Raw genomic sequence first — 273,731 nt, forward strand, 5'->3', positions numbered from 1 at the left:
AGCACTTATTTCAATAGAATGCATATGTTTTTAAAAAATATTATCTTGTAAATTACAATTCTTATTATAGTTGTTAAACTAGAATGTATAAAACTTCAAATTTTAATAATTATCTTTATACTTGCAATTATTAAAAGGTATTGTAATTTCTTAAACAAAATAATGCCGTGAGTTCTCATCTTTATATTTATTACATTAGAATATATAATTTTTTAAACAATAAAAAAGTAATAATAAATGGCAATTGGTACATTTTATACTAAAATGTATTAAATTAGAACATTAGTAAACACGTTTTAAGAACATTGGGGATTTGTGGGAAGGAAATCAGTTCTCCATGCATTCATGGAGCGATGGCCTAATGGTATACAATCGAATACTAACAACTCTGAATCTCTAAAACTTATACATCAACCAACTCAATGATATGGGGTTTAGCATCCGTAATGAATGCCATCGCCCATTGCGCTTTATGTGCGTATTCATATACTCCATTATTATAATTGATGCTCTATTTCACCAGTGAAATAGATGTGATCAGTCAACACAAACTCATCCAGGAAATGACCTGTCAATATTAGCGTATTTTTGTAAAATAATAAAAATTCACAAATGCATTAACCCAATATCATTTGAAAACCTAAAAATTAACATTCATAACGACTTACAAAAGAAATTTCAAATTTCAAATTTCAAATTGGCCTGACCAGGCCAATCCACAGATCTGGACAGCCGACCCACTGATCTGGATCAATTTTCCAGATAACTGATCTGCCCGGCTGATTTGAGTTTTCAAACATTGATCTCGACATCAATGGCTACTGATCTCTCTCCGGGGAATGCATGCATGTGCACACACATACACACGGAGTATGAAGCATGATTAACAATACATCTTACTTTGAGAAAGGGTAATGACAACAGCCCAATTTCCAGAAGTGGGTAAACAAGAACCACCAATTCCAGCTTTACTACAACTTATTTACCACAGATACTCAAATATATAAGTACAAAAGCCCAACAATTCATGAATGATAGCACCCATGAAGAGAGAAAAGTTTCCTTTCAATAGAAAAAGAAAGGTCAGCTTCTATTCCCTATATAGTGACTAGAAAATAGAGGCCACTGAGACATTATCCCTCCTTGTCTCCCTCAACAAGAGATGGGAAAAAAATGCCACCCACTTTAGCATTTGGCATCTTCACCCACTCCCATTATTCAGAATAATAACTATAATGTAGCCATGTAAAACCTATGTAAATCTTACTTGTTTCCCGTACAAAGCAGTTCCCTTAATAATTATTCAGCCCACAAATACATAGTGTTAAGTAGATCAATTCAACATAAAGAATGAGAGAGAAGCGCAGAACATATCTGATGCCATTAAGGAAGCTCCATACCTCTACAAAATTCCTGTATAAATGAAAAACACAAGACATTGCTCTCGTTAGATTCAGAAAGAAAACTTAAGACATAGAAACCAAGATTCAGAGTCAATGTATACTTTTGCCAGTGGATAATTCTAACCCAAGTAGAACTTAAAACAATTCATTTTTAATCTGTGACTTCATTTCAGAAGTCAGGCCTGAAATTCAACCAAGAATCTGATTGGTACCCATTTACTGAATGAAAACATTTACTTGAGGAAAAGGAAAAAAAAAAAATCACAAGGAACAAGTTTGAGGCAAATTTCTGGTATGAATTCTGAAATTTTCAGACCTTGCCAACATCTAAAGGAAACACATGCTTAACACCACCATGGAAAACCCTAGCCCACTGGATTTATGAACATCCAACAAAATGTTGGAATTGGATGGCGAGAGGGAATAGAGCCCATCAAAACAGAACATTACCATGATGCTTGGCTCCACACTCCCAATCACCGTCCATCATTTCAATGAAGCACCATGATCCCAAATGAATTACGGTTTTCCATAGTGCATAAGCCTCCTGCTTTTATCAGTTAAATGAAGAAAAAGACTCACCGCTTTTTATATATGAACTCTATCCAAATCCTTGCTCCGCATAAACCAAAGCCGAACTCCACAAAATGATCCTAATATCTCACCAATCAACCCAAAATAATCCTCTACTGTACATTCCCTCTCAAGCTGTGGACTTCGATTTCACCTTTGCCTTCTTGGAATCAAGAGAAGATAAACCAGCACCCAAACCCACAGGTGCACCCCCATCTTCACAAACAGAGGAAGAGGAGCCACTATTATCCTTCTCCCCAACATTCGAGGCCTGACCATTTTTATCCACTTGGGTTTCATCAGATTCATCATTAGGAGAACTTGCCTCTGGATTTGCCCCCAAATTTATAATGTTAAGGAATTGAGTTAAAGGTGGAGTGGCCTGAACAGGTACACCATGGGGCCTGACCAGGAGGCCTCGTGCTGCTGCCTTCTTCCTTACTTCGGCAGCTGCACGAGCAGCTCGTTCATCAATACCTCTCCCTCGGGGGAGGGTGGTCTCGCCCATTAGGGCAGTTGCATTGATGGACTTGTTGATGCCATCACGTGTGTTATTAGATCCGACTGATGCAGCAGCTTGGAAGGCCTGGATCAAATCTGGGTGTGCCTATATGAACAGAAAAAGACCAGTATATTGGTGACATTTTGGGGATAAAAAGTGTAGTAGTCATATGCATTACAAGAAAGCACGCTATGGACCATCTAATTCAATGGTGATGAACTGGAGAAAAAGGAGCCACAACCCCACATTGTCTTCTTCTGGTGTGTTCCACTCTTTATCCATCATATATTCTCTCAGATGGTCAAGACACATCAATGAGGCTGTGAGAATTCAATGGATTCACAGTCCATTGGACTATCTTAGTTAAAAAATAAATTGGGCCATTTACCAGGCTAATTTGGGTCATGTGCCCTACAAATTACACTACATGTATACCAAGCACAATGAAGACTTAATATGGAACACTGACCTTTAATATATCGAATGCTTTTTGAGCTGATGCCGCATTTACTGCTCGTCCTTTCTGCTTCTGTGCATTCACCTTACAGAAAAGAATCCATAACTTGGTCAGATATGGAACATTTCTATGCATGTCTGTATGATATCCAGAATGCGTTCAATGCATATACCTGCAGATCTCGCATTTTAAAAGTTTTTATCCAATTTTCTGAGTCGCGTGTTCTTGAATCCTCTTCACCGAGTTGCTTTACAAGAATATCATAGGTTTTCCTTTCGTGCTGTCATACACAAAGAATAGAGAAATAATCACATAGGTTCACAAATACAGCTTAAATTACTGATATAATAGTTAATATCTGGATGTTTGCCATTAACCAAATTAGGCCTCTGAATAGAGATCATATGTGATCGAAATTCAATGTACTGTAGCTTTAAACAATGTTTCAAGTATAAATGCTTGCCTGGAGAGAGAGCTTGTAAGCCCCCATGCAGTTAAATGCAATGGCAAGAGCATGATAACAGACAGCAGTTTGGATATGGTCCTGACCAAGGAGCCGTTCATTCTTCTTCAAGGCCTCCTGCAAATACCTTAAGGCGATATTCATCTTCCCCATATCCTGATACATCATTGCTACATTAATGAAAGTTGCAGCAACATCTGGATGGTCTGGCCCCGAAGATAGACTAAGTAAGAGCAATGTTCGGGCCATGTGCCTCAGAGCTAGTTCGGTTTGGTTAAGACCATGGTAGAACAAAGCCATATTGCCATAGCTGCAATAAATAATTCAAAACAAATTAAGCCCAAAGTTAAAAAAACATAGAGACAAAAGAATTCTAGAAGAAGTTCATGCCTGTGAGCAGTATCAGGGTGATCAAGACCAAGGCAACGTTCATTTATGATAAGCTCTTTATGCTGCTGCATTATAGCTCCTGCCATGTCACCAGCATGATAGAGGACCATTGCAAGATAGCTGCATGTTGGGGAAAACAGCCACCATGCAAATATCTAATCACTAGTCAAACTTTGAGTCTGGTTCAGGAAATAATTAATGTGAGGACATGAAGCAACAGCAATTACATCAAAAATCAAAACAAAGCAATTAGCCGATATCAATGTTCAAGAAGGCGGATTCGGCTGCCTAGCTGGGTACCTAGCTACCTGGATGGCCTGTAAAAAGGGGGGGGGGGTTGGGGGGCGCCGACAGGGGGGGCAGGGGCAAGGAAAGTGGGGGCCCCTGGGCCCTTAAGGATGATATTTGGGGGGTTCTATTGGTTATTGGACCCCCATGATTGTGTGCATAGAACATCTACTTTGTTTTTTAAAGAATATTGTTTCATAGTTTTTTGTGTGTGCTATTTTATCTCGCTGCTCAGACTTAAACATATGTGGCTTTGAACTGTAAAGTTGAACGACTAAAACATTAAATGAGTGAAAAATTGCCCAAGATTCATCCATTATATCAATTTTCCATTACAAGTCACATTAATGAAAGAAGAAAAATGATCCACATAAACAATAACAAAATTGAAAAGAACAAATCAATAGCCAGCATTCATAAATATCACAAAACCTAAACCAAGAAATGAAATACACTGCCCTCTTAAAACCAATCAAACTCAGCTCGAATCAGTGACCTTTGGTTGCCAAAAGACCCCTCTTGCAACCACTTCAAGTCTGAGAAAGCATCTGACTGAATACTTCTCGATTTTACAAGAAATCAAAAGTTCGAATTTTCTTTTTTGTATCTTCAAAAACTTTTGTTTTTTGAGATGCTTTTTAAGCTCCACATCAACACAAATAAGTTTTGGGGGGCTAAAATGCCCCCTCAAAACCCTTCCACCCCCCTTTTGTGGTGGGTGGGGGGGGGGTGACATTTTTTGCCCATCAGTGGAGGACCTCTTTCCACCCTTGGCCAAGGTGTATCCTCAGGCCACCTAGGCAAGCACCAAGAGACATAACCGAATCGGGGCCTACCAAGGCACTATTCATTGCAGTTGGTTGGTCTGCCGGACCCCCTAGGCAGCCAAGTAGATGAAGTTTTCATCACTGGCCTATATTAGATCTTTTCAAGAATCTATTTTTTAGAGTTATTCTTTCTCATTGTCATAAAATGCAGCTGCATAATGCATCAAAAGTTCTTGGTGTTGTTTGGTAACTTTTTCATTTTCTAATACTTCTTTTTTTTGGGGGGGGTTGGGGGGGGAGAATGTCTTCATCACCTTCAAGGAAAAAGAGTCCGGCACGAAAACACAAAAACCCTAAGGCTTGAAATTGAGTGATTTGTACACTGTGGAAATACTTATCTCAGGGGTATTTTATGGCAAAAGGAACACCTAGCCCGTATTACCAGGAATGCTAAAGCATGCCCACAAGCAAAGGATGAAATTGAATAAGAGATTGGGGCATACATGGATACAAGAGAAAAAGAAAAAGAAAAGAAGAAAATGAGACAAAAAGAATTGATAGAAGAAATTTAAATATTTGATAACCCGTCTGATTTAAAGTTGAGAGTTGATTATCTTTTTCTTTTATATTCCATAAATTTTCGCCTTTGTCTCTTTGGATTTTAATGTTCTCAATTTGGGATATCTTATATGAGATGGAATGGATTGCGTTGTTTTACAGGTTAATTGTGTCAGATATTTAAACTATTAAGATTAGAAATTAGAACAACAAAGTCTATAACTCTTTAGTAGGCTATCAAAGGACTCAAAGTCTCAGACAACTAATATGGATATTAAAAAAATTAAAATGCCTAATATAACATAAATAACATTTATTTTTTTTATACATTATTATTTTTTTGTATTTTTAATCTTTTTTATAACTTATTGACCGCATTAGAGGTTATGCGCCCACATCGGACTGCATTGAGTCAAATCGGTTCCTCAACTGTATCTGGTCTGCATGCCACATTTTAAAATACTGTTCTTTTGTGCTTCATTGTAATTAGCCATTGCAAAAGATAAAATGGCAATTTGATGTTATTGTTGTCACAAAATAATATATCATCCAAGATATCATGCATACTGGCTCCAACAGACATATCAACAGATGACTACAAGCATCGATCTATATAAGCATCGATCTATATAAAAGTGATCCTCTTGGAGATCATTTGAACACAACAAAGAAAACTTGAACTCCAAGTCTTCAGCTGAAGTTATCTGGTTATACCCCAAGAGATCTCAATACGCAAAGGGCTTCCAGAATGATAAGAGCATTCATGAATAAATCGAGCACTTCATCCACTAAAAAGTGTGGGATTTATGTGAAGATCACAAGGTCCAACTTCCAACAATGCTTGTCTAGGCCCATTCGAAAGTTAAAACTACAATGTATTTCCTTTGGTTTAAGAAACTTAGAAATGCAGATTATGACACCACATAGCATGCATGCCTGAGCATAAAATGGATCGGCTAGAAAGAAGTGATCACTAAGTAAAATTACATATTTACATCCCAAGCATGATTGATTACCGGCAGCAGTTGGCAACTTCTCGATGCATGGGACCAGTTACCTGCATTGCAAATGTCCATGTCAAAAATTCTCAAATACATTTGAAAAAATTCCAAGATAAGGACAGAATAGAGGGAAATGAACCCACTTGTTGAAGTATAGAAAATGCTTCAGTGAACGATGAATAGGCTTCATTCAACATCCCCTGTGCCATTAGACCACCAATTATCATACAATGTCCACGGACACCCCTGAGACCTTCACAAATAAGAAGTAAGATGCACCAAGTTTGTATACCTCAGCCAAGCGAACCTTCCCTGTCTCCACAAGATCCCTAGCTTCAGAGCAAACTGGGACTGAATGTTTCACAACTGGTTGAAGATTTAGGATATCTGAATTATGGAAGGGAACAGCCGCATCAAGATCATACTTGCGAGCTGCAATCGCTACACCAACCTGTCAATAAACAACTGAATGCTCAAAACAGATCGTGTAGTTCCCCTGCAACTAAAACTTTTTATCTTTTTTTGATGATCAATATTTTGTTCATGCAACCAATACTTCGAACAAGAGACGGTCCTAAGAACTGAAACTCGTTGACACGATAGTGTATGGGAGTTTGTCCTAAAAAGTTCAAAAATGATCCCAGCAGAAAGAAAAATTACATTCCAGAGATATGCTCATCTAAAACTCTAACCCAGCTAGGGGACTAAGAACCGATCATTAGTGATCTAATAACTCATACCAGTACCAACAGCACTGACTGGTTCCTCTCCGATAACAAGAGATCCAGCAAAATAGGTTTTTTAACTAGAAGTACTTGGAAGTTTCTTGATGGGGTCAGTTTGGTTTGCAAGAAAGGTTTCAACCCCTTATTGGTCTCACTGAAAACGAGCAGTGAAGCAGGTTAGCCAAACACCTCGTTAGTATCTTATTTAAAAGTTACAATTTAGATGCAACGAATTGTTTAACTCAACTACATATGCAGTAAAAAACCTATAAATAAAGGAACCTGTAGACACAGCTAATTAGCATATACTTACAAAATATGAACATAGATGCATCAGTACAAAGGCGTGGCAGCACAGAAAGGGAAATAATTGCTTCATGAGTAACAAAAAATTAACGAGACTTACAAAAATCTAATAAATAAATAAAGAATTGCATATCAAATAAACTGGAATCCATGACAGCCTAGTAATGAGTAACAACAATAAAATGAAGCCACAGTTTTCTGAGAACAATGAAGATCCAATCCTATAATAAGAAATGTTCATTTTAATATTGAACAAAACTGAGCATGGAAAAATAAGGTGGAATTCACTCCATAATTTTGACAGGACGGTGATGGAATTTATTCCATAATTATGAATAAAAAATAAACTTATCGCTAAAATGTGAAGAGAGAAATTACCTTTTGGCACAAATTACGAATAACCGAAACCTTCTTTATACGTAACTTAGTATCCTCGGGCAATGAGAACTACAAGGAAATTCTCCTCTTAGAACATAAGTATAACAGGTAACAATTCAGATAATTTATAATTGATAAGATGTATTGAAATTATATGATTGGCACTACCTGATACTTCATCTTTGCAAATTCCTGGATATTTGACCATAGAAGTTCAGATGTGATTGACATGTATACTGACTGAGTTTTCCTTGATGATGCTCCATGATTGGACTTTTTGTGGCCCTTGGAAGGAGTTCCCACAGGTTGTTGGAATCCTTGATCCTGTGAAATTACAATGTTAAAATCAACTCTCAGACCTAAAGTAAAAGACCAGGAAAGCCAAGAAGATTAGAGTAGAATCTTAGTTAATTGACTATTAATTGGCCAGGCTCATTTGAGTCATATTCCATTTGAAATGGATGTATGTTTGATATTTATCATACAACCCAAACTACTTCAAGGCTAAAAGCCAAGTCCAATGACCAGATATAGATCTTTATTCCAGACACCTTTTCAATGGTGGCGCAATCTAACATATACATAAAGACAAGTCTGAGAAAATGTGCACCCTGAAATGCTAAATGCAATGAACGGCATTTGTAAAATGGGGTAGATTCCCAGATGCAAAGTGCAGTTTGCACTTCCTTTTTGTTATCTTATGAGGTTCTTAGATATACACTATGTATGGTATGGGAAGAGAAGGGGGGGGGTATACAATTCAGCAGCATCTATCGACGATTAACAAAGGAAGGGGTAGCAAGAAGCACAGCAAACATCAAAAAAATCCATCCACGACTGAGACATTACATTGAAAAAGCAACAAGGCAAGGGCCCATGCAGCACCATATCAAGGACACATTTTACCATCTATTGATTATAATACAAATTTATACAGGAAACCATACAAGAGCAAAAAGGATGCACATAATTAGATAAGGAAAAGTCCTTTGTATGTCAGGGGATGCAATTCTACCTTTGTGTCCTCTGACGCATCACACAAGGAAAAGTGGTAGTCCCACATTGAAACAAAATCGATGGCTAAAACGATTTCTTAAGAAAGTGTGTATTTAAAATTTTAAAATTTATTTATTTTACGTAATAATGCTCCCCATGTTAGAGATTAGATATTCCTAAAAATTTAAGTTCAAAATCCATCTCAAACATGTATTATAAAGAGAGAGCGCCTATCTACATATAAGTCTGCCGACTCGTAAAAGCCATGTCCATTAGACAAACGTAGCATTAGCATGAGGAGATGCAGCCCCCACCTCATGCACACCATGAGACCTCCTATCAAAATCCATCTTTTTGATGGATTGAGGACCCAAAACACATTCTAAAATTTAAACCCCTGCAAAAGCATTTCCACCAACAAGAATGGATCTGGAGCTCCTAAAAATGGCTTAAATCTGACTGATCTAGAGGTCCAATGAAATGGACATTCCCGATCACATGTTGGGATCGCATTCAAGATGGAGCATTTATAGATCTCCAATATTTTGTTCAGGATCTTGATCTTGGTGGTCAAGAGCATGGATTTGCAGATTTTTATTCCTCAAATCATCCAAAATATGGAGACATGAGGGAGCGACAAGTTCCCACTCTTTCAGTTGAGGCAGAGGCCTAACCAATTAGTTTTATTTCGATCAAACCATAGAGTATCAAACGAATTTAACAGGCATTCTCAAAGCCCATCCTTTTTTTTTTGTATGAATATGGCTCCTTCTAGAATAGTGATGCACCACCTAGGACTGAAACTATTAAGTAATGTACCACCTAAGATTGTAAAATGATACAACATAATAAGATGAGGTAAAAAATAATTTTTCTGGTCTCTTGCTTATGCATTTTCAATATTGCATGCAGTGAATATAATGGAGCACCACCAATGCTAGTAAAATGATGCAATAAGACAACTAAGTACAAAGCATTGGCCTTTTTAATCTCTTGGAGTAGACACATCACATGCAATATATCAAGGCATTGAGTTACAAATAAGCATTGATCCAAGAATACAGTGAAATCTAGGTATGTCAATAGCATCCGTCCTAGAGACCAAAAAGAATGAGGAAGAATGCAGGTCTACAATGTATGGAAATCTCTCAGATCAGGTATAATGTTACCACCCCAATAAAATCCATCGATATAAATATTTCAAGGAGTAAAGGTGCTAATGCACGAAACAAGATGAATCCAGCAAACGATTAGTATATAATCTTAAAGAATTAAAAAACCATGACAGTTTTCTTCCATGATATACAATAATTCCTTTAAATTTTAATACACATCATATTCAAAAAAGGGTGGGTATCAGTATTACCTTCTTCTGTGTCTTGGACCGAACATTGCCAGCACTATTCTTCGAACCAACAGGCACATCATGCCTTAGGAAACAATTGAAGAAGTGTGCAACTGCTGATCCAAGATCATGATCTATTGTGTCTCTCAAAACATCCTGCACGGGATAATACAGATTGAATGTAATATGATTATCATCCAGTTTATCATGGGAAATGAAGTATCAAGAAACATCGCATTAGATGTAGTTCTACAAACATTATATTAGAACATGCAGATAATTTCCTGCAGAGAGTGCTAGAATAATTTCCAAAAGAAATGGATCTCTCACTGAGAATTCTCAGTAGCTCCAATGTAGGCAGTTATTAAGTATCCACTACACTTGCAAACATAATTCTTGGGATCTCCCAACATAGTTGGTGATCCCGCTCAAGAATCTCACTCTGGTGGTGCAAAAAGGGTATCTTCAAGGGATCTCAATTTTAAAATTTTGGGATCTGATCCCCACCTTAAAGACCTAGATATCTTCTTTACTTATAACCAACTTGCAATGCAACCATACTTTTAATATAGTTTCATTGCTTGTTGGTTATAAATAAAGTGATCCCTATTTTAAATAGCTTATATAGTCCTAGACTATATATACTCTTTTAAGGATGGGAGAAAGAACTCTTAAGGTTGGGAGAATGGGATCGAGATCCCTAAGATAGCCAAAAGGTAGGGATCAAGATCTTTAATATTTGGTGATCTCGATCTCTAACATATGGGATCCTACGGACAGCTCTCCAAACAATAAGGATCTTTTAGCCTTTAACCCGATCCTGATCCTGATCCCGAACCCAATCCCAATGACTGCGCTTGCAAATAACAAAAGCAAAATGCTTTATGCGGTACACAATGAGATAAGTTTCTAACTGCATGACATTTAGACACGGTTGTAGACATTCCCCCAAGGACAATATGTAGCAGTCTATTAAAATTTTGAAATGGCCCAAGGCCAATATGTAGCAGCATAATTAAATTCCAAATGAGAAACTGCCTAGGAGCCTTAACAACAATCAGACAAGTCAATCCAAGCAAGGAGGAAAAAGGGGGAACATATGGAATACATTTTCATAGAATAATTGCCTTTTTAAAAGTAATTATTAACTAGAAAAAACAATATATTAGAAGACCAGTTAAGAAAGACGACTTAAATGCTAGAGCAATCAATCCCCTCCCAATTCAATCACCTAAGTGTCCTTAATAGCGAGCCTTTAGACATTCTTTGGTCAAACAATGCAAATGCTTGGACTTCTAGTCAACTTATATTATTTAATAAACAGAAATAACCCAAACTGAAAGAACATGAAATGGACTGGTCCAAGAAATACCAAATGGAGAGAGGACTGTTTTAGGAGGGGACTTAAATAGTCATGTGAGGAAAGATAGTAGACGATATGAAAAGGTACATGGAGGATATGGATTTGGAAAAGAAATAATACAGGTTATACTATTCTTGATTTTGCGATGGCTTATGACCTAGAAATAGCAAACACCTTACTTTAAAAAGCGATACAAATATTCAATAATTCAAAAGTGATCATATAAAAGACAGGCTGCTTTCTAGTTAACAAAGCAGATCAAACATGAAGTAAAGACTGTAAGCTTATCCCAGGAGAGAGGTTGACCACGCAATAGAGCCACATGGTTATGGATGGAAGAGAAAGAGTGGAATTAATAGGTCTCCAAGAACTAGGTGGTGGAATTTAAAAAGGGAGAAAATAAACATACCTAAAAATAAATTGATAGAAGAAGGAAAATGAAATTCTAAGGGTGAAGTTAGTGTTATCTAGAATGAGATGACCGATGGGATTAAAAAAGTGGTAAAAGAAGTTTTAGGAGAATCTAAAAGGAAAGGACATTCAGATAAGGAAACCTGGTGGTAGAATGATGAGGTTCAAAAGGCTATTAGCGAAATCCGATCATATTACAAAGCTTGACAATAGAATAGAGATGATCAAAACTCATAAGAATATAAAATACCAAGAAGAACACTAACAAAAAAGTAGTAAGGCTACACTTAAGGCATATGATAATATATACAATAAATTGGGAACAAGAGAAAGGTGAAAAAGATGTTTTCAAATAAGAAAAAATGAGATAGAGTAAAGGTAAGGATCTAGATCGTGTTCAAATGCATTAAAAGTGAGGAACATAGGATCTTGGTGAACGACAATAAGGTCTATAAAAGGTGGAGAAATTAGTTTCGAAAATTGTTAATGATGACCGTTGTGGTAGCACCACGCTAAGAAGAACGTTTGACATAAATGAGGTTAGAGGTCATAGGTACATTCACAGGATTAGGATATTTGAAGCGAAAGAAACTCTGAAAAGGATGAAGATATAAAAGGATTTAGGACTAGATGGATTTGGAAGCACATGGGAGACATTGGCATATTCTGCTTGACCAAAGTGTTTTAACAAGATTTTGAGAATACAGAAAATGCTAGACAAATGGAGAAAAAATATTGTGATACCTATTTACAAGAACAAATGAGCTATACAAAATTGTATAAACGATCGAGGGATCAAACTTATGAGCCATACTATGAAGCGGTAGGAGAGAGTGAATGAGCACCGATAATGACATGAAATGAGTGTATTAGAAAATCATTTCGGATTTACGCCAAGGTGGTCAACAATTAGGCTATTTTCCTACTTAGGCAATTGATTGAGAAGTTTGGGGGAGAAGATAGAAAACCTCCACATGGTCATTATTAATGTAGAGAAAACTTACGATAGGGTACCTAGACAGCCAATTGGTGTGTTGGAAAATAAAGGACTCACTAGAGGATATATTGACACAATGAGAGATATGTGCAAGGCAGCATCAACTAGTGTGAGGACAACTAATGGATAAACAAGTGAGTTTTTGGAGACAGTAGGCCGAAATCAAGGGGTCAATGTTCGGCCCCATCTCTTTAATTTGGTTATGGACGGGTTAATTGTGCACCTACAAGATGAGGTGTTGTGGTGCATGTTGTTTACAAATGACATAATTTTGATTGATGAGACTAGAGACGTCGTCAATGCAAAGTCAAAACTTTCAAAGGATGCTCTAGAATCTAAAATTTTTAAAATTAGCTAGACTAAGACAAAATATATGGAATACAAATTTAATAATACCAAGAGTAAAAATGAGTAATTAGTTAAGATTGATAGCCAAGAAGTACCTAAAGGATCTTATTTGTGATATCTTAGGTCGATAATTCATGAGAGTAGAGAGATTGAGGAAGATGTCACGTATATAATTAGAGGTGGGTGGACGAAGTGGAGTTGTGCTTTCGGAGCCTCATGTGAACATCGCATATCAACAAAAGTGAAGAGGAAATTCTATAGGCCAGTTGTGAGAGTAGCCATACTTGATGGGACGGAATGTTGGGCAATCAAGAGACGACATATCCATAGCAAGTGTAGCTGAAATACGGATGTTGAGATAGATGAGTAGCAAGGCAAGAGAATAGAATTTGGAATGAATATATCTGATGGAACTTAGGGGTGGCTCCAATAAGCAATGAGGAAAAGTAAACTTAGATGGTTTGCCCATGTGCAGCGTTGACCTAGAACAACACCACTTAGTAAGGGAGATTTGCTTCAAGCGAAAGGCTTTAAAAGGGTAAGGAAATGCCCAAAAGATCATGGATGGAAGTAGTAAGAAGAGATATGGTGACTTATAGTCAAACTGAGGGTCATAGAGCAGAATGGCAGAAAAGGGATCGTGTAACCGACCCAAAATAGTTGGGATAAGGCTTGTATGATGATGACGATGATGATGAATACAACCCTAACTAAGAGATTCCTTTTTGTGCCAGTTGACCCAAGACTCCAAGGTAACAAGTTCTGGTCTGGATAGACAAGAAATACACCCGGTGCTAGTTTAGTAATTCTTCCGCGTCTGTTTCTCACACAAGGTTGTAGTTGCATAGTGACCCACTTGGGCTTCCATCAAATATATAGAGAAAGTATCTAATGATTATTTGCAATAAGGGAGGGGTCTCCCATGCATGTATGTACCAAGAGAAGAGCCACTCGCCCATTAAAGTTTTCCAGAATGTCATACCTTATCCTGAAACTAACCAGTACCATACTAACTTTACTGCAGGAAAAAAGTACGTGCTTTCCCAACCAAACACTCAACCAACGTAACATGCGCCAGGCATTCTTTCTTTCAACATCAGGCCACAAGTCAACCAGCCATGCATCCGAATTCTCGACAACCAACAAATTCCATGAAATGAATCATTAGTTCATTAAGAGCAAAAGATTCACAGCCCACCCAATGTTCTACCATTTAATGCATGAACTAGAAGTATTTTTGTATAGGAGGTTGTTGAAAATTTGAGTAAACAGGCATTTATTTGAATTATAACTGATTCAATAATTTTGTAGTACAACGGTAAATTTGACGATTTGCAAGAATTAAAAATACTATAGATATGGAAATAGAATTGAGGCCCTAATTGTGGGACAGTTTGTGCACTTGGCTTCCAAAATATTGTGAGTTCAATTCACATTGGATTCAAAGTCCCAATCAAATGCCCTTTTTGTGAAATTGGACAGCCAGCACCTCCCAGACTCATTTTCGGTTCTGTCTGGTTCGGTCGTGGTCATCATAGGATGCCCTTGCTACCTTAGTGAAGAAAAGAAATTACCTTAGTGAAGAAAAGAAATTCTCAAGTATTGAATTCTCGTTGTTATCAATCAAAAGATTAGGTATCATTCTGTTTAAAAGGTACATTAGACGATTCAAAATCATGGCTGGAGAACCAATGGGAAGCCAGATAACAAAAGGTGTGCCTAATCAATACCACCTTGACTGCCGATTACACTGGATGTATTATGTGCCACATGTATCGATACATGGATGGCTGTCAACAGGTCATAACATGCAACAAACCAATTCAAAACGGCAAGTCATAGCTACACAACTAATTATTTTGTCTACCTCGAAATTTAGCTACACAACTAATTATTTTGTCTACCTCGAAATTTACAACAGATAACAAAACATGACAATAAAAGTTTTCAAGTGCTGATTCATGATATGCATCATAAAAATAGATGATGCCCCTTCATTTTGGCCTTGGCACAACAAGCCCCATTACAAACTTATGAAGTACAATTTTTCCATGATTTACATCCAAACACCCCAGATATTGTAGCAGTAGCTTCCCATAGTGAGTACAATTAACTGAGAAACCATAAAGTTTATCTATTTGTGATGCATCATATATCTCTCATACATAGAAATCTCAGTACGCAAGTGCCTGCTAGAACATGCAAGTGCACACAAACACATGACAAGACATATGCAGCTGTGCCAAATACTGTTGTCTGTAACTTTGCCAAGTAAATCTACACTCCGCACATTAACTTTCTAATGTATGATTTGTAGAAATTTTCAATCTTTGTACATGATCTCAGCTGCTGAAAGATCTAAAACCAAAGAGCAGTAACAAAGAAAGAGATACATACAACTAAAGATGAATACTATACACAAGGTAAGGATTAACGATATCTTACCTCCAAAATATGCTTCGCTGACCTAACAACAATCTCTGCAATACATAAATCTGATATGTGGGGTAGATGTTTAGTCATTTCAGCAACCTGAATAATAGGATCAATTAAGCCAGATGTTTGGGCCTTTAACTCAAACTGTACCCAAAAAAGTACAGATGCATACCTTTCCAATATACCGCACATTGATGCCATGTGCATGAAGTGCTTCAGTCAGTGTTTGGCCATCCATTGGTGAAACCTCAAGAGAACAAAGATCTTGGATAAATTTGGGGAGTACAGTTTCAATGAGATATAAAGCAGCCTTCCTCACAATTGCTTCATCTTCCGCTATCTCCTGATACACATAAGTCTATAAGTCAAAAGGGTCCAGCTCGTACAAATTAGATAGTAAGCATCATCAATATCAGAAAAACATTCTTTGATAAATCCAATAAAAAGAAAAAGATAACCATGAGGAACTCACATCTTCATTTCCAGCCAACTTAAACTCAGTTAAGACATTGGGATTTAGATAGATCTCCTCAGTTAAAAAAGGTGCAGGATCGTGACTTTCTATAGCTTCGCTTTTATCATCACCAGCCATACCCTTGATACGAAGGCACAAAACAAAGTCAAGCATGTCCTCTTTTGAATAAACCCTTTCAAGCATGTCCTCTTTTGAATAAACCCTTTCAAGCATGTCCTCTTTGGATTGTTCCAGAACCTACCTCAGAATTCAAAGGTGCCACTTCTGCACCCTTAACAGCACCATTGACATCTACCAAACCTGACTCCACAGTGTCCTTTCCATCTTTACCATTAGCAGATTTCAACTTCTCTGCGGCTTCAGCCTTGTCTCAGATTAACAAATGCTACAATTAGATGGGAGACACTTCACCATGCTGCAAAGTTCCACTCAAAAAAAAAACAGAACGGAAGCCTTCTTTCAATTCACAATCACAAAGATAAACGCAAAAAAATGAAAAGACTACCTGGCAAAAGGCAACAACAAGTTCAGGCCTCAAAACACAAAATCGGAACCCAGGGCCACTGTAATTTGCATCCCTTGGAGTAACCCTCATCAAATCTAGAAGATAATGTCTGAAATAATACAAAACACAAGCAGCACAGTTATACTAAAATGTGCTACTGCTTCTTAAACACGTAGTTTATGGATATCCTAAGTGGGTACATATGCAGTTGTGGCTTTCAGTGCAAGGATGCAAGCACATGCATGACTCTGATTCATGCAAATAACCTAGAAGGTGCTTGAATACGCACGCACATGCGCACGCACATACGCGCGCGCGCACACACAGACACATACAGAGGGGGGGCAGCAACCATGCAAATCAGGAATAGTTTAGTTTAAGGAATGAATGGTTATTTTTTTTGGTCATAGGGGTAAACCATGAATAAACAGAAATCAGTATTGCACAAAACTACATATTCAAATGGAAAATTAACATGCATGTGGGGATACATTGAAAAAAATTTGTATACTAAAAATGGCCATAAGGCAATGAATTTGGCTCCCAGACGATTAACGGGTAAAATCGCAATTTAAAACACACAATATAAGAAATTTGTTTGGAAAATGAAGGCAGAAAAACCCAATTGGCAGAGAGGAAACTAAGTTTTCCAGCTCCACAATATTATTTGTGCCAATTGTAGACTCTCATCCTTTTATTTACCGTTTATTAAGAAAATCATAATAGCAAGTTTGTTTATGAAATCACATCCTGCGACGTCAAAAAGAAGAAAGGCTGCCTGTTATTTATGAAGATGTGCAGTTACGTGTCATTATTTTTCTGAAAAGTGATTTCTAGGACATTTATGCAGATTTAGATAAAATTTAGCTCTGACCTACCGGTCATCACTGCCAATGATACCCTTGCATTCCACTGGAGCGGCAAGTTTCACAGCATTACCAGATCCATCTAGCACTGTATGCTCCTTCAAATGGAGATGTTTTGCAGCCTCTACCACCTGAAAAGTGACATTGGTCTTCAGTTCAAGCAAACCAGAAGCAACATCATCCACTTTCAATAAATTGAGGCAATGTACAGGCCAATGGAACAAAATCATACAGCTTCAATATTTCATTTTAAATAGAGATATGGAAAACATATTAAATATGTTTTTTATGTTTGAGTATGCAGCCGCATGCGGCACTTAAGCCATAAAAAAGAAATCTTTATGATGCTAGATAAAGTGAACAGAGAAAAGAATTACAAGAGACTTCATATTATAACAACATGATCTTGAATACAACAAAAATTATTCATGATGAATACTTCTTTAAGAATATGTTTACATCTTTTCTCTGGTAAATCTTTCAAAAAAGCACAAAATTATCTGACAAGCTGCATACCTTTGCATGAAATGCTTCATCCCAACAAATTTTTCTTCCATTGTCAACAGAACCATATAGAAGAGAATCAGATTTGTCTCCTTGAAGGATTCCAGGAATGATACTCTGGAAAAATATAGAAATCATCAGCACACTAAGTGACACCAAGTTTCTCAAATGTGCTTATCAAAATTATATTAGAAACTGAACCAAAGGTCCACAAGAAGAAATACATATTGGCAGAACAATGCCCCCACGAAAAGAGATGTAAGAAATGGTCAATGGCATCTGAAAGTAGGACACTATTAAGCTAAACCATAGGTTCAATGCAGACAAAACACTGGAAAAGGACCACACAAAATATTGTTTTCGAGTATCAATGTCTAAAAGAAGAAACCACAGCAAGGCATCCAATTTTAATCCTTGGCTATCAAAAAAGACACCACCAGTAATACCCTTGACGCTAAATCTCACCATTAGATTCACAAAATCTCACCATTAAACTCTCACTGACATACAGGTGGCCATCAACTGCTCCATTTTCCACCACAAACAAGCATCTAATCTATGGTATAACCTGCACAAGTTTACTGTAACCATTAACCTTCAACCTGATTTCTCCAGTAGGACCCTAATCGCCGCTGAGGCGCGACCATGGGGTTCTCAAAGACTAATCCACTCTACAGTACCTTCCAACCCAAGATCCCCCTAGCTTAGCAATCCATACAAAGACTACCTCTCCTCACAAACTCTACAAAAGAAATCTTCTCCTAGGGAAAATAAAACACCCAATTGTACAAATTCACTCAGCACCATATGAAGCCAGGAGTGGCGACATTGATGGAAATAGCAATCACGGGAACATCCGGCTGACCCAGAAAATCCAGATTCAACAATTACAAGCCCCTTCTAAGGAACTTGTGAGTAGGATATTCCCCCCCAGCTTTGGCAACAGCATCAGCATCCACACAGGGTTCCTTCTGCAACTTAGATCCTCAGATGAGTACTAAGGGCACAAAAATGGTTCATCTAGGATATATAGTGTAAATTGGTCATCATCCAGGTTCCTACAGTGAGATCTTGAAAGTGAAAACTTCAGTGAACCTTCACTTAACATCCTTACCAATAAAGAGGCCCAAAAAGGCCCATAGAATAAACAGCATAGCTAGCTTCTATTCCACTGGCTCATTAGAATAATATAAAATATTGAGAATGTTCAATACTTTCCAATGCCAACCAGTAACAGAGATTGCCATCCCTAACATCATTGGATCATCATAATGATTTTGACGGCATGAACATGGAGATTTCAACTTCGATAGAAATCAAATCTCCATTTTAACTTCTGCTCATTGCTGAGCTTCACTGCGAATGAAATTTCAGCAGGATAAAGATAAAAATAATAATAACAAACAGAAAGAAAACCTAATAAACAGAATAGAGCTTGAGCATGGTGAGCCTGTAATTTATTTGTGGTAATGGCAATTTACTAGCGGTTTGCACCAAATCAAGGAAGAGATGGATGTAGTCATTTCATACTTTAGTACTTAATGAAGATCATGAATAAGTAACATAGCCACAGCAAAAATAAGTTAAGAAATCTTAATTCAATAAAGACTATGACGAGAAAGCACCAGAAAGAAAATCTTAATATTATTGAGTCTGACCTGTGCAACAACTCTATGACCTCTATAGTCGATTATGGCCATAGCAAGATTGTGTAACCCACGGACGTCAGCTTCCTGGTAGGCCTTTGTTCCTTTCAAGTCATTATTTGCAGAGGCATAAGTAGCTTGTTCACTGTCAATCATTTGCTCCATAGCTCTTCCAGGAGAAACCCCTGAATCACCATGTTCTGCCTCAGATTTAGGTGCACTAGAGGCACCACTCAATCCATTCGACAAATCAGAAGAAGCCTTTCCAGACAATTCATTAGGAGAGACAAGTACTTCACAATGCTCAGCATCCTGAGAAGATTTCAAAATTAAACCTGAAATATAGTATTTCTCCATCTGTCCAACATCGGAGTCCACAGCAAAGCTGAAGAATATATTATTGTGAACATACCTGAAAATATAAAACAATAAGAAACAGAGGGAGGCACACACACTAACCATAGAATCCACACAAGACTGTAAGGGAAAAAGAAATAGCAACTCTCCAAAATACTTGGGGAAAGATCCATCAAAGATTATTCAAAGAGATAAGAAATGGGAATGAAATACAATAAAGACGTCCTAAGGGACACAACTGGCAAAATGTTATCTCTGAAGAGTTTTTTCACAAATTCAACGAGTACACAGACAGATTCACAAACACAAACACAGATTCACAAACACAAGCACTAGAGCCTTCATCTTAATGTCATACATTTTCTTTTTAAAATATTAATGTGGGACCTGCCGGGAATGGAAACCTAGATGTCATGTTGTGGCACCCGCCTCCCTAACCAACTCCTCATAGATCCTGTTCCCCCATCCATTATAAAAACTAAGCAGAAACAAACTCAGCTACAAACAGGCAAACACAAGCACGTTTTGCAACAGCTGAAACCAACAATGTACACACAGGTGCACAGTGAGCAAAGATAGATACCATACAGGCTGATGTTTAGCATGAGAATGAAGCGTCTTAGATTCAATTTCCACCTCTAACCAGCACATCTTCATGACGGAAGATGCTGGTGAGGTTATTTAATTAGGGTAATCAGATGATCTGGAGACTGAGATTTAAAAGAAACCTGAGTGACGCAGAAATGGAGCATTTAGGGCGTCTGTTGGATCACCTAGAAGAGGTGTTGATTCTTTATGGTGGTCCAGGCAAAAGAATGTGGATCAGTTCTTTGCCCAACGGTACCTAAGAGATCTACAGGAGCATAGCATGTGAAACTCCCCAGACCACCATATATGTTTAATTCCATTATAAAAGCTTGTCAAGGACGCATGTGTTTGTGTGTTTTCATGTGATTGTGTGTATATCTGTGTTCACACAATCCCTATACATACTTACATATGAAAGCGTTCAGGATCAGTCGGATTTATAGGCGGAATACATCTATTAATGACACCAACTGCGCCGTTTGTTGCCGCATCCACAAAGTCACATGTCACTTTATATAGAGCCCTATCCCGCAAAATCCTGCAACAAAAGAATACATTGTCAACATTTTCTTCGAAACCAAATATGAATCTGCATTGCAAAGCCCTTGTAGACCACAAATATAAACAAAGCAGTTAAAAATAATAATTACTGGATGAGGTTACGATAACAACTACATTCGTAGGAAGAGATAGTTACACCTTTCCTGCTGGGTGTTATGGGGAAACTCCCGGCAAGATTGTAGCTCCTCATTCCAATCTCTTTGCATACCAATCAGCTCACTCCCATAGGAAAGGACCAAAGCATCCTCAGCTCTAGCAGCATCCCTTTTGTGCTCTGAGGTCATCAAAATCTCATTAGCAAAACAACTCAAAGACCTCATCTCCTGCCTGCTATGGCAGAAGCAATAGCGAGATTAGAATCCATGCAAGAGCGATACAGAGAATAACAATAGAATGACCATTATGAACAGAAATGATATAAGAAATAGCAAATAAACAGAAAGATTTTGAAAGAAAAGCTAACAAAACCTTAAATTCTTCAATCAAGCAAGTCAATTTCAGGTGATAACAATGGAATGCCGTCACCTCAAGAAAAACAAATTTTCTGCTAGTTTTCTTACTATGTAGCTATAAATCTACAAACTAAACCTCTCCTAATAAGCCAGCCTCACACCACCAACTCCCCACAACTTACACATGCCTGTTTGCATGCAGGCATGCATATGCAGATGCATTTGCACATGCACACCCACACACACACAGGCCACACACACACATACACAGGAGCAGGTTCCCATGAGTCCTAGTAAATGCTAACAATATGCGACAGTGCACAGTTCATTTTGTTATTGAACACAATGCTTAGTTCAATGTTCCAGTAACAACTCCTTCAAAATGATTTCTGATAAATAGTGAAAGGGCCCTAAGTACAAATAAGTAGCCAGCTCCTCTTTCCTCACTGTTTTTACTAGATTATTCCATGTTCCCACCTCATTACTTTATTTTGATGTTTATTTTCTGTAGCTCATCCAATCACAATAGCAAGTTTGTTTGTTTTTATTCCAAGCTGGATAGAAAAATATGTTAAATCTTGTCAAACAATTCACATGGCAATGCAAGTACCCAGGGATAAAGTTAAATCGAGGAGATATTCACTTAATATAAATAGAAAGCATCAAGATGGTATATTCAACATAAACCATGTAAAGGAACTCAATGCATCGCATGTAGTTGCATCCATTAGTCCAGCCTTTCAACAAAAGTACTTGTAATTGTACTAGAGAAATATAATTGGAAAACTTGATATAGACACATCATACAAAAACCCAGAGAGCCAGCAGGTAATTCAAGCCAAGCCAACTCAGTTTTAGATGCCAACGAGTTAACTCTCCGGTGGACTAATATAGACTCACAAAACCTCCCCAAATATATGCAGGACTCATGCTACACATTGGACTTGCCCAAGTCTCCTGGAGATCAGAAAGTCCATCATTTTCCACAAAATTTACCACCCTCTACGTAAACTGTAACTGATCTAGTTTATGACTAGAAGCTACAAGAATAGTGATTCTTTCATTTTCTAAAACTAGCTCATATAATGTATGTAGAATTTACTCATAACAGGATTCAAATGGTCCTCTGAAGATCAGCTCAACTTTTGGGATGATTTTATTGCATCTCACGTGGGCAACTTTTTGGAATTTATGTATGTACATATGTCTGTAACTCTGTGTGTATGTTTATGGACACACACATCAACTTTCCCCCTGCTCGCGGGGAGGGGGGCGGAGGGGCGGGGAATTCAATTGTTCCCGGTGAGAAACTCAATGAGATGGATTTTGTATGGCAGAATATGGACAAGAAATTACATAAATGAAGACTGGAAATCAGATAAGAACTATTTCCTGCTTATGCCAGCCAAAGTCCAAAACATTAGAGAACCTTCAACTACAGACAGGAAAAGAAGGTTACATCCATGAAGGTACAGTAAACTTCTCAAGACATATATCAAGAATCAGGAGACAACAAATCAATTAATATATTTTATTGGAGAAGGATATACCAGGTATAGGGTACACTCCTAACCATGGGTTCGGTGGCAATAGAGACTGCACATTTTCAAATGGATGTGCCGAAGCTTTCCGATTCAAAATTTCACGAAAACCTTCATGAGAAATCAAGCAGATCATTATATACATTTTTAGCAGAGTAATGAACACTATTTCACATTGAAAAGCATCAGCAATACTTGTGTCAGTTCATATCTACCTTTTTTGAATTTGGAGCTAATTTTTTGCAGAAGGCCAATTACGGTTGTTGCCTCATAAGCAGGTTTTCCTGGTGTAGGATCTAGCATATTTCCTATGCTGGAGTTAACATAAAACACCTTTGTACTTCCTGTAATGCAGTATTGATGTTCTTCTAAAGTTACAACATCCAGATATATGAGATCCCCAGCCAACCTGCAGAGAACAGAATCACCATTCTCATATCTTTGCAACAAATATGTGCGAAATAAATCTATGGAAAACGTTATTACAAATATTGTAAGACAGCGAGTAACTAGCCAACTGATATCTAGGAGAACCCCCTTTTAGAGGAACGTAGAAGCGCCTGCTACATTTTAGCCCAGTTAAGAATTAGCAATATCAATTCAGTTGCCTTCAAAACAATCTTCTTTACAAGGATAAAACAATTGTAACGTTAATAAATGGACCCGGTACTATAAACAATTAGAAATTAAAAATGACAAACCGACAGACATCAAACATGCAATGAAAAGTTCCCATCCACTGGTGAGGTGTTTAAACTTAATTCAACAGGCTGGAGATAAAAAAATAGACACCCAAAGAGATTCTCATCATGCTTAACCAAAACCTATACATTGAATAAAGCATGTATTAACAATTTCTTGCAAGAATGGAAGTACTTGACACTTGCGTGATTCAGCTTGCCCATGGTACAGTAATTTGACAAGCTTATAAACAAGGTTGCGGGCCCATTTCAGAATCATCTTTCTGGTCCACAAGGAAGCCAACTAGATGCAGATAGAGTTGTTCTTCGCCAAGCATCAGAAAGATTTACAATATGAGACACATGGCTAGACACTGGGCTAGAAAGTTGAAGTTACAAAAGACAGGCATACAGTGTGCATGACCCCTCAAAGTTTATTTCCAACTTTTGTTTAATCCAAAATATAATCAAGAAACTTTATCTGGTTTTAATGAGTCATGCAGGCCAACAGCTTCTACAATTTAATAAGAGACAATGCCATTATAAGATAGGAACACTCTTTCCAACTGATCTATCAGTTAAGAACCATAAGTTAAGAGAGACACATCTCCCTTTTGGAACTTATGAACCATAAGTTAAGAGAGACACATCCCCCTTTTGGAACTTACTTCAACTACTTCTATTGTAGAAGCAATGGGACAGGCAGCCCACCCATGCCCCCAGTCCCAAAAGAATCTAATGAACTTTTGCTTAGACTTCCAGCTTTGATCTCAGTAACAAGACCACAACTACACCATAGTTCCTGATAAATTTGCAGGCTGACACTCATCAATTAAGGAAACGCCCCTCTTACATTCAAGGCAGTATGTTACCATCAAGCTAAAGTCATCCACCTTTTACACACTTCTACACGTTCCTCTTCTTCCACCATTCATCGAGTATCAAAACCGAGCTTTTGAAGTCTCCCTGTCCCGCTATTTCCATTTCTAGTCAGTTGTTGGATGTTGAGAACCTTTGGGTGAGTCCCTTGTCTAAACTCCCTCTCAAACACCTTTCTAATTGTTTATCAAACCTCACAAACCTTCGGATAACTCCCCCCCCCACAAAAAAAAAAATAGTAATACTAATAATCAGTGTTTTAAAATGCGGGATACGGTCCTAATGCAGTCAAGGTGCCAATGTGGGGATGCAACTCGATGCGGTCCAAATGCAAGCACATCAAAAGATCCAAAAAATCTCAAAAAATAGGTTAATGGATAAAAAAAACATGGAGGTGATTTATGTGATAGTAGGTTTAGTTTATTCATTCACTCCAATAATGTTAGTTGCGCGGAGACTCTAAATTCCTTGTTAGAAGGCATTAGAAAGTAGGAACTAGAAACTTGAAAGTAAATTTATAGAAGACACTAGAAGACGTCATATTATCATAAATCATAAACATCCGAAAACCATAATCGCAATTGCAAACTCAGCCCCTGACACCCTTGATATTTTGACGAATATATGCTCAAACTTCTTCAAAACAACGCCCAAGATAATCCCTATTGACAACCCAACCAACAACGTAAGCAAATCGACAATTTTTTGCAAAAATAATTTCTGCCTAATTTTTTTTCTCTTCGTTTGATCCAAAAACAACCACGAATGTGGCTGTTTTTTGTGTTTGGGGGAGGGGGAGGGCAATGACCAAAGTACCCATGCTCATGGGCACTATTTTCACCCATGAGCTATGTGGTGCATATGCACTATGCGCTATGCTGCGGCATATGCGGCGGTCGGATGCAGTGCATATGCAGGTGCATTCCACCAAAGCACATATGTGCCCCTATGCGATGCGCTTCGTGGCACATAGCGCATTATCCGGCCGCATATGCAACAATGTGGCCACATTTTAAAACAATGCTAATAATAAAAAAATGAATTTTGACCCATGTCCATTTCCAAAAGAAAGCCTCCCCCAGCAGTCTCAAAAAGGTGCCATTTTTCTAGCTTTACCTTCGAACAAATCAAACTTCACTTATAAGTATCCAAAGTTCTACAAGATCCTCATGCAAGAAAAATAAAATTTCAGAGGACCGAATCAACACAATAAGCAGACGTCCAAGAACTTTAGCTACTTAACATATCTAACCAAACAATGAAAACCTCCTCTCCATTCATCGTGTAAAAATTGCCATGTTAGGGACAGAAGCTATCCTCTATGGATATTTCGAGCAGATAATGTGGAGTTACCCCATTTTTCAGGACAATTTTACTTAAATCATATCAATGGTTTATCTTCTAATTCCATAATTACTCTCAAAATTTCTGTTTGGTAGAACTATGAAACCATCATATGTCGTGAAAGTAAGAAATTGAAATACAATAAGAGAGGAACACTGGAGCTACTCAAGATGAGCCTATGTGCATAGAGATGACTGCTAACCGAAAAAAATTTTGAGGAATGCTAACCAAACTTTAGAATGACAGAATGATAAACATCAACAGTCAGAATGAAAATGAAATTGGAGTACATGAATGGTAAGACTCTGACAAAGTTTCTACCTCCTATGGCCTGGAGCAGGATTGAATGAAGAAAAAACAATGCTCTCGACACATTCGATCTCCTGGGAAGATGCTGGGATCAAATTACCAAGTGAACCAGTAATATCTTCCATAAAACCTAAACCTTCAAGCTCTGGCACTTCAACTTTCTCTGCATCATCATTATAAAATTAACCGACAGAATTGCCCATCTAAGCGCTCACAAACCAAGCTCACAACCCAGATGAAAATATGACAGATAAGAAGAGAAAAAAATGATGCAAGTGAGAATAAACTCGCTGACAACTAAGCACAGAAAGCAGCTGCCATGACCATGCTCTCCAAATCTCAGTAAAAGCACCCCCAAAATTCTGATTATATAAACACACGAAACCTACAACATAAAAAAATAAATAATATATATGTGTGTGCGTGTGTGTGTGAATATATATATATATATATATATATATAAATATATACATGTGTGTGTGTGTATGTATATAGGGTGCGGTTTGTATAGGGCTGAGGCTCTAAACAATCAAAGCAAAGCACACCTTCAAATAGTGCCGACAAATGTGGTTTCAATACTAGAAATCATTGTGATAGCCTTAAAACTTATTTTCATCTCTAATTATAAAATGTAAAGCTTCAAAAATAGTGTAGATCAAGCAAATCTATGAAAACTTGAAAATCTTGAAAATTGACGGCCCAAAAATGCATTACAAGATACACTATTTCCAAAACTTGAAATCCATTTTTGTCTCATGTACCTGCATCTTGAGGTCGAGATGATCAATTTGAGGATTTTCGAGCGTCAAAACAACCTCTTCTAGCGAAATTTTTGAGGTGTGCTCTAATTTCATTGTTTAGAGCCTCGCACTTATATAAACTTATATATATATATATATATATATATATATATAGCAATGCATGGTTAACAATAAAGTAAAGACCATTTTGCTCTTCTCAGAGATCACCATTTGAAACATCTGCTATGCAGCCAAATTACAACAGGCAAATTATTGATGTCATCTAAAAGAAAATCACAACCATGACAGCATGTTGATCAATCAAGACAGCATGTTATCCTTGAGAAAACCCATGGTTCCCAGAGTAATATCCATTTCCCGAGCCAAAAACAGTGCCCACTTAGATGACTAGTAAACCAAAACAGTTTGCATGATATAATAAATAAATAAAAAACAGAGCAGAACAAGGAATTTAAAGAGGTATTTCTGTTGATATTTATGTTTCCAAGCATGATAAATCAATAAGTAACTTTCTTTTCAATTTCGAATCAGCCTAGAACAAAAGGAAGAAAGTGGTGGTAGATACAATACCTGAAGCAGTCTGCTGCTTTGCTTCATGCTGCAAAGCAAGGGCTGTTGATAATGACGAATGAAGTGAGGACAGACAAAGCAACTCTCTGGCACGACGGACATGAGACCTTATGGATCTGTCATCATATAAAGCTGCGTAGAGACATTTCCATTAAGTTAAAGTTACTGGAACAAGGCTTGAGTTTTTAAGAGTAACAGAATTCACCCAAAAAGGAAAAAACATGCTGATTTCCAAAACCAAAATATATCTGATGCTCTTACATTTGTAAAAAACCCCAAGCCATAAATAGGACGGGTTATATTATTTCATAAGGAGGAACTTGAACATAACATTATTTCTGTTTTATGGTCTCATATTCTCGTTACTTCCAAAAAACAGAAAAGGAAGAACAACTCACCAGCAACCATCTCTAAGGAGCAACCACCTGTAGTAATATCAACAACCTCAGAAATTTCATTATAGTCCTCTAAATGATGAATTGATCCATCCTTCGCATGCATTATCAAATCATAGCATGTAAAGAAACAGGTTTCCGGTGCATCAAGTAGAAATTGTCTCAAATCCATCACAGAATCTCCAGGATTCAACTATATCCACAAAACAAAACCAAAATGCTTTAGTAAGTCTATCCACTTTTTCCAGTGTCAAACAAATGACTGATGCCAGGTTAATAATTTCAGAAATAAAGGGAATATGGAAGACAAATCAAGCTAGCATGGCAGTAAAAGTCCTAGTTCCCATATAAAGTGACAGCATACAAACACGCAACAACATCAATAAATAAATAAATCTTTTTTAAGTTAACTAACTAATAACAACATAAAAGTTCAATCTTGAGTGACATGTACAGAAGGAAGACAATACAAGAAAAGAAAAGGCAACAAGCCAAATAACAGCAAATGCCATAAAGCAAATTAAAGCCAATTGAAAAACAATAGAGAGAGATATGAAGGACAGCAAAAAGTATGAGAGATTATAATGAAGGAGAGCTTTACATATTACAAATCTCTGCTTATTGATGTTTACACATCCATGTACGTAAAGATACATAAAAATGTACCATAAACACGGGCATGCTCATAAATACACACATTAACATATGCACAAGTATAACATGCATATATTCAAATATGCATCAGTATATAAAATAAATACATATAAAGTGTAATTTTTTTAAAACTATTTTGGCAAGACATTCTGATATTTTCCCAATATTATGTTTTCTAATTTATACAATTTTTAGTTCTTTTTTAATTAAAAAGTACAACTATTTTCTCAATAGAGGTCAAACTTTAAGACCCCCACAAGGAAATAAACCCAGGGAATTCTTGAGATCCAGTCTTTTCACCAGACAAATAAACATCGAAATCAAATGCAAGTTTTTTTTTAATGACTAAATTCAAATGCAATTTATAACCTTTCATGCAATGTAATTTGTATAACTGAGTTGATAACAAAAAAAAATTATTCTCCCCATACCAACCAATTCCACATTTGTAACCCATTCCACACTTGTTCAAAGAAGATTGTTAAACAGAAGGTGCATCGTCAAACAATTAAAACCATCAACTCACCTGAAGTTCTAGCTTTTCCCCAGACTGTGTTTTCACAGAGACAGGATATAGATGAATGTCGCCTATAATGGGAGATAATTAGAGAACAACTATATCAGCAGTGAACACGGGAATAAATATAAAAAAGATCGTTTTATACTAGGAACAGGATAAATAACAGCCTACTGGAGTGACAAGAGTATTGAATTTTGATTCCTTAAAAGAACAAATATTCCATCTTTGCTGCATAGAACGAATTCTGAAACACCTACCTACCTGAAAACGTGTGTGTGTGCACACATACATAATGCACCTACATAACCACAGCATAGAGAGAGATAGAGAGAGATAGGGAGAGAAAGAGAGAGAGAGTATTCCTTAACAACAAATGACAGTAGCTAATGCTTGAGCTACTGGAAAGGTTATGCTCAGAAGTCAAACTATTTGACAGCATTGTCTCTCATGTTTATTACGTCAAGTTGTCACATTAGTTGGGTAAAGAATAACCTTTTCCCAGAGTAACTCATATTTTGGAGGAAAATTGGATTAAGTGAAATTAATTCAGTAAGGGGCAATGAATTGGAGTATCAGTATTTGACATTCTTCACTTGCACAATACCAATATTTGAACTACTTACCCCTAGTCATTGGGCAAACCTGAAATTTAAGAGCCTGCAAATCTACATAATTCATGAATAATAAGTAACCTACACTCAGATGGCAGATGGAAAAAATGAACTTCCAACACACTCTATGCATGATTAAATTTGGTGTAGTTCAGGAACATTTGTGCTCAGGTTGATGATAACTCCACATTCTGTGAAGAAATATCAAAAGGCCTCTAAATAAATATCAAAATTAATTGATTGAATTTGTTGATTATTTTGTGAATATTCAATAGTTCAAGAAACAAATAAGAGCTATATTAATCACACTATTTTTTATTGTTTAATTGACTATTGTCATGTTCTAAGTCTTTCTGGAGAAATCAAAAAGTCGTAACAAGGGATCTGGCTGGCTACTAGTTGCACCTGTCTTTTCAACTGGTATTTTTCAAGACTGAGGCATGATCAATTCAACAACTATCTAGATTTCCCATTGGTTCAACAATGGATGGAAAAATTCAGTATGTGTGTGTATGTGTGTGTGCATGGTATTTCATTTGTTAATTATCAGACAGCCAACTTATTCAATATCTTGAGTAAAGATCCGAATTCATTTTGAAGAATGTTGATTGTTTAACAATCAGGCAGAAAATCGGTAGCAACCATATGAGTGACCAAGTAGCAACTGTAGTTAACACTTTACAGTGAGCCTATAGCTGCTTCATGTTTCAATATGGAATTATTAATGGGGCATTCAAATTTATGTTACAAATAAATCATTGTTAAGGGAAGGGCGAACAAACATTCAGTACAGAAGCAACAGGGGAAACAACAGGAAAGTCGTGCCAATCTACTTGGAAAATAAATCCAATAGAAGCACAATATAGAAGTACAATTAAAAAAAAGGCAAAACTAGAAACACCCATATGTATCCATATCACAAATTGTCACAGCAAAGCATACAGACACACAAACAAGAAAGAGAAGGAGGTAGAAGGTGAGTACTATCAGCTTGCTTGGGTCCATTGCTTAATGCTGCTGCATTAACATTTGTTTCTTGCGCCTTTGAATCGACTGCCTCATCAGCAGAAGAAGCATTCTCCACCACAGGGCAGCTTTCTTCATTGCCAGCCTTAACATCAGATGCCTCATTCGAATTCACATGAGAATCAGTAGCATTTGCATCTCTTGTAGAATTAATTTGTGTTGAATTAGGCCCTTTTCCTTTGTTTTTCCCTCTGCCAGATTTCCCCGCCATCGCAACCTTCAAAAACAGAAACCATCAAAAGCATGCCTTAGGAAAACACACTTCAAAAACACCCATCCACATTCGACAAATAGAATAATGAACAATAGCTTCCTTTCATGAACCCTCTAGACTTCTTTCCTTGCAAAATACAATTTCCTTGACCACTGACTATAGGGAAAGTCAATGTTGAGAAGCAGGCACAAAAAGTTACGGAAAAAAAGTATGCATTGTGGTCATCTTTGATACTTCTGCAGAGATGTATTCATCTAAATACGTGTCTGGCATCATTTATTACGTCATTTTTTACAAAGTTCTCTATACGTTCATTAATATTTAGAGAACAAAAACCCTCTAATGATGCATCCAAAATTTACAATATATTACAATACCAATCTTCTTAAAAGACTCAAAACCTCCAACAACCAAATCCAGTTTTATGATATCAATTTTCCATCCAGTCCAACTTTGCAATATCATATTTTAAAGACCCAATACCAATATTTCCATTATCCAAGATCATAAACCAACCCTTCACAACTTCCCAATGATACCAGGGCCATTAAAAGCCACGTCCAAAGCCTTCCAACAAGCAAAAAGCACACAGAACAGAAAACAAAAGAAAGCAAAACCAAAAAAGGTAAAGGAAACAGATATGAGAAGCAAAGCACCAACTCTCCTTTAATCCAAGCTCAGTCTCACTCTAAACTCCGTAGCTCTCACAAACCAACAAAAAAACGCAGAGCCCATGAAAATTGGTAGGAGCACTCAGTTTTACGATCAAACAATGCATTCCTATTGAAAACATGATACCAATGAACTGTAAGTGCAAAGTAATCAGACTATTAGGGTTGTTGTATCATGAAATAATGGATTAGGGTTCGCGGGTTTAGGGTTAGGGTTAGGGTTAGGGTTTATTGCGGTGTACCTGGAAGCTTGGCGGGCTACGTAGGTACACTGTAAAACAACGGTCCAAACAATAGGCAAACGAACTCGCGCAAATTGAGAAAAATTAAATTATTTTACCGTCTTCAATCATCAGCCATATTTCCACTACCCTAACCCTATCTGACAATGGACAAATACTCCAACATCCTGCTAATTACTTAAAATGCCCTTCGACAACCATGATACCGTGGGAGTTGAGTCCTTGACCTAAGTGAGGGATGTAGTTTGATTCGTGTAGTTTTCAAACAGTATATTACATGCCGGATCAGCCGTTGTTTTGTCGGCAATGGCCTGTTTGGTGTGACATGTGTTGTGTGTAGCAGTATATGTTCCCTTTTTCATTATCATTTGTCGATACAATGTTAGCACATGTATAAATTGAGCATGCATGATGCACGAAGAACAAGTGGAAAATTTATTACTTGTGTTGGCAATCAAAAGATAGATCAATCAATATTCTTGTCTCTAAAGAATTTGCAAGATTGTTGAATTCTCTCGTCTATCTTGACAATATGTTGATGCTAGAGAGCAACTTGAAGATCTCATCAACATTGTCATTTAAGTAGAGCAAGTGGCATTTTTGCTCTAGTCCAAGAAATAATGTTGGTAGATATACCCTTGATCCCCTAAAGTCTATGTTGGATCAATTCATTTTAGCATAGAAATGGTTATGTTTTTTTTTTTTTGGTAAGTAATGGTTATGGGTTTAGTATAAGTGAAATGGTTGATTTAGTGAAGGTGAATAAAATTCCCAATAACTAGGTCTTTGTTGACACTTCTCTTTGGACTTTGAGATGCACTTAACGCTGTCTTTTTGTGTTGGATGAGGACATTGTGAAGTTTAGGAAAAATATACTGTGATCATTTAAAGCACAACCGCATCACCATTTGATCAATAGGTTGTACAGTGATGGGGAGACCGTTGGGATGCATAACTGAATTGAATCCATCACCATCCAGCTAAATGTTGGACGAGGTTAATACATATGAGGATTATTCCATGTGGTCCTATGGATCACTGTGTTTTCCTTGGGTTTACTGCTTGGTTTGGTCCTTTAAGCCCAAACCAAAGTACCACATAGTTCAAATCAAATGCCATAACCATGATGCCATCTTTTTGGTGTTTGCCTGGTGTTCGATTTGCTACTCGACTATTCTAAGAAACAAAAGTGAGAAAGAAAATTGTTGGGTTTATGTGGCCTTTAAAGGCTTTATGAGTGTGTAATGAAAATCATTTATTATAGTAGAATATAAATTTAGTAGGAGTGTGGTCCCTCAAGGACCATATTAAGCAAATGATGTTTGCTGATACCATACTGTGCTTGACGATTTAGGCTAGTCGGTTGGAAAACCCAAGGTACTTGAGCATAAAGAATAAACGGATAAGGGTTTTGGGTTAACCCTTGATGAGGTCGGAGCTTATGCCTAGATGAGTAAGCCGAGGGACTGTGTGACCCTTGTGTGTGATGGTAAGCCTACAGAGACGGAGGCCAAAACCTCATCCATGATCCATTACACGGCATGTATATCGATAGATCATTCGAGAAAGCAAGTTATCTACCATTTGGATGAAGCGTATGCATGTGCGAGAGATACCCCTATGCACCATAGAGTTATGGTCGCATCAGGTCGTGGTGACCTTGACTCGTCTCTAGTGGAGGACCTGTAATCTACAAATTGAGATTGCAACCCCTTGACTCATTGGTCAGACTTTGATGACCCGCTAGTGAGCCCCTACTTGGACTGTGAAACACTGGGTCGGTTCTATAAAATAAGTGTGGTCTGTAGTCCATAGTTGAAGGTGGAGTACCCCATAATTATATATTAAATTCCTAAAACCATATGGGTCATTTTCCTATCATATTACTTTAATTGTGTTCATTTTATTATTTAAATGATTTTAGTTTTATTATTTAAATTTTTATGAATCTCTCAATATTTTATTTATGATTTTTTGACTTATAAAAATACATTTATTGATTTGACAAAGTTATAAAAAATTCAAATATATATTAAATTATTTTTTTATAGAATTCTATGGGATAATGCACATAGGCCCAACGTATGGCATGTGGGTGGGGCCCACATGTGCCACGTAGGGGTGGCACGTCCCCACCCCTTTGGATTCGTTTTGATAGCCTTATGTTCAAGTTATTTAAATATGGAAAGTGTATCTTATGACATATGGTTAATTTGTAATATAGTAAATATTGACCGTATCTTATCTATTTAATATAGTAAATATTATCTTGATATTTCTTTATATATTCTTATGGAATATATGAGATAGATAATACAATTTTATGGGATGTATGATATCTTTAATGGATTTATTTTATTTAAATATATTGATAGCAAATAGTTTAAGAAAATGGGGATAATGGTTCATGCACCTTCCATAATGCTGATGACACACCTATGGAATGAATGACTCAAATCTCTCACCCCACAAGTCACCTTGATCAATGGTCTATATTCAATCTCAAGAAAGATGTAAACTATGGGAAACTCTAGACCTAAATTTCACTATAAATAGGGGTGTTCTCCCTCCATCTCCACACATTTCTCTCTCTCCCATAACCTCCCCCTCCCATAAACTTTCTCTCTCCTCCCTAGGGGCCTGCCCCTTTCTCTCCTCACAGGCTTTCTCTCTCTCCCTCTCTCTCTCTCCTAAGACCCATAGGGGGTACGCCCCAACCCTACATCTCATTTTCTCTCTCTCTTGACCTAAAGATTTAAAGATTAGGAAAATTAAAGTTTGAGCCTAATTATTTCGGAGTTAAGGTTTTGTAAAGATTTAAGGGTGGTTATTTAGTTTGGCCGAAATTAGCTTTACTGGTTTGAGATTGAAGCTAGACCGCTGATCCAATACCACTGGATGTGGTGACTCGGTGTGGGGTGTAATAAGCCCGGTCGAGGTAATCTCCAGCATCTTCTTTTTTACTTTTTTGCTCTTTTATTTTATATTTTCAAGCATAGTATTAGGTTGAATTAATGGCATCAAGTGGTTGAGTTTTTATTTTATTATTGTGCTGCTTTTTTTTGAAATATTTATGGAATGTAATAAGATCATCTGTAGGTGATCTTTTTGCCAAAATAAAAAGGGGTGATTATTATCATTATATAAAAAAAAAAACTTTGTATTCCCTGGCAAAATATCACATAGGTCTTTTTTTAAAAAATGACCATTAGTAAATGGAGAGTGTTGAAGTGAGGAAAGACACAAAGCATAATGGTAAGGATGTTGGATGCCACAACATAACGTCTTTAATTCTATTTTTACCATGGAGACTCTTTTTCGACTAATCTATAAAAGACAAAAAAAAAAATAAAATATTGAAAGGATCATCCATCGGTATCGTTCTTGCATGACTATGCCAAACAAGGTTTGGTTTGTAATAATTTAAATGGCATTATAACCTCTCTATCAACAATAAAATTGTGATAACATTTGTCAAAAAAAAAAATTTTAATTTCAATGGCATTGGTTGGAGTTATCCTACATGCCATAAAGAGAAAAGAAATCAAATATGCCTAGCAACAATCTTAGCTCTCATACAAGTTTTGAAAATCAGAACCAGCCTTCAATTGGGTAGAGTATGGTTCTGATTCCACCAACTTCAATGCTCTTCGAGACCAAGTCAGAACTATCAAAAAACAAAGAAGAAACAAAAAATCGGGAGACTTGAACGATTGTTGTGTATTTCAACCCAAAATCACCATCCTTCCTGTTCCCCTCCCACTCAGGCAATTTTTGAAACACTGCTCGTACGCCAGTGATATTTCAGAAAAAAAAGTAAGAGAAAGCTCCATGGGAGGGCACCATCAAAAAGAAAGAAAAAAAAAGAAAAAAATACACCATAAAAAAAAAGAGAGAAAAAAAAAAAAAAAAAAGGCTATTTAGGATGGTTTTTTTGGCATTAATCAAATACATGGGGCTTTTATCTTGTTAGACTTAGACCACTTGCATGCCATCACTAATTTTATTTGGCACACAACATTGTATAAAGTAGGTTTAAGCAATAAAGAATTCAGTCCATCGACAAAACATAAGGGATAGGGTTTAATGGCTCAAAGGCAAGAGCGTGTGTGAGTAACGTGAAATTAGGGTCTAGGGGTTAGGGTGCAGAGTTTCAGTGAGGTGTGTGCATTAAGGCATGGTGTAAAAATGGCCGTTATAACGGTGGGAATGTGTCTATCGAGGGCATGGATTACAAAAACACTCGTTTTATTGGACGAAATATGGACAAATAAGGCATAGTTTTAAAACAGCTGTTATAACGGAAACAACTGCATATACTTGTTATGTAAGATGCCTAGACAACGGGGTTTCTCAATTTAAAAATTATCTAATGGCCCAAAACACAAATAGGAGGTGTTGCTTTCAAAGTAAAAAAATGAATGGCAATTATTTTGTCAACTGTCCTTATTTTAAAGGGCTAGCAACGGGCCGGGCCAGCCCTGGTTCTATCCCTGCCCCATTCCCTTGAGTGCTAGCCCTAGCCCTATAAGGGCCGGGCCGGTCCTATCTTGGCCTGGCCCAAACCCTAACCCTAGTTTTTTAGGGGCAGGCCAATTAGACCGGGCCAGGTTGGGCCACCCAACCCATTTCCACCCAATTATTTTACAACTTTCTCTTATTTTATATTACTTTACATTATTTATGTATTTTCCCTATTTTCATTTTTTTCAATAATTAACTTTCAATGATAATTGTTATTGTGGAGATAACATAACTTTTGCCTTGAAGGTTTTTCTCCTTTCCGAATAACTTACGTGACGCCAGATATCTCTGCTTTTTCCTGTTTTCGCTCAAAATTGATTTCCCCCCATAATAATGGTCATGGCCACTAATTTGTCAAAAAAAAAAAAAGGTCATGGCCACTAACACTATGAAACAAAAGAACACGATATCCCTTTCGATATCCCTTTTGTTCTGATATGATCATTTTCTAACTGATGAAGGAAGTGCAAGTATCAATAATGGCATCGAATTCTGTTTCCTTCCGTAATACAAAATTTGAATCTTAATGAATGCTATAACGGGTGGATACATGAATATGAATACGTGAGTTGAGATAATATGTTGCAAGATGCATTATTTTTAAGACTTGAAATCTATATCTTTCGTATCTATGACAGCTAATGCAATCCTTTTTTATTCATCATCCTCAAAACCATTTCTCAAATAATTGCGGTTGACTACACGAATCGTGGTCTTCCATTTTGCTTTATTAAGGGTCATACATTTTTTTTGACAAATATTCAAAAGTATTCTTGATGACTAAGTGAAAGAAATTATATAAGAACAAATCGACAGCGAAGGTAACGATGCACCTCCTCTAGCCAAAGAATCGGCAATGGAGTTTGCTTCCGGATAGACATGATTGAACGAAATAGAAGGTCCAACTAGATCCATTATTTGCAACCACAAAAATCGCAATTCTCACGGAACCTTCTGTTTCAATTTGCACAATTTTATCACATTCAATGAGTCTCCTTCAATCCAGACATTGCTAGTAGTGTTCCTCTCAAACAAAAATTTCAACCCACACAACAAAGCACTCAATTCAGCAAAATTTGCTGTTTTTTCCCCTATCGGGTCAGCAAAGGAGAGACTAACACAACCCGTGGAGTCACGTACAACACCACCAATGCCAGCCCTACCTGGATTTCCAAAAGAACTTCCATCGAAATTTAGCTTAACCCTCCCAAAGTCAGGTGCCGACCAAATGCTCTTCGGTCTAGGATGAGAAATAGCAAGGGAAAATAAATTGTGAAGATTATACAAAACATCCACAATTGGAATACCCCAACCCTCCTTAGTCACTGATAGCTTAATTTTGGCTATGAGCTTTTCAAAGGACAATGAACTCCCATCGAAGGTTCTTCTATTCCTCTCTTTCCATATTTCCCAAAGGATAACCCCTTTAGAAATCTTCCATAAGACCTTACCACCTACCGACAAATGGCTTAAAGACATATGAGAGATAATACCATCCACTGAATGGGGCATGACAAAAAGTATCCCAAGTGTGGAAAAAAGCTAGGACCCCACACGAGATATAAAAGAACAATGGATCAAGAGATGTGCCACTGTTTCTCCATCTTCTTTGCACAAAAGACAAATATTTGCCAAAATTTTTTCCCTTTTAATCACGTTATCAACCGTTTAAATCCTATTCAGAGAGGCAAGCCAAATGAAAAACTGTACCTTATGTGGTATAGGCCAGTTCCAAACAGCAACAACATTGGAGCTAATCCTATCTTGGAATAATAGATTATAATAATATGTCATCGAAAAAACACCATCACTTTCAATCTCCCATATAATCTCATCCTCAGCATTGGCAGCAACATAGATGTTATCTAGCATTTCCATAAGAGAGCACCATTGAGATAATAGGTGGTTACTTAGTCTGCCATAAGATAGAGAAATATTCCAAGGACTTTGCAGATCTCTTCTTTCTAAAGCTTCATGAATGGTCACTGTCGGCTGACTTACCAATAAAAAAAGATTAGGAAATGCCACTTTCAACGGATAATCCCCTATCTATTTATGATGCCACAGAGACACTTGCGTACCACAACCAACACTCCATCTAGAATAACATGAAACAATAGGCCGGGATCTAAAGATGAACTTCCACACCTGTGAAACCTCTCTTCTGTACCCATTACCCAACCATACCTGTAATCTATCAACTCCATATTTAACCATAAGAACTTTATACTACAAATGGTTATTGAGTTTAAGGCTTCTCCACCACTACTTACATAACAGTGCTTGGTTAAACACCATAATTCTCCTTAATCCCAACCCACCATCTTTTTTAGGTATATATACTCTATCCCATCTAAGCAAATGAAACTTCCTCCTATTGGAATAGGAGCCCCAGAGAAAGTCTCGCATCATTTTTTCCAATTTTCTTGCAATCGAGGCAGGCATATTTATCAAAAATATCTAGTAAACAGGGAGATTTGATAAACATGATTTCAAAAGAGTAACCCTACCACCCAAAGAGAGATATTTGTACTTCCATAAATCCAACTTTTTTTAAACTCTTTCAAGCACTATATCCCAGACAGCAATCGTAAGTCTTGAATCAAAGATAAGAAGACCCAAATAGGTCACTGGGAAGGAGCTAACCTTGTAACCCACAACAGCAACCATCTCCTCTATGACCCCATCCTCACAACAAATCCCAACCATTGAAGATTTATGAAAATTAACTCTCAAACCCAAGGTTGCTTCATAGATATCCAAAAATTTACAAACTTGTAGAATCTTTGCCTCACAAAAATAAAGGTATCGTCTGCATATTGAAGATGAGAGATTTGGATATCAGAGTTAGTAATCCGAAACCTAGTGAAATAGCCTTCATTCTCCACTCTATCTAACATTAAACTAAATCATTCAGCATAAATTGTATAAAATAAAGGAGACAAGGGATCCCCTTGTCGCAACCCCCTAGAGGCATTGAATAAGCCTACGGGACTACCTTTGTACAGAACAGAAAAATGAGCTGATGATAAGCACCAAAAAATCCAAGATCTCCATCTCTCGCCAAATCCCTTAACTCTCATAATTTCCAAAAGAATCCCCACTCTACCCTATCGTAGGCTTTTTCCATATCCAGCTTAAAAAGAATACATGACTTCTTATTAATAACTCTTGAATGGATGCATTCTTGAGCTAGCAGAACACTGTCTGTGATTTGATGATACTTAATAAAGGCAGATTGGGTATTAGAGATAAAAGTAGGCAGCACCAACTTCAGCCTCTCTGCCAAAACCTTAGCAATGATCTTATACAGGCTTGTCAGCAAATTTATGGGTCTAATATCAGCAAGACTAGAAATCAACCTTTCTTATGAATCAATGCTACAAAGGTAGAATTAACACTTCATTTTTAACCAACGGCCAAAATTTATGGAAAAATGCCAGAGGGAAACCATCAGGTCCCGGTGCTTTGTCCCCAAGTATGGCAAAAACAACCTTATGTAATTCCTCACTGGTGACTTCCTTCTCCGGTGCAAAACGTAAATTTAAAGGGCGCCTATTAAAAGAGATTTTATCCAGTGATGGAGTGAAATAAACCTCTTTAGTAAAAGCCTTTTTAAAATAGTTTACCACAATGTTCTCAGTAGCAGTATCATTCTCTAGATCCACACCCTTAGTGAGGCTATAAGTCCTCATATATTTTCTCACTATTTCCAACTATGTCATTTTGAGTCTATCCATTATATTTTTTGAGCTTTCCACCTGAACTAACCCGTACCTCCTAACAGGTATTGTACTGTGTCTACACCACACATGATCAGCCCACTTAATTATACTCTATCATCTTAGTAATCATTTTTTAACGTTTGGTTATTAATGTTCAGTTCTAAGAGCATATAGAAGGTCAACTCTTTGCTCACATTATTTTGAAAAAGGGGTTCATAGTTCATACAAGATAACAACGGTCCTTCCATGTAACAGATGTCATTTCCATCATTTTCCATTTTCAAAGTTAAGAAAGGGAAATTTCCAAACAAACTATGTTTTAATTTTTATATTAAAGAGCAATAATCAAGTCTTACTTTTTATAGGGAATATATATCCATACCCTCATTTTTAAGTTTTATATTTCAATAGACTCAAGGTTTCAAAACATATATTGAGTCATAAAAATTCTAAGTTTTATATCTTTTAACCCCCTAAGCTAACTTTATCCCCTTTAAACCTATTATTTTGCCCCAAACAAAAGGGTAACATTTCTATGCTTCCCCTACAACATAGAAGTTTTATTCTCCCCTTATCCAACTGTCCATTCTGAATGGAAGGCTAAGATTGTCCCAATCACAATGTCACATCTCTACACTATTTTATTTTTAATTTTTTTTTCTATAAACTATTTTGACACTAAATTTTCGACGTCTATTCCTCTATTAAACTCGCAATGGCAAAAAATATATAAAAAAACATTTTCAATAAAAATAAAATGACCAAAATACCCTTGAAAGTTTCAAGGGGTATTTTGGTCATTATATTTTATCGAAAAAATATTTTTAATATTTTTTATAGGTGAGCCCCAAGGAGAAGATGTCACATACCAAATTTCATATTCATACAATTTGTATAAAAAAAAACTAAAAATAAAATACATTGCGACGTCATATCTAAGATCAAACGGTAAGTGGCTCTTTAGATCAAAATTGGACGGTTGGATGGTAGGAGGAGGATAGAACTTCTATGCTGTAGGGGAAGCATAGAAATCTTTTCCTTTCAAAATATAAGAAAGACGCATCATTTCTAAATACCATCCTTTCTCTCTCTTCACGAAATTTTCCCTTAAATCTCTCTACCTATTTTCCAACCCTCTCTCTCCCTATATCTCTCACTATCTCTCTCCCCTGTTGAGGGTGAATGTTAGAGAGAGAAATTTCGGGAATATATCACGAAAAGAGAAGAAAGGTTTAAAATGAGCATGTAATTTTTATATTTGTCAGGGCTAAAAAATTAATTAAAAGTAGGTAATTAGTCCAAAGGTTAGGAGATATATTTTGAATATTTGAGTCTTTTGAGATATAAAAACCAAAAATATGGGGTACGAAGATATTTCCCCTTTTTTATAACACAACGTATTTCAATTTTATCACTTTTTATGTACATCTGATTATACTCAAATTTAATGTTTGCACTTCTCACTATTATACAACTATAAAAATATTAAAAATAATTTTAAATAAATAAAAATGGCAAACTACACCTATATTATTTAGGGGTAATTTGACAGTTTCATTTATTTTAATTATTTTTTAAAAAATGTGATTTCTATAAGGCCTAAGTACTATAGAAAAAACTAAAAAAAAAAGAGCCTCAACCTTCAAACCGCAACTAAAAAATATATTGGGAATTGTAAACTATAAATACATAGAACTATTTTTAAATTTTAAAATAAAAAAGGATTCTCTCTTAATTTCCCTTTATAAACAGCATTAGTTGAACCCTTCTTTAAGCTCTCTCTCTCCTCTCTCATTTCGATTTTTTAAACCCTTAGGCCTACTCCACTGTGCAACCAAAGTAACACCCCAGTCCAAAAAATATCCGCAACATCTCGCTTCTCTCGCTGAGGTTGAAGTTTGGATAAACCAGTAATGCACCTGTTCTGTGCAATGTGTGTATAGACGAAACTGTATGCACCTATCTCTCTCTCACACAAGCGCGCACACACACATACAAACACACATTTGGATTGCTTCCAATTTCAAAAATGGAATCAGACATCGTACCGAAGAGGCGTCCATGGATATTGATCTGGGCAAATCTGATTTCATCTTTTTTGAAGGATAACAACGTCTCATTTTGGGCTGTATCCTGGAACTAACATTTCCACAAAATTTTGAAAACCATGACTTATTTGTGGATCAATTATGACTAGACCCTGCTCAAATTTTTCACTCAACGAAACTTTTTCATTCATAGTCCAGGTTGCAATCGCTCCACCAAAAACTCACAGAGAAACTTGTGGTAAGAGATCTTACATAGTGCCACCATTTGGGTGGGATGTAAAGCATCTCTCCTTCCTCCAATATACAATCCATGAAATCAAGGTCTTGTGCTAAAGGAAACTCGTCCGGATCCGGGTTGTCGAGGTCCACCTACACCCAGTTCAACACATTAATCTCTCCAAACCAACTCACAAACAAACATCAACAAGAACTAGAATAGAACCAAAGCATAACAAAAAATAATGCAAAAATTATAAAAACATCAGCAGAATAAGAGTGAGGGCATGTTCTTACACCCGCTCTCTTGGCAACTGCTCCCATCCACATACTTCACACTGTCAATGAGTTTGTGCATGATGTGTCTGAGTTGTACGAAGTGGTGCAGTTGCCAAGAATGCGGGTGTAAAAACTACCCCCTAAGAGAAAGCGAAAACAATCTATTTCAGAAAGGGTTCTCTCAAAACAAAAAATAAAAATAAAAGGAAAACTAAAAATCAGAGGAAGATGGAAGACTCTATTATCTGCCAATGTGAAGGGAATGACATCAGTCAATGGAGTTCTCAAAACATTGGTACGATATTGAACACCAATGGCCATCAATAACACACCTAGAAATGGTCAAGAGAAATCATGTTTGTCCTAAGTAAAATAATTTATATGCCACAAGAGTCTCCATTCAGGCTTAGGAAACCCTTTTTTTCACCTCTTGGGAGGAACAAACAGAACACTTACCCTGCTAGAATTGTGTAGCATAGACTCCTCATAAGGGTACAGATCATTAGATATTGAGGAAGGATATAACCTCACGTACTTTCTACCAACAACCTGAAGACAAGAAAGCAGGTAAGGTAAATGGTCTGAAAGATCCATCACAAGAACATAAACAACAGTAATCATATTAAAGATAAAACTGAAATAGTTATGGAACACAATGAAACAATATCACATAAAGGATTCTTAGGCAGGCTGGAATTGTGAGACAGAGTAGGTCCACTGCCCACTGCTTTCTCAACTTTCCTACACTTACAATGTACATGCCAATCCCTAAATCTAGCAAATGGTTTTGGACTGCCTCCACTCTTACAAAGACCTTGTCAGATTTCAACATAAGGATGATACTCCGGAACTCAGCAATCCTTAGAACTGGCTTCTCCTGCTTAGTAAAATCCTTGACTCGCTTGGCACCTAAAATCTTCTAAGAATCCTAAATCTGATTTTGTTCACACAGTAGGGGATCTGATCCAGACAAATTTATGAGTTTATCCCATCGAATGGGGCCCAGATATCAGAACCAGCTGGTTAATACCCCATAGTGCCAGGTTCAGTTCAGCCTGAACCAGCTAGTTTCTCTTCAACAAACAATTGCTTTAAGGTCAGGATTCAAGAGCGGGAAACTAGCAAGTGCACCATAATAGTCATGTTAAGGAACTTATTCCCTTACAAAAAACATCATTTTTAGTATGACAAATACAATGAATCTAGAATACTGAGTGTAGTAACTAATTAATGTACAATATAATGCTAATGGTATGTTCTTACCAGTGTTTCAAAACCTGGATCGACGAATCCGGATTGCGGCTAAATCGGGCAGAACTTGGTGATCGAGAAAAATATTAAAAAATAAATGTAATAAAATAAATATTAAAAATAGGGGTTTAGGGTGGGGATTTACAGAGAACCTAATAAAAAGTTAAATAAGATTAAAAAAAAAATGTAGATGGGGTTTTAGGGGGCCAGGGGAGCTAGGACCCATACCATCCCGGAATAGGTTCGGTCCCGACAGAATCCCATCTAGAAATCACCAGATTTTAAAATGTTGGTTCTTACTATACATTAAGTTTCTCTTAACTAAATAGTGAAACCTCCGCCACTCAAAAGAGAAAAAAAAAGCCACTAACCATGTTTAATACTTTCTTTCATCTGAAGCGATGAAACGGATAGACTCTACTGACGGATAGTTCGTGGAAGGAAAACAAATGTCAAACAATTTGTGGTCAACTTCAAAGAATGTATGCTAGAGAAGATTCTTCATGGCCAACAACATAATCAATAATTAAGAATATGATGATTAAAATTATTTGCAAAATAGTATTTTAAAAGACAAAAATATGCCCATGCACTAGTTTTAAAAAGCTTATATCAAATAACAATCATGAGCCACTGGCTGAATGTGGTGTGCAATGAGCATCTACACCTATGGGTTATTCAAACTGAATTTGACTATTTAAATTGTTTCTTTTCATTTTCTTCAATTCTTCTTCTGACACCAACTAATTCTGCAAGTTCCGCATATATAGCACCCTCCCGACTGTTAGGCTATTTTATATATCTTAAACGAGTTCCTCTCAAAAATTTGTTCCATCATAGAAAGAATTGATCAGTCCGAAATACAGTTGGGCTTGCCAATGCCATCTACATCAAGACTAAATCACCAAATATTTGATTCCCAGGACACATATTGACATTTCAACCATAAATTGCACAATACCTGACAAAGAGATACCAACATTCATCTAGGCCCATGCTGAAATGCAATTTAATTTCATAGCAATGGATGGTTTGAAATTTAATTGAAACTATAATTGAATATGTTGTTTGTTTAATTTTGTTATGGTTGTACAATTCACAATGTTATCAAACCATAATGCTCAATTTAGCATTTGGGAGACACCTGTCAACAGCCCGAAGGGAAAAAAAATTGCCTCAGGTAACAAAAAGAAGAGGATTACTGGAACGCATTACATTCAAATCAATGGGAGAAAGACGACAAGAAGTGCTGCTCAGAAGCATCACAAGCATATTGTAGCAATCCAAAAAGCAAACAAGAACAAGGAGAATGCTATTCTAAAGGCCTATCTCTAGACCCAGCTATCCGGAAAATAAATTACTGTCAAAATCATAATCATTTCCAATATATACCTGAGCAAACAGATTGTGGTGTGGATCATGGTGCAATGGTGTGACTGTTCCAGATGGACCAAACCAAGCATTAAGTGACTTCAGTTCTCCAACACTAGCGGCACAATAATCTGGAACATCAATATCTTGACGCAACGGCAGTATCTGCCATATATGTAACACAGTAGGCAAAACTCATTAAAAACAGAGAAACTATTTGTGTCAACAAAAAGCATTTCTAGATCAAACACTTGAGAAAAATATGAAGTTGACCTGATCAAATACTGGATGTTGAGCTAGATATGTCAGACCATTAGGACCATTGTCACTGGAGTAAATTCTGTCAAGAAATTCTGAGAAGCTTATCAACTCCTGCTTCCATCCTGGGGCCAGGTAATTCTTTCCAACCTGCCAAACAATATATCTTAGCCAAATTTCAGATCATTGTATCACTTCATTGCAAATGACGGCAGCAAAGCATAAAGATTAAAAACTCATATCAAACTATTTCACTTTAGAATCACTATGCCTATCAATGTTAAAAAAGGCAGAGGTGGCTGCCTAGGCAGCAAGGGTTCATGACCACTTAGGCAGTTGCCCAGATACTTAGGAGGTCATTTTCTTCTTTTTCTTCTTCTTACATGTAGAGAGAGAGAGCATATGGGTCCATGTGTGCATTTGTGTATGTATGTGTGTGTGTGAGGGGGAGAGAGAGAGAGATAGGCCTCAAATCAAACACTTGGAGGCCATCTTCTTCTTCTTCATGTAGAGAGGGAGCACAAGGCCCCATGAGAGAGACAGAGAGCGAAGGCCTTGAATATGCTTTAAACTTACTTTATTTTCTTCTTGAGGTTGCTTTTTCTTTTTGAGGGGGTGGCACTAGGCATGCCCAGACCATCCTAGGTGCCCACCTTGAACCCGCTTAGGTGGGTGCCTTGGACACCTAGGAATATGTCCGCCTTGGGCACTGGCCTAGGCCTATAATAAGTCTTTTTTTGTCCCGGCCACGGCCTGATTTTTGAAAATTGATGCCTATTATTGCTACAAATTTGACGAAAGCTTGCAGGAAGCTACATATGACAGAATACTTCATCTTAGTATCACTATGAAGCTGGGCATAATTATTTCATCTGATTTTTATATAGAAATGACACTAAAACAACCATATGGCATAAACAATCCAGAACTTGGAACTCCATGAGCAAGCGCTGGTATTTCCAAAATAATAAGGATGAACTAGACTGAACAATCAATCCCTGTATCGGCCTTTCTATTTGATGGGAAGGGTGTCCTTGCTGCTCCAGGACATGTAGCCAAAACTCCAGACAAAGACGAATCCTACCAAAGGATCAGTAACCTCCCAAGAACCCAAGGCTCATCATCTAGTATCCACCATCACAAATCCCGATTCATTAACTTCAAATCCATAATTCCAAATCTCATCATGCTTCAGATGTGTGTATATCATACAATACTATGATGACCTAACTGAATCCTCACAAATTTTCCCAAAGCAGTCATATCAAGAGCTGACTGATCATTGGAGAAGTGGCTGGTTCAGTACAAACCAATCATAACACGTACAGACTGGTATGGCTGGTAAAACCATAATGATAAATTTTCATGCCAAATAAACAATATTTATGAATAAATAAACATATTTTTCATTGTTGATAAACATATAATTTTCGGAAAAAAAAAGAAGTCATATATAGGAAAGAAGAAATTATTGGACAATAAATAAATGTAAATTATGTAACATATAAGGCTAAATTTCTATGGACCTATGTATCAATACCATACACGTTGACCATGCACATACACATGCTGGGAAAATTTTTAGGACCTGAAGTTTAAATCTTTTTTGACTCACTTTGTAATCAATTCCCCCGGAAAAGAAAAATGATATGAACTTTTAGAATGCTAGGGGCATGTTTGGATGTACTCATTATCACTGATCAATTCACTGTTTCAATAAAGTTAATCATGATATCTGTTGTTTGGCAGCATGCATTATAAAGTTATAGGACAAAACTTATAAGCAGTTTATCATTTGTAAAGCTGTTCTCACTTTATGCAAAGTAATTTTGCTGAGAATCAAATGTTTTTAGCCAGAAACAGCCAAAAATACCCAAAAAATTTAAATAATTAAGTAATATTATATAAATACAATATATGCACCAAACATATAATAAAATAATATTATCCAGATTATATTAATTTCAGATAAGGAGGCCCATTCCATACAAAATTAATTTCATCCAAACGGGCCCTAGATCTATCATCCAACAACTGGAAGGTGAATTGATTTAGAGTGTTCTCTGAGCTTCTTATAGATTGGTCTCATTGATAAATAAATAGGAATTGAGAATTATGGTATCAAACAAATCCCCCTAACAAATTGTTTGGCCCATGAGTCAATCATAACACATAAAGGCTAAATTTCTATGGACCCATGGGTCAGTACTATAAATGTTGACCCATGCATGAAACACACCTTAAGAATTTTTAGGACCTGAACTTCAATTTTTTTTTGACTCACTTTGTGATCAATTTCCAAAAAAAATAAAATGACTTGAACTTTTAGAATGCTAGATCTATCATCCAACAAACAGAGGGTGAATTGAATTAGAGTGTTCTCTGAACTCCAAATGAGATTCTTTTAAATTGGTCTCATAGTTAAGTAAATAGGAATTGAGAGTTTTGGCATCAGACAAATCCCCCTAACAAAGTGTTTTGCCCATTTGTCAACATATATAATATCGACCCATGGATTAATACAAAGTTTCCCAAACATAAAATAATTATTTAAAGAAATAAACGATTTGTATTAAATATAGACCATATGGGATGTATAGATTACAGTATCCAAAGTAAAATGGGACACAAAAAGGCTGTTTATACAAAAAAATACCAAGTTCTCTAGTCAGGGCTGCAATATATTGATCACATAATTTTGGCCCAAAGTGCCCTCTTTTGCAAGAGCATCCAATGCAGCATCAGCCCCATGCCAAGAGTGCTTGAAGGATACTTGCAAAGCCCTGCTAATCTCAAATACATGGTCAAATGTAGATTCCCATCGTCACGGGCATGGAAGTGCACTTTTGCCAAAAGTAATAATGTTCAGGAATCTCCTTCTATGAGAAATTATACCTAGTTAATGATGAAAAGTTTTACGCCTTCGAGTGGGACCTTTACCTCAACGCAAGAGGAATAAGCTATACTAATAGGACCTATAAATAACAAATGAGCATAGCAGTTTCTAGATAAGCCCACAATACCGATAGCCCTAGATTTCCATGAGAGCAGTTATCAACATCCAATTTGATAGCCCTGGGCATGGGTGGATACCAGTGGTTTGATTTTGGGGCAGTCATTGGTATGGAGCATAGTTATTAAGACCAGACCAAACTGGTGGTCAACCAATTGGACCATCGCCTAGTGCCTTGGCCGATTTGGTTCAAAGTACAAACCAGGTTTGGATGAAAACCGGTCAAAACCAATGTTTGACTGATTTGACCAACCAATTTTTAACCAATTCAACTAGCTAAATGAAGTTGGGCAAATTTTTTAATACATTTATAGTTTTAAACTATTATATCTAATTTCTTTTTGTCCTTCTAAAATCTCGTCCAACCGGTTCGATTAGTTCTTGCCTCAATAGTTCAATAGATGGTCTGATCTTGATAATACTATGAGTCTAGACGAAACCGGTGGTCTGATTGGTTGGACCACTGTCTAGTGCCATGACCAATCTGGTTCAAAGTAAAAATCATGTACAGGAAAAACTAATGTTTGATTAGTTTTGGTAGGTCAGACCAGCCAGTTTTAACCAATTTGACCAGCCAAATGAAGCTAGGCAACTTTTTTCATACAATTTATGCTTTTTAACTATTATATATTTTATGTTCTAGTTTTCTTTTTTCTAAAACCCAGTCCAACCGATTTGATCAATGGTCGGATCAATTTGACTTGACCAAAACCCTCAACAGTTCAATGGCTAGTCTGATTTAAATAATACTAGTCTAGATTCTCTAGAATGACTTTCCAATTTTGCACAAAGTCCTAAGCTGCAAAAGGCACAAAGCTCCTCTCAATTTTGGGCTCAAAAAATACAATGGAGATGATTTGATCATTGACCACATCTATTTGAAGTTCTCGATTCTCTAATACTGATGTAGGACAAGATGCCTCCAATTTTTAAAAATTTTCTTATTTAATTTAGAGATGTATTTTTGGAAATTTTAGGTTTTTTAAAGTTCTTTTAGGGATTCTAGGATTTTTTTAAATTTTTTACGATTTTACAAGTTGTTTAGAAAACTAGTTAAGAGGATTTATGGAATTATTTGTTTTATTAGGGGTGGAAACGGCCTTAACAAATATTGTTTTAATTAGAACTTCTATTCCAATTAGAAATAAGATTTCTTGGGTTCTAAGTAAGGTCTTTTATTATAAATAAGGTCTATGTAGAGAATTTAGAAGAGAGCCGAGATCTTATTTGGTTTAACATGTGTATAGTCATTGAAGCCTAGCCTGTAGGCTTTCTCTTTAATTTTCCAATCAATAGATTATTTAATTAAGGATTTACTAGCAAATTATGAGTTCAAGATATGCCGTAATGATTTACAAGCAAATTAAAAAAGACCTGAACAACACCCGAAATTATTGAAGGCAAATATTCATAGACTAAGTTCGCAAATGGCAAGTGAGAACACTTCTAAAGTTCTTATCAAAAGCAGCATCACCTAAAAACCAACACTGTTAAGTGCAGAAAGGGGTTAACTTTTATGCTAAAATTCCAAGCTCTTAGTAAACAAGTAAAATGCTCTAACATGAAAGTTCAAGTCTCTAGATGTAGAATGATACTTTTAAACCCTCCTAACCCCAAAAGGAAATTCCAAGGGAGTTACGTGAGGGTGTTAAAAAGCTATTTCGCTTAAAGAAAGGAGAAAAAGCCATGAATAGAAATGGTGTGAAAAAAGAAAAAGCTCATATTTTGATTACGAGTAAACTAGGAAGAAGGTCCCAAAAGGCCAATTAAAATCAAACCTGCAGGTGTCCTTCAAGATGGCTAGAATGTGGTTTTGACCTTCGCTCTTTAGTCTTTTTCATCAAAAAGACCCTTTCTCTTTAGTCTAATTAGGGTATTCACGGGGTCCAAACAAGTCATGAAAAAAAATTGGTCTAGAATAGCAAAAACTAGTATCATAATCCAAACAGGTAGGACCAGCATATTTTGGCACATTATTATAACATTGGTCCAAATGAAATTCAGTTTGGGCCTTCACTGAATACTAGCTGTAGGATTTTATTTTCTAGCTTTCCAGAGAATTAGTATAATGCCTATTTTGATTGCTCGCCATCAATGGAATGAAGTTTTGGAGTGAAATTAAATAGGAACAAGAGATTCAACTGTCTCCACAATTATTGTGCAAAACTATTCCCAATATAATTTAGCATCATTCTAGAATGTGCACATCTTTCAAAAGAAGCAAGCTCTCTTCACATATCAGATCTACTCAAGCTTTAGGTATAGGAATAGCAAGAGCTCTACTTACAAATATAGGTATATAAGCAGGCAGATCATCTCCCACAGACATAGAAGCAAGCCAAGCTAATTTGGACCCAATACGATATTGTGGAAGTATTAATCTTCTTTTGTGATGTAACTGTGTCCCACATTGCTGAAGCGTGTATCCTTTCTACTATATGTAGCTGTGTTTGTAGTTTATTTTTTCCTGTGAATTGTAACCAGTGTTCGCAAACTGGGCCGGTCAAACAGGAACCGGGCGCTGACTGATCCAGTTTTGGCTAGTTTTAGTGGTCCGACCAGGTATTTAAAAAAAACTTAAAAAAAGGGATTTATTTGTAATGTATTTTTTAATGTTTTTATCATTTGGACAAAAATTGGAAATTGTTTTGGCCATGAATACTTATTTTTACATTTCCCAACTTTTTTAGAAACATTCAAAAATACCTCTGGACACAAATCGATTTTTTAAAATCCATTTGTTTCACTACTTTTCAACTTCATTTGGACGTGCTTTGTTTAATAATGCAGTAAATATACTTTTTCATATTTTTTTGGATTTTTTTGGTTTTTTTTTTTTAATACTTTTGGACTGGCCTCGACCTGCTAGTTAGGCCCGTTTACCGGTTACTCGGACCTGGCCATTGGCCGGTTTCCGAGGCCGGTTTGATTTTTTAAACACTGATTGTAACTCAATTAAGTAAAAAACTGAAAAGGACCTATAAACTATACAGACATGCATGCAAACCAATAATACCAATACACAATACACTAAGTAACAACTGCTGAACTTCATCAGGTTTCTTTTTCATTCTTTCTCATATATTGTCACTCATTTGAGTCATCGATCCCAAATGGAATCAACCTATTCATGTCAAAATACAACATAACTGTTGAACTTCAAAGTTTGCCAATATATGGCAGACATCTTGGGAAGTTCCACATCTGCATATTTTATTGCACAATTAGCAACTCTCACCCACAAGCACAAATCTAATTTTGCTAAGTAAGATAATGTTAATTGAATTTTCTCAGTAAAAAGGAATTCAATGTCTATTCCAATCAGCTTAACAAATAATTAAGGCATCAAAATCACACTCATTGTTTTCAAGTTTTCAACCCACAGCAAAGGCTCCCACACAAAAAGCATGAAGAAATAATTCACAATGATATACTTTTAAAAGATAAAATTGATTCACGAAGAAAGAGACAAAAGCAGATCATAAGAACATAATAACTGATCATACCTCAACTGGTACTGTTCTATCACCTGCAATCCTTTTCAAATACTCCATGCTCTTCCACCTTTTCATTGCCGGCCAGTGAGAAATGGCACCACTTATTATGACTGGAGAACCTGGCAAGAAGTAATTGCACAGGAAACCCTCCAAGGACAAGTCTGATCTTTTATCTATTTTCTTGCATGAAAGTGATTTACTGGGCAAGAGTTGAAGCACCTATACAAGGAACAACCCACGGGAGTTACAAAAGTGCTTCCATTAAATACTTGCTAGCACAAATCAAGTTTGTGAATGTCCCCTGAACTTTGTGAATGGCCAAACAAACTTCTGCACATAAACCAATAAAAGCAAGAACCTTAAGAAACACAAGCACATGAAAAGATATCATTCTGCTAATTATTGTGGCAATTACATGATCTAGAATAAAATATAATTAAACTCTCAAAGTTGTTTCCCACAACACATTCCAGAGTTATCACAAGAAATGTGAAGGGCAAGAGGATTGGTATTTGGGTTCGTCTTTCATCCCCTGAAGTATCCTAGCAACAAACAGCTATCGAGTTCTTTGCGTCATCAACTGATCCAGTTCTTGTGACTGCATGAACAGTTCCACAATCAACTTAACATTCTTAAAGGCAATAGTGAACAAATGGGAAAAAGGAATCACAAACCAAACAAAAAGTAGATCACAAGGAAAGAAACACCATGGCAACCAAAAAGAAGCTTTTACATTAAAAAGGAAAATAGCCATGATATTCATTGATTACTAAAGGAAAAAGATTTTGTTAGCACATTAGCTGATGGAACAGTATCAGCCCAATGGCCCAAGTTGATTCCGAGCCCATCAGACACAGCCTATAAGGATGTTGTTTGATTTTTGTTTGTTTCTTTTTATAGATCTGAGGGATCTGATATTTTCGGGCATTGGAGCTAGACCTAGGTGCATCAAAAACTAAAATAAAGTAAAATATAAAAAATACTAAAATACTCATCCAAGTTCACCAACAAGGGAGGGGTATTTTGGTCTTTTTCTGCATATTATTTTTTATTTATTAGTTTTTCATTTTTTTTTATTTCTTAGTTTTCGGTGTGCCTAGGTCAGACGCACATGCCCCCAAAATAGGTCCATTGGATCTTTAAAACATAAAATTTCAAAAAGTAAACAAGAAGCTGGTTGTCAAATCAGCCCATATCAATTTGGACCATTTGGCTGATACTGTTCCATTAGCTCACAGGCTAACAGAAGTTACTCCCATTAATGATATCAAAAAGTAATAATATCTTACAGGGAAAAGCAATCATATTGATAATTGATTTTTTAAGAATGGGAATATCTCAGTCAATTTACAAAATTTTGATAAGAAACCCATGTCTGAAACATAGTCAGGAATAATTTGATTATTTCTCAAATAGATGTGATGACTTGACTGCACAGACTTCAAATTCTAAACACACAGTACAAGTAACATGAAACATTTCTTAGGGCTATTTAACAATAATTTTTTAGGAAAAAAAAGGAAATTTTCAATTGTTCACCATGCGTTCATAATGGCAGATTTATTTATGGAGACGGAGAATTGTGTTCTACCCCTTGCAGAGTGGATAAATAGAAAAATCATAGAATTTTTAAACATGTAAGGTCGAAGAGAGTAGCAAACATCCAATATAGTGCACCACGGTGAGTATAACCCAAGAGTAATTCATTAAGTTTTATATTGTTTCGGACTAAAGGACCTTATGACTAAGCACACCCATACAAGGTGATAGAAATATTGCTTACCCTTTCTGTTTTCTGACAGTTGGTTATATGTTATTTACCGTTCTTATAAAGCCTACTTTAGTTTTATCTTTCTAGAAACAGCAAGGACATGCTGATAGAAACAAGAGTCTAAAATACAATAAAATAAGCCGGAAAAAAAAGAAATGAATGCTATAAAAGACTGCAATGTATGCATTACGTTGGTCACAACTAATCATTCTATTGTTAGGAACTTCCATAACAAAGAGATACTTCACACCCAAGCAAATGCACAGACACAAATAATTCCACTATCATGGATAGTCAATGTATAAGTCCATAATTTTCCTAAAGATATTTGGATTTTCAAACAAAATTGCTATATTACTCATTAAAAACTTATGTAGCACATTCATCACTGAGAACAGACTAAATACATTCAGATCAATAAACACTTCAAATAGCATGAAAAATGAACAGAGGAAAAACTAATCTTATGATCAGGTGTTCTAATGTTGTAGTGGTAGCTATGGTTGCTCTCTACATTCATGCTAGTTATTAACGGAGTGCGTGGGGAAATGTTCACCAAGTGCTAAAATAATTTAAGAAATAAACCAGTAAATAAGTAAACAATCAACACATGACAACAAAGAAAACAGCAAATCCTAAAATGCAAAACAAAAATAAAATCATGAGCCAAAGCACCGCATAAGAACAGATGTTTGTGTGTGCGTATGTGTTTGTGTGTGTGTGAGAGAGAGAGAGAGAGAGAGTGTGTGTGTGTGAGAGAGAGAGAGACCTCTTCTGCCCTGGAGCGGGAGCCTGCACAGGCCACCGCCCCACCTCCCAAACCACCCTCCAAACCTTCCTGCTCTCCTGAACTTCCCTCGAAACCAAACCTGTCCCCCACCAAAGCCTTAACCGCCGCATCCAAATCCTTCCTAAGCAAAGCACCGCCCATAATGATGCCCATGTCAAGCGCCCTCAGTGCCTCCCTCACCTCTCCCATTGACCAATGTATCTCCGCCACATGCAAGCAAGACATGGCATATGCGTCCCTCCAAACATGTCGCACGCTGTGCCACGGCCCAGAATGCAACTGCTCCCATGCTATCTCTCTCGCCGCCTCTGCCGCCTGCGCTTCTCCTGAGGCAGCACGGACTGCCAGGTTAACATAGGCAAAGCCGCCCTCTTGGAAGACCCTTTCCAAAAGCTTTTCTCTCTCCAGCTCTACGGTTGGCATGGGGAGACGGTGGTGCTGTGTCTCCATTTATGTGTGTGAATAATTAAGGTTTCAAAGGAATCTCTCTCTCTCTCTCTCTCTCTCTCTCTCTCTCTCTCTCTCTCTCTCCTTCGTTTTTTAGAAGTCGGGGTTTATAGAAAGGTGCATGGCAAGTGAAGTAGAGTTAGTTTTCGAGTGAGAAAGCTAAAGCTCTTTCCTTTCTTTACTTTTTATTATCTATTTTTCTGAGAATTTTAGGGTTTTCAATAGTATTGCCATTGCAAAAGGGAATCTGGAGAAAGCTTTGAATTTCAGAGAAAGCTTGAAGAAAGGTGAGTATCCGGTGAGAAGACTCCAGTTTTACAGAGAGAAAGAGTGTGCTTTGAATTTGTGTTTGTGAGAAAGCTGCATATGTAGTGAAAATATACAAAAGTCAGTGTTTCCAGGAAGGATGATACAATTTACAGCGGGTTAGGGTTAGAAAGAGTGACAGAGTTGCATCTCTAGTTAGGAAGAAACGCTTAAGAGAGAGAAGGATTTCCAGTCACAATTTACAGAGGGCTAGGTTGAGAGAGAGCGAGAGAGAGTGTGTGTTAGGGTTTCAGAGAAATCAGAGGGGCCATTTCCATGAAATTCTGGTCCGAATTTACAGATACAATAGTCAGGGCTTCAGATGAATCATGGACTGAATTCCATGAAATTGCCTCTTAATTCACAAAAACAAGGAAACCGAGATTTAGAAAAGGCTACGGTTTCTGGTGAAGGATTGGGGTTTTACAAATTTAACAGTCGAGAAAAGAATTAGGGTCTAAGATCGTTCAATCGACAGAAATGGATTGAAATCTAGCTGAGGTGTACAATATGAAACTCGCGAGCCTTCCAGAGTAGATATTTATTTGCACTTTTCCAGTGAAGTTGTCCAAAACTGGCAAAAAAGTGCATGTTATTGAGATATTTCGTTGCAGTGTACATCATGACGTATATCTTGATTATCACCGTCAAAAAGTAAGGGTAGATGGTTATGGCCTTGGAGTATAGTCTATGCACTTTGAACCATATAACGTCTTTGGTGGGATCCAATCTCCAAGGCTCACCGTTCAAAAGCCAATGATTCATATATTATTGGTGGGATCCAATCTCCAAGGCTTACCGTTCAAAAACCAATAATTCATAATAAGTAAAATATTCTTGAGCCCACTTAAAATCACCGAATATAGATTTTGGTTTTCATCCTAAATTCATAGAAGACACCAACATATTCATAAAAAGCAAATTTTTTATAATTTATATATTTATTCATTTTTTAAATGTGTTATGTGAGAATAGAAACCTAACCTTTAAGCATGGCACAAGTGGTGCTTCCACCATAACCCCAACCCCATTCTCATAAAAATTATTTTTCTTTAACAAGAAAGATGCTCTTGATGAGGGGTTGTTTTATGATAAAAAATATTAAGAAAGTCGCCAGTCCTTTTTTTTTAAAAAAAAAAAAGAAAAAAAAAGAAAAAAACGAACACCAGACTCCTACAAGAAAAAAAGAAGAAGAGGAAAATTGGCAAAAAATAAAAGGAAATTTATGTAATAATCCCATTTCAATTTTGAAATTTAATCTAGTCATTGATATTTCATAATTGATGCATACAAATCCCATTTTTGAGAGTGTATAATATATTTCAATTTTTAAATTTTTCTGTGCATTGAATGAAGCTAAAATTTGAGGGTCCTTACTTATCACCTGCACACACTTGAAAACATGTATAAAAAATTAATTTAAAAAATATTATTACCTTGATAATGTGGTCATTTTTATTATAAAGTTTATTTTTTAATATTTTACCCATGCATAATGGTGAGAAGTACGATGCTCCAAATTTCAGCTGAATCTGAATCTGATAAAAAGAGAAAATGTATCATCATCAAAACCTTTTTTCAACTATTTGGAGTCGACAACACGAGTCTTGGTCTGCCATTCTGTTTTATCAAAAAACATACCCTCACTGAGGTCATACTCATCCTCATCCTATAAAACAAGTATAAAAATAAATATATTGTACTCATCCTCATCCTATAAAATAAGTATAAAAATAAATATGTTGTAGTCTCTCCAAATGTGGGACTTGATTATAAAATCTGGAATACAAGGGGCTATTTTTAGATTTTGAAAATAAAAAGGGAATTTTTATGTAAATTTTCCAAAACTAAAAAAAATAAAAGGAAAATATTTCACAAAACAATTGGGGATCAGCATCTCTAATGCAACTGCTGCTAATAGAGATATAGGCCTCATTGCTTACTTTTCTTTTTCTTTTAGTGATAAATTTGTCCATTGTCAAATGATTCAAATGCAAGATTACAGAGAATTAACCAAATGTCATCAGAGGCTTGAAAATGGGCAACAACAGCACATCAAACCTTTCACTACATTAAGAAATAAGTGTACAATGTCATATCAACGTATCATTATTCTTTTTCTTAGTAAATGCCATGTTAATGAAATACATCAATTGAATTTCCTTCAATTGTAATTTGCTCTTGTCCCATGTTACAGTTAAATCAGGTGGTAGAATGAAGAAAGAATCACACTTAAATTTGTCATTGTGTTACAAGTGCAATAGGTTCCTGTCCCTGCAATCTGTTAAGGGCATCTTGAATTGCTCTCCGAAACTCATTATTGTGGAGTAAGAAAGAGGAGACATGACCACCTGTGACCCATCTCACTTCAGAACCTGGCCAAGCTTTTTGAAGTTCCAAAACTGAATGCTTTGGAATGTAACCATCATCCTAACATGTTAAATTCAACATGAGAGACTGGTAAGGCATACATAGAAATCCGCAGCTTATACATGCATCTTGTTCATTATATATCTATCTATATATATATATATATATATATATATATATATATATATATATATAGCTATATATGGGCGACAGCTATAATGTCAGCCAACGGCTCAGATTGAATCTGAGCCGTTCCAATGGCCACAACCTCATTTCGTGGTTGCGTTTTAATTCTTGTTATACAAATCCAAATCATTTGAAAGTTTGAACATCTATTCTTCAAAAATAGTAAAATTTAATAAAAATATAAAAAAAAATTCATAAAATAAAAATTGACCAAAATACCCCCGAAATGTTTTGGGAGTATTTTGGTAAATTTTTATTTTGTGAATTATTTTTTAAATATTTTCATTAGGTATGCCTTGATAAGAAGAATGAACATCTTAAATTTCAAGTTATTCGGATTTGTAGAAAAAAATAAAAATTCAAATACGAAATGAGTTCGTGATCGTCAGATCGGCCCAGATTGAATCAAAGCTGTTGGCTGACACTGTAGATGTCAGCCTGTGGGCTGAGAGAATCCATTCCCATATATATATATATATATATATATATATATATATATATATATATATATATATATATATGAAAAATGCTGGGATTAGCCCACTAGCTCATATGAACATATGAACCCAACGGCCCAGATTGAATCTAAGCTGATCTGACGATCACGACCTCATTTCGTGTTTGACTTTTAATTTTTTTTTCTATATATCCAAATCACTTGAAATTTTAAGCATCCATTCTTCTCATCAAGACGCATCTAATAAAAATATTTAAAAAAATAATTCGTAAAAACTAAATTGATCAAAATACCCTTGAAATGTTTCAGGGGTATTTTGGTCAAATTATTTCTTGCAAATTATTTTTTTGATATTTTTATTAGGTTATGCTATTTTGAAGAATACACGCCTAAAATTTCAAACAACTTGGATTTGTAGAAAAAACATTAAAATTCAAATACGAAATAAAATCGGGACCGTCAAATCGGCTCATATTCAATCTGGGTCATTGGGCTCATATAAACTCATATGTTCATATGAGCTAGTGAGCTAATCTCAGCATTTTCCATATATATATATAGAAGATACTACAAAACGCCTATAGGCGAAAATAAACAGTGATTTCGCCTATCCTCATCACCATCCAAACTTCATCGCACAGTCACAATTGTCCGATAGTATTTCAATTTTCATTTTTTTTTTTTTACTAATCGGAATGGTCTGAAATTTGGAGTGTGTGTACATCTTAATGAGGCGCATTTAATAAAAATATGAAAAAAATAATTCTCAAAATATAAATTGACCAAAATACCCCCATAAATTTTCAAGGGTATTTTGGTCAATTTATATTTAGAGAATTATTATTTTTCATATTTTTATTAGGTGCGCCTCACTAAGATGTACACACGTTCTAAATTTCAAGTAATTTAGATTTGTAGAAAACAAATTAAAATTGAAATACTACCAGGCAACTGTGACCGTGCGATGAAGCTTGGATGGTGATGAGGGTAAACAAAATCATTGTTCAAGCGTTGGGAAGAGTTTTCCTATATATATATATATATATATATATATATATATATATATATATATATATATATATATGGGTGCGGTTTGTATAGAGCCGAGGCTCTAACAAAGCGCACCTTCAAATAGTGTCGAGAAGTGTGGTTTCAATTCTGGGAATATTTGTGATAGCCTTAAAATATATTTTCATCTTTAATTATAAAATTTAAAGCTTCAAAAATAGTTTAGATCAAGCACATCTGTGGAAACTTGAAAATCTTGAAAATTGACGGTCCAAACCTGCGTTACATGATGCACTATGTTTAGAACTTGAAATCCATTTTTTTCTCATGTCCATGCATCTTGATGTCGAGATGATCAATTTGCGGATATTTGGACATCAAAACCACCTCTTCTAGTGAAATTTTAAAGTGTGCTCTAATTTGATTGTTTAGAACCTCGGCTTTGTATACATTTTTTCTTATATATATATATATATATATATATATATATATATATAGAAGCCACTACGCAAGGCCAACAGGCAAAAATGAATAGTATTTTCACCCATAGGCTCCAAGCTGTCCGATTTTTTGAACGGCATGGATTAAAAGAGCGCAACGGACATAGTAGGTCTATTGCGGTCAAAAAACACGTGGAAACCGCTACAGATCACGCGTCGTATGTTATGGCTCCATTCAATAAACCACCACGGACATAGCATGTCTGTGGTGGGCGAAACATCGTTCAAAATCACCTATAGCGTTTTAAAGAGTTTTCTTATATATATATATATATATATATATATCATACACTAAGATGTGAGACATAGTTTGCAACTCAATGAGAGAGAGAACTTACAGTGGCAGCAACAAAGACCACAGCCTTAGGGTTCTTCGGAATAGGGAAGCGTGTCACATCAGTTAGGGACAGCACAGAGCGCATCCGTTCTCTCACTTGCTCAAGCGTCATCTCAACTTTTTGGGCAGCATCAGTTCTCAGCACCTCCCACGCAGTCCCATGCTGGAGAATGCCTTCACAAAATGCCACAACTGCTGAATGGGGAGATAAGAAAGGTAGTGTGGCAACAGGAGTTGGATGAAGTGATCCGACCATTGCAGCATGAACTCCCCCTGAAAATATTCAGAAATACGGATTTAATCAACGTAAGAACCGATGGAGATGCTAATTTCTAAGAGTATGACTGGAACAACTGAGTATTCATAAAAATTGCTGGAAACCCCCCCTTATTTTACTATTGATGAATAGTAAATTCCTTCATAATTTTTTTTTTTTATATAATTACAAAACCCTTCTTATTTGGATTCACCAATCCATCCCCCACCACCGCCCCCGCCCCCGCCCCCCGCCCCACCCCCACCCCCACCCCCAGCCCCAACCCCCAAAAATAAATAAATAGATAAAAATCCAAGCAATTGTTCTCATCTTTCTTCTCAGTACCCAACTCTTACTGTAAAAAAAGTCCATTTCAAAATGGATGCAAAAATCTGTCCTAAATGTACAGCATTCACAAACGAACAGTAAAAATCCGTTGTATTATAGAAGCAGTTTCCCTTACCACATGTTCAATAAAATCTTAAAAGCCAATACTAGAAACCAGGGGAAGTTGTGCTATTACTTCATGAAAAAGAACACATATCCAAGAAGTCGCTTCTTGGACTAGTTCAGAAAGAACGTCAGAGGAAGTCGTAAGTGCTTTAGTAAGTAAAAATTACCCAACTCAAAGAAAACCTTATAGTTTAAATTCTTACTGACTGTGAAAAAGGAGAAGAAAGACCTGATAATTCACCACAAAAAATGCCCGTACTACAATGAGTTAAATAATGATAAGTATAAAAAGCCTTTAACACTGGGAAAGCTTTACATGTTACTCCACCCACATATAAAGTATATGTGATCCCTGCTCTCAGCTATCAGATCTGAGTGGATGGCTGGGATGGCTTGAGTCACGAATGCCACAAGTTGGCTTCGAGTGTCAGATCTTAATATGACAATTCAAAGTGTTTTATTTTTTATCTTTATTCTATAATCATTTTGTACCAAAATTTGAAGCATGCATGCATCTGACAGAAGTGCACATAATAAAAATAATAAAAAATTACCAGAATACCCTTGAAATTTATGGGGGCATTTTGGTAATTTCTTTTTGCATATTTTTTATTATTTTTTTCTAGGTGCGCCCCCAATAAGAAGATGGGACAGCCCAAATTTCACTTAAAAATGTTTTCTAAAAAAAAATAAATCAAACAGTGTTTTGGCATGACATTATGTGACTTGAACAACCTAGCCGTCCATTTAGATCGAACGGCTAAGTGGGGTAACATATAATTTATATGTGGGTGGGATCAAATATAAAGTTTTACCTTTAATACATAAGAAAGCATTCATTTCCAAACTCTTATGAAATTGGGTGATTGTCCGTGTGTGCAAGTGCACATGCTCAAGTGAGGAATGAGGGGAGAGGCAATGCTCCTTACCCTTGTCTAGAGGGTCAAGTTGAAAAGATAATACATATAAAAAGATATTTTTTCGAATATTCAACTGTAAATAATGTTTCAAGAGTTGTCAGAAAATATATAGAATCATATTGCCACTTATACTATGGGCTCATAAAATGACAGTTTTAAGTATGCTTTGTGACTTACAACAAATTCCTTACCCATGCTGAGTCCGCAAACACCCATCTTGCCATACCCAGCCACCGCTTCTAACCAATATAACAAACTCCGGGCTTCCTCGATGGTGACCCTCCCTAACAACAGCAAGTCACTCACACACAGGAGCTTTGCACCTTGCTGCAGCCTAGGACGTCGATGTCCATAGAAAGGGCTGCGGCACATTTGATCTCAAATCAACCCTCATGGTTTGTCAACCCTACAGAATAGGCCTTGTTTGTGTCTTCTTGTTATTTTTAGTGAAGTGATTCATCGTATGATGTGAATTCGGAAAGGAAAAAGGAAATTGACCTGAAAACTTTGGTGTCTCTATAGTTACCTTTCAAGTACCATGGTTGCAATGTTTTCTTTCAACAATGGACCCCCAAGACGTAGTCTTCTCTCGAATGAATGATCCCCAGTTCCTGAAATGCATATTTACCAAAACCTAATCAGCTAAACTTTCCTTTCTATGCGTAGACTGTGAATGCTGAAAACATATGCTGATTGACCAGTATTGCAGTGTGGCACACTATTTCATATGTAGTTTATTTTATTTTATTATTTATTTATTTTGTTTAAATAAATGGTTCCCTGACAAAAACCACGACTATATAAAGTAGTTTGAGCCTTGAGCATTATATTTTCTATGCTTGATGGGCACCACTACGAATGTGGGAGGCCCCAACAATCAGTCATTTTAGAATTGATTATTCAGCATCCAAGAGTTAGTGCAAAAGGTTAAATCTATTCTGGATTTGCTGATGAATCATTGCGTAAGATTGTCTATAGAGTCTATACTTTCATTATCACATCGTTAGATACAAATTATAACGATGACTTTAAGAAACATGACCAAGTCAGCTAGACTTCATATGGGGCAAGATATGAGTGCATTTTAAGATCCAAAAGGCCCTTATACCTGTTTGATGAGAAGTTGTTCCTTAGCTTGTTGTGAGAAAAAGCTTATTCGAATGCTCACAATTTTCTAAAATAAATATAACCTCAACTATTCCTAGGTTATCATTCTGAATACACTCATCACTGGACCAAGATTTGCATTTTCAAAACACTGATCATAACAACATTATAGAGTAAATAGTCTAGAAAGACTGAACCCTCATGAAAAATAGAAAATTAAGAACCAATGAAAAGCCAAGTTAATCAGACACAATTCCCCATCTCTTATCGCCTTTGCCTCCCTCATAACTCATTTTCTCTTATGTGGTATCTCATCCTTGCTCGGTGCCTCTCGTTTGTTCTAGGAAGCCATCAGGTGCTGTCCCCCATTCCACTCCAATACCATATTCAGAGGCAAAAGTTTCCAACTTGGCATCTGGATCAGGTTGTCAGTGACTTCTCTTTTGTCATTTTCATCTCTACATTTCCTGCCACCAAAAGTAAAAGAATTTCGAGCTCTTTCGTTCTTCATGTATAACCCTAATCTATTGCATGCAGTAGATCTGTCACTTTGCTGCTCCTAGAATTTCAGAAACACAGTTTGGGCTTTTTGTGACTCAGCAGTTACCAAAATATGTAAACAGCACATTGCATCTAAGATACAACTGAGAGGGACAATTAAAGGAACCATATTTAGCATGAGCATCTGAGATGCAGCTCTGACATTTCCTTTCTTCGTTTATCAACTAAGTTACGAAACTCATTAATTAAGAAGAAGGGAAAGATTTAAAACTAAAACCTAATACACACACATATGATTGTGTGCATGCACACGCATGTGTGTGTGTGTGTGTGTTTTGGAAAGGCTATAGCATGGTCACTTAATACACACATATGTGTGATTCATGCTGTGAAAAAATGAAATTCGGAATATCATCCAATTTCTTGGTATAAAAAAAGTTTCCACCTGAATATTATCAAGATGGTGGTGATCTATCTATAACCAATCACATTTTGAACTCAGTCTCACATGGACTGCAAATTGTGATGGCATCAATCAGTGAACTAATTAAGTTGGCCCATGGCTATATTTTCATGTTGGCTACGAGCCAAAGAATAAACTCTTTCTGAAAAGTAAAAAACATGGTTCAAACAACTCAAACATATAACAGTTTGCCTCTCTCTGGTGCCCTATAAGATGTACAAGGGGCTCCATGCCGTCGGAGAATTTTCCAACATCTAAGAAAAAGATGAAAATGACGAGTTAATTGAAATACTTGCATGTATAGAGAACACAAATATTCCTGCATACTGGTTTAGACTACTTCTAGTACACAATGGAACAGATGACAAATGATAAAACTTGATAAAGTATCCTATCTCAAAGCAGGAATCTTTTATGACTGCCTAAAAGTTTTCAGTTTAGATTGATAAACGTCACTAAGATTCAAAAGAAATAATAATAATAAACACTCATTAATCCTACATTAGGGAATCTTCACTGGAAAGATTCAATATGGTTAAGATGTGTTGGTGGTCAATAGACCACCGTTTGCTAGCTACTTTTACCATCGGGCATGTAATGAAAACTCCACTTCTAACCCCTGTTTTATAAAGACTTTATGGGGTCTTTTCCCTATGGTACTATTTGCATAAGGCAGAGGAAATTGACCCCACCGGCAAACGATGCCTAAGGTATTGTTGATGCCTAAGGTAATGTTATGATGGATTATAGCTTATAGATTCAAAACCTATTTCGTTCTTCATGATGCTTGATTCTATACTCAAAATTTGATCTACTACCAAAATCAGTGTGGTGATCACAAGTTACGACCCTTGATATCATCAGATCACAAACTGTATGGACTGCATAGGACATTTAACCTCCTTGATTCTTCTAAGAGTATAGTCCTATCAAGTTCTCACTTTGCATGATTCAGTATACTTCATTTTATTAGTAAACAGAAAAGAATTATGTTCAAATTCTAAGAAGGATAACACAATCTGGCTCCATTTATCAGCATTTATTCATGAACCTACACAAACACATTTACTAAAGCATAGGCATAGAGCATGATATCATAAGAGAGAGCACTTATCCATAACAGCATTATCAGCTGCAACAACAATAGATCATAACAGCATTATCAGTTGCAACAAAAATGGACATAAAATAATAGGCACAAAGCATAATACCATGAACCCATCATCAATTCGAGCATTACCTGCAAGATGGACCACACAAGACATTTTATGCGGAGGTACAGACTTGGAGGAGAGGAAAGCAACCCTAGCATCATAGCATTCCGGTGGCAATGCATTGATCAGCTGCTCATCACAAGGAGTCCTGAAAATCCCCTCTCTGAGGCAAGCAGTCTTGGTCTCCCAAACTGTTCTCCACAGAGGCTCAACCATATTGGGGGGCCATGTTTTGCCCGCATTTTCAGGGAAAAATTGCTTGATCATAGTCTCCAACATATCAAGCTTGCTACCACCCCATCCCTTTGAGAAAAAGGGTGTGGATAATTTGGTTCGGTGCATAAACGCCCCATAAAGATGGTCCAATACATAGTGAAGAACCCCAAGATTCACAGTAACCATCTCCTCAAGAATACCTCAAAATTCAGAACACCAAAGAACGCAAAAAGCTACCAAGAACTCAATTTGATTACAGATTTCTTCTTCTTATATGCCCAACCAATAATGAAGTTCTAGCTAAAAAATCAGGGATTTCTTCTTCTTATATCCCTAACAATCACTTAAAATTATAGCTGAAACTACTGACCAGATCTTAGAAGTCACATCAAAATGCAAACACTCAATGTGCCAGAAATCATGACCAAAAAATAAAAGAACCCAATTGGATTAATGGCTTGGTGTTCTCAATTCTCCCTATGCATAAATTTCTATCACAAATAGAATTAAAAAAATCCCCAAACAGCACCAGATCTCATAATATACAACTCCTCAAAAACAAAAATATCAAGAATCCATAAGAGAAAACCCACATTCACCAATCATCATATCCAATGTATAAGCCCCAAACATATCAATTACTTCTTCTTGAATGTTTAACAACACCAGATCTCATAATATACAGCTCCACAAAAACAATAAATATCAACAATCCATCAGAGAAAACCCACACACCAATCACCATATCCAATGTATAAGCCCCAAATATATCAATTACTTCTTCTTGAATGTCTAAACTCTCCACAATATGCCGTTAAAGAAAAGGAAAAAAAAAACCAACATCTAATACCATGTCTTTGAATAAACCACACAAAGTTTAGCACCCAAATTCCCAAAAAATAAGACCCAAAAATAACGGTAAGAATTTCCTTGGATCTTGAACATGGGTCAATCTGGGCGGCAACAAAACCAGACTTAAGTGGTTTCAGTGATGGTAAGCGGTATCAGTGCCCACGAAGTTTTTCTGACGGAACCACAAATTGAGCATCTGGGCGTAAGCTTTTTCCAACTCGGATGGGCCCGCTTTTTGCTATTTTCTATGTTTTAAGGGCCACACAATGAGGATAAGGGACGTTTGGTCGTCTAATCAACTCTTGGAGCCGAAATTTGCTTATAATCCACAGTCAATGTCCAAATATAAAAGCTGTTTTTCTTTTTTTTGGGTAATACAATGGCGAATATAAATCCGGTGAATAGTTTTTGAAGGTGTTGGGAATGAAAGTCACATGCAACTGAAGCATATGGTGCTGCTCAGTCCATTTTTTAAATATTATAGTTGTTTTTAGTTAGTTTTCATTGCAAGTTTGTTTTAAGCCAAGTTAGATAAAGCCGCTATATAAGAGAAGATATAATATCTAAGGAGACTGTATTTTATTTTGTACAAGGAGGTGCCAATGTGAAATTCAACATATTGAATTATGTTATATTATTGGAAAAATATCTTAGTAATTGAATCTAGTCAATGACAAATTTAACTGTCCAATTCTATATATAATGCTATACATAATTATGGTATCTTTATATCAAAAGTAAGCGGTGTTATTGTATACTATTCATACTCTTTAAGTATCAAGCTATGTCACTCATAATTTGGATAGAAATTATTTGTAATAAGACTTTATCCTTGGTAGTTCATTGTTCGAATAAAAGAAAAGTATTATCAATCCATATAATTAGAATTTTAGAACAATTATCAGTTGTTTTAATCCTAAAGGACAAATGGAGAAAACAATCTCTTTGGTAATCCCTATCCATCGGAATGATGGATGGTGATGATGCAAAGAGAATGGGCTAACCATTTAGAATCATGTAAATTATTAAGGAGGGTGCTTGTTGAACCCTTGGAAGCAATTGAAAGGTGCTTTCACTTGATATTTTTAACATGAAGTATACAATAAGGTTAATTTTTTTTTTTGTACATAAGTGTTACAATCATCACGTTTATTATTGACCATGCTTGAAACCCAAAAAAAATTTCTTTGGGCTTTACAAGGATTAAAGGCACCCCCTAATTGTCTAATTGTGCATGGCTTGAGGTGTTTGTGATATTTCTCTATAAAATGTAATGGACTCATTGTACACAAACCCTATTCTTAAAAAGAAAAGTATGCAATAAGACTATGGTACAAGAAGGTTACTGTTATTCTTAGCCATTAGATGTTAGATCAATGCGTTGGGTCTGCTATTTATCTAACTGAATGCTCAAAATATATTTCAAACATCTATGGAACACCTCCAGCTGCTTGACTTCCCATAGATAGCTAGGTGTAACAATGACCTCACAGTATTAAAGATAAATCATGTTATAATTTTCAATACCTTTTCAAAATATGTAGTGATGTTGCCATTTTTCCACATCCTTGATGAATTCCCTATATTTTTCAAGTCTTATAATTCTGCTGGATGATCTCACTGCCTAAATGGTCTTATAATATATAATCCCTTACTAAAATGTGGGACCTGTTGCCTTTTCCTCTCCAATGAGTTTGCAGCTTGTGTGGTTTTCTCTAAGACTAACCAAAATATTTTCTCATTATATCTCTTTTTAAATAGATTGCCATTTCATCAAGGCTTTTTATGCTCATTATTAAGATATTTATTTTTTAAGATAAATAGTTTGGAAAAGGCTATAATGATAATAAATTCTTAAGATAAAGATAGAGGCACGTACCATAAAGGTGGACATTGAATTGTGAAGTACATAGTTTGTAAAAGAGGATGGCGACTCCAAGGAAATAAGATGTTAGAAGATATTAGTGATTGGGTCCCTTCATTAAGCCGGAGAGCAAGAGGGAACACTGAATATGAAGTCAGCATCTTGAGGTTTTAGACCCAGGGTTACCAAGTTATTTGTTTGAGACTTCAAAGGGCAAGCTCTTAAAATGATTCGAAAGCTCTAAGGGGCCATTTGGATACTTGGAAATGCATTTTTAGAAATATTTTTATGTGGAGATGACATATTTTTGGTATTTGGATCGAAACTTTGGAATTGAAAAGTATTTTTGCTCGTAAATTATTTTTCTCATTTCAAGCCAAAAAAAGAAATCCAAAATTGATTTCCAACGAGATCCAACTTTATAAAATACAGATAATTCTACCGGAACACCTCCACGAAATAGAGAGAGAAACTATCTCATAATTTAAGTTTTCGAGAAAAAAATATCTTAAAATATTAGAGAGAGAAACTATATTTAATTTTAGAGAGAGAAACTATTTAAATTTTTTTAAAGAAAGAAACTATGTCAATATTTTTTACAAAAAGAAACTATTTCAAATTAAGTTTTAGAGAGAGAAAATATCTTGAAATTCTAGAGAGAGAAACTGAGTCAAATTTTAGAGAGAGAAGTACCTAAACACGTTTTAAAGAAAAACTATCTCAAAAATTTTAGATAGAGAAACTATATAAAATTTTAAGATTTACAAAGAGAAAGTACTTGAAATTTTTTAAAAAGAAAAACTATCTCAATTTTTTTAGAGAAAGAAACTATATTAAATTTTAAGTTTTAGTGAGAGAAACTATCTTAAAATTCATAGAGAGAAACTATCTCAAATTTTAAATTTATAGAAAGAAAATACCTGAAAATTCATAGAGATAGAAACTATCTCAGATTTTAAGTTTTATAGAGAGAAAGTATCTGAAATTTTTTAGAGAGATAAACTATCTTAAATTTTAAATTTTGGTGAGAGAAACTATCTCAAAATTTTTAGAGAGAGATACTATATCAAATTTTAAATTTTACATAGATAAATTTTGTCAAATTTTAAGTTTTAGAGAGAACAAATACCTGAAATTTTTTGGAAAGAGAAATTATGTCAAATTTTTCAGAAAGAAAAACTATCTCAAAATTTTTAGAGAGCGAGAAACTATCTCAAAATTTAAATTTTATAGAGAGAAACTATTTTAAAAATTTTAGAAAAAAACTAGAACAAATTATGACACTATTTGGGGCTCTTTGTTACCATTTGGTAATATTGTTTCTAAATATTATGAACACCACATCTTCCCCAGCAGTTTTATTTTTATTTATTTATTATTATTATTATTATTATTAAGTTGCCCTCTTGATAATGAAAACACAAGATATAATTTTAATATCAAACGCAACGCGACAACTAGCTTGATTGTGTTTGGATTACCAACTATCTATCTGAAGCCACTACTGTAGACTTTTGGCCCTCTAAATCAGATACTTAATTTTCTCTTGTTGAAATTAGGGGAAAATTAGATTAATGGCGGATTAGGGTTTTGGGGATAAAAAAACCCCAAAATGTGTTGAATTTTTTTTTACTTGTGCCTTTTTTTTATTTTCTTTCTTTGCATAATAATTTTGTGGTTTAATGATGGTTATTACCACATTCATCATGACACAGACAGTTGGTTTTTCTGTGGGTTCTCTGCTTTGATTTAATGATAGTTTCATAAAAGGGTTTTTTGAGGGTTTTGGATTTTTTTTTCTACTTTGTGCCTGAATGAGGATTTTTGGTTTAGGCAAAATTGTTGAATCAGTGGATTAGGATCAGGATATTTGGGGGTCCTCAAGTTTTTTCTTCACAGTTTGAATCCCCTGATTATATTGCAACTTGTAAGATGAAAAGTGGGAGCAAGTTCGAGAAGGAGAATGGGTAATTATAATCCTTAATCTTCTTTAAGAGAAAGAAATCCCCAAATGCTAAAGAGATTCCCTGGATATCTCAACTATAGGACTCTCCTATTTTACCTAGGACTTCTTCCCGTTGCAGGACTCACTCTCTCTCTCAATTCTTGTCTCCACTTATCATCTTGAAATATATATATATTTTTTTAGCTTTTTGAAACATTAATTATTTGGCACTATTTATTGATAACAAGATTTTAATCAAGGTGCCTAGAATTAATAAATAATACACAGCAATCATCATAAACAATAATCAATCCTTTTTTTTTTTTCAAAAATTACCGCTCCCATCAGCAAAAAGAAAAAGGGTGATATCTTATGTTCTTCGTGACCATGCATGAGATCATCACCGCCCAAGTAATGGTTGGAGGTGACGACACTAATGACAATGATACTCCTCAGCCTTAAATTTCTAAAAGAGTATCACCTCAAGACTTTATCTTAGGCTTAAATTTATTAGACTAAAGGGAAGAAAAAAAACCCATGAACAATTTTGTCCTACCATGAATGGAAAATAAAAAACTCACCCCCAAAACCAGAGAATGCTACTTTATCAAGCTCCTCGAGCATAAAGTTCTCAAGTTTCTATGAATGCAAGGACTGAAGAGGGAGCTTATTTTCTTGAATGAATATGAATGGAAAGAATTGAGTGTTTTTTAGGTTTATAGGGCATGCTGCTTAGTTTAAATAATACCAGCTTGTATTAGTTCCCCCTTTAATGTTAGGAACTGTATAAAATGAGACTGTACTTTTGATATAAAAGCTTGTATTAGTTCCTCTGCTTGGGAAAATTGGTATGGTGGTTATTATGGAGGTTGTTCTTTCACAAAAGAATACATTTCTTGGATTGTTTGAGCTATATAACAGATGGAGAATAGGCTATTTACAACTGGTTTTTTGTGTAACATCAGCGGTTTATGTTTTTAAGCTCTAGTTCCAATGAAATGATTATGCTTTTTAGTCCTATGCTTGCTCCTTTACTTGTTTTCAAATTGAATTTGTAAGGTTGCTTAAGATTTTAGAATGGATATTTGATTTTTTTTGAAACTTAGAATGGATATTTGACTATTATTTTTTAAACTTAGAATGGATATTGGATTTCTTTTTAAACTTAGAATGGATATTTGATTGACTCATAGAGAGAATAGTTTATGTTTTTAAAAGCTTGCGATTTTTACAGTTTCGCAACACGATAGTTTGTTCAGTTTCTTCCAATTCCATCAATCAGAAGTGGTGATGAAACCTTTTGGTTCCATAAAAATAAGATGTATTGAACTGTTCCCGTTTTAACAAGTTTGTCATTTAACTCCTGCAACACTTGGGTTTAATCTTGATTTCTATGAGGATATCTTTGTTTTATTTATCAGATTTTTAATAGTTAGCCAGCCCATTTGTTATTTGATGCTTTTTAAATGAGACTACACTTCTGAAATGGTCTTCCTATTTTAACTTAAACCATTTCATGTCATTATAATATTTTCTTATGCAATATGTGTAGACTGTTAAATATCCATCATATATATGTAGGGTAGACTATTAAATATCTTATCATATCATGTCACTTACACAGTGATTTTGATTGAAGAGATTATAAATAGGTGTTTATGCATATTTAAAAAACTCATAGGATTGTAAGTTTTTTCTTCTATGCATATTTACCTTGCTTTAGTATGCATGTTACCAACACATCATGACACGCATTTCAAAACCTATGGCACACAAAGGTGAAATTGGCGCAGCAAGCGATGGAGAAAGTGTTGTTGTTCATGAGAGCCGAGCATGCATCAGCATTTCTCTTGGCCCCCTTGTATTTTGTGATAAGTAGTTATCTAGTTCAATTTGTTAAGTAGTTCTACAATAATTATGCATTGAATTGCTTTTTTTCATTATAGAAGAGACTTAAGATTAACATTGGTGAGGGTTTTAGCAACATTAAACAATGGCCCCTTAGCGGTGAGCAGCAGGATCTGGTTTGAAGAATGGGGCTATGGCCTCTTGTTGAGTACACTACCATGGAGGGGGTGCCGCGACAGATTGACCACACTCTTATAGAGACAGTAACAGAGAGATGACGCTTAGAGATGAAACCGGGTACATTTCAAAGAAAATATATCCAATTGGACTAGATTTTTAAAACTAAAGAAGAAATAAAACTAGTTAAAATATAACAAATATTATTAAAAAAATGTTCAACTTTGTTTAATCTATCGGATATGTCAAAACTAGTCTACCCAATGCGTAAAAACTAGTCAAACAATGGGTTTTTTGCTATCAAATTTGGTTTTTGCTTTGAAATGGACCGGTGAACGTACATGTGGTACCAGTGTTCGCAAACTCGGCCGGTTCAACTTGGAACCGACTGGTTAAACTGGAAATGGGCACTAGCCAGTTTCGGTTTTGGCCAATTTTGGCGATCCCGTTGGTATTTCAAAAAAAAAAAAAAAACAATTATATAATATACGAAAAAACAAGGGATTTGTTTGTAATCTATTTTTGAATGCTTTCATCATTTTGGTAAAGATTGTTGAGTGATTTGGTCATGAATATTTATTTTTACATTTTCATATATTTTTTTAAAAAATTCAAAAATAGCCTTGGGCACAAATTGATTTTAAAAATATTGTCTACAAAGAGACCGTTCATCTTTTGCATATAAAGGTCTTAAATTTCAAATGGGTGTTTGTAAGAATGTTGTTGCATGGATACAAAGTTATAAAAAAACAATTCTCAGGCTTTGTGACCCACCTCAAGCCATTCAATTTCATATCTAATGAGTGGGAATGATTGTGATCTCTATATACAATTTGTAGGCAATCCCTTTTTTAAAATCTATTTTTTCACTAATTTTCAATTTCAGTTGGATATGTTTTGTTTAATCAAGCTTTAAATATACTTTTCGCATTATTATTTTTTATCTTTTTTAACATTTTTTTGACCAGCGACGACTTGCCCAATTAAGCCGATTGAACATGCCGGTTTATCGGCAACCGGATGATCACCGATCGGTCAGGTCCAATCTTGATAATACTAAACAGTTACACACAACACATGGTGCTCTAAACGACCGTTCCCAACTAATAGTTCCTATAAATGGATCCTATGTCGAGCTCGTGATTTGTCGAGGATGTTGGTTTTTATGTCGTAGATAATCTAGTTTTTCTTTACTCTAAACTATGCTACCTAGTCTAAAAATTTGAGAATCTAATCACAATGAAAACGGTTAACTTCAATGAGAATGGACTTTAAGGGGTTACCCACAATGAAAATCGTTAATCAAATCTTAATCTACGTTAAGATTGACTACTTGCAGCTCGAATTGCAAACCAAACTTTAAACAATGAGAATAAGAAAACAAAACAAGGACTATTAAATTGACCGCATTAAGATTGCATAAAGCAATAGAGATATATTAATAGCAAAGAAAACTATAACCAAAGACTATGTAAAGCAGTAAAACTATGGAAAATTGTTTCATGTGGGCTGGACTTCATTTCTACATGTGCGGTCTAGAAAGTGTAAAGCATCCATCTTAAAGATGGATGCAAGTAGGTGTTTCATCTAAAACAATGGAAATTAATGGTCCAAATTTTTCTTACTAGAATTGTTATTTTTAATTTTTAAAATTTATTTATTTTTTCATATTCATGATCTCCATGTTAGAGATTACATGTCTTTAAAACTTAAGTTTTAGAATCCATCTCAAAAATAGATTTATTAATAGGCCCGCATTTCTACATATGCGCGTTTGGCCGCATAGAAACCGGGTCCTAAAACTATTAATGTCAGCTTTGTCACGTAAGGTAGTAATTTAACTAAGAATTAAGCTGAATGGGAGAATATTGAATATTGGATACAATGTTCGAAAAGTCACCTGAGTTGTTTTAACTCGGCCGAGTAACTCGGGCCCAGGCCCTTGCTTAGCCCTAGTTGGAGGTCCAATTGGGAATCTTTAAATTATAAATATTGAATCTTGGATACAATGTTCAAAAAGTCACTTGAGTTGTTTTGACTCGGCCGAGTTACTTGGACTCGGGCCCTTGCTTAGCCCGAGTTGGAGTTCCAATCGGGGATATATATATATATATATATATATATATATATATATATATATATAAGAAATATATTTGTAATATGTTTATTTATATTTTGGCAAAGATTGAAAAGTATTTTGGTTATAAATATTTATTTTCACATTTTCTCATCTTTTTTTAAAATATCCCCGATCACATACTATTTTTTTTAAATCTATTTTTTGCTACTTTTTTTAACCACAATTAGTTGTGCTTTGTCAAATTTTACTTTGAATATTTTTTCTTAATTTTTTTTGAAATTTTTTAATTTTTTTAGTGGTTTTCAGCTGCTAGATTACACAGCCTACTCGGGCCGAGTTACTCAGACTTGGGCGAGTACTCGATTGGCACATGGGCCGAGTATTGGCCCGAGTTGACTTTTTGAACATTGCTCAGACATTTACAAGCACGAAGGCTGAATTGTGTTTGAACTGGACTTCAAGGCTCACTGCCTTGAAGGTCTTTAACGATTCCTTACTTGAATTTCCAAGATAATAAGGAACTAAGTAGGAGACCTCTAGAATATATACTAAAAAAAAGTAGTAAAATATTATTTAATCATTTTTTAGTCTGCGTATTTAATAAAACCTTTAAAAATATAATATTGATAAGTTTTGATAAAGTTTTACGTTAATTGTCAATCTAACCGGCCCTCCTCCCTGGGCATGGAAGGGATTAAAAGAAACTTTAACCGGCCGTCCTACCTAAGCATGGAAGGGATTAAACGAAACTTTAATGTCCCATAAAACATGGTACAAAAACTCTGCACATTTATAGAAAAGAGAAAATGAAGTGGGAATGTCTAAAACATTAATGAAGCAGATGAAATTAAAGAAGCTTGTCTTTATCAAGGATCGAGCGTTTACAAAGACGCTCCAAGATGTGTGATATCCTAAAATAACATTTATTGACCAACAAATATGCGTGGAATCGATGGCTAACAAAGAGGGAGCAATGATTGACCAATGAGGTGTTAGAATACAAATTATCCAAACAAATCACGTAATGAAAGTTGCTAAGCGTGTCAGCCATCAAAAGTAATCTCATGTTCTATGGAATTGAGGTTCATATCGATATATTTATTAAAGGGAATAAAAATCCAAAAAAATTAAGACTCTAGAATATATTTTTTGGTTCTTGAAACATATGTAACACTTATAAAAAGTTTATTATTTGGTGTGGCTCTTAATAAATTTGGCACAAATTTATATGAAAGTTATCACATGGGTGTGGGATTGGACTTTTTTATATATTTGTACCAAATTTAATAGTGACCCCTTGAGATCTTATATGCATGGGTGTGGGAATGTCTCATCGGATCATTACTATATATATATATATATATATATATATATATATATATATATATATATATATATATATATATATATATATATATATATATATATATATATATATATATATATATATATATATGAGATGAGAGAGAGGGGAATTGGTGTGTGTTATGGGTCACCATATGGCAAAGTGTGACTTCCTCTAAAGAGAGAGGTAGGGCCTCCTCCTCTGCATCAGAGGCTAGGCCACTCCTTAGAGAGAAGTGCTCCTTTGCATCAGAGGTAAGGCCTCCCCTTCAAGAGGAGCTCGTCTGTATGAGAGGCAAGGCTTCTTGTCACACCCCAAGAATTTACAATACTGTTATTCCTGAGATGTGACAGACAAAACATATATACATCTATTGGTAGGACAAATTTACAGTGGCGAGGTCTTACAAAGTAAATAAAGAAAGCTAGCACAACAACAGTATCTTTCAAGGTTGATCTTGACTAGCACTCAAAATGAATCTGCAGTTATCCTGAAAAAATGTTTACCATAGTTTGATGAGTTTGGCTACTCAGTAAGTGATCATCATAATTCTAAAAATAATTATGATTGAAAGATATCAATATTTTTCAAAATGAGATCTATTAACAGAAATGCATCAACATTTTCACTTTCAATAAATGCATAATTAAGTATAATCCGAGTAATTGAAATGCTTATAACACTTTTAACGGCAGTACATAATTCAAAGGATTTCACAAAATACCCTACTGGCGTCCCAAGTAGGTCACCTATATACCCCATCAGCGTCCTGATGGGTCCACTTAATCCCTATCGGCGTCCCAGATAGGTCCACTTAATCCCTGCAGGTCCACTTATACCTCACCAGCGTACCGGATGAGTCCACTTAATCCCTACCGACGTCCCAGATAGGTCCACTTATACCTCACCGGCGAACCGGATGAGTCCACTTGCATACTTAAATTATTTCTAAATCTCTTTAAACATTCGAAAGCAGCAATATCATGTACTCAATATATCACTGAAATAATTAATATGAATTTCACTGAAACCATTAATAACAGTCACTTTCAATAACATTTCTAAAATAACCAATTAAATATTTTGGGCTCAAATTTAGAAGGGTAGCAGTTCGTAAAGACGTTCTAGCATAATTGCCAATTTAATATGTATAGAAAAACTCTTATAGAAATTCAAGAATACGGAATTATCACAATTTATGGGATATCAATTCACAAATAAACATTTCACAACAATACTATAATCAATTGCAAAAATGTCAATTTTTTTAAATAAATAATAAGGTAGACATTTGCACATGAATTTTACAATGTCTAAATATTCAAAACAGTAGAAAGAAATATCACAATTTTACTAAAAGCAGAAATATCACATTTATTTCTAACAATAAACAAGAAAAATAAATAAATTTATTTTTCTAATTTACAGCATTCAAAATTTCTAACATAGATAAAATATCACAATTTTTATTAAAAAGATTATTTTTCAAGATAATGAGGTCACGTGCGCATAAAATTTATCGCGCCTAAAATTCATGATAATAAGCAGAAATAATTATTTCATTTCATTTTTAAAAAGAATGGATTATTTTTCGAGACAATGGGGTCACTTACATACAAAACTTATAAAATAAAGATCCTGGACGGAAATATCACGATTTATTAAAAATAGATTATTTTTCAGAAAGACGATGTCACTTACCAACAAATGTTTGAGAGGGAGCTTCCGATAAAAAATTCGGTTCGAGAGAGGAGTTCACTGTGTTTCGATCAGAGAGAGAGAGATCTCAAAATTTTCTAGGGTGGGAGTGCTCACCTCCTCTATTTAAATTCTTATAACGTATTATTATAATATTTTATTACGCTCTACCTCATACTTGAGGTGTCGCGTTAAGCGTCTGCTTTTAACATACGAAAACCACGTCCGCTAAAGGACGTTGCCAGCTGCAAGCAGCAATTGCAAAGGCTGCAAACAATAGCAGCAGCAAAAGTTTAAACCAAGTAAAAAGTTTTGAAAATAGTGATGGTCCCCAAGGACCATCATACTCAATCAGACCATCACCTATTTAAAAGCATCTTTTCTCCTTTTTTTTTTTTTTTTTTTTTGAAATTTTTAGAATTGTTACACTTCCCCTTAGAGAGAAGGGCTCATCTTCATGAGAAGCAAGGCCTCCTTTTAGATAAAAGAGAGCTTCCTACGGAGACGGAGAGTAACACCATGGATGTACACCATAGATGTGCATCTTTTAGATTGGGATGTGCACCAGATTGAGAGGCTGGTTTCTTGTAGGGAAGCAATTCTCATAAAGATTTTGGGTGGTTTTCTCTTTTAGTAAGAGAAAATCTTGATTGCTCTCAAGGGTTCCTATGGAGAGAAACACCATGGATGTGCACCATAGATGTGCCTCCTGTACATTGGGATGTGCACCATGGATGTGCCTCCATGAACAACGGTTGAACTGTGGAGAAGATATCTTTCTGAACAACTGTTTAACTGTGGAATAGATATATTTCTGAACAGTGGTTAGAGATGAGTCTCTTTCTGGATAGTGGTTTAGCTGTGGAATAAAGATGAGAGATCAATGATGGTCTTGATCGGGAGAGCGGGTCTAAAAGAGTTTGCTCGATTAGTTTTGTTGTTATGTCCCAAAATATGTGATATAGCTTTCATTGGTATAGTAGATTTCAGTTGTTGTTGTGGGTTAGAGATATAACTTTATGTCTTAAAATCTGGATTTCAATTTGTTATGCCTATAGATGTAGCTCACTTGGAGTGAACTACGTAAATCTTTGTGTTCTTGTGGTGTTTGTATTTCATGTTTCATTTCTCATATTATGGTTTGGGCTCTCTCTTATTTTGTTTCTAGCTGGACAGTACACGATCTTGGTAGAATCCAACTTTTGGAATTCCTATTTCTGCATCTAAAAGGGTTTTTAAATCCTAACACTAATAATACCTGTTTGGTTCAAGCGGTTGGACTGTCAATTGGTATCTCGACGGGTCCTGTCTAAAGCAAAAATTGAATTTGATCAAAACTAATGTTAATTGATTTTGACTGATCAGACCGGTTAAACAAAGTTAAATATTTTAATATATATTTTGTATTTTTTACTATTACTCTTATTTTTTTCTTTAGTTTTGTCCAACCAATTCGACAATTTTTATTAGACCAAATTCCTCACGGGTTTGGTGGCTAGTTTAATCTTGAGAATATTATATAGTATAGAAGTGCTTTGAACGAACTACTAAATCACAAAATAAAAGCCCTTTCTTAGCTCAAAACACAATAGAGGCTTAGTTCGCCTAAAGTCAAGACCTTCACCTGTTGAGAGAGGACCTCAAAAGGCTACATATAGTTTGAATGTTTGGGCAATCGATATTATCAAAATGATTGGCCACACCCATTTATCACATCGTGGTATCCATTCTTATATTAACCACCTCAATTTAACACCTTCAAAATGTAACTCCCCAATCTATTGAAAAAAACGGGTAGGGGCTTGTCTTCTCCATTGAATAACCAAAAAAAAAAAAAAAACCAACAAGATGATTGGTCATGAAACTAGTGAGAAATTTGGTCCAATCAAAATTAATTGGATCGTTAATCGAACTGACTGGGCAACATTTTTGAAAAATAAAAAATAAGAATAAATTTTAAAAATATGGAATATATTATAAAAAATATTTAACTATGTCTAATCAATTTGATCAAACAAAACTATGGTCCAACCGGCCAAAACTAGTTAAGTATTGGTTTTGAACATTTTAGGATCGAATTAAATTTTTTCTTTTAATCCGACTAGCTAAGTGCTACATGTGTGAAAATAAATTATACATGTCAAAATTTTATTTGACTTTATCTCTTTTATTTTGGGCCATTGGATTGCATCTAATCTAATGGTTGTGGTGTTGTTGGAACTTTACTCTTTGGATTATTATTGTTTTGTTTTGAGTGAGAAAGTGTGAGAAAAAGATAAAAAGATTGGACTGCAATTGAGTTTTCTCTTGAAGGCTTAGTATGCTATGTTTTAGAGAGAGAAAGTGAGCAAAAAGCTTGAACTCCATTGTTGGTTTGTTGTGTGCCCTGTTTTAGAGAGAGAAATTGTTAAAGAGAACCCATTTTTTGGTGTTTTTTATGCCTTATTTTTGGGCTCTGTTTAGAGTGAAAAAATGCCGTTGGAAATTAATATTTTGAGTTCAATTTCACCTTGTAATTTTATCAAATCAACAAGTAAAGTCTCACACCATTCTCTCATGAATATAGGTCACGATTTGCGACCGAACCACATTAAATCTTTGTGCTATATGGATTGAATGTTGCTAGATTTTTTATTTCATATTCTTGCTTTGATATTGTATACTTTTTATTGTTTGTTTATATTAATATGAGTGCATAGTAACTATAAATATTACAAATTCTTGTTGATTTTTCACTGATCGATCTTAGCATCAAGGTGCCTATTGGTTGTCAGACAAGTCGAGTCTTGATAACTACGTTGAAAAAAACAACATCACCCCGGAGTTATGGTGATCACCGATTATTACAAGTAAAACAATTGTAAAAAAAAAAACGTATGATTTCTTTCGAGATAGTGAGATGGATTTGTTGAGACTTGAGAGTAATGTGACTTGACTCTTACTGATGCTAACTTTTTACTATTGCCTTTATCATTAGTAGACATTTAAGTCAAGGCATCTTTTTCCATTGCTTCACTTTTAAGAGAAGTTTCCACTGATTATGTGCTGCGATGCAACATCTAATCCTGTCGTTTACAATTATTGCCTTGCCCCATCTTTGCCTCCGCATGGCTCAATCACCTCACCCATGTGGTAACCCAGTAACACCCCCTCATTAATACATTGTAGGGAGCAATTTATATTGGAAAATGTTTTAAGATGGCTCTAGACAGAAAATGCAGCTCTTGGACTTGATCGTTATGGTTGTAAAAAAAAAAAAAAAAAAATTTAAACCTTAAAAATAATGTATATAGTAACACATTATCTAGATAGGCCATTTCGCCCTAAAAATAAGTTTTTGAAGATCCGCATGATCTGTACCATCTTTGAGCTTCAAATTTCATAATCGGTGTTGGAAATTGATTTTAAAGCCATTATGGAGATTTTCGATATCTAAAGTGCTTTCAGGACAAGGACTTGTGGTGAGGATTTACTTTGTTTTATTTTTGGATGAGGTTTTACTTTGTTTACATAAGCCCTAGGACTTATAGAAACTGCATCTTTTATATAACGTGAAACTACATTGTCCTATGTTGTCCAGTTTAGTTGAATAGTATAGACTCGACATATAAAAAAGAAAACTATTTTTTAAGATCGTATCAAATTTATACAGTCCAATCAAAATAGAAGTCACAAATTACTGTAATCTTGTTTCTACAAGTAAAATTACAACCTTATATAAACTTTTTCCTTTAATATAACTTAAATCCAAACCACCTTATTGCGATATTAGCTCCTCTAGAGAGAACCTTCAAACAATAATGATCATAACATCTCACATCTAAGCCCTTGCTAAGCACAATTGTGGTCCCATTAGATGGATGGAGTTTCAAGCAACAATCACCTAAGCACCTTATTATAAGCATGGCATGTTACCACTCAAAAGCAATTCCTTCCTCCTTGAAAACTGAATTATAGTATTACTTTTATGTAATCATGTGGATTATAGTGTACATTTCTTTTTTGCTATATTAATAGGGAAAGACCCAAAACTCATCTAAATCCACTGTGAATCCATTTTTACCTCAAATCCATGGTTTTGGAACTCCAAACATGTGCATATTGGATGATAATTAAATAATTAAGTTGAATGGTCCAGAAAACGACTACAAGATAAACTCTTTTTAGGGCTATTTTTTTTAATTTTAAAATCAGTAATTGTAATGGTCTAGATGTTAGATCTATAAAGTTTCGGATCCCAATCCATCTCCGAGATGGATTTTGCAAGGGTGGACGGACTACGATAGGTGTTGTGAGAAAACCCTAACTCGGCAGGTCGATGACAATGCCAAAATCATGAGAAAACAACAACTAGGATTAACACCTAGCAAAAACAGATAAAAAAAAGAGATAGAACATGTAAAAACACCAAGATTTATATGGTTCACAAAATTGATCAATAATTTCACCAAGTAGCTCCAACAATTAATATTATTTTTTAATAAATTCCTAGCCTAGTTTATTGTTCTTGACTTGATTTCTCTCCAAATCTTAAGCATCAATATCTGTAGAATGTTGTTAGAAGATGTGATTGGTATGGGTTATGCTCTCCATATTAAAAAACTGTGTGTGTGTGTGAGAGAGAGAGAGAGAGAGAGAGAGAGAGAGAGGTGTGAAAGTAGTAAAGTGCTTTTCTTTCGGTTGTGGGCAATGATATGAATGAAATATGACATAGACTTAGTATCCATAAAGAGATTCGTTAGGGAACACATTAAATATATATATCACTTAGATATATAAATACTTAAGAGACATATTTCTTATTGAAATTAAGCATCATTGAAAACCATATTCCAGGCAAGATTGTAGTCTAAACCTAAGAATATGACCAAGTGCACTACAAAAGGTGGACTCTTTGGTTCTTGCTATCATAAGAGGGGTCTACTTTTTTAGAGAGAGAGAGAGAGAGAGAGAGATGGGCTCTCAATATGTGCAACCAAGAAATATCTTGAAATCTAAAAAGATGGCCAAACAACTGTGGCACCCAGAAATCAATAGATTGACTTTGATTTTAACCTTGATTGTAAAGCTAAACGTGCTTTTAAGTTTAAAAGGAAATTTGGTCTCTCTCTGTCATGTCAATAATCTGGGTTAGGCAGGTCTAATACATTGCAAAAAAGCCATCTTAAAATAACTTCAATTTCACAAAAAATTTAAATTACAACGATTGAAACCTAAGGAATACAGAGAGAGAGAGAAAGAGAGAGAGAGAGAGAGAGAGAGAGAGAGAGAGAGAGAGAGAGAGAGGTCATGCAACACTTCTATACCTACACAACACCTTGCATCTAAGCACCTTATCCTGAACATAGAAACCAGGCATCACCATGATCCTAACCTTTGAAGGGCTCTGCATTCTTCTTCTCTCTACCAAGATATCCTCCATGAAAGCTGGGTCGAAGCTCCTATTCTCCTCCACCCTCAATATCATCAATGGTGGTCCAAAGGAGAAAGCCAAAAGGTGAAGAAGCCAAACACATTTAGCTGCAATGAAAAATGACTGAAGCAAAGGCTCAGGCCATGGCCTAGACCAATTGAGCACAGATATTAAGCAGCTCATCTTCTGATCACAAAACCTACTGAATTCTTCACTGTAAACTTTGGTCCCCTTTCTAAGAACTTCATTCCAACTCAAGTTTCTCAAAGAAACAAATGACGCAAATTTTGCTTGCCTATCTCTCTCTGGGTCTAATATAGTAGGTGAGCCATTCTTTTGGAATGAGCAGTTCTCGAAATCTTGATACATGGCCTGGTTTATCAGAGCTTCTAAATGATACAACACCCCTCTTGAGAATCTAGAATTGATGTTCAAATTGTATGGTTTCAGCAATAAACTGATTCTCTCTCTAAAATTTTCATCAGTGCTCTCGAGGTGGGTCACAAGAGTTCTGGAGAATTGTTTAGCCGAGAGTCTGGCCTCTGAAACAACCTGCAAGAACCCTTCCACCATAACTTCATGGCTCACAGGCATGGGGTTTTCCTTAAGAGTTTCCATTCCCTTGCCTTTCTTTGTGAGATTAGGTCTTTCGGGTACTTGGGTTTCTTTTCCTTGAACTGCTTGTTTCAGAGCAAGCTTTAGCTCTTCACAATATGATTCGAGGCTTGCAAGCTTCTGTTTCAGCTCAGTCATGGAGGATTTCATTTCCGATACCTCTGTTAAAGCTGTATCTCTCTTCTGGGTTGCTTCAATGAGCTCTTTCTTCAGGGATTCTAGAGGGAGAAACCCCCAGTCCTTGAAAGCTTGAGAGTTATCAGCTGGTTCCACCCTGTTAAGAGATGATTCCTGTTTAGTCTTCTTCTTTAATCGAGGGAATAGCCATGAAAGTATTGGTTTCCCATTCTTTTGAGGAGAATCGGATACTTGGGTTGTGTTCAATTGTTCTGGAATTTGATTATCTCTCATGATAGTCGCAGGCTTGCACTTGTTACAAGTTGCAGAGGGTTTCTCAGATGAACAAATGTGTTGTTCTCTGATGAATACACCAGATGATAAAGCATCTCTGCTTAATGGGCTTTGTTTCTTTTTAAAGGTTAAATCCGTCTCATCAGCTGTTTCTTCTTCCATTTCTCTTGCATCGTTGTCTTCGACACCTGTGGTGTCCCAATTTTGAGATAACCTTCGGTCCTCAGATAGTATTTGACTGTAATTAGGGAGGGGTTCTTCATCATAGCTCTGTGGAAAATCACAGCGTATATACTCAATTAGTAATAGAAACTTTGCCAATAAATAAAGCAGGAGGCGAAGCCAAAATATGATAGTATACTTAGTGTTGCTTCTAAAACAGATTTCATCACCAGATTGTTGCTTTTCCATGTTAGAATCTTGATTTCCAGACATGCTGGCATTTACTTGCAGTCTCTTCCCCCCGCCTCTCTCTCTCTCTCTCTCCCTCACACACACACACGCTCACACTCTTTAGTTTCAATAACTCAACCATAACTGTTCATCTTAACACTAAATTTCACTGCAATGGCCAAATAATAACAGAACATAATGCATGAAATAGAGAAAAAAGTGAGGGCTTCAACATGAGCCAGCAATGCGTATGCTAAAGAAACCACCAAAATAAAAGAAAAATGATAATAAAACCAGAAGGTAACAGGAAATGAAACTGAGCTGCTAATCCATTAAAGGGGCTCATTTCCTTCAGTATATGAAGAAGAAGAACTACAATAAGTAATACTCAAATGCCTAAAATTCAGAACAAAACCAAATGGAAACTGCTAAAGAAGAAAAGAAAAGGTTTATTGATGGGATTTTATCAAACTCACAGGCGTGAAAACTGGGTAGTCTTGAGCAGAGAACGGGTTCGACGACCTCGAACCAGAAGGAGAAGCACAGGCCTGTAACTTGAGGTTGGCCGGGCTATTTCCTTGAAGCAATGCAGCATGAAGAGCCCTTAACTCAGCGGCTTTGGCAATGGCCGTTTGAATTTCCTGCCTGCTTATTTCCTGGCTGTTGTTCAGCAGAACTGAAGCAGCCATGTATGAGACAGAAAGCAAACAACCCAAGAAAACAAACCAAATTCAGGACTGAATTCACAGCCAAATTAGACCAAAGTTTATAGTTTTAAAAGAAAGCCACTAAGAATTGGAATGCCTGCATAAACTGATACAACCGAGGATAAATAACATGGCGAGTTCAACATCATAATAAACCCAAACTCAGGGCTAAATATTGAGCCAAACCAGACCAGGATTTGGAGGTCAGAGACAGCCACTAAGAAGTGAGTGAATAACTTCAAAAACTTAATACAGAAGTATATAAAGATAAGTTGAACTCACCAAGGGGAAAAACCCAACTTCTAGATAAACCCCAAACCACATTAGACCGAAATTTTAGAGATTACAAAAAGCGAGAACAATAGAAAGAGAACCTTCATAAACTCTCACACATGGCTAAAAGATATCTAAATTCAACAGAAAAAAAAAAAAAAAAACAAGTGGTGAAATTCTCCAATAAGGAAAACCCAAGTTCAGGGCTAAACTAGGAGCAAAATTTAGACCCAAATCTAAAGGTTGGGTAACTTTGAGGAAGCCATTAATGCAAAGTGGAAGGTCTGGTACAAAGTGATTGGGTTTGCAGATAATTCAGGAGGGAATATAGGAACCATGAAAACAAATGTTTTTTCCCTTTTTCTACACAGAAAGAAGATTAAATTGCAGGGCTAGGATGAAAGCTGGTTATATCCAGAGCGCTTTTGTCCTGGTTCTCAGGGGAACCAAATTGATCACAGAAGCATGTGGAAGTAAGGGACTTTTTTCAGTACATTGGCTTTGTGGAAGACATAGTGAGAGAATAAATATCATAACCTTTCAACTCAAGAAATATCAGAAATATCCTCCGGTTAATCCAATATTTACGAAATTTCCAGGAAAAGGGGTTATTTTGATATTTCGGGATCAATTAGGGGTGGGAATTTCGGTTTGTTTCCTAGAAAGGTATTTTTTTTTGTTGTGAAAGAATCCAACAGCTCCCAAACAGTCCCGAATACCGAGACAATACCAACCTCAAAACTTTAAAGGCAAGGAAATAACTGCTCCAAATAAACCCCAGGTACAAATGTATAATTACGAGATTAGCCACCTCATCAACACAAGAGCCTCCTCTCTCTCTCTCTCTCTCTCTCTTATTTTCCTTTCTAGAATTGTAAAATTAGTGAATGGGGATGTATATAATCTCGGGAGGGAGCATAGGTTATTTCTACTCTCTTAATTAGAAGAAGATTTTTTTCGGTATGAAATTTTGGGAACTATTTAAAAGTTTACTAGATGACCATTTGGAAAAAAATTGAAATTTGACTTTTTTAACATTTCGATCTCATCATTTGAATATTTTTTTAATCTATATATTAGTCTTTTCAAGTGCATAGAAGACATACATTAATCTTTTCGAGCCATTAGTCTTTAGTTAATTCGAGATGAGATTTTATCCTCGGGAGTAAAATGCTCCAGTGGGAGTAGAATATCTTTTGGCTTACTAAATCACTCGTATTCCATCTCTCTTTAGAATCTAAATCACTGTCGTTGGGGGCTGATTTATGAATTAATTGCATAGTAGAGAGAGAGAAAGGAATCTTGATGTTTCCTATGCCAATGATCAGCACACATTGTATGTAATTTAATGGGATAAAAAGCCTTAAATACTCATGGTACTAGAAATTTTTCTTATACGGCTGTTGTTTGCTTCCTATTGAACAATCTCCAATTTGATTAAAGGATAAAGTTTTTGTAAAGCCTATGCTTTATGAAAATAAAATAAAACCTCACCTCAAATCCTTGTCTAGAAAGCACTTTCGGCAACAGAAATCCTTCTGATAGATCTAAATCAATTTCAAACAACGACAATAAATTTTAGATCTAAATCAATTTCAAACAACGACAATAAATTTTGAAACTAAAAACATGGTATGGATTTTGAAATAGATGGTATAGATAATTTGTTACAATATACACAATTTTTAGAGCTTAAAATCTTAATTTTTTTTCACAACTAATATCTTCAAGCTGAGATGATCGATGTAAAGCTTTTTCAATACTTGAATTGTAATTTTCGATGAATTATGAGATGGGATTTTACTATGGCTGCAGCCCTATCAAACTATTTTCCTCGATTAAATGCAGTTTGTATACCTAGAAGTCATGGGATTGCAGGGTATCAAGTACTTTTATTATGAGATTTTAAGAGAAATGTTTTAAATTTAAAAAATAACAAATATGTGTGTCATATCCTTGGTGTCACGATAGCAGTATGTACCACATGTGCCTATATTAACATGGTTTGCTTAGTAACTACTGAGAAACATGATTCTTGAGTGGACTTGGTCCATTAAAACCCAAGTTTGATTTCAGGTTCCAAATGGGATCGCTCAATTTGCGGCGTACAAAAAAAAAAAAAAAGGTTTCCAACTAAAATAAGGGGAGTCATAGGGCATAATCTAATCGCAAAATCCTGATCCAACTCAAGGCAATTTTGAATCGGATTGCTGATTTTTTGCACTTGGACAATCGGTTTGGGCAGCAAGCAGATTTATCTAGGAGGGTGGGGATAAATTAGGAAATTATAAAAAATTAACATCAAAAGTTAATTATCCATGATTGATTAATTGGAAAGAATAGGAATATTGTATGGTTCTATGGGGTTTCCAATAACTACTTTACTCTTTAATTTATTAGATTTCAAATGATTCATGTAACCACCACTCCACTCCACTCCGAAAGTGGGAAAAGTTGTGAAAACCTACTTCCACATGCGAGCACTTTGGTTAAATGACAAAAGTGTCCCCTACTCTTTTTGGACCGATAACAATTCTTTTGTGAAATGAAATGACCCTACATTGTTCTTCCCCATGAGAGATGAAAGGGATGGAGCGAAGGACCAGGGCCTACATTAAACTAGTAGCTGACAAATCCATTTTCCCCATTAAAAAATAAAGGGGAGAGAGAGAGAGATTGATCCATTCTTTTTTTGTGATTCATAAAAACATATTGGTTGGTTTGTAGGATCATATGAGGGAATGTTAGAGAGTGAGATACACAATGTGATAAGAGAGAATGATGGTGTAAGAGCTATTGAAATGCTTGTGTTTTGCAAGCAAGCCTATATTTGAGAGTGATTCCTCTTTGTTACTTCATGTAATCCATGATCGGTGAAAAGTTCATTGGGCGGGCACTCAATACTGTTGTAATTAGCATCTTGATCGTATTTGATAGATAGCCTATATTTATCGTGACGCTAATATGATGGCTGATATGCTTGTTACAAAAGCCAGAACTTTTTTAGATGCCACTGTTTGGTGATCTAGACCACGGAATTTTCTTTTTCTTGTGTTACTACATGATATGGCACAAATGCCCCTAGTTTAGGGTTGTAACTTTATGAGTTGTATTTTTCTTTTTATATTTAATGAAAAATAGAATAGGGGCCTTCTCCCACACCGACTGACTAAAAAAGAAAACGTTGTTAGTTCAGCACATACATGAATGTAGTTCACACAAACTAATGGTTTGTAGAAGCAAGAGAGAGCCCTAACTAAACATAGGATTATGTACAAAGGATATTTCGTGCATTTATCCAAGGAAATGCACACCATCAATCCAAAAGGAACCATGGGGCCCTTAAAGGCACATTATGGAATTGTATTTGTAAAAAAGACGAAATATCAGGACCACCATTTGGACCTCTGAGTCTCTTATTGAAGCATGGTCCATCCCCTCAAAAGAACAACTAACACATGCAAAGCAAACAAGGAAGTGGCCACGATGGATCGACTATGTACATGTGCAAAGGGGTCCCTTTAGGGCCTTATGTGAGGTCTTTCTCCACCATTTCTGGTTTTTAGTCATCCCTGTATAAACTAGTATTTGAAAAATCGAACCCGTCTCGAAAACCGGCCAATGGCTTAACCCGGTAACCAGTTTGCCAGTTCAACCGGCCTAACCGGGCAAGTCCAGGCCGGTCAAAAGCATGTTAAAAAAATAATTTTTTTTAAAAATATGAAAAGTATATTTAAAGCATGATTAAACAAAATATATCTAAATGAATTTGAAAATTAAATGAAAAAAATAGTTTAAAAAAATTGATTTGTGCCTAGGAATATTTTTTTGCAATTTTTCATAAAAGGTGGGGAAATGTAAAAATAAGTATTCATGGCCAAAACACTTTCCAATATTTGCCAAATGATAAAAATAAAATAAAAAATGCATTACAAACAAGTCTCTTATTTTTTTGAATTATTTTTTTAATACCTGACCGGATTGCTAGAACCGAACAAAACCGAAACCAGCCAGGGCTAGGTTTCGATCAAATCGGTCAGTTCCGAGTTGAATTGACCGATATTTTGCGAACACTGGTCATCCCTATATCAACATTGTAGCCTAGTTAAAAGAGGTTGCTAATTGTTATATGCCTTTGTTTTTTTGGGCGAATTTATATGTGCCTTTGTTGTTAATGAAGAATGTATTTCATCGTATATTCTTTTGGAGGAAACCTCATATATTTATAAAACATTTTGAGGATAATGTCTATCCTTTTACCATACACTATTGGAAAAGTATTTGATGTGATGACCGACTTGCAATTGACCCCTTTTTTTTTTTTCTTTTTTTTTTTTTTTTTTTTTTTTTTTTGTGGAGGGGATTTAGGACCTGAAACACATCCCAAATCACAGTAAAATTCAATTCCACTACTGACTGATTCATGAATTTTGAGCTCTAATAATGGTGCAAATTCAAAATGCATGAATCAATAAACATTATTCAAGGTTCAAAATTCATTTTTCTTTAGATTCATTATTGTTGTAGTCTGTAAAAATATGTATCCAAATTTACATTAATTATGGATTTTTGGGAGGGGTGGACTCAATGTGATAAGTGTGGCTTACGGTGTGCGTAAACCCAACCGAACTCTAATAGTTTTAGTTAGATTCACTACTTTCTCTTGACAACTATACATTTTTTTTTTTTTCCTGTTAATGATAATTCAATATCTCCTTATGTTTTTGTACTGGTTCTTAATTCTGTGATTCAAACCTGCAACTAAGGGACTAAAGCGAAAATACTTCTTGCCTTTAGGTGGAAGGACCTGTGGCAACAACACCAATGTCTGATATTCCAATCCACCTTACTCACAAGAAAGGAAAATGAAAAAAGAAAGTCACATATTTACCCAAAAGAAAAAGAAAAAGCAAAAGAAAGCCTGCTAAAATGCAATGGCCCAAGCACATGATCTTGCAATCTACGACAGTTATGGTGGATTCCACCCTCCATGAGAATCACACCGAGACGTTGACATCCTACTCTGTGAATTTTGTTCATGCACTCTACATTATTGAATAACTTTAGTGGTTTTATAGCGAGAAAGAGTTTATATTAGGGCGAGGCTCTAAACAATCACACCTCAATAATTTTACTGGAAGAAGTTGTTTGGATACCCAAAAATCCTCAAATTGATGGTAACGACCTCAAGATGCCTGGACAAGAGAACAAATGGATTTCAAAATAATTTTACTAGAAGAAGTTGTTTGGATACCCAAAAATCCTCAAATTGATGGTAACGACCTCAAGATGCCTGGACAAGAGAACAAATGGATTTCAAATCTTGAAAATAGTGCATATTGTAATGCATTTTCGGACCATAAGTTTTCAAGTGTTCATAGATCGGCTCGATCTACACTATTTTCTAAGCTTTAAATTTTATACTTAGAGATGTAAATAAATTTTCAAGCCATCACAAATATTTACAATATTGAAACAACATCTTTCGACCCCATTTGAAGGTGCACCTTACTTTGATTGTTTAGAGCCTAGGACTTATACAACCCACACCCTTATACCAAAGGAAAAAGTTTATATAGAGCCGAGGCTCTAAACAATCAAATTGGAGCCTACCTCAAAAAATTCACTAGAAGTGCTTATTTTGTTGCCCAAATATCCTCAAATTGATCATCTCGACATCAAGTTGCAAAAAAATGGATTTCAAGCTTTGGAAATAATGTATTTTGAAATGTTTTTTTGGACCGCCATTTTCAAGATTTTCAAGTTTTCATATCTACAATATTTTTGAAGCTTTAAAGTTTATAAATAAAGATGAAAATATATGTTAAGGCTATCACAAAGATTTTTCAATATTGAAATAGCATTTCTCGACACTAGGGAGGCCTTAATGCGAAGAACAAGAGACCGGTCTATTTCAACTAGAATGTTCTTACGACTACAATAGGTGGGAGCATGGTCTCAAAACTAGTTCGATATATGATCCAATAAGTGCAGGTCAATCTTGTACCCCTATTACCCGAAAATTTGATTTGGGCAAGATTATTGCCATCAAAATAATTATGGGTAATCACTCTTGGGTCTTTAATATGGATGAAGAATGCTCGTTTCAATCTAGCAATAATTTAAAATTAGGTTGGCATTGAATGAATGGGAACAAATGGGTCTCCTCTAAAGTGAAAATTTGCTTCCCTTGTAATTAAAGCACTCTCAGTGAAAATTTGCTTCCCTTGTAATCAAAGCATTCTCTCTCGCTTTTCGCCTCTCTCGTAATCAAAGCACACTCACTCTCTCTCTCGCTCTCTCTCTTAATAAGTAATTGTAATCAAAGCATTTCAAAACAGACTTTCACCCATTAAGTATGCCACAAGGCTTTAGATTTCCGGGGAATTCTTGTAAAAAATCAATAGGGGATATAACTATAGTTAGCAAGCAAGTCTCCATTTAAAACACGTTTTTTCACCAAAAAAATTTGATTTTTTAAAATCCATTAAGAGCTCCGAGTTTTTCAAAAAATGTTAATAAAACGTGTTTTTCAAATAGAACTGATATAAATCCATATTTTTTTGGCAAAACAAAATTCAAATTTTTTTTTTCGAAAAGTCTCATTCTCTACACCTTTATTTCTTCATTAACTTAATATTAATGAATTTTGGTTTAAAGATAAGCACATTAACAACGGCAATAAATTAAGAATTTTAATTTAACAAAAAAAATTCCATCAAAGATTTCACCAATAAGTTCCCTTTAAAATAATGTACAAAAAAAAAAAATCCGATAATAATAAGATATCAAATCAATCCTACATCTCAAAATAATAGGTAGAGTTAAAAGAGGAGTAACCCAACAAAAAAATATTTTACTTTTTTAAAACTAAAGCGTCCTTATAAAGAGCAAGAGAGAGATTCAATGATACCAAAGATTTAGGCAACTAAGAATTCATTGTGAGGTTTGAATTTTTTTAAGTACTTTGTTGTTTTCTTTATGCATAGAGAACTTTGATTATTTTTTATTTTTTATTTTATTGGTGTATGTACCATAGTATTTTGGATGAACCACTATTTTATATATTTGGTCTGTGTTTTGTATTAAGTGACTGCAGTCTTATACTGAGGGATTTTTTTTATTTTTTCTTTAAAAATAATCCTATACCTTGGTTTACTGTCTTTGTTACTTATTAATGTAGTTCTTGTGTTTAGTATTCTTCTTGTTGTTTCATTATATACTCCCAAAAAATCTATGTTATGTTTTGTGTTGTGATAACAAAATACACATTGTTGTTGGATTATTGAAAGTTTAAACAAAAATTGTCAAGTATTACTCTAACGACACTAGGTTAGGCCATAAAATTGTTCTTCACCAGCTGTAATGTATGCATTTGACAATTACTAATCATAATCCTATATTGCATCATATTTACATAATCAATTTTTTCACTTTGTATTTTTATGCCAAATCTGAAATATTCATGATCTATAATTTACCTTATTTTTTGGTGATCCATATTTTTATCTTATTTTTTCTACTAACTTTTTGAAATAAGACCTATTCATTGCCAATGTTTTGGTTTGTTGATATATTATTATTCCCCAACTTGCTAAGGGTACAACCATTGACAGGTATCGTACTCGAGAATTTCTTTGTAAGCAATCTTGTAGAAGTCTTTAATGGAAACAAAATTATTCTCAACAAAGTGGGATTCTTTGTAAGGAATGGGCTCGAGGTCAGGAGGTGAGGGTAGAGGGATATTGCAATGCGACATCCCGAGTTGCGTTTATACGGTGGACCTAACTAACCCAAAAAAAAAAAGGGAAAAGTCTTAGGCTCTATACAACTAAATTAGATCCTACCTCAAAAATTTCATTAGAAGCGATTGTTTTAATGCCCAAATATCCTCAAATTGATCATCTCGACATCAAGATGTATGGATTTGATAAAAAAATGGATTTCAAGTTTTAAAAATAATGCATCTTGTAAGGCATTTTAGACCGTCAATTTTTAAGTTATTCAAGTTTACATAGATATGCTCGACGTACACCATTTTTTAAGCTTTAAATTTTATAATTAAAACTAAACATATATTTTAAGGCTAATCAAAGATTTACAATATTGAAACCACATTTCTCGGCCCTATTTGAAGATGGGTTTTAATTTGATTGTTTAGAGGCTCGACTCTAAACAAACCGCACCCTAAATAAAAAGCGTAAGAGTCTATAAATAAAAATAAGAACATGAAATAAATTTTATAAAAGGAAAATTTTATATTATTTAGCGTCCCCCCTAAACTCTTTAGTTGCATCTACTTTGCTCATGTTCTTGGTTTGTACTGTACAAAGTTGGATCTCATATTTGTAAAATATATTTTTCCTGTTTATCCTTCTTCTCAAAAAGGGTACAAATGTTTTGATCCATGTCGAGAAAGAAATTTGCCTCTATAGACTTCGACCCTTTCTTTTTTTTTTTTTTTTTTTTTTTTTTTTTTTTGGAGAAGACTAATTTTTCTCCCACCTCTCTTCAACGAGAGTGTAGTGGTCTTCTGTCTAGATCTCAGGTCGTCAGTGGGTTCAATCTATTCCCGAGATAAAGAGAAAATTAAAAGTCGATACTCGGCGAAAACAGAAGAACATGGTGACTAAAGCAATCTCAATGAGCTCGATGTGAGAGGTTTAGTGGTGCCCCTCAAAGAATTGTGTATACATAAAGTCATGCAAACACACCTTATTTGTCAAACATAGCAAGGTCAGTACCACCCCTAATTGTATATGTAGATGATATTATGACACTATTTAATTGTTCTAAGGAAATTTAATAACTCAATAACTTTTTGACAAGGGAGTTTGAAATACAAGATCTAGGTCCATAGAAGTATTTTCTTGATAGAAATGGCCAAATCCAAAGGGAAAATCTTGAAGGGCCCGTTTGCATCTTAGGGTAAACAAAACCATGTTTTGGATCATATCACGGTCATGCAATCTCTGGTTATACCAAGACCTTATTGAGAAATACTGTTTGGATAGCTTGTAGATAATACCCAGGTTAGACAAAATCATTCGTTTGGATCCTCTATTTACATAACATGGCTTTACACTGTTGTCATGCAATCTCTGGTTATACCAAGACCTTATTGAGAAATACTGTTTGGATAGCTTGTAGATAATACCCAGGTTAGACAAATCATTCGTTTGGATCCTCTATTTACATAACATGGCTTTACACTGTTTACACACATTTGGTAGATATGAAACATTTTCCTGCAAAATATTTTCATGTGAAATTATGTTACACATCTTTGGTATGCAACAATACATTATTTTTTTCTCCATTATAGAAATTTAGATAGAGAAACTACACCAAATTTTAGAGAGGGAAACTACCTAAAGAATTTTAGCGAGAGAAACTATCTCAACATTTTTAGAGATAAAACTATATTAAACTTTAAATTTGATATAGTTTCTCTCCAAATATTTTGAGATAGTTTCTCTCTCCAAAACTTTGAAATTTCAAATAGTTGACAATTACTCTTTCTAAAATTTTTGAGATACTTTCAATCTCAAAACGTTTTTAGGTAGTTTCTCTTTCTAAAATTTGATATAGTTTCTCTCACAAAACTTTAAATACTTTCCCTCTCTAAAACTTAAAATTCGAAAAAATATATCTGAATTTTTTGAAAGTCTCCCTAAATATTTTTAAATAGTTTCTCTCTCTAAAACTTGATATAGCTTCCCTCTCTAAAGTTTTAAGATACTTTCTCCCTAGAACTTAAAATTTGATATAATTTCTTTCTCTAAAAGTTTTGAGATAGTCATATATCTAAAAAGTTTCAGGTTATTTCTCTCTGTAAATTTTGATGTAATTTCTCTCTCTAAAATTTAAAATTTGATATAGCTTCTCTCTACAAATTTTAAGATAGTTACTCTCTAAAAACAAATTAGGTACTTTCTCTCTAAAAGTTTAAGATTCTCTCTCTCTCTCTAAAGCTTAATATAAATTCCCTTCAAAAATTTTGAAATAGTTTCTTTTTCTAAAAATTTCGGTGTTTTCTCTCTCTAAAATTTTAATATACTTTCTCTCTCTAAAACTTGAAATTTAAGATAGTTTCTCTCTAAAAATTTTGAGATAGTTTTTCTCCCTAAAATTTTTTAGATAATCTCTATCTATAAAATTTCATATCGTTTATATCTCTAAAATTTTAAAATACTCTTCTTTTTAAAACTTGAAATTTTCAGATAGTTTTTTTTACTAAAAATTTTCAGATATTTCTCTCTAAATTTTTTTAGTAAGCTTCTTTCTCTAAAAGTTGGTATGGTTTCACTCTCTAAAATTTTATAATACTTTCTCTCAAAAACTAGAAATTTGAGATAGTTTCTCTCTCTAAAACTTGAAATTTGAGATAGTTTCTTTCTCTAAAAAATTTCATGTAATTTCTCTGTTTAAAATATGACATAGTTTCTCTCTCTAAAATTTTAAGATTTATTTACTCTCTAAAACTTGAAATTTAAGATAGTTTCTTTCTAAAATTTTAAGATATTTTTTATCTCTAAAATTTTTGAGTAATTTTTCTCTCTAAAATTTGATATAGCTTCTCTCTCTCTCTCTTAAATTTTGAGATACCTTCTCTATTTAAAACTTAAAATTTGAGATACTCTTTCTAAAAATTTTGAGATAGTTTCTCTCTAAACAATTTCAAGTAATTTCTCTCTCTAAACTTTGATTAGTTGCTCTCTAAAGTTTTAAGATACTTTCTCTCTCTAAAAAACTTTAGTAGTTCCTCTCTCTAAAATTTGATATTGTTTATCTTTTTAAAATTTTAAGATACGTTCTCTCTCTAAAATTCAAAATTAATGGTGTTTTCTCTCTCTAATTTGTGTGGATGTTTTGGCATAATTAATTGTATTTAATAAAGTGGTAAGCTCTGGTGTGAAAATAGTATTGTCACAAGTTGTATTCCTTTTTTCATGCTTACACAAGACAGTGTTTTGGGTAACTCAATTTTTTCTTCATTTTGTATAACCATGTTTTGACCCTCTTTCTAGGTTACAGAAAACATGGTTTGGTTGATATATCTTTCACTTACACATCCAGACATTGCATATGTTGTGAATTTGAATAGGAAATTCAAGCATGCTCACAAACGACTCTTCGATCAAATTATAGAGTTCTAAGATTATTGACTTCATCAGGTGAAGGACTGTTGTCTGCTAATTATGGACACCTAGAAATTGAGGCTTATACAGATGCAGATTGGGCTGGTTCTATTGTGGATGGCAGATCTACATAAGGCGCTTGTACTCTGGTAGGGGATAACCTTGTGACATGAAGTACAAAACATACAGTTGTAGCTCGTTTAAGTGCAGATGCATAGGATCCACCCATGGCTCGTGGTGCATGAGAACCGCATGGCCTAAAAATCCTATTTACAATGAATGGGTCTATGTCGTTGTATTATGATAACAAGGCAGCCATTAGTATAGCTCACAACCAGTTTAGTATGACAGAACCAAGCACATATTAGTAGACCAACATTTAAAGAGTTGCTACTAAAGAAATTTGCCTTCCATTATGCGAAAACCAACGATCAGCTAGCAGACATTCTTACTGTGGCCATCGGGAAAACTCAACCACAAGTGATCTTAAGCAAGCTAGCATGAGGAATACTTATACACTAGCTAGTTGGGGCATGTTGTGAATGTTCAAGTTTATACTTGTTTTTATTGTATTCAAGTTCGAAAGGGCTTATTTGTTGTTTAGGACATCACTGTATAATAGTAAAATACAATAATAATATATAGGAAGAGAAGCTCATGCAAGACAATTAAACAGGCTGTCATGTCAGATATCAGTATTTCCCATATGATCACAGGATTTTTCAAAATCTGTTGGCTTTTTGCAAGAGGACAAATTATATACTGCAAATACAACCTACACAAGTTAGTGTATGATACCAGATTGAAATCATAGAATTTGTTAAAGATCTTCTCAAAGTAATAGACATGGTCATGGCACCCATTTCAGAGATTCAAATAGTCACGATCACAAAGACAATTTCCACAATGCACAGTCCAGATTCTGTATCCCAATAGATCTGGACTGTCCATGACTACCACACATGTTGTGTATGATATGTGCAGGCTACAGGATTACCTCTCACTAGACATGCTTGAGCAGCTCGAGGACTCAAACTTTTGGGAGACAGTGAGCAATAAGGAATCCTGGAATGACATTCAATCTGGTTAACTGATAGAATGATACTAAGCAAATACTTCATTAAGAGAAACTTTTGGAAATGTCAACTCTTCTGCAAGAGCGGCATGATTCTTGTAAATTAATTGTTGGATCCAATTGCAGCATTGTAGATGCATTCATCTTGAACGAAATAGTCCGGTTTAACAGATTGCTTTAATTGTAAATCAAGCAAATACTGTGTGAAGTGAAACTTTAGGAAATGTCATCTGCTCTAAAAGAGCAGCATGATTCATGTCAAGAAATTATGGGATCTAGTTGCATGCATTGGAGATGCATTGATTTTCAAGCAAATGTCTGGTGCATTTTTGTTGGTGAAACAGGTTGCTTTAACTGTGGGTTTTCTAAGTTTGTCGTGATCATTTTGGAAATGTTTTAATTCATTTGATCTTTAATTTTTTTTCATTTTTTGCCATTTCTTTTTATTCTCACAATAGAATCGTACCTTGGTTCCCACAATGATGGTAGTCTCGAGGGGATGTGCTGCACACACTGTGGCCTCCTTCGATAATGAAACGAACACATTAGTTGCCCGCCATCCCCGTTGTCCGATACCAGTCTCTGTTTCCTCACTATCAAAACAGAAATACTTAAAAATATTTTCATTAAAAACAGAAAAACAATCTAGAGAACATATTGCATGCTCTCATGGGAGCATACTGTAAAACAACTCAGTTAAAATAGTTATTTGGGAATTTTTTAAATTCATCTAAAATAGTTATTTGGGTATTGAATATCGAGATCTTTCCTTCTTATTTTTTAGGCACATAGAGGGTGAGATTTTTTTTTGAGGTTAGTCACCGGATTCTAGAGATTACATCCCCAAAATTTGGGATCTAAAAAAATTCTTACCATGAATTTTGCCCAAGGGAGTATATAGACAGTATACACAGGAGTATGTAATCTTTTGGCAACAATCTATTGTCATTAAAAAGATTGAAATTGATAAAATCAGTGTTACTCACTTGTAGTCTACATGACATGCTGAGCTAGGATTTGGATGGAAATCTAAAAGATGAATCCCTTTCCCTGAGGATGATGCACTGGCGAATATCTGCACTTCGAACAAAAGGGAACATTTAACTGGGAAATTCACAACACTGATATTAATCCAATATAGAGCAGAAATGCTTAATTGTAAACATTTGATAGCAAGAAAAGTAAATTAAAAACAAAAAACAAAAAAAAATTCGACATAGTCTCTCAATGGTACAAAACAAAACTGAAGGGGGTATCTATGCAGCAGACGTGCATGGTGCCAAATGGCTAAAAAGGAATGTCGGAAATGAAAGAAACCCCAAAACGGCAGTAAAGACACAAACTATAGATATATAGTACTAATTATACCTTTACAGGTTTACTTTAGTTTTCTTCAAGCCTAAATTTAAAAATCCAGATGGCTCACATAGTACTTATGCATTTATTTTTTTCCTCTTATAGGTGCATATAAAAAAAAAGGAATAAACTTTGAGCAAAGGTAACTCAATGATTTGGCATTCGCTAGATATAATCAGACGCTAAGGAGAAGTTCAATCGGTATGCGAAGAGGAATCCTACTGCTTAGAAGGACAAGAAGAATACGATTGAGTGGTTCGTTGGAGACCCTAGACTGAAGAGGTCTTCCCCTGGGGAGGTTTAACATGGGATATGGTTGAGGAGGCCTCCAATCCAGCTTCTGACTCCAGAAGGGCCACTCAAGCAGCAACTGCTGTGGGTACTTCACAAAGGAGTAGGGAGTGAGAGGAGGAAAAAGATGAGGAGGCATATACAGGAAGAAATTGAGGTAGATGACCAATATGTTGAAGAGGATGATGATTCCGATGATGATGGCCTCAACCTAGATGTAGGTCCTAGGGATGATGAATGAAAATGATGATCATTTTGCTGATTTGAAGAATCGAAGATTTACTCTCTCTTTTCTTGTGCTGCGTCTTATTTTTTATATTGCATCATTTTGTAATGGTCATATTGGAGACTTGGAGTCTATGCATATGATGATTGTACAAACTATGGACTATGCCACTATGGAATATGGACACAAATACACTATGGACTAGTTTATTTTTTTTATTATTTCAGATATTCAAAGAATCAAAACTTCTAACGATTTAAAGTTTTGATCTACTTCCAACATTCATGCGCATATACTTGCATAAAAATGTTAGAGCGCATATAAATGCAAAAAATACAAAATTGACATGAGCATCTGCATATATGTGAATTTGGACCAATGTTCAAAAATGCGGATTCAGGCGCCTAGGCATTTTGGGCGGCTAGCTGCCTAGGCGCCCGCCTAGAGATGGGGTGCCCTCACCAAAATTGAACCCCCCGCCCCAAACAAAAAAAATAGGGGAGTTCTTAGGGCATGGTTTTAAGTCTTTGGGAGTTTTTAGGGAAATTTTAGAGCCCCAAACGCCTCGTGAAATAAATGTAAATGTAATAGTACAATCACATAACAGATTTACAGATAAAAGTTTCAAAGAGATTGTAAAATCCCAAATATCATTGTAGGAAACTAGAAGTCTAGACTAGAAATGATACACAAAGTTAACAAGATAAAATTAAAAAACAAATATATCAAGTCATCAACCAAACATGTAAATATATCGTAAAAGAAAAAAAAAAAAAGTCAAAGAAAAAACACATGATTCGCGACATAATATTTTGTAGCAAAACAAAATCAAAACTCTCTTTCAAATATGATACTACTTTAAAAATATCAAAATCAAATCGATGTCGGTGCAAACTGTGTCTATTGGGTCGCTAAAAGTCCTCAAAATCAACTACTAGAAGCTCTAAATCCATCTACGAAATATTATTGCCTTTGTTTTGGGAATAAATCGCAAAAATCAAAACTTTATCGATTTTTCGAAAAATCACAAAAGAGTAGTTTTTTGGAGAGTTTTTCTCACACTAAAAGCCACGGTTTTTGTTTTGGGGGTTTAGAATACCCCCCAAAACCTTTTTCCCCCTTTTTTAGGAGGGAAAAATGACATTTTTTTACCCTCGTCAAGGTTTTTTTCGCCCTTCGGCAAATTGTCACTGGGCGGTGCCTAGGCGGGCGGCTGGAGACAGGCTGCATAATTCCACCACCCAGACAGCACCCAGACGTTTTTTGAAATTTTTCGCCTAGGCGGTCAGGCGGCCAAATTTTCGAACACTGATTTGGACAGCGCATATATGCATATTTTTTAAAGTCTATCGTCTCAGGATGCTTGAGGTTTTAGGCAGCCACCTAGGTGCTGGGTGCCTAGGCCAGGCAGGCTACCTAGGGGCCACCTAGAGTTTTTTGGAACCTTGATATATATAACATAAATGATATAGCATACAGTAGCTAATGTATGAAACTCGTATAAGTAAACATATATTAACACATTCTAAGAATGCAGTGCAAAAATCTCCTACAAACAAGAGGCCCTAGATTTAGTTAGTTTGCTTTCTTAACCACTATAACAATTTCTTTTTGATAGATATCAAATCCATTTCCCCTGAATTGTAAGGATAAGCATCTATACTTCCGACCTCATGTCAAAGTTTAGTTGTTAGAGTTAAAAGATTAATATTGAAACTTTTAACATGATAGTCAATGATTTAGATATGGAAATGCACTCTTTCAAAGAGGGTCTTAGGGCTTTCTAATACCCGCACTCACAATATCTCTGAGGCAATAGGGAAGCAGCTTTGAAGCAGTTAATAGAAAGAAGGCTAGAACATCCCAACCAGAACAACCCAGAAAAGGAAAGCAAATAAAGATTTCTCCTAGATGGAAACGACCCAATAGCTTGGTCCACAGCCAAATCCTTAAAAACTGATCCAACGGGATGACAACCAATTTCATAGGACTTTCGGAAACTGGGTTGACGGAAAAAATGGAACAGTTCACCACCAGCTTCCAATCAAAACCAGTAGGACCACTAGGTTGGATGCTTTAACAAGTCAGGCACTGATATTGACAGGTTTCTAGGAAGTCCAGATCCAAAGTAGAATAGTAGATTATAAGTCCAACTTCAAGTTGAACACTTAAGAGGGCCAGTCTAGCCCATTCCTCAAATCACTGGATTTGCAGGTATGAACCTGAAGGTAACACCGATTGATAAAACAGGATTTCTGGACCCTTTTCGAATTTTGCCCTGATTTGCCTTTCCCTAAAAAAATCTGGATGACAGGAGATCTAGCACATGTAATCAAGTCCCCAATTCAACAGAGTCTGGATATTCTTGGGGAAAGAAAACCAAAATTTTCATTGCATCCATTCAATATCAAGCAACCTCAAACTACCAATGGCTTTTGGGTTTATAAACCTGCAGCATTGAACTGATCGTGATATTCTCATCTTCCCTCTTTTGCATAACTTCTGGCATTAGCCAATGGAAAACAAATGTGACTAAAATCTTGAAACTGAGCAAGTATTAACCTGCATAATGGCATAGGCAGACAAGTTCTTTATAGATTCAAAATTGTAGTCATTGCAAATTATAACTTATACTTGCTAGTAATAATACACAATGTAGTGCCACGGGTTTCATGTTATTACATATGTTTCAAACAACTATTAAAGGAAGTTTATTTTCAGCATTTATTGCAGAATTACTACAACAGGTCAAAATGATTTGGCAATGTAAAAACATGCAGTCAATCTCAATTCTCAACCAATGACAGGTACAGCAAACTTTGCAACAATGGATCTAGTTCACAGTTTTCGTCTCTTTGGTGATCCTTGAATCAAACTCAAGTACGAAGAACTACAATAACAAGAAATTTCTACATGCCAAGCACCATATGTACGTAGCAACAATACAATGCTACAACTAAGCAATCAGTGAGAGCAAATCACATGTGGTTGCCTACGCATTTCAAGTTGTTCTCCATAAATAGATTGCATTCTTTTCCTCAGGAAACTGTAAAACATTAATTCTATCAATGAAAGGACGATGAATTCATGTACAAAGACCAGCAGAGAACAATAATCATACCGAACTTGATGGCAGCCATGATGGTTTTCTTTTAAGCAGAATAAAATTGTCTTCAGCCTTTGGCAAATTTCTAAGCTCCACGCATGCATGTACCGAACAAATAATAAATGTTGGGCTGGAAATATTAATCTGAACTTTGACAGGAGCCATTTATAGAAGGACAAATATACACTTACAACCAAGGAGGGGGACAATGCATGTGTGTTACTCTTAAACTAAACAAGTTCAGAACCCCAGACCTGCATAGGGAAAATATCGATTGAACCAGAAAATATAATAACAATACCAGCTGAAAATCAGATAAGACAACAAAATTTCAATGTTGAGTGCTTTTCAGTGTCAAATTTCACAGGAAGACATACATGGGCCTAAATACAGATATGACACAGCAGAAATGCTTAAAATAACAAACTAATCTCAATGAGACAAAGTATGCCCATGGCTGTGAGTTTTGGGCAACAGAAGAATATGGTATTGATCGATATGTCCAGATCAACAGCCAAGACATATGGTTTATCCCCATCTGGAAATGGACCGGGGTCATTGGACTTTGGCCATGGATGTAGAAAAGTAGGGACATAATTTTATGAAATTGAATTGTAATGTGGAGTGTGGACCCTTCAAGTGGAAGGTTCAAATAGGGCAAAGGAGTGGCCCAAAAGGACATGGTTGGAAGTAATGAGAAAAGATATGGGAATTTATAGCCTCACTGAAGGTATGGCCCTTAATAAAGTAGAATCGCGGACTAAGATTTATATTGCTGACCCTAATTAGTTGGGAAAAAACTTTGATGATGATGATGAATTGTAATGTGGGACTCTCCTACATCATTATTTGATAACTCATGGTCATCAGGTGATGATCACCATATGGATCAGACTATGAGCTCTTAGCCAAGTGCATACTCTTACAAGTAGTAATGGTGTGTTCTAAGGCCAAAAAATAGCTCGTACAATAAAATGAAGTAAAAACATGGTCACAATGAGTGAAATCGATACACAAATGCACAAAACATACTACATAGTGCTGGAAATAAAAGAATTAAGCTTTATTGTATTTGATGGGCAGAAATGTCTTTTATCTTTATTTAGGACTTATTTGTCTTCTTTGTCCAAGTAAGGACAGTATTGTCCATGGTTAGGACAGTATTGTCCATGGTTTGTAATTAGGTTCCAATTTAATATAAACAATAGGTGTGGAGGTCACAATAGACTACCACACCATTCTCACTCTCTTCTTCTTCTTCTCCTCTATTTTATTTCCTCTCTCTTTCTCTAGAACCTATCTAACAGTTCTTTTCTCTTCTTTAATTTCAACATACCTTATAATCATATGCTATGATAAATCAACATACCTTATAATCATATGCAACTAAACATCACTCAATTATATTGCATCACATTACTTCTAATCATTTTCTTTTCTGTTCAAGGGATGTAGTAACTTACCACAAATACTTGCCTTTAAATTTGAGTACTTGAATCTAGCACTAAAATTTGAACCACCACCAAACCCAACAGTTTCTTCTCTTTTTATTGTTTGAAAGCCCAGGAGCAGAGAATTATTCAATGCGCATTGTGATGCATGAGCATGATGACTTGGAACATAAATATATGAAATGGCTCCTGTGGCTATAATAATTCCAAAAGAACCAAGTGGATGTTTATCTTATATTTCTTTCACATACCAACCATTATCTAGAGAAAATGCCAGTTGATATGGGCAAGATGGATCGAGGTTAATTGAGTGAATGGCCCTTGGTACAATCCTTGATTGTTCCTGCTTGTACATAAAATTAGATAGATCCTAAGTCAAAGATTAACCACAGTAAAATTTTAACAGCATGAGTGATAGTAGAATAGCGAAATGACATTGATTCCTTGTCACAACAGTAATATATCGGAAGAAGTACTAGTGATAATCTCAATGAGACCAGACAACGACTGATTCTGAAGCACACGATCCCAACTTTCCTCAAGTATGCGATTTCAAAAGGAACAAAACAAGCTATGGTTAAAACCAACTGTGCAACATTAATAACAACCAAATAATTATAAAGAGTTCAATTACATTTCTGACTATGCAAGAAAGAAGTCCAGACCAAGAGTTAGAGAATGTGGATCAAAATGAAAGCACATTCATGATGACAAAACTGAAAACACATGAAAGGAAAACATAACAGGAACAAGTAGAATAATTGTAGGAATCTTGTTATCTCAACTAAATGATTTTGGTCTATATTTTAGGCTGCATTTGGGAAAGTGTGTTTAATGCATTATGACTCAATTGTGAAGAATATGTTGGCAGGTGAACATGATTATTAGCAGCATTTTAAAATGCATTTTGAAAAGGACCCCCGCCCATTTTCCACCTAATTACAGCTTACAATGGGGCACCACATTTAGTGCACTAGAAATATTGCATGTACACATTTAGTGCACTAGCAATTTTAACATGCAAAACTCCCAAACCCAGTCTTAATTAACAGAAGCTCTATCATATATATCACCCTATATTGCAAACCTTTTGGTCAAGGGTAGTTAAGCACTTTAGCCAGGGAAAAGTGGAAACACCCCTTTCCATAGGAGGCTTCTGTTGGACTGACACACTTATCGTTTACTTTACTATTAGTATTACTACCACATATTTACGATATTATTAGCATTATAGGAATTATTGTCTAAAATATCATCATAGTTACCTGCTCAGATTTTTTTAGGAATTAAGTATTTACTTGTTATCAGCATTATGAAGTTTATTATTTATTTTTCAATATTGTGCAATGACTACCAAAATACAAATAGATACACAGATGTTTTTATTGTAATGATGTGTAGATATAGATATATGCAATATATAATGCATTGATAACAAACATAAAACTCAGACATATTATAAGTTATAATACTGGGTTTCCAATCGACAATTCAACCTTTTTTTATTACCGACTCACCTCTGTGGGTGGCAAGATCATTGGTATAGTATTTAGGGCTGACAAACGGGCCGGACTTGAGGGCTGACTTCGAGCCGTGTTTGTGGCACACTTTAGGCCCCCACAACCTGAGCCCAAACCAGACATAATAGGCGAGATGAATTTTCAGACCAGGACAAGCCATCTGTGACCCCCTTGAAAATTCATCTACTCTACATACTGTTATCTATAATAGTCAATATAATATACATTATAGACTATAGCCTTTATGAAATCTAAGAACTATAACCATTATATAACCTATGAAGGCTATAGTCTATAAACTATAATTTTTCTATATTCCATCTAGGGTTAAAAGAAAAAAGCCCAAATTCCCAAGCTAAGGACCCAAATCGACCTCTCTCAGCCCTACCTTTCCTCCCTCTCTCTATCTCTATATATCTATTCACCAGTGTTCGAAAATCAGGCCGCTTAAACGCCTAGGATAAAAATTTCAAAACACACCTAAGAGCTATCAGGCGGTGGAATTAGGCGGCATGTCTCCGGGCATCTGCCTAGGCGAGCAAGGCGCCGCCTAGACGCTACAGTCTGGGCGCTTGCCTAGGTGCCGCTCAATGATAGTTTGCGGAAGGGAGAAAAGAACCCTCGACGAGGGTAAAAAAAATGTTATTTCCCCCCCCCCAAAAATCTCGGAAAAAGGTTTTGGGGGGGATTCTAAACCCCAAAAAAAAAAAATCGTGGCTTTTAGGGTGAGAAAAACTCCCCAAAAAACTACTCTTTTGTGATTTATCAAAAGATCGATAAAGTTTTGATTTTTGCAATTTCTTCTCAAAACAAATGCAATAGTTCGTGGGTGGTTTTAGAGCTTCTAGTAGTTGATTTTGAAGACTTTTGATGACCCAATAGACGAAGTTTGAACCGACATCGATTTGATTTTGATATTTTTGAAGTATCATCATATTTGAATGAGGGTTTTGATTTTATTTTGCTACAACATATTATGTTGTGAATCATGTGTTTTTCTTTTACCTTTTTTTTTTTTTTTAGGATACATTTACATGTTTGGTTGATGACTTGATGTATTTGTTTTTTGATTTTGCCTTGTTGACTTTGTGTATTATTTCTAGTCTAGACTTCTAGTTTCCAACAATGATATTTGGGATTTCAAGCATTTCAATGTCTTAAAATTTACAATCTCTTTGAGACTTGTATCCGTAAATCTGTTATGTGATTCTACTATTCCATTTTCGTCTATTTCATGAGGAATTTGGAGCTAAAAATTGCCCTAAAAACTCCCAAAGACTTAAGAACTCCTCCGTGTTTTTTGTTTGAGGCGTGGTTAGGGGGTTCAATTTTGGTGAGGGCACCTTGTCTCTGAGCGAGTGCCTAGGCGGCTAGGCACCCAAAACGCCTAGGTGCCAGAATCCGCATTATTTAACGTTGCTATTTGCCCCATCTGGCACATTCTCTCTATCTCTAGTCGCCCTATCCTGTCCATTATCTCTCTATGTCTATTTACCGAATATGGCCCTTTTTCATTCCGCTCACCCAACCGGCTCCTTTATCTCTCTCTGTCTATTCACCCCCAATCTGGCCCTCTCTCTCTCTCTCTCTCTCTCTCTCTCTTTCTCTCTCTCTCTCCAACAAATTTCAGCCTCAGGCAAAGGCATGGCCTAGCTCCAAGACACCCCACTCCCCAATACATGTTGGCAGCCCTAGTTGAATTGCCAATCATGCTTTGGGTAACAAAATAAAAAACCTTGGACAATTGAGGAGCCTTTCTCCCTATAATTATGTGTATGATTACGTGCAAAAACTATGGAAAACTTGTAATAATAATGTGTAGTAGCATGTCAGTATATATACACCTACACATAAATTTATGGAGTGAGAGGGCCACATACAAGAGGGGTACCTTCTCTCGTATAGTGCTCCATGATGCACATTCCCTTATAAATGGGGCAATGTGCCCCTCAGAGATGGAGGGAAGCAGGCACATATCCTGCACATCCTACCTTGCGGAGCCTGAAGGCCCTCAAAATGCTCTCAAATTCCCTCAAGATCTAATCAAGAGGTGCAAAGAACGACAATGCTCTCAAATCCAGGCAACGACAGTCAAAAAACTTTGAAGCTAGGCAGTACTAAAGAGTTTCCTCTATACATAATGAAGATCTTCAGGGTCAGACACAGATCTGGATAAGTAAAATCTCAGCCAGGGGACTGGTCACATATTGACGTTTACATGTTTCCTAAGATTTTATAAAAGAAGAGTTGTCAACCAAGCCTGAAGAAACCATGCAGGTAGGAACAAATATCCCAAGACCAGTTCATTGCGTTAAGAAATATTACGACTTTATGACTTTTGACAACTAGCTCAAATTCGATAAGCACCATAAAAGATTCCCCACATTCTTCCCTTTCCAAAGACTGACCATTCATGAAGCTACCATATCCAGCCACAGATAAGTTGATGCTAAAACCACCCATTAAGTCCAGAAATGTTGCCTTAACATGTAAGGAACCAAAGAAATTTTCCCTGGCTTACCTTCAACGGCGTTATTTGGTCTATCAGGGATGAAAGCTTAATAGATGTCAAAGGAGGATGATACACCTGATCCACACAACCAAGGAAGAATATAAGTTAGTTGAAATGTTTCCAATCCCTTTTCTTTTTTGATAGGTAAATTGGGTTTAACCGTAAGTTAGCTACGACAAAAAAAGTATGAGATATGACTCGTGCTGCTTTGATAACTCAAAAAATATGGCCGAGAATCCTACAGTGTTTAGAGCTTCAGTCACGATTGCAAAAGAGTAGGTCTAGCTGGAAGAGGACCTCAGAAACAATGCTCAGGCATCAGCAGGCACCAAATGCAGCCACACCAAAGCGTGCCTGCCTTAGCAACAAGGAATGCATCCTTGATGATCTTGACTGAGGAGTGGAAAAAGGCCCTCATGGGCATTTTGTTATTTTTCCTCTTAAAAGGGTTTTGGGGGCAATTCTATCCGCACCACCCCAACCCACCCCGGGGTAAAAAGGAAATAAAAAAAATACGCACACACACACTCACACAAAACAAAACAAACAAATTCTTACCTTGATTTTTTGGTAGAGAAATGCAAGCAAAAAAACAACTTTGATATTACTGAAGATGTGAAAAAAAATTGAATTTTAATTTCTCGTGAAATTAAAAAGTAATCAATCCAATAGTTTGCCAGAGCTGAAGAAGTGGCAAAAAGAAGTGTTTTGGCAACCAAAGTTCAAGAATTCACACCAACATGGATTAAGTTTCAAAAGGTTAGTGTCATTCCATATGTGGTTTAGGATTGCGCATATTTCTGGAAATTGGGTTTTGAAACGATTTCTTCTCAATATTGGTTTTTGTTTTGTGTTTTTCCCTTCCAAGTTTGGTTATGGATTTTGGCCCCAATTCAAGAGTGGTTTTGATTTTATTTTACGGACAATTTATTCACCATCCTAGGATAGTTTTGCTCTTTTATCAGTCCTAAATTTGTCCTAAGATTGAAAAGGGGTAGTAAAATGATTTTTTTACATTATTGTCCCTTTCCATATTGTTGATGCTAGTGCGACATTATTGATTTTTTTGAACAGTTGGGCGACTTTTTGTTAATGACTAAATAGTAAATACCTGAATTCCTGCAAAAATAATTTAGATTTTATTTTTAGATTGATATATAACATGATATTATGTTACTAAATATTTTTCTAGCTAAGGTTACTTTATTCAATACTTGAGTTTGATTTACTACCTTGAGTTTGAGAAGAATCATAGCTGGAGAAGTCCCCACACCTAGTAGGGTATTATCTCAGCCTGTTTGTTTCTATAATGAAACTGAGATAGATACTAAGGGATTTAATGCATATTAATAACCTGTGCAACATGAGACTCAACCCTAGTACAAATAGCTGGAGAGGTCCCCACACCTAGTAGGGTATTATCTCAGCCTGTTTGTTTCTATAATGAAACTGAGATAGATACTAAGGGATTTAATGCATAATAATGACCTGTGCAACATGAGACTCAACCCTAGTACAAAAGTCCAAGACCAAGTGTTACTGGAGTTGGACAAGTATAGGTACTCTATGTGGTCATTTGAAACGGCTATAGCAAAAAGGCAGAGCACCAAAATGTATCCAAGTTCAAAACTTACTTTTTCATTGCTTATTTGTGATTTAAATACTTCATCCTAACTTTTCTAACTTGACTTCTAAATATGCTAATACACCCTATTTAGGTTTATGTGATGTAGCTCTATGGTGGGCCAATCATGAGGAAAGCGCCAATCACTTGTAAAACATGGCTATGTACAGTTGGAATTTGACTTGTAGCTCATCCGGATGTGAGAGCAACTTCAGCACATTCAAGTTGATAATTTCTTAACGGATGCATTGTCCATTTGTCCTAGTCTTCGACTACCCCAAATATTATATTTTCTAAGTTCTAATCATGTATTCACCCACTATCCAACAAACGCATGCAGAGGAGAAACTTGCTCGAGCATAAGAGAATGAATGACTTTGTTTTCATTCAATATAATCAGAGGATAAAAAAGAGCTTTCAAGAGAGAAATGAAATCGCTCCCTTATTGTGAGACATATAGATGATGCCAATGAGTGGTTGGTTGATGTTGGCATTGATTCGGTATTCCCTAGAGAGAGCCTGAGTTGAAGACAAGTAAGAAACTTTGTTAAAGGGCAAAGATAAAGAAGACCAGGAAGAGTGGCGTGGAAGATAAGGACCTCGGGTTGTTCCACTCAATTGATGAGAAGACCCATGTTCATGTGCATATTAGGGTTAAGACCAGTTTACTGTTATACCGTTGCGTACATGAGAAATTATAAAAACAGACACACCATAAATAACTGACATAAGAATAGGTTATGATACACCTATGCCTCAATATGGGGACCAAATATCTCATAGTACTTATAGCCCTCTGTAAGTTGTGCATAAGTTTGAACCACGGACAACTTGGCTCTGAGAAACCAATGTCAATTCCATGGTAGCGCCTTGGTGAAAATATCTGTAACTTGTTTTTTGGTACCGATGTATCGCCACAATTTCTTGATATTCAATCTTTTCTCTCAAAGTGTTTATCGATTTTTATGTGCTTAGTCCTTCCATGATGAACTGTATTAAGAGAAATCAAAATAGTGCTACAATTATCACAATAAAGAACAATAGAGAGATGTTCTGACCAAGGGCGATCAATAAATGCTGAATAGTCTAAGCCAATGTTCATTATTTTCTACAACTCTAAGAACCTAGATTGTCATAGAAAGACACAATAACCAAATATGATGAGACGAAATTCTGGATCTCCAACCCAATCAACATCACCATAGGCTAGAATAGTGAGAGGATCGGAGATGAGTTTCCTCAGACATATAGTAAGTTGTGACCAGTTGTTACCATAATATATGGAAGTATACATTTCACTGCTTCAAAATGAGTAGACTATGTTGCATGGATAAATTGGGAGACCTAGTTCACCAACAAAGCAATGTCTGGTCATGTGAATGTCAGGTACTGGAGTGCCCCAACAACATTGTGGTATTTTGGCGGATGTGAAACATGCTCCACCTTTTGCTCAAAATCTTTAATTTATAGGTGCAGGGGTCATGACAGGCTTGCAATCATTCATCTTAACATCCACCTAAGTCTATTCTCTCTTATCTTATTTCCTATTGGTGCCACACCTAAATTTTCTCGAATGAATTGATTTAGAATTCTATCCCTTCTTGTCTTGTCACTCATCCATCTTAACATCCTCATTTCCGCTACACTCATTTTATAGGTATATTGTTTTTTGTTCGCCCAACATTCTGCCCCATAGAGCAAAGTTGGTCTCACAGCTGTCCTATAGAACTTGCCCTTCAACTTCATTGGTATGTGGTGATCACATAAAATTCCAGTTGCACATCTCTACTTCACCCACCCAGATCTAATTCTGTGTGCGACATCTTCCTCAATCTCTCCATTTTCTTGGATTATCGACCCAAGATATCAAAAGTGTGGCCTTTTTGGCACTTCATGACTGTCAATCTAAACTACTTCCTCATCTCTATTCCTATTATTACTAAACTTGCATTCCATATACTCTGTTTTAATCTAGCTAATTTTAAAACCGAGAAAACAACTTTAATAAACTAAATCTTTCATCTGAAATTTGAGATCTAAGAGTTTCTTTATGGTTTGAGTATGATCACAAAAGCTTCTGGGAATAGCAATGTCAACATAAAGTAGTAAGAGAGTGATCCCATGCAAGTTAATAGAAATGCAGAACGAGTAATCCACCTAACTGCAATGGAAATCATGTGAGGCTATTTCCGTGTAGAAACTCTTAGACTATGCTCACGATGCCTACTTAAGTCCATAAATCGCCATAGTGAGTTGGTAACCCTAAGTTATGGCACACCAATTCTGTACCCAGGTGGTCGTTCCATATAAACCTCTTCCCTCAGATCACCTTGAACATAGTATTTTTAACATAGAGCTGCTGAAGATCCAAAACATAAGGGACGGCTAAGGAGGTGACAATTCTAATGATAATTCATTCCTGACTTCCTGCATTTGTGTAGCTTTTTACCTATTCATTCATCTCTTCGATCCAATGATAATTCATTCCTGCAATTTTTTAAACTAGAAAGTCTGGTGCTGAATTGAAAACTATCATATTCATAGCTAACCCAATTATTTACCAGATGTCACACATGCATAGATCAGCAAATGGGAGCAAGTGGCGAAGTAGGAGGAGGTAGAGAAGGGTGGAGTTTGGAATCAAGAGCACTAGGGTTTTACACTAGCAGCAATTGAGATTCAATAGGATGAGATCAAACGTTGATAAATGATGATAGGCTCAGCCCAGCAAGGGGGTATACAACTATTGTTATTGATGGTGCCCATGTCATCGAAGAATAAAGGACTAATTGTCACCAACATTTTCGATAATTCCTTATTCTCAAAGGTTATTGTTATTGGAGTGAATTATCATCATGATTTGAGCCTTATCCCCACAATTGGGGTTAGCTACACGAATATTGTTCTGCTATTCTGTTCTATCAACGGTCATATCCTCAATCAAACCATAAGTCACCATATCTCTTCTTAGTTCTCATTGCTTCCATCTATGTCTTTTTGAGGCTTGCCCTTGCCCTTGCCCTTGCCCTTTTAGAGCCTTTCACTTAAATCAAAATCGCTCCTCCTAGCTGATGTTGTATTAGGTCTATGCTGCACATGGCTAGCTCACTTGAGTCTATTTTCCCCCATATTATCGCCTATTGGAGCCATCCCATGCATTCCCTCGGATGTATTCATTATGAATTCTATCCTTTCCTATGTTGCCACTTACACATTTCAACATTCTCATCCGAGCAACACACACCTTATGGATATGTTGTTTCTTGACTGCCAACGTTCCATGCCATAAAATGTGGTTGGTCTTACAACCATCTTATAAAATATCCCCATCAGTTTCATTAGCATGAGGTAATCAAATAAAACTCCGGATGCACATCTCTACTTAAGCCCACCCGGATTTAATTCTATGCACGACAACTTCCTCAAACCCTCCATTCTCCTAGATTATTGACTAAAGATATCGAAAATAATCTCTTTTAGGCATCTCTTGGATATCAATCTTAACTACTTCCTCGTTTCTACTCCTATTATTACTAAACTTGCATTCCAAATATTTTGTTTTAGTCCTGCTAATTTTAAAACCATTAGATTATTATTGGAGTAAGTTTTGTCCAAAAAATATTGAAGAATATGTAGCTGGAAGGGGAGTTAATGCTGCATGATTGTCCTTCGTTAAAAGAATAACCAAGGCTGCATGGCAACAGTTATTGACCGCTGCAAATAAGAACTAGCTTGCTGATTAGGAATAACAGCAGCTTGCAAACCAAGATTTGAATGTCCAATGGGGATAATAAAACATTTGTCATAAAAAAAAGACATGTCTAGAGATGTGGGTACATCGATTTTCGGGATTTACATTAACAGCTTCTATATTGTTGGCGTAGCCTACAAATCGACATGCTTCAGCCCATGCTGTAAATATATTTCGCAAGGTCGGTCAACATGGACATGGCAAATGCAACCAAAGGAATCATGATAGTACAATATGTTATGGATGACGTCCATAGAGAACATAATGAATAGAAAGAGTTGGGGAGGAGAGAGAGAGAGAGAGGGAGAGAGAGAGAGAGAGAGAGACAAAGAGAGAGAGAGAGAGAAAGAGAGAGAGAGAGAGAGAGAGAGAGAGAGAGAGAGAGAGAGAGAGAGAGAGAGAGAGAGAGAGAGAGGAATGCTGATTAACAAAGAGAGAAGAGATATAGATGTGATAGGATAGAAAAAATTAGGGTTAGTAAAGTATTGGATTAGATTGGAAGTCATCAAATCTGATTCGAAAGAGAAGTTAATAAGGAGAAGAAATGGGAGAGACGAGAGCTTGCTTATGTTGACCTTGAGACTTGGATCCTCTGGCTCTAGTACCACAAGGAACTTTTTCAACAAGGAAGAGCGGTAGGACAATATGAGACTTTATCAATTGATGTGTAGATCCAAGTACATTATGTGTGTGTGTGCGCACGTATATATGCACACGCATGCGAGCGTGTCTGTGTTAGGGTGGAGAGCGATTCACTCTTATACCCTAATGTATATGAGAAACTAAAATGATGGACATTACATAAATAATAGACACATAAGTAGTGAACGTTACAATTATGCCCCAGTACAAGGACAAAAATTTCAAATAGCTAATATCAAATAACTCAACTTGTAATTTAAGTTTGACATTTTTATCTTGTAAATCTTTTGAGTCCTGACTTTTGTGACATTATGTTTGGTAAATAATGGTCTGGTCAATATGAATACTGGAGTATGCATTGACCATAGCATATTTTCATGTAAAGACAGATTGTTTACATAACTATTTAGTGATTCATACAATTTTATATGAATTTTGGGCAAGTTTAAAGCTTCTAAAGTTTCAGTAATTTAATTTCGAGTTTCGAACTCAAGTATGCATAAGTTTGAAATAGTGTAACACATAAAAACACACAAAAGACCTTAAAAAAAATTTCTTTTATTTTTTTAAGTACTTGTTCTATAGGGTTTAAGTAGGGAGGCTTTATATTCAACCAAAACCCCCATCATCATCCTTATGGGCCCAAAAATTCTCCTTTTGGTTTGGGCCACAAAGGAAACTAGAAGCTCGCTTAACACAGATAGGTTTTGAAGAACAATAAAAATCAGAAAATTATAAAAAAGGAAACGTTGTAACAACTGCATTAAATTAGGAGTACCAAAACAATAAAAAAATTGCATGTCCAACTAAATTTAAACACTTTACACATCCCGAATCTCATAATTATCTTCATTAACATCATGATATGAAGACATTTGTAGAGAGGTCCTTACCAACAATCAGAAAACATCTTCTGAATTACTTTCCTAACTAGACCTATTTTTCCCCAAAGACCTGGGAAAGGCATAATTATGCCACGTACAATCAAATATATCAACTATGGGTGCCTTTTCATCATCTCACCTCTTTATGACTCAAAAAAGCGGCAGATGTTCTTCCACCTCGAAGATCCCAAGCGTAGATATTGCCACCATCACATGCCCCATATACGATCTATAATTTGACCAAAAAGAAAAAAAAAAAGATCTATGAGTTTACGTCCAAGCAGACCACTATAAAGTATATAGGATAATACAAACATGAGAAGAAACCAGTCCTCATGAAGCATGAGGTGTAAGAGTTGCATTCAAAGGATTTCGACATGATTTCTTACAATAGATTTGAGTGTCTTTTATAGTGTGGGATTGTCGCATTTGCATATGGTTGAATTTTTTTGGATGGATAATTAAAGTGGTAATAGATAATAGGAGTATGAGTTTTTTATGATAGGAGCAGGAGTAGTTAATTTGGTGAGCTGTTCGACATTTCGTACAAGTTTAGGGAATTAAAAAATTATTTTATTGGAATCGAACAAAGAGAAACCTGACCCAGCATGGAGGCATGAAAAACAGATCTTACTGGAGGGAGGTATGACAATGTTTTTCTATATTTCAAGAAAAACATGGAGGGGGCCTACACAAGGTCAAGGAGCATTTGGCTCACAAAATTTGCAATGTGAGCCCAAAGGGACACACCCAATGTAAAGGAATGCATAACGTTAAACCAAACCTAAAATGGATATAGATAAAATGGATATCTACAAAACAAATAAACTCCAGGTCTCTCCTCTTTCACTCTAGAGATATCCTTGTACAGTTCCTTTTCTATATCAGCTGGTTGATCAATTTACTAAGCTCTATGCCACTCAGCATCAATTGTTGATGGGTAGAAGGTACCTAAAATCCACTGCATCAGTACAAGTGGGGCATGAAAGTAAACAAAATAAGCGTTATTTCCATTCCTCATAATTACTATATTCTATGATTGTATGTTCTTTATGCAATTCATTAACCATACGAGGGTACATAACTAGTAAAAAATGACGCAAGGGGACCTGCATCATAAAGTATTGCAACCATGTTGCATAAGTATGAATGGGATATGGGACCCTCTAAAAATACAATCCATTCACCTCTTCTCCACCTGGACTAATTAAGTGCTATTTCCTCCCAAAACTACAGCCTCCACTACATTTCATTTCTAGTACTTAAATCCTTTTAAGTATTCTTCAGTCAATAAATGTATCCATAGTTTCCATAGTGAACCAAAAAATGTAGGCAGTGGTGTCCATTAATGCATAAAATGTTCAACTACAGAAATACTTCACAAATGGGTCCACGAGAATACATAAATCACGTTGAAAAGGTACGAGGGAAATATCAACACTCTTTAGAAGGAATGGATTTCCTAACAGCAGCAGTATTTTGACCAAAAAAGAGTTATCAAGATCTGAGGTCACAATGCATTCTTGTTTGTTTGTTTGTTTGTTTATTCATTCATTTTAGTTTAGCAGGGTTCAAACACTACCTCAAGAATAGGAACATCTTTAAAGAGAATAAGAACTATTAGATATAACATATAAAAAAATCCACATAACTTTCATGTCAACGAGCAAAACAAAGAAGAAAAATAATGATATTCAATGAAGAACGCTCGTACAAAGTTAAAAAAGCCAAATATTGTTGATCAATCTGAAAATACATGATTAATATTCACGTTTTTATTTTCATGTAGACAATACAAAATAAATATGCTAATGAGTACAAAAATGTAAGCTACTAACCTGCTCATCCATACTCAATTCTAAGCTATTAAGTTGCTTGCCAGGATTGGGAATGCTGATCTCAAGACATGGAAAGTTATTCATCCTCCTATCCCATATGTAAAGAACCCCATCCATACCAGATGCAAGCACTCTACATGAGAAAGCCAAAGGGAACTCAAATAATGGAAGGAGAGAATGAGAAGTATATCTAGTAGCAGTAGTAAACCTAAGTATAAATTCATGGAAAACTTGATGCAAATTGTAAAACATAAACAAGCACAACGATATATGACAAAAGCATGCGCTGCTCTATTTCAAATGTTATCTGAAGGCTTTAGATGTAGCTCTTCCACATATGGAATTTAAAATTTTTTCGTACACATGGAAGATTACTTAGAAAGCCAATTACAAACAATTACAACAAGAAATGCATGACAAATACCACAAAAACAAACTTGAATATAGCTAAAACAAGACCCAAGGACTCACACTAGCATACTCCATTCATTAACACTTTAGAGATTGCGATATCACATACTATGTTAACAATACAAATATTCAGCACATATATTACATAGAATCACCTCCAGCATAAACCACAACTTCAATACATGGGCACCACTTCATCTCTTTTACATCAAGACATAAACACAAGTAAGAAGATCATGGAACAATTGGAAGCCAAAAATACAGCCAGAGCCCTAAGATTACCTCAAAGGTTTTGCAGCACCACAAACCGGATCACTTGGTTCGATAGTGCTTGGATCGTGGCCCCTCTTGCTCCAACCATGGAAGAACCAAGAACTCCCGAATCCACTCAAAGGTCTCCCCAAATGGCTAAGTGAATGTAGGAAAAGTGGGCTGGAACTTTTCTCACTTGATGTGCTAAGAGGGAACAATGCTCAAAAAACAAAGCAATCAACCACAAAACTAGTATACTACAAGGGGGCTCACAGTACCAATTCAATGAAGACCAAGGAGCAGCCAAAGGTGACTGAAAATTATGAAAGATGTCGCTGGCTTCAGTCACTTAGAGGTGGCATGGGGGTAGACAGCGGGCGTTGAATCAACTTATGCACAAAGGGTGTGATGGAAGATTCTAGTATAGAGTAGTTTGTAATGGGCTCTTAGACTTTTTGTTATCAATGAAGTAAGATTGCACAAATAAGTAGTGAAGCGATTTAGTTAACCGACAATCAAGTAATAGAAGCCCTTTGAGAGCTAGACAAGACCCAATGAACTAGCCCCAAGGAAGTTTCATGTAATTTTCGTGACCTCATTCCTCAATAGAACGACAATGCGAAAATTCTTTGTATCTCATCCCAACTTTTTCCTTCTCTCTTGTTGCCCTCTCTTATTGCCTTCCTTTAAAACTAGTTACAAATCACAATTCACAAGATGTGTAAGTTGTGAACTATAAATTATATAAGAAATTAAGGCATTTAGAAAGTTTGTAGGTCATAAAAAAAATGGAGATCCATACCCCATGTATATGAACCAAAAAATGTGTTGTTGGAACGCTCATTAACATAGGGAAATCGTGGTTCCACTTACTCATGAAACGATGATTCTTGGTATAGGGATATGGGTCCCATTAACATAGGATCAAGATCCCTGATTTCATGGATAGAAACCCTTAATGTCAAGGAATAGCTCGGAATCAAGATATTGCGTTTCCCTGTAAGTATGGATAACAGAGAGAGATAGCCTAAGGCCTTGTTTGACAACTGAGAAAACAAGAGAAAATGATTTGTTCTCTCAACCATTGTTACTTTCCCTAGTTTGGGTGCAAAGAAAGGTGGGGAAAAGTGGCATGCATTTCTCTGCTTTCCCATTTTTAGGGAAAGTCCCATCCCCTCAAAAAGGTAGGCAACAAACTTCCATGAAATTGGGAACCACAGAAACAACCTTCCCCTCTCTTATTTCATTTTTATCCCTAGCACGAGCTCCGTTCTTTCTCTATCACCCAAGCCCGCTTCTCTCTCTCTCTACCTATGCCGCCCACTTTCTCTCTCCTTTGCAACCCAACCTTCTCTCTCTCCCCCCCCCCCCCCCCCCCCCTTTAGTTTCATAGAAGTTACCAAAACCAAACAAATATTCCCAATTTCCATGTCACCAATTTAAACAGGCTCCTAGTTTCCCAGATTTTCCAGGAAAACAACTTTCTCAATTACCAAACATGGCCTGCGAGTGATGTGGGGACTAAGTAAGGAGGCTAATGCAATTTTGGCAGCATAACACTACTTTGGGGAGTTGAAAAAATGCTGTGCCCAAGGCCCTATTATAGATTGGATTAGGGTTTAATGAGATTTAAAAATGTTCTTCTTAACTTGGAGCAAAATATGTCATCAGTCTTAATGATCTATGGGGTGAAGAGAACATCGCAATCCAACCAACCATCCCTCAGCTACTATCACAAATCAAGGTGGATATCACACCAAGGCATTCCATGGCGGACTACTCCCACAACCACAAGCTACATTCTCAACTGGACCCAACAATACACATGACCCCTAGTCGCATATGTCGGGGCTCATGCTTGGACCATGAAAGCATGCCAATAGGTGGCAGGATTGCAATAATATCATTGTGGATTATAGGTGCCCCCCTAAGGAAAAGGTCAAGCCACACTCGGGCATGTGCTCCACAATACAAGGTGCATGGTACTTCTCTTTGGCACAATGTGCACGTCCTATTCGAGTCCTCTCTAAGGAGGCAGCTTCCCGTACATCGATTGTCATATGCACATCCCATAGGGTGTAGTGTCAAGGCGTCGGCCCTTGTCATCACAGTCCCTCGACCCCATACAGGAGTTCGTCTTCCTCCCAGTTTCCCATGGGCATATCTCCAACTTTGATAAGGGATGACCTAAAACCCTTCTCAGAACGAACCTCCTCAGCCCCCTGATGCCCGTGGTTCTAGGTTTTCGTGACTTTAGACATCTTTATGGGCCCTAGACCACCAAGGCCAATGAGTCACAACGAGCAAGTCTTACTTTCCCATCTTGGATGGGCAAAACCACATCCTCAATTTCCCTTTGGGAAGTATAGAGAATTTGTCAAGGGAAATCCACTATATCTACAGAAAAGCACCATCCTGGCCAAACCACTATTGACAGCCACAAACAAATGAACATAATTCTGCAATGCATAACGCGTTTATCATTAAATATACGCAGTAGATGAGGTTTCATGGAATCATTCATTAGTTAGTATGCCCATAAACTCCAAATGCAACTGTGGTGCCGAACAAAAGAACATCACTTGAGAGTGATATTTGGCAGCAATATACTCAAGTTGTAGCAAGATGAAGCTTTTGTAGCCTACTATAAGGAGGTGACACAATGACGTCAGCACAAGCAGAGTCCAAAGTGAAACCCCAGGTGTAGCTGCTGCCGTTCAACTTACCTCAACCTACTGAACTACTGAGGTATTCCATGGGATAGGCAGCATTTCAGACCTTGAAAGCATAAATTGTCAGAAGAAGCTAGTCTTTTGCAAAGAAAGGTCAACCAGTAAGAAGTGAACCAGGAAAATTCAAAATGCTTGGTTTTGGAGTGTATGGCAAGAAAAGTAACGGTGGTGGAGGGACAAAACTTGTGAGGCTGTTAGTATAGGAAAAGCTGTTGGACAAGGTGAAAGTGAACAAATGGGAGCAAAGACAATTCAACTTCAGAGACTGGAGGTGAACATCTAATAGGAAGTAAAGCATGGCCTTCTTTCAACTCTCAAGTAAACTCCTAACCTTACCAAAGAACAAGGAAAAGCAAGGAAGAAAAAAAGGAAATTATGTACTAATTGTAAGGACCGTTCCCAATGTTCAAACCACAACTATCATAGATGATTTTTGCCACAAGAACTGCAATATTAAGAATTTCCTTCTTTCAACTCTCGAGCAAACTCCTAACCTTACCAAAGAAAAAGGAAAAACAAGGAAGAAAAAAAGGAAATTATGTATTAATTGTAAGGACCTTTCCCAATGTTCAAACCACAATTATCATAGATGATTTTTACCACAAGAACTGCAATATTAAGAATTTCAAGCACTATACCCATCAATCAATAACCCAAAGCAGCAATAGCTTAGCCATAAATAAATATGTTAATAATGTTAAAAGAATCTAACATAAGTTCACAATCTTAAAGAAAATTGAACATCTAGTCTAACGAATAGAACATCAAACAGTTAAAAAATCCATATGGAAAGGCCATTAAGTTTAAACGAACTCCAAAACAAGGTGTAAAAATTTCAAGGACAGCTATTCTGTTTAGAAAACAAAAACTTACCTTGATTTGTCATTTAGGAAAAAAGTTAAATCCGAAATACCTATCAATCCTTCACCACGTTCCATGGTAGAAATTAGCTTTTTGCTCAAGATCTACAATGAAATAGAGTAGATAACAGCCATTAGATGAGGCAGAGAATGTGGAAACAAGTCTCACTCAAAAAAGTAAACCCTTATTCATTTAGAAAATAAATAAAGATAAGTGACAAGTACAAGAAATGAAGAGCAAATAAGGAGAAGCTCAAAATGGAAAATGATTTGCAAAATTATCACAAAATAAGCATGTTTATAGTTTCAGTCAGATTTTTCCACTACAGTTTGGCCATATTTTTAAGAAAAAAATAAATAAGGAAGAAAACATGTATCCAATGAGCCTCAACTTGTACCAATTCAAGCTGAAACATGCCAGTCGGGTGGAATCCAACATAGGATAGACCAGTTAGAATTAGACTTTCTTTTATTACCAGAATTGCCAAAGTTGGGAATACATTGATGAAAATCAAATTTAAAAGATTGGCTGAATGAACTTTATTTTTATTTATTTATATTTTTCACAGGTGTGGGCGCAAACTTTTTAGTGACATTGGCTGAATTTTGGGACTTGAAGCATGAAAGAGGTTAAAAGGGCATTTGTTTTTGTGCATTGGGTAGGATTGCAAATATTTTAGTTTTAAGATGACATGATTCTTCTAGATTAGTTAGAATCTATTTTGGAAAAGCTTTTGTTCATGTAGGAGAGGGATTCAGAGAGACGAGGCGTGAAATAAGGGAACTCATAAATTAAAAGGTGGTACAGCTTTAGAGAGAGGACTCGAGTTAACTTTTGGGTTTTTATTTTTGCCTATATTTAGAGATGGAAAGTTTCCCCTCAACTTGGATTTGATTCTACAAGAATTTCTTTTCAGGAGGGAAGAGTGCCTCTTTGGAGAAGAAGAGAGCTTCTTCTTTTGGGTACAGCCACTTATCTTCTCCTTGTGTGGCTGATTTTTGCATGCGCCAACAAGGACACCCTTGTCCAACAAAGTCATGAACACAAAAGAACAGACGTTTCAAACACACTGCATGAATTGTAGCTAGTAATGAGTGCGACGTGTGCAGATTTCATAGATAAAGTTGCCACAATATGCCAAAACAATTCAAAATGAAATTTTCATACAATATTGTTCCCAACAACTTACAAAATTCCAAGAAATTATGTATAAAGTGGTAGCATTTTAATTTTAGAGGTAAAAGTAAACTAAAGCCCGTAGGTAGACAAAGTGTGGGATATGAAATGACTAGTGCATGGCTTATAACATTCGTAACAAAGGACTACTGTACTTACTACAGATGGTTCTGCAGAAACATAGCCAATATCAAATATAAAAACTTTAGAACTACGCTCTGATGCACATGCAACCTGCAAAATTGAGCAAAACAGAAACAAACAACATAAGTAAAGAAAAAATCTATCACTATCTCATCATCCAAAATAACTCATGTAAAGGCAACAGCAGGAACTTTTATTGGACTCGATTTTAGGCTGTCAAATGGTAATGATGCCAATCAAATAACCAAAACAAATATTGAAACCGTCGGGAATTCTAGTGAGTTAGCATGCAGATGCAGTCAACTAAATCAACAATAAGATGACATAACCACAAACAAACAGATGGCACCACTATGAACATGCAGCTGAGACCACAAATTTATAACCACCTTAAAACGAGTGAAAGCGACAAAAGAGAGATGTGAACATATGAATAGGGCTCCATATAAAAGTAGATCGATAGATTAAGGAAGTCATCATTGAATAATTTTTAATGTAAAATAAATCTCCAATAATTTCAAAATATGTATGAGCGACTATCACCAATAGGCATCACTAGTGCTTAGAAGTATCTTGTATTTCCAGATTATGTTCAAGTAGAAAAACGAAAGGCTAGAATATTCGCAAGAAGAAAGGCCATCAACATATCCAGAACCTCATCTTGGTTGGCACGATTCCATCGAACAACATCAAGTTGCAGATCAACAGAAAGGTTCAGCAATTCTGCTGATGCATTGTCATTGTATCCTACAAGAATGGCATTCAAAATTCTTAAATGCTAAATATTCTTAAACCGAAAAGGCAATTTCCTTGAAAATAGTAAGGAGTACAAAAATGTAGTAGAACCTATGCTGAAAAGGGTACTCAGAGTCTGTGAATGTTCTGTAACAATCAGTTCTCTTTCCTAAAAATTGCATATTATTTTCATAAAGTGGGACAAGGAGTTAAAGGACTGCATGAAAGCCATAATATCACACATAATAAAATGGCACTTATGACTTCAACTAACTATACTTGTAAAACATAAAGAAGCAGGTTTCCAAGAGTCCAAAGTCTTGCATAACAATCACAAAGTAAAAGATGATACTTTAAAAAAAAAAAAAAGCAAACTGACCCCATCCTTTCCAGAGATAGTCACAGCATGACAATAAACACACACTAATTTCCTTGAAAATAGTAAGGAGTACAAAAATGTAGTAGAACCTACACTGAAAAGGGTACTCAGAGTCTGTGAATGTTCTGTAACAATCAGTTCTCTTTCCTAAAAATTGCATATTATTTTCATAAAGTGGGACAAGGAGTTAAAGGACTGCATGAAAGCCATAATATCACACATAATAAAATGGCACTTATGACTTCAACTAAATATACTTGTAAGACATAAAGAAGCAGGTTTCCAAGAGTCCATAAGTCTTGCATAACAATCACAAAGCAAAAGATGATAATTTTCAAAAAAAAAAAAAAAACTGACCCCATTCTTTCCACAGATAGTCACAGCATGACAATAAACGCACAATAACAAGTCAATATCGCAATCAACCGTATACAGATTTCATGTACATGCAGCCATCAGAAAGTCTTCTAAAAGAATATAGCCAAACCTACATTAAACTTCCTTCTATTTTGCATAATTAAAACAGTCCCACAATTTTATTTAAGCCCAAGTTCCATTTTTTAGCCTTTTTTTTTTTTTCGATGTACCCCCAGTTCAGACATTCAATATCCGAAATGGGACCTTCTTGTTTTCTAGCAAAAAAGCAATTTGGGCATGGGATGTCCAAACCAATATTTTTGTAACTGGGGGATTTTGGACATCCAATGTTTGAAACCACTTGGGATAATAAAAAAAGGACAAGAGTACTTGTCCTTTTTTTCTTATCCCAAAGATGGATTGACATTGGTGATTTGAACAGCTTATATCACTAAAAAATCATTTGAGCAGCCCAATTGTTGAGAGCAATGGCGAGAAGTATGGACACTCGAAATTTGGGCTTAATCCCATGTAAAGAAAAAAAATCAAAATACAGGATATTCTTGAGTGAAAAAGCAGCTTGGACGTCCACTGGCCAAACAAGTCTTTTACGCTAAAAAGTGTAAGTGATTCGAACATTGGATGTTCAAACAGTCCATACTTGTCATTTTTTTGGTCAACAAAGCAGTTTGAACATCCAATGTCCAAACTGCCTCAAAATACAAAAAATATATTAGATATATGTTCGAACTTGTTCGTTTTTTACTTTGGAAAAAAAAAAGGACCAACATTGGACATTGGATGTCCGAACAAGGGATAATTCAATGACTTGAGCATAAATAGAATTTACACGAGACTATTTTTAAATACCACAAAACAAAAGGGATTTTAATGTGATATATAAGTGATCCTGAGAAATGGTTTCACCTATTCGAGCATTTAAGTGATTCAAGAAATCCATCATTCAACACCACTCCAAGAGAGGCTACAGACATTTTTCTAGCAGTCTCCTCGATACCAAACGAAATTTTGCTATCCTAGATTCCTCAACAAACCCGGAGTCTAATACTACTCTTGCTGACTCTCGATGCACTAAAGCCTTCACAAAAATTGACAACAGTGGTATTGGCATATACAAACATTGATTAAAAGTTTCTCCCAATGAAATTTTTATGACTAGTGACACTCCATGGGATGATCCACCTAACATACATTTCAAATTGACGTTGTTCAGCTCCGAATAGTCAATAGATACGCCAACATTCAAAATAAACATAAATACATACATAAATATATACCATAGCATATTACAGTGTCATGTATATAAATATAGCGACACACATGCATGGACATGGCCGCATGCGCACACACACATATAATATAGGAAACCAGAAGTTCTACAGTACTTTACCCATGGCTCAAAAACCGCCCAAAATCCATCACATGGTCACGGTTGTCCAATAGTGTTTGAATCTTAATATTTTTTTCACATGAGATTTATCTAAAATTTTGAAGATAGGAAAGGCTTCAGGACCAAATTGTATCCCGATAGAGGTTGCAATTGCATGGGGGAGATTGGCAAGTGTTGGCTTACCAAGTTGTTCAACAAGGTGTTAAGAACAAAGAAAATACCAGACAAATGGCAAAAAAGTATTGTGTTACCTATTTACAGGAACAATAGAGACATACAGAATTGTACGAGCTATCGAGGGATTACACTAATGAACCAGACGATAGAGTTGTGGGAGAGAGTGGTTGAGCAACGACTAAGACGTGAAATGAGTGTAACAGAAAGTCAGTTCAGTTTTATGCCAAGAAGTCAACTATGAAGCCATTTTCCCACTTAGACAACTGATTGAGAAGTTTAAGACACGTTTGGTTGGTGTGAAAATATTTTCATAGTAAAATTGCCTTACACATGTTTAGTTAGAGGGAAGAAAGCATATAACAACAAAACCCATGGTAAAACATTCAACCATAAAACGGTCCACTTTCCATGAAAACAAAACCACACCTCAACCCATGGGGAAGCATTTCTCGAATTTTATTCACACACGAACCCACTATTCATTATTCACCGTTAACTATTCACTATTTACAATACAACATATATTATATAACATTTTAGTCATATATTTAATATAATATCATATTATATAATAGTATATTCATAATATTATATTATATTATACTAATAATATTATATACTATTATATTATATTAAATGATACGATTGTATACAATGAGACCATTTACCTTTGGAACATGGATAACACAATTACTTACAACCATCCAATGTGAAATCTAATAGCTTGGGTGTGTCACAAAGTTCGAGAAAATTTCTTTTGAACTTTGAGCTTCGTCAAGGAAATAAATGGAGCCACCCATAGTCATATCCAATGGTCAAGATTAATTGTGACCGCCTTGTACCAAAGATAAAAGGTCTCATTATATACTTTTCCTTTTATTATATATATATATATTATATTTATATTTATATATTATATAATATAATATATGGGAAAAGTTTATATAAGGTTGCAACGTTGAAATGCAGAATCACAGATGCACCTCAAAAATTCATCGAAAATGTTGTTTTAATGTTGAAAAAGCCCTCTAATCAATCATCTCGACATCGAGATCTATGAATATGAAAAAAAAAAAAAAAATGAATCTCAGAAATAGTGCATCTTGCAACACATTATCTAGACCGTCCATTTTCAAAACTTTCACATATTTATAGATCTACCTGATTTTAACCATTTTGGAATTTAAGGCGCGCTTTAATTGGATTAAGGTTGCAACCTTATAGAAACCGTACCCATAATATATTTATATAATATAACTTTGTTATATGATATTTCATATATATTATTTTAATAATATTTAAATAATGCATGTATAAATTTAACATATTCACAAAATATACTTAAATACCAAACAAGTTACCAAACATATGAAATTCATTACATAGAGTGCTTTTTAAATGTGTAACATGGAGTTAAGAAAGTTTAAAATAAAATCATGCAAAGTGTTTGCATATGTAAATATTTTTCCTGGGGAAATATTACGCACCAACCCAAATGTGCCCTTAGGGCGAAGCGAAAAGACTTGAACATGGTCTTTATTGATTTAAAGAAAGCATATGATAGAGTACCTAGATATTTAATTTGGTAGCTGTTGAAAAAGAAAGGAGTTACCAGATGCTATATTGACATAGTGAGAGATATATACAAGAGAGTACTAACTAGTGTGCAAACAACTAGCGGAGAGACAACTGAGTTCGCAGTAACAATAGGTTTAGTCCATATCTCTTTGTTTTGATTATGGAGAAGTTAACCAAGCACCTACAAGATGCGTTACCATGGTGTATATTGTTCGCGGATGACAATTTTGATTGATGAGACTAAAGGGGGCATAAACGCGAAGTTAAAATGTTGGAGGGATACTCTAGAATCTAAAGGTTTTAAAATTAGCTGAACTAAGACAAAATATATGGAATGCAAGTTTAATAATAATAGGAGTAGAAACAAGGGAGTAATTAAGATTGCTGGTAAATAAATACCTAAAAGAGATTGTTTCTGATAACCAGGGTCGATAATCTAGGAGAATAAAGAGATTGAAAAAAATGTCGAGCATAGAATTAGAGCTGGATGGGCAGCAGTGATTCAAAAAGCGGACCGCCCAGTGCCTAGGCGGTCCAGAAGGCCTGGGCTCATCGCCCAAGCCTAGGCGGCCAATTTGGGCGGCAGTACCTGGGTGGCTGCCTAGGCGGGCGCCCAACACCCAGCCCAAGGCGGCCGCCTAGGGCCTGCGCCCTGCCCAGAGGCGGAATTTTTTTTTTTTTGTATTGATTTTTTTTTTTAATATAAAGGGTTAGAATGATGGTTTTAAGTTCATTTGAAACCTAAAACATATTGGAGCCCATTTTAGAGAGATAAAGCCTCCAAAAACCTAGTTTTTGATGATTTCTTTAAGATCGAAGGGTTTTTCAAAGTTGACAAAAATTGATCAAAACATCACCCATTGATATTAGATTTAATTTTTGATGTTTTATAAATCTATTGGGGGGTTTTTTAGAAGATTTTGAGTCGTTAGAAGCATCTTTGAGGTGAAAGTTTGAAGATTGAGCAATCAATACTCAAAGTAAATGCCCTACATACCTAATTTTTATTTTTGTATACTATATATCCTTTTTTTTATTCAAATGGGCATCCTTTTCGAATTCAACTGGGCCGCCCAAGTTCTGGGAGCCCGCCTAAGCGCTAGGAGGCCTGGACTCCCGAGCCGCGTCGGACCCGCCTAACGCTTTTTGAAACACTGATGGGTGGAGTGTAGATGTGCATCCTGATTTTTATGTGATTGCTGCATACCATTGAGACTAAATGGTAAATTCTATAGGACAGCTGTAAGACCAGCCAACTTTATGAAACAGAATGTTGGGCAGTCAAAAACCAATATATCCATAGGATGAGCGCAGCTGAAGTGAGGATGTTGAAATGGAAGTGGGAAGACAAAAAATTATAGAATTTAAAATGAATACATATGAGGGAACCTAGATGTGGTTTCAATAGGCGATAAGAATGGGGAAAAGTAGACTTAGGTGAGCTGGCTATGCGCTAATACAACATCCTTTAGAAGGTGTGATTTGGTTCAAACGGAAGGCTCTAAAAAGGCAAGAGGTAAGACCAAAAGGACATGGATAGTAGTAAGAAAGATATGGTGACTTTTAGTCTTATTGAGGGTATGGCCCTTGATAAAAAAAAATGGGAGAACACGATTCATGTAGCCGATCCCAAATAAATGGGATTAGGCATAGTTGATGATGACGATAAGATTTATCTGAAATTTGGGGCATGTGTATATATTACCAACTCACACCCAAAAATAATTGTCAAACGATAAAATGACAAAATACCATGAAACTTTAGAGGGGTATTTTGGTCATTTGATAGTTCAAATTAGTTTTTTATATTTTATCCAGGTGCGCCTCACTAAGGCATACAAACCGGCAAAATTTCAAGACTATGATTTGTAAAAAAAAATTAAAATTCAAACATTATCGGATAATTGTGACTGCATGATGGACTTTGGACAGTGGTAGGCTATGGGTGAAGTACTATAGAGCTTCACCTATAGGTGTTTGTTTGTATGTGTGAGTGTGTCTATATATATATATGTGAAAACCCACACAGCCCCACTAACAAGAGCTCACATAGCTCTTACTATAGAACCAAAATTCATTGCCTCAATGATAGATGCTTCATCTAATATGGGCTATATAAAAGATGACAACCTTAATGCATAGAATACACAACAAAGTGGAGTTAAACTTAGTCCCCAATCTAAGTCGTCCAAATCCTTTATATGTCTTCAAAACTGGGATTGCAAAGCTATGCTTCCCCATCCACCTTGTTGGAGTCCAATGGAGACCAAAGAATGCCCCAATGCAACGTCCATCTTGTTGCACTCCAAAGACACTCCAAACAAACATTGTCTTGCTCAGGAAGCCAATATAGTAGTATTCAAGACAACAAATGAGCGATCTTCCACTTAGGAACTTAAAAAGGAGGAAACATTGAGACCTGTCATTGTCCCTTAGCCAGGCCTTGTATTTCCCTAACTCTCAAGAGCTACATTACTTTAAATGAACAAGCACTAGTGCTAGTGTAAAATAAAGGAAGCAACACTATGCCAACTCATCCATGCCTTTTATAGAACACTGAACCTGCTGTCTGTTGGCCCCAATCATGAACTCTAGAGGTGTAAATGACATGAAGACAGATGTAAACCCATCAAATTTAAATGTACTCCTTGGGACAATGCAGATCTTGATTAGCCTCCACCAAGGATACCCAGCCTGACTAATGAACTATCCATAGCAACCCAAGAGGTTGTCCAATTGTTTGACAATCTAAAAGTGACCAGAGACAATAGGTAGCCGACAAGAGATCCTGGATTTCTTAAAGAAAAGTTGTGCTATTTTCAGATACCTGTACACAAAATGTTTCGCAGAACATCACAAAGATTTACATATAAAAAAAAAAAAGAATTATCATTTCCAAACAACACTCCAACATTGAGATATCTAAATAGTCTGCTGGTTGAATTTCATCATGAGGAAAAACATAGGAACCAGGAATGCCAAAAGGGAGTAATTTAAGGCGACTTCGATAGATTTAACTTTGGTAGATTTATCAAAAGGTATGCCACTCGAGGAATTTCAGAAATGCCACCTCACAAGTTTCATGAATGCTAGAAGGTTTGATGGGCATTATCATCAAGACCTTAAAAAAAAAAAAAAAAACTATGGCTGCTTGGATCCTAGGAAATCTCAATCCAGAACTGAGATTCGTGGCTTTGGGGTATTCAAACCTGTTTGACACCCAATGAACACCCAAATCCACTAGGATTTATGCCTTCCCACTTGGCCCCATATCCTGGATTCATCAATCCCAATAAAAAATAATTATTTACAAATCTTTGATTTGCATATCCAAGTTTGCATGGTTAAGAGAGGGAGGAGTTAGAAAGAAAAAGAAGTTGCAAAGGGAGAGAGAGGACAGAGTTAAAGGCACAGTTAGAGATAGAAGAGTTACAGAGAGAAGCAAAAAAGGAGTTACATAGAGATAGAGAATGGTTAGAGAGGGGTTAGAGAGAGAAGGGGTACAGTTAGAGAGAGAAAGAACTTAGAGAAAGGGAATGGTTAAGGAGAGCGAGGAGCAAAAGAAAGCGGTTAGAGAGACAAAGGGCATAGAGAGAGCACAATTAAAGAGCGAGTTAGAGAGAGCAAGCACAGTTAGAGTGATCATGCACAACTAGAGAGAGAGAGAGAGAGAGAGAGAGAGGTTAGAGGAATAAAAGAGTAAGAGAGACTTTCAAAAGCTTAGTAAGTTTTACTTTCAATGTCAAAATAATGTGTTTATCCAAAAAACTGAGAACTTAAAACTTTTAACTTAAAAAAGTCATAGTTTTAAGTAAAAATAAAAGATCTTCAAATAAAAAAATAAAAAAATAAAAAAAATTACATTCTAATGATTGAAATAAAAACTATTTGCCCTAGCAACTGTGGGGAGAAATACAAAAGGATATAAATAGATTTAAACCAAAAAATAGGAAAAATAATAAGACTTTCAATAACTTCAAAACAATAAATAGATTGGTGTTGACATGAAAATAATAAATTGATCAATGTTTACGCCTATAAAAGGTTCTAATAGATTAGTAAGATACAAGTTTTTACAATTTGAAAATATAATAAAATTGACAAATCCAGGTTTTACAAACAAGTAAGCCAAATAGTGGAAATATAAAAGTTGGGTCCATCCAGATGCTCCCCATCAGACATTCAATTAGTATCTAGGATTTTTGTTTCCTAGAAGATATAAATCCAAGATTTGACTTAAACCCGGACCTCAGAATTCCAAGGAGGCAGGGAGCTAAACAACAGCTTAGTTTCTTCTAGGAAAACACCATATATATTTTACATCAAATTGAATGCCATCAACAGCATGATTCCAAAAAGGAGAAGGGACAAAGAAAACAATGACTCAACAATATAGTCTAATTACCAGCCAGCAAACTGAGCCGCTATAGGTCAAAGAAGAGCACAGTATATGAACAGACCATTTATTAACAAATAAGTCCACCCCCCATCCCATTTAGATTTGTAGAAGAAAACTCCTATACACTTAGTTCCAAATTCCTGAAAGCAAAGGAGTTGTTGGGCCTCTCAAATGCATCCGAAGCTGTTAAAACTTAATTGCTTCTCAAAATAAATCATGGTTATTTTACCACATGATTGGATGCATCAACTTTTGGTGCAAAAAGTGAGAAAGAAAAAGACCGCAGATAAGTTTGTCGACAAGAGTCCAATTACTAATCACCAACTAATAGATGAAATGTGCTGGACATACTTTTTTTTAAGGAAAACATGTTGCAGGGCATTGCTTATCAAAGTCAGTAAAACCATAATATTTTGAACCATTAGTTGAGGTTTTGTTGATAGTTTAAGTTTTGACAACTAGAGTGTCATCGTCATCATCTCATCGTCATCATCATCCAAGCCTTATCCCAATTATTTACGGTTGGCTTTTACAACTGGAGTATGATGTTATAATAAATGAATACACAAAAATATGCATAAACCCCATGCATTCTACAAAACCTTGCACCAAAAAAGTTTAGTAAGATACAGTAGCATATGTTCGTCTAAATATGAAAGAAAGACTCTAAGAATAACAAGTAAATGCAAAAAAGCTTACCAGATGATAGAGCTTGAAAGTCATACACAGCCAAATATCCTAGCCTTCTTGTTGATGCCAAGTACACTCCCTGGAAATATTGGAGTTAGACAATTTTGATACCAGAGCATGTGATACCAAAAAAAAACAGTAAAATGAGTAAAAAAATAGAAATACAATACATTCAATACTGCTTCACATAGAAAAGCACAAGCAACTTCATGATTATTGTCTGAGACTGCATAAAGTAGCAAAAATAGCAGCAATGTGAAGTTTGGTTTGCTCATTTTCACAAAGAGATTTACTTATTTAACTAAAAACAATTCTGATGATCAGATAAGTGACTAATCAACCAAGAATGCATAAATCAAGTAAAATGCAGTTATCATAAACCATTTGATGGGGAAACAACAAAAAAGAAAACCATCCTCATGTGTACATGGCACACAGAGTGCAAGATCCAAATAATAAGCGAACCAACTACATCATTATCATCATCATCGGAGCCTTATCCCAACTATTTGGGGTCAACTACACGAATCCATTCTGCAATATCAATACACAATTTTTTTTTTTTTTAACACATAATTGATCAAGGAAGATGTCAATCATCCAATGCTTGCACAATCATGCAAGAAATTTAAACAGTTCCTCACCTTCATGTCAAATTCAAGTGCTGATATACCATCCCTGAAAAGATAATAAATTAGTGAGTTAACAAACAATCAAACACTTGCCAAAGATAGCATGTGACTATCCACTCCCAATCTCTCACAAATAGCAAACGGTCATAACCAAAAGAGGTGCATCCATTGCCTTTGTAAGGTAAGAAATGAAATGCGAAACCAATTATTGGACCAAAAAAATAGAAAATCGAAGACTAAATCAATAAAAAATTTGTGAATCACTATGAAAATATCTCATCACCTAGCTCATCACAAAAAACACATAATTCGATGCAAAAAAGGTAGAACTTTTATTTACAATAATTAATAGAAAGTAGGTTAATAGAAGTGAAATAGATAACCTTTAATTGACACCAAAATTTCCACAAAAACATAAAATTTCCACAAAACCAGAAGTCATCTTTTGTACCTTTGGTTAATGGAAAATCTCTCGTGGGAAGAGATTTCCATTGACAACGCTGCTTTCCCATGTTTGTTTCACAAGAAAGCAAAAAGGTTCACACTGCTAGACAAATTAGTAGGGTACCATGGAAAAGCCATGCCTTTCCTTGCAAGGTATGATGCCGATTTCTCAAAAATCTCTCTCTTCAAAAAATCCCTCTCATGAAGAGAGATTTCCATATCGAACCAAACATTCCTTACATCGTTTTAGATATTTCCAATCATTGTTTACACAAGTCGTTTCCATTATAGACTGATGAAGCTTCTATATGGAGGGTGATGACTACAGCAGAGAATTATGATTAGTCCAGAATGTCATGGATGTGCTATATAAAAAACAAAAGTGAAGTTCTTTCTGTTTTTCAACTGTTTTACAAGATGTTTCACGCTATATTTCAAGCATATTATTGTTTATTTGGAAAATAGAATGAATACACCTTAAATTTCAAATAATTGAAAAACCTTTCGATCAAATGAAGTTACCATTCACAGCAAAATGATGTGAAAGAAAACAGTCTTTGAAAATAAACAGTTCTTGCAAGTTCATTGTAGCTTGAATAAATGTATCAAAGTACTTCGAACTAAAAGTTGTTCCAACCTTGACTCTCTTGATGTAACATAAGATCATACTCTCACTAATCTTCACTTACAAGACCATACTTTAAATCCAAATAATGCTAAATATCTACAATTTCAGCAGGTAATCATCCACAAAACTAAATAAACCAACTTGTGTTAATCAACATGCAATTTTAGGAATTCGTTTTAATGCACACGAAATAAAAGTTCAAATCCATAATGGACTGAAATTGGTCTCTAAAGAAAATCAGATAATTTAAAATTGATCCTAATAAAATTTAAGGCTAACCTATAGAGCCTGATAGAAGATGGTGTAGAATAACTTAAAATAATTCTGGAGGGTCTCCACAACTAGTTCTAGAGTTTTGGAATTAATGAGGTTGTAAATAATTAGGGTTTTGACTTTAGGTGTGAAATTAAAGTGTTAAGGTTTCATGGGATTTTACAAAGGGTTAAGTCTAGGTAGTACATAAGTTACTTTAAAGGTTTTAGTGGATTTTTAATGGGGAATTTTTACTGGTTGAAGGGTTACGATATAAGAACGACTTTGCATAAAAAAGAAAATAGGATAAACTCAAGGATATTTATAAAAGGATGAAGAACACTAAATAATTCATGGAAATAAAAAGGGAAAAAAGGACAAAAAGCATAGTTGTTGTAAACGTCTGGGAACCCGAATCGTTTTAGGAACCGGAATCGCGACTGGCCAGAAGTTTCCCGTTGTAGGAATTGTTGTCCATACAATAGGAATCGTTGGCAACGAGATTCCTAATTGCAGGAATTGAGTATCGATCGGCATAGGTCCAAGTCTCATCCACATATAGAATCGAGATTCCGGCCTCCTTGGAATCGAGATTCCCATCCCCCCGGGTTCGACACTCCAAGTATTAAGTTTCTCTAATACACGGAATCGAGTTTCCGACATATGAGCAATCGAGTTTCCGATATACACATAATCGAGTTTCCGATATGCGTGGTATACGCGGAATCGAGTTTCCATCATTTATGGAATCGTGCTTCTAACATGTTAGGAATCGAGTGTCAATCATCCATGGAATCGTGCTTCTAACATATTTGGAATCAAGTTTATGAACTATGTGAATAAGAGATCCATGCTGGTTTGAGATAGAGAATTACAATAGCGGAACCGAGTTTCCGCCATCACTTGATTCAAGTTTCTGACATATGTGGTACGTAGATATGTTGTTGTGTAGAGTCATGATTCCTACATATTTGGAATCAAGTTTCTGAAGTATTTAAGGGGTGAGTTGGTCAGGTGTCACTGAGTAGAATTTTTAGACATTAGGAGTAGTGCAATACCATTTAGGAAGTGTCAGGTGTCACTAGATTGTTTAGACTTTAGAGTTTAAAGCTTAGACATTAGAGGAGTTTGGGTTTTCTCAAGCTCAAGCCATAACAGTGTGTGGTATAGGGCCTATACGCATTGTCGCAGCTGCAAGGCTGCATGTTGTGCATGAAGGAAAGATGGTGGCATCGACATGTGTTAGTGTATCATCTGAGAGAGAACGTGGTTGGCAAAGTTAGCACTGGAACACCAACTTACCCCTTCAAGAGAATGAACTATCAAATTTAAATATTTAGAGTTTTAAAGTACTAAGTTACTAACTACTAAACATGACGATGATGTCTTTTTCAGGTAACAAAGGCGGTTATAACTTAACAACTATCAGACCATTTGAAGTTTAGATTTTTTTGGAATAGATTTTTTGGAACCAAGAGGACGTGGCCATGTGATCATTAAGAGTTAAGAGTTAAGAGTTAAGACTAAGTAATCCACATCTTTACCCTCATTAAAAAGCACACAGCTCGGTTTGTTACTTTTGCACTAAGTTTTTTTAATAATATTTTTTGTTTAGGAGAACATGTGTTTTATGTGAATTCCTTTTTATTTATTTGTTTAAGAGAAGCAATCCCTACTCCCTCCTAGACCAAATCATCAAATTATCTCGAGACGGACACCTAATCACAAGTTACAAACAATGATCTTATACATATTCTTTTTCACCTAATCACAAGATACAAGATGCAAATATTTTTTACTCATCTTTTTCACAACTATTGAACACTCAATAATTGTGAAATGTATTCCATAAAGAGATTGCAAGAATGTTATAGTAATTCATACTTAAATATTCCACATCTTCTTGCTCGTTATGACAAGGCACATAACACTGTATGTTTGTTTTGCACTATGAGTTTTTCGTAATAAATTTTATTTTTGAGAACATCATTTATCTTTGAAACCATTTTTTTTTGTTTAGGAGAAGCAATCCCGAGTCCACACGACACCAGAGCATCAAATTTTTGGAGTTGGAGTTGGACTATATACAAGTTACAAGATGCAATTTTCTTTTACCATTTAATTCAAATATTGACCAATAAAAAATGGTGTACTATGTTTGATTAAGTGTGGGACGTAATCCACTAAGAGATGCATATAAATGCATCTTTAGCTTATTTCACCAACATGTGGACTGCGCACTAAGTCAAGAGAGCACTATGGCTTACAGATGGCCTTCCCTACACCCAAGATAGTGTGATCTATCGCTTACCGATGGCGTTCCCTTCACCCAAGATAGTGTGATTGTCAATGTGATATTGGGTTCCCCCATAATGATTGGTGGTCTTGCTGAAATGTTGGGAGTTGGGACCAGTATATGTGGTTCTTGTGACTTTATTTATTAGAGGTTTTATCCGAGACAATACGAGACTAAGAGTGAAACCCATTATTGTTATTTTCTATTTTTCTTTGTGCTTTTAGTTTCTCCCTCCATGAAAGCAAGCCAGTAAAAGAGAGAGAAAGTCCATTGAGAGAGATAGGATATATAAAAAAAATGGAAGAAGCAAGAGAAAGTCCATTGAGAGAGAGAATATATAAAAAAAATGAAAGAAGCAATCGCAGGGGAGTGAGAAAAAAAGGGGAGTGAGAGAAAAAGACTGGCGACAGGTAGAGAGAGAGAGAGAGTAGAGAGAGATTGGCATGGGGGACGAGGGAAAGAGAGAGTAGAGAGACAGTTGCTAAGAATTAGCATAAGAAAAAATTTCAAGAAATGTCATGAGCAAATACATGGTAGCTGACCCATGAAAAATTAAGGAAAGTGGGTCCAAGTAAAAAATTTCAAGTAAGACAACTCGATACAAAATTTCATTAACAAATGCTTACTGAAATGAAATGAGACTTTAAAGTTAAGATAGATGACCCATGAAAAAAGGAAAGTGGGTTCCTAAAAAAATAAAGGAAAAATAGAAAAAACTAAGCTAGATATAGAGAAGGAAACAATTTATGTATTTCATATGAGAAAAGAGTAGTGATCCTATATGACCCTGCCACAAATAGTGGTGCAAAACATCTTAACTCAAATCATAATTTAAAATATAACACGTTAATTTCATTTTTTTTCTCTCCCTATAAAAACTTTAGTCTACCGTACAACGAGTCCCTATAGAAATTCTTTTTTAACTGTTGGAGAGAGACAAAGTGCGTAAAGCATCACAAAAATCATCCCCTTGGAAGACCAAAATGGGGAAGAAAACTTCTCGCTGATTTCTCTCCCCTCAACCCCTGTGAGTGGTTCCTTATGTTCAAGAACACAACCAATCTAACCTACAAAGGCACAAATTGATCCATTGACCAGCAATTTACTTGCAGAAGAAAACCAGCTAGTGATGGATTCTACAAATCCAATGAAAACACCGTTCCATCTGAATTTGAAATTTGTCTCCAATTAATATCAAAGAGTAACATCAATAGAGAACAAGATGGAACTGAAGAACTGATAAACAATTCATTACTTCCTCTCCTTAATAAGAATCAATCCTTTAAAGCAAAGATTGATCGTTTTTCTGAGTCCATGAATTTTCGAAGTAGTTTGTGAGGGCCGTGATAGTCCCAAATCGAGTTTTTCTTCTGGAACTTAAGAAGTTTTGGGAGTGAGAGAGAGAGGGTGATAGGGTAGAGGCCACGGTACACCATAGATTTAATAGTGACTCACGTATTAGGTTCAAAAGCCATCCACGTAGAGAGAGAGAGGGAGAGAGAGAGAGAGAAAATGAGTGGGATTTGATATTTTGGGAGATTGTACTTGCAAGATATGGATAATATTCTATGAGATTTTTGCATTTAAAACTTAATAATGACCTATGGATTTTTTCGATTTTACCCTTAGTGATATTTTACCCTTACCGACATAGGCAATTATGTTTGGGTAAATATATTTGAACATTGTATTAATGGAGACTTTTACATAACCTTTATACTCAAGATCACTAAACTAAGTTTTTATTTCCATCCACGTAATTTATAAAATTGACGTACTACCACAGATTTATTGATGGGGTGATTTAGAAAATGAAGAGGCCTTATAAGTTCATAGTGACGTGGTGATTTAGTACCATCACGTGAGAATGTACTTCAGTGCTCATTTGCCTATTGTAGTACTTTAGTTAATAGAAGTCCATTACAGGTGTCTCTCTCCAGTGCTATGGTTCTTTTTTTGCTTTTATAAAATGGGAAGTTAGACGGTATATGTATCCCATTCTAGTTTCTATCTAATATTGGAAAGTTAAGGTTAACCATATTGGGCCCTATGAGTCCATTATAAATTCATGTAGAAGTTTTAAATACACATTATATATAATATTTATATTTCTATATTATATAATATATAATCATCTTATATTATATTAAATATTATATATCCTATATGTTTATTATAGTAATTTTATATTATATATAACATTTAAACTATCGTATTATAGGGAAACACCATACTGCCATTGAATACAAAGACGTATTTTTCATAAGCCCTTTGTAAAATGGGGCAGAAAACCGGTAGGTCAATTTAGGTGGTGGCGAGGGGTAAGAGAAAGAGGGGGAGAGAGGACAGAGGCTGAGGGAGAAGGATCTGTTAATAGAGAGAGATGCAAGGGATACACGTGGTAGGCTCAAAAGCCATCCACGTAACGAGAGAGCGGGAAGATGGAGAGGGAGAGGGAGAAATAGAGAGATTGTATAAGATTGCATAATATTCGATGAGATTTTTGCAATAAAAACTTAATAATGACTAATAGATTTTTTCGATTTTACCCTTAGCCATACTTTATCCACGTGTGAGTTATAAAATTGCCATACCACATATTTATTCACGGCCATGGGTCCACCCAAAATCAATAGTCCCTGTGGTGAGGTGATGGACCATGGATAATAATCCACAACAACCAAACTAGAGCTTAGTTCTTTAATCCAATAACCTAATTCACAGTTTCACACTTTCGAAAAGTGGGATAATGATGAGCATTTATTGTGTTCCAAGTTCCAAGCATTATAATAACCCATAATGCATAGTTAATAATAACATAAAACTCGATAACATCCCATAGTTAATAATAACCAACTCGTGGGTGACGTGCTGTTGTACCACCGAGTTTGCTTATGGTCACCGGGTCCACCTAAAATTGTAGTCCCTATGGTGAGCCGTGAACCAATGATAATAATCCATAAAGCTTGGGTTTTATATGTTCAATACTTCAATGTCAACCCAATGAGCTTATAAAGTTGGGAAAATATTGAGCATTTAATGAATTAAATGCTCCTGATGACGTGTTTCTATGCCACGCTGTTTACAAGTATATCTATCCCACGCTGATTTCTATTTAATATTAGAATGTTAAGGTTAACTATGTTGGGCCCTACGAGTCCTTTATAAATTCTTACACATTTTAAAAATTTATTATAATATATATATATATATATATCTTATTGTTTATTATGTAAAATCAGAGAGATCTCAAGATGAAGATCTCTCAGATCCAAACACCATAAACTAATTTTCTTTTAAAAATAGATAGAGATAGGGTTTCCGAAAACACAAAATACTGAATAAAATACAAATAAAAAAAACTAGATCTAACAAAATAACTAAAAAAAATAAAGAAAAAAAAGAGAATAATACCTGGACTCTCCAAGGTTTAGGGTTTCTACAGGTCTAAGGTTTTCAGCTCTCTCTTAGCTTAAGATGGTCTCCCACTAAAAGACGTACGAAAATGTGTTTTTATAGACTGAAATGGGAATCATGGACTACGGTGTTCTATGGTTTAGGGATTATATGACACTCTAATTACAGTCTACTGATACGATGTCCCAAACACCAGAGTGGCATCGCATCAAATAGAAGATACTGTGGTGTGGACTATAGCATGACGATTTCCGAAACCCAGTGTAGGTCATGTGCCTTAGACACCCATGGATATAGTGGATCAGTACTCCATAGTCCATTGTCCTCCATACCTTAGATGCCAATGGGAATTACCTCTCTGCATTAAAATAAGAATATAGGATTCTTCCCAATGGGGAATGCAGTCAATGTGCTCTACACTATAGTAAGAGACCATGGAATATAAAGGTAGTCTGATAGTACAATAGACGAGGGGAAATATGACACTCTAATTACAGTCTACTGGTATGATGTCCCATACACCAGGGTGACATCGCATCAAATAGAAACTGTGGCGTGGACTATGGCATGGACCATATAGCATGACGACTTCCCAAACCATAAAGGTGCGGTTTGTATAGAGCTTAGGCTCTAAACAATCAAATTAAAGCCTACATTCAACTGCATTATAAAACACACTATTTCCAAAACTTGAAATTCATTTTTTTCTCATGTCCATAAAATATTAATATTATCGATTTGGGTCCGAGTTCTAATATATTAAATATAATATTATCGATTTGGGTCTGAGTATTGATCCGACCCGATCAAACCCATACGATTATATTATATACTATATTTGATAATATATAATATAATAATAAAATTAAATATTAATAATTAAATATTATTGATTTGGATCTTACTGATATTAAATCTAATATTATCAATTTGGGTCTGAGTACTGATCCGACCCGATCAAACCCATACAACCTGATAATGTATTATAATATGTACTATATTTGATAGTGTATAATATAATAATATAATAAAATATTAATATTTAAATATTATAATATTATATAATATTATCGATTTGGGTCTAAGTACTGATCCGACCGGATCAAAACCATATGACCCGGTCGGTCTGTATATTTCATGATTGCTTCATTTAATAAAACCATCATAGAAATATTTTAAAAATCTCACTCATGCCCCCCCCCTCCATCATGTCAATCACGTCTCCATTATACCTTCTTTAGCAAGCCGCCTTTTCCTCTCTCTCAAGAGACCACCGCCCCTCCTTCTCTCTTTATCTCTCAAGACCACTTCCTCTCTTTATCTCTCTGCAGTCACACCACGACCACCCCTCAGTATCTCTCAAGACCACCACTTCCTCTCTTTATCTCTCTGCACTCACACCACTACCACCACGAGCCACACCATCACCATAGAGTGTAGAAGGTGGAAGCAACCGCTGCAACACCTCCTTAAGGTATGCCTTGTTAGAGGTAAAGAATATCATGTGGATTTGGCTTTATAGAGTGAGAAAAAATGCTTAATGGCTCTATGGTATTTGTGGTTTTTAGAGTGTGAGTAATCTCTGTGGAACAGTTGTTTTAAATAACAAGAAAGATAAGTGTTAAGGGCAAAGAATATCATGTGGATATGGTTTTATAGAGTGAGAAAAATGCTTAATGGCTTTATGGTATGGTTTAGTTTTTTTTTGTATAAAAAAATTCGTGATATGGATGAATAATATCATGTTTATTGTGTTTTTTTAGAATGAGTAATCTTTAATGGCTTTGTGGTAAGGTTTTGTTAAAACAAAAAATGTGATAGTGGTAAACATTATCATGTGGATTTGGTTTTATAGAGTGAGAAAAATGCTTAATGGCTCTATGGTATGGTTTAGTTTTTTTTTTTTTGTATAAAAAAACTTCTTGATATGTGTGAATAATATCATGTTTATTGTGTTTTTTAGAGTGAGTACTCTTTAATGGCTCATGTGTATGGTGGTTTTTAGAGTGTGAGTAATCTCTGTGGAACGGTTTTGTTAAATAAAAAGAAATAAAAGTGTTAGGGATAAAGAATATCATGTGGATTTGTTTTTATAGAGTGAGAAATGCTTAATGGCTTTATGGTAAGGCTTAGTTTTTTTTAAAAAAAAAAATTCATGATATGGGTGAATAATATCATGTTTATTGTGTTTTTTAAAGTGAGTAATCTTTAATGGTTCATGTGTATTGTGGTTTTTAGAGTGTGAGTAATCTTTGTGGAACGGTTTTGTTAAATAAAAAGAAAGAAAAGTGTTAAGGGTAAAGAATATCATGTGGATTTGGTTTTATAGGGTGAGAAATGCTTAATGGCTTTATGGTATGGTTTAGTTTTTTTTGTAAAAAAAAAATTCGTGATATGGGTGAATAATATCATGTTTATTGTGTTTTTTTAGAGTGAGTAATCTTTAATGGCTCTGTGGTAAGGTTTTGTTAAAAAAATTGTGATAATGGTAAACTTATCATGCGGATTTGGTTTTACAGAGTGAGAAAAATGCTTAATGGCTCTATGGTATGGTTTCACATTAGCAGATCTTAATCTTATCTTATGGGGTTTCTCATATTTTTTGTTATCCTTATGGGGCTGACTAGGAAAATATACTGCACCACCACACCACCCAACACTTCTTATGCAAATTACACATTAGGATGTCTAGCTCTTCTGCAATGCATATGAGCATGTCTTTCTGGTTTTTGACTCAATGCTTTTCTTCCTTCCATCTCGTTTATATTGCTAACACAAGAATCCTTCTGTTAAAACCGCAAATTTTCGTACCTCTCCTGTACAGTCTGAAAAGTAATGTTTTTGTTAGAGTCACTATCGAAGTTCAGTATACAGCAGAACATTTACCTCTGACATGGTAAGTTATGTTTGTTAGTCAATTTCTCAGTTAAGTAGACTGAACAATATTTATTGGGGATGGAATAAATATGTTGAACAATCATTATAGGTTAAAAGAACCATAGGCAACATGTCCCATGTTTCCGGTTTAATGTTATTCTTTGCCTTGTGATGTTTTTTGACTTTTGTGTAACACTAGAATATGAAAATTCCGGCAAACGATGGACATCCTTCATGGGTCAAAAAGGCCAAGGACCTCATTCAGAAAACTGAGGTCTATATCTTCAGGTTTGATCGTTACCTAGCAGATCTCATGCGCCTCTGGGAAGAGTTTGAACACCTCAATCGTCTTCTTGACGAGGACTATGAGCGCCTTAGTCGGCGTCTAAATGCACTTAGCGTGAGGCTTGATAAGAACGACGTAGAAGTGCAAACTGTTGTATGTGGTGCCAAGGTTCTAGAGGATTTAGTTGAGGAGCTCCGCTCCTCTTTTTACCAATACTAGAGTTTTTGCAGCTTTCCTCAATTTTCACTTGAGGACTAGGATTGTTCTCTTAATGTGCTCTGCTTATTACCGTTTTTTAAAAACTCAAGAGTGTGAGACCACTTATTACTGTTTATTGTTGTTTCTTAATAGAGTTTGAGACCTTGATTTATAATTCTATATTTGATATGTTGGTTTGTTAGTATTTTATTTCTTGTTGGCTTGTTAGTATTTTATGTGTTTGGTTTGATAGCATTTTATTGGGATTCATGCATGTTGTATTATACCTTGTTGTAGATGCATATAATTGCAATTGCAAGTATCTCAGAGCTTGCCTGAGGTAGCCCCTGGGGTATTTGCATGCCAATGCATTTATCACAGGGTATTTGACATTTTTTAGTTATTCATTATATAGAAGCCCTATTGTTTTTGGCCATTTTTTTTTTTTTTGTAGGTACATATGGAAAATCTTCGCAATGTGGCATTGTCCATTGGGCCATCGCGTCCTTGTCGTCGAGCTCGCTCACCACGCCAACCCCGACCAATTCCACTCTCTTTGGATGATGCGTCATTCAAAAATCTCCTATAAGAGGAAACCCAAAACGAGGAGGACCCTTCTCTCCCAGTTTATAGCGTAGAAGTTTTAAGGACCCCTCATTGTGGCATTTTTAGGGCATCGGTAGTTGTCAAGGGGTGCACTTTTAATGGTGGCCAATGCTTTACCCGTAAGGCGGCAGAGCAATCTGCCGCCAAATAAGCCTATATCTACGCTAAAGCTGTAGGGTTTGACCCAACCCCTGAGGACACTCTTATGTCTGAAAAGAGGAACTTAACTGCTAGGCTAGTGCATGAAGTTTCTAACACCCAATGAGTTAATGAAGAAATATCGCTTTTAAAGCAGGAGATTTTAAGCCTCACCACCCAGTTAGAGCAGCTGACATCTTCTTTCTGGGCTGCTCGTGATGCCCAATTCGATATTTCTTCGCACTTAATTGTTGATTGCACGAGTGCAATGCTCGTTTGTCCCCAACCGCTCCTTAGTGGGCAAGGGGAAACAAGCAGAGCCGTTTATGGAAGAGGATCAGTAGGTCAGATCTACTACCATCTTTCTATTTTTGCCATGTTGCCCATATTTGTCTTAGGCTTTCAATGTTGAAGGGCGTTTTGGATGGGTAAAGCTTGTGTTATTCGGGCCTTGTTTTTTGGTTGGGCAGTGTGGGTACTTGGGTGAACCTCTGACCTTTGATTGGGTATTTTGGGTATTTTTAAGCATCAATCATGAACTGGGGCTTTTTTGCTCTACTCTCAGTTCATGTCATTCCCCTTGGCCTCCTCTTTTCAGGTTTTTATGAGATTTGATAGAGATCTTTACATTTGCATGGGCTTCTCAGGCCCCGTTGATATTGGATATTTTTTGTGGTCAAATTTGTATGGTGTATGGGCTTTTTGGGCTTGATAGACATCTTTTCACCCCCTTTCTCTCTATTTCAGACTCTCTTATGGTTTACATGTGCATGACTTATACTTTATTGCACATTCGTGACTTTAATGTAAGTAAAGTCATCAATTTTTTTAATGATGATGTAATCAGTTAATATAGATTACTTTTATTTGTTTTATCACTCATTGATCTAATTCTCTACATTTTTTTCTCTTTGTTAATGTTTTGAAGATTGAACTCGTTTACATATGGAGAGAGGAGATTCAAACTTGGTTCGAGTGAGGAAATATGTGGGGGAGAAAGATCCATATTGTGGGGAGAGAGAGAGATCCAAATGGAGGAAGAGAGAGAGATCCAAATTGGGGGGAGATAGAGAGATTGAAATTAGGGGGAGGGAGAGAGATCCAAATTGGGGGGAGAGAAAGAGAGAGATCCAAATTGGGAAAAGAGAAAGCAATCCAATTGGGGAGAGGGAAAGATTCAAATTATGGGGAGAGGTCCAAATTGGGGGGTTAGAGAGAGAGAGTTCCATATTGGGGTAGGGGAAGTGAACAGTGGGTAGATGAGAGAGAGATCCAAGAGGACAATCTAAATAACTTAAAACTCATTTGTGTTTTACTGTTTTTTGTTATATGATTCCTAGAGATTAAAATGGATATTGATTGGGATTGGATTGCGAATGGGATTGTGCAAGGATGAACGAATGGAAATTACCTTTTTTTTTTTTTTTTGCTGATTTTTAGAAAGCATCATGCTTAAACTAATTCTACCTCTGAACTTGTTTTTAGAGGTAATTTTGTATTTGGGTGGTGGTAGGGAGGAGGAAATTGGGTATGCCGATTTTTTTAGGTCTGATAATGCAACTGTAGTGTTGGAAGAAGAAGAAGTCGAAGAGCCTACTTCCACTCCATTGTGAAAGTACATGACAGTCGGAGGTAATTATGGCAAGGGGCGTGGTAGTACAAAGAAGTGGACATGTAATTTCAATTGTAGAGAAACCCCTTTTTCTGGGTCCTATGTTCGTGTGCGAGCGCATCTTCTGGGACCATCATTTGTTAAGGGGTCTAAAGGGATATCAAGTTGCCCAAAATTATCCAAAGAAGAGCGAGAGGCATTAAAGTTTGAGGAGGATGAAGCCCAAAGATTATATGGGAGAAAATGCCAAAATAGAAATGATGTTGGTTGTTCAGTTGATACATCGTTGTTTCCATCATTAGTGCAAACCGAAAGTCTTGATTAAAAAAAAAGGGAAATACCCAAGCTAAGATCCCACATTTATTTAATGTTCAGGCAAGAGATGATGTGGATGCTGCCATGGCTCATTTTTTTTATGCCCACGGCATCCTTTTCAACGTTGCTAAGGAACCTAGGTTCGATTTACGTTGTTAATAACGGCCCAAAAGGCTATGTGGCACCTAAGTACGAAAGGATCCAAACAACATTGCTTGACAAAGAGAGAAGTCGGATCGATCAAGCTTTGGGTGTAGTTAGGAGTGAGTGGGGAAGTTATGGTCTATCCATTGTATCTGATGATTGAAGTAATATTAAGAACAAGTCTTTGATTAATGTCATGGCCGTATCAGCTGAGAAAGCCATGTTCATTAATAGCATTGATTGTTCATCAGTTGAAAAGACTAGTCAGGTGATTGCCATATCTTTTTAAAAGCCATAGAGTCAATTGGACCGTATAATGTGGTTCAAGTTGTAACCGACAATGCGGCCAATTGCAAAGGTGCGGGTACTATAATTCGACGCCATCATTCCCACATTTTTTGGTCGGGTTGCTTGGCTCATATTTTGAGTCTGCTAATGAAGGATATTGTTGACAAAAATAAGAAAAATCCATCTTTTGATTTCGTTCATAAACATTGCAAGCAAGCAAAAGCAGTGGTAAAGTATATTCGTAATCATACAAGATGCTTGTACATTTTTCGGACCCATTCTAACTTAGAACTTCTTCAGGCTAAGAAGACGAGGTTCAGGTATCATTATATCAAGTTGAGGAGATTGATGGAAGTGAGAGTTGCCTTGACGTATTTAGTGTTGGGTACTTAGTGGGAAGGTTTGAAACGAGACACATCAAATAATCAACATGGTATCATACGTAATACTATCATGGACGATGAGTTCTAAAAGATGAATAAATTGATATTGTTTTTTACAAGATCAATATGGAAGACAATAAAGTTTGTTGATAGCGACAGGGTTGTCGTGGGAGATGCATACGAGCATATGGATACTATGTTGGGGGAAATTGTGGTGGCCCTATATGACGATCCTGTGTTATTTCAAAGGGTGCAGACTTTAGTCGTGGCTCTTTGGGACCGGTCAAATATTCCATTGCATTGTTTGGCATTCCTTCTCAGTCCTAAGTATTATTCACGAGAGTGGTTGGCTACACTAGCACCTGGGGGTGAAAGGAGGATGAAGCCCCACCAGGACCCATAAGTTTCTATATGTTACCACACAGCCCTTGATGTACTGATTCCAGATGATATGGAACGAGGAAGGATGCGGCAACAAATTGGTGATTTTCTAGGGAATAGAGGGGTTTTCACCCTCTCCCCATCTATTGCTGATAGGGGTTCTATGGAAGCAGTGTCATGGTGGGACAGGACATGTATGATGGTGGTACTCCAGAATTGCATGCAATTGCGATGAAGGTGCTGTCACAAAGTGTTAATTCCTCATGTGCAGAGAGATGTTGGAGCATGTATAGCTACATACACAATGTTAAACAAAATCAGATGAATGCGGATCGTTCTCAATCATTGGTGCATGTTCATTACAATGACAGACTGTTGAGTAGATTGCGAGCGAACCACAAAGAGAAATATAAGAATTGGGACTCTCATCCAAAAGACGATCACCTCAAGGATGACATAGTGGCTCTCGAATCATTGGATGACGTCTCGATGTTGATGATGACAGAGTTGTGTCTGCACTACCTTTGGGATCTATCATTCCATCGAGTACTTCAAGAGAGCCACCTAGTACTCTAAGCCACCCCGATGTATTCGCAATTGAAGGTACCATCGAGTGCGTCCTCAGCCAGCCTTCACCAAGCGCCGCCCCAATAGTGCAACCATCATCTTCCACCCCAAGAGCGTATCCATCATCTGCTACAGTTCGAGTTCCTCCAATATCTTCTACCATTACACAAAAGCTCCTGGCAGCAACTCGAAAGAGTGGAAGAAGGAACAAGTCGTAACCACCCTCCTCTCCCTCTCCTTCCCCCTCCCCCCCCTCTCTCTCTCTCTCTCTCTCTCTCTCTCTCTCTCACACACTTTCTATTATGAAGTATTGTAACTTTTTTTTATTACACAATGTATAAAGTCTAGAGTTTCAATTATCAGTTTATGCGTGTTGCTTTATATGTTATTAAATGATTTTAATATTTTATAAGCATTTAAATTAGAAGCAAAAAAATTTAATTAGCATTATTAATAACCACTTTACATTCAGTATTCAAATACTAAGCAATGTTGCGAGGCTACACATGGTGTAAGATCACTTAAGCAGTCTTTTCACATAACATATGAGCAAGATTCAAAAACAAAGGCCGTTTATATACCGCAAATATAAGAAACATTATTCTATGGACATTTAAATAATTTGACATAACATATGAGCAAGATTAAGAAACCAAGGCAATTTACATCACCGCAAATATAAGAAACATTATTCTATAGCCATTTAAATCAGGCAAAAAAAAAGTAAAAATAACATTACTGAGAATCATTTTGCAATCGGTAGAACAACACTAAGCAATGTTGCAAGGCGAGACGTGGTGCATGTTCACTTAAGCAATTCACATAACTATGAGCAAGGTAAAGAAAAATATAAGAAACATAATAAAGATAACTAAAAAAGCAACACAATCTCATTAAATTCCTTCTAAAATGCATGTTTTATAAATAATAATACCTCCTTCTACTACACATGCCACCTAATGTTATCCTTTGGGACCTTAAAGCATGACATCCACTAGAAAATAAAACATTACTTTCGTGGTTATTATTTACAAGAAACCAATATTTTATACAGTGTAGATGATTCAAACCCCTGACGAAACGAGTTTCATTACATGTAGAACCGTGTATCATTTAACATGGAATCAAGATTCAAACTACGCTGGAAGCCAGATTCAATCTATCTGGGAGCGTTTACCCACAATTAGGGGGTTCAAGTTTCTCTAGATCTGTTGGATCGAGATTCTGAAATTAAGGAATCGAGATTCCGAAACTAAGGAATCGAGTTTCTGTAGTTTCAAAAAATATTTTTAAAAGAATTGTTGAACCGAGATTCCGAAATTAAGGAAACGAGTTTCCTTCGTTCTGAAAATAGGTTTCCACATATGTGGGGAATCGAGATTCCCAAATCCAGGAATTGAGTTTCCTATGTTGTAAAAAAAGGTTCCAACCTAGGTACGGAATCGAGATTCCGAAATAAAGGAATCGAGTTTTCGAGGTTCGAAAGAACGGTTTCCATAGAGTTTCCTTAATGGAAACGTGAAAACGGGTTTCCGAACCGGAATCGCGGGGTCCGAGGAGAGATTCCGATAACTATGACAAAAAGTACATGACAAGAATTTAGGGCAAGAAAAGAGAAGAAAGAAGAAGAAGGAAATAAATGGGAAACAAGACAAAAAGAAATCGAAGAGTATGTTGCGAGGAATCGACTTTGGGAGGTGCTTCCAAGCCTTTTATATGCCTTCAATCAATGAATTCAGGAAACCCTTTCTTGGGCTTTTCCTTTCTTCACAAAGTTCTCAAAACATATCACCCCAAACTTAAATAAAAATATGGAAAAGTTTATAAGTTTACAACCTTATGTTGTAGAAAGAAGGCACGCCTCAAAAATCCATCAAAAATGATTGATCCAATGCTAAAAAACCCTCTAATTGATCATCTCAAACTCGAGAGGTACGAATGTTTAAAAAAAAAAAGCATTTTAAAGTCTCAAAAATGATACATATTAGAATACATTATCTAGATTGTCAATTCTCAAGAATTTCATCTATGTGTAGATCTGCTCGATCTATACCATCTTTTAAGCTTTAAATTTCATAATTAGATATGAAATAGATTTTCATGCCATCATTGAAATTTTCGACACCAAAATTACATCTTTCAACGAGCTTTAGAGGTGCGTCTTACTTAGATTGTTTATGGTTGACACCTTATAAAATATCCTTGAATCCCTACAACTTCAAAAGACACAAGTACCCTTAGGTAACTCAATAAGTTAAAAGACCAATAACCATAGTTTTCACTCCCCAAAAATAAAACAAAAAAAATTAAAACCTTAATGCCAAGATGTTCTCATCGGCTCAAGCAATGAAAGCGAAGATGCCTCTTAATTTTAAAGTTTTCGTATCAAATTTTAGGGCTTTCTTGGAATTTTGTAATGTTACTTTTTAGGGTCTTCAAGTTTTTTTTTTGGATTCTAGGGTTTTTTTTTTTATTTTTAGGATTTGATTGGTAGTTTAGAAAACTAGCTAGAGTGCTTATGAAATTATTTGTTTTATCAAGGGAAAAAATGTCATTAAAATTTTTTTAATAGCACTTCTATTTCAATTAGAATTAGGATTTCTTTCATTAAATTAGAGTTGTAAGTAGGTTTTCGAGAGAGATTTGAGTTATTGTTTAGAAACATTTTTTCCTTGAATTCTTAAGAATTCTGCATAAGCATTGAAGCTAGACTTGTTAATTCCTTTTAATTTCCAATCCATCCATTAATGTCTTTTTAAAAATCCACTTTTTTCTTGGCAAAAATTTGCATCATCAAGACACTAATATCTGCTATTGATGAACATACCACTTTATAGGAATTATACTTGCATATGGTTGGTTAGTACCTTCAAATACCACAAAGTAAATGGAGCAAAACAAAACTTTCACAATTAAGCATTCATCTTGTTGAGGTGTCCATCTGCTCGAGAAGTTAAGGAGTGTTATTATCCCACTCAAGTTCTTTTTTTTTTAATTGCAACGTTATATTCTTTTGAAATATTTTGAGCTCTCTCCACTAAGCCAATTCACAAAGACACAAGGATCACATGTTTAGATCTTCTCCTCTATCTTTTATTAGGGAGGATTGGTAAAAAACCAAAGTTACTTCCCTACAATTGGCAACGAACCTGAGAATATTCTTCTTCATGTGAATCTTCATCTCCATCATATGATACTTCCCTTGCTTCTTCTTCTCACAATCTTTTGGTTGCATAGCCTCAACTAGGTGCATGTAATTCATTGGACGTGTTGGGAAGTCCATCCCAGGAGGAGGACCCCTGCTTCATTCACAAAAAGGGGTAATGGGCCCAATTAAGTGGAAAAGGTTAAACTTAACCTCTAATCAACACATATAATGTGTTATGGCCTCAATGGTAGGCATCAAAGAAAGAGAAAACAGTGCCTCTTGGAATGAGAGAAAACTGGATAGAGAACCTCTAAAGCAAGTTATCAAGGCCGGACCAGAGCTCCAGTCCAACCGGTGGACTGCCAACTAGTGCTTTCGCTGATCTAATCCAAAGCAAGAAACTAGAATTCGCCAAAAACCAATGAGATCATGCAAACTTTCTACTCCAAGGTGGAAAGGAGGACAAGCAAATTGTTGAAGTGTCTTCCATCAGATTATGGGGGAGGATACACCTCAAACACACTCAGAAGTTGTGCCAAGCATGGGAATAGGCATGGGAAGATAGTGCCATATGTCATCCAATATATAGGTGCAACAGAGAGAATGAATCCCACCATTATTTGAATAGAGTCATGACCATACTATCCACCACCAAGTTGCCAAAGTCATACTGGGGTTTAGTAGTTTCCACAACATGCTACCTTATATAAACAAATCCCCCATTATTCCTATAGATCATGATACCCAAAGAGAGTTTGGAATCAAAAAGGTATCTCGTATTTACACATGAAGGTGTTCAGGTGCAAGGCATCTTGCACATGCCCAAGGAACAAAGATCCAATCTTATGATAAAGCACTCTCATTTCTTAGGGTATTCAGATGAACAATTCGGCTATGGGTTATGGGACCCAAAGAACAGCAAGGTGTTCAGGAGTGGAGATATGATCTTTCAAGAAGACCTAACCATTGAGGACGTGAAGAAGCCAGAAAAACCATGCATTTTCAATAATAGTTTGCAAGATCCGGTTCAGGTTCCTCCCATTGTGGTGCATGAAGAAGACCAGGGAAAAGTACAAGAAGATGAAGAGGTGGAATCAGGTGAAGATCATACTGCAGTTCTAGGTGATCTGGAACAAGGGGAGCAACTTGTTCGAGCCGTTGCAGTTGCAGAGTACTTGTGAAAGTCCATTAAACAACGTATGCTTTGAAGTAAGTCTATATTTTGTATATTGAAGTCGGTTCACCAAAAATCTACCAAGAAGTTCAGGACAATGAACACAAAGAGATGTGATATAAAATTATAAATCTATGCAAGAGTAGATGGATTCCTTGCATAAGAACCACACCTATGACCTGCAAAGTCATTGATTATTTATTTCATTGGGCAAGAGACCTTCTAATCCCATAATGCTTCAAGTATTCACAACTAGATACCAAATATATTGAAAGTACTATAAGTGTGATCTATCAATTTATGGATACCATTTTGAGAAAAAGTGCATGCATCATCTTAAGGAACATTAACTCCAAACAATATGTAGAACTCAACCACGGGAACTTTATTTTTGTAGGTAGCCAACAATGATAAACAAGATGGCATGGGCAACATGCAATTGTTACGTCTTCACTCATATCACATTAGAGTGATTTTTGCTAATATTCTTTAGAGTCTTTTATTGCTTCGTATTTATATTTTCATTCTTTCCTTATGGTTGTCATGGTGGTTGTAGTTTTTTATGGGGATATGCACCATATACTGATTGCTTTTTTGGATGCTTTTGTCATAAGTATTCACATAGAAAGAACCAATATTCACCCAAACCCAAGGTTAACAGTTCCCCAAAATAAAAGAAAAAAAAAACCCAAACAAGTTGTTCCTACATTCAGTTTCAATGGTGCTTGGAGGTTCTTTCATAAAAACAATTTAGCTTGTAATCAAGAATGACCAATTAGACATGGCCAGTTGAGAAGAGGTTCTTTCTTCAGCAAGATGAGATGTGTAGCTGAATGACATTATTTAGTATTTATCAAATGACTGTGAATAAATTAAACCAAAAGCTAACCTTCTGAGAACAGATTCTAGGAAACGTACTGGAACTCCCAGTATCTCAGGGTCATTTCTCAAATTCGTCTGTAAATGAAACAGAAGAAAGACATGAACTTCAGATGTGAATAAAATGAGAAGCAATTGTAATATTTTGTATAATGTTAGCATGCACGAATTAGGAAGCAAATCTTACAGGTTGCCCACAGTTGATTTCATCAATCTTCCAATCCATGACAACACAAAAACAAATCACGTTTTGGGTTAAAACTTAAAAGCATAAAAAATCATAAGCAACTAATCTATGTGTGTGTGTGTATTCCATGCAAGAGAGACACTGAAAAAAGGAAACAAAAAAACAAAAAACAAAAAAAGGTGTTCAAATTTCTAATTGACTGATTGAGTTTAACACAGTTCAAGGAAAATAGGCAACAAATAAAAAATAATATTGATGATCTTTCACCAAAACAACACCCATCGCCAGAAAATAATCCTTCCATAGTGCAAAAATCCCTAAACTTAGACAGAAATAGCTCTAAAATCAAAGACATGAGGAATCCGGAATTCACTTGAATGACTTACCAAGTAATGATGAAAATTGACAGAAATTCTACCTGAGAGTAAGATCGGAACAAGAGGCTGCTAAGGTGGTGTTTGTAGTCATAGGGCATCCGCCCATTTATTTCAACTGAGAACCATTTCCAACGAGCCCTGAAACTACAGAGAAAAATGCTGAAAAATACATCCAAAATGAACAGAATTTCCGAAGAAACAAGAGAGATGCAAAGTCAGGCACCTGGGAAAAGGTTTCCGGGTAGCAGGACCAGAGCTCAGGCGAGAAATAAATGAATCCATGAGGTGAACCTCCAAAAACAACAACACAATGATATAATGTGACAATTAGTGTGATGCTTTTGCTGGGATAACACAGGGCTTGAGCATCATTGCTCTAATGGTACAAACGGGAAAAAAGGGTTTACAAATGAAAGTAGAGCTTGAGGTTCATCGCTCTAAAATGCATGGCTCTAGGCAAACAAAGATCTTCAGCATCGTTGCTATACTATCCAAATATTAGGGTTTTCTGATATGCAGGAGACCCTGAGCTAAATTTCTCTAATGATCAGCGATTAGAGTTCTCTCAGGAAACACAGAGCTCGAGAGTCATTCCTCTAGTGGGGACAATTAGGGTTTTATGAGGAAATGCAGAGCTTGATCGTCAGTTTTGTGATGGCGGAAAGCTGAGTTTAAAACTTGAAATGCGCGGTGTGTTGGCTGCAATGGACGCAGAGTTCCCGCCCGTCGTCATGGGCACTCAAACGTATATGTTAATGTGGCTCAAAAATTACTATTGTACCCTTGCCAAGGGTGTGGTTTGTGGAAGGCTGCTGTCCTAAACAACAAATTTATTTTTATTTTTAATTATATTTAAATATAGTGCAGGTTGAATAGATCTATAAATGTTTAAAAATCTTGAAAATAATATTTTCTATTATTGACATTCACTTTGAATCGATGGGAAACTATTGGTAAAAAACAGCCCCAATTCTTTGAACTTACAAATCCAACTATGCTCGAGCTTCTTGTAGCTCATCTTATGAAAGAAGAGCACTTGCTGCACTCAAGAACTTCAATTGTTTGTAATGTTAACCGGAAATGGATATTCTACCTATTGGATAAAACTTATATCTTATGTTGTAGGGGAACATAGAAAGCTTTACCTAAAAACACATCCTCTCTTGTTCGCGTCTCTCTCCTTTTGCTAACCCACCCTCTCAAGCTCCCTCGCCCTTTAACGCCAACCTCGCTGCAAACTCTACACTCCCAAATCTCTCTCTCTCACCCGTTGCCCACTAGACCTAACCCAGAAACTATTTTCTCTCTCTCTCTCTCTCTCTCTCTCTCTCTCTCTCTCTCAAAACAAACTATCTAGGATTTTCAAGCTTTGCATTTCAGCATCCTAGATAGGGTTTCGGAAGACGACAGCAAAAGCGTTGTAGAGACAAAACGAGGTAAGATTTCTTTACTGAATTATTTGTTTTGTTTTTTGGGGGAATTGAAAGGGCAGCAATTTTTTTTGTATGTTAGGGTGATTCTTGTATTCTCTAGTTTTCTGGCTACTTGGGTTTGATGGATTGCAGAATTGATGTTCTGGTTTTTACCTTTTTTCTTGGAAACTTATAGTTTTTACCTCGTCTTTGTGGAAATTTTTTTAGATAGGTATGTCATGTTTTGGGTTTTTCTTGTGATTTTAGCTTACAGAAAATAAAAAATCGGAAGGTAGCAACAGTGTTATATGATTTTGTAAGATGTCACAGTAGAATACAAAATTGAAAAGTAGTAACAGCATTGTATGATTTTGTATGCATCGTATACTAATTATCTAACCGTACCATTTATGTCAGTTGTAATTTCTTATGTGTAATCGAAAAGTAGCAACAACATTGTATGATTTTGTACGCATTGTTTACTAATTACCCAATTATACCATTTATGCCAGTTTTAATTTCTAATGTGTGTCTATATCTTGCAAACCTACAACTTAAAACAGCACTAATATGATTGGAAGATGTATAAGACATCGTGTTACCCAAGAAACAGATCCTTGGAGAGAAAATAATTTAATCAAGGATAGAAGAGTTCACTCGAATATTATCTTTGCTAGCTCTTATTGGGTTTCTGTTTGATGATTTAAGTTGTTAAAAAAAATTTATTGAAAAAAAGGTTGCTATGAACTTGTCCACTAATATGGCTCGGAAATCAGCACAAGGTTCTACTGCTTCAATCTGATTTATTTTATTATCCTTTTTATAAGAAATACTTTTCACAGATCCCTTTCCAAGGATCCGAATGACCCCTAGAACGAAGAGATTTTTTCAGAACCATTGGAGGAGGAGGGTTCTTTTAGAGAGAGAAAATGTCATTTCTTAAGGGATTATTGAGCTCAGGTATGCTTAGAAAGAGGCTGAATCTCTACAATCGCATCAGAGGAGGAGACCATGGCCATGGCCATGGTCATGGAGAGAGTAGATGGACCAGCCAAGGGATGCAGGAGAGGCTTAATGGCTACTTGTTCATCAGGACTCCTCCACCTCCTGGTCAATCGAGGGAATGGGAGGATTGGGAGCTCCCCTACTATGTTACTGCATTTCTCACTGTTGTGATTCTTGGAATCGGGCTCAACGCCAAGCCTGATCTCACTCTCGAGACCTGGGCTCACAATAAAGCCATAGAACGTCTTGACGCTCAGGGAATTTCTGTGCCTGAGGACGCAAATTGAAGCTCCTAATGGTACCCCTCCGTCTCTCTAGCACTTTCTCTCTCTATAGCCCTCTCTCTGTCTCTCTCTATCTCTGTCTCACTCTTTGTTTTGTTTTGTTTTATTTTTTGTTTGGTATTGTGAAAGAACAATTTGTGTACTTATCTCAATTTAGGGTTTCTGAGTCTGTTAAAGCTTGGTGCAATGAGTCCCCAAGAAAGCCCAGAACAACACTGAGGCCCTTGCCACCTCTGATCGTCACATAATTGATTCTCTCGCTCTGTTTCTTGCTTTCTTTGTAGATTTTTTTATTTCTATTTTTTTGGTGTAAGATTCATGTAATTCTAGCGGTTCTGAGTTTTCAAGTTGGCTAGGATTTGGCATGGTGTCTGCCATGTTAATAAAGTTAAACTCCGGATCCACTTTATCTAGTCTGTCTTAGTGACAGTTGCATCTTACATTGGTCCTATATTTGGCATAATGCAATGGATTCTGACTTATTTAATCATGGGGCTTGAAGACCTTTTTGATTCTTCCTTCCAATTGATCTTATTCTTTTCTTTTGTTTATCTAAATGCAGGGGTTTGATTATGCTCAACTAATTATGGTATTGAATATGAAAATCTACTCTCTAGTTAATTCTTGATAATACAGTGACAAATTTCTGATATTTTTATTTTATTCCACTTTAGAATTGGGGTGCATGTAAAAATTCCTTTACTTTATTTGCAGTTTGAAACTTTGAATAGACCAATTCAACCTCCTATTTGGTTACATTTTCCAAAGCCGTAATGTACAAATTGCTCATTTTGATATCAATTCATGAAAAGGGCAATTGACTTTGTTGTGTAAGCATAAGCAACTAGCAGACATTGAAATGTATATATAGAAATCATATATGAGAAAACCTGAATGTAGGAGTGAAATTTTATCCAAATTTTAGGGAAGGTTAAGTCCTTTAAGGGACCACATCTGTCTCAAACTAACGTGAGTTTCTTCCTTAAGTCATCCATACACAGTATTTTTCCCTCTCTCTTTATGTTTTTTTTTTTTGTAGGAAAATATCATTAAATTTTATTAAACCTACTAGTATTTGATGGCAAACATTTTTTTTTTTTGTTTTTTCAAATATTCAGTAGAAGAAGTTGTTTGGATGCTGAAAAACTCTTAGATCCATTCATCTCGACCTTGATACATTGACATTTAAAATAGAAAATGACTTTAAGTATTAAAAATAGTGCATCTTATAGTATATTATCTAGGTCATCAATTTTCAAGATTTTCAAGTGTTCAGAGATCTACGTCATCTACATTAATTTTGAAGATTAAAATTTTATAATTAATATGAAAATATATTCAAACGATATCTTTTGGCACTATTTGAAGGTGCACCTTATGTTGATTGTTTAAAGACGAAATCACGCCCATTTTTAAATATAAAAATTAAAATTGGATTTATATGTAAATTTCCTCTCAACACCTTAGCCAGACCCCCCACTTGGATCATCATATGTTTGTTACTTTCTCTCTGTCTTTTCTTTTATTTTCTTTTCCCTTTTTTTTTTGTTTCAATCTTTTTACTCTGTGATTTTTTGTGGTCTCTAAAATAAGGTGTAAGAGGTTGAAGAGCATGAGTCATGAGCCGTTAGTTATGAAGAGATTCTCAAAGAAGATAATGGTTGGAAGCGTATTGGACGAGCCTAAACCCTGGACATTGGCCAAGCATTGTGCTGATGCCGGTAACCCTGTACCTCACAGGGATGGTACTCTCTCTCTCTCTCTCTCTAAGAGACATGCTAAAATCCAAGCCGTTAAATTCAATTATTCTCTCTCTCTCTCTCTCGAAAATTTCATGCGCCAAAATGCCAACTGATCAATTTAGTTCTATATAAAATCCAAAAGATTATATGTTTCTGCGCGGGAGCATATAATATATTTACTCCTTCGAGTAGAACTCAGTCTAAGAACCCAAAAGTTTGGGGGATGTAATTTCCTCGAACTACTAACCAGTCTCAAAAAAAAAAAGGAGGGAAAAATAGAAAACATAAGCACTCTATATGTGCCCAAAAAATATAGCATCCTAGGAATAATCAAGACCGTCCCATTTTTATTCAACCATTGAAAACTCAAAATCTATTTTTTTTTTTTTCTTTGAAATTAAGCATCTGGTGATTATAAAGTGAAAAACTCTTAACAGTCTTAGCGTACAACATGCCCTATAGTAGGCTATATTAAGTGCGCATGTATAGCATGCTCCTGTGGGAGCATACTGTACATAACTCCTTAGGGGAAAAGACGTAATATTTTTTATTTGAGTTTTTGAGACCCAATTAAGAGTTAGATGAGTATTTTAAAACAAAAAAAAATGGATTTGAGTTCTTTAACACTTAGATCTTTTCCATAAAAAATTAGATGTTCTTGGTTCATTTTTGGGACATTATTTTTTCAAGCATGTGGAACATGCCATTTGGAAAACTTATTTTTTTGATGTGGACCACTATTAAGAGATTACATCCCCAAACTTTGAGATCCTAAAATTATTTTTAGTTTAAGAATTTACCTGAGGGAGTAAATAGATAATATGCTTATGCAGGAGCAGCTTTTTATTTAGGATAGTACATTGTTTCTTGGCTAATTTCCCCCTGTACAAATAGGGCAGTATACTTAAGGGTGCCCAAGGTTATCATTTTTTACTCATATTGCACATAGTGCACACTTAGCGTGTAGGTTTTATGATACAGGTTCGTCTCAACCATCCGTCCTCTATGACGGATGGTGGAGATGAACCGTCCCTCTAGTTGAAGCCCGATCAGTGAAGATGAAATGGTTCATCACCATCTTGGTCATTTAGGAGAGTGGTGGAGGAAAGTTTACACCATGCACATACCGTGTATTGTATCCTTTCCCTTGCAGGAAGGTCTTTGTAATCCTCACTACTGCGGAAATCTATAATCACGAGGGTTCACGTATCATACGATAAATGGTTGGACTGTGATGGAGAGAGTGTGAGATCATGTCATTTTCATTACAACAGCCATTATTTGGACGGCGATGATCCTCGCGACCTTGGATTGTGAATAGTCATCCTCATGACTAGATATTCCATTAACTGTCTTTATGGGTAGTTCGGCATGTGGACTCAAACTTGGTATATAATGTTGCGATTATCAATTTCTTAACCAATCAAGCCCAAGCTCAGGCACAAATCCTGTATTTTCCAAGGTCACGAGGATTATAACCCATTTTTTTATTGGAATAGCCTTTTTCCCAACTAATTGAGGTCGGCTTCCCAGGAAGAATTATCATGAGCATAAGGCCTTCATGACATATGTAATAAAATACAATGTAAATATGATCATTTTGTTGCTTATGCATTGTTTCCTTTTCACAAGCTGTCCCTACTGTTTTTATACTATAAGGGCCTATTGGGTGACTACTAATTTTATTTGGAATATATTATCTTATTTGAAATTAATATACTATGGACAATGTTATTTTGTTAGTTGTTTGATATGTATCTTGTATTATTTAAAATACTATTTAAATATTTTACTTTTTAGTGACTTCTAGTTATTTTAGCTATTTCTTGCAAAGAAGATGGGATGCTTGATAAATTACTATGAATAACGTAAAACAACTTTTCAAAAAGATAAAAATTTTTTATATAAAACTGCCTATAAGTTTATCTCAGAAAATTTTATGATAGACAACCAAATAACGTATAACTCATTATCATGATTAACTTTATTGAAACAGTAAATTATTAGTGATAACAAAGACATTTAAACATGTCCTAAATTTCTTATTACATTTCTATCACCATTACTTGAAGATTATATTGTCGTTGTGTGGTTTTCATATAATGTTTTTTACTTTGGGTGACAAAGAGAAGGAGGTGCAACACTTGAGGAAGGCTATGAAAGCAGGGCACTCAGACTCTATTTATGCCTTGGGGTTGATCCAACTAAGTACAGGAGACCTTTCACAGGGGGTGGAATTGATGGAAAGGATCGAGAAACAAAGTCAAAATTTAATCTCATATCGTAGAAAAAATACAAGGAGTACTCTTAGTAGTCTATGGATCAATGAGGGATTGTCATGGAGAAAACGAAATTGCAGGAATCCGAAATGCATGGTGCAGAGATCAATGGGGTGGGATCAGGTGGAAGATACAAGTGGTTGCCGTTCAGTTGAATGCAGGTGGAATTGGGAGCTCAATAGGTTCTGCAAAGATCGAGTTCCCTGTTAGTTAATGTGTGTGTGGTTGAGATTTGAGATGTTATGACTTGATCTTTTATCTTTTTTGTGTAATTTGGGTTGTTTAATTAGATGGACCCAACTCTTATATTATTTTTATGTGATATTTCAAAATAATGTGCATTCATATCCCAGTTTTGGTAACATATGCTGAATTTGGGATGCCTTGTGTTCACACCATCGTCATACTTCATACACGCATCAATGATTTTGATCCACTCCTGCTTATTTTTATCTTCTAATTTGTATGAGGGAACAAAACAGAATAAATGCTAGTAGTCTTAATGTTCCAGTATAAATTGATGTAAAATTGAGTTTCATTTCTATCATGGATAAGGGATTTTCTCTGTTGAAAGGTACTGAAGAATTTTTTAGAAATCGGGCTTGGGCTTGAATGATGAGCAGCTACATCTCAAGTTTAATGCCTATTGTTGAACTAAAAATAAATAAAATTGATCCGGCATTTTGGACTTGTGGGTTGTACCAGTTTTAAGTGGACTAATCCCTTTCTCAGTTCAAGCACCGGTCCGATCTTAATAACCCTGATCTAAACCAAAGCTGTTGGGGCTAGATTTTACCCCACATTTTATCAAATTGATAAACAAACGCATTTTATCAAATTGTTTCGAGTGTCGTGTCAAGCTTTACTGTTAAAGACATGTCATGGCAGATGTACGAATAAAGGAACTTTCTCTACAAGAATCTTAATGTGTGCACCCTGATAAAAGATAGTTCTTTGTGAGAAAAAAGTCTGGATTCGATTAGCATAATAGGCCCAATAATATCCAGTTAATGTAACCAAGAAAATTGGCATAGTTAATTCATTTTTCAACCAACCAAGCATTAAGCCGATTATATCATTTTTGCTGATCCGATCTCAATTTATTAGGAAAAGGCTCTGAGGATGATATTACTTTTGCTCCTATCGAAGCTTAGATAAGATAAAAAAACTTTGATTATTTAGCTAAGAGAGGGAGAGAGAGATTGATTGCCACAAAGACCAGTAAATCCACAGCAATATTACTTGCTTTATAGACCAGTAAATCCACACTTGCCTTATGGTAAATGATGACACAAAGATTAATAGTTAACTAAGTCTAGGTAGTTGAAAACTTTCCAAGAGAATTGGAGAAAGATATTTGTGATATAGAGTTGAAAACGTTATTTATGTTTTGTTAGAGAGATGAGTAGTAGGCTTGAGCAAAAGGCCTTTATTCAGTGGAGCTGGTGGTTTCACTTGCACTTATTTCAACGCCCAAGGTCACCTGCCAAGGCAAAAAGCAAGAAATTAGGGAAGAGAAGAAGGAAAAAAAATGGAAAATATGTTATGTTCAAGAGATTGTATACTATGAGTCCCTTTATCTTTAGTATAAAGAGGCCACAATTAATCCTAGCCATTTGATGTCTAATTGTATGGCTTGGAGTGTGTCACGAAATTCAAAAACTTTATGTTGGGCTTTGAGTTTAGTTACTGTACACTTATAGCCATTTGATTTGAAATTTAATGGAAATAAATGGTTGACCTGTGCTAAAAGTAAATGGTCTTTCTGTATACTTTTCTTATTTTCAAACCCTGTATGGACTGCTTTTTAAGTTAAAAAAATTATGCAAACAAGCGACGTTCCACGACACGACGGCTTTCCTATATTTGGTAAGGCTCTATTTTAAAACAATCTTAAGCACCAGAAACCCTTGCAAACCTATTTTTGCACCTTCAAGCTTAAAAAAATAGTGCAATGTGGCATATCTTTATACAATGGAATAGAAGATTAAGAAAAAATACTAAAAAGTAAGACTTGAAATCTGTTTTTTTTTCAAAACCATAACTTTTTAGGTCAAGAACAATTTGCACTATACTTTTTTGGCAAGAACTGGGGTGTGGCTTTATGAAGCCGTGCCTTCCCCAATGTAACAATGAGCACGAAACTCAAAATCAGAAGTATGAAAAAGCTTGTTTCTTAATAAATTAATCAAAATATCCCAAAGTATTTTATCCTAAATAATAGAAATAATAAAAAACATGTATACGCTCCCTTATCTTTCATCGTCATTAATCCCACGTTCCAAACTAATCAAAGCGCCCTTTCGGTTCTCATTCAAAAGACCCAAATGGTTGAGATTTAAATTGTACATATATGTGCATGTTTCATGCTATGTAAGAGCATGCACGTTTATATTTGTAAAGATCATTTTACATGCACACACGTACATACATGCATGTGTTTGTGCAGCAAATTTCTTTAATCAATATTATTTCTACACGAATATTACGACACTCTGCCCCAAGGCTAGTGTGATTGCATTTTTGTGTATGTGTGCGTGTGGATGTGTATGAGAGAGAGAGAGAGCTATTCACAGGGCGGGAAGTTGGCGGTGCACTTGGTTGGGAGCTGCATGGCCATGTTACGATCGATCCCCGAGATCGGTGGCCCATTGATGAGCACGCACATGCAGGGCTGGCCTAGGGTCCTCACTGCATTGCAACATGCATCGCTTGGCGGTATCGGGCTAAACGGTGCAACCGCCGGCCTGCATGGAATGAGCTGCAACAGAGCCCCAAAGAAGGTGCTAGGGCAGGCCTGGCTTGAGCCTGGGTGCACCATCACCACCATCATGAGTAGCACCATTAAAGTCAATGGCTTATGCTTAACTAAACCCTTCTCCATATTTTTTCTTACCCCTAACAAAAGCAGAAGTAGTTGAAAAAGAAAGGAAGTAGTGAAGAATTTATATAAGTGGGTCTCAAATGGAGGTGAGGGTGGTCATGCATATGGGTCTTTCAGTACTATCCATGTGATCACCAACTGATTTCGAGTTCATAAGTCTTTTATGGTTTCTCTAACTAGGAGCTGGTTACTTCTTCTATTAAGCATGACACTTTGTAGTCTCAAATGTATACACACTCCTTGGTTCACACGTGTTCGGTGATGCTAGTTATTTTTGAAAAAAAAAATAATAATAATAAAAGAAAAGAAAGACACCCATTTGCCTAGACACTTTCCCCTGTGCAATGTTTGTGCGATCGTGCATATGCGAGAGAGAGAGCTTTGGTGAATTGCATCGAAGAGAGAGTGTAGAAATTTCTATTTTTTTATTGGAAAAATTACAAATAATCCTCGATACTAGATTTTTTATGCAAGTTATCCCCAACCAAAACTTTTTTCTCATTTTTTAATGTCAAAATATATTTTCTTAGTAAATACCCCCTACTCAAAAATAAAAAATAAAAAAAAAATCTAAACTACCCTGTCTTACTTTTACCCATGCCTCTCTCCTCTTTCCCACATAAAGATGGTCGGACGTATTCTTAGGGCGATCCAGCAATGTAATGTTGGTCCAATAAATAACAATAGCGGTCCGGCACCGATAAAGAATGATATGGCGATAGACCCATACAATCTGGTACTGCTAAAGAGCAGTCCAACAATAGGCTCATGTGATCCGACAACAAGCCCATGCGGTCTAGCAACAAGACCCAAAGTGCGGTCCAACAATGCCAAATAGCGGTCCAACACTTTGTTTAGTTTAATAGGGTCCGGCAATGTCAAAGAGAGGTCTGGCAGCCCATGTAAGCCCACGTGAATGTCCGGCCAAAATTAAAATTTTATGTACAAAAAAAGGTATTTTCGTAAAAAAAATGTGCTCCTTTTTACTTGGGGGTATTTGCTAGAAATGTATATTTTGAGAGAAAAAGTGAGAAAAAAAATTTGGTTGGGAGTAACTTGCATAGAAAGTCTAGTCTTGAGGGTTATTTGTAATTTCCCTCCCCGTTTTGTTTTCTTTTTGTTTTTTTTTTTTTTTTTTTGATGTCTAAGAGGTGTGGTGTGTATTAAGGTACAACTTTAAACAATCAAATTAAGGCACGCATCCAAATTTTATTATAAATATAATTTTGATGTAAAAATTTTATAGGATGGTTCGAGAATATAATTTGATCTCTCATTATAAAAAAGAAAATTGTTTGGTGCGTCCAAGCCCGCATAGGTTACTATACGGGCTTGGAGATATAAACCATCCACGTAAATAATAGTCCTCTAAAGAAAAGGTAAAATCAACGTACACATTTTCTCCAAAAAATATCATTTCTAGTTTTTAAAATTTAATTATTTTTTGAGATTCATAATATCCATGTTGATGATTATACATTCCCTAAAAATTAGGATCAGATTTTATTTAAAAAATTAATTATTAAGAGGCCCACATTTCTACATATGAATCCATGGACTCATAGAAACTGTATCCTTATAAAATTTTAAATTTAAAAAATAGTTCAAATCAAGTAGATCTATAAACACTTAAAAATCTTGAAAATGAACGGTCCAAATAATATGTGTTGCAAGATACAATATTTTTAGAATTCAATTATTTTTTTCTTTTTATATTCATACATCTCGTTGTTTTCAAGATGATCAATTTGAGAGTTTTCCAACATCAAAACAATTTTGTCAGACGGATTTTTGATGTGCACCTTAATTCAACAGGTTAAAGGTTATAACCTCATATAAACTTCTTCAAGTAATTCATTGTCAAGAAAAGAAACATAGGGAGTCTCTCTCTCTTTGGTGAATGCATTTAAGAGAGCATTGGTGAATTAAACAATTCATGTTCAAGAAAAGAAACATAGGGCTCTCTCTCACTCTCTCTCTTTCAAGCTGCGATACATGAATCGGAACATGTTACTGCAGTTGAATCTGGACCACTAAGCCCACACACAGATCCAAACAAAAACCTCAAAACAGGCGAGCGTTATCCCTTCTCCAAACCAGATTATTTACACATGACCATTATATCCCAATTCTGAGCCTCCAAAGCATCATGTTTCGAGAAAACAAAGCATTTCTTTATTTCAACCACGCTTTTGGATTACAATGTTGAGACCGTTGATAGTTGTACAAGCCCCTTTTTTGTTAAGAGACCTCCTGTTTCTTCTTCCCCTTGAGATTAATTGCTGAAAGCTCCAGTTCAACAAACTCACCAGCACACATGGCCGGATACTTAGACGAAGATGGCAACTCCGCAAAGTGGCCTAATGGCTTCAACATGGCATCAGAAGCAATATGTGCAAATAGCTGCTCAACTCACAAAATGATAACGTATTAGGAAAACATTAAATATGTCAAAACAGTTGCTTCCCCCTCTCCCAGAAAAGGAAATAAGAAAAGGCCACGTTAAAACGGAGTAATCATTAGGAAAGTAGTAAGATTTGAAATAGTTGCCACCTAAAACAAAAGAAAAGAAAAACAGAAACCCAAAAAAGAAAAGGAAACGAAGAGCATCTATGTAACAAAAAGAGAGAAATCGAAAAGGAAACCATTTGTATAAGAGGAAAAAGAGGAGAATTGTTATATTAAATGAGAGAATCTATAAAGCAATCAGTACATACAGTTGGAGAAAAGCAAGAAATATTCACTCACAGTGGATGACACACGCCAAAGGCTCTGGTTTTTCAGGCGTGCAGATTCAATTGCAGCAATTGTTTGCTTGGTCACCACAACCTCGTGCATGCCTGCTGTGCACTCTCCTGCTGTGAGCCACTCGAGCTGCAGCAATATTATACAGAAAACCAGTCTCATGGAAAAATTGCCAAAACATGCCTTAGTGTAGTGAAAATGAGTTGTGCAAGAGCAGTGAAGGTAGAAGCTGTTTATACTATCCATTCAACTATTAAAAACTAATGCGAACATATTAGGTTAATAGAAAAGTAGATATCTTGTTTTCTATTGATGAAAAATATTAGATTTTAATGGACAGACTTCATTGAAAAGGAAAAAGCTCCCAAGAACCAGGAACATAAAACTTAAGTCAATGGTCGTGCGTTTCAAGTTCATGCACAGTGGAGGCCATCTATAGATGGGACATGTTTTTGTTTTTGGTAGTTGAGCAGTACATATCAAACTTCAGACGTAGTATTGTCAACATCAACAGCTAAACAGTCAAGCCCAAGCACGATTCCTTGTGCTTTTCGATATTCCATTTTTCACTTCTCCAAAAACTTCTAAACATCTGATGATTCGAGTGTTTTCTAAAAGGTGGCCGTTTCTTTTCTAAAACGTAAGACCTAATAGAATAATAGAGGTTGAATTTGTAGGAGATCTAGAAATAAAGACCTATTTGTGTGGCACAGATTATCAGCAGAGCTGTATACTCATTAACATGTGTGAATGCACACCCATGTGTACATGCATGCACACACACCACTCTGTATTGGTCAGAAACTTCATGATCATCGAGTGAGGGCTCAGTTTTGTGTTTTTTGAGCTATTGCACCTATGTCTAGTTCCCTCCTCTAAATCACGCTTACATTCCTAAAAAGAAACAAAATTTCATTTCCTTTCTTTATTTAAACGCTAGCAGTAAGAGTGGTCGCCTCAAAAACTGCAAAAGTGTAGTAGTCATTTCTTTAAAGACGGGAGTGTTCATTTCTCAGAACATCAAAAGCGTGTGATAGAAATATTACCTCTTTCCCTGCCTGGAATATAAGGCATCCAACAGGAACTTTCACCTCAACTTTGCGGCCATTTCTCAGCCAAATATTCAAACCAGGGAATCGACTCCGGCCATGGATGGTTAAAAAGTTGAGGTCATAATGGTATCCAGCGAACACCATTCCTTCATCACCATAACGTCCAAGATCACTTCCTGTTGGAGCAAGCAGATGAGGTCCCTGATAGAATAAGATAATTATTGGTTAAAATCATATATTTTAAGGTAAAGGAAGGTGAACTATAACCCAAAAAGAGCAGGGTATATGTTCCTGCTAGTAGAAAGGGTACTCCAGGGCATCCACTATCTGTTCCTGCTACTAGAAAGGAAAAATTAATGCTTTTGGCTTCCCCTGGGACATTCACCCACAAAATTTAACTCCCAAATGCATGTCATCAAGAACAGATGGTGGCTTACTTTCTAATGTACTCCACTGGACTACCATATGCTTTTCCATGAGGTAAATTGTAGCAATGAATTGGATGGATGATCCAGATCATGTCAATGGCCAACTTGGGAGATCTGTTGAAGGAAAAATGACCCATGTAAAATGCATTCCATGGGTCATTGATTCCAGAAAGTTGCCTTTATCCACCCCCCTCAGGAAAATGAATGATGCTTCTATTGTCCAGATGAGCAAGATGCTGAGTATCAGAAAGTAGCATAGTGTTAGGAACTGATATAAGTCTTATCTCAAGTTTGAGTGATGATTGGATTTGGACTCAAGCAGAAGTTGCATGAAATGGTCCACTACTCCCACCTCTTTCTTATTGGGATCAAAATGCCCCTGCTTTGTCCTTAACTATTTTTTCTTTCAAACACTAACACTTTAACATTGATAAATGAAAACAAATATAGCCTCTTCATGCCTTTGTACCAATTACAAATCCTTTAGTACCAATGCCATGCATGCAGAGAGATGTATGTTATATTTTTTGTGGATATGTATACAGATATGCCTTTCTATTGGCAAGATCAACCAAGAGTTTTTTTGGGGCATACAGCAAAAAGAGATATTGGTTCTGGTATTATGAATGCAAACACCCAACTATTTCTAATCAAACTAGAATTGCTGTATGTGCAAGTCTCACACGGGCAGGAATCATTGACTAATAACAGAATGCTTTAAGATAAAACAAGCACAGAAAAAGAATGCCCTCATGATACTGAAAATCCCCTGGAGGAGGAGGCCTGCTAGAATCAGGCATCTGGTTCACAAGTCAATTGTGCTCATAGCTTTATAATAGAATTATGTCATTTTCTGATTATTTAATGAAGTCAAATGATCCTAGTCAACAGAATGGCGGACCTGTTAAGAGGTTGAGTTGGTTCAAGTGGAAGGCTAAAAAAGGATAAGGTAGGCCCAAAAGGACATGTTTGAAAGCAGTGAGAAAATATATAGAGACTTATGACCTCACTAAGGGTGTGACCCTTGATAGGGCTGAATGGCGGACTAAGATTCGTGCAGCCAATCCCAAATAGTTGGGAAAAGGCTCTGATGATGATGATGAGATGCCTCTAATCAATAACTTGTTCCATTCAAATAATCAAATTTACCTCCATATGTGTGGTTCCATCATTAAAAGTGGATTGAGGCATCTTAAGTGGAGGGCAATTTACAAACTAGTGATATGGGAGAAGTCCCATTATCTGAAGGGCATGTAAGGAGCTCAATGCTATAGTATTCCACTGCATATGCAAGATTTAACGTTCTACAAGCTGACAGTAGAAAACATTTAATGCAACGTGTGGCATTCACTACATCAGATAAAGTAATAAGGTTCACACCACCTTAAGCTCAAGTTTAAAAACATTAAATTCTTAACCAGTCAGCATAATTCCACACACACTGACATAAACATATACAATTTGAAAGTATCCTCTTCATATAACATGTATTAATCAACCAAAACAATCAATTTAAACTAGATAAGAAACACACACATATAAAGTTACCATATCTTGCAATATACAAGAAATTAAAGCCCCAGAACAATTACTGAATGCTTATTGAATGTTTCTAAATGTTGGCTCTGTTGATGTCATCTTGGTCATACTTGATATTGTCATACCTCTATTCTACATGTTTTCTGATATTTGTCATATTTTTTAGTTTTATTTTTTCTATTTTCATTTTTCTTTCTTTTGCCCAACATAGAATATCAGCCATATGAAAGAAGAGATATTAGGCATCTCGAAGAGAGTAAAAAGTGGGTTGCCGTGGAAAGCACAGATGAAGTAAAAGATGGATAGGATTGATACTTTCAAATGAGTAACCCAAAACATAAGCTGATATCTACTGGTTCAAACCAGCAAGTGCAACAACGGGCACAAATCCAGTACTCCTAATCCTAAGAACATTTATTTTTTGAATATTGCAAAATCCTAAGAACAATAAAACCAAGAATACCAGTTACCCGAATCATAAGAGAAGTAAATGCATCCTTAGGCAGCCCAAAACCAATAGCTGTCATTTCTGCAACAACCTGTTAAAGAATATTTTTGGAAGACAGTCAAGAGATCAATCAACAAACCATAGTATCCAGTCTCTAAGAAAAGAAAGTTTCTAACCTCGATCGCAGATATCATTTTGGAACCCCAAGAATCCATTGTATCCTTCCACTCTGGAAAACCTTCTGGTATAACAGGTTCAGAATTTAATTCCTACATGGGAAAAGGCCAGCAGTTGGCGATCAAAGCATATGTAATAAAAAATAAATGTACAAGATCCAAACAAGTAACATATAAGATCATATTGAAACCTGAAAATGAGTGCTAGGTGGCCGTGGGCCCACCCTCCACATGTACCTCCACTTAGGGTCTGGTCCCATAGGAATGGAAGGTCGGAACTCCTCTGGCATCATATTTATCATATTTTGTAGTTCTTCATCCACAAAACTACGAGGAACCTCAACTCCTTCTGGAGTCACACCAACCTGTTTTGACATCGGATATTTTCATAATCAATACCACAATCCAATCTAGCATCATTTCCAAAATCATCAACCACGAATATGAAAAATGCCATATGGATATGCATTTTCCAATCTCATTATGCTCTGTTCCAATTAAAGTTAAAATGATTGGTAATAAACTCAACATAACTTGCCTTTTTTTTTATAAATAACAGTAGGTGGAAAGGTAACATCAAATTGCATAAGGAGGGAAATGAAAGGGCACCCTCAGAATCCCCTTTTCCTTTTGCCTTCAACCGATAATTTGGGAATGAATGTGAATGATGAGAAGTAAGGTTGAGTATGACACCACAAAAGAAAAAGGCACAAAGATTTTTGAACTGTTGCTGTTTACATTATGAAGGTGACCAAGGTGAACGTACATTTGTTCTATACATGCATTATTCTATTCAAAGTAGTATTAACTAGGGCAACCGATGAAGATTTTAAACTTATGATTTCATTCTTTTTGTTTTTGTTTTGGGTAGGAAGCTTATGATTTCATTCATGCCGTTATAATTGCTGTTATAAGTTTAGCTTTTCAATAACAATCCAGGCATTATTCTGCATATAAATTTTAATTATGAAGTTAACTGGCCAACAATCTGAATGCACTCAATCAGGGACAAGTATTTCATGTCTCAAGACCCTTTATAAGTTTCCTTCTGAAGTCTAGTGAAGCAAAGCATTAAGCGAATGCCCTCTAGGCAGAGGTGGTCAGGGTGGCAACTACCACAACATGATGTCTAGAATTCATTCAAAAAAGTAAAATACAATAAAATAAAACAATGCTGAAAAAGTAAAATACAATAAAATAAAACAAAGCATTGGATTTTCAATCTGATGCTTCAAATGGCCACAGATATTGGCTATTAACTAATGGAGCTCACAACCACATGTAAGCATATGTGGGATTTTACCAATCCCAAAATTCTCGCGGTATTTTTTGTTTTGTGGGTCAAGGTGTGGCAAACTTCCAACACAAGAGATTCATGTATCCAACAATTATGAGTTTCTTTTCTTTTTATAAAGATAAAATAATGTAAAGGTTACATCGAGTTCCATGAGAGGGGAAATGAAAGAAACTAACATAACCTGCTTTACCCTCTTGCCATTAGTGGATAATTTGATTGTTTGACAAGTCACTCTTACAGTGAATCATGATGCTCAAGGACCCTATACATTCAAAACGATTATATCAAAATCATAAGACACACCATTTGGACATGCATATCAAGAAGGTAGATACTGTATTTGATCAAATAGGATAGAATGGCTGATATCTGTGTCTTCTTTGGCATCTATAGAAAAGAATAAATTCCTGAGACTTTCAAGTTCAACCAAATCAAAAGAAACAGCAACTATTGCCTTGCCATAAATACATAGTACAAAAGTTATATGTCACTTTTTTGTTGCCTGGAAGTCTGGAACCAATAATAGTGGACCTGAGTAATGTCAATTTGACCTCGCTATCCAGCGCAAGTTCACTTCACTGTAGGAACATACTGCAATGAAGCCCTTCAGTTTCTTCTTCAAATATATATTAAAGAATATTTTGGATACATTTAAATGACCTAAAAACAATGAAAGAAATTTATTTCATATAGCCTGCCAAATTTGTTACTGGCAGATGCTAACGGTAGTGCTTTACTACGACTTGACTTGGTCCCTGTGCCCACCTATCTGTTTCTCAGTTTTTGCACACTCACATACATAGACATAAAGTTGATGTTCAATGAAATAGGATAATCAAAATTTCCTCCTACTAAGTACATGTGGTAGCTGCTCTGGAAACAATAACGTTGAAAAACATACAGCCACTCAAGCAAGTGAATGAAAATTTTGGTGTTCAAAGCCCCAACGTGTACAAGTTTGTGAAGCTCCAAATTTCTGTTGCCTGTCGAGCAAATCCTACTCAGCTGGGTCATGGAACATGCTACCAAGTACCAAGTTTTGAATTCATGGGCAAAGGACATCTCTACCAGCCTAGAGTGAATCACAATCATGGAATCCTTTTACAAATGGGGTGAACCCAAGAGAAACCAAAATAATTGTAGCCTCAGATGTGTCTATGAGATGAGACAATAAAACAAAAGAAATACCCATCAGAGCTAAACACCACATATAGCAATTCTTTTTTGAGAAGTAAATTGTTCGATATAACTTGAGCAGGGCAAACGAGCAATTTGTCGAAAGTTGGTCAAAACTATAAAGTGGCACAAAAAATGATATGGGGCCTGAACTGTTTCTGCAGCATTTGAAACTTTCTCAAGGTCTCTTGTATATGGAAGCAGCATTGCAAGTTTGAAGAGAAATTTCAATCCCTCCAATTCACATTTGAGATCTAGCTAACATTTTGAGATCAAATTCTAGCCTCTTAATGCATGTGAGGCTTGATCTACCAACCCAAAAGTCTCCAATCTTTCATTAATCGAAACCCATCCACAAATCACAACGAATGTCAAAGATGAAGCATCTCAATAGGAGGCAATTTGGGCCTGCATCTCATACATTGGCTTTGGTGCAAACTGTGTTTTGCCCTTTGCCAAATAAATTTCAGCACTTATCAATGGGGTGGCCAACAATGAGAACCATAAGAGTCTCACCCCTTTTACTAGAGAACAAAAATCCACGTGATTAACGATAGACTTCTTTTCCATAGGAGAAGGTGCAAAGTCAGTGCCTTTAACCTTTCCTCCTAGTTCATTATACCAGTACGAATTGTGGCATGTGGTGCACAACTATTACAAAAAAAATGAACATTAGAATATTCACTTTTCAGTTTAAATCCAGCAAACAACAGAATAGCGTTTTGTTTCTCTAGGATAAAGAAGACTCCTTGCACCATCCACAAGTATACCTTCCAACTACAACTAAATAGGAGGAGGAATTTCCTCAAGTAGACCATTTGAAGTCGGATGAGTTTCAAACTTTCTGCAAAGGCACTTTAATGTTCCTTCAGGGATTTAAACTAACATCATATGGGGTAATTGCAAAGAGCAGCCATCAGAAAAATCAATATAGCCTGACATTTTTCAGAATTTTACACAAGTGGCAAGCTGGTGGAGCATTATCAATATAAATATCTTCAAGTGCCTCCACGCCATATAGCAATTTACATAAAGAGGTGTTATAGAACTACAATTGTTTTGACACTACATGGTTATCTGTTACTTTTGAAGAAGCATTTGGCACACAAGCACATTTTTAAATTCATGGAAAAGAAAAGGAAAATAAACTGCACATTGCCTAAAGAAGCCCATGCATGTTTGATGCACACACTCACACCCACACAAGCACATTTTTAAATTTATACATGATAGCGATTGCCAAAATTAACAAAATGAACCCATGAAAAAGGGAATAGAACATATTATTTTGGAAAAGATTTCTCACATATGGAAATGCACCAAAGTGATCTTGCAAATAGCACTTCGTAAAAGAAAAAAGGAAGCCTCAAAATTAATTGCCAGGATATATATTACTTCACGAAGTAACCAAATACTGATAGTTTGTGTTGACCTATAGGAATCTTAAATTTCAAAACTACAAAGACCATTATATTAATCATATTGCAGTAATAAGTTTGGAAGTATGTGGAATTTAAGGAATGATTCAGTCATCTATGGCAAATGAAGAAATAATGTACAATCTTAACCTCTTTCTTTGCAAAAATCTGCAAATTTTGAAGGCACTCTAAAAATAAAAATTAGGTGGTTTGGTCGTTTATTGATGTCCTATGCAGCTACAATCATTCATGTAAAATTTCAGATAATGACTTTTCTTCATTTTGCATAACTTCGATAACTGATAGTTATGAATGAATAACAATTACAACAAGATCAGCTTAAACATAAAAGGCCAAAGGGCATGCCAAGGCTATTGATAGCAGGATCAGCCAAAATGGCTATCTAGAACAATTTCTTTCCCTTAAAGGAGCAAAGATTATTATCACATGAAAGTAAGAAATTATTTATTCTAATGAAAATTACCAAGTTACTCAACACTCAACCGAATGAACAGACTGTCTAGAATGAAATTTCTAGTCTAAGAAAGAAAAAGAAAAAGAAAAAGAAGACCACCCAAATTCAAATAACGGCAAAATGCAAACAAATCCCAGACAAAACTCCCGAATCAACATCAAAATAAAAAATAAAACATAGAAAACAAGAAAATAGAAAGAAGCGTTATACAAACTCAAGGTTTTTCCTATTACTCAGCTATAACTGAATCGTGATCTGTGTAGAATCACATCAAAACTAAAATGGGCCCATAAAAACTCCATTGAACAGTTAAAGTTGCGTCTAGATGGGCCTAGAAAAATCTAACCCAAATGAAAAATGCATTTGAAATGGGTTTAAAAATATATAACCCAATTACAAACAACGTCCAAAATGGGCCTAGAGAAATAAATTCCAATTATAGAAACATCTACCCCACAAAAAACGTCATAAAAAATGTGCCCAGAAAAATCTATCATTTAAAATAAGAAACTCATTGAAATGGTAAGCGCCGTCCAAAATGCGCACAGAAAAATCTAACATTTTAAATAAGAAGCCTATTGAAAGGGAAACAAAAGAGAACCTGGTAATGCAAATGGGGCCTCTCTTGCTGCCTCTTAAACTCATCAGATTTCTCAAAATACTTCTCCATCATGTCGAGAAATCGATCATTGTCCTCTGCTGAGCATCTCGGATCCTTAATCAGAAGTGCCCCAGTGTCCCTAAGAGTTTCACTAACCACTGAGCAGAGGTCTCTAAGTTCAGGGCCCAGATCGTCCAAACCAAGGGGCGTTTTTGGAGCCCCATCGGCGATAAATTTAGCTGAGCATTCTAAGTATGGCCCCAGATCTATCACAGGAAGCTCCATTTATCTGAAAGAAAGCCTCAATTGGAGGTGTCAAAGATGGCGTTCCTCTCTTGTTAAAAGGCCATCGGCGGGAATAAAAGGATGCTTACGCCCACTTCCAACTCACGTCACCATCGGGTCCACTCAAAACGACAAAACTCTTCTCCCTGTCCAAATTATTCTCTTGAGGGTGCAGTTTGTATAGAGCCGAGGCTCTAAACCAATGGTTTAAAAAACGGATCGGTGACCCGGATCGGGCTTCCAAAAAACCTATCCGGATCAACGAATCGGCGATTCGGATCGAGAATCGGGTGAATCGGTAAGAATAAAGCTTAAAAAAAATTCGAAAAAATTATTAAAATTCATTATAAATATTATTTTTTAGGAATTCAATAAAAAATGAGGGTACTCCATTAAGAATTTTCATGTTTTTTAATGAATATGCGAATATTGATATGTTCTTTCCCTGCATGAACCGCCATTCAGCATTTAATTTACAGTATTTCGTGCTCATCCCTACACTGTTGCTGTTGGGACTCGATATGTGAATAATATGGCTGGGATAGGGTGGCCTCAGAATCATCATCTCTCTCATTTTCTCTTTGAATAATATGGATTAAAAAAAAAAATAACAAATTTTCAAAAAAATCGATCATGGATTAAAAAAAAAATCACAAATTTTCAAAAAATTCTATCATGGATTACAAAAAAAAATTCGATCATGGATTAAAAAAAAAAAAATCACAAATTTTCAAAAAATTCAATCATGGATTACATAAAATTCGATCGTGGATTACATAAAATTCGATCATGGATTACATAAAATTCGATCATGGATTACAAAAAAAAACAAACAAAAAAAAACAAAAAATTCAATCGTGGATTGCAAAAAAAGAAAAAAACAGTTCGATCATGGATTACAAAAAATTCAATCATGGATTACAAAAAACTCTATCATGGGTTACAAAAAAAGCAAAAAACAAAAAATTCAATCATGGATTACAAAACAAAAAACAAACATTTCGATCATGGATTACAAAAAAAAAACAAACATTTCGATCATGTATTACAAAACATTCTATCATGGATTACAAAAAATTCTATCATGGGTTACAAAAACAAAAACAAAACAAAAAAATCGATCATGGATTACAAGAAAAGAAAACAAACATTTCGATCATTGATTACAAAAAATTCTATTATGGGTTACAAAAAACCAAAAAATTCGATCATGGATTACAAAAAAACAAAAACAATTCGATCATGGATTACAAAAAAATCGATCAAGTATTACAAAAAAATCTATCATGGATTACAAACAAAAAAAAAAAAAACTGTACGGACTTGCCGATTCCGTACAGTGAATCGGCGATTCACTGTACAGAATCGTCCGGTTCTCTCTAGAACCGGACGATTTCCGATTTTTTAGGCGATCCGGTCCCCTTTTCACGATTCCCGAGTCGAACCAGACGAGTCAGCGTTTTTTAAAACACTGCTCTAAACAATCAGCCCGCGTCGAGAAATACGGTTTCAATACTATAAAGTTTTGTGATAGCTTTAAAATATATTTTTGTATTTAGTTATAAAATTTGAAGCTTAAAAAATGGTATAAATCGAGGACATCTATAAAAACTTGGAAATCTTAAAAATTGACGGTAAAAAAATACGTTACAAGATGTATTATTTCCAAAAATTGAAATCCATTTTTTTCTCATGTTCATGCATCTTGATGTCTAGAAGATCAATTTCACGATATTTGACCATCAAAACAACCTCTTCCGGTGAAAATTATGAGGTAGGCTCTAATTTGATTATTTATAGTATGGGCTCTATATAAACTTTTTCCTTCTTTTTATTTATCTTGGAAAAGTCTACATATAAAGCGCAGGTTCTAAACAATTAAATTCGAGCCTACCTCAAAACTTTTATTAGAAGTGGTTGTTTTTTATGCTCAAATATCCTCAAATTGATCATCTCAACATCAATATGCATGGACATGAGAAAAAAATGGATTTCAAGTTTTGGAAATAGTGTATTTTGTAACGTATTTTTGGACCGTCTATTTTAAAGATTTTCAAGTTTTCATAGATATCATTGATATACACTATTTTTGAAGCTTTAAAATTTATAAATAAATATAAAAATATATTTTAAAGCTATCAAAACTATTTACAGTATTGAAACCACATTCCTCGATACTATTTGAAGGTAGGCTGTTATTGGATTGTTTAGAGCCTAGGCTCTATACGAAGCGCACCATTCTATGTTTGGGAAAAGTTTATATAGGGCCAAGGCTCTATAGTATCTATACAATCAAATTCGAGCCCTTCTCAAAAATTTCACAAGAAGAGGTTTTTTTTATGCTCAAATATCGTCAAATTGATCATCTCGACATCAAGATATATAAAGATGAGCAAAAAATGGATTTTAAATTTTAAAAATAGTGCATGTTGTAGCACATTTATGGACCATCAATTTTCAAGATTCTCAAAATTTTATAGAACGGCTCGATTTACACTATGTTTAAAAAATATTTTAAAGGCTACTACAAGCCCGGCCCTCTCTCGTTTGTAAGAGCCTAAGGCCCACCCCTCTCTCTTTCCCATCTCACATCTCCCTCTCTCTTTTGCATCCTACACTTACTCTTTATCTACCCCTTCCACATTATCTCTCTCTAACCCATTCATTCTTCAATCTCTCTCCTTGATCAATCGAGAGAGGGAAAGGGGTATATTTGTCAGATGTTTTTTTTGGAATATAAGTTAAAAGTGGGAATAGAATAAAAAAATATGGTTAAAATGGTAATTCAGATTGTACATATATAATGGAGGGGGTGTGCGCGGTTCAAACTGGTTTGTCCCAATCATCTTGGCCAAAACGTGTATGCGGCACTTATATCCAGTGCATGTATAAACCCCGTTTGTTTTTATGGATCTATGTTTTTAAAATGAAATGGATGGTCTAGATAATTTGTTATCATTATTTTACTAATGATATGTGAACATTTATTTTTTTTACAATCATAGTGTTCAAGTCGATATTACCGGTGTAAAGGTTTTCTAGTACTTGACTTACAATTTTCGATGGGTTATGAGGTTAGGATATACTTATTTTCATTTAATTAGAAGAGGTTGTTTTGATGCTCAAATATCTTCAAATTGATCATCTCGACATCAATATGCATGGACATGAGAAAAAAAATGGATTTCAATTTTCGAAAATAGTGTATTTTGTAGCACATTTTTGGACCGTCAATTTTCAAGATTTTTAAGTTTTTATATATCTATCGATCTATACTATTTTTTAAGCTTTAAACATTATAAATAAAAATGAAAATATATTTTAAGGCTATCACAAAGATTTTCAATATTAAAACCATATTTTTCAATACTATTTGAAGGTAGGCTCTAATTTGATTGTTTAGAGCCTGGGCTCTATACAAACCGCACCCTAAATAAAATAGCTTTAAATATTAATTATGTAATAAAGTATGTAAGTTTGGCGGCATTGTAAATGTCTCGTATATAAAATTGTTCCCAAAAGCTTGTTTGTAAAATGACTTGTATGTAAAATTAGTTTATAGCGAAAAAATGGGAGAACTTATCCACATGGAAGACTGTACACATTGAAAACTAAGACCATGAAAGCATCACACGCGATGACAAGCCAGTCACCTTCACCTTGACGACGTGTATGCATGCGTCAAAGCGGTTTGGGCCAGCTAACGTGGCAAATAACGGAAGAAACAACATAGCAAGCAGAAAACCCTAATGCCCAATAAAATAAAATAAAATAAATGCTAAACAAGCTATTGAGGGTTGAAACTGAAAAAGAAAAAAGATATTTGAAGTTCGAAGTTACTCTAATTTTTCAACTTCTAAAGCTCGTAGTCAGCTATAAGTTTGAATCCGTCTTGAGATTCCATCGATTCTCTATGCAATTATCCAGTTTTTTCTCGATATCAGCTGCAAAAATGGAGCTTTTATCAAAGATTTGATATTTAACTGTTAATATTTTCATTCAAAGTTAATTGCATTTTGGGATTTTTAATTGGACTTTAATGAATTTTAGAAAAGGATTGGCTTTGGGCCTTTCCTACGCAGCTAAAGTGGACCGCAAAGAAGCCCTCTTTTTTGGAGGGCCCGAGCATGAGATACCATTTTCGAAGAGCTAGAATTCTAATATTGTGTCCGATACTCTTAAAGTCATCAACATTTTTTGATACTTAGATACCCTCGAATTATAATATATATTTTATTAATAGTTAAAAAAACAATAAACCCATTATATGGGTGATGTCACATACCGTTAAAAAACAATTAACCTGTTATGTGGGTGATGTCACACACCATGTCAGGCATGTCATTGTCTACAGTTGTTAATAAATGCTTTCGTTTATATTAGGAATTTTCACTATACCTTTGACTAATTACTTAAAATACCCGTCGACAAAGAGTTACTATATTATACGATAAGGGTACCTAAGTGTCAAAAATATGGAGGACTTTAAGGTTATACACTGCAAGTGGTGTAGCGTAACAAAATAATTTGAAAATTTAGGTGTGTATTCTTCTCATCAAGGAGCACCTGTATATATATTGAATATGCTGAAATTAGCCCACTAGCTCATATGAACATATGAACCCAACGACCTTATATTGAATCTGGGCCGATTTGACTCTCATTTCGTATTTAAATTTTAATTTTAATTTTCTTTTATATAAATCCAAATAATTTGAAGTTTTAGGTGTGTATTCTTCTCATCAAGGAGCACCTAATACAAATATTTTAAAAATAAGTCACAAAAAATAAATATACCAAAATACCCCCAAAATGTTTCAGGGGTATTTTGATCAATTTATTTCTTGCAAATTATTTTTTCGATATTTTTATTAGATTATCTTATTTTTGAATAATACACACTTAAAATTTCAAATTATTTATATTCGTAGACAAAATTCAAATTCAAATACAAAATGAGATTGTGATCGTCAGAACGACCCATATTCAATCTAAACTATTGGGCTCATATGAACACATATGTTCTTATAATGGGCCAATCTCAACACACACACACACACACACACATATAGGGAAGGGTTGTCGTTAGCCTACTAGCTAACAACTACAGCCAATGACCCAGATTGAATATGGGACTGATCCAATGGTCATGATTGTATTTTATATTTGAATTTCAATTTTTTCTATAAATCTAAATTACTTGAATTTTTTAGTGTCTATTATTTAAAAATATAAAAACTATAATGAAAATATAAAAAAATAATATGCAAAAAATAAATTGATCAGATTACATTTGAAACGCTTCGACTATTTTGGTCAGTTTATATTTTGTGAATTATTTATTTAATATTTTTTATTATGTGTGTATTGATGAGAAGAGTAAATGTCTAAAATTTTGAGTTCAATTTTTAGAAAAATAAAAATAAAAATTCAAATATCAAATGATGTCATATCCATCAGATTAGGCCATATTCAGTTTGGGCTGTTGGCTAACATTGTTGTTGTTAACCCCACTAGCCTGCGGGCTAAATTTCAAGTGATTTAGATTGTAGAAAAAAGATTAAAATTCAATTACGAAATACAACCGTGACCATTGGATTGTCCTAGCAGCACTCTGGGCCATTAGGCATATGCTGTTCCATTAGCCCATGCGATGACAAGAGCTTTTTCTTATATATATATATAGATAGAAATAATAAACAATCAAATTAGAGCCTACCTTAAAATGGTGTCGAGAAATGCGGTTTCAATACTGGAAATCTTTGTGATAGCCTTAAAATATATTTTCATCTTTATTTATAAAGTTTAAAGCTTCAAAACAGTAGATCTATGAAACTTAAAAATCTTAAAAATTGACGGTCCAAAAATGCCTTACAAAATACACTATTTTCAAAATTTGAAATCTATTTTTTTTTCTGATGTTGATGTACCTTGATGTCAAGATGATCAATTTGAGGATATTTGACATCAAAACAACCTCTTTTAAAAAATTTTGATCTAAACTCTAATTTGATTGTTTAGAGCCTTGGCTCTATATAAACTTTTCCATATATATATATATATATATATATATATATATATATATATATATATATATTACATTATTAAACCACCAGAGCTAAGCTGTTGACACGTATCGTTAAAAAAAAAAAAAAAATTCCTAACGCTATATATGAGAGATGCCTATCGTAAAAATAACAAAGAACACTAACGATATACATACGAGAGATGCCTAAGAAAAGAGATAGAGATGGAAAGAAAGTTGTACGCACCTATTTTACAAAGAGAGAAGAAAGTTCAAAGTTTTAGCAAAAAATTTAGGAGAGAGGTTTTTGGAAGAGAATTTCAGAGATAGAGAAGGAAATTTTACGAAGAGAAAAGGCAGAGAGATTTGAGAGAACTAGATGTCTATCATTATTCTATTCTACTCCTCTAAATCTACCATATTTATCTAAATAGTAGGAAAGATCAGATCTTCCTTTTTTTTTTTGTTCAATACAAATTTGAAAATCAAAGTTATAGGAAATATAATTTTTGGAGAAAGATATAATTAGTCATAAAGAGAGTATAAAATAAATTGATTCATTTTATTTAAAATGGATTGTATACAATGAGAATATTTGCTTTTAGTACTGGGAGATCAAAATTACTTACAACCATAGTTTAGGTGTTTCATAAAGTTCGAAAAAATTTCTTTTGAACTTTGAGCTTGGTCAATGAAATACATGCAGCCACCCAATTTCACATCCAATAGTCAAGATTAATTGTGACTACCTTGTACAAAAAGTAAATGATATCATTATATACTTTCCCATTTGAAAACAAATTATAAGAAAGATAATCTTTAGAGATAGGATTTGGCTTCTTAGGCCTCTCTCCTAGCACGCACTGATTTTAGGAGATTTCATTTGTAAACTTTAAAGCATCTAAGAGATTAATATGGGAAATAGATAGTAGAAGACCTCTAAATATTGAAAATCTTCTTATTTATTTTGGGTGTGGTTTCTATAAGGACCTCCAAATTTTATCATAACATGTAATTTTGGTGTAAAAAATTATTAACATTATCTCAAAATCAATTTTCATATCTAATTATAAAATCTTAAACTCCAAAAATAGTTAAAATCGATTAGATCTATAAATATATGAAATCTTGAAAATGGACTGTCTAGATAATGTGTTGCAAGATGCACTATTTCTGGGATTCAAAGCGTTTTTTTTTTTTCCATATTCATACATCTAGTTGTCGAGATGATCAGTTAGAGGGTTTTTCAACATTGAAACAACATTTTCTGATGGATTTTTGAGGTGCATATGTGATTCTACATTTTAAGGTTGCAACCTCATATAAACTTTTTCAATTTATTTTATAGGTATCATCTGCTTTTTCTTCAAGAGTTTTTAGGAAGTTTCAACTAAGACATAGGTAAGGGATTTTTAGCGGACTTATTTTAGGAGATTCCGTATGTGAGATTTAGAAGTTTAAGAATTAATATAGGAAAATAGAAAAATGACTTTGAGTTAGTCGAAATTTTTTGCTACATCGTTATCATGACATACAGAAAATAGTTGGGGTGAAGCTCGGATGATGATGATTTACTTAGTGAAATATTTATATGAAAAATTGTTTCATACCGGCGGGACTGCATTTCTACATATGCGGTCCATAAAATGTAAAGCATCCATATTAAAAATGAATGCAAGCAGGTGTTCCATTTAAAAACAATGAAAAGTAACTGTCCAAATGTTTTTTATTAGAATGATTATTTTTAGTTTTTAAAATTTATTTATTTTTTCATATTTACAATCTCTACGTTAGAGATTACATGTCCTTAAAAATTAAATCTTAAAATTCATCTAAAAAATAGATTTACTGAGAGGCCCACATTTCTACGTATGCAGCTTGGCCAAGGCCGCATTGAAAGCGGGTTGGTGATTTTGGATCTTTTGAAAGTCTGCCGAGTAATGCAACTGCACGCAACAAGATAAATTGTGTTTAATGAATATATACCTAGATTAACTCTTTGAGTAAATCCAATAGCGCATAACAAGATAGGTTATATTTCATCTATCTAAAGAGCTAATCTAATTGCGCATAACAAGATGGATTATATTTCATCTATCTGTCTTCTTATGGGTTCTCTGGTTTAATTTCCTGTGTGTTCTGAAGATATTTAGTATTAATTCTTTTAAGTACAAAAAAGAAAAATGGGGAGGAGAAAACAAGTGATTTACCGGCTAAAAGAGATACAGAGCAGGAGTTTACAGGGCAGATGGATGGTTTGAGAGATCTAGAAAGAAAAGGAAGCAAGAGGATGATGTTGAGAGATCTAGAAAGATAAAAAACACAAAACAAAAGGCTTCCTCTCTCTCAATGCAAGAACGATTGGGCACTGTATGTTCTCTTTTTGATGCTCTCCCGGATGAGCTAGTCGAGAAGATCCTTTTGTTCTTACCTGTGAAGAGCGTCCTCACATTGAAAAGAGTTTCTCAGTCCTGGAATAGATTTGTCTCCTCCCGTTCCTTTGCTGAATCCTATTATATCTCTTCTTCGGAGCAGCCATCACAGCCTCAGGCTCTTGTTCTCTCAAGAATGGTGGAGAGAGGTATGACTATTCAAGAAGGGAATAGTATAGTATGGTATGATTATTCAAGAAGGGTAGATAAGAACTATGATTATTTGATGGCTGTCTATGCAAATCATCGCCGTTGTCGCATAGAAATACGCCCATCAAAGCTTAGAGCAAGGAGGGAATTATCAGAGAGGGCGAAAACTGAACCTGTGCTCACCATCGACACCAAAAAATATGAATTTGTGTCCGAGAAGTTGGTCGAGAGCCATGGCATTCTCTGCTGCCTAACCGCATCCAGCAGTGTACATGGCCCAAGGCATTCCTTGTCCATTGTTAACCCCTGCACTGGCCAATACACCGCCCTCCATCCCCTTCCACCCTACCGTGAAGGTAATGTGCAGGACATTGGGTTTTATTTCGACCCTCAAAGTTGCACTTTCATGATATGTGCCCACAAGGTGAAGGGCCATATTTATGAAAATCTCCATGCATACATGCTGTTTGACTCGACGACGGGAGAGTGGAGGAGGCCTCGGAGCTCCGCACCCTTGTGCGGGAGTCGATTATTAAGGAGGGGATCAGTCACTCTTGGCCATACCTACTATTCACTGCGTTTGGCTTGTAGAATCCTACTCGAAAACCATACATCACTGGTCGAGGATGGACATTTATTGGCTTTTGATATGGAGAGAGAGGAATCCCAATCCCACTAGGGCCCCTGCCCCTCCAGTATGGACTCTTTAGGTGGGACAATTGCGTTTGCCTATGCAGATACAATGTGACTACAGTAGAGTTGTGGGCTCTGAAAAAAGAGAAGAAGTGGGAAATTGCTCAGCTTAGATCTCCTTAAGCAGCAGTATTGGGATAACTTAATTCCATGGTTCCTGTATGGGGAGGTCCTTATCATGAAAATGACGATTGAACGGAGCAACGAGTGGAAATTCTTGAGATATGATATGAGGAGAGGAAAGCTAAATTATTTATCTGGACAACCAACAGGGGATTGTGTGCCCTACAGACCTTCCCTCTTTTCTTGGAAGTGCCAGCCCAAAAAACAGCATTTACTGCAGATTTTAAACTTCAGCAGAGGAGGGGTACAAGGGCATGGTGATAGGAAGAGGAGGATAAAGTGAAAAGGGGTGGCAAAAATGTTTCACAATGCTTGGGAGGTAGGAGAAGTATGTTTCCCAAAGTGCTTGAAATTTGTTTTACTTTAAAATTTGTTTATGCTATTTAATTTAATTTTGTTTTTTCTTTAATGCCTGAGAAGTTGGATGAAGCATGTCTCTCAAGTTGGGCTATGGTTTTGAGATGGCATTCTATGATATTTAAGAGGTGGCTTTGGGATGGGATGATACACATGCCATCCTATATGATAAAAAGGAGATAGTGCCTTATGCACGAAGAAGTGAATTAATGTGATTTTCTGTGTTTTCCTTTCCTTCAATAGCAATGGATTTTATTTTATTTTTCCTTTTGTGATGACGGTTTTCTTTGTATCCCTTCCTTCTATAACAAATATCATTTGTTTCTTTTCTGTTTTTTGGGGTAAGTAGAACGTGATCTGGGTTAACTCACTTGGTATTGTATTTTTGTTTTGGAAAAATATCTCATGTTATTTCAAAATAATGACAAGCTCAGAAAAGGTGCTTTCTCTCTTTTATATATATATATATATATATATATATATAAGTATTGAGTTATTCATCCCATATCACAGGGCTAGAAGAAGAAACCTTGTTACCCTGTTTTAAATAGGAAAGAAACCTTGTTTAAATCTGGGAACATACTCTCTTACTTGTGCTCTATGAACCAAAGGAAGAGGTTGCCCACAAATGCCACCGTATCTCTTGTTTAACTATATTGACATTCTTTTCACTTGTGTTTTAAGAAACAAATGGAGAGAATGCATATATAGAGCACGCAGAACGTGTGAATGTGATAGTGTACGACAACTCAAGGCCGTTTGATGCCGCACTTTGCATTTTTTATATTGAAGAACTCCTTACCTAAGCATGTTTGTGGGTTTGGCTCATGGCTCGACTAACTTTTTGCTGCTACTTAAAATCCTTTCTAATTTTTTGCTACTACTAAAACTACTTATGGTGCGGTTTGTATAGAGCCGAGGCTCTAAACAATCGAAATAAAGCGCACCCTTCAAATAGTGTTGAGAAATGTGGTTGCTATGCTAGAAATATTTGTGCTAGCCTTAAAATATATTTTCGCCTTTAATTTTGATCGAGCCGATGTATGAAAACTTGAAAATCTTGAAAATTGACTTTCCAAATATGTGTTACAAGATGCACTATTTCTAAAACTTGAAATCCAATTTTCTCTCGTGTCCATGCATCTTGATGTTGAGATGATCAATTTGAAGATATTTAGGCATCAAAACAACATCTTCTAGTAACATTTTTGAGGTGGGCTCTACTTGATTGTTTAGAACCTCGGCTCTAAATTTGATTGATGTCCTTGGGTTTTAATTTCTATTTTATCAAAACCCGTATTTTAATGCCCGATTGATCAGGCGAACTGGCCTTTGCGATTGATTCTCCCAAGTGAGTATCGGTCAATAAAAAATTGAAAAAATAGAAATGTAACTAATACAAAATGGTGGGACCGGCTATCCGAAACCTGTTCGGTTACCACCGATTCTTGATTTGGGTCGGACGATTCCGAAACCTGTTCGGTTACCACCAATTCCTTGTTCGGTTACCACCAATTCCTGATTTGGGTCGGAAGATTCCTATCGAGATGGCCCGATTTTTTAACACTGATGAAAACATTCTATCCTCTTGGACGAGCATTTCTTGCATCACTCCATAGTACTGTTACGACTCCAAATTTTTTAATATAATCTCTTCAACCGAGTGAACAACATTAACCAACAAAAAAATAAGTGCCTAATAAAAATACCATCCTATAATTGACCAGAGACAAACAATTTTGGAAGGTCGAATTTAAGTGTTTTGAGAATCAAAATTGTAGTTTTCTTTTTCTTTTTTTTTTTATGCTTTTTTTTAAAGATCTCCAGACAAAGATTCTAAAAATAATTGAGAAACAGAAAGGCCGCCTTGAGTTGAGTTCCCAACTTAACATTAAAACTATTAAACCTTCCACCGAATCCATTTTAAAAAAGACAATTGATATTCTTTATCAAGGGAGTCAAGACTATATAACCACCACCTTTGTGGCTCGGATACCATGTAGAGAATGACGGATGCCACAACACCAGAACAATCCGCTTCTCAATTAGTGTGACAATGCCACATTAGCCCAAGACTCACGTGCAAATAGAAAGAAGAAGAAGAACCAAGATGAAATAGAAGAAAAACTTCATTAAAGAAAAACATGGGGCACAAAAAGGCTCTACAATATCAATACACATGATTAACCTTAACACATGTGACCCAATTTTCTCACCACATACCTCTCTTTAAGTAGATATTTTTATAACTATGTTTCCTACAATAACTACCCACTTGCAATAATAACTACTAACTTACAACAATAACTACTAACCTCCTAGTAGTTTCATAACTTCCTACTACACAAACTTACATGTACAACCTCACTACATCGCTCATAATAAAATAACATAAAAGCTAATATGGCTTTTAGAAAATACACTTTAACAAATTTAACGGTCCCTATATTTTTTGAATGCATCAATATTTTCTGCCGACAAGTTCCCACAAGTTCCCATAAGTCTTAGCCAACAAGGAAGAGCAACTCAATGCCAAAACCATTCATCATTCCACCCGAATTCATAACTTCCTACTACACAAATTTACAAGTACAACCTCACTACATCACTCATAATAAAGGGCAATGATCTGATGCAACAGTTGTATCATAGTATAATGCAGTCACACTTCTAAAAAACAATGTTTTTGACATTTGTATAACCCCAATTTTTACACACACATTTTCTTCATCCTCATAATCAATCTTATGGCAAAAAAAATTCAATTTGCACCCTAGATATGGTCAAAATTAGTACCCTCCAACAATGAATCTCGACCATCTATTTGGTGAATTTCAAGATCTAGGCTTTGACAAATTCAAAATCACTTTTTCCTTTTTTAGCATTATTAATCTAATGATGATAACACTTTATAAAAATTTTGGAAATAAAAAAATCCTTCCTAGGCCTATATCTAACCATCTCACTAAAATGGACGGCTTTATTAATTGGACTAGAAAAACACTTTCTAGGGCTTTTTTTCTAAATTTTCTTTTTGTGATTGTTCTTTAGAATGAAAAGAGTATACATCCAAAAATTTGTGTCGAACAAATGTCTCTAACATGGTTTTTTAATGTAGTTGCATTATATTATGATACAACCGTAGCATGAAATCATTGCCCCATAATAAAAGAACATAAAAACTAATATAGTTTTCTAGAAAATGCACTTTAGCAATTTTAACAGTATTTAGGCCTTGACATGACACTGATTACTTCCTACCTTCAATCTAGAGGGGGAGGCATCATTTTGACTTTTTATAAAACTTAGCATCAACATAAGGGAAAAGATTATGAGGCCCCTAATCAATCAAATTAAGGCACACCTCTAAAATTGACTAAGAGAGGTTGTTTTGATGCCCAAAAATCCTCAAATAGATCATCTCAACATCAAGATGCATGATCATGAAAAAAAAGGATTTCAAGACTTAGAAATAGTACATATTGTATATTTTCAAGCTAACCAAATGTTCATGGATCTGCGCAATTCATACTATTAGCCTTAAATTATATAATTAGATATGAAAATAAATTTTCAGACTATCGCAAAACTTTTCAATACTAAAATAACATCTTTCGATACTATTTCAATGTACGCCTTCCTTTGATTGGTTAGGGCCTCAGCCTCATACAAACCACAATCCCTGCATAATGAGAGTCTACGTGTCTAAAGGCCACGCATTCGTTGTTTCCCATTTCAACAATACTTGTGTAGGAACATTGCATAAGTGGCTGATATAACCCGGTTATCGTACTTACCCTAAAAAAAAAAAACGGTTATACTAGGGCCTCAGTCATTATAGAGAGGAGCGAGGTCTGGGTATGGGTCTAAGTTCAAGCTTAGGACACGGTGAATTCGGTATGGGTCCAAAACCCTGGATTCGAGCCGGATCTGGGTTGGGTATACATATATTTTTTCAAAAGTTTTTTTGTTAGGTTTTAGAACTGGTTTCGATTTAGATTCAAATCGGGTCGGGTCTGGATCCAATTTAACCGGACATGGGCTCGGAAGCGGTTCAACCGGCCTAACTGGTAAACCGGCTGATTCAACCGTTCTAACCGAACAAGTCCCTAGCAGTCAAAAATTTATTGAAAGAAATAAAAAATAAAATCTAATAAAATATGAAAAGTATACTTAAAGAATGATTATATAAAACACATCAAAATGAAGTTGAAAATTAATGAAAAAAAGATTTTAAATAATTGATTTGTACTTAGACGTATTTTTGAAATTTCCTAAAAAAGATGGAAAAATATAAAAGTAAATATTACTGACCAAGACAATTTCTAATTTTTTCCATAATAATAAAAAATATGTATTACAAAAATCCTTATTTTTGAGATTATATATATATTTTTGAAATTTTCTTTAAAATACGTAGCCAGTCATCAGAACTAGCTGAAACCCGTACCGGCCACTGGTTGGTTCCGATCTAACCAGGAGGTCACCGGTTAGATCGCCCTGTTTTTCTAACCTTGATTGAAATACATTAGAAAACTTGGATTGGGTTCGGAATTGCTGGATTTCTCTCATATTATCTATCTCATTGACTCCCTCTTATTGATCTCACTTGGGCCTCGGCCTGGGCCTCGGCCTGGGCCTCGGCCTCGGCCTGGGCCTGAGTAGCTCTGCCAAGTTCGAGGGAATTTAGCCGTTAGAACAAAATGTTAAAACGTTGTTAAAAATGATAAGAATAGGAAAACAAATAATAATAGAATTCATTAGAAGTTCAAAAATTATATAAAATGGATTATTGACAATTTTGATTTATATCTTGAAATATTTAGAAAAGAAAAAAGAGCATGTGAAGAGAAAACTTCCCAAATCATCATAAAACTATATAAATGATATAAAATGTCCTTCTAATTCATGTAATTAAGATTTTTAACAAAAAAAACGAAAAATAAGTATCTTTTGAAAGTCCCTTGACCGTAGTCTAAGGCCGAGTTACTTGGTTGAGTCCTAAACCACTAGTCAGGACAAAGCATTCGAGAGACAACCGTTGGGCGATATTATTGGAAGAATGAGCCCCATCCAAATTACATAGGACATCCAGTGCCTAGTATTTTTTTTTAATGAAAGACCAGTTTGGGCACCTTTTATAACTAATGTCTATAGACTCTAAACAGTCCACTTTCCTAAGTGTTAAAAAAATAAAGAGATAAAAACTTACCCAAGGATCGAATTAAATGAGCAATAAAAAAAGTTGTTTAGACATCCTAAGCCCAACACTCGAGAAACATGACATTTGTTCGGACACCAACCATGGTAAATTTAAGAATTAAGAAAATGAAAAAGTGGGGGTTGATCTTAGAAATTGAAAATATGTAAGACTATTATTAGAAACCTAAAAAAAATGGGAGTTTTTATAAAAGTTTTTTAATAGGACATTTTCTTCAGCTTTATTGGTAATGCGGTGATTATATTAAAATCTGGTTGTACATCTCCACCTCGCCCACCCAGCGCTAATTCTATGAGCGACATGTTCCTCAATCTCTCGATTTTTTTGAATTATCGATCCAAGATATCAAAGAAGCAATCTTTTTGGTATTTCTTGACTGCCAATCTTAACTTCTTCCTCATCATTACTCTTCTTATTATCTAACTTGTTTTATTTAAGTTACATTTCATTTAACTTTTACTTTGAAATTGGAAAAAGAGAGTAGTTCAAATAATTAGGACATACAAAACCTTATTTGTTAGGGCTTTAATGTAGTCAGAAAAATCTAGAGGCTATTATTGTTAAATCAACAAGAATTAAGGGCCCTTATCGCAAGATGGTTATAAAAACATATACCTATTAGGGAATGTAGTATATGTGCAATAAATTATTTAGCTAAAATATTTAATTTAAAATAAAAATATTATTTTATACTTTTAATTATTTTTTGTTTATCTTACATTATTCTTATAGATTTTTTAATATCTTATTAATTTATTCATATAATTCCTTGTCTTTTAATTATGTGATCTAATTCAATTATTTATTGATTGTTTCATGAAGTAGAAATCTATTAGGGGTCTTTTGGATTGTTTAAAAACGGTCACCCAAAACTATTTTCAAACGAGACTTACAGTTTCACACATTTAGTTTGTCTCACTAACCCATGAAGCCCATTCCGACGTGAATCCGGTTTCCCACAAATGGGTGAAAAAGGACGGAAATCGGCTTCAGGCAAATGTGAGGACCCCTTTTCGTGAACCACTTTCCAATTGGAAGTTAACGTAAATCTCCACCCTATCATTTTCGCCCGTTTCTATGAGTTGGGTTCAATTTTTTTTTTTAAAAATAGAAAATATATGTTTTAAAATAAAATTAAAGAAAACACATCTAAATAAAGTTAAAAAGGAAGTAAAAAAAAAAAATTTGAAAAATCAATTTGTGACCGGCGGTATTTTTGAAGTAACCTAGGTAAATGTACTGGTAAGTACTCATGAGCAAAATATTTTCCAATCTTTGCTAAACTGATAAAACACATAAATAAATACCCGTTACAAATAGATTTCTTGTTTTTTTGAATTTTTTATAAATATAGGCTTAAATGAAATATCTCTTGCCGCTCTTGAGGTGGCATTTGGTGTTTGGGTGAATATGGAGAAAACCAAGTTAATCGGCACTAACTGTACTAAACAAAGGCTAAATTGCTCTGTACAATGGAAGATTTCTAAGGTTTTGAGTAATGAAAAAGCTAAGATAACCTTCACGCAAAAATAAATTAAAAAATAAGTAAAAAATTACAAGAAGCAAATAGATAATAATATTAGTTACTTTAAGACTGGACGGCCATTATTTAAACGGATTCATTTGCCGGGGCCGGCATCGAATACCCAAGATTTGAGTATTTTCTAAGGTTGACAAAGACATGGTGAGATTTTGATATTTTAAAATGGCCGGTTTAGAGTTGAGAAGGCACAACTGCACTGGGGCTATATAGCATCAAAACCATCAATATAGAATGAATACTAAATACATTAGATGTTGATCCCTTTGCACCTTATTTGTTGGACCAGATACTTTGTCTTCAACCTTATACCAACCATAAACAACAAAACCCAATTCTTCAATGTAAAAAACATATATATTATTCACATAAAAACATTTATATATAATTCAAGCCCATATTGAGAGCCGAATTAAAAAAAAGTCCCCTACTAAGGCAAGCCGTTCTTCTTATCACCAATTTACAGGCTCGTCTTTTCCTTTAATAGTGCAAATCACAGGCCTTTTCCTAACTATGAACATGGAGTTTTTAGGGGGGACACAAGCATACCTTGGATTGTTCATCACATGGCTCATCTCCACTCTAATAGTGAGGTATTTTATCAAATCCCTCATGAAAAAAGATCAGGTTAAGCTTCCTCCTGGTCCTATGGCACTCCCAATTATAGGGCACCTCCATCATTTGGGTCCAATCCCGCACCAAGCCTTCCAGGCGCTAGCAAGGAAGTACGGCCCAGTGATGCAAGTTCGGCTCGGCTCCGTGCTCTCGATCGTGGTATCATCAGCAGACATGGCTCGGGAGTTCCTCAAGACCCACGAGCACGCCTTTGCTTCAAGGCCCCAATCGAAGGCGGTGAAGTGCCTGACATATGGCTCTGCTGACTTCTCCTTTGCACCTTATGGCCCTTACTGGAAATACATGAAGAGAATTTGCATGATGGAGCTTCTTGGGGGGAGGCAGCTGGATCTATTCCAATCCATAAGGCAACAAGAGATAAAAAATTTCTTGGAGTCTTTGTTCAAGAAGTCTCAAGAGGGAAAATATGTGGATATGAATGGTGAGCTTACAGTATTGACGAATAACATAATTTCTAGTATGACAATGAGTACTAGGTGTTCAGGAACCAAGGACAAGGCTGATGAATGTAGAAGTTTGGTTAAGGACGTGACTGAGCTTACAGGTATTTTCAACTTGGCTGATTTCATTTCTTTTTGCAAGAACTTGGATTTACAGGGCCTTGAAAAGAGAATCAAGGAAGTTCATAAGAGATTTGATGATATGGTTGAGAGGATTTTGAAAGAGCATGAAGAGAAGAAGAGTACTGGGGATGAACCCCAAGACTTGGTTGATATTCTCCTCAGGATATCTCAAGATGAAGGCGCAGAGATGAAATTGACTAGGGAGAATATTAAAGCCTTTGTTTTGGTAAGAAATATTCATTTATGATTATGTTTTTGGAAATAATGCCTTTCTACTATGACTTTGAGCTAGTGTCTAAAAAATTCCCTGTCTGAAATTCTGAATTGAAAAATGGAAAATCGCCCCAGTCTCCCTATCCTTCACAATTTTTGAATTGCTTCCTATTGAAAATTGGCTGATCTACCAAAACTTCACAACATAATTAATGATCCACGGCATAATCTAGTTTAACATCATTTTTTCTTTTTAAATTTTTCCTATAATGTGCATCGAAATTTCAACCTCATCTTTTTGTCGAAATGTTTTCTCTCTACAGGACATTTTCGCAGCTGGGACCGATACATCAGCCATAACGATAGAGTGGGCACTGGCAGAGCTCATAAACAACCACGACATATTCGCGATGGCAAGAGATGAAATATTTTCGGTGGTTGGTAGACAGAGAGTGGTAGAAGAATCAGACATACCTAATCTCCCTTATCTACAAGCAATTGTTAAAGAAACCCTGCGCCTACACCCAACAGGGCCCTTAATTGTAAGGGAATCAACCCAAGATTGCAAGGTAGGAGGCTATGACATACCAAAAGGAGCTCAACTTTTTGTAAATGTTTGGGCTCTAGGGAGAGACCCCAACTCATGGGAAGATCCCCTTAAATTCAAACCTGAGAGGTTCATTGTAGAGAGTGGAGGCACTAATGTGGATGTTAAAGGACAGAATTTCCATCTTTTGCCTTTTGGGAGTGGGAGGAGGATGTGCCCTGGCACTTCTTTGGCTCTATTGGTGGTGCAAACTGCCCTAGCCTCATTGATCCAATGCTTTGATTTCAGGGTACATAATTCAAGCCAAGATATGGGTGGGAATAAAGTTGACATGGAGGAAGGGAGAGGACTGACACTTCCTAGGGCACACCCATTTATTTGTAGTCCAGTGGCACATTTTAATCCCTTTGTGTAAGGGGCAAAATCGTCATTTTCATACCGGGCATGAGAAGGAAAAACTGTGCTCACACACTTGACCTAAGAGACATTTGCTCTCATGTTTGTTTTCCTGCATATTGTACACTTACTCTCTTGGGTGGAAGAGCAATTGTAAAGACTTATCCGATCTAAAATTATGGGATTCAACTAAGAATTTCTAGATGATTATTTTCGAAAAACAAAATATAGATTTTGAGTTTTTCAACCCTTAGATATCACTCTCTTAAAATTTGATGGTATATATTCAAACAAAACGCTTATCTTCTTTAGGCACATAAAAAGGGCAAAACAAATATATTTTTTTGTCAGATGTAAAGTTAAAGAGGATAAAGTCCTTGGGGTCCCAAAATACTCCTTAGTGGGTTTTCTGAGGGAGTAAATGAAAAATGAGCTCCTGAGAGGGTATATAATTTTTGACTAACATAAAAAATATCGCATGAGAAAACAAAAGAAGAGGCAGTATATCCTGAAAAACTGTTTAGTTTTTATATAAGAAGATCAATGTTGCTTCTAGCCATCAAATGTCAAATTTAATGGTTGGAAGGATCTTAACTGGGCTCAACGTTAAAAAAAAGTTTGCTCAGACTTGGTAACATTCCGTTAGCATCAAAATATAACATATGATGGGGTAAACACTAATTGAGATCGGATTGTACCAATGGTAAATGGTCTTATTACATACAATACGAGTTGTAAGGCAGAAAATTCGCTCAGCATTTCATGACCAAACTAATTGGAACATTTCAATATCAATTGGGAAATTTCCGGTCTCAACTCATTATTTTTATCTTGTGTTCCCAATATATATTGGTGATAACATATTTCTAATGGAATTCAATATGGGGATCTTGTAACCATTTTTATATTATGCAGATTTATCATTTTTTTAAAAAACCTTATCAGAGTAAATTCTTACCCATGCGTTTGCCTTAAGAATTGGCTCAAAGAGTGGTACTCAAGTTGAGGGGCGCTATAATCTAACATCTTAAGTTCCATTCCTATCTTGTACGAGGCACATCTTCCCCGAACTATCCAAAAATACAAATTTGGCTAATTTGGACTATTGCCATTGGTCAAAAATGATATAAGAAGCATCAATGGATGAGTTTGCTTAGCAATTGTCAGAAGGGCTTCTTTAGGGAGAACGGGATTTCAAATATGTCAATTTCACGAGCCACGAAGCACTATCACCCAAAATACCCCCGTATTGCATATTGCCCCTAAAGGTCGATTAAAGAAGAAAGTTTATGTAATTGTGAACCTTAGATTATTGAGGTCAGGTGTACCTCAAAAGCTCATAAAAAAGGTTGTTCCAACCTAAAGACTTTGAAATGTATGTATATAGAAAAAAAATGGATTTTAATTCATAAAAATAGTGCATCTTGTAGCACATGATTTGGACAATCTATTTTTACAATTATTAATTGCTTATCGATATGCTCAAGCAGCAACTTTTTTGGAGCTTTAAATTTCAAACTTAGGATTGACAATAGATGTTCATATCTTTCAAGGCTTTTTGGCACCGGAACTGCATCTTTTAGAATAGTTTAGAAGTGGGTCTTACTTCATATGATGCCTTATACGAAACTCATAGGTATTTTTGGTGAAGGATGTGACATCATCCACATGATGTGTAAATCACCTGGAGTACAATTTATAATTATACCTAAAAAATTTTAGGCACTTCCATACGTTTATTTTGTGAGGTGTTTTTTTATGAGGGATGTGACATCATCTACATAGAGCATCCTCCTAGTGACAAAAAATACCCTTATTAATAAAATATTGAGTACGATTGCAAAATACTCTATGGTGTGAGCTCTATAATATGACCTATAGATAAAATATTAAATAGACTTATATGTATTTTTATAAATTTCTCATATATAAAAAATGAGCTTTATATCACATTCCTCTTTATAAAATGTAAGGAGAGCAATGCACCTTAAACCATGTTATACTCTATTTGACATGGGATTGTATTCGCCCAAGAAAAAAAATGGGATTATATACTACGATTTTTACGAGAAGGTCACATATCATTTCTAGCCATTAGATGTTCAAGTGAAAGGTTTGAATTGTATCATGAAGTTTGTAATTTTTTTTAACTTTGAGTCTAGTCAATGACACACTTACAACCATCAAATTCAAATGATTGTGACCTGATGGACAAAAATGATTATGACCTTGTTATACTTCAAGTAAATAATCTCTTTTAATCGCTTAGTACCGCGCAATACTATGTTACTCTGCTCCGACCTTTTTCCCTAAATATTATTTCAAAATACGACGTTACTTTGCTCCGACCTTTTTCCCTAAATATTATTTTAAAAACCTAAGAGGCAGACTTGATTCTCGCGGTGAGCAAAGTTCCTTGAAGCATGCTTTGATATATAATACTTTATACAGGTCCTTTGACATTTGATTATGCACCGCGTTTTATGGTTTATTGACTGCTAAAATTATTGCTATGTTTTCCATCATGCTTACCATACGGATGCTTTTATTATTTTTCTTTTGGTTTTTCATTGTAAACGGATGCCATTAATATAAGGGTGTGGTTTGTAGAGAGCCGGGACTCGAAACAATTAAATTAGAGCTTATCTTCAAATAGCGTCGAGAAAGATGATTTTAATATTAAAAAGTTTTGTGATAGCTTTAAATTATATTTTTATTTTTAGTTATAAAATTTAAATGCGTTACAAAATGCACTACTACCCAAATCTTGAAATCCATTTTTTTCTCATGTCCATTCATCTTGATGTCGAGATGATTATTTTGATGATATTTTGACATCAAAACAACCTCTACAATCAAATTAGATGTAGACTCTAATTTGATTGTTTAGAGCCTAGGCTCTAGATAAACTTTTCCCTTAACAATCAAAGGACAATACAATGTCAAACTTTTGAGATAGATGGTCGACCTAATCTTTTAGATATAAAATACTAAGAAACACGTGCGATTTAAGAGCATTGACTATCAAATAAAAAATATGAACTTTTTAGAGACAAAAATGAAATAATGCACAAATATAAAAAATATTTACTCTTTACAGATCAAAGCAAATATCAGCTCTTTTGATATTATTAGTCTTAAACAAAAAAGAAATTTCCGCAAAACTTGAAATAAAAACAAATCACTTTTGAGCCTTGATCAAATGCCATTATTTTCATTGGAACTCTTATATAAAACCCATACTATGCACAACTCAACCAAGATAGAGAAAGATCAACCATATTTATATTTTCAAAGAGAACACTGGGATTTTGAGTTGTTTACCGCTAAATCTGAAAAGATCTTTGATGAAATTCTCTCTAATTTATGCTTTAATTAAATAACTAAGGATTTCGATAGAAAATAGTAGGCTAGGTCAAAAAACAACGTATAAGAAGATAGATCTGATGGAACAAATCTTGTTCTCATCAACGATACAATTGGGTTGAACACGAAAGAAAGACCTATGTGATCTTTTCACAAGGGAATACAATTTTTTTTTTTTAATGATAATAATCTCCTTTTTTTATTTTGGCAAAAAGATCACTTACAGATAGTCTTTTACAATAAATAAATATTTCAAAATAAAACATGACAACAATAAAAATAAAACTCAACCACTTAATGCTATTTTTATAACTTAATACTATGCTTGAGAATATAAAATAAAAGAGCAAAGTAAGTAAAAGAGAAGATAACATAGATTACCTCAACCGGGCTTATTACACCCCACACCGAGTCACCACATTCAATGGCGCGAGATCAACAGTCTAACTTCAATCTCGAATTGAAAAAGCTAATTTCAACCAAACTAGATAACCACCTTTAAATCTTTACAAAATCCTAACTCCAAAATAATTAGGCAACCTTAATTTTCCCAACCCTTAGTATTTTTAGGTCAAGAGAAAGGGAGAAGGAGACCTAGGGTTGGGGCTTGCCCCCTATGGGTCTTAAGAGAGAGAGGGTTAGAGAGAGAAAACTTAAGAGGAGAGAGAGGGGCGTGGCCCCTAGGGAGGAGAGAGAGAGAGAGTTTATGAGAGAGAGAGAGGTATGTTGAGATGGAAGGAGTGCACTCCTATTTATAGTGAAATTTAGGTCTAGGGTTTTTTTAGGGTTTCCCATAGTTTGCCTCTTTTTTTAGATTAAATATGGATCGTTAAACAAGGTGACTTGTGAAGTGAGAGATCTGAGTCATCCATTTCATAGATGGGCCATCAACGTTATGGAAGGTGCATGAACCATTATCCCCCTTTCCTTAAACCATTTTTCCATCAATATATTTAAATAAATTAAATCTCTTAAATATATCACACATTCCATAAACTTGCATTACTCATCTCATATATTCCATAAGAATATACCAAGAAATATCAAGTCAAAATATTCTATCAATAATCAATATAAGATATGGTCAATATTTCCCAAACAATATTTGACCATATGCTTATAAGATGGACTTTCCAAAAATTACAAAACTTGATATCAAAGAAATAACAAGGAAAGCAATGGGTGGGGCGTGCAACCCATATGAGGCATATGTGGGCCCCCACCCATTTGCCATATGGTGGGCCAATGTGCACTATAGGGCCCCATGAAAATTTTATAAATATTTTAAAATTTTATTTAAACATTATTTTAATTTTATATAATTTGTAAAATCAATAACTTCAGTTTTATAATTTTAAAAATTATAAATAAAATATTAAAAAATTTATAAAAATTCAAATAATAAATTTAAAATAATTTCTATAATAAAATGAACACAAATTAATATGATGGGAAATGGATCCATATAATTCAGGAATTCTATTAACGATCATGGGGTACTCCACCTTCAACTGTGTACTACAGACCACACTTGCTTTATCGAACTGATCCAGTGTTTCCCATGACCCACAGTCCAAGCAAGGGCTCATTAGCGGGTCACCAAAGTCTGGTCGATGAGCTAAAGGGTCGCAATCCCAGTATGTGGATAACAGGTCCTCCCCTAGAGATGAGCCAAGATCACCACGACCTAATGCACCACAGCTGTAAGGTACATATGGGTATCTCTCTCGCACATGCATATGCTTCACCCAAAGGTGGATAACTGGCATTCCCGAACGATCTATCGATATGCATGTCATGTGATGGAACATGGATGTTGATTTGGTCCCCGTTTCTGTAGGCCTACCATCACACGCAAGGGTCACACAGTCCTTCGACTCACTCATCTAGGCATAAGCTTCGACTTCATCAAGGGCTAACTCAAAACCCTTCTTGGTTTATTCTTTATGCTCAAGTACCTTGGGTTTTCGAACCGAGTGACATAGATCGTCAAACACAGTCCAGTATTAACAAACATCATTTGCTTAGTATGGTCCACGAGGGACCATACTCCCGCTGAGTTTATATTCCACTATAATAAATGTTTTTCATTACACACTCCTTTAAAGGCCACATAAACCCAACAAAACATGTGTACAAACCAAACAGAATACTAGGAGGACACTGAAAATAGGGAAAATAGAAAATAAACGTAAATTTAAACTAAACTAAAAACGAGAACTTATCTAAGTTGAGCTGGTTGGCCATAGGCAGCCGAAACTTGGAGTTATGACCCATATGAGTCCCCGACTTTTAGCCGTTTGATCTTAATCGAATGGCTACAATTGTTCATACCACAATGTCACGGCAGGCACTGTTTTATATTTTATTCTTTTCCACAACATTTTTTGATAAAATTTTGGATCTCTCATCAAAAAATTAGGGAAACTTGGAACCATAAAAAATAAATATTTTATGTAAAAATAAATAACCAAAATGCCCTTACAATTTTTAGGGGTAATTTGGTAATTGTTTATCATCGAAAATATTTTATATTATTTTTATCATGTGTGCCCCTTATCTATGCATATCCCAAATTTTGCTTAAAAATTATTGGTAAAATAAGAATAAAAAATAAAAAGCTATGAGCTGTCTGATCAAGATCTGACAGGTAAGAGTTAACTTGTGACATACTAACTCAAGTCATCTCAACCATCTTCTCAGATCTGATGACTACAAAACCCTTTATACCATATATGTGGGTGGGGTCGCATAGAAACCTCCCTCTGCATTGAATTCCCCTAGATTGAGTATTTTCTTAAAGAGAGGGTGACATTTTGATATTTTAAAATGGACGGTTCAGATTTGAAAAGGCACAAGAGCCGTGTAGCATCTTATACCAACCATAAACAACGAAATCCAACTCTATACATTTATATAAAATTAAAGTCCACACTGACAAAGAAAGTCCCCTGAGCCAAGCCCTTCTTCGTATCACCAATTTACAGGCTCATCTTTCCTTTAAGAGTACAATTCACAAGCGTTTTCGTAGATATGAACATGGGTTTTTTAGGGGACACACAAGCATACCTTGGATCGTTCATCACATGGCTCATTTCCACTCTAATAGTGAGGTATTTTATCAAATCCCTCGTGAGAAAAGGTCAGATTGAGCTTCCTCCTGGTCCTATGGCCCTACCAATTATAGGGCACCTCCATCGTTTGGGCCCAATACCGCACCAAGCCTTCCAGGCTCTAGCAGAGAAATATGGTCCGGTGATGCAAGTTCAGCTCGGCTCCGTGCTCTCGATTGTGGTCTCATCAGCTGACACGGCTCGGGAGTTCCTCAAAATCCAGGAACACGCCTTTGCTTGGAGGTCCCAGTCGAAGGCGGTGAAGTACCTGACATGAGGCTCTGCTGACTTCACATTTGCACCTTATGGCCCTTACTGGAAATATATGAAGAGAATTTGCATGATGAAGCTTCTTGGGGGGAGGCAGCTAGAGCTATTCCAATGCATAAGGCAACAAGAGATTAAAAATTTATTGGAGTCTTTGTTCAAGAAGTCTCAAGATGGAAAGGATGTGGATATGGGTAGTGAGCTTACAATATTGACAAACGACATAATTTCTGGTAGATGCTCAGGAACCAAGGATAAGGCTGATGAATGCAGGAGTTTGGTTAAGGAAGCTGCTGAGCTTGCAGGTACTTTCAACTTGGCTGACTTCATTTCTTTTTGCAAGAACATGGATTTACAGGGCCTTGAAAAGAGAATCAAGGATGTTCATAAGAGATTTGATAACATGGTTGAGAGGATTTTGAAAGAGCACGAAGAGTACTGGGGATGAACCCCAGGACTTAGTTGATATTCTCCTCAGGATATCTCAAGATGAAGGGGCAGAGATGAAATTGACTAGGGAGAATGTTAAAGCCTTTGTTTCGGTAAGAAATATTCATATATGACAATGTATTTTTGAATCACTGCCTTTCTACTACGACTTTGAGCCAGTGTCTAAAAATTTCCCGGTTTGGATTGAAAACTAAAAAATTGTTTAGAGTCTCCCTATCATCCTTCACAGTTTCTTAATTACTTCCTATTGAAAATTGCCTGATCTGATCTACCGAAACTTCATAACACAATTAATGGTCGATAACATAATCTAGTTTAACATCAGTTTTTTTTTTTACAATTTTCCTATAATGCGAATCAAAATTTCAACCTCATCTTTTTGACTAAATGTTTTCTCTTTACAGGACATTTTTACAGCCGGGGCCGATACATTAGCCATAACGATAGAGTGGGCACTGGCAGAGCTCATAAACAACCACGACATATTCGAGAGATGAAATATTTTCAGTGGTGGGTAGACAGAGACATCCCTAATCTCCCTTATCTACAAGCAATTGCCAAAGGACCCTTAATTGTAAGGGAATCAACCCAAGATTGCAGGGTAGGAGGCTATGACATACCAAAAGGAGCTCAACTTTTTGTAAATGTTTGGGGTGTAGGGAGAGATCCCCTTAAATTCAAACCTGAGAGGTTCATTGTAGAGAGTGGAGGCACTAATGTTAAAGGACAGAATTTCCATCTTTGGCCCGTTTGGGAGTGGGAGGAGGATGTGCCCTGGCCCTATTTGTGGTGCAAACTGCCCTTGCCTCATTGATTCAATGCTTTGATTTCAGGGTGCACAATTCAAGCCAAGAAGTGGGTGGGGATAAAGGAAGGCACACCCATTGATTTGTAGTCCGGTCACACATTTTTAATCCCTTTGTGTAAGGGACAAAATAATCATTTTCATGCTGGGTTTGACAAAGAAAAAATAGTGACTTCCCACACTTGACTTGAGAGACATTTGCTCGCGTGTTTGTTTTCCTGCATATTGTACACTTGGGTGGAAGAGCACTTGTGAAGATTTATCCGATCTGAAATTAAGGATCCAACTAAGAATTTTTAGATGATTATTTTCAAAAAACAAGCCATAGATTTTGAATTCTTCAACCCTTAGACATCACTCTCTAAATATTTGACCCTATATATTCAAACAAAATGCTTGTTTCCTTTAGTCTTCCTTAGGGACCGATTCACTCTACGTAGATTGATTGAACGCAGAAAGCCTTGAATTGGCAGGCGATTGTGTTTTTCATAGGATTTCTCGAGCACATAAAAAGCATTGATTCCATGTAGAAAGCCTTATTGGAATTGTTCTTATAGATCTGCTCAAGGATCACCTTTTTTGAAGCTTTAAATTTTAAACTTAGGGTTGACAATTGATATTCATTTCGCGCAAGGCTTTTTGGCATCGGAACTGTATCTTTTAGCATAGTTTAGAGGTGTGCCTTACTCTGTATGATGCCTTATACAATACTCACGCTCAAAATAAAAGGCAAACCTCTAAACGATGTTGTATGATGCAATTCGTTTGCCGAAAAGCCTTATGATGACATGAATATCAATTCTCCATTTACCTCTCTTCATTTTTTGGTTTTTCTCTCAGCTTCCTTGGCTTAGAATTGTTATGTGTAATGTGCACATGAGGTTTGCCTTTTTTTATTCAAAATAAAAGGCAAACCTCTAACCGATTGTTTAGTGTTGGAACTTTATACTATAAAAGTAACGTGCAACTAAAAAATCCACTGAAAAAGAGTGCTCTTCCAATTGATCTTCTTGATCTCGAAACAATGAATATAAAGGAAGAAGTAATTTTAAGTCTTAAAGATAGTGCATAGTGCATAATTTTAAGTCTTAAAAATTGACAAGTCGTTTTTTTTTGTTTCCTTTCGTTTTCTTGCGTGAGTTGATTTTAGGTATATTGATCTCAGATTGATGTTCATCTTTTATTTGAAATGTTGACGTGAGATTAAAAGAATAGCGGTCACGTGGATAGGAAGAAGGATTCGAATTTGCTTTAAGGCTATCTATTAAAAAGGATAAGGTTGAGTTATTAAAAAGGATAAGGTTGAGTTAGGAAAGTTTTTAGGAAATAAAGATATTATTAGATAATGAGTAAGTAGGTGTAAGGATAAAGTAGGGAGTTGTAGTTAAGAAGCATATGGAAACAATCTAGAGATAGATTTATTTTGGTTAATTATCATATTTTGTTTTAATAGTGAGATATATTAGGGATTATCTTTTGAAAGTCACGTGAGATGGTGATTTAAATGTATAAAACAAGGAGGCACGTAAGTAATTGAATTTTATAGAATAAAGAAAGTGTTTTTTGGAGAGAGAGAAGTCCATTTGTGGGGTGTTGTTTCTTCTCTTATGTTTATGGGCACGTATCGGAATAATTGTATCCGCTCGTTTTGTTTCTTTCTTCTTGTGATTTTCTTCACGATTTTTATTTCTCTATCTTAAACGTGGTTAATTTTATTGATATTGTTTGCCACGTAATTTTATATTGCATCACTACTCGGTCGAGTTTCAATTGAAAATATACAAGTATTTTGAACTTGGGCCATACTCATTTGAAAATTAGTCATCTTGAGTTGCAATAGTTGCAAGAAGGTAGAGTGTTAAATAGTTCATCAGTTATAGGTATGGACGGGGTTTGTGTAATGTACCCACCTCATACTATACAAAATAAGGAGTATGTCTAAATTTTGATAGATTATGTAATTCTGGTGTTGAAAACCTTCAATTTATTTATTAAGCATGTCATGGCCTAGTTCGGATAGGGTTGGGGATGGGCCTAAGGGCGTCTTAACCCGTTCCAAACCAGGTCGGCCTGAGCTGGCCCTATTTGGACATGGCCAATCTAGGGACCTGTTGCCAACCCTATCCATGAGAACAAGTGGGATATAAAGGAAAGAGAATAACAATGACAGACAAACAAACAGAAGAAAATGAGGCACTGAAATGAAACGCTAGAGGGAAAGAGAGAGGGAGGGGGCATGGAATTTTTTAAAATTTGTTTTTTCTTTTTTTTTTTCTTTTTTTTTTTTTTTTTGGGGGTGTAATTTAAAAAGAAGGGATCGATCCATATATTTTGATTTAATTTCAAAATATTCATTAAAATATAACACCTTATCTATTTATTTTAGTTTTAGTTACAAAATTCCTATAAAAAAATAAATTAGTTGCAACTAGGTAGAGTGTTAAATACTTCATTTGTTACAAGTATGGATGAGGTTTGTATAACGTGCCCACCTCATACTATACAAGGCGTACCTCTAAATTTTGCCGGACTATGTAATTCCGCGGTTGGATAATTAAGTGGGGAGAAGGCCCTCTACTAGAGCATTTTTTTTCTCCATTCATTATGCGTTTTCCTATAACCCACACATTTTTTCTCTCCTTCTCTCTTGTATAACAAAAAAAGTTCGCAGTTACTTTTTCGTATAGGACATCATAATAATTACGAATTTTAAATTTTAAAAAACAATACAGATCGAGCAGATCTATAAACAAGTGAAAACCTTGAAAACAGATGATGCAGATACCATGTTAGAAGATGCCCTATTTTTAGGACTTAAATTCTTTTATTATTATTTTTATTTTATATATTATTTTTTTATTTTTTATTTTTTATATCTTGTATCTAGAGGTGGAGGTGATTAATTAGAAGATTTTCCAACTTTGGAACACTATTTTTTTACTGATTTTTTGATGTGCACTTTACTTCCATAATGTGAGGTGCAACCTTATATTAAGTTTTTACTTTTTCTAAATAGAAAGAAAATGATTAAGGCGTGTAATGGTTGTTTATTACGTCAAGTGGAACTAGGATAACTACATAGACGGTTTAGTAGGCACCGTAGATCAAAGAAAGTGCGGCCCGCACTAATGCACCAGATCCCATAAGAACTCCGAAGCCTGTCATCCCCACTAATTCACCCAAAAACAGGTACATCAAAGTGTAAGGGAGACAATCCCACTAGTCATTAGTCATTTCATCTATATAGCTTGGTTTTCTTGATGGAATAATGGCCATAGCACTTTTTTTCTAGAGCATTTATTTATTTATTTTTGGATAGGGGAGAAAGCCCTCAACCAGAGCATTTCTTTTTCCTATAACCCATACATTTTTGCACACTTTCTCTCTTGTATAACAGAAAAAAAAGAAGCTCGCAGTTACTTTTTCATATAGGACATCGAGAAATCTATCACAATGTCCTTAGTTTTTCAACAATTTAACAGTTTACCTTTTTTCAACTATTACAAAATACATGGTCGTAGGTATTTTGATAGGTATTTTACAATTAAATCAAAAGATATAGATAAAATATTAAATAGTCTCACGTATATTATGATGAATTTCCTAGATAAAAAAAGTGAGCTTTATTTTACATTCTTTTATAATATGCAAGGAGAACACTCCAGCTTAAACCATGTTACACGCTATTTAACATGGTATTGTATTCATCCAACAAAAAAAACATGGGATTATATACTATGAGACCATTAATTATTTTTACAATAAGGTCACAAAACACTCCTAGCCATTAGATGTCAAATTGGATGGTTTGAATTGTGTCATGAAATTTTTAATTTTTTTTTGAACTTTGAGTCCAGTAAATGACACACTTATAACCATCGGATTCAAATTTTAATGAACAAAGATGATTGTGACCTCCTTATACTGCAAATAAATGATCTCTTTATATACTTTTCCGTTTAATATTCCTTAGCTTCCTACAACACGATACGATGTTATTTTGCTCCTACCTTGTCCCCTCACTATTATTTCAAAAACCTAAGATTCCATTAGTGAGGAAGGCTCCTTGAATCACGCTTTGATATATTATACTTCATACTTCATACCTGTCCTTTGATTTTTTATTATATTCCCTTGATATGCACTGTGTTTTATAGTTTATTGACCTCTAAACATTATTGCTATGTTACCATCATACCTACCATGCGGATGCTATTATTATTTTTTAGTTTTTTGAATGTAAACGGATGCCATTATTATATTCAAAGCAAAATGGCAATGTCAAACTTTTGAGATGGATGATCGACTTGATCTTTTAGATTTAGACACAAAAAATCACTAATATTTACTCTCTAGAGCAAAGCAAATAGCAACTCTTTCAAGATTTTAGTCTTAAAAGAAAAAAAAAAATACAAAACTTGGAATCAAGCAAATCACTTTTGGGACGTGATCAAATGGCATTATTTTCTTTTGTTAAACGAATAGCTTACACTCTATGAATTTTTTCACTTAAAATATTTTTTTCGGCTGGCCTGAATACCTTTATACCCCTCAATTTCAAAACGTAATCGTAGATAATTCATTTTAAGATTAATTCATTGGAACTCATACATAGAGACCCCATACTAAGCATAACTCAACCAAGATAGGGAAAGATCAACCACATACTTATGTCCAGAGAAGATTAGAGAAAACGTCTAATGCAACACTTACCTGATTCAAGGAAAGATTAGATGAAGCCTCAAGTAGAAATTTTGGGAGAAATATAAGAAAAAAAAAATTCTACTGCAAAGAGACTATTAAACAAGGGCCCTATAGCATCTTATAACAACCATAAACAACCAAGCCCAACTCTTTAATTTAAAAAATATACATATTATTTTCCTCTATGCATTTATATATAATTGAAGCCCATATTGAAATCCCAATTCAAAGAAACTTTCCTAAGCCAAGCCTTTCTTCATATCATCAATTTACAGGCACATCTTTTCCTTTAAGAGTGCAAATCACAAGTCTTTTCCTATATGAACATGGCTTTTTTAGGGGACACACAAGCATATCTTGGAATGTTCATCACATGGCTCATCTCCACTTTAATAGTGAGGTATTTTATCAAATCCCTCATGAAAAAAGATCAGGTTAAGCTTCCTCCTGGTCCTATGGCCCTCCCAATTATAGGGCACCTCCATCATTTGGGCCCAATCCCGCACCAAGCCTTCCACGTTCTAGCAAGGAAGTATGGCCCGGTGATGCAAGTTCGGCTCGGCTCCATGCTCTCGATCGTGGTCTCATCAGCTGACATGGCTCGGGAGTTCCTCAAGACCCACGAACGCGCTTTTACTTCAAGGCCTCAATTAAAGGCGGTCAAGAGCCTGACATATGGCTCTGCTGGCTTCATATTTGCACCTTATGGCCCTTACTTGAAATATATGAAGAGAATTTGCATGATGGAGCTTCTTGGGGGGAGGCAGCTAGAGCTATTCCAATCCATAAGGCAACAAGAGATAAAACATTTATTGGAATATTTGTTCAAGAAGTCTCAAGAGGGAAAGGATGTGGATATGGGCAGTGAGCTTGCAATATTGACAAATAACATAATTTGTAGTATGACAATGAGTACTAGTTGCCCAGGAGCCAAGGATAAGGCTGATGAATGTAGGAGTTTGCTTAAGGAAGGTGCTGAGCTTGTAGGTACTTTCAACTTGGCTGACTTCATTTCTTTTTGCAAGAACATGGATTTACAGGGCCTTGAGAAGAGATTTAAGAAAGTTCATGAGAGACTTGATGACATGATGGAGAGAATTTTGAAAGAGCATGAAGAGAAGAAGAGTAATGGGGGTGAACCCCAAGACATGGTTGATATTCTCCTAAGGATATCTAAAGATGAAGGGGCAGAGATGAAGCTGACAAGGGAGAATATTAAAGCCTTTGTTTTGGTAAGAAATATCCTTTTATGACTATGTTTTTTGAAATAATGCCTTTCTACTATGAGTTTTGAACCAGTGTCTAAAAACTTCCCGGTCTGGATTGAAAAATCGAAAAGCATCTGAGTCTCCCTATCCTTGCTTCCTTTTGAAAATTGCCTGATCCAGCTCATTCAATTCCGAGTCAGGTTAGGGGAACTCAGGCCCACTTTTTAAACATCTACTTTGATCCGTCACCCTAAGTATGCACTTAAAAAGGTAAGGGTCTTACCTTTTAAACAAGGGAAAAATTTATAAAGGCCTAGGCTTTGCAATAAAAATGAAGTTGCAACTGAAAATCCCTTCGAGAAAATGTAGTTCTAGCATCAGAAAGCCTCCAATTGATAGTCTCGACCTCATCAATTATTGATATGAAAAAAAAAAAAGGATTTCAAATTCTAAAATAGTGTATCTTGTAAGTTATTCTTAGACTATCCATTTTCAAGTGTCGATAGCTCAACCCGATCTGCTACTTTTTTGAGCTTCAATTTTCTTAATCAGAAATTGAGAGAGATTTCAAACCATTATAGGGCCTTTTAACATCAGAACTCCATTTTCTGGCCTGGTTTTATGGTGCAACTTTGATTTTAAACATAGAGCCCAGGCCCTATATTACTCTCAACCTTTAAACAAAGGCTTATTTTCTATCCATAAAATCAGGCGGCCATGCCTTTTTAAAGAAAACCAGCCCTGATAAAGTGATAATGTTGTGCGCGGAAGCTCTGAATCCGACAAGTTGATTTTTAGCAAATAAAGCACGAGAAAAATAGAATCAGCAATAAGCAAGAAAAATAAAGCAACAAAGAAATAACAGAAAAAAAGAACACTAAGATTTACAAGGGATGTGACTAACCACGTAAATTCTGGTGTTCTTTTTTCTATTATCGATCGTCTTCGCCCATGAACATAGTCACATTCGTGACGAATCATGTAAATTCTGGCATTTTTTTTTTCTATTATTTCTTTCTTAATTTGTTTTTCTTGCTTGTTGCATGTTCTATTTTTTATTTGCCAAAAAATCAGTCCGTCTGGTTCAGAGCTTCTATGCACAACATATGAGTGTTGACTATGCCCCTTGCTATGTACCCTCTAAGTTCATCACATATGACTACCTGCCCCAAGCAACCGCCCAAAGCATGTCCTATAGACTTGCTTCGTGCACATATTGTCTCACAACATGCTTTAATGGTCCACAACATTATCTAGTTGAACATCTTTTTTTCTTTTTAGAACATTTCTATAATGTGCATCAAAATTTCAACCTCATCTTTTCCTCGAAATGTTTTCTCTCAATAGGACATTTTCGGAGCTGGGACCGATACATCAGCCACAACAATGGAGTGGGCACTGGCAGAGCTTGTAAACAACCCCAACATATTCGCGATGGCGAGAGATGAAATATTTTCAGTGGTTGGCAGACAGAGAGTGGTAGAAGAATCAGACCTCCCTAATCTCCCTTATCTACAAGCAATTGTGAAAGAAACCCTGCGCCTATACCCCGTAGGGCCCTTAATTCTAAGGGAATCAACCCAAGATTGCAAGGTAGGGGGCTATGACATACCAAAAGGAGCTCACATTTTTGTAAATGTCTGGGCTATAGGGAGAGACCCCAACTCATGGGAAGATCCACTTAAATTCAAACCTGAGAGGTTCATTGTAGAGAGTGGAGGATCTAATGTGGATGTCAAAGGACAGAATTTCCATTTTTTGCCTTTTGGGAGTGGGAGGAGGATGTGCCCTGGCACTTCTTTGGCTCTATTGGTGGTGCAAACTGCCCTAGCCTCATTGATCCAATGCTTTGATTTCAGGGTACATAATTCAAGCCAAGATATGGGTGGGAATAAAGTTGACATGGAGGAAGGGAGAGGAATGACACTTCCTAGGGCACACCCATTGATTTGTAGTCCAGTGGCACATTTTAATCCCTTTGTGTAAGTAAGGACCAAAATACTCATTTTCATGCAGGCCTAAATAATCCCTTTGTGTAAGGTCCAAAATGTCTCTTGACCCAACAGATATTTGCTCTCATGTTTTTTGTTAAATTGATTATTGCTATGAAGTTGATTTCCTGCGACCCGTGAAGAACTTGAACATTCACAGGATTATATAGCACTTAATTTATTTTGTTGTCAACTTGTATCTATTGTGCTGCTATGCGTGGGCATACTGTACACTTACTCTATGGGGTGGAAGAGCAGTTGTGGGGATTTATCCAATCTGAAATTTTGGGATCGAACTAATAATTTCTAGATTATTATTTTCAAAAAACAGATTAAAGATTTTGAGTTCTCCAACCCTAAGATATCACTCTCTGAAATTTTGACGGTATATATTCAAACAAAATTCTTATTTTCTTTAATTACATAAAAAATGCAAAGCAAATTAGTTAGATGTCAAGTTTAAGAGGATAAAGACTAAAAATTCGAGGTCCCAAAATACTCCTCAGTCGGGTTTATCCATGAGACTAAATGAACAATGTGCTCCTACGCTAGCATAGAATTTTTTGATTAAAAAATGCCACATAGTTTTTATACAAGAAGAGCTAATATACCCTAAAACTATCTAGTTTTTATATAAGAAGGGCTGCTTCTTCTAGCCATCAAATGTCAAATCTAACGGAAAATTAAAAATTAAATGTTTCGAGGTATACCATTAACTCGGCTCAATGTTCAAATGGGTTTGTTCAGACTTGGTAACATTCCCTTAGCGTCCAAATATAACATTTGATGGGGTTATCATTAATTTAGATCAAATTGTACCAATGGTAAATGATCTTATAATATACAATACCAGTTGCAGGGTAAAAAACAAAAATACTCAACTTTTCACGACCAAACTAATTGGAAAATTTCAAAATCAATTGGGAAATTTCAGGTTTCAACTGGTTATTAGTATCTTGTGGGCCCCATTATTGTTGATAACATATTTCTAATGGAACCCAATATGGAAATCTAGTAACTATTTTTATTTTATATAGATTTATCATGTTTTAAAAAACCTTATCAGAATAAATTCTTGCCGTATCTTTTGCCTTCATTGAGGTTGGCGAACTGGTTTTAAAAATGGGGTCAAGGAGTGGCAATCCGGATAGCGGACCGTTATAATCTAATATCTTTTAAGTTCCATTCCTATCGTGGGAAAGGCATATTTTAACGTATGAACTACCCAAAAAAAACGTTTGGCTGGTTTGGACATTTGCTATCAGTAAAAAGTGACATAAGAAGCATCGTGGGATGAGTTCGATTAGTGATTGTCAAAAGGGTTTCTTCAGGCAGAATGGGATTTCAAATCACGAGCCATGAAGCACTGTCGCCCAAAATAGCCCTATACTCCCACAAAAGCTTCATTTAAAGGATGTCAACCTTAAATTGTTGATGTACGGTTTACCTCAAAAGCTCATAAAAAAGGTTGTTTCGACGTAAAGCCTTTCAGATTGATTATGTCGACCTTAAAAAATACGTATATAAAAAAGGTTGATTTTAAATGATACATTATCTAGACAATTTATTTTTTAAATTTTTAATTGTTTATAAATTTACTTAAATAACACATTTTTTAAAACTTCAAATTTCATGCTTAGGGTTGACAGTAGAGGTTCAAGTCTTGCAAGGCTTTCTGGCACTGGAACTACACTGTTTGGCATAGTTTAGAGGGTTGCCCCGAATTACACAAAACTCGCACTCAAAATAAAAGTAAGGCAAACCTCTAAACTAGGCCAAAAAGCCATGTGATGACATGAAAATCAATTGACACCCATAATTGTGAAATTTAAAGCTAAAAAAACAGTCCAAATCGAGTAGATTTGCAATAAATTTCAAATTTTAAAAATAGATGGTCCGTATTATCTTCTTAATTAAATTGTAAAATGGACCAAAATATCGAAATTTCTGACCAACAAAAAGCTTATCTATGAGATTAAGTATTTGTCCTATAATCAATCACATTCATAGGTAAAATACTATCTTATTTCAATTCATATCTTATAAAACTATTTTTCGTAATGTCACTAGACTCTACCCCCTCTTCTAATATATACCTCGATCTCCACTTACGTCTCTCTATATTTTTTGGTTTTTTCTCGGGTTCCTTGGCTTGGTGTTGTTTTGTATAAGCTGCATATGAGGTATGCCCTACCAATATGCTCTAAAAATATTCAATATGGAAAAAGTTTATATAAGGTTGTAATTTTGTACCGATTGTACAGTTCAAAAATTCATTGGAAAAGAGTGTTGCAAATTAAAAAAACCTTCAAATTTGTCATCTCGATCTCAAAATATATGAATATAAAAAAAAAGTAAAAAATAAAATTTCAAGCCCTCAAAATAGTGCATATTTTAACAAGCAATCTAGACAGTCTATTTTCAAGATTTTCTAAGTGTCATTAGATAGGCTCAATCTACACTATTTCCGGAATTTTGAATTTTATAATTGGTGTTAGACATGGATTTTCAATCCATTGTAAGGTTTCCAATAATGGAACTACATCTTTCAATAAAATTTGGAGGTAAGCCGTACATGTATAAAGTAATGTATAAAGTAAGGTGGTAAACTTATACAAACCTCACCCATTTAATATTTTATGTAGTTTTTTTTTTAATTTTTTTTTTTTAAACATGGGATGTTGGTATTTGTCTTTGACCAAGAATGAGTATAGTTTTCATGTTGTGGATTTACCGTGCAGTGTTTGAAGCCGGGGGCTCGGGATTGAACTCGCCAATTCCAAGTCCGAATCTGAGGTCGATTCGACTAGCCTATTCAATCGAGATTCAATTGAAATTATACAATAATTTAGACTTGGGCCATACTCACTTCAAAATTAGTTTTTTCTAGTATACAGAATATATTTCAGATTCTTTTTTTTTTTGTCAAGACAAGTCTTTGGGTTTTAGAGATTACATCCCCAAAATTTAAGATTGATTACATCCCGAATATTTAGGATCTAAAAAGCATCCCTATATATATATATATATATATATATATGATGCAATAAAATAGAAAAAAAGATCTTAGGATTATTCCTCGGGGTTATCTCTAAGGATTTCTTATTTCCGTAGGAATACACTATCTATTAATTCCCTCGGACAAAATTCAATCTAAAGATATATTTTTATCTCAGTTTTTGGAGATGTGATCTCTAGAATCTAACAAATGACCTCGAAAAAAAAAAAAAATTAATATGTGCCTAAAAAAATCATCCCAACAAATGATTTATATGGCCACGCTAACAATTATCATGTTGATATTTCGAAGTAATATTATTTCAAAACTATAATATTGAAAAATATATTATTACATTTACTATAGAGAGGTAGTGAGTTTTTAGTCCCATATCGAGAAGTGGAAAAAAAAAAAGTCATCCTTAAATATGAGACTATTGTCTATGTATGGGAGAGAATGCTCCTTGTATTATTCTTTTCATTCCATGGAAAGCTTTGAAAGAATAGTTAAAAGTTCAGGCGAACCAAATCACACACCATCATTGTCCATCCCAAGTTTAACAACAATGATGCTTCTACACATAACTTTTTATTATCAAAAGGTGGGTATGAGCTTTTTTCTTTCTTTTTTCCTTTTTTCTTTTTGTTAAAAAAAAACTCATGCCCACCATAGCTTTCTATGATCATGGTGTGATTTCCTCGTTCTAATGTTTAGTTAGAGGTTAGAAAAGACAAAGAAGTTTATGCCCACACCTTTCTAAAATTATGAGGACCATATCATGATTTTCTTTGTTCAAATATTAATAAAACAATTCAATGGGTTGTTTCTATTGTTATTTGCAATAGTAATCTAATTTTATGTTATGTTAGGGTGGTTTTTGTTCCACTATAAACGTTATTAAGCGTATCATGAGTATATAATCAAGTGACAAGTTCTTTTGATAGAATAATTATATACTTTGGCATCATAAATACATTTAAACTTAATGGTTTACAATTCCCATATTTATCATATCAATGAATCAACCCAAAGTGATAACAGATAATTATGATTGCTTTCAGTATGTCAACTGTTAATAATATAGGGAACGGTTTCTATATTTCCCCTAAATATAGAAGATATATACTTTTCCTCCATCCAACCTTCCAATTTAGATCAAGTGAGCCAGTCACCGTTGATCTTAGATCCGATGCCTCTGATTTTTTTTTTTAATTTATTTACAAATTGTATAAATAAAAAATTTGGTATGTGCCATCTTCTTAATGGGGCGCACCTAAAAAAATTATTAAAAATAATTTTTGATAAAAAAAATCTTTCACGGTATTTTGGTTATTTAATTTTATTGGGAATATTTGTTTTTTATTTTTTACAAGTGTGATTTTAAGAAAGGAGTGGAAGCACAAAATTTGGTGTCAAAATAGTTTGTAGAAAACAATTTAAAATAAATAATATAGAGACATGACATTGTGATTGAGACCATCTCTACCGTCCATTCAGAATGGATGGTTGGATAACGGAAAGTATATAACTTTTATGCTATACAGGAGGAATAGAATATAACCATGTCACTAATGAACAAAGAACTATTGTAACATTTTTACCAATAAGTATCCTGCTCACTTTTTATCAAATAAAATCAAACTTAAGATGTTGCATTGCTAACATACCGTGAACCACTCAAGTCCAAGCCGGACTTCTATCCGACTCAAAATGGTTGACTATATTCTACCTAGATGTAGATTAAATGCATTCCATTAGCGACTCTGTTTGTTGTTAAAGCCCATGATTAGCCGATAAGACGAAACTTGAAACTGTTCTTCCACCTTTTGTCCCTCAACTAAAATCTTATATTGGAGAATTTGGAGTATCTTAAATTTTGGAGACTTGAACTATTTAACCTAGCAACCGACCTGATCAAAATTAAATAGTGATAAATTCTTAATTCTGTTATATAATATCACTTCCCGAGATGGATGGGATCAGTGTATGAAGCATTCTAATTGCCCTGTTAGACCGGTTTCGATCGATCGGTTTTGGTGAACCTGCCGGCAATTTAAAACATATATATATATATATATATATATATATATATATATATATATATATATATATATATATATATATATATATATATATATATATAATCTCAAAAAATAAGTGATTTTGTTTGTAATGTATTTTTTAATGATTTTCATCATTTTGAAAAATATTGGAAATCGTTTTAACCATTATTACTTCCTTTTACATTTTCCCATCTTGTTTTAAAAAAATTAAAAATACCCCTAGGCATAAATCAATTATTTAAAATCTATTTTTTATTGATTTTCAACTTCTTTTGGATATGCTTTATTTAATCATGCTTTAAATATACTTTTCATATTTTATTAGATTTTTATATTTTTTTAATATATTTTTTTACCGCCCGAGACTTGTCCAATTAGACCGATTGAACCAGCCGCTTAACCGATTAGTACTGGGTAACCACTTCCTGGATAATTGTTCCAGTTTGATTTTTTCTATACTAAACGGGATGACCTGACCATACTTTTAATTACTAGTCATACAAGAGAATTATTAACTCCATGTATCATTGATCTAAAACTCATAATCGGGTCCTGGACTGCTCCCCGATTCGTAGGATCTAGGTTGGCCAAATGATAGAAAATTGATACAACAATCATAAAAAATGAAAATTAAGGGAACTTGCCGTTTTTTTTTTCAGGGGCTGGGGGAGTGATTGCTAGGATTAGGGGTATTAATAGAACAGGCCTGTGGGCTGGGCCTCGGTAGGTTTGACATATTTGTGGGCCAGGCTGGGCTAGCAACAACCATGCCCGGGCCCATCTATAAAAGCTTTTCTGAAAAACATTTTGCGATTACATATGGCCCGGCCCAATGTTTTGGGTCTAGGCCAAAATCGGGCCACACCGCCATGATTTCAAGCCGGGCACAAATTCCAATTTTTGGCCCCCAGTTGAGACTTCCCTATATGGTTTTCGGGCCAGGTTTGAGCCTTGCCCATTAACACCCCTAGCTAAGATCTCCCTCCCACCATATCCAATCATGATGGACAATTCTCAATTCAGACGGCTGGATTTTAAAATGCTAAGTTTTCCATTTAATTCCCCCAAATAATAATAATAATAATAGTAACCCTAATGTTCAATCTTTTCTTATTGCTATTCATAATTTCATCTTGTAGAAGGGATTTAAATGTGGTGATTTCCAAGGACCTTAAAAATGCCCTCATATGGACCGGTAATTGAGAGCCGAGACTCGCCTCTAAAAATTATTGAAAAACATTTATATAAGGGTGATGCCCTAAACAATCAAACTAAGGTGCACCCTCACAAGAAGATGTTGTTTTGATGCCAAACTCCCTCAATTCGATCATCTCAACCTCAAGATTTATGGACAAGAGAAAAAATAGATTTCAAGTTTTAGAAACAGGTGCACATTGTAATGTATTATCTAGACTGTCAATTATCAAGTTTTTCAATTGCTCATAAATCTACTCGATCTATACTTTTTAGATATTTAAATTTTATAATTAGAGATGAAAATAATTTTCCAAGTCATCATAAAAAATTTTGTACTAAAACAATATATTTCGGGACTTTTTGAATGTGGGCCTTACTTTGATTTGTTAGGGCCTCAGCCTTATAAAAACCACACCCAAAATTATTTGGATGATATATATACACACACGAGAATACCCTGAACTCCATTTTTATATTTCCCGTACAAGAAAAGGGGGACTTGTCTAAAATTTCAAACCGTCCAAATGAGATGAAAGAACAAAAAATGACTCCATTCTCTTTTTCCTATTTTTTTTTTTTGTGGTGGTGGTTTAATGATAGGAATGGACCTTGACTTGATATCAATGGCTAGCCACTTAAGCCTCAAGCTAATTCCTACGTATTCGGAATTGTTTTATTTATTTTTGGGTAAGTAAGTGGAGAAGAAGTGTACGTCTACCCATTATTCGGAATTGTTTTATTTATTTTTGGGTAAGTAAGTGGAGAAGAAGTGTACCTCTACCCATTTTTCATTAATAGAAAGAAAAGCAAAATACAACTCATAATTTAGCAACCCTAAGTTGTGCAAGATGAAGCAGTAAAAGTGGGTTAAGAAAGTGATGGTCTTGCATGTCAAATGGTGGAGTGATGAAAAAAATGCATGTTCATGTGCCATAACACAAATTATGAAGATTTGGAAAGGCTGCCTAATTTCGTCGAAAGAGGTTGATTTGTTACGTTGATGAAAAGCTTTCTCACAAAACCTAACCCAACCCAACCCCTCAGTGCGGGGGGATAGAGAGTACACACCAAGTCCTGCATATTAGGATAAGACTTGAGAGCCATTATGTAATGGGCACGTGAGAAATAAACGGTCAAGATTTCGTAGCATTAGAAGTCTTAGTTAGATACGTGTGGGTCTCCTAACTTCCAGCTTCTTGGGCAACCATGTGATTAAGTGCAGGTATACTATACTCCTGCGGGGGTATACTGTGCATCTACTCCCTCGCCCAAAACACTTGAAAAAATTGTTTTAGTCTAAAATTTTGAGAACCATATAAGAATTAGTCAATAATGATTTTCAAGAAACAAAATTTGAATTTTGAATTCTGTGATACTTAGATCTAGCCCTTCAAATTTTGGACGGTCTTGATTCAATCTTGAGGCACTATTTTTTTCTAGTACATATAGAATTTATTTGGGATTTTTGTTTGGGATTGAGTTGTTAGAGATTACTTAAATTTTTCAAATTTAAGTGTTTTGAGCAAGGGAGTAATGCATAATATCGTCCCCCGCACGAGCATATATACTTGGTCCTAAAAAATATTGTGGCTCAAAAAGTGGAAGTTAGGAGACTCACACGTATCTAAGACTACTCTTGACTTTTATTTGTCACGTGCCATGTCTCTCAAGACTTATCCAGGACTTGGTTTGTACTCTCTATCCCCCACACTAATGGGTTTTGTGAGTATTTCGGGCAACCACCCGTAATTGGCATTTGATAGGGAAACAGTCATGAGATGAGGCTTTATTTACTTTTGATAGGGCTGCAGCCACATGTTAGGAATACTTTTTAGATCTCAACTTTCTCTACAACTCAATCTCAACAAAATTCCCAAATAAACTCTGTATGTACTAAAATAAATTGTTATTGAGTCGAGACCGTCTAAAATTTGAAGGGCTAGATCTTTGTATCACAAAATTTAAAAATTCAAAGTTTTTTCATTTGAAAATCATCATTATGGCTCCTAAAGTTTTAGACTAAAACTATTTTTTCCAATAAGTGTTTTGAGCAAGGCAGTAGATGCACAGTATCCTCCTGCACGAGCATATATACTTGCTCATAAAAAAATTGTGGCTCAAAAATTGCAAGTTAGGAAACCCACATCGTATCTAGGACTTTCGCATACTATGAAATCTTGACCGTTTATTTCTCACGTGCCCATTACATAATGCCGACTGCACCCTATCAAAACAAGAGAAGCTTTACCTTATAACCCATCAAATATTGCAAGTATTGAAATTTTTTTATATCGATTGCTTAAATATTATGGTTAAAAAAAAATTAGGATTTCATGCTTCAAAAATATTGTACATTGTAACAAATTATCTTGGCCGCCCATTTTGCCCTAAAAATGAGAGTTCAAAGATCAATAAGATCTGTACATTATTTTAGCTTCAAATTTTATTATCCATGTTACAAAATGATTTTAGAGCCAACATGGAGATTTTTGTTACCAAAGGTGTTTTCGGAATGAGGATTTGAGATGAGACTTTATTTTGTTTTCATAAAACCAAGGTCTTATAGAAACTTCATCCATATATATCAAATTGGGTATATATAATGCGTCAGTAATAACGTAAGTGGAAAAAACCTTTGGACAACGAGTTGATTGGAGACTTCAATTCATATAAGTAACTTGTAATAGTTATGAATGTGAAATAGGTTTAGTATATTGGAAAAAACGAACACTACCATAGTAGCAACTGGAAATAATGTTTTCATAAAGACTGAAGGGAATTGAATAAACACATTTTTCTTTTTCTTTTCTTTTTTCCCTGTTTTTTGGGGGGTGGGTTAAAAAGGATCGGATAAACACTAAAATAAACACTAAACACAAATTAACACTCAAGACATGCGGGCTTTTCACGAAACTTGATCCCCTATGAATATAACGTTTTGAAACGTTCAAACCCTATGAATATTGACTCCCCATTGTAATTTGCCTATAAATTCAAACCCAACCCTTAACTGCTTCTTGTGCTCGAAGTTTCATAACTCTTAGACCTGCACACAATTAATTCTCTCTCTTTCTTTCTCTAGGCTCCACAGTTAAATCCACAATAAAGCTCCTCCTCTCTCTCTCTCTCTCTCTCTCTGTGTGGTTCTTTTAGAGAGATTGAAGATGCATGATTTGTTGAAGTGCCTCTTGGGCATATGCCAAGCTAAAGCTCCAATAGAGACCTCATCAACAACGATGATTGAAGGGTGGTTAGTGCTTAAGAAGAAAAATGTTTTGGATTTTAACGATTTCCACCTCTCCTTTCTTGATAACTTGGACGAATTCTTGGGCAAAAGGGTCTCCCTGCAACTTGTTAGCGCCACACACGCTGATCCAGGTACTAATCACAATCTCAATCTCTCTCTCACCAAAAGATATTGTACTCTCTTGGGAGTATATTCTGTCTATTTACTCCCCTCGGTAAGATCCCATGTGGATTTGATTTTTAGGACCCTACACATAGATTGACTTCCATAAAAAGAAAATCCTGGACTTCCATAAACAGAAAATCCTAGTTGAACCTTCTAAGCACTTTGAAAAAGAATAATGTCTCAATATTACATATAAATTGTCTAATTTTTAGAGGGTGAGATTTAAGTATAAAAAAACTCAAATTTCAATTTTTTTTTTATTTTGAGAATAATCATCTAGTGAATCTTATGTGGTTGCCAAATTTCAGCTCAAAAAAAATCTGTCAAGTAGGTCTTTTGACCGAGGGAGTAGAAGTAAACTATACTCATTCCTATAAAGTATAAACCTGCCACTCAACTGGCTCTCTTCGAGAGTGACCCAACTGCAAAACCTACCACTATTTAGGGGTGGGAGTGGGTTGGGCGGTCAATCCCAACCTAGACTTGACCCGACCTGGTCTAAGTTAGACATGGATCCGACTTAGACCAGGTTCCGGTTCAAGTCAATTGGACCCAAACATGACTCATGGGGTTCAATTGTGCCTAGATCTATAAATGAAAGTATATAAAATGTAAATATATAAAAAATAATTTTTATATGTTATATAACAATTGTTTTATATATTTCGTACTACATAATTTATATTATTTATATGCAGTTTATAACAATATATTCGTGTTGGGCTGGCCTCGACCCAAACCCAATATGATTCATGGTCGACCAGGTCACCTGAAGCACAACTTATTTTGCATAACTCTCTCTCTTTCTCTCTTATTTATGCTTTAACTCTCCAAAAAAATAAAAGAACAAAAAAAAAAAAAAGAACAAAAAAAAGAAAGAGGGAGACCTTCTCCTTAAAAAAAACAAAAGAACAAAAAAAAAAAAAAAAAAAAGAACAAAAAAAAAGAAGAGGGAGACCTTCTCCTTAAAAATCCCTTTTACTCTTTTAGCTACAAGAAATTATATAATAGTACACTATATTCAAATTGGGGAATGAATTCATGTAACGGTTTTATAATGGTATAATACAACCACATCTTTAGAATACTATGTTTTTGCCATTTGTATGACCCCAAATTGTGTTCACACATTCTTTTCATCCTCATCATCAATCTCACCAAAATAAAATTCAATTTGCACCCTAGACATGGTCAAAATTAGTACCCTCCAGCAATGAATCTCGACTGTCCATTTGGTGAAATTCATGATCTACTCCTTGACAAATTCTAAATCACTTTTTTCTTTTTTAGCATTGTCAATCTAATGATGATAACACTACATAAAATTTTGGGAATAAAAAAAATCCCTATAAGGCCTATATATCTAACCATCTCACTAAAATTGACTGCTTATATTAATTGGGCTAGAAAAACACTCTCTATGAAAATTTTTCAAATTTTTTTTTTTTTTTTTTTGTGATTGTTCTTTAGAGTTAAAAGAATGTACATTTAAAATTTTGTGTCAAACAAATATCTCTAACATGGTTTTTGAAGATGATTGCATTATACTACTATACAATCGTTGCATGAAATCATACCCCATTAAAACTATGTCATAGAGTTTATAAAAATATAATATACAATACTATTATAATAAAAAATAGTACATCTAAAATATTGGGGCAGGGTAAGGTCATGTCATGTCGGTCAACCTAGACTTGGACCTGACAAGACCCGACCCAACCTGACTTGTTGTTAGGTCCCTACTTCAGGTCCAAAAATAGGACCTAGACCTAGATTCAAGTTAGGGTCGTCCATTTTATGAGTCGACCAGACCCACCCCGACCACCACCCTCCTCTCCTCTAAAAAACATGAATAAGTGTTTTGAAATGTATATTTGATTTCAGAGAGGGGATTGAAAGGAAAGCTGGGGAAAGCCGCATACCTGGAGGAATGGAGCAAGAAACACGATGGGCTTGCTGTTGGGGAAGCCCAATTTATTGTCAATTTCGAGTGGGATGAGAGCTTTGGCATTCCTGGTGGCTTTATAATAAGGAACGAGCATCATGCCGAGTTCTATCTCAAGGCTCTCACCCTACACCATGTTCCTGGGAAGGGCAGGGTTCACTTTGTCTGCAACTCTTGGGTTTACCCCGCCAAGAAATACAATTCGGATCGCGTCTTCTTCTCCAATGAGGTAGGCTGAGAGAGAGAGAGAGAGAGAGAGAGAGAGAGAGAGAGAGAGAGAGAGAGAGAGAGAGAGAGAGAGAGAGAGAGAGAGAGAGAGAGAGAGAGAGAGAGAGAGAGAGAGAGGTTTTGACAGTGGGTTTTTATTTGATTTTTCTGTAGAGTTATCTGCCTAGTGAGACACCATTAGCATTGAAGAAGCTGAGAGAAGAAGAACTGTTGAACTTGAGGGGAAATGGAGTTGGAGAGCTTAAAGAGTGGGATCGAGTTTATGATTATGCTTATTACAATGATCTTGGTAATCCAGATGATCCTGATCTTGCTCGTCCTATTCTTGGAGGCTCCAAAGAGTTCCCCTACCCTCGCAGAGGAAGAACAGGAAGACCACCCACAAAAACAGGTGAATTACACCATTTACTCCATACCATCTATTTATTCCCTCGAGCAAACTATATACTAGGATACTTTTTATTTCTCAAATTTGGTATATAATATCTACAACACATAGATTAATCTCACCAAAATAAATTTCGTAAACAAAATCTCTATGTACTAAAAAAACTAATGCCTAAATATTGAAAAAAACTGCCCCGTTTATGAACGGCTAGATTTAAAAATACAAATTCTTTCTTTCAAAAATAATCAACAAATAGTTGTTATATGGTTTGCAAAATTTTAGAATAATAGTTAGGAGTTTCGACTGAGGGAGCAGTTTCACAATGTGTGTAATATCTATAAAAAATTTGAAAACATGTGTGGTTTCCCTACCGTCCGGTATTGTTATTGTTGGAAGGGTGGGCACTTGTGAAAAAAAAAAAAAGGGCCACCGACTGGGGTGGTGCTCGTCGTAATTTTTCCCATATCGGATTAAAGGGTAGAAATAGTGCCCCTATGTAATTTTCTCATGCATTTGAGTAGTAGCCTAATAAAATAAGCAAAAACTGAATCGAAATGAACAGAGAAAAAAAATCTCACATTTGTTATGATTTATGAAACTGTTTTTTTATTTTCCCAGATCCCAAGTTTGAGAGAAGACTGCCATTGCTAAGTCTTGACATTTATGTCCCAAGAGACGAGAGGTTTGGGCACCTTAAGATGTCTGATTTCTTGGCCTATGCTTTGAAATCAATTAATCAATTCTTGTTGCCCGAGATAAAGGCCTTATTTGGCAAAACACCAGATGAGTTTGATAGCTTCGAAGATGTGATGAAGATGTATGGGGGTGGGATCAAGTTGCCTGAGAATGAAGCCCTTGACACATTAAAGGGACTCATCCCTTTCGAAATGATCAAAGAACTTCTTAGAACTGATGGAGAGAGATTCCTCAAATTCCCATTGCCTCAAGTCATCCAAGGTAAAACTGAAGAAACAAGAGAGAGAGAAAGAGAAAGAAGAAGAAGTGAGAGTCCTTAACTAGGACGCATGCTGTTAGAGAGAGTCCTTAACTAGGACACATGTTGTTAGAGAGAGAGAGAGAAAGAATCCTAAACTAGGACACATCTTGTTAGGGAGAGAGAGAGAGAGTCCTTAACTTTAACTCATGTTGTTTAATGGTGTTTGGAAATAGAGGATATGATGGCTTGGAGGAGTGATGAGGAATTCGCCAGGGAGATGTTGGCCGGTGTAAATCCTGTTGTGATCCGAAGCCTAAAAGTAAGTAATAACTGATAAGCGCATAAATTATGCTGCTGCAAGAGCGTTCTGTGCATCTACTCGCTCACCCAAAATACCTATTTAGGAGGATTTTTCCGGTCTTTCATTTTGCGAACTATGTAAGAATTACTGGATGCTTATTTCTAAAAGAAATTTTGAACACTGAGTTTTGCAACACTTAGATCTTGCCCTTCAAAAATTTGACCGCTTGTATTTCATCTTGATGCATTAGCTTTTCTCGTACATAAAGTGTTCATTTTGGAACTTTTTTTTAATTAAGATTAGTCTATGGGTTGTAGAGATTACATCCTTCAATTTGAGATCTAAAAAGTTATCGCTAGTATGTGTTTCGCTTGAGGGAGTAAATAGATCGTATAGTCCCATTGGAGTAGGAAATCTTTAGCATAACGGATTTTGTGCCCTAACAACCACTTTTTAAGGAATAGTACACAAACAACTCTATTTACTTTTGATATAAAAAATTTACTTTTGATATAAAAAGGTTACAATCACGTCTAATTTCAAATCGGTTAATTGTGAACGTATTATTCACGAGATTTAAAGTTAAAAAATAAAATCTCAAACTTTAGTATAGACCCCAAGCTATTCAATTTGACAACTAATGGCGAGTAGCAATTATGACCTTCTTGTAGCAAAGATAAATGGTATTACAGTATGCCATTTCTATTTATAAAGTAGGAATAGCACTGAGTCTCAGCTATCGGTTTAGGTTTCCATTCACACTAACACATTGGAAAGCCATTAATTATTTCGGGTAGAATGAGAAAAACCTTAGATAAAAGGCCCATGTATCGAGGATAAACTTATCTCTCTCTCTCTACTAATATTTCATTGACCTTTTGTTTAAGGCTATCTACTCCTCCAATGAAAAATTATCTCTTTGATTAAGTTTGAGATGATGCTCTTATTGAAGTATCCTGGGTATCTTAACATGACTTTAAAGTGGAACTTTTGACGTGCAGGAATTTCCACCAAAGAGCAAATTAGATGGCTCAAAGTACGGAAACCAAGATAGTAGCATCAGGGCGCACCATATCGAAAGCAATCTACAGGGATTAACGGTGGATGAGGTACTAGAGAGATGCCACTTCATCAAGAGTATTGAACCATTATTTTTCTCACAATATCTGATTTCCAGTGGTTATCTTTTGGTTCCTAGTTCAAAATATTTTCACATTTCCACTTTTTTTTTCTTTGCATGTTCAACCAATGAAACAAAAACTACGCCAAAACCAAAAAAACGAAAAAAGAAAAAAAAGTTTATACCTAAAAAATATAGTTGGAAAGCCTTCTACTCGAACATAAGGACCTCGAGATGTATGGATATAAAAAAAAAATTTGAAATTCTTATTATAACTAGGATTGAATGCAAATTTTCAAATCATCATAAGGTTTCTGACACTAAAACTACATCTCCCGACAAAATTTAAAAGATACCTTACCTCTATAGTATAAGGATGCAACCTTTTCATAGATATAACTAATTCTTTGACTGGACAAATGAAATGTGCTATTAAAATATTTATCTTAGTTGCAACTGATTGTTTTCAAATATCCAAAGGACACCATTCACTAAAGGGTGTGGTTTGTATAATAAGGCCGACGCCCTAAATAATCAAAGTAAGAAGCACCTCAAAATATTACCAAAATATGTTATTTTAATATCAGAAAACTTTAAGAGGACTCAAAAATTTATTTTCATCTCTAAGTATAAAATCTAAATATTCAAAAGTAGTGTAGATGGAGCAGATCTATGAACATTTAAAGAACTTAAAAATTGATGGCCTAGATAATACATTACAAAATGCACTATTTCCAAAACTTGAAATCTATTTTTTCACATGTACATAAATCTTGAGGTTGAAATGATCAAATTGAAGGTTTTTCAACATTGAAACAACCCTCTTCTTGTGAATTTTTAAGGTGCGCCTTAATTTGATTGTTTAAGGCCTCACCCTCGTATAAATTTTTTCCTTTACTAAAATATGAGTATAATTACTATATTCTTTAGGTTTGACTGTGTTGTGATTTGGACACAGGCATTGAAGAAGAATAAATTGTTTATCTTAGATCACCATGACACCTTCATGCCTTACCTAAACCGCATCAACTCCACAACAACCAAGACATATGCTTCAAGAACCCTCCTCTTTCTCCAAAATGAGGGGACCCTCATCCCCTTGGCCATTGAGCTTAGCCTTCCGCACCCTGATGGTGAAATCCATGGAGCTATCAGCAAGGTTTTCACTCCTTGTGACAGTGGTGTTGAGGCCTCTGTTTGGTTGCTTGCTAAGGCCCATGCTGCTGTTAATGATTCTGGCTTCCACCAACTCATTAGCCACTGGTATGTTATCTAAATGTTTCATTTTTGCATGGCTTACCTTTTTGTGCCATTTTTTTACAATGTGGAGTTTTGGTTAATTTTTTTGGGAGTAATTCAGTGGGAAAGATATGCCTTTATCTGTTTTTCTCAAATAGTTTAGGAGTTAGTTTTTTAAAAGTGTTGTGGGGTGGTGTCAGTGCGAATAGAGACCACAACATGGTGACTAAGGTGTAGGGGTGCTATCACCATGGCCCCGGTCCCTTTCCTAGAGTTTTGATTACTTTTGAATCATGTAAAAGAGATTATACAACAGTCTTATGGCATGGGATACTCTATTATTATGTTATTGTTAGGGATCCTTAGTACATAGATTTGAGAACCTAAGGGCATTTTGATCAATTTATGAATCATGTTGAAACAAGTTTACCATACACTATTTATATATGGATTGTGGTGCATCATGGCATGCACACCATTTATTTCCAATAGTTGATGGTCGAGCTTCAGGACATAACTATAAAAGAGACTGTATACTATGAGACTATTTACCATTGTTACAATGCTGGTAAAAAAAACTCATAACTATTAGATTTCAAATTCAGTAGTTTAGGATGTGCCACAAAATTTGAGAAATATTTTTTTAAACTTTAAATCTATTCAATAACACACTATTTAAAATGTGATGAACAAAAGTGATTGTGACCTTCTTGTATTAAAAATAAATAGCTCCTCTTTATACTTTTTTTTTACGGGAAATGACAAATATAAATGGGCTTTGTTGGGCAGGTTAAACACGCATGCAGTGATAGAGCCATTTGTGATAGCAAGCAACAGGCAGCTAAGTGTGCTCCATCCCATCCATAAGCTTTTGCACCCACATTTTAGAGACACAATGAACATCAACGCTTTGGCGAGGCAAACACTGATCAACGCTGGAGGAATTTTGGAGATGACTGTCTTTCCGGGCAAATACGCCATGGAAATGTCTGCCGTGGTCTATAAGAATTGGGACCTCACCAGACAAGGACTCCCGGCGGATCTCTTAGACAGGTAAAACCTATCACCCTTCTCTATTGTTTTCAGGAGAGAGAGAGAGATTTAGTGTTTTACATTTTTCTACTTGTTTTGAAGCCTAGAGAGAGATATTTATTAATGTTTATTTTTTAAGCAAATTACACGCGAGGGTCTATTATCATTTGTTGTCTAATATGACCAATATTACTAGCATCTCTACACCCACGGCCTTTTTTTTTTTTTTTTTAAATTAAGTTGCTACATCTGACAATGAAAACACCAGGCATGAGGCTATTCTTTCTGTTCTAAAAAAACTTCTCTCTAAAAACCTTATTTCAAATATCTGCAAATCTGTCTCTTTATACCCCATTTCAAGATTATGTTTCTCTCACTACCCCATTTCAAGATTCCGTTGTTCTCTCTGCTCTATTACACAATACAAAAACTCTCTATTGTTTTCAGAGACAGAGAGAGATTTATTGTTTACTTTTTTTTTTACTTGTTTTGAAGCTTAGAGAGAGAGAGATTGATTAATGTTTATTTTTTAAGAAAATTACATGCAAGGGTCTATTACCATTTGTTGTCTAATATGACCAATATTACTAACATCTCCACTCCCACAGCCCTTTTTTTTTTTTTTTTTTAAATTAAGTTGCCCCCTATCTGACAATGAAAACACTAGGCATGAGGCTATTCTTTCTGTTCCAAAAAACTTCTCTCTGAAAACCTTATTTCAAATATCTGCAAATCTCTCTTTATACCGCATTTCAAGATTATGTTACTCTCACAACCCCATTTCAAGATTCCGTTGCTCTCTCTGCTCTATTACACAATACAAAAACTCTCTCTATTGTTTTCAGAGACAGAGAGAGATTTATTGTTTACTTTTTCTTTTACTTGTTTTGAAGCCTAGAGAGAAAGATTTATTAATGTTTATTTTTTCTACTTGTTTTTGAAGTCTAGAGAGTTAGAGATCCTCAATGTTTACTTTTTGCTACTAGAGAGAGAGAGAGAGAGAGAGAGAGAGAGAGAGAGAGAGAGAGAGAGAGAGAGAGAGGGCGAATGTGTGTGTTTTAATGTTTGCATGTTCCTAGTTGTTTTGAATTCTTGTGTCGAGTGGCAAGTTTCTCTCTTTTAGGAGAGTGGGGGAGGTGTTTGCTTTTCTGGTGTTTAGTTTTCCTTACATGGGGAGCAAAACTATCTATTTACTCCCTTGAGAATTTTATAGAGATGAGACTTCGCAATGCGCTTTAAAAAATTACCAATGAGTACTGGATGAAAGAAAAAACAATTAAATTCTTAAAATCTTTAGATCTAATTGTTAAACAGTCACTGGGACCTTTTTTTTTTATTTTTTCCACGCTTATATAACAGGTATAGGTATAATTTTTTTTGGTGGTCTCTACTTTGAGGACATAACATCACATGTTCTGGTTTTCAAAGTACCCCTCGATGAATTTTCTGTTCTATATAAAACAGTGAATATAAGAAATGAGATTGTATACAATGAGATCATTTACTCCATTGACCCCTAATGGGAGGTCACAATTACTTATAATCATCCAATCCGATGTGAAATGCGTTTGTGTTTGTGTTTCTCCTCGTATCTTAGAGGGATGGCCGTGGTCGACGAGAAAAAGCCCTACAAGCTCCGCCTCCTCATCGAGGACTACCCTTACGCAGTCGATGGCCTCGAGATATGGGACGCCATCTCCACCTGGGTCCAGGAATACTGCGCCATTTACTACCCATCAGACACTGTTGTCGCCTCAGACACTGAGCTCCAGGCCTGGTGGACCGAGGTGCGCAATGTAGGCCACGGCGACAAGCGAAAAGAGCCATGGTGGCCCGAAATGAGAACCATTCATGAACTCACTGACACCATAACCACCATGATCTGGGTTGCCTCTGCTCTTCATGCTGCGGTAAATTATGGTCAATATCCCTATGCAGGATACATGCCCAACCGCCCCACCATAAGCCGACGCTTCATGCCTGAACCAGGGACTGCGGACTACGAGAAACTCGAGTCGGACCCTGATGGGTACTTTTTGAGTACCGTTACAAACCAGCGGCTAACACTTCTGGGAGTTTCCTTGATCGAGATACTGTCAAGGCATTCGTCCGATGAGCTGTACTTGGGCCAGAGGGAGTCTCCCGAATGGTCGGCAAATGAGCAGGCGCTGGCCGCCTTCGAGAGGTTCGGGAAGAGGCTGGAGGAGATCGAGCGGCTGATCACGACAAGGAACGCAGATCACCGGCTGAGGAACCGGTTAGGGTCCGTCAGGGTGCCCTATACACTCCTCTACCCCAGTACGTCTGATATCGGCACCCTCGGGGGGCTCACCGGAAGAGGCATACCCAACAGTATCTCCATTTAGGACCACAAACAAACACACACACTCTCTCTTTTCCTCATACGACGTCTCTTAACTTCATCCCTTTGCCAATACTCCTTGAATCCTATTCTTATCTATTTGTTTATTTTATTTGGGCATCTAAAGGGTTGTGTTATGTAAAGTTGTAAACCTTTTGAATGATCTTTTATTTAATGATTGATTGTTGCGTGTTTGGAAAACGTTTCCCTTCGCATGTCATTTATTTCATTTTGGAAAAATTACAAATGGAGACCTTTTGCATTTAATAAAACTCAACGAAGAATCGGGATTCATGTTGCCGACCCAATTAATTGAAAAAAAAAATGAAAATGACAATAATGACATATGAACAGCTATTCAATACATATGGGGAAATTTTTGTTGAAAATAACACTTCCTAAAATATTACAAAATGTCTAAGAAATATAATTTGTGTATTATCATGATTCTTAAAAGTATTTATCATATTTTGGGATAATTTTATTAAGGAAATTATAAATGTTTCTCATGCACCCGTGTTTTTCATCTCTTGAAATTTCATCTCATTTGATCATGGATTGAGTAATATGGAGCAAAACGTGTCCGTAGGACATCTTGGATCTTGCCGTCTTTTTGGCATGCCAATAGTGCATAACACTGTAAATGAATATTATGGTCGCCACCAGTGTTCCTTCAAAGATCCTTTTGAAGAAGGTATCAAACGGCATTGAATTATGTGAAAGTTGGGGCATAAGCCTTTTAGGGGCAGATTCATCATCTCACCATATTTTAATCTCATTAGATTGTTGAGTTTATATGACCTTTAAAGGCCTTATGAGTGTGTAATGCAAAACATTTACTATAGTGGAACATAAACTCAGTGGGAGTGTAATCCCTCGAAAACCATACTAAGCAAATGATATTTGCAGATAACGGACTGTGCTTGACGATCTAGGCCAGTCGATTGGAAAACCTAAGGTACCTAAGCATAAAAATAAACCGAGAAGGGTTTTTAGGTTAGTCCTTGATGAGGTCGGAGCTTATGCCTAGATGAGTGAGCCGAAGGACTGTGTGACCCTTGTGTTTGATGGTAGGCCTACAGAGACGGGGGCCAAAACCTCATCCTTGTTCCATCACACGGCATGCATATAGATAGATCATTCGGGAAAACTAGATATCCACCTTTAAGTAAAACATATGCATGTCTGAGAGAAACCCCTATAAGCCATAGAGCTGTAGTCGCATTAGGTCGTGATGACATTAATTTGTCTCTAGGAAAGGACCTGTAATCCACAGACTGGGATTGCGACTCCTTAGCTCATTGACCAAACTTTGGTGACCCGCTAATGAGCCCCTGCTTGGACTGTGGGTCATGAAAAATACTGGGTCTGTTTGATAAAGCAAGTGTGGTCTGTAGTTAACAGTTGACGGTGGAGTACCCCGTGATCGTTGATTGAAATCCTGAACCATATAGCTCCACTTCCCATCATAATAATTTAATTGTGTTGATTTTATTATTAAATTGTTTTAGATTTATTATTTGAATTTTTGTAATTCATTTGATATTTTATTTCTTATTTTGGACTTTTAAAAATGAAGATATTAATTTACAACTGTATAATGTTTTAAAATTTATTTTGTTCAAATTTTAAAATATTTATTAAAAAATAATACATGAGAGGCCCATAGTGCACATGGGCCTATCATGGAGGTATTAGGTGGGCCCCACATGCCATATATGGGTGACACGCCCCACCCTTGGAGCATGTGGTCAAACATTGATTAGGAAATATTGACCATATCTTATCTTGATTATTGAAGGAATATCTTGACTTAATATTATTGAAATATTTTTATAGAAAATATGAGATGGAATATGCAATTTATGGTATGCACTATATCTTTAATGGATTTAATTTATTTAAATATATTGATGGGAAAATGGTATAAGAAAATGGAGATAATGGTTCATGCACTTTCCATAATGTTGATGACCCATCTATGGAATGGATGGCTCAGATCTCTCACTCCACAAGTCACTTTGATCAACGGTCCATATTCAATCTCAAGAAAGAGGCAAACTATGAGAAACCCTAAAGAAACCCTAGACCTAAATTTCACTATAAATAGGGGTCTTCTCCCCCATCTCAACACACATCTCTCTCTCCCATAATCTCTCTCTCTCTTCCCTAGGGGCCACACCCCTCTCTCTACTCTCTCTCTCTCTCTCTCTCCTAAAAGGACCCTAGGGGACTCTTCCTCTCTCAAGATCTAATCTAAGGGTTGGGAAAATTAAGGTTTGAGCTTTATTATTTTGGAGTTAGGGTTTTGTAGAGATTTAAGGGTTGTTACCTAGTTTAGCCGAAATTAGCTTTCCCGGTTCGAGATTGAAGCTGGATCGTTGATCCTGCGCTATTGGATGTGGTGACTCGGTGTGGGGTGTAAAAAGCCCGATTGAAGTAATCTTCGACATATTTTTTTTTAATTGTTTGTTCTTTTATTTTATATTCTCAAGCACAATATTAGGTTGTATGAATGGCATCAAGTAGTTGAGATTTATTTTATTGATGTGTTATTTATTTTTGGAATTTCTATTCTTTATAATAAGACCACATGTGAGTGATCTTGTTGCTAAAATTATAAGGAGTGATTATTATTAAAAAAAAAAATTATATTTCTCCGACATAAAATTACTTAGGTCTTTCTTTCACAAATGTATTTGATGGGGGTTGCTTTGTATTCAACTTGCTTTTTGGCCATGAATGGTGCATTGTTCGTGGTCTCCAACTTTGATATCCCATTTCTGAGAAACCGATGATTTTTAGAGTATCTTGAAGATCTCTTCAATTAAACTTTGACCCATTTTGATGACCTTATGAGCCTTTTTGGTTAGGATTTGACCCATCTTCCTTAATGACCGTCCATGTGATAGTTTCAAACCCATGATTTTAACCAGGAGGTCATGTTCCACATTTTAAGGTTTTGGCAGGTGAAATGAGGTCCCAATGTTCGCCCCTAGGTTTCAAGCCCACGTTATCGGAATTGGATGGTCATAGTAGAGTCCAATCCCTTCCTCCACATCTGAGGAGACTGGTTTGATGCCATGTTGTATGATTTGAGACTGAAATACACCTAAACGGTTTCAAAATAGTATACCAATTCTTTTATACTCTCAGTTTTTAATTTATAACTTTTTGTGCTCTAGAAAAATGTCTATTTCTCATTATTATTACAATTTTTCAAATTTTTTGTGAAGTATTAGATTGTCTTTATGTCACATTGTTTCTTTTTAACAATTTATAATTCTATGTACAAAATTTTATGCTTTAAGAGTGAGATAGTTCTCTAGGAAAAGTTTATATAAGGTGTCAACCTTATACTGTATAAACAAAATGCACCAAAAACTTTGAGATTTGTAGACATGGAAAAAAAAAAAGGGATTTATATTCTTAAAAATTGTTCATCTTCTAACACATTATCTGAAACGTCCATTTTCAAGATTTCTAAATGTTTATAGATATATTTGACCGTTATCATTTTTTAAACTTTAAATATTTTAATTATAAAAAATAAATATATTTCTATGATTATTGCACATAATACTCGAACATACGGTCGAACACCATGTACAATAAATTCCCACAATTATGGCGGGAAACAACAAGCTCCCGCAATAATTATCAAAAGTAATAGATTCCCGCAATTATTGGCATTGTTTTGAGGTCCTCATAGGAACCTCACTTGGTTCTTGCCATCTAGAAAGCAGGTTTGACAAACAAAAGAAGCTTGAGGATGTGGTACAATTATTGCGTAGGGTGGTCCCGCATGTGGTCGAAGATTTCTCTCCACTCAACGTACAATACAAAGTCTTGACCACATTGAAGTCGTGATGCATATAAACTTTTGGTTGATTTAATTAGAAATGATGGATTGGACGCATTCAAATGGATAAAGACAGCATATGCTACAGTTTCATGTAATACTCGTGCTTCAAATCTAACCAAGGGGGACCCCTTTTGACATCCAAAATCCATTGTATATCAAAGACCAAAAGCCCTTCCCAGCTTGCAAATAAAGTAAAGTGTATATATTTTTATCATGCGTATAACAAAGACAATGTATGCATAAAATAAAATAAATAAATAAATAAATGTAGAGAATTTATATATGCCACTCTCTCCCAGGCATCCAAACGGAATGGATAATTGAGATAGCTTGAATATAATATCACAAGTGAGCGACTGACCGTTTAATCTAGATCTGACATTTCAGAATATTTTATTCTTAACTCTTTTTACAAATTATATGAACGTGATATTTTTTTTTGAGTTGTCTGTTCAATGGGGCACCACTAAAAATCATCATCATCAATATAGCTTTTTACCAACTAATTAAGATCGGCTACACAAAAATAAATATGAAAAATCAAAAAATAAAATGATATTTGGGATATTTTGGTGCGAGCTTAAGAGAGGATTGGATGTCCAAATTGGTTTCAATAACATTTCTAAAAAACAATTAAAAATAAAAATAGTATTTTCACGTGATATTGTGATTGGGACCATCTTAGCGGTCTTTTTAAATCGAATGGTTGAGGCTGGGGTGGCACATATGAATTTTCTAATCCAAGTGGTGTATATAGAAAGCTTTCCCATACATAAAAAGAAATATTCATGCAACACCACCAAAGATTGCAAACATACAATCATACATTACGAAGAGCATGGACTGGTCTGAAGGGGTTACATGATATTCATACTTCATGCTCCATATGTGAAGCCAAACACAATGGACATAACAAATCAGCAACTCCTTCGATTCCAAATAAAGAAAACCAGGCATAGGGGTCACACACTAGACAAACTTCATGCTCCACTAGGGAAGGCTAAACAAAAGGCAAACACAAATTCTCGTATTCCTCTAATATTGATTCTATTGCCCCTTATTGAAAAAGGGATTGAAGATTCTAATGGGGTGGCAAATCAATGGATGTGCTCTAGGAAGAGTCAAACCTGGCCCTTCTTTCATCTCAATTCTATTACTACCTGCTTCAAGGCATATGTTACTTACACTAAAATCAAAGCAATGTATCAATGAAGCTAGGGTAGTTTGCATCACATGTAGGGCAAGAGAAGTACCAGGGCAACTCCTCAAAGGGCAAAAGTTGGAAATATTGCCCTCTAACACCCCCACTCTCTCCTATGAACCTCTCAGGCTTGAATTCAAGGGGATCTTCCCATGAGTTGGGGTCTCTCCCTATTGCCCAAACACTGACAAAAACCCTAGATTTCTTGGGTATGTGGTACCCACCTACCCTGCAATCTTGGATTGACTCCCTCACAATTAGGGGTGCAGTTGGGTGTAGCCTCAGGGTCTCTTTCACAAATGCCTGTAAATAGGGGAGACTGGGGTTATCAGATTCTTGTACAAGTCTTGTTCTTCCAACGACTGAAGATATCTCATCTCTAGCCTTCATGAGCATATCATCGTTGTTTATAAGTTCAGCCAATGCCCACTCCACTGTTATGGCTGCTGTGTCGGTCCCTGCAGTGAAAGAGAAAGTAGTGAAGGATTTCAATTTGTGATAAAAGAGATATATGAGTAACAATAAATAAAAGAGAAAAAGAACAGGCAGTCTACTAGCACAATATTGTTTATTTGATTTTGTAGGTTGGGGTGGCAATGTGCCGGGTCGGGTCCGTGTCTCGGCCTGAAATAATTTATGGGACCTGGACCCGACGCAAATAAATAAATAAATAAACATATATATATTTAGTTAAATATTATGTTAAACATATGTATGGAAAAAGTTTACATAAGGTTGCAAGCTTAAACTGTTGAAGTAAGGTGCACCTCAAAAATCCTACATTGGAAAGTGTTCCGGCATAAGAGAACCCTCCAACTGATCATCTCGACCTTGAGATGAATGGGCATGAAGAAAAAAAAACAATTCCTAGTCCAAAAAATAGTACATCTTGTAATAAGTTATCTGGACCATCTAATTTCAAGATTTTCACATGTCTCTCTTTATCTGCTCGATCTATAAAATTTTTGGAATTTTAAATTTTATAACTGAGGATCAAAGGAGATTTTGAAGCCATCATAAGATTTTTTATGCCGAAACAACATCTCTAAGTAAATTTTATAGGTGTGCCTTCTATGGTATAAGGATGCAACCTTATACAAACCTCACCCTTATTTAAATATTATAACTAAAATTAAAAAAATATATATTAAAATACAGTATATCAAATATTATTTGAATATTAACAATAGTCGGGTCTACAGGACCTGGGCCAGCAGTACAGGTCCATTGCCAACCCTATTTGTAGGTCATACACTTTGTTAAGGGGATTTCATGGACATTAAAAGTCTTGGTGCATTTACAACGACACAACATCAATTTAAGAAAGGGTGTGGTTTCTATAAGGATGCAACCTTAAACAATCCAATTAAGGCGCACCTCCAAATTTTATTAATTATGGTGTAAAAAATTATTGGATAATCTCAAAATCTATTTTCATATCTAATTATAAAATTTTAAGCTCCAAAAATGGTTAAAATCAAGTAGATCTATAAGCATATGAAAATCTTGAAAATGGATGGTCTAGATAATGTGTTGCAAGATGCACTATTTTTGGGACTCAAAATTTATTTATTTTCATACTCATACATCTCATTGTCGAGATGATCAATTAGAGGATTTTTCAATATTAAAACAACATTTTTCAATGGATTTTTGAGGTGTATATGTATTTTACATTTTAAGGTTGCAATCTTATATAAACTCTTTCCTTTGAGTCGACATGTGTCAACATACAACACCAATCTAATCCTAATGTGTTTTCATGCTAATTAGCCAACTTTTTTCGTGGGAAGTTAAGCAATAGGAATAGAACTTTGAGATTGATAGCTACCGCTAACCATTCTAACCCAACCCCGATTCCTAAATTAGCCAGCTTTGGGAACGGGACAATAAACGGAAAAAATATGGCATAAGTAATTCCTACTAATATGAAGGCTTTGATATCATCCCTTGTCAGCTTCATTTCTGCCTTATCATCTTGGGATATCTTCAAGAGAATGTCCACCAAGTCTTGAGGTCCATCCAAGTGATCATTCTTCTCTTCATGCTGCTTCAAAATCCTCTCAATCATGTAATCAAATCTCTGATGAACTTCTTTGCATCTCTTTGCTGTTCCTTGTAAATCCAAGTTCTTGCAAAAGGAAATGAATTCAGCCAAATTGAAAGTGCCAGTTAGCTCAGCCACTTCTTTAAACACATTCCTAAACTCATCTGCTTCATTCATGGTCCCTGTACACAAAGTACCCATGGTCATACGACAAATAATATTGTTAGTTCATCACTTAAATTTATATCCTTTCCCTCATCGGATTTCTTCGACAACGACTCTAAGAAGTGTTCGATCTCTTGTTTCCTTATAGATTATAATTGTTCTAACTGCTTTCCCCCGAGAAGCTCCAATGTGCAGAGTTTCTTTATATATTTCCAGTAAGGGCCATAAGGTGCGAAAGCAAAGCCGGCATGATTGTAGTCTAGGTACCCGGTGACCATAAGCTGAGGTCTCGAAGCAAAGGCGAGAGCACATGGGTCTTGAGGAACTCATGAGCCATGTTGGCTGATGAAACCACGATAGAGAGTACAGAGCCGAGGCGGACTTGCATCACCGGACCATATCGTTACGCTAGCGCTGCGAAACTTTGGTGTGCAATGGGGCCCAAGTGATGGAGGTGGCCTACAATCGGGAGGGCCATGGGACCTGGTGGGAGTTTCAGGTGCCCATTTTTTGTGTATGATACAATCAATGGACTTACCATAAGGGTTGTGATCAACAGGAGAATGGACCACCCATGGAAGGTTTGTGTGTCTACTAGGGCTACCATTTCCATTGTTTACAGATAAAGGTTTAGGGTTGTTCAATTCAATGAAAGGGGCAATGTGGAGTGACCTAAAAGTACGGTTTGTGGTGCGCAGATATAAAATTAAAGGGGTTAAAGTTTTTCTATTTTTAACATAAAATAAATATGGTGGAATTTCAAGATGCTTCACGTGCAGTTTGGTTGTTAGCAGTGTTATTTTGTTTTATTTGTTCGTTGTTTCAAAACAAATTATTTCATTGAGGGACCAATTCATTTTAGTGGTCATGTACGACCACAATGTTTTGGAAAATGCTTTTTATGTACTGATCACTTTTCACACTCAAATCAAAAGCGTGAGGTGCCCTTCATTTAATAGCCATCTTTGGGATCCTCATTATTTTTCCTCTTCACACATTATTGATGGTGTTACTCTTTACCTTGGGTTATCGAAAAAAAGGTTTATATCGGAAAAACCTTCAATTGGATTGTCCCATCCTCAAGATTTATGTATATGCCAACAAATAGATTTTAAAGTCTTGAAAATAGTGCATTTTATAATGTATTATCTAAACTTTTAATTTTTAAATTTTTCAAGTGTTATAGATCGGTTTGATTTATGCTAATTTTAAATATTTAAATATTAGAATTAAATATAAAAATAATTTTTTAAATCATTATAAGAAATTCTGATACTAAAACAACATAGTTAAACACTATTTGAAGGTGCGCCCTACTTGATTGTTAGGGCCTCAGCCTTATACAAACTACACCCTTTGGTATTTAAGCACCAGTGCGCATCTGAGTTTTTTTTTTTCTTTTTCTTTTTCTTTTTATCTTTTGAATGTACGATGCTCTGTTGAAAGGTCACTTTACTCGTCAATTTTTTTTATCTTTTGGATGTATCTTGAAGTTGTCACTTTCTCTCTCTCTCCAAAAACGAACATACTTTCTCGCACTCTCTAAAATTACTTCTTGTGCTTATTTCCAATCCGTGCATTTATGAGGCTAATACGAACTCATCAGTCGCTTGATTCTTATTTCCATTGTAAGTTGAGCATTAATGGGACATACCCTTCTATTTATAGAGGATTTTCAATATTTTGTGTTAAAATATTTTCTTAAATTATGAAAGATATTCGATATAGTGCTTTAATGCATCATTCTCAATCGAAGTTTCAATATTTACCATACCGAAAGATTTTTTATTACAGTTTTTATACAAGTATACTAAAAATGCAACTCGATAACTCAAAAAAATTTGATCTAGCTAATCCTGTGGGTGTGTTCACAGGGACCTATTGCATCTCGAATTTGTATCAGGTAGGGATGATTAATACTTCGAAGAAAGAGAGCTTCTCTCGTGCCTCCAGATCCCAGACATCCGTTGTCACTAAGTATAATCTCCAGAACCTGATCAAATTTCTACAGGAATTTGACTGGTACTAGGAGCGTAATTGCCATATATAACATCTGAAACATGTTTTAATTCCGACGGGAATTCGACTGGTACTAGGAATATTTTGGTTTTTTTTTTTTAACCCTAATCCTGAATAAGGGGAGGTGCAGCCGAATTTTTAGGAATAGGGTGATAGTGAAGATCGTAAAAACTTAAGAAGCAAGGCTTATGTAGACCTAATGTATTTTAGGACCCGACACAGCTATGCCAACCGGGCCCTAATTTTTCTATAAGCTTCTACAATAAAAATTTTCCTGCATTTATAAAATGCTCGGCCCAATTTTTAGGTTCTAGCCTCATCAGCAAGATCTCGGGCTGGGCCTAAATTTTTTATTTTATTATTATTATTATTTATGCAGGGGATAGGGGCCAGGGCCTGACGCACATACATCATTTGAGACCCGGCCAGAACCCAGCCGGTGAATAACCCTGCGTGCAGTCACCCTCTCTGACATAGCCCATGGGCGTCACACAAAGGCATGTCTTATTCATCTTGGTGATCCATTATGTCCCACCATTTTAACCATCTTGCTCAACACCTTGCACCGGGGGTTTTGCAATTGGCCTCACATGTGCATTGACTTTTGCTTCTTTAATGTTGAAGGTGCTTTTGTTGAGGATTGATGTCTTGTATTACGAGGAAATAGATCTGCCAAGGTGGAGTCAAAAGTACGACTCAGGAGGGTCGCTAAAAGCCCGAAGGGCCTACGGATATCCGTACATATATATTTCGGTAATTCGTACTATCTATCTGGAATTCGATATATATTCGTACATAGGGTATTTCGGTAATTTGTACCATCTATTTGAGACACGATATATATTGTTGAGATTTTTTTTTTTTTTTTTTTGAGGTTAAGGGAAAACGCAGATCTCTTTGTAATTAGAGAGAACAGAGATATGTGAGAAAGAGAGCTATTGTAACCCTATTCTCCATTGCCAGTAAAGAAGCTCTTATCTCCCGTGGACGTAGGCACGTTGTCAAACCACGTATATCTTTGCGTTGTGGTTGGTTTTCTATTTTTTTTCTGTTTGTTTCTTCTTTCTTGTTTTCGTGGATTGCTAGGGTTTTCTACCGCTCCCTCATATAAATTGTCTGTCTAAGGAGCTATCCAGCCGAAAAACATAACTAAATAGGGGGGTAAAACGGTTGCCACTCAAGTGGATCTCGGTGATACATAGACCACGCCGGGGTCCAAGCCCATCACACCCAAACCTAATCATCAGGGACTGGTAAAGTCTGGGTCAGATCAGTGTAGGGAAAATCAGGAGGTTCAAATTCTAATTGCCAGGTTAGATCCAATTAAATCGGAACCTGGTCGGTTCTTGTTTGGGCCGGTTTTGGTGAACCGGCCAAGTATTCAAAAAAATTCAAAAAAAAATTATATAAAATCTCCAAAAATAAGGGATTTTGTTTTAATGTTTTTCATCGTTTTTGTAAAGATAGGAAAATGTTTTGCCATTAATGCTTATTTTTACATTTTCATCAACTTTTTTTAAAATTTTAAAATATATTTTATCATTAATTTTCAACTTCATTTGGATATGTTTTGTTTAATCATGCTTTACATATACTTTTTTATATTTTATTAGATTTTTTTTGTATTTTTTAATACTTTTTTTTACCACCTAGACCTGCCTGGTTTGGCCGGTTGACCCGACCGATTTACCAGTTAGGCCGGTTGAATAGAAGATCAACCATATGAAAGAGATATGCATGTATATTACGAAATATTTCATCAAGCACAAGACTATCTTGTTACCCACAAGAAGATCACTGTATCAAAGAGAAAATTTTAGTTTTTGAGCTTAGAAAATCAACATCTTTCACCGAGTAACATACTAGCTGAAACACTTCACATAAATGATAAACACACAAGAGATTCAAAAACAGAGAATTTCACAAATTTCGACCCAATTTAATAGAAAAGAATAAAGTAAAAGGAGAAGTTGATACCAATGTATAGATTCCTAGTGACTAAATATGACAAATGATTTCAGTTTTCAGTATGATCCACACTTTTCAGCATGATTAAGACCAACAAGTGCGAAACCATGGGCATAATTAACTACAACATCCTATATGTGAATGAGGAAAATAAACTGAACTTGTGATTTCTTCAAAATTATAAGAAAACAAATGATTTCTTTAGTACATCCAGTTTGGGCCAAAAGGTGCCAAGGCGAAATATGCATGGTTGTAGTCTAGGTACATAGTCACAGTAAGTGCGGATCTCGAAGCAATGGCGAGCATGGGTCCTGAGGTACTGAGCGTCATGTTGGCTGATGAAACCACCATCAAGAGCACGGAGCCGAGGCAGACTTGCATCACTGAACCATATCGTTGCACTGGAACATCAAAGCTTTGTTGTGCAATTGGGCCAAGATAATGGAGATGGCCCATAATTGGCTGTTTTAATTGGTCTTTAGATTTACCAAATGTTCTCCTCATATTAATAAATAAGCTTGTTTTTTTTTTTTTTTTTTGACAAATCTCATAAATTTTATTAATTATACGGAAATTACAGTGAAATAATTACATGATCAATAACCAAAACAAACGATAACGAACCTGCCAACCTAGCTAGTGTGTCCGCCTCAGCATTTGCTTCCCAGTAGACATGCTAAAAGGAAACGATTTGGTTATCTACAAGTACTAAAATTTGTAACCATGTGCTGCGAAGTATCCAGGGTACTCTTCGTTCTTTGGTACACTATCTAATGACATTCAAAGAGTCCCCTTCCACTATACAACTTACCCCCGATTGTCTAAGTTTAAAGAGATGCAAACCAAGAAGGAGAGCATTAAGTTCGGCTTGATTCGTCGTAGCCACACCAATAGGACCAGCAAAGCTGAATATTGACTTCCTATACCAGTCCCTCACTATCCCTCCTATACCTGTCGGCCTTGGATTCCTAATGAACTCCCATCAAAATTTAATTTAAAGCACCCAAACTGAAGACGAGTCCACACAATTGTCGATCTCAATGGCACAACTTTCAATTAGGACAGGTTAGACAAGTTAATTATGACATCCACTTCTGAAATCCCCTTGCCTTCCTTTGTGACTTCCAACTAACACCACACAAAATGTTTAATTTTCTATAAGGCATTATCAAAAGGAAAAATAACTCCTCAAACGTTCTTCTATTCATTTCCTTCCATACTTCGCACAAGACAGCTCCCCTGACTATTTGCCAAATTACTTTCTGTAAAATTTACAATAAGAGAAATATGACGAGAGAATAAAAGAAAGATCAACAAGGTATATACGTGGTTCAACAATAGTGCCTACATCCACGGAGGGTAAATCAGTATCTCATTCATAGGGATTCCTCTTGTTTACCAAAGATTTCTAGAGTTACAACTCTTGCTTGTAGGAAACAAATCTCATTACAATTGTAATCCCACAACATAAAAAACTTAATATCTTGTAATATACAAGATAGGAAACTCAATATCCGCTTTCTATAACTGCCAACACTTCCCCTGATGTTGGTGCATAGATACCAATAGAGCCCAACTTGGATAAGATCTGATGGAAATTTGTCTTTGCAATAGCTTTGGTAAACATATCTGCAAGTTGATATTCACTTCAAACATAAAGAGTACTAATAATTTTTTATTGAACATTTTCTCTCACAAAGTGACAATCAACTTTTATGTGCTTGGTTCTTCTATGAAAAACTGGATTGGAAGCTATATGCATAGCTTTTTTATTATCACATAGTATCTCCATTAGATTGACCGTTGGGAACCACATATCTCGAAGTAGGTATTTTAGCCACATCAATTCACGTATTGTTGAAACTATAGCTCTATATTTAGCCTCTACACTGGATCGAGCAACCGTATTTTGTTTTATAATTTTCTAAGTAACTAAGTTTCCTCCGACCAATGTACAATAGCCGATAGTGGACCTCCTATCAATTGGACTACCTGCTCAATCAGAATCATAATAACCAATAATATTAGTATGACCATTTGGTTTCAACCAAACACCTCTGCTGTGTGACGACTTAAGATATCTAAAACTCATGACAATAGCCTTCATATGATATGATCTATGAGCATGCATAAATTGGATCACAAGACTAACCACATACATTATATATGGTCGTGTTACAATCAAATAAATCAATCTGCCCACAAGTATTTAAAAGTGGCCCACATCTTCAAGAGTTTTTCTATTTGTTGAATTAAATTTACAATTAAAATCAATAGGAGTGTCAACGGGTTTGACTCCCAATTTTCTAGTTTCTTCAACAGATCTAATACATATTTCCCTTTCTTGAATGTACTACTTCAATGCCGAGAAAATATCTTAGTTGACCAAGATCCTTAATGTTTAATTTAGTATTCTAAATTCATGCTACTTCTAAGTTTTTTAAAAAAGAATGACAGGATTTGATATGGGATTCTCTACAAGATACCATTTACCTTTTGTACGTGGAGGTCACAATCATTCTTGTCCTTAAATTTCAAAATGAGTGGTTATAAGAGTGTCATTGAATAAACACAAAATCCCAAAAAAAATTCTTGAACTTGATGACTCATCCAAAGCTATCCAATTTGAATGAGAATGTTTGTGACCTCTATGTACAAAAGTTAAATGGTCTCTTGATAGATAAATAATAGGAAAAAGTTTATATATGGGTGAGGCTCCAAACAATAAAATTGAGTCACACCTCAAAAATTCATTAAGATAGGTTGTTTTGATGTTGAAAAGCACTCAATTCGATCATCTCACCCTCAAGATGTATGGACATGAGAAAAAAGGAATTTCAAATCTTGAAAATAGTGCATCTTGTAATGTTTTATTTAGACTGTCAATTTTTAAGGTTTTCAAGTGTTCGTAGATCTACTCGATCTACGCTATTTTCAATCTTTAAATTTTATAATTAAAAACATAAATAAATTTTAGACCATCACAAAGATTTCTAATTCTTAAAGAATATGCTTACGAACTATTTAAAAGTGTGCTTTACTTTGATTGTTTATAGCCTCAGCTCTATCGAGACCACACCCTAATCAATATATCCATGCATTGTAAAATTGGTGTGATATTCTCACTTGAAAATTGTAGAAAGTGATAGGATCTTATAATGATGCATTGTAAATGTGGTGTGATATTTTTACTTGAAAATCAAATTCATAAGGGCCCACATAATATTATCCCGGTAGACATGATAACCTAATATGACCGTACGTTAATTGGTTGGATGGTGATGAAGGAGATCAGTTAACATGTAGTTGATCCATGTAAATATGGAGAAAAATAAGTCCCAAATAACCAAAGTCTTGCGGACTAATGGGGTAAAAAGCCACCATACCTTTTTTATTTTGACACTACCGAAATTTCCAACCTTTTTTTTAAAAGGATTATATACAATGAGACCATTTACCTTTTGGTATAGAGAGGTCACAATTACTTACAATTATACGATGTGAAATCATAAAGTTCAAAAAAAATCTCGTTTAAATTTTGAACTTAGTCAATTAAATAAATGCATATCCAAAGGTCAAGATTAATTGTGACCACCTTATACCAAATGTACTTTCTTTTTTAAAGAGAACAGTTTATATAAGGTGGCAACCCTACTTGAAAAAATAAGGTTGTAATTTTTTTAACCATCTATTTTAGTTGGCCAGGTTGAATATATCTTTTATAACATTGTCAAAACTGCGGACCTTGATGGTCCAAAGTTATTTTTTGTTTTAACACGAGCCTACCTTGATTATAGAATGTCGAATTTAATCTTCGGACCTTTAAGGCCTAAAGTTACTAAAATAAATAAATTCTTTTTTCTTTTTGTCTTTTTTCAACTTCACAATTTAGAGCCTTTAAGGTCTCCATTTAAAAAATAATTTTTTGTAACTTTGGACATTCAAAGTCCGAATAGGAGTAATTTGAAACATTGCACATCCTATGTTGAAAAAAAAAAAATTTGTTCAGATGAAGGTCTAAACTCAAGCATAAAAATTCAGACCTTCAAGGTCCAAAATAAGAGCAATCTTGTAAAAATAATAGAGAAAACCCAAAAAAATAAATATTATCAAACTTTAATTTTTAAATAACGATAAATTCTCAAATATCCATTTTTCGCATCTGGTTCTGATACTGAAGCTCTGAGTGTGTAGGTCTAGCAAGTGAACACTTTGAAATAGATGATACAATCAAGCTACTACAAGAAAGGGTGAGGTTTGTATAAGGTGTCAACCTTAAACAATCACAGTAAGATGCACCTCAAAATCTCATTAGAAGATGTATTTTCGGTGCCAAAACTCTTCTCATGGCTTAAAATTCTATTTTTCACCCTAAAATGAAATTGAAGCCTAAAAAATGGTGCAAATCTAGCATATCTATGAGCATTCAAAAATCTTGAAAATTGACGGTCTAGAAAATGTGTTACGAGATACACTATTTTTACAACTTGAAATTCGTTCTTTTTTTTATAACCATATATATCGAGGTCAAGATGATCAATTGGAGAATTTTCTAGTGAAAAAACACTTTTTGATGGGTTTTTAAGGTGCAACTTACTTCTACAATATAAGGTTGACATCTTATATAAACTTTTTCCTACAAAGAATACAATTTTTAAGGCATGAAATCCATCATTATTTTTTTCAAATCCATGATTATTATCGTTAAAAAAAATCAACCAAAAGATGGAGAATATTGAATTGAGAGTTTGGAATCCCCGGTTTTCAAATAGATGGCGACATATATTCAAAGTAAAGGCCACAATCACACCGCATTCTTTAGCGACATCAGTGAATCGTGGCATCGGTGAATCGGAGAAAGGAGTCAATTGTGGTATGCAGTTGTTTTGTTTGAGCATTGCTTGAGATTGTATGAAGTAACTCTACATAATCCCATAAGTTTTTCTCTTTATAGTGAATACTTCTTTGCCGTCTTGCCCATGTACGTAGTTCATCTTGAGTTGCCCGTGGACGTAGCCCATCTTGAGTTAACCACATATATGTGTGTCCCTCGTATACTTGACATGTTATTTGAGTGTTGACATGTTATATGTATGCTCACCACATCTAATAGGATTTGAAATATACCGATTTGATCAAAAGGGGTAATTGGGCTATCCCGATTTTACAACAGTTGGTACATATACTTGGCAGTCAGCCGAAAGACCCGGGTTCAATACTACATTATTAAGCCACGTATATTAACATCTCTCCTTTTTTTTCTCTCCTTAATATTGAATTCCATATTTCCTCCCCATGATCTACTCTCTCAATCTATCTCTATCTTTTTTTCTCCTTAATATGGAAACTTATCTCTCTTTTTTCTCTTTCCTTTTTTCTCTCTATGGAAACTTATCTTTTTTATTCTCTCCTTTATCAATGATCTCATTGCTCCCATATTAATAGGATGTTACATTTTTTGTAATTTTTATTATGTTAGTAATCTATATTTTCCATATGGAAACTTATCTCTTTCATAATTTTTAGGTCCACGTATATTCTCTCTCTCCTTTTTTTTTTTTTTTTTTCTCCTGAATATGGAAACTTATCTATGGTGGAAGCTATTTACCAATGTTTAGCCTTTAAAATCCGACAACTTTCTATTCTTGATGTGTATCGAGAAAGATGGAGAGAAATCCCGTGCTTATTCAAAGCAAATGCCACAATCACACGTTAATAAATATTACTGTCGTTCCAATTCACAACAGTCCGTTGCAGTATAGTTGCCGGTTTCAAATCCTGGCAACGGTGATATTTTTAAGAAACGGTCCAAAATATTTTGGGCTACAATTTTTTTTCGGGTCTTTGTATTTGCCGAGGCGAAAAAAAAGGAGGAAAAAGTTTATATAGAGCTGAGGCTCTAAACAATCAAATTAGAGCCCACCTCAAAAAGTTATTTTGAAGCCCAAATACCTTTAAATTGATCATTTTGATATCAAGATACATGTACATGAGAAAAAAATGGATTTCATGTTTTGAAAATAGTCCATCTTTTAACGTATTTTTAGATCGTTAATTTTCAAGATTTTTATAGATCTGCTCGATCTATATTATTTTTTAAGCTTTAAACTTTATAATTATATATAAAAATATATTTTAAGGCTATCACAAAGATTTCTAGTATTGAAACCATATTTCTCGACACTATTTGAAGGTGTGGTTTACTTTGATTGTTTAGAGCCTCGGCTCTATACAAACTTCACCCTTAATATAACTGTTGTTTGAATCGACAACAATCCGTTGTAGTATAGTTGGTTTATTTACTCGGCTTTGTCCAGAGGCGTGGGTTCAAATCCCGGCAACCGTGATCATTTTAAAAAACGGTCCAATTCTTAAATCGCCTAGGCAAACATATAGAGCCAAAAAAAAAATTGTAAAACGGTCCGATTCTTTTTTTCGCCTGGGCAAACATATAGAGCCGGAAAAAAATTGTAGCCGAAAAATACATTGTAGCTATAGCTGGTTTATATACTCGGCTTAGTCGAGACACACGGGTTCAAATCCCGGCAATCGTGACGGTCCAATTATTTTTTTCGTCCGGGCAAACATATAGAACCCAAAAAATTTGGACCGTTTTTTAGACCTGAAAAAAAATTGTAGCCGAAATAAACGTTGTAGTATAGTTTCTTTATATACTCGGCTGGCTTGAGAAACCTGCCTTGAAATCCCGGCAACCGTGATCGTCTTAAAAAACGGCCCAAATCTTTTCAAAATCAAGCACACCTTCAAATAGGGTCGTGAAATGTGATTTCAATACTGAAACTCTTTATGATAGCCTTAAAATATATTTTCATCTTTAACTCTAAAAGGAAAGTAAATACAATGAAACCATTTATCTTTGATATAAGGTAGTCACAATTAATATTGACCATTGGATGTGAAATTAGATAGCTACATTTATTCAATTGACCAAGCTCAAATTTCAAAGGAAATTTACTCGAACTTTGTGACACACCGAAGCTTTAAAATTTCTCATCAAATAGTTGTACATAATTGTGACCACCTAGTATGAAAGGTAACTGGTTTCATTGTATACAATCCCTTATCTTTATTGTTCTTTTGTTGATAGATCCCTGATATCTCTTTTTAGTAAGATCGAGGCTATACATAAAGGAAAAGTATAGTATAAGAATGTTTATCTTTGGTACAAGGTGGTCGCAATTAATATTGACTATTGCATGTAAAATTGAGTGGCTGCATTTAATCCATTGACGATGCTCAAAGTTCAAAATAAATCTTCTTGAACTTTGTAACACACCCAGGCTATCGGATTTCATATCAGATGGTTACAAGTAATTGTGACCTTCTTGTACCAACGAAAAAGGGTCTCAATGTATATACATTCTCTTATATAAACTTCATCCGGCAAAATTCCAGCCACATAGAGACTATTAATGATAGTCGAAGGAGGGAAAATCCATATTCTTCTTTTATCCCAGGGTTCAAAAAATTGGCAATCTGATCCGGACTCGGGCGATCCAGATTGGGAATTGCCGAGGACGTTCCAGATTAGATATAAACACGAGATTCGCCCGAGTCCGACAAAAAAATTGTCGATTCTTTGATTTTTGGGGCAAGTCTCACCAATTCCTTAGAGTCTCACCAATTCCTTACATGAACAGTGAAAAAATCATGTGATTTTCACTTTTTGTTGTATCATTGAACTATGGCAAGCTTTACAGAGCATTATTGCTCACAATAATGCATCAAAACGTTATAAAACTATGAATTGAATTCACGGTTTTGAAAAAAAAGTATGAGTTCTAAAAATTTCTGCCATTGATGAGTTACAGGCGAATTAGAGAGTTTTTGGGATCAAAATCAAAAGGTTTTTGAAGTTCAAAGTGTTATTAAGAGGATTATAGTCGTATTTTTCTGATTCAACAATTATTGCTCGAGTTTTTAAGAAATCGAGCTCCGACAACATTTCTGAGTACAATTTGCCAAAGTGATTATTTCTGCTAAAATTGGGCACCATATTGCGTGATATCTGAGGGTTTTTGAAGCTCATGATGTTATTCAAGTCATTATGTAAGTTATTTTTGTTATTAACAAATTTTTGTTCATCAATTTATGAAGAAATCGTGACTGATTCATGAAGAACCATAATTTTTATATAATTTCTACCTTTTGATTAATTTTAGGCAAAATAACTAGTTTTGTAATCAAAATCAGAGGGGCTTTGAAGTTTAAAGTGTTATTCAGAGTATTGTAGTTATATTTTTTGTGATTAAGCACCTATTTTACTCGATTTTTGAAGAAATCGAGCTTTGGCAATATTTTTTGAAATTTTTAATCCGTCAAAGTGTTGATTTCAGCACAAATTGGGCACAGTTTATATGATATTGGAGGGTTTTTGAAGCTCATGACGTTCTTCAAATTATTGTGTGAGTTATTTACTTTATTAACAAAGCTTTTTTCATCAATTTTTGAAGAAATCGTGACTGATTCACGAGTACCCGAAGAACCCTAAATTTTGAATTGAAAATTTCAATCAATATTAGTCGATTCAGATCGAATTGAAGTATTTATTATGATCCTCATTATTTCAATGTGTATATTTACTAGTATCATGATTTATCGTTTGGTAATTTTTTTATATGAATTTCTTTGTTGAAAATGCTCTGTGTAAAAATAGATTTTCTTGTTGAAAATGCTCTGTGTATAAATTTTCTTGAATCTAACTACATAATTAAACTTCCATGATACATCAAATTCACGTATGTTCTTATTTCTCTCAGTATAATAATAGATTTTTTTCTATTTTCTTGTAATTATAATCATAATTAAATTCCTTAATACATCAAATGTATATATGTTCTTATTTCTCTCAGTATATGAATAGGTTTTTTTCCTATTTTCTTGTAATTATAATCTAATAGTCCATTTCTATGTCATGAATGTATTTTTATCATGCAATAAAAAAATTTTAATTTTATCGTCAATTTTTTTATGTGCTCAAATGTATCTTCTTAAATCTAGATACGTAATTTAGTTTTGATTGATGCATCAAATGATTGTATGTTCTTGTTTCTCTCAGCATATATTTTTTATTTTATTTTCTTCTAATTATAATCTATGATTCAATTGTATGTCTTGAATGTATAATTATCATGCAAAAAAAACTTGTATTTTTTAATTTTATCATCAAGAGAACATATGTGGCGAGTCTATATGTAGTGGCATAATGAATGACTATATCATTATAATTTTTTTTTTTTTTTTTCTATATTTGGCTTGCAGATTATTTTATATATAATGTTGCATAAATATAATATTTTTCCCAGTAAAAACTAAAATATTTTTGTCAGTAGAAGTATTTTGCATGAACAACAAAGACAACTTCATGAACTACCCGTACACATTATCACTACATACGGTGCTTATTTTTCTTGTTGAATCGTCAGGTTCATTTTTAACCATTTACTTCTTAAAACAGTTGAATCATGGAAAACCTTGCATGGCAACATAGGGTCTGTCTTGATCCTAACAAAAAAGAAAAAATTATTTGTAATTACTACATAAAAGTAATTTGTAATGCGGTACATAGGTTCAAGCAACACTTAGCATGGGTTAAGGGAGATGTTTCTGCATACAATAGTGTCCCTAGCAATGTAAGAAAACAGATGGAGGTCATTTTCAAGTCTATCAAGCGTAAAAAAGTTGCAAAGCAGATGATGAATGAGGAGATAGATAACTTATAAATACCATCGAGCGGGATAGATCCAAAAGAGCAATATAATCATGACTTGGAGATGGTCACAAAAATGAGCTTTCACAAAACGTACTAAATGGAAAGCTGGTTTGGAATGCCTGATGGTTATGGCATGGGCATGCATAGCGGGCTTAGCTCGAGCATACATGGCGGGCCTAGCTCGAGCATATATAGCAGGCTCAGCTCGAATATGTATGGAGGGGTTAGTTGCAATATGTATCCAAAGGCACCGAACATTGAGAAAATTGTTCCTGGCTTATCTATGAGCACCACTAGTGCAAGTCATGGTCACATAAACTCATTTCTCTCAAAGCCCAAGTCACAACATGTGACCCTCAAAGGCATAGTGAAAGCCACAAGGAACATGATGGGCAGATATGTTGGTAAATAGTTCTACAGTAAAAGGATCTCCTTTGATGTAGCCAATAGCCCATATTTCTCGCATATGATCAAAGCAATCTAAATAATCGGGCTCGAAGCTCAGTAGGCTGAACTTGGATGAAGAGGTGGATGACGTTAGGGAGTAGATTGAATAATATAAATAAGGTTGGCCAAGAATAGGCATTACTCTCATGATTGATGGTTTGTTAAATAAAGTTAGCATAAAGGAATATCTTAACTTCTTGGCTTATTGCCCAAAAGGTACAACCTTCTTATCTAGCAAAAACATCTCAGAAAAAAAAAAAAAAATGCAAATTTCTTAGTACTATTATATGACCAGGTAGTGGAGGAGGTGAGAGATAAGCATATGGTCCAGTTTATTACGGATAATGCGAGTGCTTGTGTTTCTATATGCAACAAATTGATGGATAAGAGGAAGCATATAATATAAACCCTGTGTACTACACACAGCATCGATCTTATGTTAGAGGAGATCGACTAGATCAAAATTGTGAATGAGACTCTAAAGGCAACGAGTTTTGTGCAAAAATTTACATATAACCACTCTAAAATATTATTTTTGTTCAAAGAACAATATGAGAAAAAAGATATAACCATGCCTTTCATAACCAACTTTGCGACATATTACTTGGTTATGGACTCAATTCAGAAATCCCAAGTTGCATTGAAGAGACTGTTTACCAACAAAGAGTGGTTAAACGAGCACCTCTCGAAGTTTAGAAATGGCCTAAAAGTAGACGGCATAGTCACAGATAGAAGGTTCTGGTCTCGGTGTTCCAATGTCGTAGCGGTCATTACCCATTTGGTCACGGTGTTAAGAATGGTGGATGCTGACAAGAAAGCTATTATTGGTAGCTTTTACAATGCTATCGATAGGGTCAAATCAGCTATTGAGGAGAAGAATAGTTTTGCTAGTAAAGTTATCAAGATTATAGAAAGAATGTGAAACACTAAATTAGGCCACCCACTTCCTTATGCATGTACATATATATTTATATTTTTAGAATGTTTAATTTCAAAATATATTTTTAATGTGCGTTTAAATGACCTTTCTCTATCTATGTATTTTTTACGTCACTACTTCAACCTAAAAAAAATTTCTTTGACAGCTGAATATCCCAATAAGATTATGGAAGGGGTCATATACATTATTGCTAGGCTGACGAAAAGTCATCAAAACCAAGTAGTGGAAATACAGGAGGTAAGATTTAATATTTGGGTAAGAGCTTTATTGAGTTGTTATATTTAACTAATGCACAAAAACAAAATATATTTTTTTAGCTTTCTATGTATATGGATGTTGTAGGATCCTTTGGAGCTAGACTTGTCAGGAATTCTCAAACTAAGATGGATCTAGGTTAACCCTAACTAATATTTTGTTCTTGCATTTTAATCTAGCTGAATGGTGGGAGATATATGGTATTAATGCACGTCACCTAAGAAAGATAGCAATCAAGGTGCTCTCCCAAACATGTCCTGTTGTTAGGTGTGAGCAAAACTAGAGTACGTTCCAATGGTTGCACACTGCTAGGAAGAATCGACTCGCTTCAGAGATGCTTCATAAACTAGTCTACATTCATTACAACTTAAACCTTCAAATACAACAAATAAAAAAGAAGCTTGAATACTACGAATCGATAGACTTGGACACAATATTTATCACAAACACAACAAAACAATGGGTGGTAGAGGAAAATGAGCCAGTGTTGCACAAGAGAGCATTCCTTAAGACTATCGGTGAGGAGGATCATGAAAAAGGTGATGAACAATGTGAAAGATGAAGCAGCCCGTCAACACATCCACAAGTCGTCAGTGGTGTTGCACCTAATGAGGGAGAGTAAGAAGGGGGTATAAGGGAAAATGAGAGAGATGGTGATTTTGAAGCCACCATATCCCAACCAAGTTAATCACATACCGAGTCCCAACAGTAAAAAGGTAAGGGTGAGTACGATAGTGTAGGTGAGCATGAAAGCTGGGCAAGCTTTGGGGATTTAGGATTAGGAGCGCAACAAAACACTAACACTCGGGGGATTTAGTTATAGTCCGGTGCCCACTAATTTGGATTATTCGTTCTTAGATCGATTCAATTAATTGTCACGTAAATTCAATCAATGGCACCAACGTGACCAAGATGAAGAATGGCTTTGTCTTTCATTTTGGTATTAGGTCGTATTTTACGAATTTTATGCTTTATGCAGTTCATGTATGAAGATATACTTCATCCATGCTAATTCTACTCTTTTCTTTTTGTGTGATGTAAATTTAATAGTTAACTGTAGTTCATACAAGAAAGAACATCTCAATGTTCGCATATTGATAGTAAAAAATGAAAGTTCTTAATGGAATACCCCTATTTCTTATTGTATTCCTAAAAAACAACATTTATAATGAATTTTAATAATTTTTTTAGATTTTTTTAAAGATGAATCCAAACGATTCAACCTATTTTCGATTCACCGATCTGTTTTTTAAACCACTGCTTTATCCTAGTTTTCAAAGCCCAGATCCGTGGGGTGAGTTGTCTAATCTACATATCCATATAGAATCGTTGAATTGCCGATTTGGATATGTTCGAAACTGAAATCCAAAAGCTAATAAAAACTTAGAATAGGGGCATATTGGTTGGGATTTATAAAAGACTTAAGGAACATATTAGATGGGCTCAAAAAAAAGAAAAAACAATGTGAAAGGGGCTTTCTTAGTATTATTATTATTATTATTATTTTTTTGGGGTGGGGACCTAGATATTAGATATGGCAAGGGCAGGCCCCACATTAGGCCTGGCCCGGCCCTAGTCTCTATAGGGCTGGTCCTTGCCCAGCTCGGGCCATCATGGTCGGCCAGGCCAAGTATAATCCAAAAACACTAAAGAAAAAAAAAAAATTAGGAAAAAAAGGTTGGGCGACCATGCGATGGCCTAGGCCTACGACCGGGCCGGCCCTCGCGGCAGATCTTATAGCCCAGACCCTTGGTTTTCATGCGTTAGGCCGGACGGCACTGTCACCCCCCAGTGGAACCGAAGTCCAGCAGAAACAGACCATTAATGGACGGGGAAGAGAGGGAAACGCGAAGAAGACGTCATCCATCGTCAACACATGTCCAGCTTCCACTAACGGCTTTGCTATTCCGTTGATAAACGTCTCGAACGATTCGCTGTCAATTTGAACGCACCTTGAGTTCCGCAGCCGCGGCATCACATTCCACGGTCCACTATTTCTTAATTTCTCTCTCTCTACAAAAAAAAAAGCCCCTCTCTCTCTCTCTCTCTAAATTTTTGTTTCCTATAAACGAATGCCTTTGGTTTATCCATGAACGCTCGACAAGCCAAAACGTTGGCGATTTCGTTGAAATTTCAGAGGTGCAATTCTTCTTCTTTCTAATTTGTGCTCAAATTTCCCTTTCTCTATCACCTTCACGCTGACATTTCACTTCTCCCTCTAGGCTTCCTTGAAATTTCTCTTCTCCGCTGCTGATTATCCTCGAAATTTCGGAGGAAAGGCCTCTGTAATTTACGGAAGTCATAAAATTATGAGATATAGACTGTTTATACTTTCTAGGGTTTCAGAAACATGGTTCATGATATCGCTATTCCTTCCAATAGGTTTGATTTCTCCCAATTATAGATGCTGCCTCTCTCTCTCTCTCTGATCATCCGTGAAATCTGGATTAAATTATCAGATTATGCTGAAGTTTGTTTGAATAATCCTCAATGTTTTATGAATAACCCCAAATTTCCAGAGAAATGGCTTGTTTATTCGAGATAGGTGCAAAGCCCCCAATTTCTCTTCAAACCCAAGGTTTGAAGACCCCATGATTCTGGTTACTGCAAAATTCATAGAATAAATGAGTTTTTCAATGGCTTCTTATGTAAATCTTGTTGTATCAGGGATATTATTTTATATTTTTCATTAGAGTGAACCATTCATTATTTTGCATTTTGCAGGAATCAAGGGGAAGTTTTTGACTCATAATCATATTGGGGGGAAATCATTTCACATAAGTTTTGCCCTATTTCCCATTATCGCTGTAAGTATTTAAGGAATTAACTTGCGCTTTAAAGTTTAAATTATATGGAACATTAACTGCTTTCATATGCTTATTGTCTTGGGATCTCTTGCATTTTGAAGATAATAATCATCCTTCTTGTTTTGTAATAATTTCAAAATTTTCATAACATTGAGAATCATTTACACTTTCAATTACTTATCTTTAATCAATGGTTCATATTGACTTCCCATCTTGTTTTTAGAAATAAATTATCTTTTCTTTAATGATTTTTAATGCAAGTTGCAAGGAAGCTAATTAGAATGCCTCTTTGACCAAAATTTGCTTATTTTGATCACTAGTGGTCATTAACTAGTTGCAATTGTTTCCACTAGACATTAAAAACTTAGCATAAGGATAATGCCTTGATTTCCATGGCATAAATATTAGCCATTAGGACTTAAGATGCAATCTTTTTAATGTTGAGTTAGTGGATTTCCAAGTACTGAATAAGGCTCTTTTGGTAAGGAAATGTCATTGATTTTTCTCGTATATCTTTTGACAAAGTGATGTCGGCTAGCACTGATCACGCCTAGCTAACCCATCAAAAAAAAAAAAAAAAAAAAAGGAAAAAGGTTAAAGTCCAATTATTTAAACTTAGGAATTTGAAAGTAGGTGAGTTTTGTGGGAAGTTTGATAACCCAAATGGGGGTTGGTTACCGTCTAAAAAGATGGGGTTTTTCAAATGGGCCAGCTAGATGCTCTTGAACCGAATTTACTTCCAATTTCGATTGCCCATCTAAAACATAATCTCTCTCTCTCTCTCTCTCTCTCTCTCCCCCCCCCCCCCCCCCCTTGGGGGTGGCAAATGGGTAAAGTGGCTCGGCCCGTCCCGGTCAGCCTAGCCCTAAAAAACTAGGGCTTGGGCCACAAAATATGGCCCGAGAACTCAGCCAGGGCCGAGCAACCATGGTCCGAGAGTAGGGCTGCCCCGGCTTGGGGGTGGCAAATGGGTAAAGTGGCTCGGCCCGTCCCGGTCAGCCTAGCCCTAAAAAACTAGGGCTTGGGCTACAAAATATGGCCCGAGAACTCGGCTAGGGCCGAGCAACCATGGTCCGAGAGTAGGGCTGCCCCGGCCATGGCGCCCTAGCCTTGTTCCACATTCTTAAAACACTGCGAAGGGGTTTGAAGGTACCAATGTGCCACTAGAGTATATTGGATGGATTTTTAAAAGGAAAAGTGATTTTTGGGTCAAGGCATCACAGATCCATCGTAAGGAGGGATATAGAGTGGTCGCCCCTCAAAAAAAAAAAAAAAAAAAATCAACGATCTAAAATTGTTTTTCGAAATATTATTATTTTTAGTTTTTAAAATTTATTTATACATATTGGTCTCCATGTTAAAGATTATAAGTGTCTAAGAAACTAAATCCAAAATCAATCTCAAAAAGGATTATGAAGAGAGAATGTATATCTATATATTGATATAAGTCCTAGGATTCCTAAAAAGCATTCCCTTTTAAAAATCATTCCCTTTTAAAGTACCTCAAGGGCTCAGGCTTAAATCGGTTAGCGCTTGGCAATTTACAACGCTACATCTCTTAGGCTCAATTCCCTATGAGGGGCCACTCCCACATCCAAAAAAAAAAAAAAAAAAACCTCAATGGCAAGAAATTTCAACTACCGTTTGCATCTGTCGAGCGTCCTGGGAATGTTAAATATTGTCCTAAAAAAGTAGCAAAATGGGCTCCCGTCGGGCAATTGGATGTCATGCACTGCCCATGGAGTTGACTAAGAAATTAAGCAGTTTAATTTTTTCTTTTCAATTACAAATGAATGCAACAACACAGTCGAATTCGGCCACCCACTAAAATCACCTCATAGAAACTGACAATTATTCCCCTCCGGGTTTATTCTAATTATCGACATGTTATTTTGAGATATTTTACTTATTATTTCTTCTACAATCCAAAGATTCAAAACCGAACATTTCCCATATTCAGAAGGGTGCTAATTCTCAGCTTCGGGTTCGGGCTTTTGTACACAGGAGAGATAAAAATGAGGATGGATCGGGTCCACTCATCTAACAGGCCGGAGTCGAGCAATCTTGCAAGCAAAGGCTCATCAGTGGTCGCGATTCAGTGTATAACAGGAAGCTCAAAGGCAGAGGAATGGGACGACAACATGTTACAGACCGGCGACATGGTTGAGGAAATAACCATCGGTCCCGTGTCGAGCGTAAGCGCGCCCTTTGAAGGGGGAAAGAGTGGACTTCAGAAGGTAATGGGCAAGGCCTACAAGCGAGGGGAGACATCGATAGAGGTGAGGGTAAGAAGAGGGGTGGCGATACAGGGCTGCATTGTTCCTGGAGAAGGGCCCGTAAGTAAGAAAAATTACATGGTGAGGTCTTTGAACGATCCGAACTATGCAGTTGGCTTCATGGATATCTCAGAGAGCGAGTGTGTCGCCCTGCAAGGTAAGCATCTCTCTCTCAAACTCTTTTAGATATTTTATTGAATTTTATACCATTGGAACGTTTTATTTGATATAAAATGATCACATTCACCTTTAGTTGTACCATGAATACTAGCTTTCGGGGTTGTGTAATTTCTCCATACAAAACCATCTCAAACTTTAAACGTAGTAATATATGCCCCCAACCAACAGACTTTATGTCGGTTAAGAGTGATTATGATCCTTTTGTACTAATGATAGGATGCAGTTGCCTTCAAGAAATTTAAGAATTTTAGATCTAAAATTTTACACGTTGATGCTTTCATTCACAAATTCATGAATCTGAAAAGAAAAAAAAATCTTACAAATGTATTTTTTATAAAGTAAATCTTTTGGAGATAAGATTAATGTGCATGCAAGGTTAAAAAAATGGTTATATGACATTAGAACCGATCGTTTCTAATCAAGAACTAGATAGACCGGTCCGGTTTTTGTAAAGAACTAACATGTTCTGTCAGAGATCACACTATAAAAAAAAAAATTCCTCTAATTTTATTTTTATTTTTTTATTGGCATGCTTACTTCGCCGGATTGCCAATCTGGACGGGTTATCGAATCCATTTTTTTTGATGGGCGATTTGTGTCACTTATCCTATTTTTAAGCTTTAGGTGCATTAGTTGGCTCCAATGTTCAATTGAACGAATCGGCCACAGAACCCAGTGATGGGCATGTTCTAGGAAACCCGAAATTGGTCTGGGTAACCTGCCCAAGTCAAGTACGTTCTATTGGGCCAAAAAAGGTTAAATTTTTAAAAAAAGTCTCAAAACCTCAAAAGTCTCAAAAAAAAAAAAAAAAACAAAAGGAAAAAGTATGTTATTAAATAAAAGACATCCAAATGAAATTAAAAATTAGTAAAACATAAATTTTGAAACATCAATTTGCTCCAAATAATATCTTGGAAAATAATTCCAAAAGAAGAAAAATATAAAAAGTGATAGTTATGGCCAAAATACTTCTCAATTTTAATAAAACAAACATTAAAAATCTTCATTATTTAATAATTTCTTATTTTTAATTTTTAAGTTAGGGTGATCGAGATTGTTGACTACCCTAACCTGCGGCCGGTTTTGCACACACTGGTTGCCTCACGCACCAAAACCGCTTCCATTTTTTAATGCGTTTTCCAAATTCGCCAAGGGATGATAAAGTGCAAATGAATGGGACACCAAAGCATTCTTTGAAGGGTGAAGTTAGCATACGGATGCATCCGTAGGTGTAGAAGTAAGGTGCACTTTTAAATTTTATCATGGTATATAATTTTGTTATAAAATGTTTTTAGGATTATTTTAAAATTTATTTTTATATCTAATTATAAAATTTTAAATTTCAAAAATGATTAAAATCAAATATATCTATAAACATATAAAAATATTAAAAATGGATGGTGTAGATAATATGTTGTAAAATGTACTATTTCTAATATTTATATTTTTCATGGTCATACATGTGGATGTCGAGATGATCAATCAAAAAGCTTTTCAACATAAAAACTACTTTTTTGGATGGATTTTTTAGGTCCCTCCATAATTCTACTTATTAGGTTGCAACCTTATATAAACTTTTTCCTTCTTTGAACCAGCCTCTCTCTCACTCTCTCTCGCGGCGACCTGACACTTGCATGAAGTCATTGTGGTGTGGTGGCTCTCTCTCTCTAGCTTTCCACTCTTTCTCGAGTTTAAAAAACTATGCCATTTTATATTAAGGATACGGTTTTTATGAGTCTACTCAGAAATGAGTCTCTCTTAAAAGTCTACTTTTGAGATGGATTTTCGGACTCAATTTTTTTTTAGGACATCTAATTTCTAATACGGCGATTATGAATATAAATAAATAAATAAATTTTAAAAAATTAAAATAATTATGTTATAAAAAAAACATTTGGCCTATTAGTTTTAATTGTTTTTAAATAGACTTTGGGACTGCATATTATATAAACGTAGTCCATAGATTCTACCCTTTCCCTCCCTCCCTCTCTCTCACGTATCAAACGAGCGATGGGAATCAGTTGAGACTTGAGACCAAAGTGATTCTATGATGGTCTTCTCTTAAAACTCTTCATTATATATATATATATATATATATATATATATATAAATAAAGAGCAAAATTTATAATAGTTTGGAAAGCTATAATGAATAGTAATATAAGTGAAATTTCAGCAGTCAAATTTTCATCGAGTAGTTCAAAATATATATATCACTGTTTTAATTTTAATTTTTTTTCTATATAACTGATTAAGATGAAATTTTGGGTGTATATACTTAACACTATTGTGCACCATATAAAAATATAAGAACTTTATTTTTAATAATTTAAAATGGCCAAATTACCTCCATCATTTTTAGGGGTATTTAGGCTATTTTATATTTTGGGATATTTTTTATATTTTTTTTTTAATTGTACGTCCTATTTTTTAGTAGACACGTTTAAAATTTCATTATGATCCGATTTCTAGAAAAATAAATTTAAAATTCATATAGTAATATATATTTTGAACCACATGATGATGATGAAGATTTGACTGTTAGGATTCCACCTATATTATTATTCATTATACTATTGTTAGCTTTTTGTTATATATATATATATATATATAAAGCTCATCTTCTAAATCCCCATCTCATAAATCCTAATTTTATTTTAGTTAGTTTTTACATTTTTTAGATCACTAATATGAATTTAAACTAAAATTAATCTAGTTTAAATTCAAATTGACAATCCAATGGTCCCCCCACTGATCCGGGTTTCAAAGTGCCGGCTGGTCCTTGGAATGTTATGAAGTGCGAATGGGGCCAATGTTTTTTTTCCATTGTCTCGATATTCGGCTTCCATTTTCTCCCCAAAGAAAAAAAATGCGATGACATGCGTAAAGGGGGATGCATCGATTGTAGGTCAAGCTCCCTATGGCTTAGATTTTTAAAGCATACGAGGGTGCGGCAACGTCATTAGATTGTCCGGTCTATGAATTTGTTTGGTTTTAATGTGAAGAAAAGCGACGTCATGAGGGGAGAGAGAAATAGGCGTGGCAATGGACCCGGATTCGACAACCAGACCCAACCTAGGTCTAAGTATTGGTCCAAAAATTGGACATGGCAGGTCGGGTCTAGGTCCATGTTGACCCGATCGTCCTGACTCAAATAGTGCTAATATTTAAATAATATTTAATGGAAAGAGCTCATGTCAACCCATGGGCTCATGGAACAATGCAAGCTCAACGGTTCAGATTGAATCTGGATCGATCCAATGATCAAAATTGTATTTTGTAATTGAATTTTAATTTGTTTTCTACAAATTCAAATTATTTGAAATTTGGAGCATTTATTCTTCAAGAATAGTCGAATCTAATAAAAATATCAAAAAAATTTATTCGTATAAATTAAATTGATCAAAATACCCCTGAAAAGTTTCGAGGGTATTTTGATCAATTTATTTTATGTGACTTATTTTTTTAATATTTTTATTAGGTGCGCCTTGATGAGAAGAGTTTATACTCCAAATTTCATGCTATTTGTATTTCTATTAAAAATATTAAAATTATATTACCAATATATATCATGATCGTCAGATAGGCTCATATTCAATTTGAGCCGTTAGGCTTATACTGTTCCATGAGCCCATGGGCTTACCCTAGCATCTTCCATATTTAATATATAGTATATAAATAAGGGTGAGGTTTCTATAAGGTTGCAACCTTAAACAACCCAATTAAGGCGAACCTTAAAATTTTATTATAACATGTAATTTTGTTGTAAAAATTATTTTGTATTATCTTAAAATCTATTTTCATGCCTAATTAGAAAATTTTAAACTCTAAAAATGGCTAAAATCTAGTAGATCTATAAATATATGAAAGTCTTGAAAATGAACGGTCTAGATAATGTGTTGCAAGATGCACTATTTTCGGGACTCAAAAACGTTTTTTTTTATATTCATGCATCTCGATGTCAAGATGATCGATTAGAGAGTTTTCTCAACATTAAAACAACATTTCCAATAGATTTTTGAGGTGCATCTATGATTCTACATTTTAAGGTTGCAACCTTATATAAACTTTTCTCTATAAATAAATATAATTACCATTATAAACTTTTGATAAAGGTTGCAACCTTAAACAATCCATTTAAGGCGCATTTGCAAATTTTATCATAACATATAATTTTGATGTAAAATATTTTTAAGATTATCTCAAACTCTATTTTCAATTCTAATTATAAAATTTTAAACTCCAAAAATGATTAAAATCAATTAGATTTATAAACATGTCAAAATCTTGAAATAGACCTTCTAGATAATGTGTTATAAGATGCACTATCTCTAGAACTCTAAATCCTTTTTTTTTCATAGTCATACATTTCGATGTCAAGATGATCAATTAGAGGGCTTTTAAATATTAAAAGAACCTTTATCGATGGATTTTGAGGTGCAGCTACAGTTCTACATTTTAAGGTTGCAACCTTATATAAACTTTTCCCATATCTAAATTATATATATATATATATATATATATATATATATATATATATATATATATATATATATATATATATATATAACATAATATTTAAATATCTAGTTTTTTTATTTTTGGGTTGGGTACAAGGTCTGGTCGGATCGGGGTCAAGTAGGGGTGGCAATGGATCCGAACCTGACCCATACCAGCCCGATATACTCAACATGGGTTCGGGTATGGGTCCAAGTTTTGGACCCGCGGGTAGGGTTTCGGGTCAAATAAAGGAAATCGGAATAGTCCCGGGTTATGGGTCCTGCTATGGCCGACCGGCAGGTACCCGGATTCATAGTTTATCCAAAGGCCAAAGCTCCAACCTTAAAATCGTTTCAATACTTTTGGTCTTCTCCTGGTTTTTCAACGGTCAAACCCCATCACCTTCATCCTTCTCTGTAATTCTCCCTTTCTCAATTTCTTGGAGAGATAGCTCTCTCTCTCTCTCTCTCTCTCTCTCTCTCGAATTGCTCTCTTTCTCTAATCACCCACCTCTCAAAAATCAGTTCTCTATGTTTTCACCATTGTAGGCTACAAAAAATTAAGCTCATAGTGAGGGTGGCAATGGACCCAACTAGATTTGGGACTCGATGGGATAGACCCAAGACCTGACGGGCACGAGTATAGGTCCAACTTTTGGACCCGTCAGGTCGGGTCCAAGTCCAAAACTTGGACCCAAATACATTCGGGTTTAGGTTTGGGTCCGGGTTTGGGTCTGACTAGGCCCGGACCCGACCCAACTTGTTGTCACCCCTACAAAGAGAAACTCATTTTTCAATCTTATTTTGTCATATCTATCGTGAGGCAAACTCATTAGCTGACTCTCTGGTTAACGGAGGACCTGTTTGCTTGCTCTTGCTGTTGCCTCATGTAATTTCTTTTTAGTAGATTTTTTAAATAAAATAAAAAACATTTGTCGAAAAAAAAAAGAGAAAACAAAGGTTTCATGATTGTAGCACGTAATTGTGTTTCTTGGGATATTATAATCATGTCCTTGAAAAAACAATGGGGTATTTTCTGCACGTCAAAGGTTGGGGATTAGATTATAAGGGGGACTATTTACTTTTCGTATAAAAAGGTCGTAATTATTCTTGTCCATCAAATTTCAAATGATTGATTAGATTTAAAATTTAAAAAATAAAAAATAAAAAACAATCGAACATCTCAAACAATCCAATTTGAAAGTAATTATAAATTCCTTGTAACAAAAATAAACGGTCTCTTACTGTGCAATCCCGAATTAAAAATCCTTGTTTTCTTCTCCATCTATAATTTCTCTCTCTCTCTCGGCCCCCTTGCCTCCACGTTTTCACTCTCCTCCAAAGTCGTGTTTGTATAAGCTTGTTTAATAATTATTTCCACGCCTTTTTTGTCTTACTCTGGTGCAGGTATACTTATGTAGTCGAGTATTCATATGTATTTGAATGGGTAAGCAAAAGGTTAGGCATGACTCTACATTCTACAAAGCCAATTAATTAACCCAAAAGAAAATCAACGCATGGGGAATTTACTTGGAACTACACTTTATTATACCACAAAAATATAATATGAAAAAAAAAATTAGGGTTGGCAATGGACTGGGCGGCCTGGTCCTTAAAAAAGTAAGCGCCGGGCCACAAATTATGGCTGAGGGTGGGGTTGGTGCTAGTGCCGGCCCGGCTTGGCACTTTTCTTTCCTGGTTTTTCTTTTAGTTTGCCTCGTTTGTTTTTGGCGTCCGGCCCTATGGGACAAGAGCCGGGCCACTGTCAGGCCGGGCCTCCCTAATGTAATCAGTGATGGGGAAAATTTGATATATAAGTCACAATAGAAAATCAAGCCATGAGGGAGTTACTTGAACAACTCACTCTCTCTCTCTCTCAGATGGAAGCAAAATTTCTCAATTTTTTAAGTGATCAAAGATCGGAAGTGAGTATTGAAGTTTGAGAGTGATGAGAAAACTATTTGGGAATTCAGGGTCGAGGAGGGTGAGGGTGGAGTCGGCCCTCAGCGAGGCCCAGCTTCAGGATGGGTTTGTGTCGTATCCATGGGAGAAGAAGATGAAGGAGTTCTTGCCAATTCCACATTCCAGTAGCTTTCTCTCTCTACTCGTCCTCCCAAACGCCCCCGATCGCGTCTCCCCGCGCTACAATAACCTCAATGATACACTGGCCAGGGCACATGCCTGGTTGACCGCATCGCAGGCCTCCGGTGTGCCCATCGACTTCATGAATGTCCAGACTGAAGCTTTGCTTACCAAGGTGAGGATCTCTCTTTCTCTGCCCCTCCCTTTAAAGTTTAAACTCTCTCTCTCTCTCTCTCTCTCTCTCTCTCTCTCACAGTATTAAATTAGTTGAGTAGTGCCCAATTTTGATTCTGGTTAACTGAGATCTTATAAAGGGGTATTTTGGGATCATGTTGAAATTTCAAAGATGATCCAAGATTTTTACAGTTAAATTTGCTTCTAATGGAGAGAGACTCTTAGAGAGAGAAAGGCATGAATTTTGGAAGTAATTGCTCAAATCTAGCGTGTTTCGAACACAGAACCGGACCGGAACAGCCAGCCCGAGTCTAGAGCCTAGGCCGAGAAGGCCTGACCGGGTCGGTAGCCGTTATTAAGTTTTGTTTAGCCCGGGCGGTCCTTATAAGAGCAGGACCAGGCCTGGGTGGTTGTCTGTTTGGCCCGATTTGGGGCTGTCCAGCTCTCCGAACATGGACAAATGGCATATTGGATGATCAAGAGGAAGAATGGATATGGACCATAGAGCAAGTCTCGGTTTAAAATATAATTTTTTTAAAAAAAAATCTATGACTTTTTTGAAATTCATTAAAAACTCTTTAAGTTTTTTTAAAAGATCTTCAAAAAAATTACCTTCTTTTTTTAATAAACCAGTATAAATCTATATTTTATCTTTTTTAAAAAAAAAACTTCTCCCCTATAGTTTTATTTCTTTATTAATATAATATTATTGACTTTTTGTTCAAAGATAAGCACATTAATATTAGGAGTAAATTAAAAATCTTTCAAAAAATAAAGTTTATAAAAAATTTCACCAATAAATTCCCTTTAAAAAAAGTGTACAAATAAATGCAAGCAATATATTCTCTAAAAAAAATATTTAAACAATCATATCAAATTAATATAGGTAGAGTTAGAAGAAGAGTAACCTAATGAAAAAAAAAAGATTCTTTAAACCTAGAGCATCCTTATAAAGAGCAACAGAGATATTCAATGATATTAAAGATTTAGGCAGATAGGAATTCAGTGTGAGATTTAAACTTGCTTAAGCATTTTGTTGCTTTCTTTATGCATAGAGAAGTTTGATTTCATATTTTTGTTTTTTTTTTTTTCATTTAATTGGTGTGTACAATATAGTACTTTGGATGAACCACTATTTTACATATTTGGGTCTTTATTTTCAGTTTTAGTTACCTGGATTCCTATACCGAGGGTCTTTTTTGTTTTTTTCCTTGAACAATAATCTATACATTGGTTTATAGTTCTTGTTATTCAGTAATGTAGTTCTTTCATTTAATATTATTTTTGTTGTTTCATTTTATGCTCTCAATAAATATACAATATTTTTTGTAGTACTGTTGGATTATTGAAAGACAATAAATTGTCAAGTATTACTCTAATGGCACTAGGTAAGGCCATAAAATAATTGTTCAATAGCTTTAATGTATCTGTAAAATAACTGCAAATGATGATTTTATATAGTATCATCTTTTCAAATCCGAAATATTCATGATTCTACAACTTACTTTATTTTTTGGTCATCTGTGTTTTTTTACCCAATTTTTTCCTCTGACTTTCTTAAATAAAATGTTGTGGTAATGTTTTGGTGTACGAAACAGACATCAGGGGAGGGGGTTTCAACAACAGTGAATACAGGATCATTAGCGGATCTCTCAAACATGTTGAACTCAGGGGTTTATGGTTTTGAAGATTACCATGGTTTGGATATTGGTATTGTTAGAACTGTTCGTCTCTGGTACGCTCCCAGTGCAAGGGAGTTCCCCATCGAGATAGAGTTAATGGAAGGTGATACCAAGCTCGGATTCGCCATTAGTCGCACAGATGAGGTACTCTCTCTCTCTAGTTTTTTGTTTGGGTGCGGTTTGTATATAGCCGAGGCTCTAAACAATCAAAGCAAAGTGCACTTTCAAATAGTATCGAGAAATGTGGTTTAGTAGTGAAAATCTTTGTGATAGCTTTAAAATATATTTCCATTTTTAATTATAAAACAATTGTGTAGATCGAGCAGATCTATGAAAACTTAAAATCTTAAAAATTAATGGTCCAAAAATGCATCACATGCACTATTTTCAGAACTTGGAATCTATTTTCTTCTCATATCGATACAGCTTGATATCGCGATGATCAATTTGAAGATATTTGGACATCAATACAATATTTTTTAATGAACTTTTTGAGGGGGGCTCTAATTTGATTGTTTAGAGCTTAGGCTATGTATAATTTTTTACCTTTTTGTTTAGGTCCTTTAGGATAGGGTGCCGTTTGTAGAGAGTCGATGTTCTAAACAATCAAAGTAGAGCGCAGCTTCAAATAGTATTGATAACTGTGGTTTTAATACTGGAAATCTTCGTGATAGTTTTAAAATATATTTTTATTTTTAATTATAAAATTTAAAGCTTCAAAAGTAATGTAGATCAAGCATATTTATAAAACCTTGAAATCTTGAAAATTAATGGTCTAAAAATACGTTACAAAATACAACTATTTCCAAAACTTGAAATCCATTTTTTTCTCATGTCAATGCATCTTGATATCAAGATATTCAATTTGAAAATATTTGAACATCAAAACAACCTCTTTTAATGAAATTTTTGATGTGCACTATAATTTGATTGTTTAGAGACTCGGCTCTATATAAAACTTTTCCCTTTAGGATAAGGATGCGTTTTCTATGAAGTACGAGAAAAAGTAAACCTTACCTCAAAACTCCATCCAAAATATGCTTCTTAGTATATGAAACCCCTATAATAGTTTTAAAATCTATTTTTACTATTGATTATGAAATTTTATATATGAAAGATGGAACACTTCTTGTAGATTTGTAAATACTTGAAAATATATGATCTAAATAACGTGTTACAATACATATCTCTTTAAGGCTTTATCAATTCTTTGAAAATGGATGCTCTAGATAACATGTCACCGTATAGACCTTTTTGGCTTAGACCTTAGGCCGTATGCTAATGGTAACCACTAAAGACACGCTTTCGAATCTTTATAAACCACCTTGTTTTTTATTTAAATTTATGAAATAAATTAGGGAATTTAGATGTGATGCTTGGGTTGCGTGTCACCACAAGGAAAGAGTTTTCTTAATACCTTTTGTTTCCTAGTGGCTTCCATTTTAATAGGATCTTATGTCATTTTAGCTTACCTACCAATATAAAGAAAAAGAAAACCATCCCATTAAATACTCTTACTCTAGTCTAGGGTTTGGAAATGCGAATCTAATTATATACTTGACGTATTTCTTAAGTTTTGACTTCTATTTCCTAACGTATCTTTGTCTTCATGTACATGATACCATCGGTCAATGGACTAAGGCATACGGTTGAAAAATCGAGATAACTTCAATTTCTACAAATCAAGATAACTTAAATTTCTACTGGTGAGCACCCCACAACAATAAATTCAACACTTAAATAAAATACTCAAGAGCAATATTGTGTGTGCATTGTATATGAAAAAAAAATGGAAATAAGAAAACAAGTAATATCGGAAATAATCAAATAACAACATAACTAAAAGTAGAGAGGGAGATGTATATTTACAAGCCTCAACTAATGGACAAGAGGGCAAAAATGCATTCACTATCGAAAAAAAAAATTTTCAAGTTTGAGTCTTTGGAGAGATTATCTCATACATGAAAATTTCGTATGAACACCGTCGCCACAAGGAAATTATGATGAAATCCAGCCCAATATACAATGGTGCTAGGGTTTTGACAAGAAGTCTCCAATCTCTACCTCCAAGTCCCTTCGCACTTTTTTTTTTTTTTCTTTACAGAAGAGCTCCCTCACTTCTTAACCCAATGTTTCCCTCTCTAAATGGTTTATAAAACCTCCATAAAAGCTTGTACCAAACTGTACAAATTCTCCCTCGAGTAAAAGACTTAGGAGTATTTTCTTGGTCTAGAATATCTAGAATTTTATGGTCTATTTTAGAATTAAAAATTTAAGATTCACTTTAGAATAATGATATGATTATTTAAAAAAAAAAAAAAAAGAAGAAAGAAGAAAGAAAGAGTTTGGGGTTTTCAAATAGACCTATACTCTTGCTCGATTTTGGGAGATTGCACTTTTAAGTTTGGTCGTAAGGTAGAGGGGTTACATAGCATTCACTCATTTAATTTCAGGCAAATTTATCAAAACTTGATGAACTACTTAATATCTTACCCATTCTTTTGATTTAATTGCAAAAACATAGTTAAAGGACACAGTCACATGGTAGATAGTTGATATTTTAGATGTGTTTTGATAAATAGGTAAAATTAAGTAGTTGATAATTTTAGGTGTGTTTTGATCAATGATTGAAAACTTGGAGGAGTCCACTCAGTCTCGGCTCCTTGTTGAGTCACGTACTTGGGTCCAACTTGGGAGGAAGCTTTCCATGTGACCCCGCATATATATATATATATATATATATATATATATATATATATATATATAAAACATATGTGACTCCATATCTCAGCCGTCAGATCTAAGTAGATGGTTGAGATGACTTGAGTCACAATGTAACAATTTAGCTCTCGCGCGTCAGATCTTGATCTGATGGCTCAAAGTGCTTTTTTTTTTTAATCTTTAATCTATAAATTATTTTGCAATGAAATATGGGGCATGCATACATCTAAGAGGAACACACATGATAAAAATAATAAAAGAATAATTCGTGTGATAAAAAATTACCAAAATACCACTAGCATGTTCAATGGCATTTTGGTTATTTATCTTCATGAGAATTTTTTTCTTTTCTAGATGTGCCCCCACCCTAAATTTCAGCCAAAAAGGTTGTGCAGAAAAAAATTAAAAATCAAATAGCATTTTGGCGTGACATTGCCACATGAACTATCCTAGCTATCGATTCTGATCGAACGGCTGAGAAATGAGGTCACAAATAATTGGTATGTGGTTCGGGTCAGACATAAAGCTTTCCCTTTGATAAATAGGTAAAATTAAGCAGTTCATATTTTATGTGTGGTTTGATCAATGTTTTCCACTCGGACTTGACTCCTTGTCGAGCCGAGTACTCGGTTCCAACTAAGGCCACATAAAAGAATTTAAAGAAAATCATAAAATTTAGTATTAGATAGATCACAACCCTCTAGATTATTTACCAATTTTTGGAAATTTCTCAAAAAGTACATTAGAGATAAACTATTTAATATCTGCTCATTTCTTTGGATTAAATTATAAAAATCCCATCAAAGGATACATAATCATGGGGGAGATAGTTGATATTTTAGGTGTGTTTTTTAATTTACATTTTCTATTTATTTAGTTTTTATATTTCCCTTTTTTAAATTATTTCTGGATTTTGATAATTTCATATCTAATTCTAGTGAAGCAATAGAATCTGAATTTGGTCCGCACCAATTTTCAGAATTTTAAATCCAATTTCAAGAAAAATCTTCACTAACTTTTGGTTGAAATTCATATGCATATCTGAGATTTCAGCCAAACGTGAAGTTCATGACTTTAACCACATAAGCAGGATTAATGGTCTTATCCCTGAAAACCTTTTTTATCTGTTTTTGCACTCTCTCCCGAATTCAAAAACTTAATTCGCAAATCCTTCTCATTATTTTACATTCTCCACAGGGATTCATCCACATTTCCTCAGTAGCAAACGACGTTGAACAATCAGTCGCCTCACGCTCAGGGCTAAGCACCCTATACAAAGCCGCAGTCGCATCATCCAAACTATTGGTAATATCTCGGGTTTCAGATGAAAAGGTTTTGCCATGGATGGTCTCATTTAGCGGTGCTGTACGATGTTTCGATACAATCTCTCTAAGTCAAAAGCTTTCATTGCACCGTCATGCTCTCAAACCAATACTCTTACATGTGTTCCTGTGGGATGGGGCACCTGTAATAAGGCCTGCCCGCAGGACTGTTGCCTCCGGCGTGCTGCCACTGACGCAACAGATCATGGCACAGATGCCCGAGCCGCAGCCTTTGTCGTTGGGGTCGGAGCAGGAGTACGAAGGGAATGATGAAGAGGAAAGGCTTAGCAGGGAATTCTCATTTAGGATGAGTGTGGGTTGTGAGGATAAGTGGCTATGATTTGAGGTCTTTTTCTTGTCTTTCCCTTTGTTATGTGTGTAAATTCCATACTTAATTGGAGGAAGGGGGGAGTTCTTGATGGCATGTTGGGTAATAGATGTTTGATAGAACAGGACTGCTTTCCTGTATAAATTTAAAACGCATTTTGTATCTTGCAAATGTGGGGAAATCATAGAAAACTTTCACTTTTTTCATGCTTCACATTGGATGGTTGGCTTGGATCGACAACTAAACATATGAAATTCAATTTTTTGAATGCCAGAGACATCTGCGAAATCTAACTAACATTGCAGAAAATAAATAAATAAATTCAGTGTCGATTGAAACGGCAGCATAAATATAGATGAATGGGTAAAACATATTTGGAGGTTGATGTTTAATAAGATGACATTCGGGAAGCCATTTTTGCATTGTCAAGAGACACGACACCCAGGTTAGATTGCTTTCCTCTGGTTTTTTCCAAAGATTATGGGAGGTGGTGAAGGGTGATTTTATTCTTATGGTGGAAGAATTCTTTGAGAGGGGTGATAAGCCAAAATAACTCTGCGTATATTGCTTTAATCCCTAAGAAAACAAATATGGGAAATTTTAATGATGTACACCCAGTCACTCTCCTTACAAGTCTATAAAAGAATATAGCAAAAACTTTGGCCTCCCGGTTGAAGAACGTGCTTCCTAATGTGATAGGTGGGACCTAATCAGCTTTATTCAAGATAGGCTCATGAGGGATAGTATATTGATTGCTCAAGAATGTGTTTAGTCTAGGAAGAGTATCAATAAATCGGGTGTTTTATGTAAATTGGTACCTGAAAAAGCTTATGATGATAAAGTGAATTGATCAAACAAAATAGATCGGTTGTATGTCTAGCACCAATTTGTCAATTCTCAAAAATAGCACCTGTAAGTGTTTTCTAAAAGCTAATAGAGGCATTAGGCAAGGGGATCCTTTGTCTCTATTCTTATACAAGTTTATGGCATTGGCCTTTAGCATCACGTTGAGAAGGGTAGAAGATACTAGTCTTATTAAGGGTTTTATAGTTGTCGATTATGGTTTGAATATTTCTCATCTGCAATATGCGGATAATACTTTAAGCTTTTGTGATGCAATTCCTAGTCATATTTTGAGAAGATTTTTGTGATGTGGGTCATTGTTGGGTCTAAAGTAAATATGAGCAAAACGGTTCTAATGGGGGTTTTTAATCCAGATGTATTCAAAGACAAATTAGCAAATTTATTGGGGTGTAAGGTGGAAGATTTTCCAATCAATTACATGGAAATTTTCATCTCTATTTCTAGACTCTCGAGATCTTTTTGGGACCTAGTATTACAACACTTCAGCTTTAAACTAGATTTATGGAAGACTAAGTATCTTTCTTTGGGGGGAAGAGTAACTCTGACCAAATCATCTCTATCTATCTTGCTATCTCATTTCCTTACTTGTTTTGCCATATGGTGTAGCCAGAAATCTAGGATGTTTGATGAAGACTTTTATGTGGGAAAGAGATGATAATGTATCTAGTTAGCTGGGATAAGGTGTGTATATCAGAATAGGAGGCTGGGTTAGATATAAGGAGATTGAGACTTATGAATAAAGCTCTTTTGACTAAATGGTAGTGGCGTAGTTCTCAAGGAGAAATGCAGTTAGGGAAGGAGGTTCTGATGGCTAAATATGGAGTACATAAAGACCTTTTGTCGATTGAACATGGGAAGAGAAGAATGAATGTTCCTTGGTCTAGAGAGGGATTTTGTATTGTAAAGAGCTTTTTATGAGGAATTCGCAGTGGATGATTCGTAAGGCAGAAAAGGCCTTGTTTTGGAATCATAAATAGGTGGATGATGTAGCTTTAAGATTCCAATTCCCTTGTTTACACAAAATATGTAGTAATCAATATGTTATGGCGGAGGATGTAATGTCAAGGAGAGGATTTGAAACTAATTGGAATATCCATAATAGTTACAATAGGTTCCCCAATGTGATTATTAACCAGCATAGTTCATTGTAAAAGATATTGAAGGAGGCATACATTTCGGCAAACACGGATGATGAGATTATTTGGGAGAATGGAACTGATGGAATTTTCACAGGAAAATAACTCTATCTATAATGATAGATTGAGATGGACTGATCCAATGGTAGCAGAAGTGTGGATTCCTCAAAAATTCATATATTCATGTTGGGGAGAGTTCTAATGGTTGATCAGCTACGGAAAACAGGGCGTATTATCATAAATATATGTATGATGAGTAAGAATGATGAAGATGATGGAGATCACCAGTTTTTTAGATGTCCCTTTTGCTTATCAAATTTGGGTACGGGCTTTTAACAAGTTAGGGGTATGCATTGATTTTCCTTGTAGGCATCCAGGTATTTTGGATCATCTCAATCTTTCCAATCTACCAAAACTTACAAATATCATTTGGAAAGGATTCAAGGTTGGTATTTTATGGGAAATTTGGAAAGAGAGAAACATAAAGGGTTTTTGAAGGGAGTTTGTTAGATGAGATTATCAGATATAGGATTTTGGACGCCTTATTCAATTGGATGGGGATAAATACAAAATGAACAGGAATTTCTAATGTGGATCATGTGGTAAATTTTGATAGTATGGTCGAGTTGGGGAATGTCAATCGTAGATAGTTTCTTCCTCCATAGGGATCTATAAAGTTAAATTTTGATGGAAGTTTGATGGGAAATCCTAGACTGGCCAGAGTGGATGGATTATTTAGAGATCACAGGATACTGATCTATTCGTATTCTAGTCTATGTGGTTCTATGACAGCAAATGAGGCCGAATTATGTACTTTGCTAGAAAGCATAGAACCTTTTGTAGAGTCAAGATTGAGTGGCACGCTTTTGGTGGAAGGTGAATAAAAAAATGGAATTCCATGGCGTCAGAGGGAGAAATCCTAGACTGGTCGGAGTGGGTAGATTATTTAGAGATCACAGGGTGTATTGATCTTGTAATATTCAAGTCTGTGTCGTTCTATGACAGAAAATGAGGCTGAATTATGTGCTCTGCTACAACACAGAACCTTTTGTGGAGTTAAGGTTGAGTGATTCGCTTTTGGTGGAAGGTGACTAACAAAATGCAATTCCATGGCGTCGGAAAGATCAGACAGTGCCTTGGAGATTGACATTGTCGTGGAGACAAATTGCTGATTACTGTGCATCTTTGAACATCTCCTTTAAGCATGTTTATATAGAAGCCAATACTAAAGCAGACCAGCTGGCCAAATAACAGCTATCTCTATCAAACCTAACAGTAGTTTATGAATCTTCGTAATTTTGAGTATGTTTTTTATCATGGAAATTTTCGAATCATAATGAATTAAATACTATTTGTCAAAAAAAGAGATCATGGAGGATTCTTTCAATCGTCTTGTTGTAGAGGGCCATTTCTAGCTTAAATGTGACTACTCCTCAGCTTGACTTCATGTTACATGGAGTCTTTTCTTGCATAAATATGACTAGTCCACAACTTATGAGGATGTATAGGCTCAAATCGAATTATAATACTCATTTTGACCTCTTATTTTTATAGGGGATATTTACTGAAAAAATATGTTTTATTTTTAAAATTTAATTTATATATTTCACATTTTACACTCAAGTCCCATTTTTTAAAGTATATAATGTATTTTAATTTTCTCTTTTTTCTTTATATTAGGTTAAGCTAAAATTTGGTGTTCATGCTTCTCATCATCTTACACATATATAAAAATAGTTAAAAAATAATTTAAAATAAGTAAAATTATCAAAATTACCTTATATATTGTAGAGGTATTTTGGTTATTTATTATTTTAAAATTTTTTAATATTTTTATAGGTATTAAAAATATGGACATACCAAATTTGAGTTTAATCTTATAGAAAAAGAGATAAAATGAAAGAGTGTATACAACATACTCCCGTGAAAGTATATTATACGAAGACTCCTCGAGTAAAATAGCTTTGGAAGGATTTTTTTTTAATCCAAAATTTTGAGATCTATCTAAGTATTCCCCTCTCTCTCTCAACCCTCCCTGAATCCTCATATTACTCTTATCTCGTGAACCTCACAAGTAGATTAAAAAGAGTGGGTACAACGAACAAAAGGTTATTTGAGATTATAATTATAGAGAGAGAGATATGTCTTTTTACCTAATTTATCCAATGCCAATTATGTGATGAATTAAAATAGAAAGCTATAATGGCCTGACGATGACACTTAATATCCTCATAAATTTAGTGCCTATAGCATGAAAATATATGGAAAGCTATAATGGCATGACGATGGCACTTAAATCCTCATAAATTTAGTCCCTATAGCATAGAATTATAGGTTGTTGATGACTGATGAGAGAGAAAAAGAGAGTTCCACATATATTGCTGATTGTTTATAAGAGAGAAAAAGAGAGTGCTCATATTGTTGATGGAAGTGGGAAAGAGAGTGCACACATATAGCATGGCGTGTTAGAACATTGATTCTTTGGTTAAAGAGATATATCTTAGAGTTCATACTGTACACAAAATGTCCATGACAAAAAGTCATGAGTTTACTAATTCTTAATTGAAAATGAAACAAAGGGGAAAGAGAGTGCACACATATAGCATGGCGTGTTAGAGC

General features: G+C 35.4%; 12 protein-coding genes, 1 long non-coding RNA gene and 2 pseudogenes across 85 annotated transcripts; 7 read left to right on the forward strand and 8 right to left on the reverse strand.

The window, feature by feature from the left end:
* Positions 1 to 943: 943 nt before the first annotated feature.
* Positions 944 to 32,230, reverse strand: NOXY38 (tetratricopeptide repeat (TPR)-containing protein). Of its 5 annotated transcripts, XM_020670656.2 has the most exons (31): positions 32,079 to 32,230; positions 30,910 to 31,168; positions 29,321 to 29,382; positions 28,144 to 28,333; positions 27,746 to 27,877; positions 26,427 to 26,577; positions 23,418 to 23,611; positions 23,212 to 23,313; positions 21,348 to 21,483; positions 21,058 to 21,186; positions 20,039 to 20,115; positions 19,716 to 19,888; positions 18,070 to 18,174; positions 17,566 to 17,684; positions 16,688 to 16,796; positions 16,424 to 16,546; positions 16,180 to 16,302; positions 15,880 to 16,050; positions 15,717 to 15,803; positions 10,174 to 10,308; positions 7,980 to 8,135; positions 7,812 to 7,880; positions 6,695 to 6,853; positions 6,546 to 6,602; positions 6,418 to 6,458; positions 3,789 to 3,908; positions 3,399 to 3,708; positions 3,108 to 3,215; positions 2,948 to 3,019; positions 1,986 to 2,583; positions 944 to 1,413 (listed from the first exon to the last, which is right to left on the reverse strand). In XM_020670656.2, exons 2-30 carry the CDS (start codon positions 31,160 to 31,162, stop codon positions 2,107 to 2,109), a joined length of 4,140 nt encoding a protein of 1,379 aa, XP_020526315.1. In that variant the 5' UTR covers positions 31,163 to 31,168; positions 32,079 to 32,230; the 3' UTR covers positions 944 to 1,413; positions 1,986 to 2,106. The 5 variants fall into 5 exon arrangements, with proteins under 5 accessions (XP_020526315.1, XP_011625452.1, XP_088719072.1 ...); XM_011627150.3 differs by having other exon boundaries at positions 19,716 to 20,115; XM_088862946.1 differs by having other exon boundaries at positions 3,789 to 3,967; positions 19,716 to 20,115.
* Positions 32,231 to 42,369: 10,139 nt separating this feature from the next.
* On the reverse strand, positions 42,370 to 56,149 carry JMJD5 (2-oxoglutarate (2OG) and Fe(II)-dependent oxygenase superfamily protein). 2 transcript variants are annotated; one of them, XM_088862947.1, is made up of 7 exons: positions 54,801 to 56,149; positions 52,270 to 52,479; positions 45,766 to 45,900; positions 45,514 to 45,657; positions 43,327 to 43,419; positions 42,889 to 43,010; positions 42,537 to 42,744 (listed from the first exon to the last, which is right to left on the reverse strand). In XM_088862947.1, exons 1-6 carry the CDS (start codon positions 55,269 to 55,271, stop codon positions 42,933 to 42,935), a joined length of 1,131 nt encoding a protein of 376 aa, XP_088719073.1. In that variant the 5' UTR covers positions 55,272 to 56,149; the 3' UTR covers positions 42,537 to 42,744; positions 42,889 to 42,932. The 2 variants fall into 2 exon arrangements, with proteins under 2 accessions (XP_020526473.1, XP_088719073.1); XM_020670814.2 differs by lacking the exon at positions 42,889 to 43,010 and having other exon boundaries at positions 42,370 to 42,744.
* A 1,463-nt stretch (positions 56,150 to 57,612) lies between these two features.
* Positions 57,613 to 66,638, reverse strand: LOC18439882 (alpha/beta hydrolase family protein). Of its 4 annotated transcripts, none has more exons than XR_016052779.1 (5): positions 65,373 to 66,638; positions 62,588 to 62,672; positions 62,239 to 62,422; positions 60,434 to 60,705; positions 57,613 to 58,004 (listed from the first exon to the last, which is right to left on the reverse strand). XR_016052779.1 is itself a non-coding variant. In XM_006850037.4 (5 exons), exons 1-5 carry the CDS (start codon positions 65,746 to 65,748, stop codon positions 57,816 to 57,818), a joined length of 1,092 nt encoding a protein of 363 aa, XP_006850100.1. In that variant the 5' UTR covers positions 65,749 to 66,638; the 3' UTR covers positions 57,613 to 57,815. The 4 variants fall into 4 exon arrangements, 2 of the variants coding, with proteins under 2 accessions (XP_006850100.1, XP_088719074.1); XM_006850037.4 differs by having other exon boundaries at positions 62,253 to 62,422; XR_016052780.1 differs by lacking the exon at positions 62,239 to 62,422.
* A 15,881-nt stretch (positions 66,639 to 82,519) lies between these two features.
* LOC18439883 (IRK-interacting protein) lies at positions 82,520 to 85,650 on the reverse strand. Of its 2 annotated transcripts, XM_088862950.1 has the most exons (3): positions 85,193 to 85,650; positions 84,680 to 84,879; positions 82,520 to 84,080 (listed from the first exon to the last, which is right to left on the reverse strand). In XM_088862950.1, the coding sequence occupies exon 3, from the start codon at positions 83,970 to 83,972 to the stop codon at positions 82,659 to 82,661; it is 1,314 nt and encodes a 437-aa protein (XP_088719076.1). In that variant the 5' UTR covers positions 83,973 to 84,080; positions 84,680 to 84,879; positions 85,193 to 85,650; the 3' UTR covers positions 82,520 to 82,658. The 2 variants fall into 2 exon arrangements, with proteins under 2 accessions (XP_088719076.1, XP_088719075.1); XM_088862949.1 differs by having other exon boundaries at positions 84,680 to 85,650.
* Positions 85,651 to 93,801: 8,151 nt separating this feature from the next.
* LOC148782697 (uncharacterized) lies at positions 93,802 to 99,528 on the forward strand. The gene is made up of 2 exons (XR_016052798.1): positions 93,802 to 93,919; positions 98,861 to 99,528. It is a non-coding gene; the product is annotated as an uncharacterized LOC148782697 (long non-coding RNA).
* LOC18439884 (Transducin/WD40 repeat-like superfamily protein) lies at positions 96,983 to 154,489 on the reverse strand. 50 transcript variants are annotated; one of them, XR_016052783.1, is made up of 20 exons: positions 153,539 to 153,954; positions 153,355 to 153,422; positions 153,173 to 153,275; positions 152,755 to 152,781; positions 152,578 to 152,645; positions 132,547 to 132,580; positions 131,912 to 131,981; positions 122,832 to 122,923; positions 122,192 to 122,266; positions 120,869 to 120,960; positions 116,601 to 116,733; positions 114,902 to 114,991; positions 107,871 to 107,936; positions 104,085 to 104,172; positions 102,570 to 102,632; positions 102,394 to 102,463; positions 98,386 to 98,474; positions 97,866 to 97,992; positions 97,322 to 97,389; positions 96,983 to 97,086 (listed from the first exon to the last, which is right to left on the reverse strand). XR_016052783.1 is itself a non-coding variant. In XM_088862954.1 (20 exons), the coding sequence occupies exons 2-20, from the start codon at positions 153,411 to 153,413 to the stop codon at positions 97,080 to 97,082; spliced, it is 1,419 nt and encodes a 472-aa protein (XP_088719080.1). In that variant the 5' UTR covers positions 153,414 to 153,422; positions 154,277 to 154,489; the 3' UTR covers positions 96,983 to 97,079. The 50 variants fall into 50 exon arrangements, 36 of the variants coding, with proteins under 36 accessions (XP_088719080.1, XP_088719078.1, XP_088719111.1 ...); XM_088862954.1 differs by lacking the exon at positions 153,539 to 153,954 and adding an exon at positions 154,277 to 154,489 and having other exon boundaries at positions 104,081 to 104,172; positions 153,173 to 153,269; XM_088862952.1 differs by lacking the exon at positions 153,539 to 153,954 and adding an exon at positions 154,277 to 154,488 and having other exon boundaries at positions 104,081 to 104,172.
* Positions 154,429 to 159,805, forward strand: LOC18439885 (uncharacterized). Of its 4 annotated transcripts, none has more exons than XM_088862990.1 (3): positions 154,429 to 154,567; positions 155,386 to 155,846; positions 159,702 to 159,805. In XM_088862990.1, the coding sequence occupies exon 2, from the start codon at positions 155,473 to 155,475 to the stop codon at positions 155,833 to 155,835; it is 363 nt and encodes a 120-aa protein (XP_088719116.1). In that variant the 5' UTR covers positions 154,429 to 154,567; positions 155,386 to 155,472; the 3' UTR covers positions 155,836 to 155,846; positions 159,702 to 159,805. The 4 variants fall into 4 exon arrangements, with proteins under 4 accessions (XP_088719116.1, XP_088719115.1, XP_020526372.1 ...); XM_088862989.1 differs by lacking the exon at positions 159,702 to 159,805 and adding an exon at positions 157,426 to 157,566; XM_020670713.2 differs by lacking the exon at positions 159,702 to 159,805 and adding an exon at positions 155,990 to 156,087.
* A 1,274-nt stretch (positions 159,806 to 161,079) lies between these two features.
* Positions 161,080 to 162,772, reverse strand: LOC18439886 (Bifunctional inhibitor/lipid-transfer protein/seed storage 2S albumin superfamily protein). Its single transcript, XM_006850041.3, has 2 exons — positions 162,428 to 162,772; positions 161,080 to 161,336 (listed from the first exon to the last, which is right to left on the reverse strand). The coding sequence occupies exons 1-2, from the start codon at positions 162,735 to 162,737 to the stop codon at positions 161,320 to 161,322; spliced, it is 327 nt and encodes a 108-aa protein (XP_006850104.2). The 5' UTR covers positions 162,738 to 162,772; the 3' UTR covers positions 161,080 to 161,319.
* Positions 162,773 to 164,629: 1,857 nt separating this feature from the next.
* Positions 164,630 to 174,582, reverse strand: LOC18439887 (2-oxoglutarate (2OG) and Fe(II)-dependent oxygenase superfamily protein). 7 transcript variants are annotated; one of them, XR_016052800.1, is made up of 8 exons: positions 174,093 to 174,577; positions 169,317 to 169,490; positions 169,126 to 169,218; positions 168,972 to 169,040; positions 166,972 to 167,198; positions 166,529 to 166,735; positions 165,486 to 165,611; positions 164,630 to 165,140 (listed from the first exon to the last, which is right to left on the reverse strand). XR_016052800.1 is itself a non-coding variant. In XM_088862994.1 (8 exons), the coding sequence occupies exons 4-8, from the start codon at positions 169,162 to 169,164 to the stop codon at positions 164,979 to 164,981; spliced, it is 603 nt and encodes a 200-aa protein (XP_088719120.1). In that variant the 5' UTR covers positions 169,165 to 169,218; positions 169,363 to 169,490; positions 170,604 to 170,684; positions 174,093 to 174,205; the 3' UTR covers positions 164,630 to 164,978. The 7 variants fall into 7 exon arrangements, 6 of the variants coding, with proteins under 6 accessions (XP_088719120.1, XP_088719118.1, XP_006850105.1 ...); XM_088862994.1 differs by lacking the exon at positions 166,972 to 167,198 and adding an exon at positions 170,604 to 170,684 and having other exon boundaries at positions 169,363 to 169,490; positions 174,093 to 174,205; XM_088862992.1 differs by lacking the exon at positions 166,972 to 167,198 and adding an exon at positions 170,604 to 170,684 and having other exon boundaries at positions 174,093 to 174,205.
* Positions 174,583 to 191,272: 16,690 nt separating this feature from the next.
* LOC18439889 (cytochrome P450 93A3) lies at positions 191,273 to 193,437 on the forward strand. Its single transcript, XM_006850044.4, has 2 exons — positions 191,273 to 192,343; positions 192,654 to 193,437. Exons 1-2 carry the CDS (start codon positions 191,432 to 191,434, stop codon positions 193,290 to 193,292), a joined length of 1,551 nt encoding a protein of 516 aa, XP_006850107.3. The 5' UTR covers positions 191,273 to 191,431; the 3' UTR covers positions 193,293 to 193,437.
* A 6,138-nt stretch (positions 193,438 to 199,575) lies between these two features.
* LOC105421090 (cytochrome P450 93A3-like) lies at positions 199,576 to 201,548 on the forward strand (annotated as a pseudogene). The gene is made up of 2 exons (XR_016052801.1): positions 199,576 to 200,561; positions 200,874 to 201,548. The product of XR_016052801.1 is annotated as a cytochrome P450 93A3-like (transcript).
* A 4,375-nt stretch (positions 201,549 to 205,923) lies between these two features.
* Positions 205,924 to 209,311, forward strand: LOC18439892 (cytochrome P450 93A3). Its single transcript, XM_006850047.3, has 2 exons — positions 205,924 to 207,210; positions 208,534 to 209,311. Exons 1-2 carry the CDS (start codon positions 206,299 to 206,301, stop codon positions 209,170 to 209,172), a joined length of 1,551 nt encoding a protein of 516 aa, XP_006850110.2. The 5' UTR covers positions 205,924 to 206,298; the 3' UTR covers positions 209,173 to 209,311.
* A 9,283-nt stretch (positions 209,312 to 218,594) lies between these two features.
* LOC18439893 (putative linoleate 9S-lipoxygenase 5) lies at positions 218,595 to 228,603 on the forward strand. Of its 2 annotated transcripts, XM_011627152.3 has the most exons (9): positions 218,595 to 218,813; positions 220,735 to 221,024; positions 221,177 to 221,414; positions 222,030 to 222,368; positions 222,582 to 222,667; positions 223,651 to 223,758; positions 224,728 to 225,032; positions 225,798 to 226,061; positions 227,638 to 228,603. In XM_011627152.3, the coding sequence occupies exons 1-9, from the start codon at positions 218,600 to 218,602 to the stop codon at positions 228,404 to 228,406; spliced, it is 2,613 nt and encodes an 870-aa protein (XP_011625454.2). In that variant the 5' UTR covers positions 218,595 to 218,599; the 3' UTR covers positions 228,407 to 228,603. The 2 variants fall into 2 exon arrangements, with proteins under 2 accessions (XP_011625454.2, XP_088719122.1); XM_088862996.1 differs by lacking the exons at positions 222,030 to 222,368; positions 222,582 to 222,667.
* Positions 228,604 to 233,314: 4,711 nt separating this feature from the next.
* On the reverse strand, positions 233,315 to 235,692 carry LOC18439895 (cytochrome P450 93A2 pseudogene; annotated as a pseudogene).
* Positions 235,693 to 252,708: 17,016 nt separating this feature from the next.
* LOC18439898 (uncharacterized) lies at positions 252,709 to 269,313 on the forward strand. 4 transcript variants are annotated; one of them, XM_011627155.3, is made up of 6 exons: positions 252,709 to 253,028; positions 253,767 to 253,849; positions 255,854 to 256,282; positions 262,777 to 263,060; positions 264,658 to 264,885; positions 268,660 to 269,313. In XM_011627155.3, the coding sequence occupies exons 3-6, from the start codon at positions 255,865 to 255,867 to the stop codon at positions 269,122 to 269,124; spliced, it is 1,395 nt and encodes a 464-aa protein (XP_011625457.1). In that variant the 5' UTR covers positions 252,709 to 253,028; positions 253,767 to 253,849; positions 255,854 to 255,864; the 3' UTR covers positions 269,125 to 269,313. The 4 variants fall into 4 exon arrangements, with proteins under 4 accessions (XP_011625457.1, XP_006850116.1, XP_011625455.1 ...); XM_006850053.4 differs by having other exon boundaries at positions 253,028 to 253,620; XM_011627153.3 differs by having other exon boundaries at positions 253,028 to 253,181.
* Positions 269,314 to 273,731: the final 4,418 nt, after the last annotated feature.

This window comes from Amborella trichopoda, chromosome 3, assembly GCF_054954075.1.
Source record: "Amborella trichopoda isolate Santa Cruz 75 chromosome 3, AtrichopodaSantaCruz75HAP2 v2.0, whole genome shotgun sequence".
Classification (NCBI taxonomy): domain Eukaryota; kingdom Viridiplantae; phylum Streptophyta; class Magnoliopsida; order Amborellales; family Amborellaceae; genus Amborella; species Amborella trichopoda.

Bases quoted from the DNA above. Each gene is read 5' to 3' on its own strand.
- LOC18439893 (XM_011627152.3), top strand. From the start codon at position 218,600: ATGCATGATTTGTTGAAGTGCCTCTTGGGCATATGCCAAGCTAAAGCT. The intron at 222,668-223,650 runs GTAAGTAATAAC...TTTGACGTGCAG, and splicing joins TTGTGATCCGAAGCCTAAAA to GAATTTCCACCAAAGAGCAA. The intron at 226,062-227,637 runs GTAAAACCTATC...CTCGTATCTTAG, and splicing joins CCGGCGGATCTCTTAGACAG to AGGGATGGCCGTGGTCGACG.
- LOC18439898 (XM_011627155.3), top strand. From the start codon at position 255,865: ATGAGGATGGATCGGGTCCACTCATCTAACAGGCCGGAGTCGAGCAAT. The intron at 263,061-264,657 runs GTGAGGATCTCT...TGTACGAAACAG, and splicing joins CTGAAGCTTTGCTTACCAAG to ACATCAGGGGAGGGGGTTTC. The intron at 264,886-268,659 runs GTACTCTCTCTC...CATTCTCCACAG, and splicing joins CCATTAGTCGCACAGATGAG to GGATTCATCCACATTTCCTC.
- LOC18439887 (XM_006850042.4), bottom strand. From the start codon at position 174,377: ATGGAGCTTCCTGTGATAGATCTGGGGCCATACTTAGAATGCTCAGCT. The intron at 169,491-174,092 runs GTTCTCTTTTGT...ATGTCAAAACAG, and splicing joins GGCCCCATTTGCATTACCAG to GTTGGTGTGACTCCAGAAGG. The intron at 169,041-169,125 runs GTTAGAAACTTT...ATTCTTTAACAG, and splicing joins AAATGATATCTGCGATCGAG to GTTGTTGCAGAAATGACAGC.
- LOC18439885 (XM_088862990.1), top strand. From the start codon at position 155,473: ATGTCATTTCTTAAGGGATTATTGAGCTCAGGTATGCTTAGAAAGAGG.
- JMJD5 (XM_020670814.2), bottom strand. From the start codon at position 55,271: ATGGAGACACAGCACCACCGTCTCCCCATGCCAACCGTAGAGCTGGAG. The intron at 45,658-45,765 runs GTCAACTTCATA...CATATATGGCAG, and splicing joins AACATCCAGTATTTGATCAG to ATACTGCCGTTGCGTCAAGA. The intron at 42,745-43,326 runs GTAAGTGTTCTG...AACTGGGTGTAG, and splicing joins TGCTACACAATTCTAGCAGG to GTGGACCTCGACAACCCGGA.
- LOC18439892 (XM_006850047.3), top strand. From the start codon at position 206,299: ATGAACATGGCTTTTTTAGGGGACACACAAGCATATCTTGGAATGTTC. The intron at 207,211-208,533 runs GTAAGAAATATC...TTCTCTCAATAG, and splicing joins ATATTAAAGCCTTTGTTTTG to GACATTTTCGGAGCTGGGAC.
- LOC18439886 (XM_006850041.3), bottom strand. From the start codon at position 162,737: ATGGAGAAGGGTTTAGTTAAGCATAAGCCATTGACTTTAATGGTGCTA.
- LOC18439884 (XM_088862952.1), bottom strand. From the start codon at position 153,413: ATGGATTCATTTATTTCTCGCCTGAGCTCTGGTCCTGCTACCCGGAAA. The intron at 122,267-122,831 runs GTTCTGGATATG...TCAATTTTGCAG, and splicing joins ATCGTGCCAACCAAGATGAG to GTTGCATGTGCATCAGAGCG. The intron at 97,390-97,865 runs GTACGATTCTAT...ATGTCATTCCAG, and splicing joins CCATCATTGTGGGAACCAAG to GATTCCTTATTGCTCACTGT.
- LOC18439883 (XM_088862949.1), bottom strand. From the start codon at position 84,892: ATGGCTGCTTCAGTTCTGCTGAACAACAGCCAGGAAATAAGCAGGCAG. The intron at 84,081-84,679 runs GTGAGTTTGATA...GATTTTCCACAG, and splicing joins ACTACCCAGTTTTCACGCCT to AGCTATGATGAAGAACCCCT.
- LOC18439882 (XM_006850037.4), bottom strand. From the start codon at position 65,748: ATGGTTACTGTGAATCTTGGGGTTCTTCACTATGTATTGGACCATCTT. The intron at 62,423-62,587 runs GTAACTATAGAG...AATGTGCCGCAG, and splicing joins GCAACCATGGTACTTGAAAG to CCCTTTCTATGGACATCGAC. The intron at 58,005-60,433 runs GTAAGTTCTCTC...TTAACATGTTAG, and splicing joins TGGTCTTTGTTGCTGCCACT to GATGATGGTTACATTCCAAA.
- NOXY38 (XM_011627150.3), bottom strand. From the start codon at position 31,162: ATGGCGGGGAAATCTGGCAGAGGGAAAAACAAAGGAAAAGGGCCTAAT. The intron at 6,603-6,694 runs GTATACAAACTT...CTAATGGCACAG, and splicing joins GGAAGGTTCGCTTGGCTGAG to GGGATGTTGAATGAAGCCTA. The intron at 3,909-6,417 runs GTAATCAATCAT...CCCAACATGCAG, and splicing joins GAAGTTGCCAACTGCTGCCG to CTATCTTGCAATGGTCCTCT.
- LOC18439889 (XM_006850044.4), top strand. From the start codon at position 191,432: ATGAACATGGAGTTTTTAGGGGGGACACAAGCATACCTTGGATTGTTC. The intron at 192,344-192,653 runs GTAAGAAATATT...TTCTCTCTACAG, and splicing joins ATATTAAAGCCTTTGTTTTG to GACATTTTCGCAGCTGGGAC.